Source organism: Pezoporus occidentalis, unplaced genomic scaffold (genome assembly GCF_034315485.1).
Source record: "Pezoporus occidentalis ecotype Australia unplaced genomic scaffold, CSIRO_AGI_Poc_V1 ctg65, whole genome shotgun sequence".
Lineage (NCBI taxonomy): Eukaryota > Metazoa > Chordata > Aves > Psittaciformes > Psittacidae > Pezoporus > Pezoporus occidentalis.
Window position 1 is genome coordinate 743461 of NW_026915998.1, and position 267285 is coordinate 1010745.

Sequence of the window (267285 nt, forward strand, 5' to 3'; positions counted from 1 at the left end):
CCTTTCAGAGCCTGCTCCTTTTGCAGGGGCAAATAGAAGCAGAGCAACCCTGAGCTGTACTTGCGCTTCTCAGGCACCACCAGCTCCAAGGAGGCAGAACAACATTTGTCTTTCCCTTCCAGGATCTTCTGAAAGGTAAATGAGAACAGTTCAAGAATATGACCCCATGAGTGGCAGAGCGAGAGAGTAATGAACAGCCTGGAGAACATCAGTGTGAGGCATCTGTTCACCCTCCTCCAGGAAGGAAACCAAGGAGAAAGGCAGTGGACGTGAAAGGCAAATCTGCTGGAAAATCAGCATCTCCCCAAGGCTGTCATTGATGTGGGGGACTCACTGCACTGAGTGAGGGCTGGGGGGCAGCAGCGGGGCTCCTGCATGCATTGCTTCTGGGGTGCCAGACCCCCTTCTCTGCTGCCCAGGCTCACGGCTTCCCCTACACCAGTGAGCCCAGTGCAGGGGCTGGATGGGGAGAACCTTCCAAATTATAAAACTTGGTCCTCTTAGAAATGCTGCTTCATCGTGGGAAAACATCAGCCAGACACAGCAAAAGGGCTCATCTTCTCTAAAGGGTGACTAGGTGGGGAGGTGAGCTCAGCTCGGGCGTAATCTCAGCTGCTGCAGCGGTCCCAGATGAAGGCAGGAGCTGGGTGCTGGTGCCAGCCAGGAGGGCTCTGCTTTGGGTTACCTGGCAGGGCTCTGTGTGCAGCCCTGCTTGCCCTGGGGTCCCTGCGAGCCTTGGAACATCCCTGAGGGACTCAGGGCATGGGGTCCTCTTGCTGCTGAGACTGGTGCCCACTGCCCAGCCCTCAGCTGAGCCTGGTGAGGGTTCTATCCTGCTCCTCTCATGAACATCCCTGCCCTTCCTCTGCCATCCTGTGACCCTGGTGTGTCTGTCTGTCCTTCTGCGTGCCCCCCACCCCCATCCTCTGCCAGCCTCTGCCTGCTTCCTTTTTTGTTTTAATTGAATTTCCTCATCTCAGCCTTGCCCCAACCCTGGAATGCAAACAGGACAGCGAGTGCAGCCAGGCCTGGGCAGCGGTGCCCATCCTTGGCAGCCCTGCAAGGAGGCAGCTGGACAGATGCTGCTGGGGCCACCGTGACCTTCCTGCGGTCACCATGTCCTGTTCCTTTGGATGGGACTGCCTGGGAAATGAGGACATGGCAGAAACATCCCTGGAATGCTGCCTGGCTCACCCGGAACACAGGACACATCCTGGGCTCCCCATCTGGGACAGTTTTGCCCCTGTGATGGGTGAGCAGAGGCAGCGAGGCTGTGGAGAAGGACAGTTAAAATCAGCAGCAGATAACAAGAAATTCAGCATGGCCAGGGAAGCGGCTGCCTAAAAATAGCAGCAAGGTTCTCAGCTGTGACAGGATACACAGGGATTTCTCCTGCTGCCCCATTTATAATGGATAAGGGCGCTGCATGTGCTGTCACTGGCTCCTCTTGGGTGTACCAGGCTGTGCCTGCATTTTGGGGTTGCAGGATGGGGGGGGGGGGGGGGTGCCCTCTGTGTTTTGCAAAGTCAGCACCCACTGCTGAATGTGATTTTGGCCACCACGTACCTTTGAAAACCCGGCCCCGTGCCCAGGGCAGTGCAGAAAATGAGTCCATTGGGATATAAGCGAAGGAATCAGTTGAGGGGGGAAATCCTCCCTGAACCTGCAGGGCTGATGCAGCTGGGAGCGAGCAGGGAATCTTCTTCTCCCTGCTGTGACTGGCCCCTGCGTAGCTGCAGAGAGGGCTGCCCGCCTGCCCAGTGCGTGCCGGGGGGCCGGGGCAAGCAGGCAGCTGTCCCATGCCATCAGCATGATGGGAGCGGGTATGACAGGCTGTCTGCGGTGATTACGGATGAGGTGGCTGCATGCGGGGATGGCGACAAGGAGGATGCTTTGGTCCTCTGCCCCATATGCTCCTGCTTGCTCTCCAGTCTTGCTTCTCTGCCCTAATGCAGGGGAGCAGTGCACGTGTGGCTCTCCCTTTACCATTGCTGTTACCTGCTTGTCCCCTCAGCCCCAAACTTGCCTTCCCTGTGGGAAAGCCTGAGCCACAGCTGCAAAGCGTGGAGGATGGAAGAGAAAACCCCACAGACATCCCGTAAGGGCCTTACCATGCAGGAGGTGTGTTTAGAGACGTGTCTGTGTGTTTTCCTCCAGATACTTCATTTTGATGCAGCACGTTCCAATGTCTCAGTGCCGATTGCAGGTGGCTGAGAAAGAAAAGCCTTCTCCATGCCTAGCCCTCACCAGGGGCAGCCCCATGCTCTGTTGATGAATACAGGTAGCCAAGTCCTTAATTGCCCTGTGGGTGTTGGACATGACTGGCCAAGGGGCAGAACAAATGGAAGGTGATCAGACTGATTTATAAGCATGTTTATTTTTACCAGGCTGGCATAGCCTGCTCCTGGCTGGCAAACAGGGATGCGTCTCCCCTTCCCTGCCGGAGAAACAGCATTTTCTCTGGCAGGGACAAGCCAACAAGGAAACCTCTATGCAGGCTGGCAGGCTCCCTGCAGCCACACGCTGCCCTCGGGGCCTCATCCAAGGACAGGCTGAGCTGCAGCATCGCTCCGGGTATATGGAAGTGTGGGGATGTGCACTGAGGGCTGGCAGGAGAGGCGCTCACAGCCTCTCCAACTGAATTGCAAAGGGAGAGCATCCCTGTGGCCACACGTAGCCCCGGGGAGTGGGACTGGTCCCTACTGCCAGCAGGTGATGCTGGTGGCATCCTCCTTCCATCCCAGGAGGGAAATGTGTGCTGACAAATAGTGCCAGATCAACAGGAATTCTAAGCCCCTCTCAGTTGCCTCCTTCTCCCCAATGAGTATCAGAAATCGCAGAGACTGGAACTTCCATGTAAAGAAAAAGGAGTTATAATTCCTTTTTTCCCAGTGTCATATTTTTACATATTACAGTATATTTTACATGTTATGTCTGTGGGTTGGTGGTTTTCGTGTTGCATTTTTTCCTCCCGGTGGCTAGGGTGCAGGCTGGGCCCTGCTGGTTCCCAATGGCCATAGGGGTTATGGGTTACTTTCAGAGGGATGTTCTAAGGCTGTCACCCTCCCATGGCCATTGCAAGGTGACCATGGCTGGGTGCCATCACTGCCAGGCTACCTGGGTATTACCTGGAGGGCTGAGGGATGTGCCCAAAGGTGCTACTCACAGCGGTGGCAGTGGCTCTCCCTGCTCTGCTGTCGCTCCCCAGGTCTCCCCATCCCACAGCTGTCTGGGACCCCCTCTGCTGCACTGCCTTGTCATGGGGAAACAAGGCAGGGAGCGATGCTGTGGCACCAGGAGCTGTGTTCCTCCTATGTGGGGTGCAATTGGGCCCACATAAACCTCTGGCAGCATCTGCACAGCTGCCCAAGTGGTGTTTCCCTCCAACTCCTCTGCAGGTAAGCCAGGGGGTGGTTGGTTGGGTGGGCAAGGAAGGGGCAGGGGCCCCACAGGGTGGCCCACCCTACTCCTGCTCTGCTCCAGCCCCACAGGGAGCCACCAGTATCCCCAGCCCCAGGGACAGACAGGCCCTGCCACCTCGCTGCCTGGCACGAAGCGGGGCATTGAGGGACACAGCAGGGCTTTGTCCAGCCTGTGCCTGCTGGGAAGGAGCTGGTTGCCCTCTGCAGGCTTCCCTGGCCACAGCACCCAGGGGAGCTGTGGTACCCATGGGGCATCCAAGGGAGCTGGGGTACCCGTGGGAGCTATGGCACCCATGGGCCATCCAAGGGAGCTGGGGTACCCATGGGAGCACCCAAGGGACCTGGCTCCATCTGCTGCTCCATATGCTGGAGCCATCACTTGGGGACCCCATGGCTGTACCCACCCAAGTGCCATTGCTCCATAGGGCCAAGTGTCCAGGAAAAGTGGCTGCGGGATTCCCATCACAAGGGGGAAAACTTCCAGTCTGGAGCCTCTAATGCTCAAGGCAGGTCCCCATTCCCCGCTCGCAGGTGCTGGGGAGGGGACATCACTGCTCCCACACTGCCACAGCGAGCAGCCGGGGGTCAAACACAGCCTTGGGGGGTCCACATAGGCACCAATGAGGGGACACCCCATGGACACCCCCAAAGCTCTGCGCGGGCCGCGGGGCGGCTGTGGCCGGGGCACCCCGGCGCTGGCAGCCAAGGGGTGGCGGGGCGGCAGGGGCAGGGGCGGGTCCTGTCCCTTTAAGGGGGGTGGCTGTCACTCACAGAGCCCTTTTCTTTGCTGGAGAGCGGGACAGGCACCCAGAAGGGGAAATACAGGGCGAGGGACCACCAGGCAGGAGGAGGGCTCCAAGGCACTGCACCAAGGCAGCCGAGCGGGCGGTCGGGGGAGCTGACCAAGACCAGCGCCATGGGTGAGTATGGGCTGAGGGTGGCCGGTGGTGGCTCTGGGGTCCCACTGCAGGGACCCCTGGAACTTCCCTCTGTCGGCAGCCAGGTCCTGGGGGCGCTGGTGCGGCCGCGCTGGCCGTGGGAGCTGCTGCGGAGGATGCCCTGGCATGGTGGGGACTTTTCTTCCCCGGAGCGGTTTTCCGTCCCTGTGTGCCCATGTGCTGTCTGTGGGGACAGATGCCATCCCCACCGCCTTCCCACCCGAGCCCTCGTCACAAGAGATGAGAGATTAGGCACTCCTTGTGCCTCTGCTTCCCTATGGATACACCAGAGCTAATACTTACTGGCATACCCCCCTAGGGCATCGGGGTGCTCCCTTCCCAGGGGTGCCATGGGCTGCCCTGCCTCCTCCTCCTGTCTGCGGTGCATTATTGTTTGGCTCCAGCAGCAGCTGAGACTGGGTACAAGGCCCGGGATTGTGCAGCACAAGGGCTTTTCCTCTCCTCCCTTCCCCTCCCCAGGCTTCCCCAGCTCAGCTTCCCAAACCTGGAGGGACCAGAGCTGTGGCATCCCGGGATGCACATAACCCCCCGGACTGGAGCCACTCACCATGCCCAGACCCGGGGCACCTTCCATGCCACTTCCCAAATGGCCATGACCCAGCATGAACCCAGGCATGTGTGAGCCAGCAAGCACCCTGCTGGGTGTGCAGGGCCATTCCCATGGGTCCCAGGGAGGTTTCGGGGAGCAGCACTGGTCGGGAGGAATGGGACCCCCCTGGACTTGCCCTGTGCAAGGCAAACAAGCGGGAGGGGTTCCAGCGCTCCCCATAGCGCTGCCTTTGTTCCCTGTTTGCTCTCTGCACGCCGGGGTGGCAGTGCCAGGACAATCCCCCTTTGTCCTCGGTGCCACCACTGACCTCGCTCCCCGTGGGGAGGGGAGGGCGCTGCTGGCCAGGACCCTATGGCTTGCTTCTTGTCCTTCGATGGAGGAGATAAGCACTGTGGGATGCGTGGAGGGGGCGTGGGTTTGGGAGCACTTCCCATGAGTGCCTGTTTTGGCATTCAAGGCAGAAACGCTATGTACAGATGGGATGTTCCCGGGCAGCCGCTCTGCCCAGGACAGTGGAGTGCCCGAGCCTGCATCCTGGGGAAGGGGAGCTGAATCCCTGTGCAGAGGTGTTGCACAGCCAGGGCTGAAGCTTATTGCAGCTTAGAGCCAAACTGATGCTCCAGAGCCAGATGCTGGTGTAAACCCACCTGGCTGCTCAGCCCCAAACCATGTAGGAGAGCTGCTGGTTGAGCACCTCCAAACCCAGCCCATCAGGACCCTGAGCTAATGATGCTGCACATTAGAGGCCCGACACGCAGAAGGATCAGGTTCCCATGGCTCCACTGCTGAAAACACCCCAGCACTTTAGGCAACCCAAGGGGCATGCTGGCCCCTACCCTCTCTTTCCCCACCAGCATACTGGTACCTGAGCCCTCTTGCCAAGTATCTGTCCTGGAGGACTAAATCCATTACACAAGTGCTATAACTAACATGGCTCCTCTCCACAAGCACATCTGCTTGCACAATGAGGCTGCTGCAGCCCAAGCTGCCCTCAGGGTGACTCAAGAGTGGGCAAGTGCTCCCCCGAAGCCCAGGGTGCTTGGGGTGCCTACCAGCTCCTCCTATCCTGTCCCATGCCAGGATACATTGCTGGGTCCCCATTAGGCTTGTCTCTCCAGGGGTGCTGCATTCCCCTCCATCTTCAATGCTAAAAGCAAAATGCTGGTGTCTACACTGCCCGCAGCTGGGCTGTGCCAGCAGCAGGAAGCCCATTAGCAGCTTGTTTGCACCGTGCTACATCTCCTTGTATTTCCACTTCATTTTGTGGGGGTCAGACAGGCTCACCCCAGCTCCCCGACCATCTCACACCCAGGAGCTGCTGCACATCCCCAGTGCTGCTGTCACCCCTGTCCCTGCTTGGGTGCAATCCTGCACTGCTGTTTGGAGAGCTCTTGGTGAAGCCGCTTGGGCTCTCCAGCACCGCAACCAACCACTTCTGCATTTCCCTTCAAGCTGCTTCCCTCCTCCTGCCGTGCTTGTCTACTCCTGAGCTGCAGGCTCCGAGCACTCCCCATCCCGGCAGTCCCACTCCACTTCATTGCTCTTCTCCCTAGGTTTGCTCGAGTGCTGTGCCAGATGTCTCATCGGGGCACCCTTTGCTTCACTCGTTGCCACTGGCTTGTGCTTCCTCGGGGTAGCGCTGTTTTGTGGCTGTGGGCATGAAGCCCTCACAGGCACCGAGCAGCTCATTGAGACCTACTTCTCCAAAAACTACCAGGACTACGAGTATCTCATCGAAGTGTAAGTACCCTGCTGCAGTGCATCACCCTCACATCAGAGCCCCTCGCATCTCTGCCCTGCTCTGTGCCAGGACGAATGATGCTCTCACCATGGACACCCCAGGTTGCATTTGCCTTGTGCTGGTGCTGCGGCTGCATGAAACAAGTCCAGAGGTGACTTGTTTGTGTTTCATGCTTTTATCTGGCCCTGGCTAGGGCTGGACCCCTGCATGGGTAGGTATGGAGGGCACGGGGGAGCTGGCAGTGGCCCACAGTGCTGCTCAGCACAGCTTTGCACCAACTCTTGCTGCTTCTCCCTTCAGTTTGGTACCCGGGGCTGGCATGGGCAGGGTAAGTTGTGTTGGCCATGCTGCATCCAGGGCTGAGCTCCCTGCCCACTCCTCTCCCTGGCAGCATCCACGCTTTTCAGTACGTCATCTATGGCACTGCCTCCTTCTTCTTCCTCTACGGAGCCCTGCTGCTGGCCGAAGGCTTCTACACCACCGGCGCCGTCCGGCAAATCTTCGGGGACTACAGGACCACCATCTGCGGCAAGGGCCTCAGCGCAACGGTAACTGGGGGCCCGAAAGGGAGGGGAGCGCGAGGCCCCCAGCGAGCTCACTCGTTGCAGCGGGTGTGTCAGTGTTTGGGAAAGTGGCTAGGACATCCTGACAAGGTGATCTTAACCGGGGTTTGGCACCCCTTCGCGCGCCCGCAGCGGGTTCACCACGCGCAGCGTGGGCAAAGGGCAGGACACGTCCGGTTTTTGGGGGTATCCCAAAGGGAAGCGCAGCCTGGACACCCTCCCCCAGGCTTGCTGTGGCCCCTGGGGACCAAAAGCAGCCCAAATGGCCACGTTTATCTGCCTCTTGTTTAAGCATCGCTGAGGAGAGCCATGAGCATCCTCACGGTGGCAGCATCTACTGCCCCTGGGGTTGTCCTCTCGCTGTACCTGGGGACCGTGACAAAGGGAGCCCGTGGCCTGAGGGGGGCAGAGCGGGATGGCTGCGGTTCCCTTGGGGCCCACTGGGGTGGCACCGCGGAGGGAGGGCAGGAGAGCCCCATTTACACACCAAGGTGGGTTTGGCAGCTGCCCTCCCGCAGAGGCCAAACCCTGCCTGGCCGTGGTTATCCCCGACTCCACGGGACGCGGCAGCCGCCCTGCTGCCGCCGGTCACCCCGCACACGTGTACCCAACCTGGGGCTGGGGCTGGCCCTGAGAGCCGCAGGGAGCACGGCTGTGCCGCTGCTCCGTGCTGGCTGCTTGGGGACATGCCGGGTTTGGTGGCAGTGCAGAGCCAGCTGCCGGCAGCATCCCAGTCCCCTGCCTGCCCTACGCTCTGTCCTGCCTGGGGACCCTCGCGCTCCCCTATCTGTGTCCCTGTCTGCTCAGTCACCACGGCTCTGCCCCGGCTTCTGCTGCCCCTTGCAGTTTGTGGGCATTACCTACGTCCTGACCATCATCTGGCTCCTGGTCTTCGCCTGCTCCGCGGTGCCCGTCTACATCTACTTTAACACTTGGACTACCTGCCAGTCCATTGCCAACCCCAGCAAGACCTCGGCCAGCATTGGCACCCTGTGTGCGGATGCCAGGATGTACGGTGAGTGCTGGCATCACTGCCCAGGAGGGTCAAGGTGGAGGACTGGGAATGGAGGAGAGGGCCCAGGCAGATAAGGCTGGGATCAAGCAGAGGGAGCTGCTATAGAGCCCCAGAACACGTGTGTGTGTGTGGCTGTGGGATGCTGTGCCTGGCTCACTCGGTTCCCTGTGTCCCAACAGGCGTCCTGCCCTGGAACGCTTTCCCTGGCAAGGTGTGTGGCTCCAACCTGCTCTCCATCTGCAAGACCAGTGAGGTGAGCACCTCCCACCACCCCACGTGTGCTCCCCTCACCGGGCGGTCTCCGCACCGTGCTCCCCAGCGGGTGTGCAGGGCCCCAGGAGCTCACCCCGCTCTTCCCTTGCAGTTCCAGATGACTTTCCACCTCTTCATCGCAGCCTTTGTGGGGGCAGCCGCCACGCTGGTCTCACTGGTGAGTCAGTGCTCCCCCTGCCCGGCCGTTCTTCTCCGCCTGCCGAGGAAGTGGGGGCAGAGGACAACGGAGGTGGCGGGCATGGATGTGACAGAGCCTGTGCTCGTCTCATTCTCTGGCACATAAGTGCGGACGGTGAATTCAGGCCATAAAAAGGTAGAGGTGGCTGCTGGAGAGGATACAGAGAAGCTTTAGGAGAGCACCAGGGAGAGGTCCTGCTGCCTGTGCCCTGCCTTTTTCTGGCTCTCCTCTTGCTTTACACCAGCAATGAGACACTGCAATGTCCTGCTGGTGCAGCGGGGCCGTGGGGCTCCAAAACTGCCCTATTGGGGTGTGGGGCTGGGGGATGCCACCTCGGGTGTACCCCAGCACAGAGCCCACGCTCTTTGCCCATGGGAGCTTCATCTCATCTCGTGCCCCTTCGCTCACTCTCTTCCCACCCACAGCTCACCTTCATGATTGCCGCCACCTACAACTTCGCCGTCCTCAAGCTGATGGGCCGAGGCACCAAGTTCTAGCCCGTGCGGTGGAGCCCAGCCAGACAAACGCCCTTCTTTTCTCTAACCCCGAGGCTTTAACACTGCAGCCACCCGACACCAGGTCTCCTTCGTTAACTCTGCCTCCGCCGCTGACTCCCCTCCTCTTCCTCCCTCGCATCCATCCTGCCGAGCGTGACCAGGAAGGAGAGCTTCCCACCAATGGACGTCTCTTCATGCACTTTTCTCTCTTTGCTCATCCGTAACCGGTTCGCTCTAGGGGCCCAGCCAGAGAAGAGGAGGGACTTACTCCGGTGTCCCAATGTTGCCTAGGGATGAGCAAAGGCCTTCATGCTCTTGGGAGGAGGAAATCTGTGTAGGTTGCTCCATGAGTAGCAAGAGGCTACCTAGAGAGAAAAGGAAGTTGGCCCAGTCCTGGTACCATTGCTAGAGACTCTCCTGGAGCTGTCTGCTGTCACCACCCATGGATGGAGAGTAAGAGAAGGATTTTTATTTTTCCCTTAGCAAAGAAAGATGAACTTCCCCCACATTACCTGCTGCAACCAAGGCAAAGGGAGTTCAGGGCAAGGATCTTCCCACTGCGGAGAAGAGAGTGCTGACCCCAATGCTAATAAAGCCCTAACGCAGCTGCTCCTATTAAAGCCTAAAGGAGTTTGGTGTCTCTGTAGACAAGGGGGACTCTCGGCTTTACCCTCCAGGCAGCAGATAGGTTTGACCGAGGGGACATCTCCGTGCCGTGCCCTGGCAGTGTAAAGCCAGAGCCGCCCCTCCGCAGGCAGGGGAGAACCCTCTGGACTGCGCCTTGCCGCTCGCTCCCGTCCCTTCACAATGGTGCTCTTTGGGGTGACGTCTGCTTTCTAACCTCCGCTGCGCCGGAGAGCTTGGTTTGTTCCTCACCCGTCTCAAACCTAACTCTTCCCTTGTTCTGTCCCCTTCTTCCCCCGTGTTTCCTGCAAGTCAGGACGACTGCCTTGTGCCTGCCAGGGCGGGAGGGACTGGCAGCATCTCGCTGAAACCCATGGAGGAGTTGAGGAGGGAAGGAGAGGCGGCTGTGTGGGGGTCATGGGGTGGAAACACGCCTCTGCAACCCTTTGGTGCCAGTTCAGTGCTTTCCCATGGAGCGGGGCAGCAGGGCGAGGGATTTGGTGGATACAACCTCTTCCCCATGGCAGCTGGAGGAAAGCCCTCTGAGCGGGTAGCATGGGTCCAGTGGGTCCCACCAAGGCGCTGTTTGCAGTCCTCCCCATCAACCAGCGTTTTGGTTTGCTCTTCCCCGCCTCTCCTTAACGCTAATCTTTGTGTTAATTTATTGCAGAAACTACTTTCAGTGGCAGCGTAGCTCCGTCTCGCATGGGTTTGTTTTTTATCTCGGTCTGTAGTAATAATATATTTTTGTTAGGAGCTGATTTCAGCAGGGGCAAGGATAAAGGAGCAGATCTGCTGAGCAGAGCATTCTGAAGGATCCTTGCCGCTGGGAATGCTGAAATAGGTTGGCCAGGCTACCAACGCACAGGGGCTGGGGAGGGGGGAGATGCCAGGAGGGATGGCAGGGTGGGCTGAAACCAGCCCACGTCAACGCCATCTCCCTTGGGGGTTTGCTGGGGTTTTTTTTTGGTATCCATTTAACAGAAATAACCAGATCCTCCCTCCCACCCTTGTCTCCAGACCCCGAACACACACACATACACGCACACGTGTGCACACACACACGCGCATGCAAAAAGAGTTAATCGACTGAAAGTGTTTCCTTCCTTTCTGATCTAGAATTTCAACGTGTTAACAAGCAATAAAAAGGAGCAAGTTTGTAGAGACTTATCTTACAAGGTGTATTTTATAAAAATTAAAGAAAATCAATTAAAATTAAGGTCATTCTGAACGAGATCTGCGTCTGTGTCCATTTGTTCTGCTGCCTTTCCCATCTTTCGCCAAAGGAAAAAGGAGGGAAAGGGAGGCTGCAGAGGAGAAGATCCCAGAGGAGCAGCGCTCAGTGCCCACAGGACTCTGCCCACCCCTCCTTCCCATCCCAGCCACTGGGTTCCCAGCTGGAGAGCCCTTAAAACCTCTATTCGTCCTCCAGCCACCCAGAGGAAAGCTGGAGCCTTGTAGGAGCCGCTTGCTTGTGCTTGGTGATGGGATACTGTGATACCCAGCCCACGCGGTGACAGCATCTCCTAATACAGCACCTACAGCACAACCACAGCAAAACCCATTAGCATGGCTCAAGCAAAGCTCAGGGGCTCCCATCAGGCAACGCACATGGTACAAGTACCCCCAGAGCCATGCAGAATGGGCTATTCTCTCGCTTGCACAGAGCCTTGTGTGAAATAGGACAGTCTTGTTTAGGCACGAGGGCGGACTTCATTGCAGGGCCCTACATGTCCTGTCCACACGCTCTGTGGGTGGTTGCGTGCCATTTGCTGCAGGGTCACAAACAGTTTGCACAGTGCTGGTGCATGGGGAGGTCATCGCCTGGCGTCTTTCTGCCCTGACTCAACACTACCCTTAGATGCACGTTTCCACAGCAGTTGGTCAAAAATGATCCATTCAAATGCTGCTTCTCTTGGCAATTCCCCCAGGAACTGTGCTCAGGAGCATCTAGGGGAACGAGACCATGGAGGGATGCTCCCAGCCCCGGCACTGCTCCCAGGAGGCAGATTTCAGGCATGGGTAGGTACCCACGGAGCAGCAGAGCAGGCTGAGCACCAGCAGGCTGTTACCTACCCATGGCCTGGACCTTTAGTGCTCTTCCTAAACAGGGTTCTAGCCCAAATCCCACTCTGTCCCTCCATGCAGCCTGGCCAGGGGAGGTGTATCTCATGCATTGCTGCTGCCCCGGCTCAGTGCACAACTGTGGCCGTACCCCGGCCTTGCCTCAGCTCACAGAAACCATGGAGCTGCAGGCAGCATCAATGGGGCCCTTTATTCCCTGCGTTCCCAGATGCCATCACTCTCCTCTCCCCATGCTGAAAGGGCCCTGTGTGTGCACAATCAGCCCCTGGGCAGGAGCGAGCCAGGGAACAAAACACCATCTCTTTCCCCTGGCAGAGACTGGTGCCCCCCGGCCGGGGTGAGGGCTGGGGACAGCAGCACGAGGCAGTGTGTGAAGGCACCAGGACACTGGGCAAGTCCCAGGGCCAAAGGACACATGTAGGCTCTTGCTGGTGTGCTCTTGGCAGTGTCCTGCTGCCACCCCACAAGGGGACATGGGACCTGCCCTCACAGCTCCTGCCCTGGGCACCCAGTGCCCTCTAGGAACTGGGTGAGAAAGGACAGGGCATAAACCCTGCCTTGTACCAAACCTCATCCCTGTAAACCACATCACCAGAGCTCCGAGGAGAGGAGCCAGTGCAGTCAAACACTGTCCCCCTGCCTAGAGGCTGAAATGTGGCTGCAGGTCACTCCCACAAAGGCTGGACCAGGGAGAGAGAACGTGGAGCAGGTCCCACGGGCCGCCTTCCCCCCAGCCCTTCATCCCCTGCCCTGCTGCTCTGGCCCCGTAGCGCTGATAGCAAGTGAGCCCTTGGGGCAGTGAAGGGGATAAACCTGGGATAAACAGGGAAAGGCGAGGAGTGCTCGGGTAGGGATGGACACGGGTCCCCAGCCCTCCGCTGACGCGAGGCTCCCCCCAAGCTCGATGCTCCTCCTGCATCCCTGGTCCTGCGTCTCCTCCCCGTGGCCGCCGGCTGCAGTCTCCCTCGGGTGCCTTCATTTCCCCTGCGCTCAGCCCTGCACAGCCCAGCGAGGGAACAGCAATGAAAAACGTACCCTAAACATCCAATTGCTGCCATCCAAACCCGTGTGCAGCCCCCAGCGACACCGAACCCCCCTCGGAAGGCACACAGGGAGCATCCTCTGCCTCGCCCTAAAGAGGGTACAGCAGAGGCACACTCATGCTGGTCCTCGCCTGCAGCTCCCCCAGCCCTGTCCTGGATTCAGGTGCAAGCGATGCCCTGGCAGGGGCTGGAGCTGCCTGCGGGGCCATGGCGCGGTGCTGCTGCACCTCAGCCTGGGGGAAGGTGGCACTGCCAGCTCGTTCCTCTCCATTTCTGCAAAGCTTGGCTCTGCTGAAGGCGTACCCAGGGACAAAAGGAATTGCAGGTGGGAAGTCCTCATGGAAAGAACTAAGGCTGACAATAGCACAGGGAGATGCTGTACTCAGCTGCTCATGAAGACACGGCCACATACATCAGTACCTAAAGGACCCCTTGAAGCCACCAGGAAGGAGCAGCTCCACCAGCCAGGCAAGCACCGGGGTCGAGGGGTATCTCCACTTGCTTTAGCAACCACCCCAGCAGTCACCCACAGTGTCACTGACATCAGGGATTGTCCCAGATCCCTGTCTCCATTCAGGGGACTCTGACTCACCTGAGGCCTTTGGGCAATTGCTGTCAGAGCTGCCACCACCTCCCACCTCGACAGACCTGGGAATGCTCCCACTCCAGAGAAGAGCCAGTGTCCCAGGCGCCAGAGCTGCAACAAGCTCCCTGTTCAGAACCGAAGCCTGGAGCAGGGTTCAGAGGCTCCTGAAAGGGTATTTTTAGGCTATGTTCGTGCTCATCCTCAAACACATGTAAGAACATGCACTCCCCAGAGATCATGTTCCCATAAACTTCCTTACAGCTGTACTGCTGTGAGGAGCCAGCCTCCAGAGCTCAGGAGAAGCTGCACTCAGATGGTGCGTGAGCAGCCTCCGATACCCAGAGAGCAAATGTGTGCATCTACGGCCATTTGGAGCTCCTCAGCTTGTGGTTCCAGGGAAGATTTCAGTTCCCAGGCAGCTGCACAGCCTTACAGATGGCCCAGAGCAGCAAAATCACCAAGAAAGCTGTGGGAGAAAGGGATGGATGGGACCAGGAGACTCCCCACCTCTTCCCTTGCAAGCACAGAGGAATACGCTACAGCATTTGTTCCATGCAGAAACAGCTCACTGCTTTCCTTTGGAGACATTCCTTTGCCCTCCAGGGGTCCATCCTCTCCCAGCTCATCACAAAACCGCTCATCACAAAATCACATCTCAGCACTCCGCTATTGCTTACAGTGGCAAAGTAGGGGATGAGGGAACAGCATCACTATTGCTCCTTCCTCTGCCTCGCTCCAACACATCACATCAGGGGAGTTGGTGGTTCTGATGCTGTTAGACAGACCTCACTGATGTACACAGCTTCCCTCAACCCCATGTGGCTGGAAACTTCTCCCACCAGGTCATGGTTACTGTGTGTTTTGAAGCAGCTGAAAGAAGATGCTGGAGGGCCCCAGATGCTCCAGCCTACATTTACAAAGCAGGATTTCCAAGGACTCGAAGTCCCACACTGCCTCTGGAAGCATGGCTGAGCAAGTAGGCATGGGAAAGTAATAAACTAAAAGGTTCTGCCAACAGAAGCAGCAGGCACAGGCTCCGCAAACAGAGAAGGCTTCCCAAAATAAGTGCCCATCCTGGCAGGACAGCGGAAGAGAACAGTCCCCATATGCTGCTCTTTTCCATCTCAGCATCCTGAGGAAATCATGCCTGGTTACAGCCCCCTGCAGCCTGAGGGACTGGTTCCAAGATTGCAGGAAGGAATCAAAGGGAAGTACCCAGCTTGCTGCTGAGAGCCGAGGCCGAAAATGGAAGTGTAGTGGCAGAAGGAAGCAATACGGAGTGTTTCTGTTACGAAAGTGTTTCTGATATGCTCTTAGAAAGACAAAACTGTCGGTGGTTTGGTTCTGCTGGTAAAGATCTATTCCTTCAGCTAGGAATACTCAGGAATAACCAACCCCTCTGATCCCTTTGTGACTTCTCTGACAGATGCTCTAACCAGCCTAGTTCCACGTACCTCAGGAGAACAGAGGCCAACACGAACTCTGATAAATGAAGACAGACGCTTCCTGACTTCACTTGAATACATCCAGGTTTTATTTGCTTAAATAAAGGTAGAATCTTGGTTTTACAATTCCAGTTCTGTAGCAACAGCAACGACCGCAGCAGCAGGAGTGCACACAGGGAGGGGATGGCTGTTGGCATGGAATTCTGCAACAAAATCCTGGCTCCTTTGTGCGCATCATTGATATAAATCAAACCGTTTCAATATACTTTTTAAAATGAATTGTAAAAACACATAAGCCTAATAAAATACTTGGGGTTGGTTTGGTTTTTAAAGTCAATGATCCAATGTGTGTTAGGAATAAAAGACGCTGTGTAACACACTCTGTACATATAGTCTGCACAGCCTGTGTACAATGAGGATCTTGAGCTTCAGCTATCAACATCAACATGCCCAAGGTACAGCTAACAGCACGCTGTACCCTTGCCTCCTGCACTGCAGCTTGTTCCATCACAGAATCACCAAATCATAGAATGGATTGGGTTGGAAAGGACCTTAAGATCATCCATTTCCAACCCCCTGCCATAGGCAGGGACATCTCACACAAGACCATGTTGCCCAAGGCTCTGTGTGACCTGGCCTTGAACACTGCCAGGGATGGAGCATTTACCACTTCTTTGGGCAACCCATTCCAGTGCCTCACCACCCTTACAGTAAAGAACTTCTTCCTCATATCCGATCTAAACTTCTCCTGTTTCAATTTGAACCTATCACCCCTTGTCCTGTCACTACAGTCCCTAATGAAGAGTCTCTCCCCAGCATCCTTGTAGGCCCCCTTCAGATACTGGAAGGCTTCTATGAGGTCTCCACGCAGCCTTCTCTTCTCCAGGCTGAACAGCCCCAACTTCCTCAGCCTGTCTTCATACAGGAGGTGCTCCAGCCCCTGATCATCCTCGTGGCCTCCTCTGGACTTGTTCCAACAGTTCCATGTCCTTTTTATGTTGAGGACACCAGAACTGCACACAATGCTCCAGGTGAGGTCTCACGAGAGCAGAGCAGAGGGGCAGGATCACCTCCTTTGACCTGCTGGTCACGCTCCTTTTGATGCGGCCCAGGATATGGTTGCTTTCTGGGCTGCCAGCGCTTACTGCTTCCAGCTCATGTTCAGTTTCTCATCAATCAACACCCCCAAGTCCTTCTCCTCAGGGCTGCTCTGAATCTCTTTTCTGCCCACCTGTAGCTGTGCTTGGGATTGCCTCGACTCAGGTTCAATCTCTGCCCTCTTCCACAGGTGGCCTCACACAGATCCCATGGGAAGCGGCAGTTTCACCTGCGGGGAGCTCCCTCAGTGGCCCCTCTGAAAGAACCTGAGCGTGTCCCAGCCCTGGACCCTGCACAACCAGCTCTGGGGGAACGTGTCTGTTCTGAGATGTAAATCAGAACCACAAGTTACAGAGTGGGGGATCTTGAAGGAAATGTTAGGCAGTGTCAAACTGAAGAAGAATCTAGAAGCCTGGGGAGGTCACACATTGGTAAGTACATAGTAACAATAACCTTAATATCCTGTAAAAATCTGTTGCACCTACAGAGGCAGAGCCTTCTCTTATACCACCAGGGACCTGTTTCCCAGAGACTGTAAGCACTCCCTATCTATGCCTGTGAATATGAGTGTTCAGCCTATAAAGAAATCAGACCCCTCCAAAGCACTTTGCATTAAAGATTCAGTCCCTTCCACAGATGGCTACCCTGCAGAGAAGGGCAGGATCACCCCAAGCTCCCTCTGAGGAGGGTGCCTGCATGCTCAGTGATGGGGATTAGCTGCCACAAGGCAGCACGAGGGCAGTGCCTGACTCTAAAGCACAGCATCAGTGATGCTGCTCAATTAGAGCTACAGAATTTACCATCCAGTAGCTCATCACAGTGGGAACTGCACTCAGCAGCTAGAGGATATAGACTCAGGGAAGCTCTCCCTGTGGCAGGCTCCTATGTGCTTGTGGGCAAAGTCATAGTTTTGGACAAACGCTTGCACGGGAAGTTGCAAGACATGAGGTTTTAATGGTAAAGACAGCAGTCAGCAAGCATTCATCTCTTTGCTACACAGATAGCTTGGGACTAACACCTAGCAGGGGGCAGGAATCAGGATCAGTGAAGCCTGATGTCCTTTTCTAGAAGGTTCCTTGCCTCCCCATACCACTTTCCAGACACCTTGAACAGAGGTGGAACTGGTGCTGCGGCCATTAACAACGGCCAGTTAACAAAGTGGACATCCTCTACAAATAAGGTCTGTTATATGAATTACAGATAAAACATACAGGATTCCCTGTGTAAGGAGTAAGGGCCAGCACAAGGCTATGCATTAACTGTGCTCAGTAGCACTGCACCTGACAACAGGTAACAAAGTGAACAGTTCTAAGTTGCAGCACCCAGATGGGAACATCCGTGCTAAAGCAACTGAAGATGCTGACCCACCAGCTAACAAAGTACAGTGGTCCCAGCCCTGGACACAGAGTGGGTTTAGCAGCTGACCATGCATGACTCTCCCAGCTACCTGCACACCCCCGAGATATCCCACCTCCATCCGCTGTGCTAGAGCATAACATCTGGGCACAGTGATTACTTGTGACAGAAAACAGCTGAAGTTTCACGCTCCAGATCTCCTGAACTCTTGAGTGACTCTAAACCCTCTGACATGACCCAGCAATGTCCACATCAGTATTTTTCATCCAGGGCTTCAAGGTATGAAAAGCAAGATCCAGTGTTAGGCCTCCACAAGAGACAAGGAAACATATATTAAACAAGAAGCAGTCTCTCCACAAGATAACACTCACACAAGACAGAGCTTGAGGTGTGGAAAAAACAGATCAGGAATAGGCAGCTACGAAGAAGTGATGCTGCCACATTCAAACACAGGTCCATCCCTTCTTCATGTGTTGCTTCACATCAGAGCTGTAACAATTCCCAGGACAAGTCAGTCTCAGGACAAAATGCACTTATCCCAGACAACAGATACACTCATCTCAGCCACTCTGGTATTTGGCATTCTCACAGTTACATGGGCTACAGTCTCTACAGCAGGTTTCATTCAGTATGCTGAGCAGACATTCCTTTGGCAGTAAGGTCATGTACTGGGTCTAGTATTTGTTTGAATTCAGGGCTAAAATACTTCACAGACTGTCTAGGGCACTCTCAGCTGTGTTCTGCAGGCAGTTCTTGGTACAGATCAGATCACTACTGTCTTTAGTGAATTTAAAGGACTTTAACCCAGTCCTTTAAACCTGCTACAACAGGCAGAGATGGAAGCAGGACTACATTCATGTGCTCTTTAACAGCTCCTTCCTGCAGATACATGCTCTGTGCCCAAAAACTCCAGCCAGAACTCGGATGGTGAGGCTGCAACTCCCGAGTGAGCAAACCACATATTGTCCTTGTGGCCACGCTCCTCAGAGTGCCCCAGAGCTGCCCGTGCCTGTTCCAATACAGCTGCTGGCTCAAGCGATGTTCCCAAAGCAGCAGCCTCTCCTAACAACAGGAAGACCCTGATTTGGAGCTGGAGTGCAGGTCAATGGTGTGGCCCAGCATGCAGTGCTCCAGCTGCTCCTCCACCGCCAGCACTTGTCGCACAGCCTCCTCAAAGGCCACTGCCACATTGGTGTCATCCTTGGCACTAGTCTCCAGGTACGGATAGTTACCGTTCTCCATGCACCAGGCCTGGGCCTCCTCTGTGCTCACTTGTCTCTCAAGTTTGTCTATCTTGTTGCCCAGGACTACGAATGGAAAGTGTTCAGGGTCCTTCACGTCAGCATAATAGATAAACTCCTTCTGCCAGTTACTGAGGTTCTCAAAGCTCTGCCGGTCATCCACACTGAAGGTCAGCAGGCAGCAGTCTGCTCCCCTGTAAAAGGGGGTTCGCAGGCTCTTGAATCTCTCCTGTCCCGCAGTGTCCCAAATCTGGAGGGTCACAAAACGTCCATCCACCTCCAGGTCCCGGTTTAGGAACTCCACCCCAATGGTGTGGAAGGCCTGCGAGTCAAACTTGTTGGTGACGTACCGGTTCATGAGGGAACTCTTTCCAACTCCACCATCCCCAAGGAGAATGACCTTTAAGAGCAAGGACTTGCCACTCATTGCAGCAGGACGGAGGGGCGCAGGACCAAGGTAATCTGCAGGTTTCAGAAATGGTACAAAATAGCTGTTTGACTCACAGACTCCGCAGAAATTCACACATAGAGGAGCAAAACATGGCATTTCCATCCCCATTTCTGAACGAGTTTTGTATACAGGAGGTAATCTCCCTTATTAGAAAGATTAGAGCTGGGAATTGGACAAGCTTTCAGGGACACAAGTCCTCCATCAGGTCCAAAATGGAAGTAGCAGGTCACTGCAGTAAGTGCAAGGTAAAAGCAACTGTTGAGAGCTTAGTAATAATTACACCACTTTTGGTGAAAACTGTATCTGAAAGCTTGTCTAGTTTTTTCCCAACATACCATCCCTATTAAGCATTTCTTCTGGCTGTGTTCTCCCAGAAACAGCAAATCCACCAGGGATCACCATCACCAGGCCTTTCTTTCTGTTGTACAGTCACTAGCTGAATAATTTCTCCTATCTGACTTGCTCTACTGGAAGGATGTAAAATACGCACAGGCCTAACATCAATACAAGTCATCAGGCAACCCGGGTCTTAATCACCCAAGAACGCTGACTCACAAGTGGAGCGGCGCTCGTTTTCTGCACATGATCCCTAGAGCTCACAAGGGGCTTCCGAGGCACAGAGACCCAGCTCCTGTGCTGCTCTTTTCTGGCAATGCTTTTCTGCAGGCCAGTTTGCCAAGGCACAGATGCGAGTTCACAATGACACCACAGATCCCCTAATAAGCAGTTGCAAGAGAAAGGCCAAGTGCCAACCTGTCCTTCCCATCCCAGGGACATTCTGTAAGTGAAGGTAAAGGCCTGATGCTTGTTTGGCTGCTGTCTGTACTGTACCTGCTCTAGAAATACAGCGCTTCTGTCTCTGGGACTGTCCAGGGAACACCTTTCTCCAGCATTAACAGTCACTAAAACACAAATACCAGTCAGCAAGGTTGCCAGAGCTGTGCTTGGTGCACTGCCTTTCAATATATAACGCTGACCCAGGCTGGAAGAAAACAGCAGAGCTCTAAGAAGCTGGAAGTGCAGTACTGACAGTAAAACAGGCAAGCACAAGGCGCTGAGCACAGTGTTTCTGTTGCCCTAAGTAAACTGGAACACAGCCCATTTTTTACCAGGGCAGAGTCAATGCATTATGGATGCTATACCCAAAATGGATAAATGGAAAGAGCTCTGGCAGGAGTGCACAGGCTGTGTAACCCGTGTTTCCCCTCAGTCCGGGGATGTTAATAGCTTTGACCTGCTTGGCCTGCTTACCCACATACTCTGGGATCTGAGCTGAGGATTGAACACGTACCTGAATCTGCTAATCAGAAGAATGAGGCACCTGGAAGAGCCTGGTGTGAAAACAGACAGGATGTGGCTTGCTTGCATCTGCTACCAGCATTGCTGCGAAGGGTGTGACACGCAGTGCTGCTCAGTGATGCCACCAGACCAACCTCCAACCGACTGTGACAGGCGCACTGACACCATTCAGATCAATCAGCCCACCTATGCCTTCCCGGCCAAACCCCACTTTCTGCATCAAGCACAGCGGGGGCTGCTCAACTTTGTTTCTGCTCTTCTCGCAGCTCATTCAACCAGCACTTACCACAAAGCTAAACCCAGGAACTTCTGCTTCCAGTTCGCTTCTGCAGAAAGGGCTCCGGTTTCACTTCCCCTGCACACAAACACCCCAAAGCAAGCACTGCTGAACTAACTTGATGGGCCACGGGACACCTGAGAGGCACATGTGCAACCCCATAGTTCTAATCCCATAAGAGACAAGCAGGAACTGCAGCATAACTCCCTGGGGCTGATGGCTTTGTGAAACTGCTCTGAGCAGGTGAGCTGTTCGAAACACTCGCTCTTCCTTTCCCAAGCCCTTGCTGAGGGGGGGGTTTAAGCTGGTCCTGCCTCACGTCACCAAAGCCCTTCCTTACAGATGCCATCAGCCCTGACAAGTTACTGTTTAGAGACGCTTCGCTAGCAAGCGACCAGCAGATGCTTTATAACGACTGATGGGTTACACCGGGCTGCTCCAGAGCCTGGCAGGTCAGCAGAGCACCGACAGACATGAGACCCATGACACCGCGATAGCAACGCTGTCCGCAGCCTGCATTCACCGAGAGCCCTTTACAAGCTACTGCACAGACTAACCTGGACTCGCAGCAGGACCGAGCCCCCTCACGCTGCTCGCCTGCAGATAACCGCAGCGGGCTGCCTGTGCGGGACCTGCCCGCTGAGCCCCGCGCCCCACCACTGCCTCCCAGCTCGGCAGCAGGCGAAACCCTCCGGCGGGCCCAGCCCGAACCGGCTGGGGGGAGCGCAAGGAGAGGGAACCCGACCGAGGAGGGAGCGCAGAGCCCCCACAACCCCGGAGAGGGCACGGGGGAAGGGGCGGAATGGAACCGAGCCCGCCCGAGGGGTGCATGTGTACCGGGCCCGCCCGCACCTACCTCCCTCCGCGACCCGCCGGGCGCCGGTGCCGGCTCGCACCGCGCCTGCGCAGCGCACGCGTCCTGCGGCGGGGCGGGGCGGGGCGGGGCCACACCTCCCCTCCCCTCCCCTCGCCTCACCGTACGCCCATGGATGCTGTGGGCGCGGTGTCCCGGTCCCCTCAGCGGCTGTGCCCCCGCCGGGACACACACAGCCCCGGCCCCGCACACCGCTCCTCGTTCGGGAGGGGGGTACATGAACAAGTTAATAAATACCCTAATTGGCTTCATCCCGCAGCCCCCGTTAGCGCTGAGGGAGGCAAATGGCCGACAGCTGCCTGAAGGAGTGCGACCCCTGCCCGCCATTGCCGCCAGCAGCGGCACAGGAGGGAGGATGTGTTAAAAGGAGGAGGTTTCTGCGGGAGAGCGGAGAGTAGAGGTGTTTTACTTGGTTGAAAAGGAAAATAGCGGTGAGGTGTCGTGGGTTCGTCAGCGCAGCCTGCGGCGGGGGGGAGAGGGAAGGGGAGACCAGACCCCCAGTGCAGGGGGCTTGGGGGAGCGGGAGCCAGCTTCCTCCTTGCAGGCATCATCAGCTCTTCACACCGCTGCGTTTCAGAGGGGGATCCCTCTTGCTGGGGGCTGTGTGATGTCCCGGGCAGCTTCCCATGGGAGAAAGAGTGGGGACCCCTCAAGAAGCCTCTGTTTTGGCTCTCTGAACCTGGCACCAGACCCAGGGCCGAGGGGGTGCGCTGCCTCCATCTTTTTCCCTGGAAAAGCAGGAGATGGAAGGAGGATTTAAATGAAACCAGGGATTATAGTAATGCCAGCCGTGGTGATCTGTTGGAGGAGATGGGGAACAAGAGAAGCATTGCAGGCTGAGGGGGGAGGCAGCAGAGCAAGAGCCCAGGGGCACAGGGTGATGGCAGCCTGTGACCAGGGGAAGCCGGGGTGTATATGGTGCTCCTTGGGGCCCCAGTGGACACACCAGCACCAGTGCAGAAGCTCAGGGTGCTGCTTGTGTAGGCAGCAGACCCGGCTCACAGCACCAACTGGGGCTCCTTCCAAACAAGTCCAGGTCCCTGTGACAGCTCTGCCATTCTGGAGCGAGCCTTTGAGCATGGCACACTTCCCTGCTAGCTCCTGTAGCCAGGCAGCCTTTTAATCCCATTATTCATCATGACTTATTTATTAGAGATCTAATTCAGTGTGTAAGGATACCAAGGACAGGAGGGGCAAGGCACCCCCTGAGCAAGATAGAGCCACCAGGACAGAGCCTGTTAAGGCAAGATGAGCACAATGCTCTGCAGCAGCACCGTGCCATCTCCTGAACCCCTGGTCCACCCCGGGCAGGGCTGGCGAACACCAAAGCCTCAGGGGATGTTGCCTGCAGACCTTAGGGAGGGCAGCCAAGGATAACAGAGGGCTATGGCCCCAGCTGAGCCTGATGGTGCTCAAGAGTGCCCCATGTTCCCCTGGGCTGAGCTGCAGGCACCAGAAGGGAAGTGTTGGGGAGTCACCTGGGTGTGCCTGGGCAGGTTTGGCTGCAGGTGGCTGTGCAGCGTGGCTGCCTAGCCGAGCTGGGACACAACCTGTTTGGCATCTGTAGTGGGTGCCTGCTAAGCAACACCAGGTGCCCACCAAGCGGCTCTATCACTCACCCTTCTGGCATGTGGGAGCTCTGCTCAGCAGTAGCCAAACCTCTGGTGTGTTATCAACACCTTTCTAGCTACCAACACAAAGCACAGCACTATGAGGGCTGCTAGGGGGGAATTAACTCCATCTCAGCCAGACCCAGTGCCATCTCCATTTCTTATTCCATGCCATTTGTGTCATGCTCAGGTTTCACGTAATTTAATACATATATATATATCATCTAACTTTCCCATTGTATTTAATTCTTACTGCTGAAATCAATTCTTACCAACACTTAGAACTTACACTGCATACTTCAACCATCTTCATACCCAGCATACAGATTTGTACATTCTGTTTACTATCCTCTGTCCTTCATCTGATAGATACTATTCTCCCATTCAGTGGCCTTCCTCCACTCCTCCAAATGTTTGTAAGAACCAGCTCTGACTTGGGCACCAACTGGCAAGATGGGTGCTCAGGACAGGAGAAGCAGTAGATTCAAGTGCTGGGCATCAGCAATGGGTCGGTTGGGTCAGTGTTGCACTTGTTGAGTTCCTTGAGGAGCTCACTCTTCATTGGTTCAGGTATTTCCTGTTACAACATACAACTCACATCACAGATTATGCCCCCCCCCCAAGGTTCAATCTCCCTGAGGCACACACCAGGTCTCCCCATCCTTGTGCATCACCCAGCATGTACACCCAGGTCCTTGAGAGAAAACAATCCCACAAATGGATTTACCTTTTCCCAAGGGAGGAGCAATTCATACTGCCTTCCCCAGGCACTTCCATATGTGCACTGTGGGGACCTTATCTCCTCCCACTGTATGTAGGGGTTTTGTTTGGGCAAGACCAGGATGGTTAGCAGATCCTCTGGTGTTAACCAGCCACGTGGCTTTAGCTAAATTTATACCCCAGTGCCTCCATGCCCTGTTGCCCAATGTTCTCAGCATAGTCTTTGACACTCTATTATATCTCTCAATCTTTCCAGAGGCTTGTGGGTGATGTGATAGACCCATTCAATGCTATGTTTCTTAGCCCTGAAATTTATGAGGTTATTTTGGAAATGACACCCACTGTCTGATTCAGTTCTTTCTGGGGCCGCAGTATTTCATGTTGCCACAGAATTTGCCTTTCAAGGCATAAGATGTGTTTAGACCTAAGATGGTGTTTGGGCAGTGGTTTATAGACTTGACCCACCTTCTCCTTCAGTGGCTTCAATGACTTGTCTTGTGAGACTCCACACAGCAGTTTTCCTCTTCTGATGGTTTCCTACAACACTACAGGAGCCATCAGCAAACAAAGCACAACACCTTCATCTTCTGCTAATTCATTACATGGTGCTGCCTCCTGGGCATGAGCCACATCCCCAGGCAGTGCTCCAAATTCTCTGCCTTCTGGACAGTCCATGATCTCTTCCAGGATGTCCTGGTTTGAGCCCAGCTGGCAACCCAGAACCATGCAGCCGCTCGCTCACATCCACACCCCGCCCTCTTCCACCCCCTGCTCCTGGAGGGATGGGGAGAACCAAAAGAATGTAACTCCCACGGGTTGAGATAAGAGCAGTCCAGTATCTAAGGTATAACACAAACCACTGCTGCTGCCACCAGTAATAATAATGATAAGGGAAATAACGAGGGAAGAGAATACAACCGCTCACCACCCACCGACCGATACCCAGCCCGACCCGAGCAGTGCTCTCACCCTTCCAGGTAACTGCCCCCAGTTTATATAGCGGGCATGACGTGCTGTGGTATGGAATACCTCTTTGGTCAGTTTGGGTCAGGTGTCCCGTCTCTGCTTCCTCCTGGCTTCCCCTCCTCCCTGGCAGAGCATGAGGCTCACAAAGTCCTTGGTCAGAGTAAACATCACTGAGCAGCAACTAAAACCGTCAGTGTTATCAGTGCTGTTCCCAGGCTGAAAGTCAAAACCTCAGCCCTGCACCAGCTACTGAGAATGAGAAAAATGACTGCTACTGCTGAAGCCAGGACACAGTATTCCTGGGTGGCTGAGTTTCCTCAGTGGAGCTCATTGTGTGATCAGCTTACCCCATGTAGCACTGATTGTATGATGTGTAGAAGGGATGTTTCCTTTGAACATCCAGTGTACCATGAGCAATTGTGTTGGCAAGAGAAGATGTGCTTCTCTACCAATAACTTCCAAAGTCGCTTGAACCCTGGCATGTGCTGCTAGTATCTCTTTTTCAGCTGGGGTGTAGTGGGCTTTTGATCCTCAATATCCCTCAATGGCTCCAAACCCCGAATGATTGACCTTGGGTTTCTCCTGGTGTTTTCTGCTAGAGGCTCCAGATGAGACCACGCTGCAGTGTGAAGTCCATTTTGCACAGCTGGTCCTGTCTGGACAGGCCCCAAAGCACAAGCCATTTCCTGTTTGATAAACTCAAAGGCTTGTTGTTGCTCAAGGACCCAGTCTAAATAGTTCCTCTTTCAGGTTACTTGGTAGAAAGGACTCACAGGCTGACTGTAACCTTCAATATGCATTCTTCAAAGTCCCACAAGGCCTAGGAAAGCTACTGCTTCCTTCTTGTTAGCTGATGGAGGCACAGTTGCTGTCTTGCTGATCACATCCATAGGGACATGATGACATCCATCCTGCCATTTTATTCCCAAGAAATGAATCTCCTGCACATGTCCCTTGACCTTACTTCTTTTTATGGTGAAACCACCTTTCAGAAGAACCTGACCTTCACTTTTTCTTTCTCAAGCACTTCTGCCTTGTTGCCCCACATGATGATATTATCAATGTATTGTAGGTGCTATGGGGCATCACGCTTTTCCAGTGCAGTTTGGGTCAGTCCATGATTTGGACCCATTGACCTCCTTGTGCACTGTTTTTCACCACTGGGACAATTACTGCTTGGAGTTGTTTGTTTTCTAGCACAGTGCTAGAAGATGCTGGTTTGCAGTGGGGTAGGCAAGGCACCCTTCTGTCAGGTGGTGTGTCAGTGTGCCAGGGTTACTTGCTTGTTCAGGTGTAAAGTCCCAGGCTATGAGAGGTGATACCTGCCCATGGCACCTACCCAAACCCTTCCACACACACTGCACCCAAGGACTGGCTGCCTCAGGGCACATTTCAGTTTCGCCTCACCCAAATGTTGTCTTCTCTTGCACCAGGACAACACCAGATTCCACAAACCCTGTAATATGCCATAAGTGATAATTAGCAATAGTAAACAGCTTACATAAGGGTGGGGAAGGACCTTGGGAGCTGCATAATAAACCCACCCACATCAGTGCTGGGTAGGAAAAGGGAGATGTGTTCTCTCGTCCTCTCCACAAGATAGCTCCCTCGGCACAGCAAGGCCACCAATGCCAGGGCAAAGCACACAGCCACTGTACTAACAGCTCAGCAAGAGATAAGCAGTGCAGCCAGCAGACTCCGTGACATGCACAGGAGTTTGCTACTTAGCTTAACACAAAACTGCTGCTGCCTTGTGCCCTGGCTTGGGTGCCAAAAGGGACTGTAGTGGGTTGACCTTGGCTGGACACCATGTTCTCACCAAGCCGCTCTGTCACTCTCCCTCCTCAGCAGGACAGGGAGGGGAGAAAATAAGATGGGGAAGAACTCATGGGTCAAGATAAAGGCAGTTTAATAAGGCAAAAGCAAAGCTGTGTGCGGAAGCAAAGGAAAACAAAAGATTTATTCCCTACTTCCCACCAGCAGGTGATGTCCAGCCACTTCCCAGGAAGCAGGACTTCAGAAGACAAACATCCTAATAACAAATGTCCTCCCCCGCCACTTTAATCTTTCACTGCTGAGCAGACGTCGTGTAGTATGGAACATCCCCTTGGGTCAGCTGTCCTGGTGACACAGGAGATGCATTGCAGAAGGAGGGCTCCCTGCTGAGCCCCTTGCAGAGGAGCAGGAGGGAGGCACTGTGGAGCTGCTGGGAGGGCTGGTGCTTCCCATGGTGCCCGGGGGGGAAGCCAAGTCCTGGGATCAAGGGCAAAAGAGGAACAGGATTATCTGGGCATGACCTGGTGCTCGTGGGAAGCCTGCAGGGAGCCAGCACCCGTGCAGCGCTGAGGCACAGCAGGACCCTGCCTGCGAGCCCTGGGCACCCACACCGGTTGCTGCAGGGGGATTGGGCTGGAGATGGGGATGTTGCCCAGGAGCCAAGTCGAGGGGTGCCATGGCAGTGGGGCACTGACTCAGCAGGGTGCTGGGCTCCTGGAGCACCCTGCTCCACCTGTGCTCCACCCTGCAAGTGCCCACTGCCTGGCTCTCACTCCCAGCTCTGGGTGTTACAGCAAACACGGGGAAGCCGGTGCCATAAGGAGCCCTGATACAGCTCGTCCCTGTGGCCAGCTCATGCCCAGATGAACTCATCACACATCCCACACTGCAGCTGGGGCCTCTTTCTTTGTTCCAGCCCCATTCCTGCCCCTGCAGCTGCTTTTCCAAGGCCTGTACAGCAGCTCCAGCCCACAGCACCTGCTCTGAAACACCCCCTAGCATGTGCACCCCCTGAACAGCCTTGGCACCCCTATTTCCCTCAAGCCTGCAGCTCTCAGCAGTGGCTGCCAGGCACCCTGGCACCCAGTTCTTTCCCCCCAGGACCAACATAGCTGGAGCAAAGCTGGGGAAGGCTTCTCCCATGCATTTCCCTCAGGCTGCCCTGAAGAAGTGCCCTATGCGGTTTTCATGAGCTCACAGGCTGAGGCAGTGAGGAGAGGAACGTGCCCAGGCTGCCAAGCTGCCTCTCCCAGACACAACAGTGCAAGTGGGGGCTTGTTCCAGCTCCACTGCAGCCCCAGGGGTGTTAGGTGCTGAGCTGCGTGCCACTGCTGCAGCCTTTGCCCTCACCCATCCCTACCTCATCCCAGAGCCCCTTGGCTGGCTATGAGGGATGTGTTGAGTGACAGGGTGGCCGGGTAGGTAGCACCATAGGAGGAAGCACCAGCCATCATCTCACCCTGATGCAGGTGCGCAGGCAGGCTGGGGCTGTGAGAAACAGCACGAGGTGTCTGTTGCAACACGCTTATCTGCTGCCCATCGCCCTGTGCTGGTCCTGGGAAGCTGCAGGGGCGGCTGAGTGGAGCCAGCTCCCAGCCTTGCAGCCCTGCTCCAGCACAGGGGCACAGTGGCAGAGCAGGCTTGCTGGCAGCAGTGACACAGGAGGGGGGCAGAGTGGCACATGGCATATCCCCGCTGCCTCTTGGCAAGGGAAGCTGGACCTGCTGCTGCTTCAGGGGTGCCTCTGCTTGGCCTGCAGGTGGATTTTGGGGATGTGGTAAAGGGATGTGTTCCCATGCTGACCCCAAGCTCTTATTCTGCTCAGTGCTCAGCTCATATCCTGCGCTGGGGTTTGGATGCATCCCCGCTGCCATCACTGTTTGAGCCCCCACCTTGTCTCCCCTCCATCTCCCTGGGCACCATACCCCAGCTGCTGCCTGCGGAGAGGAATAAATCACCGAGTGGGGCTACACATTGGGAGCAGGGGAACAAAATCGCTTTTCATGCCATAATCCTTTGTAATAAAGCACCAGAGGAAGAAAGACGATAAACAATGTCTCCTGTGTGAGCCAGCTGCTTCCCAAAATAAAACACTCCTCTCCGGCATCAGCTGCCCCGGCTTGGCCACAAGTGCGGGCACCGCTGCGCGACACCGGAGCTGCGTTCCCGGTGAGATCAAGCGCTCCTGCAGCTCCCGGCATGGCCCCACAGCCTGTGGGAATCTGCAGAATGCAGCTGGGGGGTCAGAAACGAGCAGTTCAGGAGGGGGCTGCGAGCCTGCGAGGGGCTCAGCGCCGCAGGCACCAGCCACGCACATGCCACTTGGCCAAGGCATGCGACAAAACTGCTCCCACCCGCACCCAGCAAGTGCAGGGAGCACTGGGGGGGCTTGGTGTGGAGCTACCCGGCTTATTGAGAGCTGGGTGCTGGCGGGAGCCTGCTTCTAGCTGCAGCTCTGGAGGAGAGGGCAGGAAGTGCTCCTGGCGCACCATTACTCAGGCTAAGCCCTTGCTGGCAGGGGGTGAGTAACTCGTGCTGGTAAACCTGACCTCCCGGGCACTCCTTTGAGAGCTGCAGTAACTCCCCTGCTGCTGGGGCAGGTGTTGGGGTGTGCTGAGTGTGGCTCTGCGAGCCAGCACGAGTGATTCCCAGTGCCTGGAGGTGCCTGGCTGGCTCGGCTGCTGCCTTTGCACAGATGAGGCAGGGATGGAGGCTTTCCTGCCCCAGGGCCATGATGGGGTCTCTGGCCACCACAGGAGGGGGACAACTTGTGTTTTAAATCCGTCCCATGTCACCAAGTGTCCCCAGGGGATGGCCTGGTCTACAGTACCACATTGGTGACTTCCCATCAGCTCCATTCCCAAAGGACCCTGGGGAGCTGCTCACACAACACTTTCATTTCCCCATGTCTCCTCTGCTTTCCTCTTTCACAGCCAAACCTAAACCTAAACCTATCCCTGTGCCCTCACAGACACACGTATCCTCCCCAACTCCCATCTGAGCTTTCCCCTGGCAGCTCATGCTTGCTGCCCCCTCACCTCCCCTCTCCATCGTTGCCGTTGTGGGATTTGCCCTTGGCCGTGTGTCCATGGGGAGACCTGGGGGAAAGGCTGACCCGAATGGTGCAGAGGAGGTGACAGGTTTTCCCTGGGGATACAGGGAGTGGTGGCTGTGGGAGCTGCAGCATAGCCTGGCCACACCGCCTGGCTTTGCCTGCTCCTGTTTGCTCTGGTGATAAGCCTCTCAACGGGGTGTTTGTTTGGGTGCCTGGTGCAAGGCCACAGTCACCTCCTGCAACGATGGTCCTCCACACCAGTGTATATGATATGGGGCCGAAGGGTCTCCTGGCTGAGTCAGAGGGGACGGAGCCACAGTGGGGACAGATGGCAAGCCCTGCTCTGAATTCACCCCATGCTGCTGATCACCAGGTATTTGCCCAAATTCCTGCTGTGTGTGACTCAGCCTCCTCCTCCCTCGTATGCAGCCTGGCCACAGCTCAGCACCCAACCCAGGGATGGGAGGAAATCGCCCTGGGAGCAGTGGAATGGGGCCCGGCTGGGGCTAGGGAGAGGCATGGATATTGCCAGGAGGAGCTGACATGTGTAACTTAGCTGATGTCCAGTGAGGGAAGGTGGCATCGAGTCCACCAGGAAGGCCCAGCTTCAGGATGGCATCCTCCAGGCATGGGTAGCTGCAGGAGCCACCGCATTCCTAGGGGATATCAGCCTGGCAGGCATCCTGGTCTCCCACACCACTGGCAGCCCTGTGCCCATGTGTGCCAGGATGATAAAGGGAAGGTCTAGGGCAGAGAGGAAGGGAAAGTGTTGATCTAAAGGGCTTTTCTTTAATGGCTTTCCCCTTACTGGCTAATCCTCTGCTGGCAGCAGGGACATTTTGGGCACTGGGCTGCAAAGCAGCTTTCTCTTTATCCCCAGACCCAAGCATACAGGGTTTGGGCAATGTGTGCACCCTGTGCACCATGCTGGCAGGGGTGTGGGTGGGAGAAGTGCCTGCACTGATCTCATTTCAAGCAGCCACAGTGAAAAAGCAACCCAAAAGGCTCACTGAGGAGAGATCAGCTCTGGTACTTCATGTTTCTGTCCCAAAAGCTTCACTTGGTTCAGCTCATGCTCTGGCTTTCAGGGACAGGGGAAGGGCTCAGGCTAGCTTCAGCTCTGGGTTTGACCTGACTCACAGATTGGGCACATCAAGTGGCCAAGGGATCGCAAAGCCTCTTGCAGGAAGGGAACCGCTGAAGCAGCGAGGAGGTCTTTAACCTTTAGCGGTCTGCAAGCCCTGCCTGTGCTCCCGAGCCAGCTCTTGCTGATGGGACCTCTCCTGACTTCTGCTTTCACAGCAGGGTTCAAAGAGGTCCCCTGCACCCTCCACAGTGAGAGAAACCACCCGAGGCAGTGTCAAGCCCTGCCAGGGTGATGAGGGGGTGCTGCTACCAGAAACCTTGTCCCACGTCCAAGGTGAGGTGTTGTCCTGGGAACATCACCATGCCGAGGGAACACGGCCACCCTGGCACGCACTGAGCTTCCCAGTGCTCACCCCACTGTAACAGCAGCCCCAGCATCACTCCCTGCTGCCCTCACCCCATGGAAAACCCTGCCCCGACAGCACACAAACACCAGCATCTTACCTGCAGCTCCTCTGGTTCTGCTTCTGAAGGGGTGAAGGCACTTGCAGGCACAGGAGCAGTGTTATTCGCAGCCCTTGGCAGGCAGCATGGGTGGAGGCAGATCAGCACCATGTCCAGGCAGGCACAGCAGCCCCGTGCTTGTCTCCAGCTGACCAGGCTCACTAGGGACACAGGCCAAGGCTGTTGGTTGGCAAGCCTGCCTCCACCACCTCCATAAGCAGCCTGCTCAGTGACCCCGCAGGCCAAAGGGGAGGTGAGGAGATGCTGGCAGCACCCAGGGAGCCTCAGCATAGACCTGGAGGCACCATCAGACCTCAGTTCCCCCTTACCTCCTGTGCTGGAGGCAAACTGCAGGACACAGGGATCTCTACTCCTGCAAGACAGGGCTAGGATCAGACCTGAGGGGTCTGCTGCATGGATGCATCCTTACAAGGGTACAGAAACCTCCTCCAAGGGTGGTGGTTGGCTCAAGGTGGACAGAGGCTACCAGGCTGCAGCACCAGGTCCCAGGCCAGCACAGGCACCTCCAGCCATGCAGGCAAGGAGCCAGCTCAACCCCACAAGTGACATTTCAGGCAGGGGACTCCAATCTTTTTGAAGCAGGAGGCTCAGCCATCAGGTAGGAATGCCCCAAGTTAGCACCTGCTAGAAGATGCACCAAGAAACTGCTGCAATGGTGGGATGACCAATAGAAGAGCAGCCGCAGCCAGCTGAGCCCCCAGCAATGCCCCCAGCTCTGGTCACCAGGAACTGAGCCCTACAGTAACACCTCTAAGGACTCACCCCCGAGGGAACCATCCCATAGAGCCCTTTGAGCAACACCAAACCACCAGCCCTGCCACAGCACCAGGCAGAGACCTTCCCACCCCCCGGGGCAAGCAAAGCTGCAGGCTGAGCAGCTACCAGGGAAGAAGCCAGAAGCCATGGGTAGGCCATTACATTTTTTATTTTATAATAAACTTCTCATTTTTCCCCCAAGGAAGACAAAAAAACGTGAGTGAGGCTACAGAACACCATCAGTGAAGAGTATGCGAGACAGACCCAGGCCGTGGGCCACAAAGCATCACCCACTCCCCAGGCAGATGGGCTCCATCCACAGGAGCTTCCACAGCCCTTGCTCATCTCCCCACCACATCAGAGCAAGACCAGCGCTGTCAACTGGAGGTGGCTGAGCAGCAGAGATGGACTCGGGTCAGGCTATTGATGGACTGAGAGGGCCACGCTTTGTTCCCCCAACCTGCCATAGCTGCCAGCGAGGTGGGGCAGTGGGTTGGGTGATGCTGCTGCTCCTATACATGTACATGATAGAAATTTAAAAAAAAACCACATGATTTAATTCAAAATGAACAAAAAAAGAAAATCAAGTGGTTGCTCTTCCCGCCCGGCCATCTCGCTCTAGGAAGACTTCACACATTCCTTCTCCTGCTCAATAGCTGCAAGAGAAGAGAGGTCCATTAGTCCCTGGGGGTTTCTCATGGAAGCACCCACTGGAGAAGTCTGCAGAGCAATCCCTCAGGCCGTGGTGCCCAGTTCTATGGTTTAGATGCACGCTCCAAGTCAGACACACACAAGGATGACACCAGGTTGGGCACCCGCCTTCAGCTCTCAGGGAAGCCCTGCCCTGGGGCAACACCTCGATGGCACAGCCCTCTGCATCTGACCGTGCCCTGAGCCTCGCCTCCTGACAGCGGTTTCCTCCGGGTAAAACCCAACTGCCCCAACCCACCTCCCTCCACCGGCGAGACCAGCACCCCAGGACACGGACCGCACCGGCCAACGGGTGCCCGCCGCAGCCGCGCCCTGCCCGCCGCCCCTCGCACTCACTCTCCTTGGAGGGCAGCGTGTTCTTCTCCTCCGTGTTGGTTTTCTTCAGCTTCTTCTTGTCGAACTTCTCCACCTCGGACAGGTCTGGCTTGTCGCACATTTTGCCTGCGAGCACCGCACCCCCCGCTCAGCCGCGGGCAGGGGGAGCGGCAGACAAAGGCGGCCCGGCCCCCGCCGCGGACAATAGCGCAGGGCGGGGCGCGCCGCTCCCCCGGCCCCGGCCAGCCCCGCACCGACCGGGCGGGCAGCGGAGCGGCTCCCGGTGCCCGCACCCACCGGGGGGACACCCGCCCGCAGCGCCAGCCGCGCTCCCTGCGGCACCGCCCGCAGCCCCCGCCCAGGGAGCCCCGACCCGCGCCAGCCCCGCACGCAACACCCCCCCCCCGGTACCCGCACCCCGCAGGACCCGCACCCCCCGGGACGCGCCGCCGGGTCCGAACCTGGTGCGGAGCTGCCGCGTCCCGTCCCGCTGCGCTTCCAGGTGAGGCTGGCGGGCTCGGCGTGGGGCGGTGCCTTATATAGCCCGGCCACCGCCCAGCCTGCCCGCCCGTTGGCTGCCCGCCGCCCGCGCCGCCTCATGGGAACTGTAGTCCGCACATGGCTGCTGCTCCCCCGCGGCGCCCCCGGGAGAACTACAGCTCCCGACGTGCACCGCGGCGCGGGGAGGACAGGGCGGGGGTGCGGCCGGGAGTGTCACCCGCGGTGGGAAGACATGGACAGGGCTCCGCATGGACACCAGCGCCGTATGAGCATCGATCCGTATGGACACAGCTCTCATACAGACACCGCTCCTGCGTGGACACTGATCCATATGGACACAGCTCCTGTATAGAAACCGCTCCTGCACGGACACTGATCCATATGGACACAGCTCCTGTATAGAAACCGCTCCCATATGGACACTGATCCATATGGACACAGCTCTCATACAGACACCGCTCCTGCATGGACACTGATCCATATGGACACAGCTCCTGTATAGAAACCGCTCCCGTATGGACACTGATCCATATGGACACAGCTCTTATATGACACTGCTCCTGCATGGACACTGATCCATATGGACACAGCTCCTGTATAGAAACCGCTCCTGCGTGGACACTGATCCATATGGACACAGCTCCTGTATAGAAACCACTCCTGCGTGGACACTGATCCATATGGACACAACTCCTGTATAGAAACCGCTCCCGTATGGACACTGATCCATAGGGACACAGATCCCGTATAGACACCACTCCCATATGGACACAGCTCTCTTATAGACACCACTCCCACATGGACACCAATCCATATGGACACAGCTCCTGTATAGACATTGTGCCTGCATGGACACTGCTCTGCATGGGCGGCAGCTGCCCTCAGCATCACACCCACCCTTGCTGCCTCCCCACATGTGGGTGCCAGCTGTGAGGAGCAGCAAGGTGATCCCCATAGGATCCCAGGGCACCGTCCCAGCCGCAAACCCTGCCCAGAAGTAGGTGCCCCACATCCATGGGGCTCCAAAGGGATGCACCAGTCCCCCACAGCTCTGGGCTGAAGCAGAACTAGCCTAGGAAAGCAAGCTCTGGGGATAAAAATAGCCCCGTGTTTTCACAGCTGGGGAGATGCTCAGCCTGCGGCTGCACTGGCTCCAGCCACAGTGCTGCCTGTGGAGATCTGGTCTGTAAAGCAGCAGTGGGCAAGGAGCAGACCCTGCTGACAGAGGCCTCACTTGGCTGTAGCAAGGCAAGATGGTGCAGAAAGCATGGAACCACCAGCACAGATCAGATGGGCTGGAGTGCAGGTGGGAAAAATACCTTTAGGGTGTAAATGCAGGCAGCCCATGTGTTCCCGTCTGGGCTGGGGAGCAGGAAGGGCGCTGGTGGTCCAGGGGGCACATCCACACTGGCCACCAGGATGGGGTGTTTGGAAGGTCAGGATCATAGAATCACAGCATGGTTTGGGTTGGAAGGGACCTCAAAGCTCATCCAGTTCCAAGCCCTGCCACAGGCAGGGACACCTTCCACTGGAGCAGCTTCCTCCAAGCCCCTGTGTCCAACCTGGCCTTGAACACGGCCAGGGATGGGGCAGCCACAGCTTCTCTGGGCACCCTGTGCCAGCGCCTCAGCACCCTCACAGGGAAGAACTGGGAGGCCTTGCAGTAGGATCCTCCAGGTGCTGAAGGGAATGAGGAGGGAAAACCACCACCAACCCTTCTGCACCATGAGCAGGAACCTGCTGCGAGCACCATGGGTACCGGCTGTGCTGCAGCAGCTCCCTTGCCTGCCAGGCTCTGGGGCTCTCTCCAGGCTTATGGGAGATTTTGCAGAGAAAATCCCCAACAAGCCCGAGGAAACACTCGCTTTGTGTTCGAGCTGCACCTTGGGAGTGGGGCAGCAGCGCCAGCACATCTTGGCCTGAGGTGGCCTCTTGTCCTGAGGATACAGGCACCTTCCAGCTCCAGCCAGCAAACAGGCTCTGAATTGAAGAAATGCCAGTGTTCATGCACACAGCAAAGGCAAAGGCCAAGACCTAAGGCCAGTATTAAGCTGTGGTTGCTACTCTGAGAGCAGTCTGAATGGCAAACAACTGCTGGTCCCTCTCTGCCAGGAGCTGCTGTAGGCAAAGCCCCAGGCCAGGTTTGGAGGGTGCCCCACAGCCAGCAGGAGCCAGCCCAGGCAGAGCTGCCCCCACAGCATCCTTCCAGCCCCCCCCCCCCAAAGCCCAGCCTGCACTGAGAAACAGCTCAGTTTTTCCTGCACAGCCAAAAGGAAACAAACCCCCCCACCTCAGTTTCCAAACGAAAGCAGGAAATCCTTTTTGCCTTCATGCAAATCATCAGACGAGTGTTTCACGTTGTGTTCACCCTCCAGCTGTGCTGCCTTCCCCCTCTTCCCTGCCTGCTCTCCACATGCTTCTCCTTGGCGGATGCAGCACAGCCTCCTGTGGCTTTTGTCCCCAGCAGGCAGCGAGTGTGCAAGAACCTGGTCCCCATCCGCATCCACCCCTCGCCAGCGCTGGCTGCACCCACCCAGCCAAGGTGCAGCCCTGGGTGATGGCTCCATCCCCTCCACACTGCGGCGTGCTGCGAACGGGGTCTTTGTCTGCCCAGGCACAAAGCCCCTGCTGCGGCCATGCTCCAACAGGAGCTCCCCCTTCCCTGAGCCGGCCACGCTCCTACAAACCACAGCCAGGGCAGCCTTAGAGCCCTCTGCACTCCCAGCAGCAAGGCGTGGGGAGCCTTTACAAGCCATCCTGCATAGAGAACAAGAGAGGGGTTTATATCCCACCAAGAGCTCTTTTCCCCCATGACAAATCTGCAAAGCCCCATAACTGCACAACCTGCTTCTTCCTCATGTGGTTTGGTACTTCTGCTTTCAGTAATGGATAATGAAAGAACAGAGAAGGGGAAAGCACACACAGCTCTGACTCGAAATAAAACAGAGGGACTGCAGCCATTTTGACGAGGTTTAAATCTCCCTCAGAAGGCTGTCGGGGCTCAGACACAGCCTCAATTCACAGCCATGCCCAGGAATTGCTTCATTCCCTTCACCTGGTGGTTTTCTCTCTGATCACTTTATTTCCATCTCCTCCTTACAGGGAGAACCAGGCCCTGAGCCCCTTCAGCCACCACTGGGCCATGAGCCAGCCCCACAGCTCCCAGTTGACATCTTCCTGCCCATCTACAACCCCATCCTCCCTCCAGACCACTGCCTTCTACCAGCACAGGACCGGAGACCCTAGAAAGGCAGCCAGCACTTGGGGCTGCTCTCACACCAGGGCTCACTCCTCCCATGGATTCTACCACTGCATTCAGTTCAGAAAGGGACTGTTAACTCTGACTGATCCCCCACTGCCCATCACCACCGAGGCAAGCTGCTGCCTTCTCCAGATCATAAACACCAACCCTCGAGCTGAGGAATCACCTGCACACTGTAATGCACAGGTAGAAAAGGAAGGAACTGCTGCTGCAAGCAATGTGGAACGTGTCTCATCTTGCCCCCAACAGCAAAGTGCTCTGCCTGCAAGGCAAACCCAGCTTCGAGCGGCTCCAGGCATCCCCACCCTGCATTAGCTTCAGCTACCCAGGCACATGAACATTCATATTTGCTCCGCTATGCAGGTTTCCCCCTACCTGTTACGTGAATGGATTTGCTCAGGTACATCACTGAACAGTGCGAGAGAAGCTCCACCACCAGCTCCAAGAATTAAGTCCAGGAAATCAGACACAGAGAAAAGCCCCTACCAAGGGGAGCAGCTTGGTCCCAAGCTTTTCCTTCCATGTGATGTGAGCACAGCCACGCTGGACCTCACTGTCAAGAGGTTTAAACCAGATGAGCTTCCAAGGTCCCTCCCAGATGATGCTCTACCAACACGATCTGCCTTGCAGGTGACCCATCCCCTCTGTCAGGGTTTTAGAAGCATTTCCAGGCAGAGGCCATGGTTTTTAAATAAAAGTTTAATTCCTTCATCAGGTTTAAACACAAACGCTGCTGAAAATCCTGCTCAATGCCCCGGCTCTGGGCTTGCAGGGCACTGGCAGTGTGGCAGCAGGGGCTCCAAACACAGGAGGCAGGAATCAAGACTCTCAGTAGAGCTCAGTGCAGGATGCAAAGCAAGGAAGCAAGAGACACACTTTCTGGACAGACACCAAATCTTATACATAAAGAAAAGCCCCACACTGTAATAGAAGTAGTAACGTTGCCACAGAACAGGAGTTGTAGGAAGGGAGAGAAGTCTTCAGTAAAAGGCACAACTAAGGAAGTACTTCCCTAGATCTTAACCAAGTCTTCCAGTTAGCTCCACTGACACCCCAGCCCCCAGCCTCTCACAGCCATGCTGGTTACCCTAGCAAGTCATTTCGAGTTCCTTATTTTCCCTTTTTCCCTTCCTCAAAAACAAATAGGAGTGCTTATAAAAACCAGCACATGATGTAAGAGCTCAGTCTATAACCCCACAAGAGTTCAAGAGAGACTTAACAGTTTACCTTATGATTGTCTGGTACAGTTACTCAGTATTCAAGTTTCAGGTGATGCCTATACCCAGGAACCTCAGCCAGCTCTAGTTTTGGTATTTTTCTTTCAGGCACTTTGCTGCCTGTCAGGTTGGTGCTGGATCCATGGTTTTCCCAGTACTATGTACCACCAGCCTCTCCAACCCATCGCTGTAAGCACCCATTAGCAGCATCAGACCCACTCCAAAGCCTTCTTCAGGTTTTGTAGTCCCGCAACCTCCTATGTTCCTTGGTTTAAGACCTTTTGCAAGAAGCAACTTTCAAGGCAAGGCAGACAGTGATCAGGGCAAGCAACCAGAATGTGTCAGTAACTTACAGGACAACAGGATCGCAGGCAATGAGAGGCTAAGACAGCTGGACACAAAGCTGTTGCGTTTTAGGCCACCCAGTGTCTGAGCAGGCACTTGCTAGATGCAACAACCAAGCTACTATGGGATAAAGAGGCTCAGTTTACGAGTGTACTGGTAAAAAAAGGATCCAGGATTTGTACAGCAAGTCAAGGTGCAGCTGCAGTCCATGGCAGCACCCTTCCCATCACTAGCAAGGCCAGGAGCTCTGAAACTGAGCAACTGGTTTCAGCCTACACCAGAAACTACATGCAACCACCATCAGTCCTCTATGTAAGAGGGAGAAGAATGCTTGTTCAGGGTGAATCTTGAGCTCTAACTTACTACAGCAAGGCAGTACTGCACAGACTATGCTCTCACCTTCACTTTGCTGTGCAGCATGCTAAAAGGACATCTAATTTAATTAATAAGATGAACTCAAGGTTGAAAATGACACTGACCTCCTTCCATGGGAGAAAGCTGTAGTAGAACCACCTCCCAGGTGTCCCCCAGGGTTTTACCTAGGGTCAAGCTCGGCCAAGATACAAACCTTCCCCATCGCTCTTGAAGGGCTTCTATCAGGTATAGAGGGGTAAGACAGCCAGCAGTCTCTCGGGCTCTTGCCGCAGATCCACATCAACACGTCCTAAGGAGCTCTACTTCCCAAGCAATTTAGGGTTTGCATGCCAGATCATCTAACCCTCCCCCAAAACAATTGTGGCAATAAGCCATGGGTCAGTCCCGCTCTCCACAGACCTGCAGAGATGAGTCAGTATTACTGCTGAGCCCCCATGCACAGGGCTGCTGGTGGAGTTGGGAGTGTTACAGATGAGCTTCCCCCCTCCAGCTTCCCAGTGTTGGGATCAGAGCCAGTAAGGCTGACTTAAGCAGGAGGAGCTGTGGAGAGCTGCACTGGAACAAGCAGAGTCTTCTACTGAACTTTACAACAAGCTGAACAACTTTTGGTTTTAAAAAACAAGCCATACAAGCAGCAGCTGACATCTCTTGTTATAAAGGGACATGGCTGAACAGGTAGGAGACAGATTCCCCATTATGAGTCCTCCTGATGGCCTCTGCAAGGATCATCGAGATGTCAATCACCTGCAGGGGAAGAAAGATGTGTCAGTGTCACTGAGGAAAGACATCGAGCCTGGAAGGGCAGCTGCTAAGTTGGGAAGAACTTAAAGAGAAAACTCATTACCCAAACCCATAACGTGCCAGATGCAGACAAATGATTTCTACACAGGACTGAGAGTTAATTACATATCATTCTGAAGGTATTCTACATATAGCAACAGTCGTTTCCCTGTTAATCTTTGTCAGGATGACAGTCCACTGTCACCTTTCTTTGCTGAGACTCCCTAAGCTCAGTCTGTTTACCCTAGGAACTGTCTTATGTACTTTGCAGAGAAGCTGGGGGAGTCTCAATCACGACCAGATCGCCTCCCTTGAGGCAAGAGGCTTTACCATCACTGCCAGCAGTCTAAGGCAGATGAAGCTGTGCTGCAGCTCGGGTCCCAGGTTCTGTGCTAGCTCCACCTGGTGGGTAACCCAGTTAACAGGAGGGAAAGATGAAGGCTCAGTAAAACTCTAGCTCTGCACCCAGCAGCTAAAGCGTTTTGATGTGTGGTTGCAGTAAGAAGCATCATGTTCACGGTGCATTAAGGAGAGGAAGTGAAATCCATATTTAACATTTCCAGGTATTCTGCATCCTAAGGAAATGAAGAAAGAAACTGAGGAACTACAGAGCAGACAGAACATAAGACTTAAACCCTTTAGTTCTGTATTTCTCACCACTGAACATCAGAAGCCAGTGTAAAGCAGTGAGGTGCTAAGTGAGAGCCTGAGCAACTACCCACTGCAATCTCTGGCTACAGCTGTTTACATACTGATAACCAGTTTAACACGTTGCCTACATGAACTGTAGTGTGGGGCTCAGAAAGAACTGAAGCATCAGACACTTTAGGTGTGCTCAGCTGCAGGAATATCATCCAGAAGTTAGTGCTGAAAAATATGCAACCCAACAGCAGTTTGTCATCAGCTTATAGTTTAATTCCCTAAAGGAGCCAAAAATTCACTGCAGCTTCAACCAGCTGAGCTTCCTTTCCAACAGAATCCTGGTATTAAGGAACCTGCTGCACTCACAACAGTACTAGCTGAGCCTCAGCAGTGCCATTCACTTCCCAGAACTTCTCCAAATCACAGAATGCCTGTGTCCTACATATCTGTGCTGTGAAGCTAGTGCTTAGGATGCCCTTGGCTGTGTATATTCTACAGCAGTACCTGAAGCTTCCAATTGACCTATTATGCCCCAATGCTCAGGTAAAACTGCAGCTTCCAGCTGTCCATTAACACAGGAAACCCTCAAGTTCCACCTAGCTCAAGCTGTAAAGACATTTCTCTTTCCTTCCAGGAAAGTCAGCCTCAGCTTGGGAAACAAAATGCCATGGTACTTTTTGCTAAATGGAAACCCCAAGACACTGAGTGAGCACTTTCATATGGACAGCAAAGTGTTTTTGTTATCTCTGGTGAGTATCTGACCATTGTACTGTGGAGCTGTGTCAGCTGCTCTTGGTCAAACCAGCAAGACATGGCTGTGGGACAGAAGTGCATTCCCTTTCCACCTCACTGGCACTGCTAATTAAGACCAGACCTGAGGCACTCACCTTCCCCAGACCAGGCCTACTTTGCTTCACAAAAGGAAGAGACACTCTGCTCCAAGGGCTGGCCATTAGGTGATAGTTACACAGCTGAAGCTGGCATTCCCAACTTCAGAAGTTCCTAACTACTTCTGCTTCACTATCACACACCAGCAGCACACCACTCCTCTGAGGTGCACAGACACAACTGTTTGCTCACAGCACAGCCCCCTTAGCTCAGTGATAAAACAAGCACAGGTAAATTTACTTAAATGAACTGTTTAAGATGAGTTGGATTAGAAGCTGTGTCTTCTCAGTGTAACAGGTCTATTAAGTCACAGCAATAAGAACTAGTCCACACTGCCACTGATTCCAGTACCAATGAAACTGCTGTAAGCACTGGACAGTATGAAGGGGTTTCCCCAACAGGAGGACAGACAAGTGCTGCTTCCCCCCCAAGGAGTGACAGAAGTAGCTGCTCACCTGGATTTTAGGGCACTGCTTCATCTTGTCCTCTTGGGGTATCGTGTTTGTGACCACAACCGCCTCAAAACAGGCATTGTTGATCCGAGAAATTGCTGGCCCAGAAAAGATCCCGTGAGTTAGGATAGCATAAACTTTGGTGGCTCCTGCTGACACAAGCCTGTAAGGTGGGAATAAGGAGGATGAGGAATTCTTAGCAAGTATTAAATTGATATTAATGCAAGACACTTGGTAAGCATGAAAGGAGACAACAGCATATGCTTAAGTAACAGGCCACCTTTGACTCCACCCTCCAGCCCACTACTGTGTTGGGGGAACAGTTCACAACAACACCATAAAACCCACCACAGAAAGTATACACTGGAAAAAAAAGTGTTCTAAGCTCTTTTGGGACATTTGGACTAGGTTATAAATCACCTTCCATTGTTTTTGCCAACACAGGGAGCAGGTATTTAATACCAAATGTTATATTTGCTGGTGTTTCTAGTGAGGAAGGCTTGAACTTCAAATAGAAATTCACATGTATGACCTTAACCTGGTGGACCAGACAGCACATAGTTCTACCTGCATAGCCAGTGAGGGTCTAGTGGTAGCATGTCAACACAAGCGTTTCTCAGATAAAAAAGACATTATGGTCTTCTAGCTATTTCCATTATTTCACTTATTAAAGTGAGAACTTTAATCAGGCTTTTTACTTATGTTGTATGACAGGAGATAATCAAGAAACTGTTAAAAATACCCTGTGAAACTTGACATTCAAATAACCTGCTTAACCCATGCCATAGCTTTCACTAACTGTAGGTTCCTGATTTAGGAAAGAATCAATCAGCCCTACTCACTTGTCTGCAGCGTGACAGATGGTACCACATGTGTCTGCCATATCATCTACCAGAATGGCCACTCTGTCTTTCACATCACCCACCAGGACCATGCGATCCACTTCGTTTGCCTTCTTGCGCTCCTTGTGAATGAGGGCGAAGTCTACATTCAATCGATCTGCAATGGAGGTCACTCTGAAGAGAGAACAGTTTCCAAACAACACTTAACTCCACACCAGCTTCAACTGAACCTCTTAAAACTATTAAGCACAAACTGCCACTGCAATAAGAGAAGCTGTCACCACATCTGTTCCTGCTCCAAGCAATTAGTAGAAGATGCTCTGCCACCTGAAGTTTCCCTTCAAGCAGTTAAACTGCAATGTCTGATCTAATCTTTCCCAATGACAGCAAGCAGATTAAGATAAAAGTCTTCATCCTGACCACTGTAAATTAATTTGCACTTGCAGCTCAAAGCTTAGTCAGCAAATCTGGCAAACCTGAAGTGATCAGAATGCTTGGGAAGCTGTCATCTGTATAACACTACTCTGGAAGCGCTTCAGTTGTGCTTCAACAGGGATCTACTTGCACTCATATAATCATTCAGTTATCATGCATTCAAGTGCTGGCATAAGCACAGTGGAGAGATAAACATCCAAGAAACCCAAGCCCACCACCTCACATTTACTTTGGTTAGAGTGCCCACAGCACAACCTTACCAGAGGAACCTAAACTTCATGTATTGATACTAATGAACAGTAAAGACACTAAAAGCATTACGAGTGTGAAGGAACAAAATACACATGGCCATAAGAAATTCTACACTTGGGATAAGCAGACTGAGCCTTGGCAGATGAGACTTATCAGCCTGGAAGTGATACAGAAGCTTGTTAAACTGAATTGTTTTCTGAATTATTTAGTTCTGGAGTATCTCCATGAAGTGTCACACCAGCCAAGATCTCCACATTTCAGTTTAAGTGGCCTTTGAAGAGGTTTTTGAGGAGTCAGATGACTTGGCATCCCATATACTGCATTATGCAACAAGCTACAGAAGTGGGTGAACCTACAAATGGTCCTGTCCAACACACGGGCCACAACAAAGCTACAGAAGACATACAGCAACCTACGGTGGACTTATCTGTTGGCTGTTCGTAACAGATAGCTTGGAACACTTACCAGTATGTGAATCAGATCAGCATGCACCGACATTCTGGTGTTAAGTCTTGACTTAATTAAGATTAAGTCTTAAGATCCAGATTTGGTGTCTGGATTAAAGATACATCTCCATCCCTTTGCTGTTCACATGTAGCCCTCAGTACAGAAGCATGAAGGAACAGCTTAGTTTCTCTTAATAAGCACCCAAGAACATTCTGAGCTGCTCAGAAACTGGCACGTTTATATGTTGGAAGATGGGGAGATTGTCAGACTACCAAAGTAGAAATGTGCTGTAACAGATGCTGCTGCTTTTTGGAAAGGATCCATCTATCTTCCTTGCTTCCAGCCGGCTAGCAGCAAGCTTAAGTCCCAGCTAGATATTAAAATCAAGAGTAATAAAGTAAGTGCCTTGATAAAGTCAGCTTAACACTGCAAAGCAAGCAGCCTGGATAAAAATGTTATCATTGACCAGCAGCAGTAGCCTTGTCCTGGCATAGGGCTATGAATTAAGTAATTCCCTTCTTCAACCTGCATAATCACACTTCCACAAACACATTGGTTTAGTCCAAGGGATGTGGTAATGGCCCAATTCCTACCTGTGCATCTGTGATTCTAGAAGGTGTTTAATTCTCCATGTAGCTCAGGAAATGTTCTAAACATTCCTTAAGGAGACTATCTGACCATTCCTCACTAGCTGCCACATACTGCCTTACAGAAGGCAGGCTAGCAGAGAGAATGTGTGTCCTAAGAATAAGGTGAGAAATGCTCTCAGGAATTCAAGAACATCCAGAAGCAGCACCTCAAGCGGGCTGGCTGACAGCTTACCTCTTGGCTCCACCAGCATCTGGTGAAACAATGGTGCAGTTCTTCCACTCTGCAATATTCTCTTTGATCCACTTGAGTACAGCAGGCTCAGCATATAAATTATCAACAGGGATATCAAAAAAGCCCTGCAAGGAAGACAACAGGAATAGATGTAACTGAAGGTCACATTGCAAGAACAGCTGGAAGAAGCATTCTGTATGATCAGGCATGCAGCCACCTCCTTTCCACAGCTTTCAGCTTTCCCTTCTACAGCTTTCAGCTTTCCTTTCTACTCCCCTTAATGCCAGGGCAGTATCTTTTGGGATCCAGAGAACAGTAACATAAGGAGCCTTCAGAGCCAGAAATAGTTTAGCAGCATCAGTAACACTACATCTAACACCTTCACAACATGGACCTAGTTCTATCCTAAGGGGATGCAGAAACCAGCAAACACACTCATTTTCAGAGCAGCTATCTGCCCGTTTACAGAGTCAGTCTTTAAAGCTCATTACCTAAACTGCTGGCATCAACAGGAAACCTATGAAAAGGCTTGAGTAACATTTGTTTATAATCTAACGCTGTTCCCACAACTTCACACTGCCCCAGCAGATGCCTCCAGGTAAACCTCAAAGGTCACTAAAAGCTAGAAGTTAATCCTGGACAGGGAATAAAAGGCAGAAGAGTGGGGGCAGCTACTCTAGGGGAACGTGTCAAGGTATAGGGTAACAGATGCTTCCTGCCATCATTCCTTCTGGGCTCAGCAACCCAGCGGCTACAAAAATCAGGCTGAAACCAGACAAATGCTGGAAGTGTATGTACACAAACCCAATTATTCAACTGAATCTCACCACTGCTGCTGGTGAAAGCTCAACCCTATGGCACACATCATAACTCTAAGCCTCTTAGGGAAGCGGCATCCTCACATCTTGGGATCTGTTCTTCCATTCTATGATCTTTCTGACAGTCTTCTCATCTGTGCCCCATACATTTTTATTTATTTCTATCTGAGACAAAGTATTTCTGGGCAAATTACTCTGGAAGGAACTGCACTGCAGCAAATGGCTGCATTTGTAGCATCTCCATTCAGCCTGCCTACCTACCTCACCACCAGCAGATATCTCACCCTTCTCGATTCAAAGTGTTTGCAGCAATACAAGAGAGAACTTCTCCCCCTGTCTGTTACACTGAGTTAAGTTTCTTGGTCTCAGAGCACTTGCTCAAGGTGAAAAGAAACAAGACTGGTAATGGAACAGCTTGCTGTCTCTCCTCTCCCTGGTATAGCTCATGCCACTTCTCTTACACAGCTCTGGGCAAGACTTCAACTGCTCTGTGAGACTGTTCTGTTCACCAAGCCAGCAAAACCCATGAATAATTTTCAATTCACCAACAGCTTGGAGAAGAACCAAAACCCACTTATGTGGAAGGGTGGCAATGAACGGATACAAAGTGGGATTGCCATGTTGTCAACAGCAAGCTATCAGATCACTGTCCTGGTCAACTGGACCCTCATAAGCAGCTGTGACAGTGCTCCTGGAGGCAGAGCTAACTGCTCACTTCTCCCTGATAATTCAGGAAATATGAGAAAGCTCTACTAAATATTTAAAACCACTCTTGATAAAGACATTTTGCATCTCAAATCCCTCAAAGGACCCTCAAAGTGTCACTGTGTGGCAACAGAAGTTGCATGGATCATATACTAGCTCAACATTCATTTACACAGGGCTCAATATGCTCAGTCTGCTCAAGAACAGCTGTAATTTCATTTAGAGATGAACCTGTTACCCATCTCCCTCTCCTCTTCTGACTGACTCTACAAGTGCCTTCCAGTCCCACATTCCCAAGTCCTGATCACTGCTGTGTCTAAACAAACCCAGGCTGCTGGAAAGCATGCAAGGCTCCAGACTGGAGCAGGTAAATACTTCCTGATTTTTAGCTCCTACCTGAATCTGAGATGCATGCAGGTCCATGGTGATTATATGATCTGCACCTGCCACAGACAGCATGTTTGCAACCAGCTTGGCAGAGATTGGAGCTCGACTCTAGTACAGGAAAAAACAGTATTTAAGACAAGTTCAACTCCTTCACCAAGATGTCAGTCTTCCACTTCTAGGCAATGATTCACAAGCAGTTACTAAAAGGAGCACTCATTTACATTGCATCTTTTCATCAACTGGTGATTACAGCTTGGTGCATTCTCAAGAAGAACTAGCTCTTTATGAAAAGATGAATTTGCAGTCCGATGCCCTGAGGTTTAAAGAAATTAAAATAAGTTTTATTGCCTCCTTTACATATTTAACTAAATCTAATTCCGATACAGCACTCAGGGCTTTTCATTCATCTTCTGAGTAGAAAGTTTAGCAGATCCCTTACCTTGTCCTTTTTGTCCTGCCGAGCATAAGGGAAGCAGGGTATGACAGCTGTGACTCTGCTGGCAGAGGCAATCTTACAGGCATTTATCATGATAAGGAGCTCCATCAGATTGTCATTGATTTCACCACAGCCACTCTGCACGATGTAGACGTCCTCCCCACGTACACTCTCGCCTATTTCCACACTGGGAACAAATGAGAAAAGGAGAGCTGTACCCAAATACAAATTAAAACACAGCCCATTATATATGCCTGCAGAGCAACCAAGGCACTGCATTCCCCAGGGTCTGTGGGTAACAGTGCCATATAATCAAGGGTGTTGAGCAGGAACACTGCTGCTTATTTGCTCAGTAACTATTTTACATCTCTCTAATGGTTCAGCCAGGCTAAAAGCACTCAGCCTGTACTCTGGATCAATACAAGCTGAGCACGTAAACACCCCAGAGCAGGCCTTGTTCCCCCTGAATCACAAGTACAACCACCTCAGCTGAAAGCAGCAGCATACAAAGGAAGCAAGGATGGTGGCCAACCAGCAGAGCAAGCAGAGCCAAACTTCTACCAGAAGCTATGCTGCAGCTGGTCACTATATTTGGAGTCATAACTGCTATTTACTGGCTTGAACAGACAAGCCCTCCAGCATTCCCCTTTGGAAAAGCTTTTGGGGTTAACTTCCTTCTGGATGCAATGCACACTAATCCCTGCTGATGAAGGGCCTGAATACAAGCCAAAGGTCCTGTTTGCCAGCAGCAAACTGCCAGCTCCAGTGCGTGTATCAAGACACCTGCACCAGAAGCAAAGTTGGAAAGAAAGCAGGAACCTTAGCTTTGAGGCTTCATACAGGACAAAGCTGCATTAAGACCTTTTGTTAAGGAACAGATTAACTACTAACTACTTTCAGCATTTCAGTTTAGAGATGACTGCCACAGATTTGGAAGTAACCAGAAGTCAGTCTAAGGACAAATCTCTCGGTTTGTTTCTTTCTGGCACTGGAGATGCTCACCCACTCTGCAGGCTGCTGCCACATCAAACTCTTCAGAAGTAGATTACCACCCAACCCACTCCCAATGGCTTCATTTACAGCACCTTAAGTGAGATTTTAATGTTAATATTTAATTCTCTGATCTTCCTCCCTGTTTATTCAACATGGGTTTGATGACTGCTACCTATTTACAGTCTTAATGCTCACTCTCCACCGGAAAACTGCAGTCACCTTCACTGCACGCTGATTTACACCATATACCAACCTCGCATGAAGCATGAGGTAAGTGTGCGAGTTAGCAGTAGTTGGCACACAAGCATCTCACTAAGAGTCAGTTAAGCTGATTCAAGCCATTTATAACACAAAAGAATCAATAAGCTATTTGCTGAAATAATCTTCCCTTTTCTGGGAAGCATCTGCTATCAGTTTATGAAGGTAAATAAGATTTCTCAGAGGCCTTAAAAGTCACATTTCCTGCTGGCGTCAGAACCTGCTGGCTGCAGAAGAGCAGTTAATAGAGAGCAATGAGAACAGTGCAACGGCTGAGAATCAGACTCAACCTCTCCTCTACAACTCTCTGAAGTTCTCAGTAGTTCTCAATGCTCATGCAATAGAAGCATAATATTCTACCTCATGCGTACATCTTGGATTTTCCCGGCAAAAGTTATTGTCTCGAGAAGAAATAAGTGGGTTGGAGCAACCATTCAAGGTTCTCTGTATTACACTGTGTGGTGTGTACCTGCTTAGTGTACTTCTCTAAACCAAGCTGTAAGAGCTCTGAATAAATTCTTAGCCTCTCCTTTCTTTAAGCTTCTTCAAGTAGGATGGCAGCAACTTATAAAGCACAGACAGAAAACAAGACAAATGTTAGGTTTCAGAGCCTGGGGGGAACACAGAGTGTGTGACTGCAGTCGCATCATGGGCTGTAAGGTGGTGTCAGCCTCTTATCTTCCCTGAATAATTTTAGCAGTACCTTTTAAGACTCTGATGCTCTTCAGAACAGTTTAAAGGCACCAGCTACAGCTTCAGCACAAACCTGTCACCCCTCAAGTCATCACAGTCTAGGCTACGCATGGAAGAGGCTCATCAACGGAGATGAAAGCCGGGAAGGCGCATTCCCATCAGCTCCTAGCTACCGGGGTTGGGGGGGGGAAGTCCGCCTGGTGAATCCCGCCGCTCCGACCTCTGCCATAGAGGCCGGGTGACACCGCCCCCGTGCTCCGCGCGTCGGAGCCCTGCAGCCCGCAAGGTGCAGGCACAACACCAGACCCCCGGTGGGAGCCCCGCGCACCGCGGCACAGGCGCTTTCCGAGCAGGCCGCTAGAGGCATCGCCGGGGCCGCGCAGCAGCCACCACATGGCCCGGCGCCGCCGGGAGCTCTCCGGGGAGCACCGCAGCCGCGGCCAATCCCATCCGAAGCACACACACACACACACACCCCTTCCCCCGGGGCTCCCCGGCGGGCCACCCTTCACCGGGCCGGTTGCTGTCGCTGCCTCTCAGCCAGCACTCGGTACCCGGCACGGTCACCGTACTGCTCCGCGCGCTGCCCCGCACCACACGGCTCCGGGCTGGGAGCTCGTCAAGCGGAGCCGCGCGGCGACCGCTCTGCTGAAGGACGTTCACGGGAGACCCGGCCCGGCCCGGCGCGGCGCGGCCCAACGGCTGCTCGCAGGGGAAGGGCAGGTCGCGGCCCGCCAACCCGCACTACAAGCCCCAGCAGCCCCTGCGCGGCGACTGTGCGAGACGCATCGCGGCAGCGCCCCGCGGCCCGCCGGGAGCCGTAGTGCGGCCCCGCCTCACCATGTCTCCTGGTTGCTGAACTTCTTGGTGACCACCTTGCCCAGCTCCAGGCCGAGGCGGTCCGCGATCTTCTGCGACAGGTCCTGGTGCGAGCTCCCGCTGAAGATCTTGATGTTGGGCATGATGGCGGCTGCGGCAGCGACGCTCTTCTCCTCCTCCTCGGCCCCGCTCCGCCTCGCACCGCAGCCGACCGCAGCACGGGGACCCGCCCGCCTCCTGCGCGGGACGCGGCTCGGTGAGCGCTGGCCACGCCGCCTCGCCCCTATTCCGCCATTTTGCCCCTTCCCGCTCCCCGCGCAGGCCCTTTATAGACTCCTGACCCCCACTGACACGCCCCCTCCCTCTTTCTATTGGCTGCGACGCGGCCCGGGGCGGGGCCCTGCCCGCCCCCGCAATGGCGCGAACGAGCGGTGGGCGTGGCTCAGCGCCCCGCCGGAACAACGAGCCCCTGGCGGGGGGAGGCGGGAAAGGAGTCCCTCTAAGGGGTGGGGCGTAGCGCAGGAGGAAGCCTGCGATTGGTCGCCGCCTGTCCGCCTGGCCTGCGATTGGTCAGCGAGGCAGGCGCGTCTGCGGAGTAGAGGGTTCGTTAGTGGAATGATTGGCAGTCGCCCCCCCACCAGCAGGCAAGATGGCTGCCGTCCTTCAGGGGAGGCCCCGGGGCAGCGGCAACGAAGGGGAGAGAAAATGGCCCCGCTCCCGCCGCAGGGTGCCCGCGCCCCGCGCTGCCCTCCGAGCCCCGTGGCTGAGGAGCCCCGCGGCGGTGCAGGGTGCGGGGGTTACCTCAGCATGCCGGTGTGCGTGCGCCCGCTGCCTCCTCCCGCTGCCGCCGCCGCGGCCTGCTCTGCGCTGAGCAGGCGTCACCCCGCCGGGCCGCAGCACCGCGGCGTAACGCAGTGCCCTAGCGGCATGCTGCACCGTGTCACCCTGCACCGCCGAGTCACGCTGCGGCGGCACCCCGCCACCCCCGGACAGGCTGTGCGGGCACCACCGCACCGGCGCTGGGGTCACCCCGCTGCCACACGGCAGTGTCCCGCCGTGCTGCACTGCGGACAGCGGCTCGGGGTGCCGCAGCACCGCAGCCGCTCGCTGTGAGCTCTCCTCGGGTCACGCTGTGCTGCACCCGCCTCCTAAACCAAGCCGCGCAGAGCCCTGCAGGGGACGGGCACCCACCACTTCATGTCCCTCGGTGATGGTTACAGAGAATAGGTTATCAGTAAGGAAAACACTAGCTTTTCCTGCACAAACAGAAGCCCAGGGACTGAGTCAAACACAGCACGGGAAACGGGAGCTCTGCAGCCAGATTAGCCGTGCCCGGAGCCGTCACACTGAGTAGGGCTGTCCCCAGCTATTGGCTTCAGATGCTGGGTGGGTAATGGGTCATTGTTACCAAGGTGGATGGTGGTCCTTCAGCTGAAGAGAAACCTTTTGCTTTTTTGTCGGGCACACTTCTAGGCTACAAACCCTACTAATACCCGTTTTTCTTTGCTTTTTATTTCAAGGATGCTGTGCTCGGTCTCGTTCCCTTTGGTTGAAGGGTGAATAGATAGCAGTTCGAAAGTGAAATGATGGTAGCAGGCTTTATGTGTGAGGAAGCGTTGACTTCTCGTGGATGTATCCAGTCTGACTGGTCTCATAATAAACATTTTTTGCCCTTGTCCTCAGAATCTGCAGGCATACTTGCTGCTATTTATTTTCCTATTGGAAAGCATCTTTGGCAACATTTTGAGATTAAAGTAAAAAAAATAATTGTGGTGGATACCCTGGATTGCAAATACAGAGGTGGGGTTTTCACGATTGTAACAGGCCATTTAATTTCATTTCTGAGGGTTTTTTTACATTTAGAATTAGGGGTTTGTACCTAATCCTGTAATCAGTCTCCTGTGAACACGCAGCCTGCGTGTTATTACGTTATGCGGATTAATTTAGCTTTTGCAGAAATAAACTTGGAGTTTAAAGGCTTTTAAACACACAAAGTAGGCCAGAAAGAGCGCCTTCAAAGTTTGCATGCAGTTGTGTCCTTTCTGCTTGTTTTACTTGACTGCCTCATAGATAACAAACTTCTGCACTGAATTTCATATGGGTACATTACTGCTTTCACTCCTTGAGAATTCAACCAGAATCCATTATTCACAGAGACAGGGCACTTTTTATTTCATCTTGCAGCTATCCTGGCCTTGAATGCTGCTGCCTCTATCACCAAAGGCCAGTAAAGTAATGATTATAAAATCATACTTTGAGGAGGTTTTCCATAACCCTTCATAGGATGTCACTCAGAATTAATCTGGATTAAATATATATATGAATTCCCACTCAGAATTAATCTGGATTAAAATATATATGAATTCCCACACTTGGTATCGATGGGAACTGCAATATCAGTATATGGTAATTTTAGAAGGTTTTTTTTTTTTCCAGCAAGAAATCCAGTAATTTTGTTGGCATTCTGAGATGGGCCTTTCGCATTTCATAACAGCTTTTCCAAATGACAGTTTGGGATCATTGCAGTGGCTGTTCTGTACATATTTTTGAGTGATAAAGCTGAAAATTTAGTCTAAAAATACCTTGAAGACCTCCCCACAAAACAGACTACAGGAGGGTTGTTACTGTATTGCAGTTGGCACAATTTGGAAGATGAGTAACTCCATTCCAGTCCCCAAAATACCTGTGTGTGGTTTTGAATCTTTAGCTTTAGTCTTGGTTTAAATTCCATTTTCCCCTTGCTCTTGAATGGAGAATGAGGGTCTTGAGGGTCTTCTGTGCTCCAACATCCCTGTCCCCTTCCCTTTTACTTGTGAACCAGGTGCGGGGGAAACTGAGGCTGGAGGAAGTAGAAGGTACATTAAAACACGTGAATGATGCCTCTCATTGACAAACTCTGTCTGAGCTTGCCCTACACAGGGCTTTTGAAGCAGCACGTCTATCAGTTTCCTCCTGGGATCACAGAGATGAGATCTGCAGGCGTGAACAATCTGACATTGGATGAAATTGGATCCTTAATCCTGTAAACGTGGGACTGGCAATCTTTCATGTGTAAAATCAAAGAGGGTTTCTTTGCCTTTCCGAGCCCGACGCCAAGCGTGCTGTCAGGAACCCCAGTGAGGTGGCAGAAGGTTCCCCCTAGGAGGGGAGATTGTGTGTGGCTGCTGGTGGATGACACTTTCTGTTCCTCCAAGGCAAACGGGGTCTCAGTGCTGGGGCTGCTCATAGTCTCTCCAGCTGTGCATCATCTCACTGCTTTGCACTGCTCACAGCAGCATTAAGTGGCCACGAGTGACATCCAAGTCACTGCAACCCTTCAGCTGGTTCAGCTACCACAATGTCCTTAGGTTAGACAGCACTTAGGTTATGAGGGCTTCAGTCCACTAAATTTATGATTCATCAGTACCGCTAGTAAAGCTCTTGGAACAGGGTAATCTCAAAAGGTTTGATTAAGGAGAGGCTCTTAATGCACCAAAGTCTTGGTTGAACAAAGCCCAAAAGCTTGCTCATGATGTCCTTGGCCAAAGCTTGTCTATTAGCAGCTTGCATTGCCATTTACTGAAGAAGGGACAAGGAGAACCAGCTTTGAAGAGAGAGATGTTTATCTGGTTCTTGGCCTAAACAGGATGAAGGGAGAGACTGCGTGGTTCAGAAGCATTGGCCTGTGAGTCAGGTTGTCTGTGAAAGGGTGCTCAGGAAAATAATCACAGCCCGAGTGAAGCTGGGATGTGGAAGTGCACTGGAGTATCTCAGCTCTTGTATGGAGACCCTTACTTGGAATTAAAGCAGTTAATTCCAGTTGGCTTGCTTAATTCTGGAAGTCAAGTATAATACATGCAATTATCTACTTCCAGTATAAAGACTTTAATTTTCCTGTGGTTTACAATGTGGACAAGCACTTGGCTTGGGTAGTAGAAAGAACAAGTGTATAGTGTGAGCTCTCTGTGCTACCTCATGGTTTGGAAACTGTGAAGTAAATTACTGCCCAGGTAGGGAGAACCTGAAAGCACATGAATGGCAAAACCCCCTTTTTATTGACCTGATTCCATGGAGATGCACTTAATGAGAAACACCTTTGTGTTTCATGGCCCAGGAATATATTTTCCAGGAAGTTCTAAGCAGCGCATGAGCTCTATCAAATTTCATGGTGATGCCAATCAGGACAAGTAGCCCTTGTCCCACTCTTGGTGCATTCCTGCATACAATTGCCACTCAATTACCACCAGCCACTTAATCAAGGATGAATTTTTATGCAGAAAGCCTGTGGCCGGCGGTTGTTTTTAGTCCCTCTTGCCTTGTGACTGCAATGCCTCACAGCCAGTTCTGTTCATTGAATGAATGGCACTTGATAAGAGCAACACAAGGCTGTGCCCTTTGCACTGCTGGCTGAAAGAAAAGCCAGGGAAGAAAATCACTTTGCTTTTCAGAAGTGGTATTGCGTGAAGCATCATAAAGTGTCCTGGACCATGTGCGTGTCCCCAGCCCTGTCATCTCTCTCTCCAGCCCCTGGCATGTGCAGCAAACCTCAGGGAGGCAGTGCTGGGATCTCTGCCACTTTCTCACAGCGTGTTTGCTCTTCAGTGACTTCGTAATCCAGCTGCACAAAACATCCTCCCTGCTGACTCTGTGTCTGGGGGGCAGGTGACAGCAAGGGGCATCATCTCAGCTGGGCTGGAGGGTTGTGCAGTGGCTGCAGTGGGATGAGGCATCGGCAGGTTCCTCATCTGCTCATGCCCTGACATGGAATTACACAGCCTGACACAAAAACCCTCACAAAAGTTTTCTATCATGTGTACAGGCTTGTTTCGTATCTACTAAATAAGGTTGTGTGATGTAAATCAGCTGAGATCATAGAATCACAGACCAGTTTGGGTTGGAAGGGACCTTAAAGCTCCTCCAGTTCCAACCCCATGCTACAGGCAGGGACATGTTCCACTAGAGCAGGTTGCTCCAAGCCCCGTCCAACCTGGCCTTGAACACTCCAGGGATGGGGCAGCCACAGCTTCTCTGGGCACCCTGTGCCAGTGCCTCAGCACCCTCATAGTGAAGATGTTTTTCCTAATATCTAATACTAAATCTACCCTTTGTCATCTTAAAGCCATTCTGCTTGTCCTGTCCCTACAGGCCCTTGTTAAAAGTACTTCTCCTGATTTCTTGTCAGTCCCTTTAGGCACTGGAAGCTGCCCTATGGTCTTCCTGGAGCCTTCTCTTCTCTAGGCTGAATAAGCCCAGCACTCTGAGTGCAAACATCCAGCCAATTCCTTATCTACCGAGTGGTCCATCGGTCAAATCCAGTTCAGAGACAAGGATGTTGTGCAGGACAAGGATGTTGTGCAGGACAGTATCAAAGGCTTTGCCCAAGTCCAGATAGTTGACATCAATTGTGCTCTTCCCTTATGCACCAGTGCTGTCACCCTGTTGTAGAAGGCAACCAAGTTTGTTTGTCCCAGCCAGCTCCACCGTGTCTGCCTATGTGAGGAATCTGTTAGGATGTTTTACACAAGAATCCAGACACTCTGCTTCAAATGCAGATAAAACTTAGACATTACTCATTTCTGTTTGACTGTCAGTTCCCGTGGGCCTGATGAAAGCAGCAGTGGGTCCCAGCTATTCAGCTCACCCTGCTGTTGTATCTGGGGCTGCTGTGATTCCTCTGTAGTGTTGCCAGGACCTTGGAGAGGATGGAAACCCTGACAGGAGAATGCGGGCGCTACACCATGGGGATTAGAGTTCAAAGTGCTTTAAACCGTGGTGCCCAGTTGTTGTGTCCAGCTGACAATGACCAGCAAAGTCCACAGAGACACAAGTAATTTTATCCAAACCATCTTGGGATTACTGCTTGAGGTCTGCTCATTTTCCAGCTCTTGCTTTTGGCACTTTAACCCCTGAAAGCCAGGTCTTTCTGGCTTAGAGGGACCAGAGATGGCCCATTTGGTTTTCATTTTCTATGCACTGATGGAGCCCTGGTGAAGTCTCCTTCAGAGAGGCCATAACTTAGAGAAGATGAAGGGAGGGAGCAGACTGGGGGAGTGCAATGACATCAGGTGGTCACAAACGCATGTTGTGGCTGAGCAATGCTCATGGGAGCTGTGAAGGCCCTGGAGGAAATCGGTGCCAGCATTAACGCTACAGCAAAAACCCCAGGGCGAAGGCAGCATGAGAGAGGCAGGTACCGAGAGGCTCTGAAAGGGCAAATTTGTGATTCAGAAACATGAACAAGAATGTCTTACCTGGATCATTTCCTTTAACACTATTTACAGAGTGAGGCTGGAGGGACAGCACCTAACAGATGAGTACAGCAATAATGAAGGCAGGGCTTCATCATCCTCCTCGGGTCCATACCACTACAGCTCCTCCCTTCGCACAGGGACATTCGACTAATCCTGGAGCACCTATTGCTACCATTATGCAAATAATAACGGTGTGATGTGAAGGAGTAATTCCTTTGTGACGGGGTGCTGATTGCCCACTAGATGGTACTAGGCATCGACTCTGAACTTGTGATTAAACTGCCTGCTGTCGATGTTTTCAGGCTCTGGGGGTTGTTAGGAAACCTCTTGGCTTTTCCATTTACTTTTTTTATCCACAGCCAGCTTTATAAATGGGTGGGTTTTGTCCCATGCGGTGTCATCGTTAGTTCAGCATGGGAAATGGTGTGATGAGATTAAAATAACAAACCTGGAGGCACAGAGAATGTGTGTGAGTCTTGACTGCTGCTGCCTGTGCTTTAGACCACACATTCAACCCCCGTACAGAGAATGACCCAGTTCCTAAGCCTTTTCGTGTTGGATCTTTACCAGACTTGGCTTCTATAGGTTGTGGAGGCTTTGGGACGCATAAAGAGCACACATCAATGCTTTCCTCCCTGATAAGCAAAGAGCAGTACATTGTGCCAGGCAAGGCCTGTCCCCTGCACGAATGGGATATCGGAAACATCACCTGTAGCTGGGAAACTGCCTGGCTCAGGTTTGTCCCTGGGTTTGGCATTGTGCTTTAGCTGGGCTTTCCCCTGCAGACACACCAGAGCAGTCCCACAGGGCTGCGGAATCATCAGGTCACTGATGGCAGGTACCAGGCTGTCACCTCTTCCCAGGCACAGGAGCAAATGCCTACGACTGGGCTGGAGACACACACTGGAGCTGTCAGTGAGTACTCAGGTTGGTTCATCTGGAAGGGATCAGGCAGGACTTTGCTAACAGAGAGGGGCTGGAGCACATCCTGGCTCTCCCCGGCTTTAGGGGCACCAGGAGGACCACGCTTTGCCCAGCACAGTGGTGAAGGGGTGAGTGCTGCTGCAGGCATTCCCTCCTGGAGGGGAATGAAGCCAAAATGCCCATTTACAACACATAAGTGGCTGTGCCAAGTCAAACAGTCAGTTTCCAACCTGCATTTCTTGCTGCTTCGTGGCTTCCTTCATAGCCTGGTACTTAACTGGTGTGGAGTTCAGTGACACTGTGGGGTCGTTAAGCTTCCAGTACGGAGATACATACAGCTCTATAGCGACAAAAATAGGGGGTTTTGCTTATGAACAGTGCTTTGTACAGCTGGGAATAGCCACATTGCCACAAAGTTCTTAAAAAAAAAGACACAAATGCTAGTTTGGATATTAAGATTAATATATTTAATCTTTCTTGTTTGTAAAACAAGACATAAATTTGTGTATATATATATAATTTATATAATTTTTTAAATTTATATATACTATATACAGACAATAAAAAAATTTTCCTCTGTATTAGACTGAGAGATGTCTGGAGGAATGATATGGGCATAACAGGGAGCTTGAAGAAACTCAGAGCTTCATAATAGATAATTCCCGGGGAAAAGAAAAACCCAGCTCCCTGTCAGCCTTCAGCATTATAACAGGCTTTGCCCACCACAGACTGAAATTCCAACCTGGCTCTTCCACTGTGTATTTGCTACATGGTTGTTGAAAGCAGGAGGCTGTCCCCGCAGCAGGATCCTCTCTGCCTTGCCGACAGCAATGGCCAAAGTCCGGGACAGCCGTGGGCCAGGGGAGGTTATTGCACTCGCTAGAGGATGCGCATGTTAGAAGCACATTGTGCATTTCCGTAACTCCTATGGAAGAACGAGAGATTTCGGATGTGCATATTTATAAAGAAATCATAGGGATGGGAAGCGACTGATCCTGCAGAGATCCCCGATCATCCCCAAGCGCTGGGGCAAGCTGGCTGGTGTTCACAACCCGCCTCACTCCTCCTGGGAGGCTGATGCCACTGTCTCCCTTTCCAGCCAGAGGTGGGTGCGATGGGGATTGGTGCCAGGACCCCAGGAGAACCCGCTCTCCCTGTGCGTGTGTGAAGTGCAGGGTAAGGGTGATGAAATGTGTAACCTTGCATTTTGGAAGGTGGCTGACTGCAGTGAAGCACCAGTTAAGGCAGTCTGATTGATTAGGTCTAGACTGGGAGGATGAGGGGAACCTTGGGGTGTGAAGAGAAGCAGGAATTATTTTACCATTCACCTGGAAGTGAAAAAAGAATAATTCAAAAGACCCCAACTCCAATAAATAACCATCACACAGTACTCAATAATGCTTCTTACGGCAGTCAGCCCAGTGGGGACAGGAAAAGGACCCCAGCACGCTGGCAAGTAGGGCAGCTCCCTTGGCCAGTGGCAGTAGCACTGCCTGAGTGAGGGACAAGCCATGGCTCACAGAGAAAGCTGATCTGGGTTCCTCTCTAATTGGGAATGGTGAAAAGAAGTAGGAGAGGGTTTGGGCTGAGCCTTGGAGCATGGACCTGACCTCTGGAGAATGGTGTGAAAGAGGTCTCCTCTCAGCTGTTAGCCCAGCTTCTGGCTTGCAATGGTCAAAGATCAGTCTGGGTTCCTTGCAGTGTAGACACAGCCGTACAGCAGAGGAAGGGGAACACAGGATCATAGAATCATTTAGGGTGGAAAAGACCCTTAAGATCATTGGGTCCAACTATAAACCAACCACTGTCAAGTCCACCACTTAGCCATGTCCCCAAGTGCTACATGCACACGTCTTTTAAATGCCTCCAGTGATGGTGACTCAGCCACTGCCCTGGGCAGCCTGTTCCAGGGCTTCATAACCCTTTGGTGAAGAAATTTTTGCTAATATCTAATTTAAACCTCCCCTGGCACAACTTGAGGCTATTTCCTCCCATCCTATCACTATTGAGACTTGACACCCACCTTACAACATCCTCCTGTCAGGCAGTTGTAGGTACCCCCCGAGCCTTCTCTTCTCCAGACTGACCCCCTCAGGTCCCTCAGCTGTTCCCCATCACACTTGTGCTCCAGGCCCTGCACCAGCTCTGGTACCCTTCTCTGGCCCTTCTCCAGCACCTCAATGTCTCTCTTGTAGTGCAGGGCCCAGAACTGAACACAGGATTCGAGGTGCAGCCTCACCAGTGCCCAATGCAGGGGCACAGTCACTGCCCTGGCCCTGCTGCCACACTGGTGCTGATACAGGCCAGGATGCTGGTGGCTTCTTGGCCACCTGGGCACAGGCTGGCTCATGCTGTGGCTGCTGAGCACCACCTCCATGTCCTCTTCCACCCGACAGCTTTCCAGCCACTCTGCCCCAAGCCTGTAGCCTTGTGTGAGGTTGATGTGGCCCAAATGAAGGAGCTGGCACTGAATTGCACACAACTGGCCCCAGCCCATCAATCCAGCCCATCCAGATCCCTCTGCAAAGCCTTCCTACCCTCAAGCAAATCCACACTTCTACCCAGGTGATGTCACCTGCAAGCTTACTGGGAGTGCACTTGATCTCCTTGTCCAGGTTGTCTATAAAGACGTTAAACAGAACTGGCTGCAATACTGAGCCCTGGGGAGCAGCACTCGTGACCAGCCACCAATGGGATTTAACTCCATTCACCACAACCCTTTGGGCCCAGCCATCCAAGCAGTGTTCTAAGGGTACACCCATCCAAGCCACTTTCTCTAGGAAAATGCTGTGGGAAGCTGTGTCAAAGGCTTTACTACAGCCGAGGCAGACAGCATCCACAGCCGTTCCCTCACCCACTAAGCAGCTCACTGTGCTACAGACGATCAGGTTAGTCAAGCAGTACCTGCCTTTCGTAAACCCATGGTGACTGGGCCTTATCACTTGGGTGTCCTGCGTGTGCCACGAGATGGCACTCAAATGATCTGCTCTACAACCTGCCGGGACACGGAGGCCAGAGTGACAGCCCCGTGGTTCCCTGGGTCCTCCCTGCTCACACTCATTAAGCCCTTGCCTTTTGCCTAAGCCGTGTGAGCAGAGCCTGGAAGGGTGACTCAGCTCTGCCCCAGGATTATGGCATCCTGTCCATGCTAGGACTGCTTCCCAAGCCCTAGCACAGCAGTAGGGACTTGCACCCCACTGATCCCTTCTGCTGCTAATGATGCTGCGCTTGTGGGCCAGGAAGAGCCTGGAGGCAGAAGAGCTGTTTACGTGGCAAGACACTGGTTTGGCTCTAAACTGCCCAAGTGAAGCCAGGAGATGTCAGCTCAGTTCCTGCTCACTCACTGACCCACCGTGACAAAGGTCTTTGCACAGGTGAGGCCCAGAACCTCCACATCAGTGTGGAGATGGGGTGCCTGTGCCCCCCAAGCACCATCACTGACAAACGAACGTGGTACAGCTGCTTGACAGCCCCGATGATCTGGTTGCACAGCTCGCAGCAGGGCATGCAAAACCACCTCGAAACCACCCCCAACGCAACCACCCGTTCTGCAGAGACGAAAGAGCATCGTGACCACCACAAACCCCAGTAGACGTGAGCCTGTAGACACGCATCCTCACCAGACCTACGCGATTTGAGACCCACGAGCGCACAGCACGCACCGGCTTGCTGGCTGTCGCAGCTGGTTTACTTATTGATCAGCGTCTTCAGGGAGCGCGTGAGCGTGCTCATGACGGTGGCAACCGTGGCTGACTGGTGGCTGAGCTGCTCCACTGCCTGCTGGTGGCTGAGCGTTCTGGCCGTGGACTCCTCGGCAGCCTTCAGCAGGAAGGTGTAGTTCCTCACCACTTCCTCCACCTTTGCCAGCAGCTCTTGGCGCTGCGACTCCGAGCGCACCACGTACACCAGCCTCACAAACGTCTCGATGAGGCTGCTGAGCACCTGGAAGCTGCTTGTGATGGCGGAGAGCATGTGGGTAGGGCTCTTGTCGACGGCTGCCACGCGGCGGCAGGATGCACGGAACTCCTTGAACTTGAGGGCGAGCTCTTGCTTGTACTCAGCCAGTTGGGAGATGTAGGGTTTGCAGTCCCGGACGTCTGGGCTCACCACGCACTGCCTCAGGATAGTCAGGAGCTCATTGGTGTCCAGCTGCACTTGCAGGAACCCGTTGGGAAAGCTGTAGGCATGGCCTCGGAGGGCGTTGATCTTTGTCAGGCTCCCCTCAAAACTGGAGGTTCTTAAATCTATTTCCTGGGTCTGGCTGTCACTGGGACTGCTACAGGCTGTTGCATCCAGGACCTGAAGAGTTCTGCTCATGACTGGGACCATTTGATTACCCAGTTTCATTCCTGGGAGTATCTGCATGGGGATGGAATAGGACAGCTCATCCTTCTCACTCCCGTCATCTGCAACATCGCATTTCCTGTAGTAGAAGCAGTACCGGATGGAGCAGCACTTCTCATCCTCCATGTCTTCATCCCGCAGCTCAGCAGGACTCGGATACATCTCCTCCTGGACAGAGAACACTGCTGAACCCTTCTGGTTCTTTTTCTCCTGTGCTATCTGGACATAGGAGGGTTCAGGCATTCCGGTGGCTTCCTGGAGTTTGCTTTTCAGAAGGGGACAAAGGATGCTGGGCTCAGGTTCTTTCTGTGGGCCCTTCTGTTTCGTTGTATAGATGTTCTGGTAGATGTCAGAGGACAGGGATGTCCTTTCAGTCTTATCTATTTCACTGACGCTGTAGCGACGCAAAAGCTTCCTGTAGTGTGGAGCGCCCATGCACTCCCCCCGGGAAGCGCAGGTGGTCAAACAGGACATGCTGTTCTCTGGATCTGACCGGTACTCTCTGGACTCTAAACTCGTGGAACGTATCCGCTTGCCTTTGGAAGGGCTGCTCATGCTTGTCAACCGAATGGCTTCCTCCTGCTTCTGCTCATTGCTAGCTTTATCTCTCCCTCTCCTCTCCAGTTCTGGCATCACCATGTGGTTGGGAGGTGGCCTCACCCCCCTGCAGATCCGCTTGCAGTCGCAGCTACGCCTTTGCTCCCTCGACATCCCTGGGACCTTCTGCACGGGGCTGCTCCTTAGCTGGCAGCTGCAGCGCCCAGGGGCAGGAGGGTGCAGGTACTCCTGTGGTGGGAGATCACCTTTGCTCTTTGGCTTGAGCAGCTCCTCGAGGAATTCCAGCTCGTACTGCTTCACCTTCTGCAGCTGTGCTTGCCGCTCATCTGTCTCCTTCTTCAGCCGGGTTGGAAAAGTTGCTGAGAACAAGTTCCTCAGCCTGAAGGAAGCTTTCGGAGCTTTGGGTTTCGCTGGGACATCAGCCTCTTGTTGGGTCACCTCCAGGGCTTTCTCTGCTTTTTTGGAAGGCACGGTGCTGATCTGCAGGCTCTCGGATCTGTGCACCAGCGGGACTGGCCCTTTGGGTTCCTCACTGGTGCTTCTGAAAGCGCTACCAGGCGATGGAGAGTGCACGTTGCTACTCTCGGCTTTGAAGCCTTTGGCTGAGCTTTCCTGTTGCATTTTCTGCCCTTGGTTTGAAGGAGCTGCATGTTTCTGAAAGACAAGGCTCGGGGCTTCCCCACCTGCCTTTGGACCTGGCTCTCCGCTTGTGGCTCTTCCTGGAGCATCCCTACCTGCTTTTTGCTGGTAGCTTTTAGAGGCAGAAGTCTTAGTGGGCATCGTTTCCTCACCTGAGCTGCTGTGGAAAGCTTCCGCCTTACTGCCGTGAGCTTCTTTAGGACTTGGAGAGTCTTCACAGTGCTGCTGTGGAGGGAGCTGCTGCTGCTGCTGCTGCTGGCAGTTGCACGATGTGTCTGCGGTTTGTGGACCTCCTTTGGGTTTCAGAGGCTTGCTGCTGGCTGGTGCACAGCTGCTGGTACCGTTCGTGTTCCTGTCCTCTTTTGAGGCTGCTGTCACTTGCGGAGCTGAGCCTTTTGCGTTTGCCACTTGTTGCAGTGCAGCTGCAATGATGGCTGGAGTTACACCGCTTTTCTGATCCAGGAGGAGCTTGGAGCTTGGCTGGACCTCTTTGGGCATCTTCTCTTGTAGATCCTGTGCCTGCTCCATGCTGGGGACCGCTGTGGCATGCAGAGATACCTCAAAGGCAGCTTTAGTGTGGCCTGCACCTTTGCATTCAGAGCCTGACACTGGAGCCCCCCTGCTCTGCTCACTGAGCTGCGGGGTCAGTGCTGGCTTGGCGGCCGAGGGGTAGCTCCTCTCAGGATGCTGCTGCTCCTGCTTGCTCTTGCAGTTGGTGAGGCTGGGGCTTTGGTTAGAGAAAGCTGGCTTCAACGAAGGGCTTGGCTCCTGGAGGCTTAGGGCACAGGGGGAGGTGAGCACAGCCTGGGCAGCACAGCTCTGGATTCGGAAGGGCAAGTCCTTTCTGGCCAGGAGGTTCTCTTTGTTGATGTGTTGAGCGAGGAAGTAGGCTGCGTTCTGATGCTGCTTCATGGCAGAGACCATCTCTGAGATATCTGTTAGCTCTGAAGAGTTGGTTTCATGGCCAGAATCCAGGGATGACTCGGGAGTGATGGCAGCCAGCACAATAAGACCTGAGGAGGGACACAAATTAAACCCCACGACAACACTCACACCCCACTGGTGTACAGAGGAGAGGGGAACCTCATGAGGCAGGAGGGCTCCAGGAATGCAGAACACAGCATCCCACTGGAGACGTTTTAGTGACTTCCCGCAACTAAGAGTTAATGCTTTTAAGAGATCACTTGTCAGCACCAGCTGGCTTGTTAAGTCAACACAGCAACAGATCTTGGCCAAGGAAAAGGTCCTGGGAAGCTTTCCAGTGTTAGTGACAGCAGAGCTACAGAGACTCATCTGGCCCAAGAAGGAAAATTGGGCCAGACAAGTCCCAGACTCTGCCGTGGTGAATAGGGAAACCAAGGTGGGGAGAGGGACAAAGGAGTGTGCTGCCAGCAGGCTGGTACCAGAGACACCCCTCTGACAGCAGGTTTGCCCTAGGAAGGGCTCACACTGCAAAACCTGGGTGAGAACCTGCAAAGACCGAGGGCTGAAGGTACCAACTGAGCGGGGTTACAGCTGGGAGGAACTCGTGCTCACAGTACTGGCTTGTTAGGGACTCATTCCAGCATCGTGGCACATGGACCATGGCAGACAGGGGGTAACCAAGACACTCCTTCAGGCACCATCAAGGAGACGAGTCCCACTTCAGCTGCTTAGAAACCTCCTGAGCATCAGTTCGGCTGCCCCTGCTACAGCCTGTTGCCACAACTTGGATTTACTAGAACCTGCTCCACAATCACATACAGGATGAGAGTAGAAGACTAAAGGGAAGGATATACCAAAGGAAAGAAAGGCTACAAGGAAGAAAAGAAGTCATAGCCATCGAAATACCTGCTGTCTGCTGTGGAGGGGGATGCGGACAATCCTCTGAAGCAGCCAAGGCTTCCAGTGCTTGCAGGGTGGACACCAGGGCATCATCCAGCTCTTGGGCATGGTCTCGGACCGTCCGTGGTTGCACGTTGTCTATCAGTGTGACAGGGATCTCATCGTAGAGGATGCCACAGAGGTGCCGGCCCTGCTCCTGGCTCTGGGCAGCCGCGCGGCGCTTGGGATCATCCTCATCCGAGCTGTTGTCTCGGAAGCCGGGAGGGGGAGCAGCAATGGCGGGGAGCAGGGACGTCGTCTCGTCTTCTTCCTCGTCGTTCCCAGGAGGGGGAAGAGACATCAAGTCCACCATGTTATCCCGGGTGCTGCCGGGCTTGCCCCCTTTGCATGAGGCCAGCCGGCTCTTGAGTTTGGCTTGGCAGGACTCGCAGTAGAAGTGCGAGGCGTCGCTGCGCAGGTGGGTGTCTATGGTGTGTGCCCTGGCCCTGCCTGTGTGCCTGTCTTGGTCAAGGCCATCCGGGTCGTACTCCTTGGCTGTCCCGTTGTAGCCTTGGCCAGAGCTTTTGGAGGTGGGGTCGGATTTGGTCCTGGGGCGGGTTTCCTCAAAAAATATCAGGTTTTCATTGATGTCCGTCCCGCTCTCTCTCTCCTTCCTCTGCTCTCGCATGTGCAGGTAGCAGAAGCTGATGAGCTCCGAGTCGGAAGCCCTGGCTGGTGGAGCCCCGGCTGCTCCGGTGCTGGGGGCAGAGCCAGCCACCAACCCGCTCTCTTTCTTTGCCGTGTGCCCCGGGGCGGCAGGCCGGTGGAAGTTGTGTGCGTTGATGTAATCTAAACCAAAACCACAGCGGGCACGTTAGCAGCAGCGCCCAGGAGAAGGGGAAACAGCACGGGGAAGCTCCTGCTCGCCCTGGAGGAGCATCCGTGTGCGCTCTGCCCTCCAGCCCTCAGCTCGGTGGGCAGCTGGGAGAGATGCAAATAAAGAAATCTCCTGCACGTGCAGGTTGGAAGGGCCCTTTAAAGGTCATCTGCTCCAACCCCCTGCAATGAGCAGGGACATCATCTACTAGATCAGGTTGCTCAGAGCCCCATCTAACCTGACCTTGAATGTTTCCAGGGATGAGGCATCTACAACCTCTCTAGGCAACCTGTGCCAGTATTTTACCACCCTCGTCATAAAACATTTCTTCCTTATATCAATCTGAATCTACCCTTTTCTGGTTTAAAACCATTACCTCTTGTGCCATGCTATAGGCTCTCATAAAAAGTCTGTCCCCATCTTTCTTTTAAGCCTTCTTTAAGTACTGAAACACCACAAGAAGGTCTCCTCAGAGCCTTCTCTTTGCTAGGCTAAAACCCCCCACCTCTCAGCCTGTCCTCCTAGGAGACGTGTTCCATCCCTCTCATCATTTTTGTGGCTCTCTTCTGGACCCACTCCAACAGATCCATGTCCTTCTTGTACCGAGGACTCCAGAGCTGGATGCAGTACTCTAAGGGGGAGTTTCACCAGAGCAGAGTAGAGAGGGAGAATCCCCTCCCTCAACCTGCACACTTCTCTTTATGCAGCCCAGGACATGGTTGGCTTTCTGGGCTGCAAGCACACATTGCCAGCTCATGCCAGCTTTTCATCCACCAGCATCATGCCCTCCGCCCCTGCTGTTAAGCATTGCCCTACAACAACCTCCCACTGCTCCCTTGTGTAAAGCAAGCAGGTGAAATACCTTCTGAACTTGTGGCCAGTGGTCCAGCCTCAGGAGGGGCATCTGTCTGCATTACAGGTTGGATTGTGCAGCTGTGCTGGGAATGGCTGCCAGGGGCATGCAGGCTCCATCTTACCAAGTATAGATTAAATCAAATAAATCCCAATTAAAGTCATTAGCTGAACAAATTGGACAGTGTGTCTCCCCAGATACGTTCGTGTTATACTGTTCATCACTTGCGATGCTAAAATCCCAGACAAAACAATATCTATTCTCATTTACGGGCACTCTGGTCCTCAGGAAGGGCAGCTCTGTGAGTGAACACAAGGCTGCTGCAGCTGGGGATGCACGTTCAGCTCATGGACTGAAGCAGAGGCTTTCCCAAAGCAACCTCACTGGGTGCCTGTGCTGAACCAGGCCACTGTCCTGGATGGGGCCAGAACCCTAAAATCCATAATCCAGCTGCTGGGAGAGGAGGTCCTGATGAAGAAATGAGAGAGCAGCCTAGGGCATGTTGCTGCTTGGCTGATAATGGCTGCTGCTTAGAGCAGGGAGAAGAAGGGGCAGAGGCAAATTGCCTGCATAGCTCCAGCACAGCACAACCCTTCCCATGGAAGGCAAGGATCTAGCATCCAGCTCTGCAAGGAAATGTGGAGACTGGGATGTAACTGAGAGCATCCGAAAAGAGCGTGCATTTCTAGAAACATCTGCAGTTCAGCAGGAGCTTTCAATGGGCCTCAGGGAAAATGGATGTGCTCCTATTCTAGGCGCAAAGCACGGGCCAGGGCTTGCTTTTACATTTAAGATACTGGCACAGCCTGCCTGCAGCCTGGAAAGTCAACACCTGGGCTAACTTGATTCATCCCAGTGGGGCTTCCTTATCATTCCTGCAGAGATGTGCTAATGGCCCCGCTGCCTGTGATCTGCCTCGCTCCTGACACTTCAGCCTGCAGCAGTAGTGAGACAGGAACTGTGAGTAGAGTTGGTTTTCCCATCACACACTGAATTCACTCCTGAAGGATGCCTGAGAGGCTGGGCTGAGGGTACTGGGTCTGCAGAGAAACTGTTCCCCTCCACTGGTCAGAGAGGTTTTCATTGCACCCCTGGGGGCAGACCAGGCCATCCAGAGAGGGGCTGGCTCTTTGGTGTGACGGATCCATTGCTCCTTCGCTATCCAACCCACACCATGACTTCCCCTCACACTCACTCCAGCCCCCTGCATAGTGATACTGGTTTCTTGAGCCTGTCAAGAAAAGGTCAAGATCTACTTCCCCTTTTGGCACAGGTTTGGACCGTACTCATGAAGCACAATCTCCCTGAGGAAAAATCCTGCCTATTACCATTGTTGCTGGAGTGTGGAGAATACCACCTGCACATGCCGAGACATCCCCTGCGTGACCAGTAACGTGGGCCCTGCCAGACCCCCTCTGAGCCCTTGGGGATGTTCTGGGATGCTCTCTGTTTCCTCCTGCATTCCTCTAAATCCCTACAGCCACGTGTCCCTGTAGCCTGTCTCAGGGTGACACGACCCAGAAAAGGAGTCCCCTGATGGCAGCCACTTAAGTTGGAAACACCCTCCACTCAGCAAGATGTGACTAAATGTGTTCCCGTAGGACTCCTGTAGGCAGAGAGCACCGTGACAGCCATCAATAAGAGGCATAGGTGAAGAGACAAAAGGAAACCATGCACATATACTTACACCAACATCACCAGCCAGGTCTTTCCCTGCTGTTGCCGCAGATGCTTTCTCGATGCCTCTTGTGTGCGTGTCCTCCCACATGTGCTAAGTCCGTGGCTGGGTGCCTTCCTCAGACCTCAGAGGCACCGAGTCCTTTCCCTAGGTCCCTGCTAGCTCTTGGCACTCCTCCCACCTCGCACCTCGAGGAGGCAGTTTTAACACTGTGCCACCTAAACTGAAGGCTTGTCACAGCTCTCTGGAGCTGCAATGTCACTCAGGAGGTTTGGGGATAGAGTTGGCCGGGTTGGTGCTTTGCCCATCTCCAGCCACTGATCCCGCAGATTTGATATTTCCCTATACAAAACACATTCAGTGTGAACACCTGCACGGAACACCAGCACGTAGCTGATGGTTGGCTCTTGTTTGACATCACTCTTTAGGGTCATTGATCATTTTGAGGGTGACTCACACCTGCAATCCACCCTCAAGGAAGAGCACAGCCGTGGCTGGTGGGACAGAGCTTGTCTGTAGGTGTTCTGGTCTCCTGCTGTGCCCTGATGCTCACTGCATCAGGCTGGTCACCTGAAAAGCTGCAACAGCAAAGATCCCTTCCTGATTTAGCACATCAGCAGAGCTGCCTGTGCAACCCAGACCTGACTAATGAAGGCATCAGTGTCCAAAGGCAGCAGGAGAGCAGTTCCTGGCTAAGTGCATACACTCATATTGGTCTCCAGAGCTAGGATGCTGGCCAAGGAGCTGCATCCCTGCAGCAGCACACAGGCTGTTCTATAAGGACCCAGAACTTAGCTGGCAGCAATTACAGGTCTTTACAAATGGCACCTCCTGGATCTGCTCTAGCAGCTACCAGAACAACACTTGCAGTGAGTGTTTAGGGACCAAGCTGACACCACAAGGCAGAGCTTACCCAAAATGGTTAGAATGGGTTCTGCAGGGAATGGAGGCAGAGGGGAGATGCCAGAGAAACCTTTCTCCTTTCTGATGCTGCAGAGCCCTGGGCGGAGGGAGGAGGAGGAAGATGAGGCAGGGGAAGGGGCTCGCACAGAAAGCAGAGGCTGAAACGTACCTGCCTTGATAATCTGAGGAGGGGGAGGCTGGCTGGGGGCCCTGGAGAATATCATCTTCTTGGAGTCCACCAGGAGACGGCAGTAGCCTGCGATCAGACAGGCGAAGTTGGTGGCTTCAGGCCATTCCATCAGCAGCACCAGTGGCTGGAAGGCAAGAGAGGTGAAGGCATGAGGGACACGCTGACACAGGACCAGTGCTCCCAAGGGGCTGTGCTGCAGCTCTGCATTGGTGTAACTGGTGAGCTGGCTGGCTCTTTGAGAACCCCCACCGGAGGGATGCATGTCCTTGCCCCAGCTCACCCAGCAAATCACTGTGCACAAGAAAGCGCCTCACTGCAGCTCTGATTCCTGCTGCTGACTTCCCTAAGGATGATGAAAGAGTTGGAGCCCCATAGGGCACAGGCTGTGTCTCCAGGGCCCCCATGCAACTGGCTCCTGATCATTTGTCTGCATGTCAATGCTCTAAGCAAGCACCAGGTTAACCATCAGGCTCCAGGGAGCTCAGGGCGTCTGTGCAGTCTCCAGCTGCCAGAACCCCTGTTTCATTGCAGCCGCCACATCACCCTCCCATAAACGAAGACATCTGCTTCCAGCAAGATACAGAAGGGGCAAAACCCCATGACAGGCTCCCTCAGCCACCACTCTGAGCACATTTAAACCTAACCCTTCAGAAAATGAAATCTGTGCTTAGGAGCAGATGGTGTCTTCTCTTTTAGGAGAGTATTTATTCGCACGCTAAAAAAGGTCTTTGCTTTAAAGAGAACAGAAAACCAGACACGATCTGTGTGCCACATATAACCTCACTGCACAATCTAGCGGCAAGCATTGCAACTCCCAACTCCCGGCGTGTCCCAAGTGGAGGGTTAGCTGGCCTGGGGAAGCTGTGGGGTGGGATCTGCTCTTACCCTCCTGGTGAGGTCCAGCACAGCTCAGTCAAGTGGTCTGTGCTCAGAGTCCTCAGCACTGCTCAAGGTGGATCCACAAGATGGAAAAACACTTGGCAGTGCCTTGAGTAAAGTTATTGCAGCTCTAGATCTCATCCGCCCCTTGCACAAAGCACCCTGGCTTTAAAGGAGCTTTGAACACGGGTACAGGGCTTATCTGAGGCAAGCGGGGATGTTTCGCTACTGCTGTTGCTCAGGCTGCCTTTGCTGCTGTGCTCCATCTCTTGCTCACTGTCAGCCCTCCAGGACTCAGAACTTGTTTACCACATCCAGGGCAAACCAAGCCTGTTTTAAGAACCATTCAAGCCTACACAGTGTGAGAAGCATTAAAGCTATTTTGGTGTTCTTGTTTTATAACCACAGCTGGTTCCTGGTACCCACTGGCCAGTTCTATGTTCTGCTTAACACTCGCTTTCTTAGGCCACCAAGACAACTCTGGCAAAGGAAGACCTGGCACATCACACTCTGGACCATACAGCACAATAAACATCAGCCATACCGGGGGCTGATTCCTCCTAGGGCCAAGGTAAAGAAGTTCCCACCTTGGCTGCTGTGCAGGAAGAGAAAGGGAAAGAAATAACCCAACATGGAAAGGAAATAACCCAAGAAGCAAACGTGCTCTGCTGAGAGGCTCTGCCCCTACCCGCTCAACAAGGCTCCTTCTGCACCATGGAAGATGATGCAGAGAGATGATGAGATGACACAGATCAAAGGGAAAGTATCAAGATAAAAAGGAGAGAAGAGATTCTCCACATAGCTCAAAGGAGGTGGGCATGCAGCAGTGAAGGGGGGTGACGCCTCTCAGGCCAGCTCCAGTCTTGACATAAGTGGTGAAATGAAACCATGTGTTCCAGTTCTGCTGTATGAAGCATCCTTAAAACAAGTGCCTTCTACACAGGGCTGAGCACTCTTGGGTGGGTTATTTAAGCCATCTTTTGAATAGAGACATTTGCACATTTTCCCCTATCTATGGAGCAGCAGTGAAGGCTTGAATGCTAGCAACAAGAAAGGAAGCGAACACTGAGGGCAGGGAGGCAATGGCTGATGAGATTAAGGAGAGACCAAGGTGGTTTAGAATTCCCTTTCAAAAGGAAACCCAGCGGGGGTAAATTCCATCACATGCGAGTCACACGCCACATGCTCAGCTCTTAGGGATGCTGAGCCTGAATGGCACCGAGCCATGGACCTTCATGACTGCTCTGTCAGTGCCCACTACTCAGTCCTTGTTTCCTACCTGGACACCAGCACCTCTGAGACCCAGCCCTATGTCCACCTCTGCTTCAGGATGCTCCCATCCATCCAGTGATGGGACTGTAGGTTCTTACTGGCAAGAAGCAGCCCCTCGATCAGTCCTCCTGATGAGAGACATGACTGAGCCACAGCCATCCAAACTGGTGTTTCCTGCCTACAGATAGAACACATGCAATGTACCAAGATGCCACAAGCTCCCTGCCAGGTCTCTGAGCAATCCCAGCCTCCAGACTGGCTTCCAGCAGTCATGCTGGGGTCAGTTGCAGCGCTCTGCACTGAAAAAGAGGAACCTTAAACTGATTAGCACTGCATCTTAGCGAGGGGTCTTAGAAATGATTACTCACATCCTGGCAAGCAGGCGGCGTGACAGTCCCTCTCTAATTGTCAGGCGCTGTAATATTGTTATTAGGGATTAAATCACTTCAGAGGCAGCTTGAAGTCATCCACCTGTGTGGCTGCCAGCATTCCAGTGAGCTTCCCATGGCCCAGGAGCCCACGCTGCGGGGGCTCCGTGTCCTGCTCATGGATACTGGCTGTTTAAAATGGCACTGAATGCAAGCAAAGCCGCTGCAGTTGGGCTGTGCATCCATCCCCACAGGCTTCGGTGGCTTCCCTGCTGCTCTCTAACAGAGGTCTGGCTGAAACCCCTTCCCCCATGGGGTTACAAGGCTGAACCTCTCTTCCACCCACCGAGGTAGCCCTGCAAAGCCTGCAGCATCTCACCTGCCTCCGAGACTACTCCCACCCTGCTGCCACATCTCCCTCGAAATGGCCAACAGATCTGGAAGTGATTTGTGGGGTCAAGAGGCAACACAAGCACGGCAGCCCCATTTCCTTGGGAAATCAGGCCGCAGGGAGGAGGTGTGAGGGACGGCAGCTAAAGGAGGTGTTATTTTTAGACATCAGCAGTCTTGGTCACCCTGTTTCATGCAGGCAAGGCAGATTTGATCTCGTGGAGACAGGCGAGCTGAGCAAACATCGACTTTCCCCACAGTCGCATGAAGAATTTCCAGCTGATGTTGCTAAGGGTTTATGGTGAATTCAGGGCAGCTTTGCTCTAAGTGACAACAACACAGGACTGTAGCCTGTGGTTTGGGTTTCCTTGTGATACCCATGTCTTGGGGCAAACAGGATTGACCTCTTTACTTCGGCAGCACTCTGCAAGGAGCAGTGAGGGCTGTCGCCTGGGGTCAGTGTTGGCTTGGTCCCCAATGGGCTAGGGCTCACACAACATCCCTGCCTCCCCCTGCCATTTCTTTAACTCACTGCCCAACCTCAGCCAGAGCTGACAAAAAGGCACCAACCTGAAAGCGTGACTCTTCATTGGTTTTCTAAACTCAGTGGTGCAAGAGAGCAGAGAGACTTCTGCAGGCAGCAGGAAGGCAGGGAAGGATGCAGCAGGGGCAAAACCAGTGTCTTTCTTCCATAGCCTGCTCCCTGCCCCGTCAGCATCGAGTTTCTGGGAAGTGGCCAGAGTACCTCTTCCCAGCTGTTAATCAGGAGATGGTGTTAATAACCAACAGGGACAAGCTATTAATGAGGATAACCCCATCATGCACTCACTGATGCTGTGTGTCTCATGCCAACCGGCACATCCTCTTCCTCCTCCTGACCGGCATGTTCTCACTGTGACAGCAGTGGGGCTCATCCCTAAGCAGCCCCTAGAGCTCTGCTTTCCTGGGGTGCCAGAGCAGGAATACTGTCTGATTTTTGTCAGGGCAGCAGTACCTTGAGGATGAAAGCTGGTTTTACACAGAAGCAAACTTATGGGGATAATCCTACTTTCAATGCCTCTTCCAAACATCAGATTCCCAGCGAGATGCACATGTAAAGGTTCATCTCTGACCTGTAGTATGCCAACAAGAAGCATATTTTAAAATGCTCTTCCTACATCTAAACGTGTAACACCAGCCTGAAATTACTGATGCTTTGATCTTGCAGTCATACTGCTTTGCTGGGTTTTCTAGTCCTAATGAGAACAGGACTTAAAACTTTTCACTTTAAGTTTCCTGCTTGGCAACCAGTCTCTCTGGAATGTAAATCACATACATTTATGCTGGATATGAGAGATGAGTTTTCCATTAGCTTATTAAGGATATAGTGCTTTTTCTCTGATATGCCCTGCCTTTAAATCAAAACTCAATGTCCTTCTGGAGGATATTCTCTTATTCAAAGGTGCAGGTTTCACAGAAGAATGTCTGGAGGAAGTTTTATGGCCAGGGTTAGGCTACAGGACCTTAACAGTCCTCATATTTAAATTAATTTATGACCCAATCTATGCATGCTATAACCCTTAAGCTTATATGCATTTCCTTTTAATCTCCCCACTTTATCATGTACTTTGGGTCATACCCTGCTTCCTTTAGTGCAGTGCAGTAGAAGAGTGGGAGATGAATCTACATAATTTATGTTCCCTGGTTTACTTGTGGTGCACTGCCAAGTTTATATTTAATAATATATGCATCCAGGTCTAACAAGACAGCAGTCGATTCTTCACTTGTATGTTGACCTTTCTTTCCCTCCCTTTAGCACTATTAACTCAGCTCTATCAATACCAGGCTGTTTGTGATTAGGACCATTATTTCCCATTTGTTGATCAATAAACCTCCTGCCTTGGTTAGCAGCAGCCCTTTGGGTTTCTGCAGCAGCATCTCCTTAGGGTCTGAGCAGCTGCCACCTCCACTGGGTGATACCCTCCTTGTTCCCTGCATGGTCCCATCACAGCGGATGGAGAGGCACCTCTACAGACTGCAGGGTTGTAGGTGCCGCTTCCCATCTACTGCCATGGTGCTGCTGTGTCCATCATACACCTTTCCATCTTGCTGCACCCTGGCCAGGCTTTCATCTCCCCCATGGCTATTCAAAGGGTTTGTGCTCTTCCTCGTGGGATTTCCAGTGAGCAGAGCCCGCTGGCACTTTTGGCATCCTCCATGCTCCCCATTTGTTGGAGCAATTATCAGGAACACCAGGGTTGCAGCACCACCAGCCTGTGCTCACACCCTCAGAGCTGGATGCCTGTTTTAAATGAACAAATAAACATTGGCCTTCCAGGCTTGGAAACTTACCCTCTCCACATGTTGTCTGATCAGCTCCTGTGGTGGGTGCCACGGGCAGTGCAGGGCTGGCACATGCACTGGTACGTGCTTTGCTTTACATCCCGCTAGAAAGGCTCTGTGAGGGGGAACCACATCCACCCCTCTCAGCCCAGGTGCTGAGCCAAAGGAAGCCTTAATCCTCTGTCCCGCGACATGACAGTGTTTCAGACTGACTTAATGCAAATAAAGATTAATGCAGCTTCTAGGCCCATCATCACTCCAAAGCTTCACAATCTTAGCGAGGGGAGAAATCTGATGGGCTTTAGCTCTCGCTTGCATGAGTAACGCTGTCCTCACCTGCCCTTGTGCCCTGATGGGGCTCCCCACCATTGTCACACTACAATTTGGCATGGGTGGCCGATGGGCAGGACTCAGCTCCTGCCACAGGGAGAGGAGAAGGCTGCACCCCATGCACAGCAGCCTGTTGTTTCCGTGGCAGGCTGGATGCCCCTGGAACACCAGCATCAACAGCCGGATTCCAGGCACAGCAGCAGCCGGGGACCGTTCTGAGTTAATTTTCCCTTTGTTTTCCTGTGATCCGGGCTGACGCGCCGGCTGGCTGCAGGCCCTGCCAGGAGACAGGGAATCAATTACCCCCATGCCTGGGATTGAATTGCACTTGGCGAGCGACCAGGCGCTGTGGGCTCCTGCCCTGCAGCCCAGCGCGGGGACCAGGCGCAGCGCCTCTGTTCAACTGCAGGCAGTGGTCCAGGCGCAGGCGATCCGCCTGCGTTCCTCGCTCATTCCCATTCGGAAGGCTTCGGCAGCTTTCCTGCCCATGTCAAGATGTTAATGATGAAAAGCCCGCTGGTGTGTGGCTGTGTGAATCAAAGTGCTCCATTTGAAAAGGCACTTCAGTAAGAATCAAACCTTTGCTGCACAGCCAGGGGTCTGAGCTGGTGGAGCCACCCAGATGGACATCAGCAGCTGGCTCTGATGTGCCCATGGAGCTGAGCAGCTCTCCCCATGCCTCCTGCACTGGGGACCTTGGGGAGGCACAGTGAGCAGCAGCCCCTTCACCCCCTCCGCACCCCATCAGCACTGATGCCCGGCAGGAGATGCTGACACTGCCTTTCCCAGGATGCTGAGAGGTAGAAGAGGACTTCCCAGTCCTGTACTGGGGAGGAAGGGGGATGCACACCTGGAAGCCCTATTCTGAGATGGCACAGGAGCATTGGCTGCTCTCAAATGCTGGTCCCAGCACTCAGAGGAGGAAGCCCCTGGGAGATGAAAGCCTCTGGGGCCCAAAGGCCACCCAGACAAGCTGCGTTTACGCACAAAGATCACAGGAGACACCGTGTGCCACCACCCTGTCCCGAGTGAATTTATGAGCTCCAGAATCAATACTCAAACACCAGCAAGTCCAGAGTGCAGGAAGAAGAGCAGAGAAGCAACAGCCCCAGCAGAGAGGGGACTTTGCCATGTGGGAATGACCACACGATCCTGCAAAACACCCGCGCCACGGCAGCAGCTGGGGAAGCACCATCCTGTGCTGTGAACCTTCCCAGCAGCCCAAGCACAGCTGCCCCATTCCATCTGTGGCTGTTGAGGTGGGACTTGCTCCTCTCATCCCAGCAGCTCCCCGGGACATTGCAGGGAACAAAAATCCTCCTTGGACCCAGCAACAGAGGTCTGGACGCTTTGGTTCCTCTGCCCTGAGGTTGCACAGCTCCTTTATGAGGGGTCCTGCTGGCATTTGTCCCCCTCCTTTCCACCCTTGCAGTGGCAAAGAGCTAAGGAAAGCAAAGCAGAGGCACCAGCCCCGCATTTGTATCCCAAATGGGCTGTTTTAAATAGAAACCAAAGCCCAGGATGGAAAAGCTCCAAAACAAACCAATTTAGCACCCAGTGAACAATTTATAAGACAAACACTGTTTCTTCTCCTTCTGAACTAAATGCAGATGATTTATGGTCTCCTCAAGCCTGCTTGTTACCTGGAAGTCTGCCCCAGCTCCTTCCCACCAGGTATGTCTGGGCTGCAGCTGCAGACCAGCAGCAGATAAGGATGTTTGGGCAGCACTGGCTGGTGTGATCCCAGCTGCTCCATGACTCCCTTTTGTTAATCCTTATGATCAACTACGCAGCATCAATGACCCTGGTGCTTAGCAATGCAAAATGGCTTTTCTGCACAAATCCCTTGTCTGTCATTGACCATTTCCACAGTAACCTAGCTGTGACAGGCTGATGCCACCCCACCGACCCAGGCTGGCACCCCTGCATCCCTGCTGTTACCTGTGGAATGGACCAGAGCTGCCCCAACACCAGCATCCCGCAACGCAGCACCAGGCATCACAGTGCAGGGGCCACAGAGGGACCAGATTTAATTGAAACCCAGGGCTTTCATCAGGAACACGAATAACTGCAGGAGGCACGTTAGTGCTGTGACGTAAGGGATATTTTGCCTGTTTTTTCTTAGCCTGCCCCATCCATCGCTGTCCAGCAATAAATGCCTCATTTTGGAACAGTCATTCTGGCTTTAAAACCCAGCCCTTTGGACAATGGTTAAAATAAGACAGGTAACAGCAGACTCTACACTAGCCGAGGGCTGTTGAGCCTGCTGGCATTCCCAGATGGGATGCTGCTCTGCTCCAGGCAGGCAGAGTAGCTCTCGGTGGCTGTAGGCAGCCACTTGGGAGATAAAGTGCATGTGTGCATGACTGTGGGAAGCTGTTCATGAGCTGCCTTTCCTCCAGTAACTGGGATAGAGGGGACAAAGGGCAAAGTCTGCTCCTCCAGCAGGGAAAGGGCTGGTGGTGTTAGAGTTAATCACAGCCGCAGAGCATGGCTGCGGATCTGTGGGGAAGCCCTGTGGGAATCACCACCTGATTTACAGCAGACGGATGTCAGCATCACCTCAGCCTCCAGCATGTCTGCTGCTGCTGTGGCCACTGTCAGCCACACACCGCACTGCGCCAGCGCCAGCCACTGCTCTCTCCCATGCCACGAAGGGGATGGTGGCACCAGAGGGGTCCATGCACCCCGCCATGAGGTCAGTGTGCTCCCGGGGCTGAGCAGTGCTGCATGGAGCAAGGCCAGCGCTGGGCATCTCCCCATGCAGTACCAAGAGGCAGTGAGACAGTCATGGAGGTACATTACAGCAGGAACACTGGGCTCCAATGCTCACAGTGTGCCATGAGCAGTCAAACACAGGGTCATGACCAGACTGTTATTAGTATCGCAACTTAAACACACACATCCAAGGGATGTGGGCACCTGGAGGAGCCGAAAGGGTTACTGATGGTTCAGCTGATACCCCTTGGTTATACCTATTCTGTAAGCATTAAGCAGGAGGCTCCTGCACAGCCCAGGCAGTGAGAGCTACCTACCTAAGCTACAGTGGGGAGGTTGTAGGGTTTTGAAGGGCCAGGCACAGCAGGACACCAGGACTTCAGCTGGGCAATGAGTGACCTCAGTGGGTGCATAAGAGGGACTATTACAGATGTTAGAGTCGACCCAGTACCCACTGAAATGCAAAGCCTGGGTTTCGCCGATGAGGGGACAGTGGAGGCAGGGGGTGAGGATGCGCGCGGCTCTGGCAGAGGTTACTGGGGTGCTCCTGCAGAACTGCTGACCAGGCACAGCAGCAAGAAAACAGCCTTGGAGGAACTGATGGGCCTGGTGGGAGGAAGTGCTAAAAATCCACCAGGAGAGGAGGCAGCAGGAGAGTCCTAAATGAACCCAGCACAATTACATCTGCGAGGCTACAGCTGAGATAGATAGCACAAGGACAGGGCTGCAGAGAGGGCTGAGGCTTAGAGACCTTGCAGGAGATGAGGAAACATAAAGGCAGCCATAAAGCAGCCCAGCTTCATCAGCCTCTTGGTGTGGGGGAAAGTGACGAATGCAGGGGCAGCAAACCTGACCTACAGGCAAAGGCTTGCAGGGCTTGTGCAGATGCACCCTGTCTGCTTCAGGGAAGAGCTGGGTGCAGGGAGGCAGTGATGCTGAGAATGCCCTGGAGCAGGTGCACAGCTTCCTGCTTGTGAGTCTGCCCAAGACATTAACTGAGCAAAGGCCAATGGCTGATCTCCTTCTGCTGGACAAGAAGGCAGTAAAGCTCTTCCTGTAGTGCTGACAGACCTTCTGAGGGGCCTGGGAGCCAGGAGAGACAGAAGGCTGCATGGGGTGAGGAAGGGTGATGGGGCCTGAGCATGAGGATCAATTACCAGAACCAGCACTGCACCACACAACAGCTATCAGGGGATGGGAGGATGATAACACACAGGACCAGGAGGGCACATACATCAGGGAATGGAAGGACTTCTCTATGGGCTGAAGGGGAGCATAACAGAAGCAGGTGGCATGATACCTGAGAGCTGGCTTAATGGAGCCAGGGCCACCCATGCCAGGGCCACCCAGTGACCATTTCTCACATTCTGAGCCTGACACCCCCTGTCCCATCATTTCCAGTTCATTCAATGGTCCTGTGTGGCTTTACAAGCTCCACAAGTGGTGCTGATGCACAACCCCCCACCAGTCCTCTCGACTACCTGCACCCAGGCATAGCCATGGACTGCTCTTCTCCATCCCTGAGCAGAGGTGAGATGCTGACCTGCCTCCAAAGGGCCCTGCTACTCACCTGGGCTGTGTAACACCAAGGACCCTGCTCAAACCACTGGGTAAGTATTTGGGTCACAACCAGAAGGCCACCATGCACTGCACACCCGTGGTGTCAGCCCCTGCCTCTGCAGCGCGTGCAGCCAGGCAGGGGAGATGCCACAGACCACAAGCCCTGTGACCGCGATGTGGGTCCCTAGAGTCTCCAAGCAGATGCTCCAGCATGCACTGGTGTCCTGAACCCCCTCAGTAGCGAGCACCAAGCCCCCAGCCACAGCCTCTACACCAACCCCTCTCCCCTGTGGTACCCGTGCCTACCTTGGCATCCAGGATGCTCGTCTCCACGCGGGCCACCCCCTGGTTCTCCCTGAAGAGCTGGATCTTGCTGACCTTGCTGAACTCTGACAGCACCGTGGTGAGGTTCGTCTTCAGGTCGATGACGTGGCTGATGCCGTGCCGGGGTCCCACCAGCAGCGTGGTGGCTGGCTGCTTCTCGTCCTGGCAGCACAAACACACGGAGAGACAGACGGACAGGGGTGAACGAACGCACCCTGGGGCTGCGCCTGGCTCTGCCCATGGAGCCAAACCAGCTCAGCTGGGTCCCAGGTGGCTGTTACAGAGCAGGAGGAGAAGCTGGTGCTGTGAATCCCCCATCCCTGAGCCTCTCTGAGAAGCTCAGAAGGGTGTGCAGGATGCCAAGCCTATTTAAATATAAAGCACTGAACTGAGTGTCCACATGAAATATTCAGGGCTGCCGGTGTCACTACACAGAAGTAGGAGCTTGTTATAAATCTGCCTGATCTGACATTGCCTCTGAGAGAAGGAGGCAGAGGAGGGAGTGAATGCGTTTAGAAAAGCAGGAAGACTCAAGCCTTTGACTGAAAATAGAGATCTTTCTTGCTCTGGTCTGCCCAGGAAAGATGACCCTGCGGCGCTGAAGATGTGCCCTCCTGTCTGCAGGGGCTCCGAAGGCTTTTCTGGATGGGCTTGGACCCCAGCAGGGCAGAGCAAGAGACCAAAGGAAGCAGTTTCAGTGAGAGCCTCCCCTGCCCTGTTTCTTCCCTCCAGGACCAGCGCCAAGCACCTCCCAGCCCATTCTGCATTACCGTACCAGTCCCACTGTGTTGAAGAGGACGCCAGCAAAGGTGGGCAGCTCGTTCAGGATCCGCAGGTACTGCAGCTTCGCCTGGGCTGTGGAGACCTGACAAAACACATCACACAGGTGGTCACCATCAACATGAGGGAGGAGAAATGAGCCCCTAAGAACATGCAGCACATTGGCATGGGCTGTGCTGGCTGCCAGCCTGGGAGCTTGACATGTGGTGGAGGGACCAAGGCATCTCCCCTGGGCAGGTGCTGGGAGGTAACTTGGAGCAAAGGTAGAGCCGGGGAGGAGCCCAGATGCTTGATGTAAACCCCCCAGGGGATGTATAATGCCCCTAAAGATGTATATGGGGCTATATAGCCCCCACCAAGGTAGCTTTGATGGCTTCAGGGATGGAGGTGGTGGCTCAACAGCCTCCTCCAGAGCTTTCCAAGCCCAGAAGCAGAAATAACGATAAACACGGGCTTAATAGAGGTGTGCTGCTTTGGCCAAGCTGAGAGTCGGCTCCTGGCTGATCCCATTGCACCAATCCTCACTGCGGCCCCCAAAATCCAGATTCAGAAGTGGATTCAGGAGAGAGAGTGGTGCCTGGCTGTCACCCTGCGATTTATCCCCCATCCAACGGGACTTAAGCAGCAATCACAGGAGCCCCCAGGCAGCTGGGGACAATAGGATGTCCTGGGGCACAGGGCACGGTACCACCACCAAGCCCTGAGGGTCGGACTCACCTTGGTGCCGCCAGGCTGGCTCTGGTGGGCTTTGAGCTGCTGCGAGAGGGATTTCCGGAGGCTCTTCTCCTTGATGAGCTGCAGGAGCGAGGGGGGCAGGAAGGGCTCCAGGCCCCACTCCTTCCTGCGGGAGGGAAGTCACCAACCAGCTCAGAGACCCACAGAGCAGGGATGCTGCCCGAGAGCATCCCTTCGCCATCAGAGGGAGCCGCAGCTGCACCAGGGCTTCCTCGGTGTCACAGCGGAGCAGTGGCAGTCCCCAGCCTGGGTCCCCAAGGGGATCGGACCCTCAGTTAGTGTCAAAGCCACCAGCACCGGCCCGGGGAACGCAGCAGTGTTCCCATTCACCATCCTGGTAAGGGATGCAGGGCGAATCCCCAAACCTCTTTTGGGGGCCATCTCCCCCCTTCCTCCCTGTGTACACTGGGCAAGGCCAGCCTGCTCAGACAGACTCCGTAGGGATTAAAGACCACTGGGAAGCACAGGAGAGCTGAGCCATGGCTGCATGGCTTGGTGACGGGCTGTGATTATGCAGGCAGCATGCTTTCTCCTTGCCTCGGATGCCAGGCAGAAAATCAGCCTGGGTTCCCATGGAAATGATCCTGGGCTCGCAGCAAATATCCTCACCAGCCCTGGTGAGGCTGCTGTGTAAAGATGGATGTCACTGTGTGAGGGTCTTACACAGCTCCATGGTGGGACCAGGGACTGAAGTCACTGCTCACAAGCCTGGGAGCCACTGGTCAGCTCCAGAGGGGCTCCCAGGGCATCACTTGGCACCCCGAAACGTTGCTGGGAGCACCCCAGTTAACAGGGACTGAGCCGGAGCACAGAGAGGGGACCCAGAGGGGGCTGTGCGGCAGCATGGGGACAGGGAGCAGGACTCACTCCACGTTCTTGAGGGAGACCTTCTGGCTGGGGCGGGTGGCCGAGACAGTGATGTAGATGTGGAGGGCAGCCAGCCCCAGCAGCATCTCTGGTTTGGGGTCTGTGCTGAAGCGCTCTCTGATCACATCATTGCGGCTCTACAGGAGGGAGGAGAGGAGGCCTCAGTCATGGGGACGGAGCACCCATCGCCTGAGGGATGCTCTACAGGGCAGACTCATGGGCCATGAGCACCATCAGATCCCAGGTGAGTCCCCTACCTGGATGTACAGGTACTCGAATGCTGCAGGATCCCGGCGTAGCAGCTCCATCGGGTCCTTGGGGAAGAAGCTCACACGGAAAAGGCATCTCATGCCATGGTAGTGTGTCCTCTGTACAACCTGCGGCAGAAGGGAGCAGTGAGCCCAGGAGTCATGTACATTCAGATCCTGTTATCCTGGGAACAGCCCAGCTTTCCTTGGTGTGACAGCTTTGCTTGGGGCTGCAGTGGTTTATGCCACCAACACTTCCATCATGATCCCCATTTTATCCCTGGTCCCGTGCAGCACCAGCTTCCTGGCTCTCCTGGGCAGGCCAAAGATGTTCCTGAATGCTGTCTGTAGCTGCACAGCTATAGCATAGAGCATCTTCACTGTGCTGTCAGGGTGGGATGGGTTCAACCCTGGTCATCTCCCTCTTTGGCTACCCTCTGCACCCTGAGCAGGCAGGACCATGCCAGAGGCAAGGGGAGGCTCCACCACCCCACAGCACAACCCCAGTCAAGCCCCACTCTGGTGGCAGAAGAGCCTCCCTGTGCCCACCACCATTCCAGTGACCTTCCTGCACTTACGTGGGCCAGCGGCTGCTTGTCCTGGAGCAGCAGGAACCGGTGGCTCTGCTCCGGGCTGGAATACTCCAGGACCAGGGCAAAGTGCTCGATGTGCCTCAGGGACAGGCGGTCCTGCAATGTCACCATCACGTCCTGCAAACGCCATGGACAGGCTTGGGTGCAAGGCACAGGGTGGGAGCTGGCACCCCACTGACAGCTCCTTCCTCCCTGGCACCGAGGGCCAGTGCAGGATGAGGTCATGGAGTGCAGAGAGGGGCTGCAGGGTGGTACCCAGCCACTGCCAGATGTAGGGATATCACAGCAAGAGGTGACCAGAAGCCAGACCTCCGGTAACACTGCGGTGTTTGGAGGCTGCAGGGAGCCGTCCCCTGGTGGGGATGCTCACAGGAACATCCATCCTGCCTGGAGGGCAGCTTCACAGCAAGGGGGAAAGTTAGGAGCGGGAGAAGGACAGCAAAACCTCATCCATGCCAGCTGCAAAGCGTGAGCCTGGGGAGGTGCAGGGGCCATCTATCATGCAGTGGCAGTTCACAGCCAGGCAAGCACCGCTGCGGTTCTTGTGCAAGGAAGCAGGAGACAAGGAAAAATGTATGAGGCAGGCGGGAGGAGAGGAGCATCACGGAGCCATGCGGAGAGCGGAGGGGCCCACCTTCACGGTGGTTCGGCCATCGAACGTGAAGGATTTGATCTGCCCATTCTCCAGGAAAACCTTCAGCACATTAGGAATGAGGAGGAGAGCTTCTTTCTTCAACATGTCCTGGCACATGGGGCCGGCAGGAGGCGAGGCGAGAAGGATTGGGGGCACGGAGAGACAGAGGGAGGGAGGGGAGAGAGAATGAGCATCAGTGATGGGCCGGTTTCGGCATCCTCTGCTTCTCTGGGCTGATGTGCTAAGAGGCACATTTCCTTTGAAAACCCAGTGTCTGCTGATCCATCGGGAAGCAGCAGTTCAGAGATTGACACATTCACATCCCCAGCTCCCTGCAGCTGCAGCGGGAACAGAGCTTCCCATTCGGTCTGGCACATTCCAGATCCTGTCTCGCTCCCCTCCTGGTGTCCCAGAAGGGAGGGAGTGGCCAGGATGGTTCAGAACCAAACCCTTTTCCTGACCCGTAACCCAAGCCGAGCCCACCTGAACCCTGCCCATGCGCTGTGCAGGAAGGTGGGTGAAGGCTGATTTATGTAGCAAGAAGCGTTTCGATCAGATAACCATGTAATTGATTTGCTTAAAAATAGAATTTGCTACAAGCACTTTACAGAGTTGCATTTTCTGGTTTTGTTCTCTTCTTTTGCATGCTGCTTAATAAAACCTTCCTGCAATTAAGAGATAATGGCGCTGGGCTGCAATGCTGCTGCAGCGTAACAGCTTCCATTGCCACGCAACACCCTGGTCACCCTGCCCCATTCATGGGTGCTCCTGAAAAGCCTTTGGCACCAGGGTGGAAGCCACAGACTTTCCTTATGGCAGGCATCGGATGTCACCATTGGGTGCCCAGGGGGATTTGGATGGGACCAGGTTTCCGAGGACAGCTCCTGAGGCTCTATCCAGAGGATGTCCCCCCAGCACCATGAGTGTGCCCGAGGGCATCCTTGGGCTGCTCCCACTATGGAGCCCAGATCAGAGCAGAGGAGCCCTGTGCCCCCCAGGCTGTCTCAAGGGGGTGAAACCCAGAGGAAGGCAGGGCAGGACTTACTGGGTCTGTGTCGCCAACTGTCACCTGCTCTGAAAACCGGACCTTGGCCGGGTTGGATCTGAGCTTCGCCTTCTTGGCTGCGCTGATGAAAGCAGATTTGGGAGACTGGAAAGAGAGCACCGGGTAAATCACCTGCCTGCCCTCAGTGGTGCGGGGGAAGCCAGACATAGGGCGGAGAGAAAGCTGGGATGGGGAGCGGGCAGCAAACCATGAAATGGGGTTGGGAAGAAAATCCCCTCCACTGTGCTTGTACAGCGCTGCAGGCAGCGCCAGGATGATGAGCAGCAGCCCCTGAGGTCACACCAGCACCCTCAGTGTGATGGGGGGCCTGCACCCCCAGTGCCTGGCACCCTCTATGCAGGCTGATCTCCAGCACACAGAAGCCAGGGCTTGCTCGGAGGCATGGGTTTGGGTGGGAGAGATGAGCACTGGTGTCAGCTGAGCAGGGCCATGAGGAAAACAGAGCTCTTATGGAGCCCAGCACTGATGGAGCAGCACTAGGTGCTGGCATCTCCCTCCCAGAAAGAAGCAAAGCGCTCCCACTTGTCTTCACCAACATCAAAGGGCTCAGTAGAGCAGAAATGATGCCCTGCCAACCACTGCTGCTTCGTGACAGTTCAGTCTGCTCCAGTGCCACTGGTGCTGAGCCCTAGGGCACCAGTGCCACCGCCTGCTGCACTGCTTATGGCTGAGCCAGCCAGGAATGGCACATCCCGCTCTATCGCCCCTGGCATGGTGGGTCACTTCAGACATGAGTGCCCTCAGCAAACTGCATGGGTCTGGGGACATTTTTCCTCCCTTCCTTCCTACTTCCTTGCAGTGACAAGGGCAGGGATATGGCTGCATGGCCACACCAACCCTGCAGGGCCATGGCAGCACTCAGACCCAATAGCTTGGAAGAGCCTTGGTGTGGTGGGACACCAGCCCGACACCTCAGCTGAGCTCCCCGGGGCCTCCAGAGATCCCACCTCAGTCTCCCAAATGGCTCTTATCCCCTGTCCTGGCTCCCCTGGGGCTGATCATGGCCCCTCCAGTCTCACCTGGTGGGTGTGCAGGACCGTGAGGATGATGAAGTCCTTGGCCTTCCTGCAACAGAAAGGAGAGATGAAGGTGGATGGGACCTCATGGTGGTGGACCTCAACACGTGCATTTGGCTATCAAGAGAGAGCATCCCACCCTTCCCAGCCCAGTGGCGGCCGTGATCTTTGTGGTGCCCTTTGGGTGCTTGGTAACACTGCTGTGGGTGCTCTCCCAGTGCTGTCCATCTCTTGGTCATCTGGGAACAGGTACAGCACTTGCCCCAAGGCACTCCCCCTGCTCAGACTGAGGCTTCCCCATCCCAGCAGTGACCACCACCAGTGACAGAGCAGCCTGGGGATGTGCACTGACCAGCTCAGCACGAGCCCCCTCCCCTGCACAGAGGCAATGCAGGATGAACATCGTCCTCACCTGACAAGCTCAATGAATCTCTCTCTGGGGGCTTCGCTCACATCCTCATCATTGATGGCCAAGATCTGGTCTCCTGGCAGGAGTTTATCCTCAGAGGGGCCACCTGCCAGGAGAGACGGTCAGGGCCAGCCCAGGCATCCCGGGCTGCGGGGCTGGGTTGAGGCAGGAGGGTCCCAAGCAACCCCAAAGCCTGTGGCCCACCGAAGGGAACAGGAACCCATGGAGGGGTCCCACCAAGGGAAGGTGCCGCCTTGCGCACAGACCCCCCCCCCACCGCACACCCTACCTGCTGCCACCGAGCGCACCACCACCGGCCTCTCGCTGCCGGCCACGAAGCCGAACCCGTAGCAGGGGTGGCGCTGGACCGTCACCTGTCGGAGCGTGTCCGAAGGCAGCTGCCCACATTCCATATCATCGCCGCCGCGCTCCTCCGGCATCACATGTCAGCGCTGCAGGGCAGAGGGCAGGCTGTAACGCACCCCGGCACCCCCCGCTCACCCCAGTGCCGCAACTCCTGCGTCTCTGGTGCGTGCTGGGGCATGCACAGACACCCCCGTCCAACCTTGCAGAGGGGCACTGCACCAGCCGCTTAGGCAGGGGGATGTAGGACAAGAGGTATCAGCTTCAAGCTGCACCAAGGAAGGTTTAGGTTGGATGTTAGGAACGGTGTCTTCCCCAAAGGGTGCTCAGGGATTGGAACAGGCTGCCCAGGGCAGTGGTGGGGTCACCGTCCTTGAAAGGGCTCACAAACAGTGTAGATGAAGCCCTCAGTGCCATGGGTCAGTGGTGGCCTTGGCAGTGCTGGGGTAAAGGTGGGACTTGATCTTAAAGATGTTTTCCCACCTAGTTGATTCTATGATTCTGTACTCATGGAGATACCCCCCCAGGGTAAACCATGGCATCCTCTCCCAGCGTCTCACCAGCCTGTCCTTGTCCCCACACCTCACTTCCTTAGAGGGCAGATCTGTGCGGGATAAACTCCTGGTGGTGTGACTCTAGCTATTACCTGGGGGATGCCACCAGGATGCAGAGGAGGTGCAGTCCTGGCATGGCTGGAGTGTCATCTCTCTGCCTGTTCTGCAGAGGTTGGCTTTTTCATGCCATGTAACAGAGCTCCACAATATCTGAGATGTGGACACAAGTTCAGCCAGTCTAAAACCAGGATTAAGGCCGGTTCAGCCACGGCTGTTGGCACTATGGCACAGTCTGTGCAGCCAGCCTCAGGACTCTTTGAAGCATTGACAGCCAGAAGATAGGAAGACCCAGGGCAAGGTCATGCCAAACCTGCCCTTTGCATCCCAGAGCAATGCCAGCCATGGCTCCAGGCCACTTGGCAGGGCTGCGAGCCTGCTATCAGGGTGCAATCCCAGCACCGTTGGGATGGCAGTACAGCACAGACAGATGGCAACGTGTATGGCCACAACCAGAAAAACAAAGTGATGAACACACCATTGTTTCTGTGCTGCTCATCGCTTCTTCCTGTCCAGACTATTTAGCCTGCTTAAAAAAAGATCTTTCTTGTCCTTTTGGCAACACATCAATTGTCCCGTCTCTTATCAGGTTAGGATTTGACGCATCATCCATCTAATGCAATCTGTCTGCATTTCCCACACCCCCTGCCTGCTCCCAGCACCGCACATTAGCATCCACTGCAGTGGGAAGAAGGACGGCACACGGGGCTGAAAGAGAACAGGAGCTTCTTTCACAACAGGAGAAGCTGTGGCTGCCCCATCCCTGGCAGTGTTCAAGGCCAGGTTGGACACAGGGGCTTGGAGCAAGCTGGAAGGTGTCCCTGCCCGTGGTAGGGGTTGGAGCTGGATGAACTTCAAGGTCCCTTTCAAAACAAACCATGCTAGGTTCTTACCTCTCCACATGAGCACACGTGCAGCTTTGGGGAGCACATCACTGCCAGGAAAGACAGTCCAGTGCTGCCCCTGATCCTCAGCTGAGCTGTGCAAACATCCTTTAAGGGAGTAGGGTCTGTCCCTGTCCCTGCTTCCTTGTCTCCCATGAGAGCCAGGAGACCTCAAGCATCGGGTGCCTTTCCCTGGAGTCAGGGATACAGCGCTGGCTGTGGATGAGTGGCACTCTGTGGTGATGGGATGCCACCACTGCCCGGCCCACACTGACCCATCCCTGCTGCCCAGCCAGATGGGTACCTGCGGCTTTCCCCTCCCTCATGTGGCGTCACATGGCTGGGGAAGCAAAACTGAGATCCGTGGAAGGGATGCTGAGGAGCAGAAGGATGCGGGCATCTCCTGGTGTGTGTGTGGGGGGGGGGGTCCCGCTCCCACCAGGAGTCCCAGTTGTGGCGCAGCACCTGGAGGAGCGGATTGCAGGGCTGGATCCATCACCGGGAGCGGGCAGCTGCAGGGCAGCGCAGGCAGGACCGTCTCCCCTGCGGCTGGCTCCGCACCGCGCCATTAGCTGCTCTGCTGCTCCCATGAGCATTCAGAAGAACAGCAGCAACAACAAAAACATCACACGATTCACCCAATTTTCTCAAACGCGCATTATCTGAAGCCATTGTCTGCAGCTGAAAAGGGGACTGAATGCAGCGCTGTGTCTCCACACGCCTGGCGTGGCCAGGGGAACGCCTGCTGCTTGCAGAGATGGAGCTGGCTGCCAAGAGACAGCACAGCCACCATGAGAGCTGCTGGCTTCTCATGGGAGGACTCCCCCTTCCCCAAACTGCCCACAGTAACTCCTGCCCCCTCATCCAGTCAAACCCCCTCAGGGCATGAACATGGGGATGAACCACAGGGCTCAAAGCACTGGGATGATTCAAGGATGTGACTGAGCTCAGTGTGATTGTTGTGGGGAAACCAGGGCAGGTGTTTGCCCAGCAAGTCACAGCCAAGTGGATGACAAATCCAAGCATACAGCTGTCCAGTTAAAGCTGTCGTGTCCCCACATCTGTCCTGCTCTGTGCAGTTTGGGTGTGGGTCTCACCACCGCTCCTCCCCTTGCTCAGCTGAATTACCATCAGGAAAGGTTAGCAGGGAAATCTTTGCGGCTTAAATGGACAAAAGGAAAAGAAAGCACATCTCATCTTAGCCACAATCAGCCTGCCAGAGGGAAGAGGGGAATAAAGAGCTGGATACCATCAGTAAAACTCTTAACCAGGCTCTTAAGCTGCTCCTCTCCTGATAAGACTTCCACACTGCAGATGCATTACCAGGAAATTAAATAACAGAGGACCCAAGTCCTTGTAAGCAGGATTTACCCACTCGTGGAGCAGCAGTATCGTGCTCAGCAGCAGGTACAACATGCCTTCTCTGGGCTGTGGCTCTCAACAGCCTTCCCACAGCAGCTGGCCCGTGCTGAGCCTGGGGCATGACCAGAGCAAGAGGTGGGAGAAAACCAGCATCAGGTAATGCTCTCCCTAACACTGGTGACTACACCTTGGCTACCCCCCAGGAGCCATTGCTTCCCTGAAGCCTGTTTTGTGTGTTTCTTCTTCCAATTCCTCAGCAGAGAAGTGCACTGGGGTGAACATCTCTTGCAATGAAAATGGCACAAGGGAAAATGGACTTGCCAGGAGAAGCTCCCTGCGGCCAGCAGCAGCAGGAACCCGTGGATGTGCCCCTGTGGGAGATGTCTGCTCCCCATCTGGCTTTTTACTGTGTCTCAACTGACACAGCATGAAGACACCCCCTCTCTTGGGGCTTGGACACCCATGCTACAGAGCAGGCTGAATCCAGAGCCCTCATTCCCATCCAGACAGATAAAGGCAGAGCAAGAGTTACTCCAAAAGCTAACATGTATGTCTTTAACATCCTACTGCAATGAATCCCCACTCCCTCCGAGCACTGGTTTCTCCCCTTTGCTTGTAGTGCTGAGTGTCCATCCTTGCTAGTGGGAAAAGACACCAGAACAAACCAATGCCACCTGACTGGGAGAAGCAATGGTCTCTATGTACCCAGAACACATGCACCATTTGCAGCTGCCTTTAAAAAGGATGGAACCACATGGAAACACATTCTGCAGGTGAAGAAGAGCTGAAAGCAGCTCCTAGGAAGGGGAATGGGTACAGAAAGGTCTTGAGCCCGCTGTGGAGGGGCAGTTTGCACAGATGGGCTGCAGGGCTGGGTGCCAGCTCTTCTCCCTCTTCCTCTGCTGCCATGAACACCCTGAGAACAAACAGAGCTTGTGGATTCCACTGCAGAACCATGCCCAGCTCCTCCATCTGCCGGGCTGCAGTTGGTGAGCGGCTTGCGAGGCGTGTGGGATCCTGAGCACGTGTGGCAGTGGCAGGAAATGCCGGGGAACAGGCCAAGAAGTGTTTTTATGGGGAGCATATGGCAGCTCCAGCCTCAGATGCTGGTTTCCATCTCAGACAGAGCCTGCGGGGCTGCCAGGGTGCATGGGGACCAATGGCAGGGGCACAGGCAGAGCTGGGATGTGCAGCTCTGCTCCATCAGCCCCACACTTCTGCACCCAGCATGTACCCAGTCACCTTGGAAGCTGCCATTTGGACCATGTTAACACGTCAGAAGTCCCCACCAAGGGTAAAGAGATGCTGCACTTCCAGACCCCCATGAGACTGCTCAGCCGTGCTTATGCGCAGTGGTTGATGGCTCAGGAAAGGCTGCCCTTGCTTTAGCAGCAGCTAATGCTGGCTGAAGAGTGCTGGACCAAGGGGTGCCAGCCTGGCTGAGACCAACACTAACAGCCGCAGAATGACCCAGACCTTCACAGACCCAGCCTGGAGACCTGCAGTGTACAGCTCTGCCATATGGCCCAGGGCTTTAACCCGTGCTCCAGCTCGGATCTGCTCTCAGCATTAGGAAGCAATTTAAAACTCAGCAGAGCAATTCAAAAGGTTTCCTTTGCTGCTGGCGCTGGGTCTGTCCTGAGCTGGCAGGTACACCAGGTATGCTGCTGGTACAGAGGCTGGGTGCCAGATAGCAACTGTGAGGGCAAAAATACCCTGTGCGTTCAGCACAGGAGCAAGCGGATGGTGAGCAGCATTCCCCAGCACGGCTGGAGCTGAACTGCCAAAGGCAGCTGTAAATAACAAAGGCATAGCCAGGCTCTAGGCAGCAGCCACAGCTCTGCTGCTCAGCCTGTAGCCTTTCAAACAGCCCTGGCACCCCTGCTAGGGATAAGAGGGATGGAGGCCAGGTGGGAATGCCAGGACCTATGATACCACAGGGGTGGCTGAGAGGGATGGAGAGGGGCTCAGCCTTCCCTGGCAACAAGTGGGACCAGCCCAACTCAGTGCTGCATCTTGAGGGTGAGAGAGGCCATTCCCAAAGGAATGCTGCTTGTTAATGGAAAATACAGCATGAGCACAGCTAACAAAGACCATGCACCCAACCTAACACAGGGAGAAAGTGTCCTGAAACAAGCCCTGTGAGACAGCCAAAAGTACCACTGGGAATCTAAAGCCAAACCTGAATCACACCTTCCACAGGCAAACACAAACATGGTCTTCCCCCTCTAAGACTTGGGCTCTCCAGCCTAGAAAGGCTAAGAAGAAGAGGGACTGTGATGGGGACCCTAAAACCAGCCTGACATGGGGCAAGGAGCTGGCCCTGCATGAGAACTGGAGGAGGTTTAGCATGTGGAAAAGGCAGGACTTGGCCACCCAAGAGCAAGTTAATCCCTGGAGCCCACTGCTCCAGCGAGGGGAGGCTGTAAATCCAATTGGGTTTGAAAAGCAATTTCCAGCTACTAAAGCCAGAGGTCCCCAGAATTCCCATGCTATAATTTGTCAAATCCTGTGAGAGTTGACACCAGGAAGTGTGTGATCAGGATGAGCCCTCTCCCTCAATACACAGTGGGAAGGGCATGCTGTGTCCCGGCACAGCGAAGGGACACGTACCCACCTGTGTGTGTCAGGCCACTGGCATGGGCTCCCCGGGGCACATGTGAATGTGGCAGAGATGGGACCCCACTTGCATGCGCCAGGTACAGTCAGGAGGTACCAGGGCTCCAGGGCAGGCGTTTGGCAGCGGCACCACGGGGCATTGGGTACCTGTGGGAGCAAAGGATGCTGAGCGTGAGATGGAAGAGAGCCTCCACTGTGTCTGCACACACACAGACTGGGAGAGGTTGGGGTGCTGAGCACCCTGTCTGAATGCCCCCCAAAGACAGTGGGTTGCTTCATTTATGTGGGTTTTCTGACTGCTGCAGCCGCTGTTCTCATGTGTGAATTGTTTTTACCTGGGGACTCCCACCATTTTCTCTTCCAGTTTTCACTTGGATTTTTGGCTGTTTAAGGGCCTTTTTTCCCCCCTCACTTTGCTGAGGAAGAAGATCAAAGCAAAATCCTTTAGCAACAGGGTCAGGCCCTAAGGCTCATGCTCCTGCCTCACTCAGCAGCAGGCAGGGGAGCTGCTGCCCTGGGGCTGGAGGAGAGGGACCTGGGACAGGCAGAGCTTCCTTCATAGTGCTCAAACCAACCTGCCTGCAATGAGTGAGGGTGAGTAAGAGGAAAGCCCATCTCTTCTCTAGCGCATTGAGCACGTGTCCTGAGCACGGGCTGCAGAGGGATAATGTTTTTAGGATATTTTTCCTTCCCTTTGTGGATCCCCAAGCAGCTGGGCACTAATCTAGGGCCTGGGAGAAACTGTTTTCCAGCCCCTGCTCTGCTTCTGTTCACTACAGTGACTATGGGCAGGTTACCTTGGTCCTCTCCTCTGCGGTGCTCCACTGGTGTCAGCAGGCAGGAGCCCCCTCGCCCTGGGGAAGGCGTTACAGACCCAGAGGGATCTTTATCTCTGCGAGGACTATAGGAATACAGTAAACAGACAGTCAACACCGGGCTAAAATGAGATCAGCACGTAAGAGGATTAATCAGAGATAAGGAGAGATGGAATAAAATTTGCAGTGCTTTTCTCCCTTATTTGTGTGACGCTTCAGCTGCCTGATGGGGACTTGGACTGACACCAATTCCCCACCGCTGCTCTCTGCCGCTCCGTTACTGCTGCTGATGGAACCACTCAGCCTCTGAGTTCCCTGATTTCAACCCTGGACACCTTTGCACTGTGTTCCCTTTGCTTTCTGGTGGTCCTGGAGACAAACAGTCGGCCCCATGGGGAGGAAGCGGCTTACAGCAGGCAACGGGTGCCAGCCCCAGGAGCTCCTGCCCCTCTCATGCTGCTATGGGCAGCTTGAACCCAAATGGAGCCTTTCCCGCAGGAGACAGCAAATATACATAAAGTGTCCCCAGAGCCTTGTGCTCCTCAGGGGCAGCAGGACAGCTCCCTCCATGCCTGGCACCGGGAGAAATCTATTGCAGCATACAGAGTCCAGAGGGGAGTTAGAGAGAGGAGATTTACAGGTGCTTTATATCCCATTAGTGAGAGGGTGCAGCCTGCATGCCCTGCCAGGAGGCTGTCAGCCCCTTGCCCCCAGCGCCACAGAAAGAGGCTTCAGAATACGATCAAGCGCTTCTGGCTCTCATGAATCACAGGGCTCTCGCTCTGGATTTACAGAGAGCACTTCGCTCAGCTGATGACTTGCTGGAGGTTTTGGGGACTGGTCTCTCCACCCAGCACAGCGCACAGAAGAGCAGTGCGGGGACCTGGAGCAAGGGATGCCAGCAGAGAAGGCAGGATGGCAGAGGGGACAGCAACATCCCTAGCTCAGAAGGCTTTGTGACAGGGACTGTCCCACTAAGCCCCAATACTGTCACCAGAGCTACTCAGGAACCAGCTTGCAGGAGGCGACAAACAGCACCATTGAGTCCCCTCCACTCCTGCCCTTTTCTGGATCCCTTTCTGGTCTCTGAGGCTCAGTAAAGCTCTTGAGTCAGATAAAGGCAAACCCATTAAAACACAGAAAAAGGAGCAGGGGAGCCTTTGAGCACGACTCTTTCAGCCTGGGGCTGCCGGCATCTCTAGCTTCTCTATAATCTCTTTATAACCTTCTCCGGGCTCTCCTGCCTGTGCCAGCGTTGCTCCTGCGGGTGCAGGGTGAGGAGAGGACCCTGCAAGCTGCAGCACACTTCCAGGTAGCCAGCCCTATATTTAGAGACAAACCTGCCTACGTGTACTCTGCTTCCTACACGTGCGTACACAAACGGTGCAGCCTTGGGAGACGGCATCTCTGTTTGCTGACAGGAGGCACGTGCCTCTCACCAGCACACACATCACCTGGAGGAGCTCACCTGGGGAAGCAGCACGGGCATGGGGATGCAGTGGTGGCACAACATGACACGGGTGCCCCAGGGTCCCCGAGGGATGCACACAAGTGCGCTTCCCCAGGGGATGCAGGCACACGTGGTCCCCTGGGGGATGCAAGCATTCATGGTCTCCCGTGGGATGCAGGTACACATGGTCCCCTGTGGGATGCAAGCATTCATGGTCTCCCATGGGATGCAGGCACCTGGGATCCCTGTGGGATGCACACACACAGTCCCCTGTGGGACACAGGCACGGGCGCTGGGAAGCCCAAGGGACCTCCTCTTCCACCAGCCCAAATGCCACCCAAGAACCTGCCTACAGCACAAATCCCTGCTGGCCACACAGCAGCTGCCTCCCCGTGGCACACACAGCCCCATGCTCTGCCAGGGCTCCCAGACACGCCACCAAGGTGGCACTCACTCAGCTGTGGCCGAAGAGGGAAAGAGGGTGCCAGGGCAGGCTTTTTGGTCCCCGTATTAACAAAATCACCAGTAAGAGCTCATCACACCCATGCCCTGCACACACCCATGGCATCTGGAGAGCACTGGTAATGCAGAGAAATGAAACACCAACAGGTTTCTGAACTAAACCAAACCAAATCAAATGAAACCACTTATAAATTATCAGTCTCATAGGTTTACCTTCCCCTGTCAGATGAAGGGGAGCCACAATTCATGCTGCTGCTTGAAGGTGAGCACCAACCACCTCAAGTGGAGCCAAGCTGACCACATCCCACGCAAGACTCTTGATGGAGATGCTGGTGTGGCTGCTGCTGAAGGCACAGTAATGCTGGCAAGCATCTATACACGGAGCTTCATAGCAGCAGACCTCAGCACTCCTGCTGCATCAGAATCTGACAATTTGCCGAGTTCCTGCTGTAGTAATTAGCTTGATCAGCCCATGCAAATCAGTTTCTATTTGAAACCAGCTTTATTTAATGGGATCTGCTCAGCATTTGCCTCCTGAAATTTTCATGCAGATCAATCTTCCCCATTTCAGGTGTGAAAGGCAACTGGGGAAGGGAACGGCTTCACCTGCCCCACCACGGGACCCAGCTTGGCACTCACAGGCAATTTCTCAGCTTCATTACTCATGCACAAGTTGATGCCTTTTCCAGAAACAAAAGGGCTTAGGCTCTGAAAAGCCATCTCCTCTGGCGATGGATTATGTCATTGGATTGTTCCAGTCACTTAGAGGAGCCTTTAGATAACCGAGTCTGCACAGTTTAGCCCTTGGTGTCAGCAGGTTCAGAAGGAGAACCCCTCCACTGGGGCCTATTTTGGGTATGCAGATCAGACATGCACAAGGAGATTCATTTTCAGAGGTGGAAGCTGAAAAAGCAATGCCAGTTCTCATCCGTTGCTGGCTGACATTTTATTTAATAGGCTATTTATTTGCCTCGGCGTCCCCAGCAGCAACTGCCTCTTCAACCAACCATAACTCACCGAGAGCACTTTTCCCAGTGCCAAACCAGGGGTCCCAGCTCCTTCCTGGGAGCAGTTAATGGGCCCTCAGGGCAGGGGTTCCCCCGATAGCTGATGGCATTAGCAGCAGAGAAGGCGTTAGGACAGCAACCTGCCTGAGGCTGATCAATGCCACGTCCCTTGTGCTGTGGCTCCAGGAGCCCTTGGATGGTTCCATGTCTTCCAACACTGACTGATAACCCCAAATGGACAGACACCCCTCAGACCTCATCCCTCACACCTGATCCTTCCAGGGATGCAGAAGCCTGAACCCTCTTTGAACCACTGGGACAGGGGTCCCTGAAACCCTCAGGGAGCCTGGGCTGGAGCCCAAGCCAACCCATGCAGACTGGGTCTGTGCTGCACAGACCTTCCCCAGCTCCGTGGGCCCGGGACCAGGCATTTTGGTGTGATGTGCCCTGAGACATGCACAAACCCACAGCGAGTGAAACCCCTGCAGACACACACAGGTCTGGTCTGAGACCCCCAAGGGCCCAGGAACCCTCTCACTGTCTGTCCCGCTTGGGTTTGTCTCCTGCCTCTTTCCTGTTCACCTTCAGAGCCCTGCTACAGTGCTCCCCACTGATGTGCAGAGGGCTTTAGCTGGACTCGGTGTCTCAGCCCCAGCAGGGCAGATACAGAGCAGGTCTCAGAGGCTGTGCTCCTGGTGCTTCCAAACCAGGCTCACACAGGGCAGATGAGAGATTCCCAGGGGAAAAACCCCTTTGGCAGAAGGGGGATGCCCAGGAGGGTGTCTCATCCCTGCAGAGAAGGGGTCAGGGCGGCAGGGCAGTGTGTGCTGGAAGCAGGCAGCTGCCGGGACACTCCAGCCCGCTCTGCTCTCCTCTTTTCTCTCTTTCTCCCTCTCCTTTTCTCCAATTTATCTTTCTGACACTGTCAGCGATGCTTCCACAGGCTGAAAACAACGGAGACAGAGCTTCAGCCAAAGCAATTTCAGAGCTGAATCAAAGCTTAAATGACCTAGGCAGAGAGCAGCTGAGCAGAGACAACTCGGCACGGGGGGGACAGAGCGGTGTGGGTGTCCTGTTCTCCTGCAGAGCTACGATTCCTGGCCAGCATGGGGGACAGCATGTCTCAATCTCCCCTGCTCGCCTGCCATCCCATTCTGCCCCCTGCAGCATCATTTCCCCCCTCCCATCGATGCAAGCCCCACCAGCAGCACAAAACCGGCCCTTGCAGCTGTAGCTGAGTAAGTACCTGCTCACCCAGCACACCAGCTCCGTGCTCTGCATAGCAAGCAACAGCTTCTGCTTTCCTGACCTTACAGCCCTGCAAAGCAACTCAAATCTTCCAGGCAGATTTTTTCCCCTACAGATGCTCCTCTGCTTCTACATGAAGGAGCTGGGAAGGAGGGAGGGATGGATGGGTAGATGGATGGATGGATGGACAAGGAGAAGGGTAGATGATAAGCTGATTTCTGCCAAGCAAATATATCTGGACTCTTAACAAGGAACAAGACAAATCCTCAGCATGACTCAGCCTGGAAACACATGCTGCTTCCCAGCCCCACTGTAGGGACCAGCACACCCCCATTGCACGGCCCCAGCCCCATGATGGAGCAGCCCATGGCCGCCACCCCAGCACCCATCCTGAACGCATTTCACAGGGGGGGACAGGTAGAGCCAGGCAGCTCCTGAGGCACGGACAGGCTGTGCATGCTGAAAAGCAGCCGGGCAGAACGGGGGTAGACGCTGTGCAAGACGAGGAGCTGTGCGTGGCTGACACGTTGCTCAGTCTCTCGCAGACCTGAAAGCAGCTGTCAGAGCCTGTCTTGTTCCAGCTCCCTGCCTCTCCAGACACACCGGTAATTCAGCTTCGCTGTGTGCGTTCCCTCTCTGAGGGTGAAGGGATTGAGCGCTGGAAGCCTCATTGCTTTCAGAGAGCACCAAGAACACCCAATGGAGCAGAGAAATGGAAGGCACGGGACCACAAGCATCCCCCCAGCCTGGTGTGTGATGGCATCCTGTGCCCCAGAGCTCCTGCCAGGAGGACAGTGGTCCATACAGCACGCTACTCAAATTCAAGGGGCTGGGGAAGGCAGCAATGTGTCCTGTTCCTGTGTTTTACATGTGAAACTCCTGACCCTGCAGGGCTCCACAGCTACCCCAGCCCCAAGGAGCCCATGCCATCCTTACCTAATCCCCAGCCAGGGCACTGTGAGCACTTCTAAGCATCACTTCCTCGGACCATAGGAATGTTGGAACCCAGTTCCATCTCTCTGGAGGATATAGCCTAGAGACCATTAACCCACAGCTGAGCATCTTCCTAAGAACATGTAAATAAAGCCACAGCCCTGCTCACTGCCCAAACACGGGGGGAAAGTTACTTACAGTTTACGATAAACACTGTTGTGTGGAAGCCAGAAAGTGACAGCTCTGAAGATGGCATGTCAGCTCTGGCTGTGCCAGGAGGACCTGTCAAACTGTCACACAGCATTAGCTGCAACATGCTCCTGCACAGCACCCTGCAACCGGCACCCCTGCTGTGCCACAGCACCCAGAGCCCCCAGCACATGGGAGTGCTGCCTCCCCACATCACCTCTTCGGTCACCTGGCCTCTGGCATCTCTTCTCCTGCAGGAGGATGCCCGCAGTCTGCTGCCCACAGGCTTTGTAGACCATGATGGACTGATGGGATCAGGCTGGAACCACCAACTGTCTGCACCTGGAGCAGCAGGAGCTGGGGCTGGCATGGAGGGGAGGGGGCTGGAGTTGTGGGTACAGCAGAAGTGGTGAAGGTCCTGTGCGACAGTCCCACTGTCACAAGCACACTGCAACAGCCCTCCAGGAACAACCCCAGCAGGGAAGCTGGTGGTGGCACAGAATGCTCGGCATGGGGCAAGACACCTCCCTATGTCAGACCCAGTGGGACTGACTGAGTCCTGTGGCATGCATCCCTGCTCTGCATCCTCATCCCTTCCCTTTGCCACATGCCATCTGCCCCTGTCTGTGCACCCAGGCTGCTGCAGTGTGAAGCAAACAGCTCCATTACTTTGTTTTCACCAAAAGGGACTGAAACGAACCTGTCCTGTGGCAGGTCAAACCCACTGTGGGCAGTGACCAAGCCTCAGAGGAGAGGCAGCACAGCCCGGCAGTGGTTGCTAACCCACCATGCCTGTTCACACCGGCTGGGTTGGCATCTGGAGAGCATCACAGAGCCAGGATCTACAGAGCTGCTCCTCATCTGCAAGCGAAACCACTGCCTGTGGCCTCCACAGCTGTCACCTTGGCACTTGTGGTGAATGACAATTCATAGCCACTGGCAGGGACACATCAGATGACTTTGTCCTGAGTCGCAAGAACGGGAAGGCAGAGCTGAATCTCTGGGAGCTTTCTACCCCTTCCTTTGCCTGCTCACAGCGATGCTTTGAGGCAGCGACCAGCTCTGGGCAGCTGCGAGACATTGGGTAAGCATCCCTGGCTGCCTGGGCACCAGCTGGGCTGTGCGGAACACAAAGGACACCTGCAGTCCCATGAGGCTGGGCCAGGAACGCTTTTACCCAATGCTCCCGGCTTGGCCAAGAGCATCAAAATCACCTCCCAGACACGTGGACGAGGAGCCACCAGCCCCGCTGCCTCCTCAGTGAGCACTGGGCACAGCTTCTCCCATTTCCTACTTCACTGACCAGATTAAACCCCTTCTGCTAGCCTATACAAAAGGTGATCAAAATGACAGCAGCAACAATCAAACGCTCTCAGCGGAGCCAGCTGGTCCTTAGTACATCCTGGCTGCCAGCAGCTGTCACAGGGAGATGGGAACTACAAGCTCTGTCCTCTGTCCGCTGTTTAGAGTGGACATTCATTTGGGAAAGCTGTGGGGCTCCAGGCCCATCAAATAAGTGCTAAATCCATACAAACCCTGCCTGTTAGGTAGGTATGATAAGGGTCCCTCTGCAAGCATGGGAAGGGGTTGCAATGAGGGTGGAGAAGAGCAGGCATCCTGCCTGGCTCCAGGGGAAGGTGGCTGACACGGACCTCTCTCTGTGCTGAACACACCGGGATGCTCAGGCACCCTGTGGGCACTCAGCCAGCTCCCCCAAGCCATGGAGGAGCTTCTGGTCATGCCTGGCTGCTGGCAGGGACCCGCATGGGTGCCAGGGGGGAAGGAGAGCTCACAGACTTCCCCTGCTCAAGCTCAACCACAAAACCAATCATCCTCATTGCAATTAAAAACAGAGGAGAGATAAAAGCCTCTGACCCAGAGCATCTGCAAATGCTGGAGCCCACGGCAGAGGAAGGAGGAACAGATCTTCCAGAAGCATGGCTCCCTGCCAGCCCATTCCCACACTGGGGATGGATCATGCAGCAGCGTTTTCAGTAGTGACGGGTGGTACCACAGATCTGCAGGACAGCTGAGATACTCCCATCTCCCCACAGCCCCCCCATCCTGCTGCTGCAGGCAGTGCTCGAGGCCTGTCAGAGGATACAGGCAGTAAGAGGTTCAGGGTTGAGGGTGAGTTCTCAGATAACCCCCTGGGCCACTGAGGCAGAGGTGCAGTGTTCCTGACCTAGAGATGCTGCCCATTCTCCACAGAGGTGTGGCTGGAGGCATTGCTCACACTGTGCAGCACTGGGAGACTGGAAGCTAATGTGGCCCAGCTCTGTGCTGGACAGACAGGAGCAGAGCTCTGGATCCAAACCACAGAGGGACCCACAGGTATATACCTGGCCCTTGCTCTTCATGCTGAGCAGAGTGATTCCTGGGAAGCAGCCTGCACTGGAGCTTGGGTAACAAACTGCCACCTCTCAGCACAGGAGCCTGCAGGAGCTGTGGATAGCACACCTGAAGCTCAAGCCATTTCCACTGAAGCTCAAGCCATTTCCACTGGGACCTTCTGTTAAACAAGTGCCAGGTGACTGTGCAAGGAGCAAGTGATGAGACACTGTAGTCTCAAACTGGCTGGACAACAGACATTCCCCATCCGGCTGGATGCCAACATGATTCCTCCTGACCACATGCCCCAGCTTTGCTTTATTGGTCCTGTAAAACCCACACACAGCGGCTTACACATGCCAGCATCCCTGCTGGCTCCTCATTTGCAAGAATATTGCCAGGGGCAGGTAAACACAGGCGAGCTATCACTATCAGCATTAGCAGAGAGTGTCTGACTTGGATCTCATCCTGCATGGACAGGTAGCAAGGGAAGAAATTGCCTCTGAAGAGCTGAGACAAAACAAACCCCAGCATCCTCCTCTTACAGAGCCAAGGGATGGGAGCATCCAGCTTCTCTCCCACAGCACAAGATATTTTTCCCTCCCCGTAGGAACCCACAGCTCTGGGACAGCCCAGGGAACATTCCATTCCCCCTGCCCATCTCAGTCCTGGGTCCCCTCTGGGACTGGTGGATTTTGACTGAGGAAACAACAAACAAATGAACAACAATCAGTGTTTCATCATTGTAAGCATCAGCGAGGCACACACTGTGCTGTGCTGGCTGCGATCACACAGATCCCCAGGCTGACGACTGCAGCTAACACGGTGGGGATGCTGCTTTCAAGGTCTCTCCTCTGTGTCCCTACCCCAGGCAGGACGAGGGTCTAACGCCTTCTGTGAGATGTTCCTCTATCAGTAAGGTTACAGCAGGAGCACACCCAATGCTCGAGTTCTCTGTACAGCAATGAAAAAAGGAGACTCACAAGAGCTGCTTGGAGGCGACGCGGCAGCAGCAGCCAGGAGAATTACCAAGTGCTCCACACACAGAATACAATTCCCATTAAAGAGAGAGGGGAAAAAAAGCAAAGCACAAAACCCAGCTGAGCACTGAACCATTTCAAAGCCTCTTCTGTCCAACCTGCAGAAAGGATCCTCTGCCAGCAAGAGCCCACAGCCTGGGTGATGCTTGCAGCACAGCCTCCCCTTGCCCTGCATCCCATCACCTACCCTGCTTGTGAGATGGTAACGAGCTGCCTGCCACGGTGGCTGCAGAGAGAAACCACCACTGGGGTCCACGGGGTCTGTGGAGTCTCTGAGGCAAGGCTTTGGGTGTGAAGTGCTTTAAAGCCCTAACACAGGTGGGAGGTATCACCTCCTGATACCCTGATCAACACCAGCCTGAGCCCTGGGTGCTGGGGCCCGGTCAGAGCTGCCAGGAGGAGAGGGCATGGACCTCACCACAGCCAAGCCCTTGTGCCCAATGCAGCCAGCCCCTGCAGCTGGAGCACTTCTATGGGGACAAGGACCATGAGGAGGTTGTTAATCCAGCATCCTGCTAATGGGAAAGGGAATTAGAATCTACCCAGAGAGACCAACACTGGGATTTGGGTTTAGCAGCGTTGTTCCTTGAGGACTAGAAAGACAACATACGTTTCTGGGGGCTTAAACCTGAAGAGGGTATCAAACTAGCAGGGAGAGAGGAGAGGCAAGCACATTAGGAGGGACAGCGACTACAGAATTACCTGCCAGCCTTTGGGAAGATAAATGACATGAGGTTCTATACAGATAAACCAATACCTAACACAGCCGGGGAGATGATGGGTGCCAGGGTGGCAGCAGCCTCTGCTATCTGGCTGATGGCAGCACAGGAGCAAGGTCTGGAGGGGCCCGTGCTAGGAGCAATGCCAGCACAGGGGAGAAGGGACAGACACAGCACGCTGCTCCCACCCAGAGAAGGATGGGGGCACAGAGCAGCTCAGCGCACAGAGAAACCTCGGCCCTGCTTAGCAGTCAGGTCAGGCAGCAGCGGCACCGCCTGTGGAAGAGGATGCGCTGTTTTCCCTCTCGCAGCCAGAGAGCACAGGGATGATTTAACCTCTGCTCCGCAGGCATTGCTGCCCGTCCCAGACCCGCAGGCATCCCCGGGCCTGCAGGCAGCACACATGAACCTGAGTAACACAGAAATAACTCAAGATCAGAACAGGCTCTGTTTCCCCACAACGCAAACCCAGGAGCCTGCTTGCAAGCACGGAGAGCTGGCTGCCTGCCCCTCCATCCCCGGGGCTGATGACTGAGCCCTAGAGCTGGGCATTCCTCTTGCTCAGTGCCCCATCCCGGCTAGCAAGCACTCCCATCCTCATGGCCTTTCCAACCTTTGCCAGCGCTGGGTAAGACCAGGCTTTGCTGCTCTGCATCCCAACGCAGGCTGCCCGCTTTCCCTGGCTGGGAACACGCACGCCCTTCCCTGGCTCTCGGGACAAGGACCGGGACTCCCTGTGCAGCCGCTGCCGTTCAGAGGCATCTCCTCGGTGTCTTGGAAACGCTGCCGTGTGGGAGCTGCTCCCCGGGGAGTGAGTCACGGTGCCGGGCGGGCGAGGGCGGCCGCAGGCACACACGCATTGGCCACCACTTGCCCCCCGGCTGCTGGTGGCACGGGGCAGAAAGCGTCCCCATGGAGCAGCATCTCCCGTGGCAGGGTGACAGCCCCGCGCCTCCCACCCCGCTCCGCTGCTCCGGTAGCTGCTCAAGTGCTGTGAAGCGTTTCCCATCAGCTGCTTTTCCATGCCACGGCATCAGGGAGACAGGGAGCAGCCCTGGGAAGGCAGCTCCTGCACAGACAGGACCCCGTGTCCCACAGCACAGTGTGAGATAATCTTCTCCCCCAGCCAGCTCTGGGTGGCTAAGGGGAAACTGAGGCATGAGGTGAGGAAGGGACTTGCAGCAGGACACCACTGATAGTGCAAGGAGCCTGTGGGCAAAAGGCTGTCCTGAGCCCTCGAGGAGGTATCCCCTGAGCCCCAGGGAAGCAGCACAGCCACCCCTGCTCTGGGAACCACCTGGCCTCAAAGACATCCCAAAGAAACGCTGGGATGGATGGGATGATACGCACCTCTTCTGAAAGGGAGCAATTACCACAAGATACCAATTATGCAAATACCTTGGTTACCAGAAGGATGATCCCTGAATGCTGACTAGGAAAGAAAAGAGCCACGGAGAAGGAAAATCTGTGTAGCCAAGAGCTGCATCTTGTCTCTTCCGAGCACCAAGAGGCAGAGAGGGGCTTCCATGAGGCCACCACAGCCCAGTGACCACAACATCAGGGAAGAGACAGTGCTTGGTCTTTTACTTTCCTCCCAAAGCACTTCAGAGCTGTTACTATCATTCCCCTTGGAAGAATGAGGAAACTGAGGCATAGAAGAAGGCACTTGGCCACCAAGACTCATTGTGCAGAGACAGAAAAGATTTTAAGATGCTGTTGCTGGGGCATCCCACTGCTTCCCATTCCCTTCACTTGCCTGCCTGGCAGTAGCCACTCTCCAAGTCCCACTGACGTTGCATGGGGAGGAAGGACAACTCATGATGCAGTAAATGCTGGCAGAGCCAGCCACGCGATGCTATTTCCTATCCCTGTGGAGCAGAGAAGCCATAAGTCAGCAGGAATGGTCTCTGCATTGTCCCCACACACCAATGCCGGGAAGATTTATGGCAGCAGCACAGGCACTGACGCTCAAGTCCGGCAGCCCAGCATCCCCTCCTGCTGCCAGCACTGTCTGTCCAGAGATGGTGAAGCATCTCCTCTGGTGCTCCAGGGCAGCCGTGTCCCCGCCTTCCAACTGGACCACAGAGGATGCTCCCCATGGCCTGGCTGTCCCGGCACATGGGACCCTGCCACAAGGCAACCCTTCCTGCTCCAGGTCCTGTGGGAAGAGCCTGCCCTCCCTCCTCTTGTCACAGCCGCTCTTTGTGAAGCTCTCCAGCACAGCCTGTCTGCAAACAGCCGGTGCAGCTATCACACGTGTAGGGGGTGCCACATGTAGACGGGTGGCATCACTTGCTCAGGAGGTATGTGGCTTCTCTGCCTGGTGCTTTGGGGGTGAGACAGCAGGACAGAGCCCAACCCAAACTGCACTGAGGACAGCTGCAAAGTCAGTTTGGCTTTGTCCATTTTGAGGGCAAAACGCCTACCTGAGGACAAGACTTTGGCACTTAGACCATGACAGCAGCTGCCTCTTCATCACTGGATTTCAGTGGCCCAGAAATCCAGAATCCAGGAGTTTCTTCCTATGCCCAGGAAAAGATGGATCTCACCCCCATCTGGTCCACAAGCCCCCGCCTCACTACCCAGCCCCTTCCCAACGCCGCCTGGCCCTTGGGCAGCTCTCCAAGTTTGGCCTCTTGGCACTCCTGCAGTGCCAGTGTTTGCTCACAACATGTGCTGGATTTGCTTTGGATCAGCAAAAAAACCCACTTCTTCATTATCTCCCTCCCGTCCTGAGCTCACTGCCCCAGGAGAGGGAGAAAGTTAAATTCATGGACAAGGTGATGAAAAGCCAGACGCCTCCTGCTACCCATAATCACAGCAAAGCGGCAGGCACTTGACACATCCCCTGTGACATAAATAGTCCCGTTGGTTACTGATACAGCTCCTGACTGCTCTTAATTAGCTCTGTCTTTCCCAAAATCAAGTATCCTGTGCTCTGCTTGGGGCAGACTAAGCTCAGTTTCTACCCACTTCAGATGGAGCAAGCCTGGCCAAGACTACTCAAGAAGACCTGAAGGAGCTGATGCTGCTGGCCTCCCTCACTGACGCCAGGGAAGTGTCCCAGTATTCCTTCCCTTGGGGATGGAGACAGAGATCCTGCTGTGCCTCCTATGAACACACAGCAATGCTACAGGGGCTTCCTGTACACACCCAAACCCCTCAGCTGCCACACACCACCCACCTCCCCAGGCCAACAAGCTGCAGCCTGGGTTTTCGCTACTCACAGCTCAGGCATCCAGGCAGTAAAGATCCCCCTGGATTGAATCTGGACTTTTCCAGGTACCATCATGGTCCTCTGGAGATGTTTGATGGGGATTTTTGCTGCCAGCCCACTCAGAGACACCCCTCACTCAGGGGACAAAGAGATGCCACATCATTCACTGCCCCAGGCCAGAGCGCAGCGCTCGGATCTCTGCTTGCCCACGGGATGCGAGAGGCTTGCATGGGGCTGGGGAGCAGCCAGCCCTGTAGGGATGTGACAGCCAAGGTGGGCTGGTTGTACATGCTGATGGCAGCACGCTCCTGCTGACCTGGCCACCTCCCACCAGCACCATGTCAGCCTCTGGGACCTTTGGCAGCAGCAGGAGGAGCAGTCCCAGCTTGTTCCCATATAGGAATGGATGGAGCAGCCTCCAAACTGCTCCCTGTGAAGGGACAGATCGATTCAAGTGCCTGCAGATGATGCCTTCCTGCTGGAATGCAGTGCTGAGTGGTGATTCTCAGTACCGACCATGGGCTTCACACAGGCAAAACCCCTTCTTGCAGCCCAAAGTCAAGGGGAGCAAGCAGCAGCAGAGATGAAGAGAGGAAGATGGGTGCTTAAAAGTGGCTGCAGACAGCAATGGAAGTGGCTGCAGGATGCAAAGGAGCACTGAAACAGTGGAAATTACGAGGGGCAGAGCAAGGAAACAGGATGTGAAAGAAGCAGTTAAGCCTCCAGAGAGGAAACGCATGGCAGGGCATGGACTGAGGCTGGATACCTGCACAGCAAGATGGATCCACCTGATCCACCAAGTAGCCTTCTCCCACCTCTTCCCAGATGAGCAGAGCACTCGCTGGAAGCTTTGCCACAGCCAGGCAATGCCTGTTTTCTGCTGAAAACAGGTCCCAGACCTGTAAGGAGGCCTGAGATGCAGTTCCTTGGGGTAGGGACCACATCTTTTGCATCCTCTGCATCTGTCCAGCACCCAGCTGACGAGCTGTGAGGACAGCAGTGCCCTATAAGCAGCCTGCCTGCAACACCCTGCAGTTCTGCTAGGGCTCTATGGGCATTTCAGCCAAGACAGGCCTCCAGATTTGCTAGAGCACTTATGATATGAGTGATGGCACAAGGATGTCGGGTACACCACATCGACTGCCCTCTCTGCATCCCTTTTAGCGTCACGCCTTTTAATAACTCCATTTAATATTACATGCCTCTATCAAGAGTCCTTTTAGACCAGCAGACTCCGAGTTGCTTGGAAACTGTTTGCTGCAGCCACCGAAAGCCGCTGTCGGGAGGGCTCAGCGCCAGCCCGCTTCCTGGGCTGCCAGCACTGGAACCCAGCGGAGCAGCCCTGCTCCCTTCCCTGGCATGTGCTGGGAGCCGGAGGAAGCAGAGGTGAGATGGGAGCAGCTCCGCCACACGCCGGGGATGGGAAAGGCTCAGGGACTGCGGGGCTTGTCGGAGGACTCGGAGGTCTCCCGGCAGCGTTTCAAAACGTTCCCAGCCTGAGGGTAAGGCGAGTTTCCAGCCCAGCGCTCATGGAACATGGGCTCAGCCTCACAGGGTTCATTTGGCTGAATCTGGACACTGAATTAAATCATTAAGAAGTGTGAGTGAGGGTTTTGCTTTATGTCTCGGTACAGCCTTAATGGTGAAGTCATTTACCGACACCTCTGTAATACTCCATGAATAATTAGGTATCTCTTCCAATTTATGGCTTACCATAAAATGCTGCCACAGTTTTGGAGACAGGACTTTTTTTTTTTCATCCTGTAGCAATGACAGAAAGCATGTTTTATTGCAGGAATGGCAGCTTAAGTATATTTATCCATTGGCCAGGATTCTGTGGTATACTTCCCTCTCTAATGGCTCTACAAACATACATACATCCCTGATTTACACCCAGATTTCCCATACTTTGCTTTTCAATTTACATAATATGTGAAAATTTCTATAGAAGATGGAGAAGAGCATCGAGCCACTCCTGCCAACCCAGATGCCTGAATTCAGCGCTCCCCCGTCTCACACCACTCCTGTTTCCAAGCACAGAGTGCTTCGGGGACCCCACAAACACCTTTGGGATCCCACCTCTTAGCTCGGAGGTGACAGGGAGCAGGAAGGCTGAGGGGGAGATGGGTAAGGACCTCAGGGCTCACTCAGCATGGGAATCCCCAAGAGAAGAAACATGAGAGGAGCAGGCTCTGCCAACGCTGGTGAAATGCATCTCCAACACCATCCCACCTGACACCTTCCTCCATTGCCCTGGTGAAGCACTGCCTTTTTGTTTTCCCTTTACACATTGTGGAATTACAAGTCTGATTGATATGAATATGTAATAATGCTGCTTTATTAATAGCAGCTGCATTATCAGTTCGCTCCCTGCTATTGGCAGGGGATCTGGGACAATATGTGGTTTGAAAACTAAAGAGAAATGCAGCCCACAAAGGCAGCAGGAGTGAGATATTTCCATTCCTTTTCCCAGTGAGCAGGCCACAACACAATGGTCATGAATGCATCACCACTGCTCCTTCTGCCTGGCCACAGGAACAGGCATTGGGACGGCTCCACAGTGAGGATGGTCCCGAGCACATCATACAGCCATCTGCAAAAGGATTTGCAGCCAATGCACCCGGCATGGACAGGGGACACCCCTTGAAGCTGGGGAGCCCACAGCCAGCGTTAACCTCAGCAAACTGAGGTTATTTGGTACAGAGATATCACACAAATCTCCCTGGCATGGGTAATAAACTCCGTTTGCAGTTTGCTTTCCTTACTCCCCCCACCACCACCCCGGAGGCTTAACTGAAAACAAGATTACAAAGGAGATTGTATTGGACAGATTTCTGGTGTGCTATTTTAGCTGTAAATTATGCCAGCTTCATAAAACCCCAACTGTTCTTCCCCGAGATCCCTGCATAGATTGGCTTGCTAAGATCAGGCGACCGGGTGCTCGCTGTGTGCAGGCATTGTCTAGAAAAGCGCTTACAGGGTCCAAACAGTAGCAAGATGCTACAGTGCTACGAATATACGTATATACACATACACACACGCATACATATGCACGTACACGTAGGCAAGACAGCACTGAAGAACTTCCCGTGCCTGTTGATTAGCTAAACAATGACACACACACACAGAGCAATTCCAAGCCCCTATCCATTGGGCTTTGCAATACGACCCTAGGGATCGTCTGTGCTGTTTTAGCTGCCTGTGCCAATGCAGCTGACGCCTTCCTCAGCCGTAGCTAATCCCAAGAGGGAGCAGAGCATCAGGCAGCGCGGTCCCAGGCAAGGCTGGATGCAAGGTACGGGACACGGGGTCACGCTGCGCGGAGCGAGCACGCACGGTGAGGTGAGGTGAGCTGCTGGGGCAGGGCAGGGAGCAGGGCTCTGCAACGCCAGCACAGAATGGACACAGCCTGAACTTTGCTACAGCAAACCTGGCCGGAGCTTTTGCAATTCCTCTCACGAGCATCTCTGCACCTTGGCTGTGCTCCACAGCCCTGGAGGACAGAGCAGCCAGGCTCCCAGCACAGTGCTGCTTCAGAGGGAGTCTAGCGGCGCTGCCCAGGACTAAAAGGACAACAGCTTGGCTCACACTCAGCTCCAGTGCCCGGCCCCTCTCCTACAGTGCTCCCCCCCCGCCCCGCATTAGGGGCTGCCTCCACCCCACACCATGCTCCTAACGCTGGCAGCTAGGCAACAGGGACCTTGAGCACAGTGCCACAGCTACGCTGCTGCAAGCACCTCTGAGGGACAAGAGCCACCCTGAGCCCTGAGGAGACAAAGCCATGAAGCCCCGCAGCCCTCCTCCACCCGGTCCCCGTTACCTGGAGGGAGGTGCTCGATAGCAGCAGCACCCTTTGCCTTCCCCCAGCAGCGAGCCGTCTCCCCAGCCACATTCCCACAGCTCCACCTGCTCGGAGCTGAGCCAGGTCCCACCGCACTTCCCGCATGCGTCGGCTCGCAGCCGGCACCCCGGCTCCGGGAGCGGTACAAAGGGGAACCCTGCCTGGCGGGACAGGTCCAGCCCATCTCATCCATCCATCCTCCTCTCCAGCCAGGCTCCCAGGGAAACGCTACAGCAGACATCATCTTGCACATGTATCCCAAGGCTCCCACGTGAAGCATCCCTGCAGGGTCAGTGACCTTCGGGGGGACCACGCAACTTGTGGGCAGACATCTGTGTATCTTCTCCTATGAAAGCATACTGCAAACAGAGGCAATGCAAGCTGGCAGAGGTGTTTGCATTGCAGCATCACCTATCAGGAAGAAAGGGGTGGAAGCTCAAGAGTGGTCAAGGCAGCACAATAATGCTTGATAGATGTGAAACCGTTCATGCCCAAAGATGCTGGAGTGCCTCTCCTTGCTCTCCAGTGAGGAGCTGCACTTCCCTCACACACGTGTCCCCACCTACAACAAGCCATCTCTGCAAGTTACACTGTCCCTTTCGCCACTGGGACCTGGCACGTGGCTTGTCTGCATGTGTACATATATCAGTACAAACCCAGGCTTCCTGGGCAATCAATAATGCTATTTAAGAGATAAATCTCGCTATTGACCAGCTGCTAAGGCCAGCTCCTGGTTAATTTAAAAGAGCTCAGAAGTGTTCCCAACGTCACTGGCCATCAGTTCTGCGTGCTCAGGCTGTGCAGCCAGGGATGGATTAGGCTGGGGGTGGATTGGGCCATCTCTCTCTAGGTTACAACAGGAAAGGGCTGTGCAGGGACCTGTATTCCAAGGGGAATGTAACTCCACCACCAGACACCTCTGTGGTCTGAGACCAGAGCCTTGGGTCTCTTTAAACCCATCAGGATCCGCAAGGGATGGCTAGGCAGAGACACACTGTTACACTGCTGAGGATCCGTGCACCCCTGGGGAAGAAAAAGCCCATCTGTGAATGCATGTGAGCATTTGCTGTGCCATGCACAAATCAAAACTGGACACTGTGTTCCCTGAGTTCAGCTGGGGCTGTGCTGGATTTCAGGCTCTCTACCATCCCAAAACAGCCAGCCCTGGTGTTAAGATCATTGAGGCCAGTGGGTCGAAGGGGCTTGTTGCCTGCCATGCCCTCCAAGGCAGCTCCTGGCCACCCTGTCTCTGTCCCAGCTTCAGAGGTCTCTGCTGTGGTGCACGTAGGGTCTCCCCCAACCCACCTCCATCATCAGGAAAGGACCAGACCCACCAGAACAGGGCAGAGCAGGGGATGGGCAGAGCTCACCCAGCCTCAAGGGGAAGATGGTGCAGGAGCCGTCGCTCTCCTCCCTACGGAGGAAAGCCATCCCTTACAGGCATTTGAGGGAGAGCAGAAGGAAAAGCATTGCTGAACCCAAAGGACAGTGCTGCCATGTCAACAGTCTGTCACCACACTGCCCTATTCAGCCAGATCAGAGATTTCCAGCAAGCCAGCAGCAAGGATCTGAACAGACTCCCAGCAGGAGCCACAGAAGAAGAAAGACTGTTTTAGGGAGGCTGGATCAGCTGGAAAAAGATGTGTCCTTCAACAACCCGGGGGGATCTTCCAGCCTGTGCTGCCCAAGGCCACCACTTCCCCAAGCTGCACAACTTGAAGATGAACGGTGCCACATTCCCTTTCACATTCCCAAGCACTTCACCCTGGCTGTTGTGGATCCATGTCTCTGTCCCCTAATTTCAAAGCCAGAGCAACACAACAGCACTGGCGCTGTGGATAGGCGCTGGTTGGGAAGCAGCATTTCCAAGCAAGCCCTGCTCTGCCAGGGAGCAAAAGGCCCCATTACATGAGCTCATCTTCCTCCCATTGCAGGGTCTGAGACATCACCTACCAACGCCACCACTGAGCCCAGGGAGGGGAAGGTGGCACCAAAAAGCATCTCAGCCCTGGGAGATTTGGGCTGCTTTCTCTCTGTGGCAGGTGAGATGGGAGCGATCCAGTGATGGCGCGGGGCTCACTCAGTGGAAGATCCCCAGATGATCTCAGCCTTGTTCCAACCAGGCTGGAGGATCCTCAAGGTAGCAACCGACTTGATCGTTATATAAATACCTTTGTCACTACAAAAGCCGTGGGCTGGAGCTGCCCTGGCAAATGACACTGAACTCATGGTATGAGTCAGGAGAGAGGCTTGCTGCTGATTTCAGCAGCAGGGAGATGGGGGGGGAAGGACCCGTGCTAAGGCAGAGCTGAGGACTTGAGGCTTTGTCCTTTGGTGCCAGGGTGCAGCCACCAAGCAAACTGTGAAAGCACCTTCCAGGTATCATGGGGCTGTGATTGGAGGCACAGTCCCAGCTCTGCAGACTCAGAGCCCTGCTTCCCGCTCATCCCTGGAGCTTGGGGCAGCTCCCATGAGTTTAGATGGTGAAGCAAAACACGAAGGCGGCTGGTGCAAACACTGCCTTATCTCCTGACTGCTTTCCGCTCACTAGGGGACTTCTGTGCTAGACTGGGCTTTATGCTTTTAGGCTTCAGTTCAAAGCTCAAACTAGGTTACTGCAAGTCAGAAATGAGTTCCAGAGCTTGCTACAAGCACACCACTGTTTACAGCAAACATCAGCCCGTGCTCCTGCCTCAAGAAGCTTGAGACCAACAGGTCCTTCTCCACAACAGTGCTGAAGCTGGGGCTTCGAGGCAGTGCTGCAGCACAGCAGTGGCTGTTGCCATGCCAATGAAGCGGGCAGTTGGCACACTGAGCGGCCAAACTGGGAGAGCAGCCACGCTACCAGAGATGGACCCAGGATGGAGAGCACCAAGGGCTGCTGTTCCCCATGGGCTCCTGCAGGAGCATCATACGGCCCAAGTAGCTCAGCTGCTCTTGGCTGATGCCCTCATCAAACACCAGGCCCTCCTTGATGCTCACAGCCCCCAGGCCCGCTCCCCACGGCAGCCCTGCACTGACAAAAGGTGGTGTTTTGTTGATCGGGTGAGGTATGAACTACTCGCTGCAGGATGACATGGGTACCAGCAGCTCATGTAGGGGCATGGATGCGTATAGAGGGCTGCGGGACACAGGGAAGCACCTTGGCCAGGTCTCTGTCCAGAGCAGAGGCAATGCCCCCCCTGTCCTACCCTAAGCACCTCCATCCAGAGAGGGGCCACAGGCTCGGCCTCCCTTGGGCCTCACACAGAACAGCTCTTGCCCTCAAGGCAGACTCGTACCAGGTGAGGCTCTCACACACAGCCCAGCCCGCCCTGGTGCAAACCAGCTTTACTCTCCTTCACCCTTCCCTTGTAGATGTGGAGAAACTGAGACACAGGCAGGTGGAAGGCGGCACACTGATTGTCAGGAGAGAAGACAAAGATATGAATGGTTTCAAATAGCTTTTCCCCAAAAGCAAGCCCCATCTCTCTACCAGTCCTGTTGCTGACAAGGAGCAAAATTCATCCCATCCAATTACTCTTCAGCAAGAAAATGAGGAAAAAAACTAAACAAGCCCCAAGCCAGGAGCCAAGCGTGTTTGTTCTTTCAGCTCAATCAGCCACGATCCGTGATAGCAACAGCCACAATACCAGACTAACACAGAGAATGTCACCACCAAGGAGCATGCCAAGGTGACCTGGGGGGCAATGGCAGAACTCCCTGCCCTCTCTACACAGCCCTTAACCTTCCCCAGGATGGGGAAAGCCATCTCGGGTGAGAGCACAGCTCAGCAGCACTGCTCTGGTCCAGACCATGGGAACCCCTCGGACCAGATTCCTCCTCGGGTGCATCGCAGTGCATGCTTCCTACAGTGTCCAGGCTATGAGAGGGTGATGGGGCAGTGGAATGGATGGGAAAGGGGACACCCCATCACCCCTCTGGCATCCGCAGAAGGCCACAAGCACATCTCCAGCTGCCCCTGCAGCCGGGACTCTTCCAGGAGGACAAGGCAAAACCCAGCCCCAGCACCTCCAGCCACCAGCCAGTGGCTTCTGTGCACCCAGAGCCCACCGAAGCTGGGCATCCCTCCCCTCACACCACGGTGGGGAGCCGCGGGGCATCCGGACGTCAGCAAGCGCTGGGGAGGAGACGGCGGCCTCCTGCCTCCTCACCATCACCTTGCTCCAGCCAGCGCATCCCCGCGGGGGAACCAGCGAACTCCCGCGAACTGGCAGCACCCCCGACGTAGCGCAAGACCGACGGCTCTGCCCGCAGCCGCGCCCCGCAGCACCCCAGCACCCCCTGGCACCCGGCTCACCTGCGCTCCGCCGCCGCTCCCCCCGGTACCCCGCGGAGCCTCAGGCGGGCAGCGCGGCGGACGGCGCGGCGCGGCGGGCGGGCAGGGCAGGGCACCCGCAGCCCCCCGCCGCCGCCGTGCCCATGGCCCGCCGCTGCCGCCGTCGCCCGCAGCGCTCAGCCAGGGCCCGCCGCCGCTGCTGCCGCCGCCGCCATGCCGGCCCGGTGCTCCCGGTCCCCCCCCCCAAGCCCCGGCCGGCCGGCGGCGGCGGGCGGCTCTGCGCGGTTCTGCGGGGCGAGGGCGGGAGGTGGCGGCTGCGCGGGGCGGGGCGCGGGGCGGGCGGAAGCGGGCGGACCCCGCAACCCCTCTTCGGGGGGCGATGGGGTGATGCCGGGGTCCGCCCGCCCCGCCCCGGGGGACCGGCGGGTATCGTCCCCTTTTCCCCTCCGGCCGCGCCGGGACGGTCACCTTCGGTGTGTGCCGGGGGACTGGGACTCCATCGGCGGTCACCGGAGGAACCCCTCGCCCGCGAGGTGCGCTCCTGGCCGCCGCCAGCTCCATCCCCAGCGCAAGCATCTCTCTGGTGCCTTCTGCGGGGTGTCCTCCCCAAGCCCCGCACCGCTGGAGGCAGTCCAGGCAGGCCTGCAGGCGAGCACCGCAGACCTCCCCTCTGCGCCCTTTCGCCTTCCAAGCAGCCTGGGTGCTTTCCCCACCGCTGCTGGGTGCGCAGCCGGCCTGCCCCGGCAGGCATCCACAGCGGCGGAGGCTCCGTGCCCGAGCACCAGCCCCGCTCTGCCTGCCCTGCTCCTCCTGCAAGCCCCTCTGCCTGTGGCACTTCGTGAATACCCCTTGCCATGTTGTCATCCGCTCACTCAACATCATGAGACCCTTCTGCAGTGCTCCATTAGGCTTGGTTTGTTTTTAATTACATTTAGACATCATATATGGTGTGCAAACATTACCACCTTACTCTTTATCCCTTCTCCAAACGCATGGGGCTGTCTGCTCACCCATCCATAGGTAACTCCATGGTAACCTCACTACTCCCTATCTGGGAAAAAAAAAGATCAACAAAAGCTTTTAAGGAAACTACGTTATCAATGCACAAAAGGAGGTTTGTGTGCATTTCTCATGAAAAGATTGGGAAATGAGGGCTGGGAGGGAGGTTACCATGGATTTGGGGAATTCAAGTACACTATTAGCTGGCTAACAGCCTCAAGAAAGAATAGATTAGCAAGCCACAAATTCCTCCTTTGAAAATGTGACTGACTTCCATTATACCTCTTTCCAAATCCACCCGTCCTATTCTTTATCAGAGCTCCAAGCAACTCATTTGCTCAGAACAGAACTTGGATTTGTCTGTGGATTGCTGGCTATAAGCTTTTACAGCTATTGCAGCCACACTCTCTGCCTCCCATTTGTGTGGCACCAGTGCTCATTTTGGCAGCAGGGTGCCTGGCCCCCCTTGGTAGCTCAGTAGCTCCATGCTGCTCTTCCTCCAGAGCCCTTAGGGAGATCCTGCCTGACCCCGGCAATCCTTTGCTGTCCATTTCATCAGTATCTTCCAAAAAGCTTTTTTGACATTTCAATTTGAGAGAGTTCTTCAGATTCATCTGCCATAGGAAAGGGCACAGTACATGTGACCTGCTAACATCCTCCATGGCAGGCATTACGGTAAAGAAAATCATTTTGGGTCTATGCAAGGCCCTTCTCTTAGAGCTTTTTGCAGGCACAGGAACCCAACAAGCCAGCACAGCATACCTGCCTGCCTCCTCATGATATTGGCACAGTCTTTATTACGCATTTATAGTCTCTATTACACGTTCTCATGCTGTCAGCATGTCCTCCCTTAAAACTTGTCTCATCCTAGAGGATGTCCTCTCCTGTTTGCCTTGTTTGAGCACAACGTGCACTTTCTGAAAGCTGGCTGCTGACACCTAATTGCCTCCTTTACACGGTTATTTTAAACCCGTTGGCATTTTTGCCCTTTACAGCTACGAAAGGAACTTGTACAAAACATTTCCAGGATGAAGACTGAGAAGATGCAACAAAGCTCAGGATTCATGCCATAAAGACCAATGTCTCTCTCCCTGCCTGTGCATGGAGACATGTCTCACAAAACAGAAGCTGTTCACTGTGGCATATTTAGGATTTGTTTGTTTGCAGCCACCTGCTTACATATACCTGTCACTTTTTCTTTCTCTCTGTTTGGAAGCTGGGATGGAGCCTGCTTAAAAGCAGGAGCATCTCTGAGAATTTTCCTCTTTCAGCAGCTTCTTTGGCCAAGTTTCCTTATTTTTGCCCAGTTTTCTTTCCAGAAGCCTGTTCTGCAGTTGATGTTAGGTCAGGGTTGGAAAGCTGCGGGAAACTCTGACATGTGTAACTTGCTCCCTGTCCTGCACACTGCCCAGGAGTGAAACACAAAGTGATTTCTCTTCCTTAGGTGCTGAATAGCTGCCTTGGGGGTATTCTCTGCCCTCCTCACATGTTTTGAGGCTCATTTCCAGGTACAGAGACCCTCCTCTGGCATCTTCTATTCTCACAATGTGACCACCACATGTTATCCATCTCTTAGCCCACACTTCCCATGGATGCTGTGCCAGTACAGCATCCTGCACTGTATGTCCCCAGCTCCTTGTTGCAGGATGAGATAAAGACTGCTGGGTTTCCACTGCAACACTTGTTGCTCTTCCATGGCTCTGCTCCATGCTGGATTAGCCTCTTATTGACTAGCTGCTGTATTGCTCTCCCCCAGGGACTCTCACTGCCTGTGATGACAAGATGAGGGGTTTCACCACCGAATACAACACTGGAGGAACCTCAGACGAGATTCTGCTGGGGCTTTTGGTGGTCAGAAACAGCAATAGAATGGAGGTGAGCCCAAGATGAGAAGCATACAGCACAGAGCTCGTGGAAAGCAAGAAGGGGGCTCTTGTTCTCTCCAATACCAGCAGGCACAGCTACCCTAGTGATGGAGGCCTGGGTAAAGGAAGATATGGCACAGGTATCATGTGGCACAGGTATCATGGAGCAGTGAGCACAGCCACTGATCAGACCAGTGATGATGGTGGTACCAATTGCTGTTGTGAGAACACCTGCCCTGGTGCAGCCCTCATTGCCCAAGGAGCAGCTTACAGGGGAGATCAGATGAGGACGGAAGGTGGGGACCACAAGTGGTCAAGTGGGGACAGATAGAAAAGGGATCTGTGCATACCTGGGTTCTCTCTCTTCTGCAAGAAAATCAGAGCAGCCCCCTCCTACTCTATCCCTCACTCCAAGCTGGAGTGAGTGGGAGAAATCATGACTACCTGATGGCTGTTTGGCAGTTGTCGTGAAACAAGCCTGACAGTTGTCAAGCCAGATCCTTGTCGCCTGGTTATAGCTGCACTGTCACGACATGGCAGGACTCTGGTGCACGTCCCACCCTCAGCCCTACCTGCACAAAGCTCCTCAGACTCTAAACCAAGTGAGGAGCTCCTTTCCAGGCAGAAATGAGCTCAGTGGGATTTGGGGACCAGCATTCAACCCCAGCCCAGCAACCAGAGCTGCAGCATCTGCTCCCGGCTCAGTGGGAATAGTCAGAGCGTGTTGGGGTGATGGTTCAGTCTCTCCTGCTGGGTGCTGAGGGAAGGCTGTTGTGGAGTAAACAGCCCATTAAACCAAGAAAAAACTAAAATAAGCTTGCAGAGCCCAGTGGGGTGGGAAGCAAACAGCTCCATCAGTGCTTGAGAGCTGGTACTTTATATAAGCAACAGGCTTGCCAGCTGAGAGCGGAGCGGCAGCACAAGGGAGCAAAGCTGGCAGCAAGGGGAGACCATTGCCTTTTCCAAAGGGTTTGTCACCAGCAGGCAGGACACACCAGCACCTGCAATTGTTTCAGGACACTATAGAGCTGCTCCTCTGCATGGGATGCTGCGAAGGGTAGCAACACAGGCAACACATACCTGGAACTTTCAGAACTGCAGTTGTGAGGAGGTTTCTCCCTTCACCTTCTCTCTGCCCAGGGTCACTGATGTGAAGCTTTCAAGACACTTCTACAGCTTTCACAGCCAGGGAACGTGGGGCATGCACAGAGCTGGGATGAAGGGACCTGCAGGGTGGGCACAGGCACCCTTCACAAGCTGGGGACTGTGGTCCTCAGGGTGTCACAGCGACTCCTGAAGCATCACAGAGTTGTTTGGTAGCAGCATCTGCCCCACTCACAGCAGTGAGGCTGCCAGGCCTGGGGATGAAAGCCCAACAGTGGCCATGGCATAGAGACCACAGCCTCCAAGTCATCACTTTCCTGCCCCTCCCAGATTTGCCTCTTCAGTGCCCAAAGCCCATCTTACACAAGACATCCCTCAGCCCAGCCTCTTTCTCTTCAATCCCCAAATGCCTCAATTAAACATGTAATTAGAAATGCATTCCAATTACAGCAAAACAACCCTTCAAACTGGGGAAAAAAAGAGCTGTTCTTCACACAGTAATTTAGCTGGATGAGTACAAGTTTGCGTGCCCACAGGCACTCACTGGAGGCAAAGCCCCATGTTTTCAGCAGGAAATGGGCGATTTTGTCTGTAAAGAGTTACATGGTCAGCTCAGTGCTATTGCTATAGGAGTGCTAGGAAGCCTTTCTGGTCCAGACAGACTGGGAAGCCCTGGATTCACATCTCATGCTCCTCCCAGGAATGGCATCCTCTGTACCAGGGATGCTGCAGTCGCTCACATCTGGGCCAAATGCAGAGTTGAAAGACAGGGATTTAGCAGGTAGCAAGGAATTCCCTTGTGGATTTGCCTCTCAGACATGAAATCAGCCTCCCTTGAAGATATCAGCCTGAAGTGAAGCTTATTTGGAAAGGGACATCAAAGTCTCCCGTCCGGTGTTATTAAGGAGTCATCAGTGTTACACAGCAGATTTTTCCTCACCATGGAGGACAGGAAAAGGGGTTTCCGTTTCCCATTCATTGCTGATTCTCCAGAACCCTGTCAGGTATCACCTTTGGGATCTCACACGTAACCTGGTATGCGGTTTCACCCCAAAGCTCAGGGTAGGCCAGGGGGCCAGGTGCAGAGCAAGCTCCAAACCCAGCCCTGCATGGACACAGCACCCAGGGAACGGCACCTCCATGGTGCTGCCATGAGTGCTGACCCATCAGGAAGCTCCCACAGGACCAAGCTGGATGCAGGACAGGGGATGGATGCCGGCCATTTGCTCCATCCTGGAGCAGCAAACAAAGAGCACAGAAACACCAGAGGCATCCAGGGAGACTGCAGCTCTCCAGCTCCTCACCTGACTAGACTGGTCCATCTGCACAGAGCTGCTGGGGCTGCCAGGCAGCTCAGTGCTGGAAGCTAAATGCCTTTGCAGATTGGATCTGTTACCATGGCTTGCTTCTGTTGTTTTGATTCCAGGCTGTGGTAGGAGCCTGCTGGGGTTATCAGTCACCCATGCTGGGATGCAGGACCTGGAGGGCAAGGTGTTAAATCTTTTGCTCCCTATGCCACTGTCAGGGCATGAAATCATTCCCCCAGCATGGCTGCAGGTCTTTTGCAAGGGAGGGTCAGTGGCCTCTGTCCCCTCCATGTCACATGGAGATTGGATCTGCTGGTGCAACTGATCCTGCTACAAGGAGCTATGTGGACTTCTCCCCTCCTCACTCCTCCTGCTCTTTCTCCCTGCTGTTCAACTAGTGGTAAAACAGGAGCAGTTGGATCTTGAGGAGAAAATAAATAGCTTTGATTTGGCCACGGACAGAAGATGGAGGCATTTGCTAGAGAGCATCTGACAGCTCAGGAGAGCAGGCAGAGCCGGCTCTGAAGGAGCTGCGGTAATTACAGCCTCTAATTCACTAACTCACTCCTTTACTACCAGCGGTTGCCATACTCCAAAGCAGTCCTGTCACTACTAGATTCCAGGGCCCTACAGCTCCCACCCCATCTCACCCAAAACATCCCCATGTCCCCCTGGACGCGGCTGAGCTCCTGGGGTCAGACAGGGAGCTCATCGCCGTGGCACACACGCTGCTCATTCGGCAGTGATTTACCTCCTCGGTGGCAGACTTGATTCATTACCCTGCTCCGTGCACACTGCTGCTGGAGGAGCCGGCAGTGAAATTACACCTTCTGCTCCACACCCCCGCTTCCCGCACCGTCTCCTGGCCAAGCCGCTCTGCCTGATGTTATTTTTAGCTCCCAGGAACTCTGCTCTTTTTCTTAATGGGACACGAGCACTATGGAACGTGCTCGCATCACTCCAGCCGCAGCCTCACGTGCGGAGCAGCTAGGCAGTCGCCTCTCTCTCTCCAGGGACAGGGAGCGAGCAACGGATCCCACTGCAGAGAGCACCTGCACAGGGTAACACCCCTTTGCCCCTGTGGCTCCTTTTGTGCCAGGCTATAGCCCCATCTAGGTCTGCATGTTGCTGACTGTGTCCAACACTTTCCTACTGCATCCATTACCTGTCATGGGATGGAGAGCAATCAAACCGCTTTGGTCCCTCTTGGAAGCTGGGGGAGGCTGCAGGAAGGTGTTACAGGGGAGCTGTGTTGGGGTATCAGAAATGCCCTGGAACATAACTAGGAGGTGCATCCTCCCAGCCCACTCTGGGGATGCTGAGGCTGGGTACCAAGCTGCTTATTTGTAATGCTAATGAAGGGCTGCTGGATGCCACAGCCGCTCAGGCTCCTGCTGCTCCAGGAGGGCTCTCCCCTCCAGAGATGGGGGAACTGCTGCAGCTCCTCCTTTTCCAGGCCCTGACTTCTACCCAAAGTAAATACACAAGGATTTGGGATTCTTACACCCAGTGCTGCTGGGTTGCTCCAACATGCCCAAGAACAGAGCACCTCCCTGGAAGCCTCTGGGTGCCAGGGAGGAAGAGGCCAATCAGCCTATTTATTGAAGTACCTAAATTAGGAGGTAGGAGTCTAATTTTAGGCTCTTGGTGGTGCCCTTCAGAGTGATGAATTAAGCACAGCAAGGGCTTGGGTGTGTATTGCTCCTTTCCATTGTTCCTTTCTCTCCAGTGGGAGAGAGCCTATGTCCCTGGGGCTGTGGCAGCATCCTGCTGCGATCAGCCCTTGCTGCCAGCCTGGAGCTGCTCAGACATGCTGTAATAGACCAGGGGACCTATAAACCCTAAACAGCGACTTTACAGCTTGTTTTGCATCCAAGCCCAGCTGTGACTCAGCAGCAGGGGAAACCGAGGGCTATAACCACCCAGTGCTGAGAGCATGTACCCTCTGTGGGGCTGAGACACCTTCATCTGACCCATACATTGCACCCCTGCAGCAGAGATAGGCATGCTTCATTAATGCTATCAAGTTTCCCAGCACTGAGAGGGAGAAGAGCATCCCTGCATCAGGGATGAAGCTACCACATGGATGTACTGAGGTCAAGAAGGGAGATAGCAGGAGTGGAGATCTCCACCACCCTCTACATCCCACTGGAGACAGACAATGCTCTGGCTCCACACCACCCATGGCAGCACAGACCCTTCCTGAGTTTTACATCATTTCATGATCCCCAGGAAGCAGATTTGCTGCCCTTAACCCAGCCAGTGCTGAATGTCTGCTGCTGGAGGAGCCCTCCACCTTGCCCTGTCCTACAGGCACCTGTGGCCACCACAGACAGCCCAGGCAGCACAAGGAGCTTGAAACCATCTGTGGCTGAGCAGAAAGATAAATGGAGACCAAAGCGCCGCGCTGGCAGATTGCTGCTCTGCAATTGCCCCTTGGAGAACACCTTCTCTGCAGCCCCGCCAGGCTGCTGCTCTCGTTCAAGACTTCCCAATCACTGTAATAGAGTGAAGCCTTATTTACTGCCCTCATCCTGCCTTTCTAAAGTGGCCACAGGCACACAGCAGACCTCTTCCCTCCTGTACTAACAAGAGCGCCTTAATGGCTTTTCTGCCGCAGCACAAATCAACCCCAAATAAACATGGGCTGTAAGTGCTGACTGGGGAAGAGCTGAGGTAGGGAAGGGCAGCGGTGGCAAAGGTCTGGCCCTGAGCAAGGGACACGCAAGCCACAGCCCTGTGTCCATGCCAGGCAGCTGGGAAGCCCTGGGATGTGCCCCAGGGACATGTCACGGCAGAGGGGCTCCCGGGGGCCGGGCAAGGCTGACCAGGCAGGACCTCCCCCCAGGGGGGATGGCAGGAGGGTGGGAAACCCAACAGGCAGTGCTGCCTGTACCCAGGCCCAGGGTGGTGGGGCTCATCAAAGCCTCCTTTTCCAGGAGGTGTGAATGGATCTGCGGTTTCAGGAAAAGCAGGAATAACCCCAGCCATGCTCTGCTCCCATGTGGGGCCATGATGATGAGACATGAGAGCGGAGGCGCTGAATGACCGGCACACAACTGTCACACCAGAGCATGAGGATGCAAAAGCATCCCACCGGAGCTGCAGGAACGTTGCATTTTGCAAGAGCATCTCAAGGCTGCTGATTTCCTCTGAGGAGCTTCTTGGCCCAAACCTCTGCAGCATTAGAAATGCAAGAGCATTTTCCTAATCAAGCAGCTCCATCAGCACGGGCAGTGCCAGCTCCCATCAGTTCGCTGTGACGCAGGCTCTCAATTACCGTGCGCTAACCGAGGCTCCACCGAGAGCCTCGTTGGGAGACAAACTTCCTAATGGAGTCGGGAAAGAAACATGGGTATGGAAAACACTGATGTCACCTCTGGGGCTGGGCTGCTGTGGCCACAGAAACAGCAGCTCCTGTTCACTGTCTTGGTACGGGGCAAAACTGCTCCTGAGCAAATGGATGCTCAGAGGGCAGAGACATCCCTCTCCCCAGCCCCACAAGAGATGACTTGTCCCCAGCCCTGTGAGGTTATTGATTTGCCAAGGCTCACCCTTGAGATGCAGATGTGCATGGCCATCCTCTGTGGGTTGCCATGGCAATGCAAAGCACTGCCACGTCCCCATCCCTGTCCTGACCACAGGACAACGATGTGCCCAGGTGGCAGGTTTCCCTTGGGGCAGGTCTGGGACTCGGCATGCCTTCTGTTGAACGCCTCTGGGGCACATCCCATGTCCTCCATCCCACCAGTGCACCTGCAAGCAAGGGCTCAGTACTGAGATGGGAGGAAGCGAGGGGCAAGGCATCGGCTGGAAGAGACTGAGCTGTGCTGCTGCTGGCCTGCTAGGGCTTTCTCCCTCCAGCCTGTTAACAAGGAGGGTTTCCTCCACGAGTCCTCCCTCCTCATGTGCCCCACAGTACAGACATGCCCTGTGCTCCCTCACCTCAGATGCGTCTTCATCCTCACAGTGTCTACTGATGCTCCTGCGTGCCTCCAACATAGCTGCAGGCAGCAGGGCTGTTTCCCTGGCTCCTGAGCAGCCTGCTCACAGCAGAGCAGCTGCAGAGGCCCTGTGTGAATGACCAGGGCTGTTTTCAAAAGCAAAACTGGCAAAAGGGGTTTTGGCTCTGCAGCACGCTACCAGGCTGTGTGAGAAATGCTTTCATGCTAGGTGAAGACTTCATGCAAACAGCACTGACGGCCAAAGGATCTTGTACCATAAAAGTGATGTTTTCCAAAAGCAAGAGCTCATTCATACTGACAGAGATAGCTGCTTATTTAGGAAAGCGTAAAACCTCAGACACCTCTCACTCCTGTTGCATCCAATGAGGGTACAAGCTCTGTTGTAACCTGCCTGTCAGGGAAAATAACTCCTATTGTTGGTGTCTAAACAACCATAAATCCACAGCCAGAGAAAGTGCGGTGGTGAAATCAAAATTCACCATCGATTCAGCCAGCAACCAAATCCTCTCCAAGCAAAACCAGAGGCTGCCTGTGACATTCCTTATTTTAATCTATGTTGCAATGAATTAAACATGTTTTAATATCAGAAATGAAAGATCAAGGATCAGCAGCAATAAATCCTCCACACTCATTTTCCGTATTAAGCCGGTGTGTACCCAGGGCAGGCGCGATAATTAGAGTCGTGCAGTGATTTATCTGGAGGAAGGAACTGAAGGCATTTGGATATTGGCATTCTCAGTCTTGGCACGCGTTCATGCCCCTGTTCCCTGCCTGCGTTATAAATCCCTCCACGATGGGGACCCTGCAGGGCTGGAAGTGCTGGTGCAGTGGGACATGGGTCTGGTACATGCAAGGAGCCCCTAGTCCCAGAAGCTCTCTGTCAATGTGACTTAAAGGGGACCTGATGGATAGCAAGCCGAAAGGAAGGATGTACCTGGGGTCAGAAGTGACCTTTGCCTGGCCCTGGAGGACTATGGCTGCATTCCCAGAGGGATGGTAGGAGTAACATCACCCAGGAAGGACTGTGATCTGCTCTTCACACCTCTGCCCTTGCTCAAGCACTCCCCACTTCGGGCACAGGGGCTCCTATCCTGGGATGAGAACGTCGCCATTTCCAGCATCATCCCCAGCCCCAGGAGCTGAGCATTGTCCTGGGTCATTTCCCAGGCTCTGGCTCCAGCACAGAGGGGCCAGCAGCCAGCATCTGCATTTCAGACATGCACTGCAGAGACGAAGGCACGGTTACACGTGTATTTCTATTCTCAACACTCAGTTCTCGAGCTGTTCATAACTTTTTCCCATCTTTTCACCCCTTTGGATAGGAGACGGCGTTGTTTTTGTCAGCACAGGTGTGAATTCCTGTGGGCAGTTCATGCCTTTTGGAAGGTCGGAGAGCACTTCTCTCACTTTGGAAACGCATTTTCCTCCCCAGCCTCTCCAGTGCAACGGGGCTGTGAAGTGTGGTGGGTATTCCTTCAGTGCTAGGTGGGATTTTGGGGTGGCCTGCTGAAAGCAGCTGGATGAGTCCATGGGCTTGAAAACGTACAAAGAAGGAAGGAACCTTCAGCTGGGCTTGCAAGGATCTGGAAGCTTCATACCAACGATTTCATGGCTCAAGGGCTGCAACACGAGAGGCTCTGTTGATGCCTTTGAATACTCCCCCGGAGGCACAATCCCCTCCAGAAATGCATTCCACACATGCACAGACTTCAGACACTTGATCTTTCTCCTTATCCTAAGCAGTACTCCATGGATGCCCCAGGTCTGTGGATCAGTAGCAGAAGTCCTTGCCCTAAAGGAAATGGAGGCTTTCACCTCCTTTTCACATGGGAAAAAAAGCTGGTATCTGCTCAAGGGCCTTGAAAGCACAAGGCCCATCAGTTCATGCATTGGGAAGCTCATGGTTTGTTGGAAGCACTTAGGACATTACTGCAGGCCCTAAGCAGAGGCATACATCCACATTAGTGTCACTGATAACAGGTCCCAAAAGACAAAGGGATCCCACACCTTGTGCTTCAAGGGCTTGTGCAGTCTAATGCACAAATCAAGATCAGAGTGTGGGTGGCTGGAGCACAGAGGCTGCCGGGTTTGGCTTTGCCCTGCCAGGGTGGGAAGCAAGGTGCCAACCCTGCACCCCAGCATGGATCCAAGATGGGAGCCACACAGCAGTGACGCTGCGCTGCAGCTCCAGCTCCTCCTGCAGCAAACCCACTCGGCATCAAACTCTTTCAATCAACATTATAAATGACCTAAGCTGGCACAGACCATCACTGCCCCAAAGGTCTCCTGATGCCCCAATCCCACCAGCACAAAACACTGCTGTTCCTCAGTATCTCGCCATGTATCTCACAATGTTTGGTTTTTCCTTCAGACCTCAGCCTCCAAAAATCACAGGACCATTTGAAAAGGTAAAATTTAATGTATTCTTTGAGGATTGAATTTCAAGATCTCATGAATACCCAGGGATGCTTGGGGATGCACACCTAGAAGAGCGGGATAAGAATCCAAGAGCTGGTATTTAAAAATGAATGAATCAGGATTTTCAAGTCAATTCTGCTATATTTAAAGGCCCGATTGTTGAAAGACCCCTGTCAGCACTGCACATGGTGTGCAACCCCAGCAGGAGCACAGTGCAGATGCCCCACTGCCAGCAGCAAGGGCACAAGCTGCTGTAAGCACCGGGGATCCAAATCTTTCTGGGGAGGGATGCGAGTTACAGCCTTCCCTGACACAGGGCTGAAGGATAACAACTTGGCACAACTCCTGCCAAGAGCAGATCACTGCAAAGGTTCATGGGGAAAAGCAAGGTTTAGGCCAAGTGTTCCTATATCTCCTTGAGATCCTGTATGGGAAAGCTGGAGCAACACTTTTGCACAGGGGGAATGCCCCTCCTGGAGCTGGATGGTGCTGGGTCCTAAATTAACTCAAAACAAAGAGATTGTTCCCTTCCTTAAAGTAACAGCAGCCACAGAAATGGTCCATGGGATCCTTGCTGTTCAGACAGTGCCTGCACAGCTCCCCATGGCAATGTCCTGGCTGCTGCTCGTAGGAGGGAAACACTCTCCCTGCCCGCAGATGATGGAGCTGGGAGAAACCTGCCACTGGTGTCCAGTGGAAGAGAGCACATTTGTCCCAGGTTTAAATGTCCTCAGTAACTCCCATGACTCCGCTTGCTACCACAAGATTGCTGCTTCCAGGGCTGGCAAAGGTGTGCACAGCTCTTAAATGTCCTGCCGTTAAATCACAGTCTCCTTCAGCTTGTCTTGGTAGATCCAGGCCACTTGGCACTGCTCAGAGCCCGGAGCAGAGCACTGCAGCAGCACGGAGAACGAAGAGGAATAAATTATTTTTAGCTGCAAAGCATTTGGGTTTTTTCCTCTTTTGCAGAGATTGGCTGAAGGCAGCGAGAGCAGCCCTATTGCATTGCCCTCCCCATCCAACACGTCAAGTGCTCACCATCAAAACACAAACTTAGCTGAGATCTTACAGAAACACATGGGCTTGGGTCTGTCTTTGCAGCAGGGAGGAGGTGAAGCCCTGGGCTGAGCAGATCTGACCCACAGAAAACATCGGAGCAGGCACCGTGCTCAGCTTGGAGCAGCTCTCTGTGCTTGTTACGTGACACACTAAAATGGATAGAGGTGCTTCTGATGTTCCCTTTGAATTGCTCCTCTCTCTTCCTTCTTGTCCCCAGGGTATTTTATTGGGCTTCATAATAAAGCTGGAGGGGGGGCAGAGGAGGAAAAGCTCTTCGAGCTTACTGTAAATGAGCAGAATCTTATCATCTGCCTGCCTCCTTTTCAGACCTACCCTATAATCTTATTTACAGGCTGAATTCCAAGTGCTGGAGTAATCAGCAGGTGATCGATAACTGAGAAAGGCTCCTTCTTGATCTCAAACCATTTAAAGTCAAATTGTTCACCTGCATGCAGGTGTGGAAACTGCTTTTCTTGTGGAAAGGTGCTGTGATGAGAGCCCAGCATGGTCCCCTCCATACACATTGAACCAGGCATCCTCTTCCCTGAGCCTACAGCCTTACCCTGAACTGACTTCTCAGTACAAGCTGGTTAGAGGTTGGGATGCAATCAGACCTTACCCAGTGCACAACCCCTTCCTTGAAGCAGGGCTAGGGACCACAGTCACCACTTCTCCTCCCACTTAATCCAGTGTAAATCAGTGGCAACACTCCCAAAGCACAGTGATGTGCTTCTGCCTGGGGAAGGGGGGACCAGTTGCTGGATCCATGGGAAGCTTGTGCTGGGATCCATGCTGGGGAACACTCCAGCCCCTGCCTGCTGCTTATTAGCATGACTGCTCTCCCCTGAGATCACTAATCTTACCGTTTCTTGCTTCCCTCTCTCTCCCATTCAGCTTTGCCTTTCATTCACCTGAGGATGCTGGCAGCCCCAGGGTACTTTTAGTTAAACAAACCTCATTTTTAAGAAGGGCTGCAGGCAGGATGGATGGAGAGAAAACCTGCAATCCCTTCATTAACCTGGCAACGATCAGGTGCCTTAATTCTGATGTTACCTCTGGTGCAATCAAGCTGGGCAAAGGGGCCAGGACACAGATACCTGCCCCTCAAGCTCCTGTGCTGGCTGGGCATAGCTGGGACAGAGCCTGCTGGGTCCCAGCCCGTTGCTGCTTCTCTCTCACTGCCTTCTCCTTACTCAGCAGCAGCATCCCCCCAGCTCATCCATCATGCTGGATTAGCCATTACTAAAGCCACCCATTTGCAGGGCTGCAGCTCAAATGAATTGTGTTAGTATTCCAGCTACCACAATGAATGGCCTGACATCAAAACCAGTCTGGATTGCAGGGGGAGAGCAATCAATTATTCTATTCCCCTGCCTGCTGCCAGCACCCAGGCATGCAGGGCCGGAGCACACTCCGATCCCTTAATGGCAATTTGAAAACCCAGGCAACAGAATGGTGAATTTAATTTTACTCCATGCATGGCAGGGACCAATAGGATGTTATAAACCCCACAGTAGGATAGGCTGTTCTCCACTTCAGTCCAACCCTCCTGTATGATATATATCCTGCTCCCTGCCCAGGGATGCATACCCCTGATCTCCCACAGCCATCTCCTGCCACAGGGAGCACTGCAGGCAGTCCAGGCTCCGAGGCAGGCAAGGAAAAGGATAGTAACTACATGCAAAGGAACAGTCTTAATTGGAATGCCCTGTCTATCAATACACCCACCTAAGGGCACTAAGCTCCCAGCACCAGTGTGGGTCTCCTGCTCGCTTCCCCTCTTTGAAGTATAAATATAGCAGCAATAATTAGATGAGGGCTCTCTGCCCTCTCACTGGCATCTCATTCTGCATCAGGCAGATGGCACGGCATGCGGTCCTCTGCAGACCCAGCCGGCCATGCTGGGCAGTCAGTCAGCTGCAGAGCATCTTCTGGACACACACTCTCCTGCTGCAGCCCAAAACACTCCTCCTGTGTGCAAAATGATGCGAAATGGCTTCAGTCCCCGGCCACCTCCAACATGATACAGCGTGGCTGGGCTTGCCAAGGGGGAAAGCAGCCTGTCTGCTAGATGCAGGTCAAAGGAGCAGCCAGGGGTGATGGTGCCCTGTCGTGCCTTAAGGCAACGTGTCCTTCAAACACATGTCCTTCTAGATGGCCATCCCAAAGGCATGGCCACTGGGATGGGATGAGCATTGTTCAGGTGCCTCCTGCCTGCCTTAGTCCTGGCATCCCCACATGGAGATCGAACCCCAGCCTCATGGCCAAAGCAGAAAGCACTTCTTGAAGACACAATGTTCACTGTGCTCATTCAGCCTTATCAGCTTCTGGAGTGGGTGCAGTATTTAAATGAAAATATTTAAGAGGCAGCAGGAGGCCTCTTGAAGAGAATGAAAGGAATCATCCACAGCAATGGAGAGAAGAGACAGCACCTGAAGAGGTAAGGAAAGGGCAGCTGTGACAAACAGGCAGACACTCACAGCACAGGGGATGCTCTGCACGCGATTCATGTGCCAGAGTTGCATTGGCAGTGGTGGGAGTCCCAGGGCACAAGCAAAGTGTGCAAAGGTGATTTTTCCACCCCATCCAGAGGCCAGGAGTCTACACAGGTCCCAAGTACTTGAGTACATTTCCTTCACAGCTCCTCTTCAGGACATCTGGTGCCGTTCACTTGATGACCAGTCAGCTTTGAGGTAAGGACAGCTTCTACATATAAGGTGAGAAACACCTCATGGGTTGCAGTGGGTGCATATCCCACTGCATGGCAGGATTTCAGTACTCACAAAACTGAGGTCTCTAGACCTCTGCTGGCCCTTTTCAGAAGGTAGCAGTGTTGTCCCTGCTTCACAACTGAGGCACAGAACAGCACCGGGGAAAGGAAAAAATGGGAGAAAGAAGACAACAAAGAAAAACCTCAAAGGTGAGATCAAAGGTGTCTGGAGTAACAAACAGAAGGCCGGGTTGGATGGGGCTTGGAGCAACCTGCTCTAGTGGAAGGTGTCCCTGTTGCTGCAGGGGTTGGAACTGGGTGAGCTTTAAGCCCCCTTCCAGCCCAAACCATTCTGTGATTCCATGCACTAACCTCAAGCTTCCCTCCCAGCCTCTGGGGCTTTGCAGCCCCCTTCCCTATGTTCTCACAGCCATGGTTTGCCTCCTCTTCTCTTCCTGTATGAGAGCTGTACCCTGACATCAGCAGAACTGAAGTGCCTGTACAGGAGGAGAAAGAAAGATTGATTCAACTCCAAATGCTGCCAAATGCACAAAGCCAACACACTGGGAAAAATAAGGCAGGCAGTTTTATCCTAGTCACATTCAGCCACAGTGACATTAGGTGTTATTTGATACAAGAGAAGAGCCAATATTTCCAAACTGAAGAGCAATCATTTAAACCAATGTCTTCAGAGGATCTGGAAGCGGTTCAGAACAGAAGCACTGGGGAGCAGCTTCTGACTCAGGTTTATCAAGGGCTAAATACATTTCTTGATGGTTTCACCTTAGTCCAGGTTTTCCATTTAAAAACAACCCCCAGGCAAGGTTTCCCAAAGCAGCACCATCCCTACTCTTCTTTACCATCCGAAAGCATCGGCTGGATCAGCACTAAAAACCGATGTGGAGGCTATTGCAAACCCCATGTTTCCAGCCAGGAGCTAAGGAAGCACGAGCTCTGGAGCCCCAGCCTCGCAATGTAAATGTCAGTCACTGGACCCCCAGCCCTGCACCTGCAGGATGTTCACCCACCCTTTGTGGGTGTCTCGGGCACAGTAACACATTGCCAAGACTGAAGTATTAAATGAGGCGTTAGAGTCAAAAGAACACAATTACACATCCGAAGGCCACGTTCCAATACCCTCTGGGTTTGGCTCTGGCTGCCTGTGACGTAAATGGGTATGGATTTATAGCAAACCTGCCCCAGCACAGGCACCAGCACTGGCAGGGAACTGGGGGTGGCTCCTGCTTGGTCCCCAAGAGCCTGTGTCTAATGCCTGCCACAGCTCAAGCTCACGCAAGGTGTGCTGCTGCACTGCCCCTCGCCAATGCTGGGTACCCACTGATACTCAGAGCTCCTTCCCATTCCAAATGGGAGGTGGGGCTTTCAGAGTTCACCCAGAGCCTGAGGCAGAGGGTGATGGATGAAGGATTTGCCGGGTTATTGCTTTCTCTATAAGTCCATTCCATTTTGCCACAGGAATAGCTAGCAAGCCTCAGCAGAAAGCTGCTGTGGGTGCTTGTGAAAAGCCCCAGTCAGTACCTTGGTACATCCACTGGCATCAGAGCAGCTTGGCAAGACTGAGCTTCACAGACCTGGCAGGAATTAAACAGGGAGGCTCTGCCAGAATGGCAGAGACATCCTGGAGAATAGGCAGGAAAACAGAGCAGGTACAGAGGGTAAAGATACTGAGGCACTGCAGGCATGGATATCCAATTCCTTGTTAAATAGGAAAAAGGCAGGACTGTGAAGATAATGCTGATATGGTAACATCCCTCAAACAGAGATGAGGCTGCAGGCTGGAGGTGAGAAAGGCATTCATGTGTTTACACATGGGCATGTAGAGGAAGATAACCGAGAGCACCCATAAGTGTAATACTGGAGAATATGGAAATTAACACAGAAAACAGCCTGGAAAATTCAAATAACCGGTGTCAGGCAAAGGGCTGAAGCATCTTGAGCAGTAAGCTGCTGAGTGCTCTGCAGCTCCATGAGGGAGATGTGGCATCAAAGACATCAGGAGCAGTCACTGGGATCACTCAGCCTCCGGGGCTTTTTAGTCGCTATCTTTGCAGTTCTCTGCCGTTATCCTGCATCTGCAGGATGCTCAGCCTCCACCTGCTACAGAGGGGCTCCAGAGGGATGCTTGCAAAGCAGGACTGACAAGTGACAACCACTTGTGATCCTGCCACCTTCAAATTCCAACTGGAGCTCAGGAGCTACTGCTCACAGACCTATAGGATAGGGGCTTTAACACAGTGTACATATTAAGAGAAGGCATTTACAGAGTGCAGCATAGGTGTTAAATACAAAGCCTAGGGCTGTCTGTGCCAGAGTCCCGGGCTGCTGCAGAACAGTATCACAGTATGCTAGAGATTGGAAGGGACCTCGAAAGATCATCTAGTCCAATCCCCCTGCCGGAGCAGGAACACCTAGATAGTGTTACACAGGAATGTCTCCAGGGAAGGAGACTCCACAACCTCCCTGGGCAGCCTGTTCCAGTGTTCCGTCACCCTCACTGAGAAGAGGTTTCTTCTCAAGTTTAAGTGGAACCTCTTGTGTTCCAGTTTGTACCCATTACCCCTTGTCCTATCATTGTTTGCCACTGAGTAGAGCCTGGCTCCATCCTCGTGACCACAGATGCATTATGGTTTGAGCTCTGCTAACAGGAGAAGATGATGTGGGTGAAGAGCTCCTGCTGCGATAGGCAGGGCTATTTCCAGTTCCCCTGTCACAGCTCTATACTGGTGGCTTCAGGTCTCACCTCCACCAAGGGAGCTCATATGGTTGAAGGGAGGGGAAGATTTAAGTACTCTTCTCAATCATAGCGTGCCCCACCAGTCAAGGGCTCCTCATGATGTCAAGAGCAAGGAAAAAGCAATGACAGTGTCAGGATATTGGGATAAGACATCCAGACTTCCCTGTACAGAAGCAGGAGCTCTTGTTTCAGGAAGCCTGGAAAGCAGCTTCCAGTTTTGCATGTGTACAGCTTGGGAACTTCAAAGGGGGTTGAAGGCATGCAGGTCTATGTCTTCCTAACCCTAACTTCCTTCATTGTACTTCTCCTGTGAGCAGACAGCTGTTTTGTTTGCTCAGGTGAGTTTACTACAAGAGCTGGTGAGCTTTGCTCTGAGGTCCTGTCTCAGCCCCTACATGGCCTGTGAGCAGCCCTTAGCAACTGTCTGACTACACACAGCCTTCACTACAGGCTCACGTTGTGCCCCTGGTCCTTCTGGTTTCTGCCAACATTCTCTTAGAGCAGATCCGTCACCCACAAACCCCTCTTGTGGGCTTTTGACACTGAATCTCCTGCAGAGTTATCTCTGCATTTATAGTCACTCTTCCCTGCTCACAGGTATCTTTGTGCCTGGAGACCCATCCACTGAAGAAGGTCTCTGCAGCCTCAACACTTATTCCTGGAACTTGAGAGCATCATTTCTGAGCAGCCTAATGAGGACTGTCTCAGCCTGAGGAGAACCAGTCCTTCCTTGTGCGGCCAGATGCTGCATTGTGCCGCTAGCCCAGGGAGAAAGCAAGCAACTTGGGCTGCGCGGACAGAATTCCTAATGGAATAATTAAACTCAAATAATTCAATTAACACTGCAATTGAGCAATTGCATTTAGAGAATTGCTGTAATTGAACAATATTTGTATTGTCCCAGCAACGAGGATAGGCACAGTCACCATTCAACAGGCAGAGGTAGACATATGGTGCTAATGAAGGGCAGAAGATAAACGCGAGGTCACTGGATTAAGTGCTTTTCCTTTTCTGGCTAGAGAAGAAAGACGAGCCACTGTGATCCTGTTGCCTTTAAAAGCCTAAGAAACAGAAGAGGCTCTGCAGGATTGCAGGAGTTGGCTTTGCCATTAATTACTTTCTACTGAAAGCTCACAGCCGGCTTGGCATCGCATCAATAAGAGGGCAGCCACAGTTCCTGCCCAGCTAGTCCGTTATCTTAATCGAACGGCGCTTCAGAGTTCACACATCAGCAGCAAATAAGGAACTAAGACTTTAGGATGAATTTCTACCTCCCTTAGCAACCTGAAGGAGCCTGCAGCAAGTGCCAGGCCGGAAGTCAGGAGACCAGATCTCAGCAAGATAAATCAGAGACAGAAAAAGAAACCATTCAGTTTCTGGATGCCTCACTTGTGCTAGCTATAGCTGCATCCTGAGTCAGCATGGCTCATACCAGCAAGGATGCTCTGGTCAGTGGAGACTGCCATTCAATCACAGCACATGCCACCCCCACTTGCACTGCAGCACAGGTCTGGGGAAGGGCATCCAAAGTGGCCACCCCAGTATCTGATCCAAACAAACCCATTAGAAACAAGCACAGGATCTTCAGGTGCCAAGTGCATCTCTTTCACCCGAGACTCAAGCTGATGATCAGCCTTGGGAGAACAGGCACTTGGGTTTTCAAGGATTAACCTCTAACCAAGCAAGGCTTGCACCCTACAGCTTCCTCACCTGTATATGGATGAGTTATGAGATATGGCGTTTCCAGCTTTATCATGTAGCCTGAGATGCTGGAAACAGAAAGGTTCACAACATGGTTAAAAGGGGTTAACCTTGAGTCTGTGAGGTTACCACAAGCACCACGTACATCACCTCTAGCTACTCTGCTCTGGGTTCTTCACAGCTCTGTTATGGTACCACAAATCTGGTGCTCTCCTCCTCTCCCAAGTAATCTCAGTTTTGTTTCCCCAGTTTGTATTTGTTTGGCAGGGCTTTTTTAGGAAAGAGGCAGCTGATACTATCACACTGTTTGCAGCTCCTCTCCCCTCCCACTCTCAGTAACTTCTGGGTAATTACTAGGAGACCTCTGTGCTCTATCAGTGTTAGCTGGAACCACGTTATTTTTTACACCTTGCCCAAGAATCTGGATGGAAAATAAACCTGTTGATGCTCCCAAGTCAGGGAATCCAGTGTGCCCATCCAGGCCCTGTCAGGAACCTGAATCCACATGGATGACAGGCACATTCTGCTCTCATCACCAGTGTCTGTATTAGGCTCTCCTATGTCCACTGCAAGACAAATCCATAGACACTAGGCTTTGTCAGCTCAGCTCATGGCTCTCATTTGAGGCAAGTTGTCCACCCATGCAAAGGCCACTTGGTTTAACCATACTTGAAGCACATTTTGAAGGTCTTTTCCGAGGCATCCATCTCCAGGAAGGAGCACAGGAGCCTATCTGGGTGGGAGAACCCTGCTGACAACCCCAGGGGCTCTTTCCAGCCTGTGGCTCAGGAGGGCAGCTGGCCATGGGCTGCTTGCACCTCAGTGCCCACTTGTGCGTGCAGAAAGAGGAAGCAGAAGCAGGTCTGTTCTTTCAGGCACTGAATGCCTTGCTGCAGACCTGTGCTAGAGTAAGCCACAGAACTGAGTTCTGGCTCCTTTTCTTCCAAGGCACACAACGCATGTGGTAAAGGGGACAAACTCATCCTTATGACTGGAAAGCCACATGATAGTGACAAGTCTGGATCTGACTCATAGCCCAAGGAATCTGTAATATACTACCAATGGCCTGCTCTGTCCACCTAAGCTCCGAGGCAAAGCTGTAGCATTCATGCTTATTTACTGTAGGACCCCCTTTTTCCCCCACCGCAAGAGCAATCCCAAATCTAGGGGACAGTTGCCCTTGCTTACTGTAGCAGCTGCTCTTCTGATTAACATCTTGCAGACAAACTCACTCCCAGCTTTCTCAGGGAAATATTACCAGTGTTTCTTCAGTTCTGCTTGGTTTTCCATGTGCTTTGGTTTTACCAGGTGTTCGAGTAAGAACAGCTAGCATTAATGTGCTCCAGAAAATCCTGATGTGCAACCCCAATAAACCCAGACACACACACACACTGTAGCATCATCATAGGAACAACCCTAGCAGTGCCCTGCATACTGCCTGTGAAAGCAGGAACTGCATTAACAACAAAAGCAGCGAGATCCCTGCAGTAGCACTTTTACATTGAGCCAGGACACCCAATCTGATGCTTCCAGTCATCACTGGAAGAATCTCTGCAGGTTTAAGGAACCCTGCCCTAGACTTAGGGGGTAGCAAGGTCTCATTGCCTCAGGGAGGTCCCCAGCAGGTTCTCATCAAGAGCTGTACACTGTGATGCCCAATTCCTAAACTCACAAAATGCAAACAAGAGTTCAGCTGCTCCAGCATATTGCATGTTTGCTGGGAAAAGTATATGATCTGGGGTTTCAGAGCTGCATTCTGGCTTATGTAGGTGGGAATGCAGCTGCTATTAGCCCCCGTTTCTGCCACCAGTCAATATGCTTGCTCAGAAAGTGGTAGATAGATACTGGATTCTTATTTTAGAGGAAAGAATGAGTGAGAAGAGTGCTGTTACCTGTGTGTGTACGTGCACATGAAACATAGCTCAACACCAGCAGGTGCCAACACACATTCATGTGCCAACCCTCCAACTACCCTGTTGTAGGCTAACCCATGGAATAGCAGTTACCACCAAGTCCAGTCTCCCAAATTCCGTTGCTTTCCTCAAAGAAAGCCCAAACCACCCAATTTTCCTTCAGAATGATAAAAGGATCTGGAGCTGTGGGAAACAGCAACATAAGATTACTTTTGGTAAGGAAAGAGGAACTCGGGCTCTTCCTCCCTCCTCCAAAGACAGGACTCGGCTATTCTGCAGCTACCAACAGTAAAACCTCCACCGCACAGAAGCGACCAATGCCTGCGTGTCTAACACAGCGGTTTGGGAGAGACCGAGCAGCGTGGCTCTCTCTGGCGGCGGGATGCTGTATCCCAGCTTCCACGTCACCGGGCATCATAGCTCTGCCTGGAGGAGAGCTGTCACCCAGCAGCAACCGAACTCTCTCCATCTCCAAATCGGGGATCTCACTTTCTGAAGATGGTTGAACGCAGCCCACCCTCGTCCCCCTCCTCTCCTCTCCTCTGCAGGGGGATGTCCCGGAATGAATTTTCATCCCAAACCTGGAATGAGTTTTCCCCACCTCCCGGCACCAAGTGAGCCGATCACACAGACGCTCACCTGCAGAGGACAACTGTCTCCCCACTGCACCATGCTAAAGGTTAACAGCAAGCCCTTCATTCCCCTCCAGTTTAATTGACAAGATTTGTTTCCCAAGATCAAAACAGCGCAGTGCGCAGTAGTCTGTGAGTTAACTTGCTCTCTTACAGAGGCCTCAAGTCCCACCAGCTCTAGTGTCCATGGCATGTAAGGCTTATTGAAGAAATAGCTTCCCTAATCTCTTGGCAACATCCTTCTGAGAGAAGACATGGCCCTCATCAGTTCTATGCCTGCAGGTACAATGTACTGGCCAGCAAAGCCTTGCAAGTTAGAGTGCCTCCAACTGAAACATACAGACATAGCAAAGTTAAAGAGCACTGCTGGGGCTGTAGCAACCACTGAGGAGTGAACACAGGGTCAGGGCTCTAAACTGCCACCCTCCACCTGAGGGACCCGCATCCCCATGTTGAGTAACAAGGTCAGAGCCCATCTGGGACTCCTCCAAATCAAGCACAAAGCAGGAAGAACTGCTCAACAAACTGCTTCCTGCACTCCACCATCTCTTCTGGCTTAGCTCACCCCATAGGTGCCACAGTTTCAGCCCTATGCAGGTCACTGACACCTTCCTCCAAGTGGTTCTGGACTTCACATAGCAGACTAATGCCTGCAACCCAGCACACAGGTCCTCCCATCTCCACTTCAGTCTTATCCCCTCCAACAAGTACCAAAGCATTAGTCTGTGTCCAGGTAACAAATTATGACAAATAACCCCCCAAACCCACTACCTAGATGGTCTTTTTGTTTCCTTTGGGTAAACCATAACAAGTAGATCCTCTCTTTTGATCCCTCTCACACACTTCCTCCTGGTTTGTCATGTACCCTGTTGTGTTACACAGTGTACAGCTTTGTACCAAGAAATGCTATAATAAACTTGCATGCAAGCAGTATTTAAGCTGGTCCATGACTCTTCCAGGGAGAACGATTCCGAAAGAAATCCAGTTTGGTAAATGCTGCCCAGGAACAGTCCTGACCATCCTCACGCTGCACTGCACAGCCTTCATTAACTTACAAATGAATTCCTGCTGTGTCTCCTGGCTTTCTTCAGATGTTATTATTCCACCCTCCAAGGACATAAACAGTTCTCCTGATTTAAGGAACTAGGCTGAAATGCTGCTTGACTGTGGCCTGGGGAGGGGCAATAGCATTGGAAAAGATGTTTTATTCACGAAAACAAAAATATTACTTCCAAATAGAAGCAGAGGTTCAATTTAAATAAACTCAAAGGGCATAAGAAGAGGAAATCATGGGTAAAGAGAGCAACAGAAATGGGGTTTTGCATTACATCAGCTATTCTTTTCATTCAGGACCCATATTAGAGCAAGCCGTTGATCACCATCATCACTCTTATCTGAGCACTGGCTCAGGACAACCTTGTGGGATCTTTCTAGATGATGAAAGCCTTCTCTTCATCCAAGAGGTGACTGAACCCTGGCCTGAAAATTAGCACTTTGCTGCAGAATAGGAACTGCAATCGTCCCATTTACCTATTCCCCTACTGTTCCTAGGCTTGGCCGGTTTGGGTTTTGTGCATTTGTTTGGGGTTTTCTGTTTCATTTTGTTCATCTTTAAATTAAACAAGGCCTGCTTTAAATATGGAAAAGGATAGAGGCAAGAAGCCATTTACATGTGGGTCTAAAATGAGATGAGACACCCACTGCTCGAGGCCAGGGCACAGCAGCCTGTCACCCAGTCACTTCACACACCAGCTCTGCTTACCCAGCACCAGGTGCAGCAAGGACAGCACAGAGCCAGGCGGCTGTAAGCATTTGAGAGGGTTCATGAGCAGCAGCCACACTTCCCACTGCTCCAACACCAAACCCCCTTTCATCCACTGTCAATAGAAGTAATTGCCATGTGCCCCCTTGGGCTGGCCCCTAGAGCAAGACAGGGTTCCCAGTTCTGTAGATGTATGTGACCTTAGTCCTCAGGTCTTCTTAGACACCTCATAGCCATTCCAAGCACAGTCTCCTTCCCACAGCTTCTTTTTGGCACAGGATTTCCAGCACTGGTGACATTCTAACAGAGGTATCTCATCTGTCTTGAGCCCAGAGTGTTCAACCATCTGCCCTGACCTTTCCCTTCAGCACAGCAGGTTTAAGGAAACTTCTATAGCTTCTTTCTCCTCCCAGTTGTGTTTCTGCCCAATGCACATCTCACCCCTGCTGCCTCACTCCACCATATACACCATTTAGCCTGTCACTTGCTGCCTTACATCACAGCTCCAGCCCTACATGACTCCCTACACCCATATAGCTCTACCTGCACCCTTCAGCCCTGCTGGTGCTCTCTGTACCAAGCCTCAGAGCCTTGCCCCACTCTCCACTATACACATCCGCACTGGCATCCAAGCAGCCCCACAGATACACCATCATCCAGGTCTGTACAGCAAGTAACTAAAGCAGCTCACAATGCAAGTTGTACTTGGGGCCAGGGTGGTGTTTTCAGCGCTTTCCTGTCACTTCCTGTAGCTTCTCACAGCATCTCCGGCTCCCCCCTGAGCTTATTACAGCTCTGACAGCTGCTGCTGACCAGGAGCGATACATCCAGCTAAGCCACACTGACACTGCAGCCTCATACAGTGCCTGTGACCCAGAACAAAGCCAGAAACATTTCTCACCTTGTCACAGCTTCCCACATCCAGCCGCTGGCCAATTGCTTCATGAACCTTCCAGGCACAGCACAGACAGTCCCAAAGCCAAGACAAATCATGCATCTTCCAGCTACCTGATTGTCTCTTGTACAGCAGCCATGCAGCTTTGTCCCCTCTGCCCTGTCAATCAGTTTTGCTGTATATCCAGGAATGCCAGGAGCATAACACACTGCTCTGTTACCTCCCCTACTTGCTCAACTGCTCCCAGTGCTGCTCTGCATCTATTTAACTCCTCCTGGGTGGAAGCTCTGGCTCAGGGGCATCTGGGATCAGCCCAGGTGAGGTGGCACTGATATCCCAGGTGAAGTCAGTCTTTAATTCTCCTCTATATACTCACCCACTTGCAATGGCACCACCTGAGGCTCTGCTTCAAGGATATGGCTACAGGAATCTGAGTCCTCCAGGAAGAAAGTTATTGGTCAGGAGATGCCGTCACCTGGGTCCCCAGCTATAAGAACCATGGGGGTGGTTGATGCTCATTACTTGGGCGTGTGTGAGAGGTGGAACCCACCCAAAGCTCACAGCATCATTAAGCTCAAGCACTGATGCTTACATCTGCTACAGTTCCTGTTCTGCCACTATCTGGCTTGCCGACTTCATCTCATTACGAGTTAACAAATTCAGCTGTGTCCCTCTCCATTCCTATGTTTTTTTATGCAGCTTTCCAATAGAAAAAGAATTTTCCAGAAGAGGTCTATAGCTCTTTTCTTCTCTGCTGAGCAGCTGCAGGAGCTAGGTTGCCAAATAGAATCAGAGAATTATTTAGGTGAATACAGCCTAGCTGCCTTGGCAGTGTTTGCTGGGTTGTGATACCACCAAGTTAAACGGTATGGATTAAAACGAGTGCTGAGCAGCATCAGCAGTGCGCTGCCAGGCCAATGGGATCCCCAGAAGAGGCTCACAGTTAAAGAGAGATGGTCTGTAAGGGTTCCAGGTGGACAGTTACTGCGCTGGCCCCTTCCTATGATCTTCTCTTCAGAAATGAGTGTGTGAAGATAGAGAGAAGAGGTGCAAAGGGTCTTTGAGATGAGAAAACCCAATGTGGTCAAATATTTCAGTGGGTTGAGATAAATACCCCAAAACCTGAGGGCACTCCTGTGATTGTGTCACTGTTGCCCTAGACTGCATCTCAAAACCTGGGAGAAAGAGACGCACACGGGGAAGCAGAAAGAAACTTTTCAGGCCTTGGGGAAGGCTGGAATTTGGGATGATTCTGCCTTTTCCTGAACTGGCTCATTCCTTCCTAACCAGCCCTCATTGCACTGGGAGCTGTGGGGCTGACTATGTTTAAACATAGGCTCAGGCAGGTTGTGCCTGTGCCAAGAGCCCCCTCCTCGATTCTGTCAACTCTTCACACATCTCTGCCTTGACCTGCAGCATCTGCTGCTTTTGTGTCATGGTCCTCAATATAACTGCCTCGTCACAACCCCGGTTCTGCCTGTGGTGCTCCTGCTTGCGTCCCCTTCCCATGCACACACACGCATAGCAAGGAAGAGCAAAGTGCTCCTCCCAGCATTAAGCTGAGTGAAGGGAGATGAATCATGCACTTCACCAACACTTGGCACATCCAGCAGGGTCAGATGTCAGCTGCAACCTGTGAGGAGGTTGGTGAGAAACGTCCTAATGTGAGAATGAGCAAAGGAGTGAGATGAAGCACTTAGGAAAGATCAGATTGCCCTGAAATAAGCACAGAACAATCGGGGGGGAAGGAAAAACAAGGACTGGCTGTTCAGCATCACTCTCTCAAAGCAGAATCTTCCTGAAGGAGAAGACAGAGACACAGAGAGAAATTGTCTCCTCTTTGGGAAGATTATAGGAAAGAAATAACCCAACTTCCAGCAGATTCCAGGCACTTTCCCTGGAGCCAAGAACACAGGCAGGTAACAGTGACTGACTGTGGCAGCAGCTATTTGAAGGGAGCTCCAGAGACTTGAATCCAAGCTGCAGGTGCTGCAAAGAGGATAAAGGTCTGCCAACAGCAGCAGGTTCAAAGACACCTGCTCCAGCATGAGAAGTGCACATGCAATGGATGTGTGAGCATGCAATGAGACTGCTGGGTATACCTGATGCACTGCCTGCATGGCTTACTGCTGACATGTGCCCTTGCCCATCGGTCAGTTTTGCTGTCTCCAGTAGCCTGTGCTGCCAACTGTAGATGCTGCTACAAAGAGGAATACCTGCCACCTGAATGAGGAAATCTGGGAGGCCCTGGGGACAGGGGTTACTTCACTGAGTTTCCTCTGTGTATTCACACACCTCTGAATGTCAGTGTGCACCACAGCCTGCAAAGGGAGCTGCAGAACTCCCTTTTTGTCCACAGGAGCCCAGTCCCATGCACTTGAGAGTTGGGATGCAAGGTTAGACAAGACAGAAGCAATATCAGTCTGGTTTCCTTACTTTGTAGGGGGAAGAGATTTTTCTGTACATATAGATACAGCTTAGTTATTTCAGACAAACCTTGTCTGGAGGGAAGCATATACTGATAAAGCAGTGTTTCACAGCGTGAAAGAAGTACATGGACATTTTGGATACAAACTTTAAACTGAACAGCAGAAAAATGAAGTCATCTTCCTCTCTCTCAACAAATACAAGGAGTATATGGTGATACCAACAACAGACCTGGAGGAAGATGGCAATGAGAGCAGTCTAGAATCTAGACTGCAGGTTTAAGGGAAAAATCTCAGTTTAAGCTCTTGCCCTGTTTCAGGGGTTTATAAGGAGGAATCTTTGGGGTTTTCTCCTTCTCAAGCTGTAGAATGAGGAAAGTAGCTTTGCCTCAGAAGGCTGCTATGTGGACAAAGAGGAGTCTGAAGAGAGGCGAAACACACAGAGCCAGCTGAGCCATGTACTTTAGCACACCACAATAGTTCTGACAGAAGGCAGGTACAAGTCAAAATGGGAATGGTGGCTCTGCCACCACACCTGGAGGACAGAACACACGCACAAGGCGAGATGACAACTTGTAGTTTATTGGGATACTACAGTAAACAGCCTCTATCTCATTTCCACAGCTACAGTACCCTCTACTTAACTGCAATACATTTAATCAAGATGTTTCTTAGGGAACCCAATAAAGCTTGATGATGTTTAATGGCTGGGGCTTAATGGCTGGGTTGTTTAACTGGGCTCATAATTTTGATTAATTAAGATGCCTGCAGGTGTTGGAGTGGTATTAGCTTTGATGTTCAGAGGCAAAGGGGGTTTTGTATCCCCTTCAAAAGGATTTCTGTCAGTGCTAGTTCAGCAAACCAAAACTGCCTTCAAGCCCTTGCAGAAGAATGTTAACTCTCTCATAGCTGGCAGTAGCCCCCAGGTTTCTGGGAAGCTTGGCAGCCTTCATGTCCTTTTGACCAATTCCTCTCGGGATGATCTATAACAGTAAAACCAAACCCCAAACCCCAACCTTTTGGCATCCTCTGTCTATCTACTTAATAGGAAGAAAGAATGTGAGAGGATCTCCAGGGTGGTGATTGTGCATTCAGGCAACACACCCCATCACAACAGCAAAGTGCCCACCACCAAAGTGTTCCACCTCTATTGAAAACAGCAATAGAGCTTGTCCTTTTGAGCAGTGGAAAACACAAAGCCTGGCTTCTTATGAGTTTGTCTTCTCTGTTCATATACCCTAACACCTTGATTTCAGCTTCCCCCTGCCAGCCTACCTCCCTTTGCCTGCAGAAACTCCCCTATCCTGCTCTATCACCAACCTGCCAGCTCCCCCTCATGGAGTGTGGATGACCTACTGTAGCCTGTAGTGTACAGAGAGGCTGGCCAGAAGGTACATGTAATAACGCTAGTACTACCTAATAGGGAGTTTTAATTCGTGTTTCCCTATTCTGTTCAGCAGCAAACTGTCTTACAAAACATACCGACCTCAGGTTATTGTCTCTTCCATGCAGATAAAATGCCCCCAGCTTAGAAAAACAATATGGAGAAAATAGGACCTGGATACCAGTGCAGCATATGCTCATTCCCATAGGAAACAAATACAGGAGAGAAGCACAATGAACCAAAGTCATTGTTATTTCCAGTATCAAACACTGACATTAAATTAAACAGGACTTGATGATTAAGGCTTAGTAAATTGCTATGCCAACTATAAATGCATAATTACCTTATGGAGAGAGGACTGGAAGGAGGCTCAGAAAAGCAGAGTTACAGTGTGCTTTCCCACAGGCTGACTGAATGAATTTGGGCAAATGTTACTTTCAAGATCAATCTTCCACTTTTCTTGCAATTTGTATAAGAAATGCAAAATTGAAGCAGCATATTGTCTAGGGACCACAAAGACAACCCTTTTTCCAAGAAACAGCCTGTTTGGCAACCACAGGCAGTACAAACTGAGTCAGGAGGAATGATCTCAGCCTTTTCATACATCTGCATTGTTCCCCTCCACCACAGCTTTGTACAGTAAGAATAAGACATTCAAATGTAATCTATGGAAACTGAAGCAAATAGAAATTGGAGTAGCCACTTAGTGTTATCAGCATATTCAATAGCTTGTGATGAATCATAACCGAGCTACCTGCTTTCCAGGGCATTAACATTAAAGCAGAGGTTGGGTAGTATTATTCTGACCCAAAGAATGGGTCCACTTTTTAAGGATCGTGATGCAGTATATTCCAAACATACTGTGAATTCTGAAAATTCCTGACAGAACAGAAGAAAATACACCTGGAAACTCAATGGCAGTGTCTTCAGGCCCTCTTGGAGATTCCATCTTCTCATTACAACCTGCCACGTATTTAACTGCATGAGTACTGACTGCAACCTGGCTGGTCATGATTTTCTTCTACTACACCAAAAGAATGCAGGACCCAAACCTTTTTGTTTTTAAAGTGCTTACAAGCTTTTGGTTCAGTGTACCTAAAGTCCCTCAAAGTGCAAGGCCCTGCTTGTCCCCTCCACTTTGGTCATTGAGCAAATACTTTTGTTTCCTGCATGATCAGCAATGTTAAATGAATAGGTTTACCCAGCAGCTAGTAAGAGAAACATGTGGTTACCCAGCTCTGTAGCTCTAGATTGCGTTTGAAGGCCAAAGAAATGCTTTTGCCATATTTTAGCCCTGTAAGTGATGCTTTGTTATGCAAAGTTCCTCTTATCTCACCTTTAGGAAGTCTCTCACAACATAATATAGAGAAGGCAGACACAGAAATAAGTGGAATTGTTCATTAGAACATAGTCTTTATTAACCAAGAAAGATCACAAAAGTAGCTGGAGGGACAAAGGGTGAATGGTGACACGAAACCACCCGTTGTCAATATTTGTTAAAAAAGAAAACCACAAAAATTGAAACAAAACAAACAAACAAACAAACCTCCCAAAAACCCCAAACCAATAAAACCAAAACCGAAAGCTGAGCAGTTCAACAATCCAACTACATCTAGCTACCTTGTGCTGCCAGTGTAAAGGAGCTCCAGATGTGGATATGGATCCCTAAAGACCTCATCAAGTAGCTAAGAGGAGATTCATTGCAGACCAAGCAAGAATATTATCATTTGCAGGTCTTGAAGTACCAGTGTCATTGGCCAGAGCCCCGTTGTGCTGCTCATCAGCCATAACCACAAAAAAAAACCCTCTCTGGTTTACAGAATTGTAATCTCCCATTGCTGATTCACAGAGCCTGTATGAGACTGAAGGAAGCAGGACATTAGAGCAGCACTAGAGCTGGACAGCCTCAGCTTATACAGGCTATGGGTGCTATGTTACTCCTGACTTATTCAGTTTCTTCAGGGATATTCCCCCTGCACCATTCAAGGGAAACAATCTCCTGTTTCAGTCAGGTTTCACAAAGACTCCAAACTAAGAGATTACTTTCTGCAAACTTTCTCCATTTCTCTGTCCATCAACCAAAATTTATGAAATCAAACTCCCTCAATACTCTCAAGGTGACTTCCAAGGTCTCCTCTTCAGAGAGAAAACGAGCTTTCCCATTCTTGCTGTCCACACAGTAGGGGAGGTGCAGCAGCAGCTTTCTGTGAAAGAGGACACAGTGAATGTCAATGTCTCAGAACAGGTGAGCAGTTGAGATGGCACTGCAAGTTGCTCCTGCAATTTGTCATCAGTATACCAAGGAATGTTCTTTAGTATACCTTGTTCTTATGGCAGGTTGCGGACTTCCTGCAATACCTGGTGTGCAGCTATGCAGGACTGAAAGGTTTCCACACTATTCCTTTCTTTAGGCTGTGGCTATGACAAAAATTTGCAGTGATGGATTGGGGGCTCTCTCCACTGCTTTACTTTTGCACAGTGCTGCATTTTAAATGAAGAGGAAGGAAAAGCTGCCTTGGTAATGCTCTCCTGATGGCAAAAATCTGAATAATGCCTAAAACATGTCTTCAGGAGTTTGTCTTCTTTAGTAAAAAGAAATAACTGGTGCAGCCTGATTAGAGATTCTGGCCAGCCCAGATGCACAAAGGAAATGCCTACACTGCAAAGCAGAGTTCGGGTATGAGAATGCACTTATAGTTATGAAGCTCCTGGGATGTTAACCTACATTGAAGATTAATTCAGTGATCCCCTACTGGTGGCTCAGGGACATAGTACACAAAGAAAGGCTGGATCTTGGATTCAGGAGCTATTCCACAGTCTGTGGAATAAAAAAAAAGCCAGACATACAGCTTTTCCTAGAATGGCTGATCAGCCTTCTGTTTTGTATCCTTATGAGGATGTCTCAGTCCAGACCCATTCAATTCCTCTCATGCATGACAGTTCAAGCTTACTTGCTCATGCAGAATCTGGACTCTTTCCCCTCTTATCCCAGGCTTACATATTAACAATATGAATGACGGGCCAGTCTTGGACATCGACTCTATTGACAGTGCAAAGAGCAACAAGGACACCTTAGAGTCAAGAGATCTTCCCAGACAAATTTTATAAAGCCCGAAAAGTCAGATTGGGGATTACCTTAACCTGGGGTTCAAGTCATGCTGATTTTTTTCAGGTGTCTTGTAGAACCCATGGTTAAAAAATGTGCAGTCAAAACACCTTTGCACCACACCTACTGAAGGCAGCCAGTCGTTGTAGTCCTAAGAGGTCCTTAAAATCAGCTTGGCTTAGAATCAGCCCCAGGACTAGAGTTGGAAACAGTTCCTTTGAGCCCTCCTACACATCTGTGAGAGTACAGGATTTTTCAGGATGTAGAACTTGAAATCTTGTTTGTTTCTTTCATCCTGAGAAAACTTGCACTTACATTTGTGAAAGCAGCACTGGCTCAGCCTGTACCCAAGCAACCATTAGATTTACGGCAAACTTTTTATTTGCTAGGCTTGTGACTACAGACAGCTGGATACTAAGAAGATAATGGCAGATCTGAGTCACCAAAAAGATGGAATTGCAGAAGGAAAAGGATGCTGAGGTTTTCCTACATCTGCAGTATTGCATTAAACTACCTCTTTTAATATCTGTAGGTCTGCAAGTCCTGAACAGTTATTCCTCCTGACTTTCCAGTTTCAGAGCTAGCATTTCCAAACATTCTACTATTCCTGTTGCATCTTTGGGTTAAATCCAAGCAGGGGGTAATCAACTCGGCCTACTTCCGTCTGTGAGAAAAGTGGCTTTTCTATTGTTAGTCCACTAGGGGCAGAAGTTATTTGAGCCTAAATCCTTGAATTTATGCCTGCGCCTAGAATTTATTTGCAGGAAGCTATTCACATATGGATCTTACCACATTCCATTCAATGCAGCCTAGAGGGGATTAAGCTTGCTTATGAAAGCACTGTATTGTGAAGGAGAACTTAAATCAAAACACATGGGAATTATGTGGCAATCTTGGGGAGGGCAACTGCACACTGAGGAAGACTGAGAAGTCAGAGTATACCAGTCAGTTCGTTATCTTTGTAGGTGTGAAGTAGCCCCTATCAAAAAATAACAACTCAAAGGAAATATCTTCAGGAAAACCTTGTACAATTTCCATCTCTGCATCATGTCTGGATATGTCCACAATTTGGCTTTCAACTTCTGAAAATGTATCTGCACATTTTGACCATCTCCAGTTATATATTTGTCCAAATTCACATTTGCAAAGCAAACTACAACAAAGTCCTTCAAGACCATGGGGAGGTTTTTGCCAAACATTCTGGACCCTTGGAGCCTTGCTGTTTAAGTAGCCAAGATCTGTCTTAAAGCTGGCATCACAGATAAAGAAAAGTATCACAGATTCAAAGCTAGCCCACTATACAACAACTATGGTTGTTTTGTGTCTGTATCTATTTCCCATGTGCAATTAATAAACCAATCTTCAACTTTAGCTTTGCTTTCCATACAGCCTTTAGTTGAAGGCTTGGTTAAACCTCCTTTCAAACAAGATATTAACTGTACGCAATTGTGTTTCACTTACTTTTTGGGAGTTCGGAGGTCAAGAACCTTGTCCTGAATATCTAATGTGATGTCCGAGTTCTTTGTCTCTGGCAGTTTGATTTTAATCTGAAACGATGGGTAGAGGAAAAGCTATGATTAGATATATAGCTCTACAAGCCATAAAAGATCTCATCTTGCTGAATATTTTGATGCTAGTGTGAGAACAACATGGAGTAGTTGATTTCTAACAGGGAAAATATGACAGTGGTAAACATTGCTTTCAATAACTACATGATGTGTATTGATACCCTATTTTCTTCAAACTCCTGAGCTGCCAGTGTACTTGACAGGTATTCTACATCCAGCAAAACCCGTGGCTTTGTGTATTAGACAGTGTGCTTCTGCTAGAAAAATTCCTGAAGTTCAGGAAGCAGGGAACATCTTTGATCATGTAATAATGGGACAGGATCTGATACCTCTAATTTTAAAGAGTATCAGTATTGTAGCACTCTTCTAACTCACAAACCTTGTAATAAATGTAGACAGATGAAAACTGTCTCCTTCTCAAAACTGTACCCAAAATGAAACTTCATCTTAGAGCTACTTTTTATTTCCCTCATGTCTGTATGTGGCATTGCATTTGCACAGATTCTTTTGAGTACACTAGGTCCTTGAGGAGATACACATTAATCCCTCAGCTTAGCAAGTGTAAATATCATATACAAATGCTTGAAGAACTACACGAAAGTCCTACAAAGGCATCAATACAGCTTAGTGTTTGCATTCTGTCCCTCAAGAAAGTGTAAAGATTGAAAAGGGCAGAGAAAGATCACAAAGGGTTGGGAGATACAGGTTCATGCTCACCACTATATCTTCACAGCAGGCTGTGGAGTGGTCTTTCCTGCTCATCCCAAAGAAGACATCCTCTGTTCCCACACATTGTTTGAATAAAATCTCATACCTGGGAAAGAGAAGCCATTGCCTAAAACTACTGGAGAAGGGGCAGGAGACTAAAGGAGACTAATTCTCAGAGGGCTATAAATAACCTCATTGCATCATCTCTCCTCCTTTTCAGTCTCCCTTCAAGACTTCAATCCATCTGCACTGGATTTCTGTTCACAGCTACAAATGAGTTAGCTGGAAGGCTGGGGAGGATAATTCATTCCACCTTCCAAGGCTGTTTCTACTTCACTAACCAGCTTTTGCAGGATCAGGAAATTCATCCTAAGTGAATATGATATTTACCAACTAGTTAAACAGCCCTTGGGAAATGGATTTGAAAAGGATGCTGTTAATTACATGTGTTCTGTTCTGTCATTCAACATGCTCTTGCAGCCTGAGCATAACACTCTTTTGTCAGATTGTAATTGTTTTGCATTCAGCCAACATTTGTTTTCTTCCTCTCCACATCTACAAAGTCTAGAATCACATACTCACTTGCTCTTTATAATTAATGAATGAGGAAATACAAAGTAAATTTGTATTTAGAACATACATTACTCCTACTAAATTGAGCAAAAGAAGTGGAGTGAGTCACTTCTCTAAGAGTGTATGAAAAGTCTTTTAGATCTCCAGTGTTCATACGCATATGTAATAATTCCTAACTCAATGAGGAATCTGTCTAATAGCTCTGGGTGCATCTCTTTAGCCATCTGTTTTCCTTTTGGGCCATATTCCTTGATTCAATTTGATGAACTCTTACAAAAACTTATACTCTCTTTTCATAGCTGCAACACAGGACGTAATTCCTTGAGGCTGAAGCAGCAATGTCTTTTACCCATCAGGAAGGGAAAGGGTCAAAAAATGGCATGAGGAAAGCTTCTGTTGTGCCCACAATACAAAGAAGCATGCTCTATACATCGAAGGTGATAGCATCAAGAACAACTTCATCTAAAGCTATAGGTGAATGCCAAATCATTTTCAGATATGTTAAGTCTAAGTTCAGATTGGTCCTGGTCCTGTGTTTAGATCAGGAAATTGAACACCTCATGGCATGACTTACATGCAGAGAAATATGAGGATTCTGGACTACAAACTAGCATACAATGTGCAGCTTCAGAAGCTTCAGTCCATCTGCTCCAGCATTTATCACTCCAGGATATGGCATGAGAACACAATGATTAGAAATTCAAAGACTACTTTGTGGATTGACTGACCCTGAAGACTTTCTGACCTCTGCAGACTACAACTAACATGCTGGATTGTATCCCTTTCAAGAACATTTTTGTTATTGTCTCTCTATGAGCAAGGGAAAAGACCTGGGTTTTAGGCTGTCCCTTGACAGACTAGGATTGAATGACAAGATTTACAAGTTCAAAACTGCTTGCATAGCTTTCCTTCCTGTAGTACTTTTTCATAGAATCACAGATTGATTTGCATTGAAGGGACCTTAAAGCTCCTGCAGTTCCAACCCCCTGCCATGGGCAGGCACACCTTCCACTAGAGCAGCTTGCTGCAAGCCCCTGTGTCCAACCTGACCTTGAACACAGCCAGGAATGGGGCAGCCACAGCTTCTCTGGGTACCTGTGCCAGCGCCTCAGCACTCTCACGGGCAGGAACTTCTTCCTTATAGCCAATCTAAGTCTACCCTCTTTCAGTGTCTATTTGTCTCTGAAGAGCTTAATCCTTTGAAATGCAAACATAAGTTGGAGTACTTTATGAATTTGTGAGTATGAAAAATGAATGCATCTCAGTTGCCGCAGGAAAAGACAGCTATTTCACACAAATGGCATACTTGAAAGCCAGTAAATAGTTTCGGTGGCCTACTTCTCCTCCTAATCCGACTTCATACAAGTATGTGACACTGAAAGTAATGTTATAATGGGAAAAACCAACTCTATGTTTCTATTTATGAGATCAGAAAGTTTCCAAAGGAGAGGTTAGAAATCACTCCTCACATGTGGTTTTTAGATGCAACATTGATATCCTCCCTTTCTCCTTCCATGACACAAAGCTTTTCAGATGGCTGTCTCACTCAAATGCAGTCAAAGCTGTTTAACTTCTATTTCCATCAATGTTATGCAAAGCCCAGGCAGGCAGTCTCAGCTCACTTACTCTGGCTGTTCTCTAGGGTCCCAGGTATCATGATATTCAGATCCTTCTGGGACCTCCTCTGTATTCCAAATAGTTTTATTGTTTTCAGATTTCACCTGAAAAGTACCTGTCAGTGATGAGAAAAAAAAACCCACACTGAATTTTGGATTGGTTTTGCTCCTCTAGGTTTGCTGAAAACTTTGATTTCTTTAGGCTTTAGAAAAGTCTTTCTATTAGAAGCATTCTAGCAAATGTTTACAGTCTTCTTCACCTCAGTATCTTATGAATGAGAATATGCAGAGGGAGAATGTTTTCCTTTCCTTTAAATCTCCTTTACCCAGCCTCTCTATCAAAGAAATCTTCCTTTCAGGCATAAAACATCTTGCACTTCAAAATGGGTAAAGTGGAGAAATATGAAATAACCTTCCCCAAGCCCCCAAATATGGAATTTTTTAAGTGAGCAGAGACATTTACAAAAGGACCTCCTCCTCACATAGAAATCCACTTCCTCCCATTAAATACTGGGCACAGCCCTCATAAGGTACTGAAGACACATGAAAGTTCACAGGCAGAATACTATGGTTTATGCTTGTCTCACATGGAAAAACATTTTCTGGTAAGCTGATAAATCTGTAACTTGAACGGTTTTAGAGTGGAATCACAAGCAAAAATACTCTGTTAGATTTGCCACAATTCCTTTCCTGCTGCACTCATCCTGGTCCTTGTTGACCTTTCTTATGACTCATAACTAAGCTGCCCAATAATGTGATTAGTTCCAGAAGAACTTTACATTACAGCTCGTGACCAGGCTGTGTTCTGTACTCTGTTTATCATTGCCACTTGAGGCTGCTGTGCTCTAGAGTTACCTTTTCTGCTTCTCTTGGTATAATTTGCTGTTAAGCTTTCAGGACAAGAAGGTGTAATTGTAAACATGTAATGCTATTTCCATCTCAGAGCTCAGTGAGCGCTCACAGTGAGGCAAGCCCACCAGTGATGGTAACTCACTTCAGCTGTTACAGTCTGCTAGTATGGGGCTGAATGCTAAAACATACAAACACTCCTCCTTACCAGTGCTCTCTTTCTTTACTGGTCCAATAGTACCAGGAGTCATGGCATTAACAGAAGAGCGCAGCTGCAAAACAAAAGGCAAATGGAACTTGAATCAATTCTCTTAGAGCCCAGCTCAGTAACCACAATAATGTCACTAAGTATAAAGTGTTATCTGAGGTCAAACAAATGCCTACTGGAACCCAAAAAAACCATTATGCCACAATTTTGTGACTGAACCACTGAACGTTCTCTCTTCTTCACTCTCACCCAGAAGAACGGGACCTCAACACACTGTGTTTAAGCAGGACTCCCAGAGCACAGCACTGCAGACAGAGGTGCTTTCTGAGTATTACTTTGAGAAAGTTGGGGCTGTTCAGCCTGGAGAAGAGAAGGCTGCATGGAGACCTCAGAGCAGCCTTCCAGTATTTGAAGGGGGCCTGCAAGGATGCTGGAGAGGGACTCTTCATTAGGGACTGTAGTGACAGGACAAGGGGTAATGGGTTAAAACTTAAACAGGGGAAGTTTAGATTGGATATAAAGAAGTTCTTTACTGTGAGGGTGGTGAGGCACTGGAATGGGTTGCCCAGGGAAGTTGTGAATGCTCCATCCCTGGCAGTGTTCAAGGCCAGGCTGGACAGAGCCTTGGGTGACATGGTATAGTGTGAGGCATCCCTGCCCATGGCAGAGAGTTGGAACTGGATGATCTTAAGGTCCTTTCCATCCCAACCCATTCTATGACTCTATGGCACATTGGCAAAGTTTCCATGCTTTGCCTGCCATGAAGACATTGCAGGAAGCCAAGGGTGCTACATGAAAGACCCATCACAGCGTTCAGATTACTTTTGACAGTAGAGATCATGAGAAGCAACAACATTTTCCTCTAATTACAAATCAATTTAGTGCTAATAGGCCAGTGTGAGGCATTCTCTATATATGAAGGTTCCTTGGTTTGATAAGAGTGCCTCATATGCACAGAACACTAAATTAAATCAAAATAAAGATTTCAATTTACCCAGATTGACTCACATTTAATTGACATCCCGGTGGTAATTGCCATTTCTCTCTCTGAAGTGTCATTCATTTCATTAATAAGATGTAAACAAATCCTTTTAAAATCAAGATGTTTACTGCGAAGATGCACAGCCAACAATGCTAGCTTTAAAAAGCAGGCATTAAACAGCTGAAGGGCACTTAGCAATGAAGGCCCACATCTATCACCTACCAAATGGAAGCTTCAAGGGACGTGCACCCCTTTTATCCCCAATACTACCACCATTGCCACTCCTGCTGCAACTGAAGCAGTTGTGTGGTGCAGGAACAATGTACATTTTCCCTAAGGTGCAACTTTCATCTAGTCCTGAGATGGACAGGTATAGAAGAATGGAAAGATATTTCTCTCCTTAATCATTCAGGTCATCCACTTTAGAAGAATTAGGGACCCTTCCCTCTTTAACAATAATCAATGTATCTAACGTACTCCAGTGATCAATGATATCTACAGTCCTCCAGCACCTGACACAGGATCAGAACACTCACAGTCACCTCTGGGTATTTCAGCCTTGCACAGAAGTTGAGCATCAACCTTTTCCCTTTGTATGAACCTTTTACCGCATTGCCTTCATCTCTGGCAGACTTCAGAGGAAAGCAAGGTAATGTATAAAGTAACTGAAGCTTTTTCAACTACATGTTCTCATTTCCTGAGGGAAGGCCCGAAGGCTGGAAACTTAAATCTCCCTCCCATTTTGTAGTCTCCATCTCTCCTTGTTTTCCTGGGGCAGCTTCTGTGCTCTCTCCCCCAAGAGGTTGTTACCATAAAAGTACCTTCTGGCTGTTTCAGTCTAAACCCTTCTAAGGGTCTCATTCTCTTTTTACTCACTCTGGGCAAAGGAGAGATTTGCTTCTCCCCAGTCACCAGGGTTGGGCTATGGAGCAATATGTAAACCACAACATTTCTTCTGAAAGACTCACCACATCTTCACCATCATCATCATCATCCTCTGGAGCATCGCAAAGCAGTTTAGCAAGGAACTGCAGAGAAGAGGCTGAGGAAACACTGTCCATGTCAGTACCCACTGCTCACCTATGCTGGAAAAACAAATACCAGACAAAGAGAGAACAAACTGTGCTCTGTACTGTCCGCAGGGTGGAATGCTCCTCTTGTGTGTTCTGGAAGAATAAAGTTTAGCCAAAACCTTACCTGTGTGGTATCAGAACACGGATAATACACACAGCCTGTCCAACCTGTGCTCAGGTCACAGGCTCTCTTGCTATATCGGCATCAACCACAATCACAGCCCAAGCTCTGCAGTGATTCCTGGCTGTGACAGACCCTACATCAACACGGGTATGCAGCTGCTACAGGACGAGGGCATTCGCCGCGGGGGTCCCGGCCCGGCCTCCAGCGGCCGCAGCACCCAAAGGCCCCGGTGCCGCCGCTCCGGGGCTACAACCGGCGGCGTCCCCCGTCACCGTAGCAACGGGACGCCGCTGACTCACCCCGCCCCCTCAGGCCAGGCCAGCCAATCGGAGCGCGCCACCCTCGAGCGGCGGAGGAACGAGCCAATCGCTGCCGCCGGCGGGAAGCCCCGGAAGGTGGTTGGGGGGCGCGAGAGAGGGGCGGGCGCAGTGCGACGGTGCCGTGCGTCATCGGAGCGCGCGGCGGGCGGTGGTGCAGGCGTGGTGCCGCTGCTCGGTCCCGGTCCCGGTCCGTGCTGCCGGCGCCGCCATGAGCCAGTTCAGCTTCGGGACGGGCGGCGGCTTCACTCTGGGCACGCCGAGCACCGCCGCCACCACGGCCGCGAGCGGCTTCTCCTTCTCGTCATCCACGCCCGCGCCCTCGGGGGGCTTCAGCTTCGGGAGCGCGGCGCAGCCGGCCGGCAGCAGCCAGCCCTCCGGGCTGTTCTCCTTCAGCAGGCCGGCGGCCACGGCCGCGCAGCCCGCCGGCTTCAGCTTCGGGACGGCGGCCACGAGCAGCGCGGCTCCGGCAGCGAGCGTGTTCCAGCTGGGGTGAGAGGCCCGGGGCGGCGGGGCAGGGGCGGGCACCCCTTGGTGCTCTGCAGTGATCTGAAAGTGACTCAGGGAGGCGAGCCTGTAGATCAGTTATGGAGCGTCAGGATAAAAAAGCTTTACAGGGGGTTGCAAATGGCAGGAGCTGCAATATAGTCGTTATTGAATCTGAAACACAAGCCTGGTCACGTGTCTGTATTTTGTATGTTGGTTTCTGCTATCAGGAAGTGGCGAGTAAGAAACCTGACTCAGTATTTCATTGAAAGTATATCACAGAATCATGGGATAGAACCATAGAATGGTTTGGGTTGGAAAGGACCTTAAGATCATTCAGTTCCAACCCTCCTGCCATGGGCAGGGACACCTCACACTAAACCAGGGCACCCAAGGCTCTGTCCAACCTGGCCTTGAACACTGCCAGGGATGGAGCATTCACAACCTCCCTGGGAAACCCATTCCAGTGCCTCACCACCTTTACAGTAAAGAAACTTTCTTATATCTAACCTGAACTTCCCCTGTTTAAGTTTGAACCCATTACCCCTTGTCCTATCACTACAGTCCCTAATGAAGAGTCCCTCTCCAGCATCCTTGTAGGCCCCCTTCAAATACTGGGAGGCTGCTCTGAGGTCTCCACGCAGCCTTCTCTTCTCCAAGCTGAACAGCCCACACTTTTTCTCAGACTATCTTCATATGGGAGTTGCTCCAGCCCCTGATCATCCTCGTGGCCTCCTCTGGACTTGTTCCAGCAGTTCCATGTCCTTTTTATGTTGAAGACATCAGAACCGTACACAATACTCCAAATGAAGTCTCATGAGATCTCTAATAGATGGTCTCCCTTCCTGTCTTTTCTAGGTCAAATGCACCCAAATTAAGCTTTGGAGGCACTGCTGCAACTCCAGCCACGGGAATCACAGGGGGCTTTGCGTTTGGTAGCTCGGCACCGACCAGCACGCCCTCAAGTCAAGCAGCAGCTCCTTCTGGCTTTACGTTTGGAACCCCTGGCACAAGCACCACAGCTCAGTCTGGGACAACTGCAGGGTTTACCTTCTCCAGCGGCACCACGACTCAGGCCGGAGCAGCCAACCCGAGCATCGGTGCTGCAGCGCCGCAGACGGCGCCCATGGGGCTGAGCTTTGGAGCAGCACCAGCAGCTGCTGCCACCACTGCTGCCACCTTGGGAGCTGCAACCCAGTCTGCAGCCCCCTTCAGCCTTGGGGGGCAGAGCACAGGTGAGTCCTGGCCTTGGGATGGCTGCTGTAGTCAGGAATCCTGTCAGCAGGGAGGGCAGCTGGGGAGGTTCCTCAGCCTCTGCTTCTGCCCGTGTGCAACAGAGCGAGTGGCTTTTATACCTTTGTTGCTTGTAATGTGACTGTTGCTGTGGTCAGTGGAAGCTACAGTGTGTCTGTTGTAAAAGGTCTGTCTTCTCCTTTGCCTATGCCACTTGTTCCAGGCCTGAACTTTGGGTCATTAACTTCCACTGCAGCCAGTAGTGCACCGACGGCAACACTGACGACAAGTACCAGCTCGGGACCCGCTCTGTCTTTTGGAGCCAAAGTTGGAGGTAGGAAGTGATTTTGTGGAATAATTCCTGAAGGCTTTGTGAATCTTCTGTTCCTTGTGGGAATAGTTTTCTAAACTGGACTCTGGAAATGGGCTGGAAGTGTTTGTTACTGTGAATTTGCAGTGGCATAAGTGTAGCAGAGGGTGCAGGTGTAATTTGAGAAAACTGAGGTTTTTCCACCTCAAAAAGTACCTTAAAATTCTTTCACCCATAAAAAATGTGGTATAGATGGGCAATTTTGTGTCCCTTTCTGAACATGAGTCTTCTGAAAAGGGTGAGAGCATGATGTGGTTTGGTTGTACAAGGTGGATGCTTTTTCTGTTTGTAGTAACGTCCACATCTGCTACAACTGCCTCTACCAGCACAACCTCTGTTCTTGGCTCAACGGGGCCAACTTTGTTTGCATCTGTAGCAAGTTCTTCAGCCCCAGCATCATCCACCACCACAGGCCTCTCACGTAAGTCCCAATATATAGATGTTATCAGATGTGGCAATCGACATCCTTGTCTTTAAATTGGAGAGACATCAATTTGATAGGTGGACCACTCAGTGGATAAAGAACTGGCTGGATGGCTGCACGCAGAGAGTTGTGGTCAATGGCTCATTGTTGGGTGGAGACCAGTAACGAGTGGTGTCCATCAGGGGTTGGTGTTGGGACCGGTCTTGTTCAACATCTTCATCACTGACATAGACAGTGGGATTGAGTGCGCCCTCAGCACGTGGCTCTAACATTTAGCAGCTCACCAGTTTTCTGTTGACCCCAAGCTGTGTGGTACCATATATAGTCGGTTGATACCCTGGAGGGAAGGAATGCCATCCAGAGGGACCTTGACACACTTGTGAGGTGGGCTGATGCCAACCTTATGTAGTTTAACCATGCCAAGTGCAGGGTCCTACACCTGGGTCAGAGCAATCCCAGGCACACCTACAGGTTGGGCAAAGAAAAGATTCAGAGCAGCCCTGTGGAGAAGGACTTGGGGGTGTTGATCTATGAGAAACTGAACATGAACCAGCTTCAGTGTGTGCTCGCAGCCCAGAAAGCAACCGTATCCCTGGCTGCATCAAAAGGAGCTTAAACAGCAGGTCGAAGGAGGTGATCCTGCCCCTCTACTCTGCTCTTGTGAGACCTCACCTGGAGCACTGTGTGCAGTTCTGGTGTCCTCAACATAAAAAGGACATGGAACTGTTGGAACAAGTCCAGAGGAGGCCATGAGGATGATCAGGGGACAGGAGCACCTCCTGTATGAAGACAGGCTGAGAGAGTTGGGGCTGTTCAGCCTGGAGAAGAGAAGGCTGCGTGGAGACCTCATAACAGCCTTCCAGTATTTGAAGGGGGCTATAGGGATGCTGGAGAGGGACTCTTTGTTAGGGACTGTAGTGATAGGACAAGGGGTAGCAGGTTAAAACTTAAGCAGGCAGGGTAGAGCTTTTCAAAGGGGCACTGCATTTAATGGGTTCCACAAACTCTTCATGTTGTCTTCTGTTTACAGTTGGTGCCCCTTCCACTGGGACAGCCAGTCTTGGGACGCTTGGGTTTGGGTTAAAAGCTCCTGGAACAACAAGTGCTGCCACAACAAGCACTGCCACTGGTAAGGACTGGATGCAGAAGGTAGCTGAGGTGAAGGAAGCCTGACTTCAGTGCTGTGTAGTTGCATGAAGGACACATGGGCATTGATGATCTAGAAAAGTAAACAGATTAGCTCTTCCTAATTTTGTGTTTGTTTCTGATCCCTTCAGAGGGGCCTGATTGAGCTCACACAGCACTGTGCTTTAGAAGTGCACATTAGACCTGTTCTGTTTGATGGCAGATGTGTCCTCTTGCTTGACTCGAATCTCTTCTTTCAGGCACCACCACTGCTTCTGGCTTTGCTTTGAATCTTAAGCCATTAACTACAACTGGTGCCACTGGAGCTGTGACTTCTACAGCTGCCATCACCACAACAACAAGCACCAGGTGAGTAATGTGGTACAAGTGACTGTGTCCTGATGAGGACAAGAGGCAATATCAGTGCTGGCACCTGGTGGGGCAGGGGGAGTGGAGCAGTGCCATGTTTATGTGTTGGGTTTTGATCCTGTGTTCTGCACTGTCCCACACTTGCTCTCAGTGCGCCTCCAGTGATGACCTATGCCCAGCTGGAGAGTTTGATAAATAAGTGGAGTCTGGAACTGGAAGACCAGGAGAAACACTTTCTCCATCAAGCTACACAAGTTAATGCCTGGGATCAGATGCTGATAGAGAATGGAGAGAAGGTAAAGTGACATCCAATGCAACTCAGCTTTGCTTGGTTAGATCCTTAAAAGCCTTCAGTGTTTTAGGTGCCAGTGTGAATTATATCTATGTGCTCGTGGTATGTCTGTTCTGGTTGATAGATGTTGATGCTTGGAAGTCTGTTCTGTGAGTTTAGACTCTGGTAACTGTTATCTTGTTGTTATCTGTTGTTCAGGTTTTGGTCTGTAAATCTTTATGTAACTGTTTCTTGTAGACATTTGTATTGTGCTGGCTTTCTCAGTTCCATTCAGTCTCTTTTTAATTCTTGAGCTGATTTTGGATTTTCGTAATATAATTGGTTGTTGTATTTCAGATTTCTTCATTGCACAGAGAAGTAGAGAAAGTGAAGCTTGATCAGAAGAGGTATGACACTGTGAATGCTTGAAATTATGCAGAGAAGAAACACAACCTTCTTGTGTTGTGGAACGGCAGATGTAGAAGGTACATGAGCTGTAAGTAGTGTGGTAAACATTTTGTCTTTTCAGACTGGATCAGGAACTGGACTTCATCCTGTCCCAGCAGAAGGAGCTTGAAGACTTGTTGACCCCTCTGGAGGAGTCTGTGAAGGAGCAGAGTGGGACCATTTACTTGCAGCACGCAGATGAAGAGCGGGAGAGGACGTAAGACACAAATCTGTGTTGGACATGTGCTGAGCAGACTAGTGTGGTGATCAGTCAGCAGGAAGTAGAGCTGGGATGTGTGACAGCACTGATCTGTCAGAGGCCTTTGTCAGTCATGTAACCCTGTTTTCTGCATGGCAACTTAGATTTTAGGCATTAGAAACGGGGAAATGTGGCTGGAAGCCCTTGAATCATCATGAAAATATCTTTGGGTGTTGTTGTCTAATCAGCTGTCTGGGAACAGGTTACTAATTTGGGCATAATCTCTGAAAATTAATCATTATTTAGTAATTGAAGGGATGAGAGCAGAATGCGCTAAGTGGGGCTCAGACATCCTTGTTAGCCTTAAGTGTTGAATCCTAGCAGGGTAATTATAAGAAATGTTGGCTCAAGAGAGATAAGTATTTGGGAATCCAGTCTAATTAATTCCTTCATTTCTGACAAGACCATCCAGAAAGCCCTCCAGACTGTTGCTTGTCTGTCTCCATGTATATATCCAGAGAGAAGGAGTTCTGAAGTTACCTCGTGTGTGTGCCATGGTGTCTCTCAAGGTGCTGTTCCCACATGTCTGCCAGCATTGCTTGAAAGGTGTGACTGGGAGCAGGTCTTCTAATGTTCGCTTGAAATATTCTGACCTTTCTTCTTGTGTGTTTTGCAGTTATAAACTGGCTGAAAACATAGATGCTCAGCTGAAGCGCATGGCACAAGATCTGAAGGACATCATTGAGCACTTGAATACATCAGGAGGCCCAGCAGATACGAGTGACCCGGTAAATCCAAGCTTTATTCTGTCTATGTTAGTGAAAGACAGAGGAAATTTAAACCATTTTAACTCTTTATCCACTTTTAGATACTTGCCTGCCTGCAGTTTTAACCTGGGAAGGGTGTTTTGTTTTGCTTGGATTGGTTCTCTTGTCATAAATCTGGCATTATAACACAGCACAACCAGCCTGACATGCATAGTTGCTCTGCAGTTCTATGACTAGGTTTCAAAGTACCTCATTCTGTAGGAACCCTGGTTATTTGTTTGATGTCTTACTTTTGCCAAGATGACAGCTTGTTTCAGAGGTAGCCCTTAACCTTGATGTGAATTACAGCTCTTTCTGATTTGTATTACATTGATCTTGATGCTCTTTGTAGTTTTACTGAGAAGCTTGCTTATATTTTGCCCACTAAAAATTTCCTTTCACTGTTGCAGACTGAGTTTTTCCCATTCCTTTTTATTTTTGCCATCTCAGGCCTAAGGTGGTGAATGTGGTTGCTGGGTCTGAATTGGAATAAACCGAATCCACAGGCACTGAACCAGTCTCTTTTCCTGATGGTAAAGAGAAGAAAGTTGCTGCACAGACTTCCCTGGGGCAGTGGCTGCTAAGTTAGCAGGGCTGTACATGTGGGACTCTGGGTTGCATGGTGTTCCAAAGGCAGGGACAGGGAGTCTGTGTCTTTTACTGCTCCTAGTTTTTATGTAGTGTAAGAAATGACTTGCACCTTCTCTTTGTGCTCAGCTTCAGCAGATCTGTAAGATCCTGAATGCTCACATGGATTCATTGCAGTGGATTGACCAGAACTCAGGTGAGAGTTGTCCTGCAGCTTTTTGGGAATGTAAATAGAAAGCAGGTGTCGCAAAAAGGACAGATTGAAATGCATCAGTGCAAAGCGGAGAACTGAAAACCTGGTGCTTTGTTCTGTCAAATTAAGGTTAAATATTTCAACTTCTAGAATATTGTGGGGTTTCTCTTTGGAATTGATTTTTCACTGATGCCGGCAGCCACATGGGGGCATGGCAGAATAAAGCAGAGCTTCTCTCAGCAGCCCCAGATTGCACTGCCTGCAGTGCTGTGAAAGTGCTCACACTTCAGTTCTGTCAAGCAAAGAGTAAATATTTCAATTTCTAAAATGTGGAGTTTCCATTTGGAATAGGAAAATTGGTGTGTGATTGTGTGTGTGCTGCTTGGGTGAAAGCAGGCACACTAGTGTCCCTTTTAAACAGTATGACTGGCTTCAATCAGGGTTGAATTTGTCCTTTTCCTCCAGAACGTGTATGCTAACTTCCACATTCCAAACATGCCTTTATCTGGAAATCTGGTGCAGCTCCTGTGGATCAGAATTGACTTTACGGAATGTGTGCTTTGTGTTGTGTTTTCCTCCTCTGTGCACTCAAGGCTGAGAGACTCTCAAAATGGCAATGTTTTCTTTCTCCTTCTGTGCAGGGTTGTGTTTTAGGGTGGTTCTAAGGTTAATCTCTTGTTTCTCCCACAGCTGTGTTGCAGAGGAAGGTAGAAGAGGTGACAAAGGTTTGTGAGAGCCGCCGCAAGGAGCAAGAGCGCAGTTTTCGGATCACATTTGATTGAATCACTCAAAGTTTGATGAGTCAACCTAAAATCTCCACAGAAAAGAGGTTTTTGGGGACCTAGGTCTCAGATCATTACGTGGGTTTCTTTTCTTGCAGTAAAATGTGTTGTTTGTTCCAGAGCCAGTCTTTGCAGTGTCTGTCTGGAACTCACCCACTCCAGTCTGGGACTGCATGAGGTTTGTGCAGCAAGTCTGTGCTCTTTGTTCTTTGTAACTGCCTGCAGAGTGGTGAGAAACACAAATGCTGCCCCTGAAGGGCTTAAGCAGTAGGTGACTCCTTGGCTGAGCCCTCCAGTACTGCAGTGTAACCTGGGTATGGTCAAGTGGGACTTGATCGTTTATTCAGGACCTTAGAGAGAAGATTTAATGAAGAGGTGTCCTTGGAAGGAGCTGCAGCAGTCTGAGACTCGATCCTGTTACTGCTGGGTGGAGTTTGTGTTCGTATTGGGTGTGCTTCCACTGGTGAAAGTGGGCCTTGTTTTCTGTACTCTGACAGTAACCTGCTTTTGTGCTGGTACCTGTAAGCAGCATTTCTATACAATTAAAAATGACTAGATGTGCCAGTAGAGCAATGGTATTTGTGTGGTGATTTGTGGTGCAGCTGGCTCAGGAAAGAGCCTGGTCAATGAGTCTGCTGTAAGGCTTTGAACCAGACATCGTCCTGTCGCTGTGGATGATAATGCATATTCCAATGCATTCTTACTAATAGAAGGGAGTGAAGGATCAGGTGTTCAGCAGAACAGCTGTCACTGAGTTCTCCATTGCACTTTATGCTTCTGTTCTGCACAATGCTGAAAATGTGTAAAGGGCTTTACTTTATATTTACCTTCCTCTGCCTGGTTTTACATATTGCCTGCTGGAAGGAATGGGTTTGCTTAGTTGGGTAATTTACTGGCTATAACGTGCTTTACAACTTGTGAGTTGCTCTTTAACGCTGCTCCTGGGTGCAGATTTCATCTCTAAGGAAGGAGGGGGGGCGCCTCATACCCGCTATGGTCGCGACTGTTGTTGAGGGACATGCGGGAAGCCCTTGCAGAGGGCTCCAGCTCGTTCACCGCGTGTCTTGCGCCGGGAGCGGAGCCCGAATGGTGAATCCCCGCCCGCGGCTGCCGGTCACCGGGAGGGAGCAGCCGGGTACGGCGCAGCGCTCGGCCCTGCCCCTTCCGCACTACGGCTCCCGGCGGGCCCTGCGCGGCGATGCGGCGGTGAGCGGGGCGGCTGCGGGCCGGGGCCGGGGTCGGGGTCGGGCTCGCTCCAGGCAGCCTCTGCCGCGGGCAGCGCTCGGTGCGGGGGGGATGCTCTGGGCCGCGGGGTCGTCCCCCTGTGGTGCCTGCGGGGTGGCTGCGTGTGGTGCCCGCCTGCGAGCGGGTCCCCCCGGGGAGGCGGAGGGGAGCGTTCCGAGGAGCGCTGCTCAGGCTGCGCCTCTTTGCCCCCGCAGTAGCCTCGGGACATGGGTTAGTGATGGGGTAACGGCTGGACCTGATGACCTTAAAGGCCCTTTCCAACCTGGTTGATTCTATGATTCTTCATGAACTGTGTTGAAACTAGCAATGTCTGTTTGGGTACTGGTACAAAACGACTTTCCAGCAATAAACATAACATTACATGTGGCTTAGGGAGGGGAAAACGTAACAGGAGAGCTTCCAGGGATATTTATAAGTTTCTCAAAGTAGTCCCATGTTTTGTTGGTTTTTCTAGGTAGCATTAATACAGCTTTGGTCAAGTAGTTTTGGTTCCTTGTTGTGCTTTAAAGCCCATAAAACCGTTAAGGAGGCAGAGGGACTGTAGCAGCTCTCTGTTCTGAGCGGTGTTTTCCCTGTTGCCTTATTGACCATCTCTGTTCTTGTGCGCTCCAGGGTCAACAGCAGCCTGTCCAGTGATGAGCTCCTCCTGGAAGACTTGGAGACAGAAGGAGAGCGGCAGCTGAAGAGCCTCCTTCACCAGCAGCTCGATACCACTGTCTCCATCGAGCAGTAAGTTCTGATCTGGCCCCTGGTGGGGCTGCAGAGGGGCCATTGGGCAGACTCTGCCCATGCTAGGGCAGCAGCCGTGTTGCCTCACTGAGGCCTCCTCCTGCGTTTATGCAGGCTGTTGTTTGCCAAAACAGCTGTGTGAACCCTTCCTCCTTTGCTGGTCTCCTGCCAGGACACTCCAGCAGGAGATAAGCACTCCTTATCTCCTGGAGCAAGCACTGGTGGTAACTTCTTTTAACCGTTAGGTGAAAAAGAACTGGTTTGCCAGGGCAGATGCAGGGATGAGTTTCTAGGCTGGCCTGCGTTTGCGAGGCATTTGGTGTTACAGCGTCGAGAGGTGCCTCCTGTCCATGTTGGGGCACCTTCTTGCCATGCGGGATCTTGTGGGCTTGGAAAGGGTCAGGAGGGTATGGCAACACAGTGTCTCTGGTGCCCAAGCATGGCTGGGGAGAGGCCAGCCCCTTCCTGTTCCCCTGGTTTCTCAGTGCTGTTGTGTTGGTTTGGGTTACAGATGCAAGTCAAAGCGGAGATGCTTTGCCCCTGCAGCTTTTTACAAGCCCTTTGGGGAAGAGGCTGCGGGGGCTCTGAGCCTGTCGCAGTTCCAGGCCCTGCAGGAGAACAACAAAGAAACTGCCTCTCTCCGGGAGCTGGGGCTGTCCGACTCAGAGATCCTGCTCTGGAAGAATCGGGCTTCAACAGCAAAGGTAGGCGTGCTCTGCTTGGATGTGAATGTGGTTATGTCCCTCTAACCCCATAGCATGTGGCACCCTGGTAGAAAACATAAGTCCTTTGTTAACTCACTGGCAAAGAATGGCTGCTGTATGTGTGTTACCTGTAAGCCAGCATGATCCCACATTTCTTTTGGTCTGTTTTCCTCGGTGGAATGGTCTGTGGTGGAAAGAAGAGTTGGTCCTTTCGAACACAGCAGAACTTGGCTGTATTCCTGCTTCTGCCTTGATGGTCTCAAGCAAATCATTTCACCTGTTTATACCTGTGTAAGAAGGATTTAAAGGCTGGAGGAGAAAAAGAAGGAAACAAAGCACCTCAGCCTCCTCCTTTCTGTATTCTGACACATCCCTGGATCCCATTGCTAGCTTGGGATAGCTGTCCCCAGGGAGACTGTCCTCAGGGTTTTGCATACGCTTCAAGGGACTTGAAACAGCCACATAAAAATAGCAGCATAGAGCTGTTAGACCAAGTGTGTGATTGCAGTGATGTGCTCCTCTTTGGGTACAGTTTGTGGCCAAAGCAGATTTCTCCCATTCCCTTCCCTCCACCCTTTTCTTTCACGTTCCAGAGACAAGGGGCTTCTGGGCTCATCCAGGGTCAGCACTGGAATGTCCTGCTTTTAGTGTAATAAAGCAGGACTTGGGCTGATCCTTGGCCTCGTCTTCCTGACCAGTAGCTGTGTGCAGGCAGATGCAGGCTGTGGTAGTCATGGGTTTGCCTCTCTCCAGCCGGCCATTACTTGCTTTGGTGTTTAAATGCCAACCCAGCCCTGGTGTGGCCTGCATTAGAGCTTGGGTTAGAGAGTAGTGGTGTTAATTGAAGAATGAAAATGAATGTCAGCAGTAGCAGGTGTTGTGTTCAGTGTAGAATGAGTTCTGGGATGTTTAGAAATACAGATTAGCATGGAAAACAATACCCTGTCAGAAAGAACCAGCTGCGTTAGGGTACATCTGCAGCTCGTGAGAGAAGAATAATACTTGGAGGGAAAGCTCAAGCCAGGTAGCGATGTGCAGCTTTGTATGTGGAGGCTCTGAGTGAAAGATTCCAGGGAGCTGAAGCAGAGGGGACTTCAGATTGCCCATGGAGCCCTTGGCGCAGCACTGGGTGCTTCTGTTACTGTCAGCTGCTAAGTTGCAGCTCTTTTGAAAACAAAGTACTACAAATGATTCCCCACAATTGTTTTCCTCATATGAACAGCCTTTTGTGCCCTAGGGAAGCTGTGAAATAGTGAATGGGAGCTGGGCAGATGGGGGCCCATGCAGTCAGGCGGGAGAGGTACTTACGGGAAAGTCTTTGTTGGATTGTACAGGGAAAAAGCCTGGTTCTTGCCTGAGGCAGAAAGATCTGCACAGTAATTCTTGAACTGAATGTGAGGAAAGAAAATCATCTACAGCCCCATGGAGGCATGTTCTCTGGATTCTGATAGAGGTGGTTGTGGGAACAGCAGGTGGGTTATGTCTGTGAGCTTTGGCAGCGTGAGTCTGATGCGTCTTAGTAGTGCCCTGGCCCTGTGCAGTGAGGTTTATTTATACAGGAATGCTGCTCATAGCCAGATTAGCTCTGAGTGCAGCAGTAACTGTGTGCCTTCTGGGGGCTGGTTCTTGTGAACACCGAATCTCGGCAGGGATTTAGTTCTTAGCACAAACGTCTCTTTGGGTGCCAAATGGAAGCTTATATAAGGTGTTCTCAGTGATGTCAGGATCATAGACCAAAAGCTTGTTGGGAAGTTCAGCTCAAGAATGCTATAGGCATGGCAAAAGGAATACCAGAGGGGGTTGTGCAGTTACTGCAGGTGGCCTTAGAAAACAGGTATAGCTGGCAGAGGGACACAGGCACCATGAGCGAGGCCAGGGAATGGAAAGCAGCACAGAAGTTGGGACAAAGGCTCTGTCTCTCGTGAACTGAGTCTTGCTGAGAGGTTGTATTTCTGTCCTACCCTTGCAGTGACCTGCTCTTTGGTTCCTAGTTGCAATCACTCCGGGGCTGGAGGATGGCTGGGTCTCTGAAAAGGAAGCGTGTACTGTATCTAAGCAAAGCTGTTGCCTGTCTTCCAGGGCTCTGGGCTGGGAGCAGCCCCGGAGGCCACGCAGGACCGACTCCATGCCATCCAGGAGAAGATGGAAGAGCGTCAGCGCATCCTGGCTCTGCCACAGAGGTTTGCTGGCAGCAAGCAGCTGAGCCGGCGGGAGATGGAGATTGAAAATGCCCTCTTCCAGGGAACAGACCGGCACTCCTTCCTCCGGGCGCTCTACCACGAAGGTCTGTGGGCTCAAAGCTGTTCCTGCCTTTGTTCCAGCATGCAGAGCCAGGGTGTGGGAGTCCAACACATTTCTGTCTGCCCTTCTGTCCCTGAAGACATGGTTCTGTTTTGGCACTGTGTGGGAGGAGATATTTTCCTCTCTTACATGAGCAGACAGAGAGTGGGCTCTCTGAAGGGTTTAATATAGAGGCTTGTAAAGTCCATCTCTGTTTGGAAAGCCTGGATCTTGATGTGGTGCAGAGCCCAGCTCAGTATGTGGAAGAGCAGCTGGGGATATGCTTTGGCTGAGGCTAGAGATCATCCTTTCTCTCATTTAACTGCAGTCTAACAATGGTGGGAGGGAAGCAGAGGCATGGAGCAGGAAGGAGTAGGAGTGACCTGTTAAAGGCCAGTTGCCAAATGGAACTGGAGCCCAGTTGCCGATTCCCAATACCGTGTCTCTGGGATAACAGCATTTCTTGCCCTGGTGCTGTGGTCCCCGAGCAAGGTTGAGGTTTGTAGGTTGGGAGGTGCCCCTCTCACATCTGTCCTCATTTCTGTTAAATAGAGTAAAGGAGATACCGTTGGTCAGTCCATGCCATGGACCTTCTTTAAACCCAGGAGCTTAATCTGATGTCCCTGGAAGTTTATATTCCACATAGTGGTGTAGAAAGGTAGCATGGCTTATCCTGGCCGTGCATGCAGGAGGAAAGTGTGTTGAAGGAGTCAGGTTTTCCAGGTTCTTGGTGGTAGTCGCATTTCCATGTTTCTCCATTGTGGATTAGATGACACTCAGAAGAGGATAACAGATGTAAAGGACCCCATGGTTCATCTGGAGAGTGTTTACCAAGAGCTGCTAAGCAAGAAGCGCCCTGAAGAAGTTCAGCCTAGCAAGAGTGACACATGCTCGTGCCCTAACCCGGCCCTGCAGGGGCCTGCGGCTGAGGAGTCATCGCTTCCAGGGCAGGAAGAGCAGGCAGAACAGGAAAGAAGTCCCAGCCTTCCTGCAGCAAAGCCCCACCAGCCCCCTCCAAGTCTTGTGGTTATCAAAGACCCTGTAGAGTTTGTCCCAGAAGAGGAGATCTGCAAGAACCGTCTCTCAGAGGAAGAACTCCGGAGTATTCCCCGCTTCTCGTCCTACAACCCTGGGGACCCCAGCAAGGTGTGTTGAGCTGGACCAGGATTTATTCTTCCTTGCTAGTGTGCCCTGAAGCTGCTTCAGCAGCCAAAGGCTCCTCTTTCCTGTTGCTTAGAGGGTGCTTGGTTGATCCTCCTGGCCAAGGGAGAGCAGCCTCCACTCTGGGAGGGAGGGAAGAGGACCTTTGGCTCTAGTGGCATGTCACCCAGCCTGGCAAAGAGCTGAACTTCAGCCCCCAGCCCCTCTTGGTGCTGGCATGTCACTGATTAAAAAGCTGTGACTTCACTCAGTGCTTAACTGGTAGCTGGAGCTTATTGTGCTTTATAAATAACGAGTTACCAGCACTTGGCACAAGCAGGCATGACGATGCCTTGAGTGCAGAGCTGCCTTTCTCCATACACCCACCTCTGTTCCAAACCCCACCGTTAGCATGTGGGTGAAGGACTCTGGGATGGCAGAGGGACTGAACTAATTCATACCTTTGAGATGTATGGACGTGGGACCAGGCTGGAAGGTGTCTGTTTGCATGGCACAGGCTGACTTATCCTTTGTGTCTCTGGAGCAGGTGCTGTACTTGAAGAATCTGGGCCCTCGAGTGACAATGAAGGACCTAGTGTCCTTGTTTGCTCGGTTCCAGAAGGAGGACAGCCCACCGATCCAGTTCCGCCTCCTGAGTGGCCGCATGAGGGGTCAGGCTTTCCTCACCTTCCCTGGTGAGTCACTGCCTTGTGCCCTTCGGTTCCTCCCTGACGTGGGAAGGTGCCACATCTTCCTACAGGGCACTGGGCTGGTGCTAAACCTGCTCTCCAAGGAGAAGGAGGCTGCTTCTCCTTGATTCTTCTCCTTGATTGTAAGAGGAGGAGGGATGCAGTCTGTTAATGTGCCTTATTTACACTGGGATGTCACTCTGGCTGGAGGGTCCCAGTGCTGCACTGTGTAATGGTGCAGGTTGAGGGTCTGTGAGGCAGGAACACCGCATGTGTCTGTGCTGTGTAACCTGTGCCCGTTTGCTCTCTGATTGCAGATGTTCAGTCGGCACAGGACGCCATGCACTTGGTGAATGGGTACAAGCTGCAGGGGAAGCCACTGGTCATTGAATTTGGGAAAAGCAAAGGGCATTCACCAAAGGCTGACTCTGCCATCCCGTGCTCCTCTGCTGGAGAGAACCCTCCTGCCAAGTAGGGGATGGATAACTGCGAACCTCGTAGATTTGCATGTGCCATGAGAACTCCTTGGTTGTAACTGGGACAGCAAAGGACTGTTGGGAGTTAACATGGAGGTCCATGAAATCTCAAAGTGGGGAAGGCAGAGAGCTGGGCACCAGGCTTTTCTTTGAGAGATGGGCACTGCCTTTACACTATTGGCGTGTACTGGCTTTTCCCTTTGTTCTACACATCTGCCTTCTCAGCCCTTTGGCAAGGAGAGGGGAAGGAAGCCATGTAAATAAATGTATTTATTACACTGTTTCCTTAGGGTGTATTTATTCATCTTTGTCCTGTGCAAGTCTTCTAGAGCCAAGTGTGCTTCTGCTCTGCAGGACTGTGTCAGCAGAGTTCAGTCCTGGCTTCTGTGCTGGGAGCTGAGCTGGTATGGGCACTGGTGTTCCCTTGCAGCAGTGTCTCAGAGCTGTCTCTCTCAGGGGTTTGGTGTGTCAGCGCTCCGCAAAGAACTACTGTGATTCTCTTGTCGTTCTGAGCAGAATTGGTTAAAGCAGCTCTTTCATTTCTGGCCCCTGGTGCAGGGGAAGATACGTAGGTGTGATGGGCGTCATTGAATGCAGCTTCCTGAACCCAGCACACAACAAAGAGGCCACTGAAGAAGGCAAAGAGCATACCAGCAAGAGACCTGTGCCCAAGGCTGTTGCTTGAAGAGGGATTTCCTGTGACACAGCCTTTGTTCTGAGCACTGAGGTGTTCTGAGTCTGTTCGTTGTGAAGTCGCCTCACATTAGCCCAAAGACTGCAGTACAGACAGGAGGTGGACCTCAGACCTCAGGGCAAAACCAGACCCTTAAACAGCAAAGCAAATGGTAGGTTGCAGGCTGCTACCCCGCACCATGGTTTGTCTTCTGTCCCTTGTTTGGGGTCTACTCTGAGGCCATAGGGAAGGTCTCAGTGAAATGCAGTTTGCTGGAAGGGAGCCCTGGCCAGAGCTAGTGGGTCTGTCCTGGGTATCTTCTTATCCTTCCCTTTTTGAGAAGGGTCTACAGGACTCAAATACTCCTTCATCCTCCTGTGTCCAGAGAATGGGAGCAGAGGGAGGGGTAGAAATCTGTGCTGAGTTGGTGTTTTGAAATCCTCCTGGTTCCTGTGTATCAGCGTTAACACCTTCATGCCCCTGTGAACTAAATGAATCTCCATGGGCACAGTTCTTCAGAGATCAGCCTGAACGGCAGCTGACATGACTGGGGGAGCGTTAAGCTCTGTGTGGTTATGAATTGCTCTGTACAGAGGACATCTTTACCCCAGAGAAGCCAGATCCCTTTTGGCTTCCAGCAGGGAAAAGAGAGAATTTCTCTGGGTAAGTCTCACGTTCTCTTTAACTTCTTTTTTTTTTGGGGGGGGGGAAGTCGAGGTTTGATTTTTCACTTATTTATTTTCAACTTTCACCCCCTCCTCAAACCCGCATTGCACATGGTCATGAGAGCGCAACGTGCGCTGCTCCCACACGGTGGCGCCACTTGCCTGGCTGTGTCCCGCACTGGTCCCTGCTGCCTGGCAGTGGTCCTGCACCCCGGTTGTGCAGGGGATGGCCTGAAACAGGCAGTGGGGCTGGGTGAACCGGGACCCAGGGCCTTTGGGCTTCCTAGTTCTGCTACTGCCATGTCCTCGTAATGGTGGCTCCTTGTCTGAAACTGAGAGAGCATCAGGAGCATTATGCTATAGGGAGAGGCTGATGCCATGTGTTTCAGCAGCAATCCTCTGTGCCGGGACAGCAAGAGCTTGGCCAGGAGGAGGATTGATGCTCACAGTCAAGGGGTTGGTAGTTTGCTATAGCTGCAGCAGGAATTGAGGTCTGAGGTTAGCTCTGTTGTGCACTGGGGGCACTCCGGCCTGTTTGCCCTCTATTTTTCTCCTTAAATTTCCTCCTTCTTACCCAGCAAGTCCAAGTTGACCATAAAAGAAGTACTGGAAAAGCATGAGGACCTGGTGAAAGCTTCATCCCCCAGCCCTGACTTGTCTCAGCCCCCCTACTGCCCAGTAGCTCAGCACATTAGAAGATTGGTGTGGTCCAGAGGAAGCTAGAAAAGCAAATGCCGAACTTAATAGCAGAAAAACAGGCTACAGATTTGAGTGTGTGTTTAAATTCATATATAGAAGCACAAAAAGCATAGACAAGGGATCCTTTGTGGCAGCTGGTACAAGCGGTGAAGCTCCCATTCAGCTCTTCCCTTTTGGGTGGAAGGCAAGACTTGACAGATCAAAGCTGGAGGAAGCCATGTGCGGTGGAGACAGAGGAGGAAGAGACTTGCAGGTCCTTAACACACAGGAACAGGAGGATCTAATGGAGTGGGAGAATGTGAGAATACCAACGGAGGATGTTTCTGTGGAACAGAAACCTGACTTCAGCAGGGTGGGATGTGCTCCAGTGCAAGGTAATGAATCTGTGGCTGTGCATCCCTGCTGGTTTGGGGAGTTCTGGAGAGAGCAGGTCAGGGTGGGTTGAAAAGGAGTGACATTCCCCATAAAGAATGAGCTGGGATCTTGCTTTACTTATTAAACTGCCTTTATCTCAATCCATGCGCTTTCTTTTTACCCTTCGGATCCTCTTCCCCCATCCTGCTGTGGGGAAGTGAATGGGTGGCTGTGAGGCTTAGTTGCCAGCTGGGGTTAAAGCACACCAGTCCTTTTTGGTGCCAGTTGTGGGGTATGAAGTGTTTGAGATAAGGACAGATTTGACTGGAATGTGCTAGATTGAATTTATAGCTGTTATTGCTGGTCAGCTATTAATTGATGGGCTCCAATGCTTGCCATGGGTGTTGCTTCCTTTCTGTATGTAAGTCTAGTGCTTGTAGTGGCTGCATTTTGCTTCTGTTTTTTGTTGTGGTGCCTATCATCTTACTGTGCTGTGGCTGGGAACACAGATAACAGCCATGGCCGTGTGCCTGGGCTGGCAGATGCCCAGGGCATCGCTGCTGAACTCGAGCATGAACTGCGGTTCACACTGCGGTGTGAACTCGAGTCAAAGGGACTGTGACCTGGGGATGAGACACCCCGAAGTGTCTGTGGCTGTGGTTATGTCCATGCTGCAGCAGGCATAATTCTGAAGGGATTGGGGCCCAAGGATGAGTCCATGCTGCAGAAGATACACCCTGAAGCGTCTGGGCCTGTGGATAAGTCTGTGCCACAGCAGGAATACCACTGAAGATACTGGGGCTCATAGATTAGGCTCTGCTTGGAGCATGTGCACCCTTAATGGACTGCGGTCTGTGGATAAACCCAAGCTGGAACAGGGGTCCACTGAATGTTAAACCTTATGGTCTGGTCCAAAGGGACCAGGAGTGGAGATAGCAATACCTTTAACTTGTTGTAACACGTTTGAACTGCTTGTACCGGAACTACTGCAGCAGGAACCACCTGAACCAATGGAGGCCAAGCCTTACAAGAAGTAGAGCAAGTGCAGCAGTGACCCAACCTGAGCTGGCTTTGGTGCCCAGTGACCCCACATGAGCTCTAAGCACCTTCCTGCCGATGGGAAGTATTGAGTGAATTCCTTAGTTTGCTTTGCTTGCACTCATGGCTTTTGCTTTACCTGTTAAACTGCCTCAGCCACAAGGTTTCTTACTTCTACCCTTCTGATTCCTTTCCTCTATCCCACCTGGCAGAATGAGCAGGTGGCGATGTGGGGCTTAGCTGCTGGCCCAGGTTAAACAATGACCCTCCCATTTTAGATGAATGAGAAGTGCTGCCTGAAAACAGAGGTTCTGAAATGCCAACAGGGACTGGTGCTGCTCAGAGCTCAGAAAATGGAAAGCAAGACATGCCATGTTAACTGCTAAGCTGTGCAGCAGAAGCCGAAAGCAGAGCTGGTGAGATCCACAAAGGAGAAGGCTGGGCTGATGGGGAGACTCAAGGATACAGAGATGCACTTCAGGGTGCTGTGGGAGGCCCAGAGAGAGAAGCTATGAAGAGGCCAGGGTTGAGGGCTGGCTGATTGGCACTTGCTGTCATCCCTATGGCCTTGGGAACAGGGCAGGAGGCATTGCGGACTCTTGGTCTCTTGCCCACAGTGTTATGGGGATGATCATTAATAAGCCCCTGGTTTCTTCACTTGTGCTCTAAGTCATCATTCTGATGGGGCAGGGGGTTCTCCTCACTCTCATCTGGTCCTGCAGGACTGGCATGGCTCTTCTGCTCCCTACTGCTGGGGGCTGAGGTTCCAGCAATAGTGCTGGTTCAGGATCTGGGCCCTTTCACTTGGGTAGCAGCCTTGACTCCATAGGTCTGACCAGCCCACACAGCAGCTAAACTGGGTCCCTGCCTGTGTTTTCCTCTTGTGTGCGTCTGTTTGTTTGTTAAATAATGTACCAACACAAGGTTCCTTGGACTAAATTTATCTTCCTGGGTAGTTATGGGAACAGTCATCAGCACCGTGACGCTGGGGCTTGCAGTCAGAGCTGCTGCAAGGCTCCGAGCCCAGCTTGAGTCACAGAATGAATCATAGAAGGGTTTGGGTTGGAAGGGACCTTAAAGCTCACCCAGTTCCAACCCCTACAGCAACAGGGACACCTTCCACTAGAGCAGGTTGCTCCAAGCCCTATCCAGCCTGGCTTCTTTCCACAGATGGTGTCGTGTGGGACAGCTTCACATTTAAGCTTTCTTTTTAGGCTTATTTTCTTAGACTCCTCTGTAGCCAGCAGCATGACCAGCCTTTTAACCTGGGAAATGAGGATGATGGGGTGCTTGGGGGAAGATGTGAGGTTGGAAAGCAGCCGGAGATGACACATGGGAATGATTGCACTCGGATCAGAAGATGCTGCAGCTCCCTGTCCTGCCTGCAGCACGGTTCATGGGATGAAACTAACGGCAAGTGCATATAGCTCAATATTGTTCAAGCCTCTACTTGTGTCCAGCTCAGAAGCATCCTGAATCAAACACTGTTTCCTACAGGTATAAAATGACTGCCTTAAAGGAGTTGAGAACCCCCTCTTACAGTCAACATTCCCTGTCCTTCCTGAAGTGTGTTCTTGCCTGGGCGGTGGGTACGGAAAAGATTGGGGGTTCCTTTAACTCAAGCCCTTCCTTTACCCTGGACAGTCACGAGACCACGCAACAGAACCAGCAGCTCAGGTGGCATCAGCAAGCATGTGTTGTGTGCGTTGCCTGGACATCCGAGTTGAGCAATGCAGCCCTGGGGACAGAGCCCGCTGCATCCTGCATGGGGAGGACTTTGCCATGTCCTTTCCCCATGGCTGGGTGCACAGCTTTCACTGTTGCCAGGGAGACAGTGTCCATACAACCCTGTGTTTTCTGCTGTCCCTGGCTCTGCTGCTCCCTGTTTCCTGTCTGGATGAATCCTGTTCCATTTTCAGCTCGTGGTTCAAGGTCTGGGAGCTGTTTCTGTGGCCTCTCTTGACACTCTCAGATTGTGTTGTTTACTGTGTGTTCAGGGCAGTGCTATGGGTGGTAACACTTGAGCTTGAAGGCAGCTCCCTTATCTCCCTCCATTCATGGTTTGAAGGGAGCAATTCCTGCCTCCACTCATGTTTGGCTTTTTGCTGTTGACTTCTCACCCCCTGGGCCTCAAACCTCAGGACTATGCCCTTAATCTTCACGTTTCATTTTCAGTAGAGCTGTTGAGGAGATTGACTGTGCACCAGAATATCACAGTGAGGGAAAGCGTTCCTTCCCTAACATTTGGGATGTTTGCATTAGTCTTTATGGCCGCATGAAATATGGCTTCGGAGGTGCTCCTGGGAGGCTGTCATGCTTCTCGTCATGTAGGAGATTTTATCCCAAAAGCCAGTCATCCTTCAAAGCATCCACGCTGGGTAGGGGAAGAGACAAACCTTTATTTTCTTCTGCAAAGCTGTTTCTAAAGCAGGAAATGTCCACACCTCCTTCAGGCTTGATCCCAGCGTTCTTCACAACACGTATGTGTTGAGCTAGTAATCTCAGCTGCCGCTGCTCCTCTCTGCATCTTGTTTGGTCCACCCCATTGTAACTCACTCTGAACTTTATCCCTAATACTACTTGACCCTATTGGTTTTAGCAGGTTATTCACAGACATCCCCAGTGTTTGCCACGTCACATGCGGAGCCCTCGGGCCAGACCCCATCTCCATGAGGGAGCTGTGTCACCACTCGCACAACTCAGAGCTCCTCCTGGTTAATTCTGCCACCTGAGGAAGGGAGAACGTGTCCACATGATGAACAGGAAGCAGGCGTTAGCAATAGGAATGGGCTTTGCTGAATGAGGAGGTGGTGAGCAAAGGGCAGCTTTGATGCAAGCATCAGTTGGTAGAGATGTGTGAGCCTGTGGAAGCTTGTGAACAGTTCATACTCTCACCTCTCTGTGTCTTGCATTACCAGCAAGGCAATGGATATGCTCCTTGGAGCAGTACGTGCATCTTCTGACATTTGTTGAGCTGATTTGCTTTCCTCAGTGTGAAGAAATAACACACAAAGTGGTTCTGTGGTGGAGCATTTCCTAAAGGGAGGCAACTTGGCAAACAGAGCAGGTATTAATTTACCTTCGATAAGCTGGTATTAACGTCTTGTGGGTTTGAAACCTGGCACTTCTCTCCTGCATCTCTCAAAGCTTACTTAACAGTGCCCATGCCAGAAGGTTGATGCCATAGTGGTCTGGGGGGGGTTAAGTTGTGTGGTGAACATAAATACTTACTGCAGGTGGGGAGGTCAGAAAAGCATCTCAAAGATAAGGCAGTTTAGTAAAGCTTTCCCCTCCTCTTGTGTCCTCCCTGTCGGTGCTGTGCTGTGCACCATGGTGTACTGGGGCTGTAGTTGTAGAAACCCAACCTGCCCTGCCCTTGCTTCCCAGCACTGAGAGAGGTGTGAGGAGCTGGGGAAGAGCAGTTCCATATTTCCCCTTGCACTCACACTGCCATGGGCAGCGCAGCTCTTTTCATCCCACCCATGAGCTGGTAGTGCTGTGTTTGGTGGGCAGACTCCCTTTGCTTTGCAAAGATCTCCCATGGGAAAGGGCAGCTGTGTTGAGGATAAACTTGTCTCTGTGCAAGTCCTGGCTGCCTTTACAGTGTGTTTTGCCCTGGTTATTAATTCTTCCCCCCCTAAGGCTTTTACTCAACCACAAGCACTGCGGATGATCTTAACTGCATCTGCCTGTGACCTGTGTGGTAAAACTGACCCACTTTCAATGCAGATTTACTAGCCAGAAAACAGCCCATGGGGCTTGTGTGGGATGCTGGTGACCCTAGCGCGTCTGGAGAGGGGATGTTTTGGGAAGGAGGCCATAACATGCAACAAGACCCTTGTCTGTGAGCAAGCCCTGGGATGTCAGCTACAGGGACAGGTCTCCCATGGGCTGGGAAGAGCAGGCAGCATGCTTCCAATGAGGAAGCATTCAGTCATGGGGGATATCAGAGGTTAATTGTCCCCTCGCCTTCCCATGCTCTGTAGGATGTGGTGCCTGGCCTCCACGCAGCCAGGGGAAAATCCAAAGGCAAAGAGTAGCATCTTTGCTCCTGAAAGAGTACTGGAATAGCTCAAAGGGCACGTCATCATCGTGACCATGGAGCCAGCAATGGCTGCGGGCTGCCCTTAGCTCTGTGATGCCTGGGTTTCACTATGCCTTGGGAAGCACTGAAGGCTGGAATTGCTCTCACCTGCTACAAAAGGAAAGGGCTAAAAATTCAGGTGATAAAACCACATCTGTTGGAGCAATGCTGAGAGCCCCTGACAGGTATAGCCAATGGTGTGGGACTTCGCTCCAGGGACCCGCGAAACCCGGACCCAGAACACAGCTCTTTTAGGAAAGCGAGTTCGAGGCAACCACGCTGTTCGTGACGTGGGACTTGTCCTGCTCTGAGCCGTTTTTAGCAGGCTGGACACCCCAGAAGCAGAGGGTGTTGTGAGTTCTGTGAACAAAGGCACCTGCCTCGAGGAGAGATTACATCTGCGGTGTGGGAAAAGCTTCCTCAGACACAGCCTTCCTCTGCAATCCTGAATGGGGATAAGCAGCGAGCCCAGAGCCGGTGAAGCCTCCCTGGTTGCTCTGCATACAGGGTGACTTGTTGCTTCTTCCAGACCCCTGGCACACAGCAGAGAGCTTGGGTGGGTGCTGTTTAGGCATCAATTGGCAGGGGAGGTGCTGAGGGTGCAGGACAATTTGTCTTCAATCCTCCAGGCCAGTTCTCCAGGGTTAGAGATAGAGTCTGATTTCACCAATATTTCTGTAAGATCCCTGGAAGAGTTGATGTTCACACCACTATAAAAGCATGTCCTGCTGATAAAGCTTGTTTTGCTTGCTGAATCAGTGTAGGTTCTACTGATAAAGCCTGCTCTCACTGCTACAGATTGCACGCGTGTTAGTTGGCTGAGATTGCTAATCTGGAGCTCCTCTAGCATCGATTAGACTCAAAGTACAGAGAAAACCAGCTGTGATGTTAATGCGGTGCCTGCAACCTCTGTGTCCTCTTCACAGGTATCACCATTTTCCAAGGTAAATGCTTTTTGTAACTCTCCTGATAGATTCCCAAGCTGTCCATCAAACCCAGCCAGGAAGGTGCTTTCCAGCAATCTCAGCTGCTGAACAGAAAGGGGCCATGGAGCTTATCCTGCCTTGTTTCCCTCATCTTTCTTTAAAGACCCTTTAAAGCACCTTTAAGCAGCTCTCTTCCAGGAGGCTATAGCAAGCCATGAGTTTGTGCACAGGCTTCTCCTACAACTGAAGGAGTTTTCCAACAGCTACTACTGGTTTCTCACTACCCCTCACCTCCATTGCAACATCTCCCACTAAAGCCAGAAGAGCCGGGCGCTGTCTCATGGCAATACCCAGTCTGTGTGACCCCACATGAGCCATCCCCATTCCCAGCAGCAGTTCATGACTGTTGCTTAGCCCAGGCTAGGAGTCAGGGTTTGCAGTGCCTGAGAGCAGCCCTTCCCCATAGCACATCCCCTGCTGCTCCTGGAAAGGCTGCTGTAATGTCAGGGTGGGAAGGGTTTGTCCTCTTCCACACCAGCCCTGGCTTGCCAAGGGGCTGGGAGGCTCCAGCATGGCACAGGAGGAGGCTGGGAGCGTGCTGCGGATGGGAGGAGGTTGGAGGAATGTGGAAGCCCTTCCAAGTGCCTCAGCCCATCAGGAACTTGGCCTGAATTTTCTTCCCCCCTCCTGCCTCTCCTATCTGAGCCCTTCCTGGGGGCTGTGAGCAGAGATGGGCTCACCCAGCACCCTGCCTGATACTCCCCTGCAGGGATTACTTGCTGCTGCTTCAGACGAGCTGTGCTAGGCAGGGATGAGAGGCAGGTCAGGGATGCCAGAAGCAGCTGAACTCTGCTTGCCAGGAGGGCTCCAGGGGGAAGATAGGGACATGTTTGTGTTTTATTGCCACCCCTTTCTTCATCTGAGGCACCATCCAGAGCATGAAGAGAGAGGAAGGACTCATTTCCTTATGACAAGGGATGAGTCACTGCAGCCTAACCCTCCAGCCGGGGGCTGCAAGTCTCCCATGCTGTCCTTCGAGGTTAGGGGAGCTCATCATTCCCCACCCAGCCTCTGGCAGCCCATCCCCTTGCATCCCGTTTCCCTGCAGGAAAACCTGGAGCACCCTCAGCTTTTCCTACTGAGTGAGGGACAAGAGGTGATGAGGAGCTGGCTCTGTGCACACTGGCTGTCTTGGCTCCATTGCTTTGCTCATGCTCGCTGCCCTCTCTGGCCTTGGGCTGGGCCACATCCAGCCTGCCCTCGAGGACCCGGCTTATCAATAACTGGGAACGTGGCTATTGCCAGAGGCAGAGATAACCACCACCACTGCACTCGTGCACCCAGTGTCCTTCCCTTCCCCATCCTCTGCTCCTGCATCTTCAGATGTGTTCAAGTTAAAGGCCAGGAATGCTGGAGGGGGGAATTTCAGGGGAAAATTACCTGAGCTCAGCCATGCTTAATGCAGGGGCTCCCCTTGGCAGGGCTGGAGGCATGGGAGGCTGGGGAAGGGTTCATCCCCATCAGAGTGTGATGCTCATCAGCTCCTCTCTGGCTGAAGCTGGTGTGCGGCACCCGTGGAACAGGGATCTGGTGTGGAACAGGGGTCTGGTGTTGCACAGGTGAGAAAGAAACCTGAGGGGCTGTTGGGGACATCAGGGGCCTCTTTCCCTGTGCTCATCTGTCCAAACCATGGGTGCTTCTGTACCCAAGCACTTGCTCTGCCTCTCCTTGCCTATACCTGCAAGGGTACGGGTGGGGGGTAAGCCATGCAAAAGCTGACTCCTCTAAACCCATAGATCTTCCCTTCTGCTGCGTGAATGAAAGAGTTAACAAACCCAGCTGCAATCAGACTCTGACCCAAGCATCTCAAATGCCCCTTTGTTTAATTAGCAGAGCCCCTGCCCTCAGACACAGGCAGCGCTGTGTGGCCCCGCAGCCCGGGGTGGGAGGCGAGGGATGGGGACGTGGCGCCCAGGAATTCCTCCTCTTCGGAGGCGTGATCTCTTGTACCAACTCTTTGCTCGCCTCCTCTCTGCATCAGCTGTGTAGAAACAACAGATTGATGGCTGAAGGACTTCAGTGAACCTGGGCTGTCTCCCGGGGGGCTGCAGACCCTTTGCAGCCTTCCATCCTCTGCACACAGGGCAGCAATAAGTGACTCAGCTGGTCCATGGCTGATGCTGTGTGCCTTGGCCATGCAAAGGGGGTGACTGGCCTTTGCCTTGAAATCCACCCTGATCCCCTCTAGTGAGTGAGGATGGGTCCCTGGGCAGCCCCTTGCTTGGTGAGGAGGGGAGAAAGCATGACTTGACATAATCTGGAGCGGGTTAACCCCACAGCAAAGATGATTTCACTGGTGCAAGGGTAACAGTGGTGACGTCTGAGCGGGGAACATCCTGCTCCCTGTGACCTAATCTAAATTACTTTATGAGGGGACAGCAGGTAGACCAAAGCCTCCTGCTTCCTGGGGAACAGGGAGCCAGGGCAAGGGGGTCCTTGTGTGCCCTGTGCTGTGATGTGGCAGCACAGGGTTGTGTGGAGCAGTCCTGGCCCCTGTCTGCCTGTGCCGTGTGCCTTACCAATGTCTCACTTTTCCTCTTCAGAACAGCTCTTGCAGGGACCCCTGGGTTCAGGACCTGCCTGTGAGACCCATCTGCACTGGGCTGAGGTGCTCAGTCTCTGCCCTGGCCAGCAGCTGCCTCTGGTGCTTGGGACTATGCTATCTCCTGGGTGCCGGTGCTCGCAGCATCCTGGGATGGAGATGTGGTGATTCCAGGGCTCTCCCCATCGCCTGGGGACCACATGCACCCCAGGGCAGCAAATTCCCCTGTGGGCACCTCACACCCAATGATACCTGCACACTGAGAAGCAGCGGGACTGGCAGGGGGACATTGCCTGCTATTACCCCACTTGTCCCTGCTGGCACCCTCACCACGGTGGCAACCCCCCAGCACAGTGCCCAGGTACAAACCATGCAGGGGAGGGATCCCCCCCACCCCAACAGCATTCCCACCTACCTGGGCTCCTGGGTGGCAAAGCCATGGGACTGGGGGGGGTGACACCACAAACCAGAGCAAGGGGTGCCCTGTACACTATAGGATGTGGCCCTCGCCAGTGCCCACCCTGAGGGGGGAGCTGCCAGGGCCGCTCGGTGCTGCAGGAAAGCTCAGCCACAGCCTGGCTGGAAACACAGATTTATTGAGACATCAGTTTGCAACCAGCACTCAACCCCCACAGCAGTGACTCTGGAGCCGTGCAGACACCCTGGCCCCACTGTGATCCCTGGTCCCCGTGGTCCTTTGGGGTACAAGCCCACCCATTCCCATCCAAGCAGGCTCAGTGGGGCTGCAGGCTGGGGTCTGCTGTGTCAGGGGCTGCCTGCAGGCTGGCAGCATGGAGAGGGGAACAGAAGCTGGATTGAGGGTCCTTCACCAATGTAAGCCTCTAGCTGGGAGCTCTGAGCAGTCACAAGGCTCTCCAGATCCCCAGAGTCAAACCCCGCAATCACTGGGGATGCTGCTGTGTCCTCTCTTACCACGCTGCTTTGGTGCCAGCCCAGATGCTTTGGAGAGCCAGGAGAGGTGCCAGCCCTGTTCCCCGCTGCAGCCCTTATTACACGTATCCCGTCAGGTTGTAGGAGCTGAGCTCGCTCTTGGTCTTCTGTGTGTAGCTGGCGGAGGGCCGGCAGCTCTTGCCTGCCAGCAGCCGGGGCTGGTAGGTGTTTGCATATGTGGCCGTGGTGTCCCGTGCAGGGCAGGAGGTGCAGAGGATGAAGCCGCCGACGAGGGAGAGGAGGGAGGAGATGATGCCCAGGTAAAGAGCCTCCCCGAGCTCGAACTTCATGCTGTCGGGGATGACGGGGTTGCGGAAATCCCGCAGCACCACGTGGATGTTCCACACCAGCGGGATGAAGCAGAGCAGCCCCCCGAGCACAAAGACTGCGCCGCCCGCCACTGCCACCCGGTCCTTGGCCGGTGAGCCCTGGCTGAAGACAGTGCACCTCATGCCCACGATGGTGAGGACGCAGGCGAGGGAGGACACGGCGCAGGAGCTCACCATCAGGGCTTGTGCCGCCTGGATGTCGGCGGGCAGGTTGAGCAGCGAGCTGTAGATGTCGCACTGGGTGATGCCCGTGCTGTACGTGGCACACTCCATCCACAACCCCTTGGTGAAGCTCACGGCTGTCACGATGCTGGCGCCGACGTAGGAGCTGGTCTTCCAGCTGGGCAGCAGCGTGGCCACCAGCGTGCCGATATAGCCCAGGAAGGCCACGGCGTAGCCCAGCAGCTGAAGTCCCATGGAGACCATGACGGGGGCTGGCTGTCACCTCCCCAGGCTCGCAGCTCCTCTCTCCGTGTGTGCTCAGCTCCCCATGGCCCCGCTGGCTGTGCCGCAGCTCTGGGGGGCTCTGCTTTTGTGGGTGGGAGGCGGGGGGAGGTTACCTGCAGGAGTGGAGAGCGATCCCTCCCCGATTAACGATTGACCCAAGCCTGCGGAGGAGCGCCAAGCGCCCTTTCATCTCCCTATCTCCCAGCCAGACTTCAGAGGCTGGGCAGTGCTGCCTGGGAAGGACGCCAAAGCCCTCCCTTGCGCCAGGGCTGCGGGCAGGGATGGAGGGCTGGGTGCTGGTGGGGAGAAAGTGCCCACTTCCTCCCTGGGGGTGCCTCGTCTCCTGTGATGTCCTGAGCTAAGGAAGCTCCACTATGGTTATTGCCCTTCCCATGCCACTGAGGACAACGATGAGGAGGGATGCACGTGACAGTGACGCCAGTGTCCCCAGGAGAGCCCGGAGGTCCCTTTAGGACAGAATTACATCAGGGCAGAGCACACTGTCAGTGCCTCAGGGATGCTTCCCCTGGCCAAGCAGGGTGACCTGTCCCTCGGTGGGGTGATGACCACACTGGGGAGCAGCTCCTGCTCGCTGCCACCAGTGGGGCTCCTCTCCTGCCCGCAGCGCTGGGTGTGGAGGGGGGGTTGGTTGGCAGCGGCAGTGCGGTGGGGTGGTTTGTTTTCCTTCTGCCTGCTTTCTAAATTCCCCCTCCCACAGCCTATTGCGAAACCGGACTGAGCCCAAAACACTCCAGTGTGGCAACACCGCCCTGGGAACGGTCCCAGATGCGAGTGCCACCACCCCCCTGTACCCCGCTCCTGTCCCTGTGTCCCCCCCGGCACCTCAAATGCTTCATACCAGCGCTTCCCAACTTTCTGCCTCCTTTCCTATGTGCTAACCAAGACCTCCCGCTCCACATCAGGGGTGCTGTGGTACTTACAGAGGTGGCTGATGACACAGAGCAGGAGCTAGGGTGGCCAGGGATCACCCTATCAAGAACCAGAGGCATTCGATCAGGCCAGGGTGAGCACCCAGAGCCCCATCCCTCGGGATCAGGGGTTGCGAGTTGTTTAGCGACGGCTTTGCAAAATCCATCTGCAAATCTCCGCCTGCATCAGAGGCTTACTGCACCTCAGCATTAAACCCTTTCGGCATCGGGAAGGGAGTTGCAATGCCTTGTTTTTCTTGTTTGTTAATTATCACAGCAGGCTTGTCCAAGTGGTTCAGGGCTGTGGTTTACTGTCACCTTGGTGGCTGATGGGTGACCACATGCCATGGTCCATGTGTCCGCTTCGAGCTGTGTCAGAAGGGGCAGTGAAATGCCAACAGGTTGAGCTCCCTGTGCCCACAGAGTGAGCCTGGGCTTTTGCTTCTCTCCTCCTGGCCCTGCTGGTCCTCCACAGGGTTTGTTGTTGTAAGACCCTTGGCCCAAATGAGGAGCAAATGGGGACAGTAATGAGGCTGCGCTGGCCCCGTGCCCCCTCCCTCTCACCGGCTGCTGCAGATGGAGAGGGGCAGGGAGGGCCCCTGGTGACAAATTGTGCTGGGAGCTGAGGGTCTGGCCCGTGTTTGGACAGAGCTGTTTGGATGCTGACAGCACAGCTACAGCAGGGACCATTTGCTATTTTCTTTCCTTGTCCCATATTGAAACCCTCCCTTGAGCGCTGGGCAGGAGCAGTGGCAGGGACAGGACGTGGTGGTGCTGAGGCGGGGGGGAGCAAGCCTTGCACCCTTGTATTGAGAAGCTCCTCCACCTCCCAGTATGGTCCTCAGCTCAAAAAGCCAAAGGAGACGGGAGGGAGCAGGGGAAAGCATGTGCTGGCAGTGTAGAAACAGAGCCTAGGAGCTCCCTGGGGCGATCTGAGCAGGGGCCACGGGTGCCTGAGCAGGACAATTGTCCTGCCTGTGCCTGGGGTCCATCCTTGCCATCTGCCCTCCCTCCCTGTCCTCTCTTGAGCATACCACCACTTGCCTCCTAATTGCTCTGTGCTCGCCGCCACTGCAGCCTGTCACACTGTCCCCATCACCCTGTCCCAGAGCACGCCCATGACACGGTCCTCATCATGCCCATTGTGCTGTCCACATCCCATGGCCATCACGCTGCCCAAACCGTCCAACATCCCTTCTCCACCCTGCCGTATGCAAATGGCCACAAACAGCACTTAATTATCCTGGTTAATTGTCTCTGCCCTCCCCTGTTCCCCCCTGGGGATTTTCTCACGAACGGTGTCTAACTTTTCCCTTCTGTGTTTTGATTTCCACAGCCCCTCCGCCCCCAGCCTCCCCCCGACCCTCTGTTTACACAACTGGGACAAATTTCACACTCCGGGGAAGCTGTTCCTGCACCCCCAGCCCCTCAGACCCCTGCCCTGAAGAATCTGTGACTCACCAGCAGCGGCAGGGCTATAAAGGTGTCCTCACCAAGGGGCTGCAGCGTCAGAGGGGACACAGCTTCCTGCCACCATGGAAGCTGCTGCTTGCTGCTTGCCTCCCCATGGGCTCCGGGTGCCTGTGGCCAGTGCTCACGCAGCCCCGCGGCTGGGGCCGGGGGGAAGGTACCTGGGTACCACGGCATGGGGGGGTCTGGGGAGGAGTGGGGAAGGCTTCAGCTGGGGATCCTTCCAATGGGGACCCCTCTGATCCCGGTGGCCAGGGGTGGGAGAGAGGGTGTAGAGCCCGGGAGCAATGCTGGGGACTCCCAGGGACGGTGGGGCTGAAGCAGGGTGAGGAGCATTGAGGCCAAGGTAGCATGAAAGCACCCTCGTGTGCCTAGCGCTCCAGCCACACTCATGGGCATGGGCTGAGCTGGGCAGGCGAGGCTGTGGGGCTGGAGTACATGGGGCAGTGAGGGGGGCAAGGCACGGGGGAGTGGGACAGGGTGGGTGGGTGTCGTACTGACCCTGCTCTCTGCACCTAGACCCCTCTGGAGACCGTGGCTGCCCCGAGCAGAGGAGGGAACCGGTCAGCGGAGGGAGCAGATGGACACGGTGAGTTTTAAGCTCCCCCCAGTTTCCTGCTGTCAGGATTGGGGTCTCTTTGGCAGAAACCAGCTTCTCGCCCCAGACTCCTTCACCCCAGCACTGGTGCATGGCGGTGCGGTGCCCACCTCCCCTGGCGCATCAGTCCTCTGCCCCACAAGCCTCGCAGCCTCGCTGGGGTATGGCCAAGCACCCACAGCACGGGGCTCAAAGGGCTGCCTGTTCCCAGCCCAGGCAGGCATTCCTCAGGGGGTTAGCGGGACGCCCGGCCATGAGCACGGGGCAGGGAGATTACGCTGGCCAAAAGCCCGTCGGGGGTGGTGGCGGTGGGAATAGGCGCCAGCTTCCTTTGCGGGGGCATGAGGACCTAAACCCATGGCAGAGGAGGGGGGAGAAGCCGGCTCCAGGGCAGGCTGACCCGTCTGACAGGTCTATGGAGGGAAGGGTCTTGCTGCCAACGGGGTCCCCACGCACCCCGCGGCAGGAGCCCCAGGGCTGGTCCCACCACAACCGTGTCTCCTCAGGCTCGGCCTCGGGAGGCAGCGGCAGACGGCGGCCCCGACAAAGCGCTGGCGTTTTTCCACCACCCCGTCAGGTAAGAACCATGCAGCCGGTGTCCGGTGGCACCGAGGGCAGCGGCCGAGGGGGGGTGTGTCTCACCCGCCTCACCCCGCGTCTCCCCGTAGGCTGCTGTGGCCTAGATCCAAGTCCTTTGACTATCTGTATGCCGTGGGGGAGAAGCTGCTGCAGAACTTCCCCGTGCAGGCAACCCTCTGCCTCTACGAAGACTCAGGCAGTGAGGAGGATGAAGAAGAGGAGGATGAAGAAGAGGAGGATGAAGAGGAGGAAGAGGCAGGGGCCATGCCTGCAGGCTCCCCGCCGCATGCAGGCAGTGCTGCCAGGCCGGCGTGAGGGCACCGCGGAGGTGCGGGCAGTAACGGGCACAGGACCCGGGGACACCGGCCCTCGCCGGCGACTTCACCCCGGGCAGGGGACTACAACTCCCAGCAGCCACTGCGGCACGGCCCGGCAGCCGTAGCCGTTTCTCATTGGCTACCAGCCGCTCCCGGGTTGGGGGCGGAGCGTGTGACCCCGCCCATCACCGCCCTTCCGCTCGTCTATTGCGTGCTGGCTGCGGGGAATCCGATTGGTCGAGGGGCGATGCCGGGGCGGGGCGAGGCGATGCCGGGGCGGGGCTTTCCCATCCGCTCCCTGTCGGCGGGAGGGAGCGGCTGCGGCGGGGCCGCCATGAGGTAAGGGCGGCGTGGGGCGAGGGTCCTGGGCCGGGTGCGAGGTGGGAATCGGGGTCGTGGATCTGGCAAGGGGAGTCTGGGGAGCAGGGGAGCTGCGGCGGTGGGGCAGGGGTGTGATGGTGGAGGGGTTCGCCTCGGTTGGGCAAGTTCACGTGTGGGCTTGGGGGACCCCGGGGCGGGGGCACACTGGAGGCTGGTGGAAGTAACTTGGAGTTGGGATTGGGCAGAGCCGGAGCTGGGATGGAGGGGCCGGGTGGGACCCGAAGGCTGTTCCGGGAGGACGAGGCTTGCTGACAACCCGTGGGGACCCCGCGGTCCCTTGGCAAGCGGAGCCCGAGCAGCCCCTTCTCCCCCCTGCATCTTGGCACGGAACCCCCCCAGTACCGCTGGGATCCCGCCGGGCGGCTGGCAGCCATGGTGCCGGCAGAGCCAGCAGCCTGCCCGCATGCTGGCACTGCCCAGGGTGGATCCCTTGACCCGTCCCTGTGGCCCCCAGCCTGCCGAGGAGGTGCCACGTCCCGGTGTGTGCCCCCGCTCCCATGCCCGTTCAGGCTCTGCCGGCATCACGCACACTCCATGTTTCACCAGCACGATTCCCTCCTTTGGGATCGGTGACGGAATGGGGGGAGCCCGAGGGAGACACAAATGTGCGACTGCAGCATCCTCACTCTCATGGCTGCATCCCTCGCGCCTCCTCACGGTTGCCGTAGCAACCTCCATCGATGGGGTATTTATAGAGGAGGCGAACGCGTGTTGGGAAGCGAGGGGGTGGGGATAGAACCGGGACTGGGTGGGTGTCTGCTGGGTCAGCCTCCAGCTTTCGGCTGCTCTCAGCTTGCGTGGCTGTGCGGGGGCGGGAGGGATGCTGCCTGCCTGCCTTGGCTGGGGGTGCAGCTTTTCCTGCGTGCTGGAGCCGGGGGTGGTGGTGAGGGATTTGCGTGTGGAAACAAAAATAAGTGTCTGGGATGTCTGCCCTGCTCGCAGGCATCGCTCATGCCTGTAGGCTTATGTAGACCTGTCTTGTTGTGGCACTGGAATAAACCACCTCTGAGCTCTGATACTGAGTGCATTGACATGGATACTTGGGAAAAAAGTTTAGGATAAAAATCTTCCTGATGCATTAAACGTGTTGCCCGATGTATGGTGTGAGTTATGGAGCTCAGGATCCTGACAATGCCCTTACTTCTGCATCCTCTGTTCACCAGATGGGGGGAATGCCTGTAACTATGAGTGATACAGGGGTTTTGTATGGAAACAGGGGCAAGTTTCCCATTCTGTGTGTGTTCTGCATGTGTTATTTGTCCTGTAGGTTTGGGTCTCTCTGTAAAGATTGATGACAGCAAAAGCAGGTCGGGTGGTCCCTGCTCAGAGCTGTGGGGGGGATGCACAGATCCAGAGGCTTCCCAGCTGCTCCCACATGCCCCAGGACAACTCAGAAGTGGGATTGGGTGCACAGTTCCTTGAGGAAAAGGCCTCCTGGTGCTAGATTTACTGAGAAGGTGGCTGTGGGTGAGGAGTGGTGGTGCCCGCTGGGGTGCTGTGCATAAGCCCTGCTGTGTGTCTGTGTGCAATGAGAAACATGTTGCTAGCCCCACTGACCCCGGGAAGGGCTCTGTGCTGTCGCTGACCTTGCTGCAGTTCAACGGATTCAAGTGCTTTTGGGATAACTCTGAATATCTGAAGTCCTGAACCTGAAGTCAGCACGTGGTTTAGTTCCTGCTGTTTCTAACTGCTCCTTCATCCACCGTAAATCAGTGTAGGAGCTAGTTAATCCTGTCCCTTCTGTCTCCTGACAGAGTTATGGCTTTGCCAAAGCAAGGTGTCACACAGGGCAGGAGAAGATAAGTTTGCCCCCTACGTCTGATCAGTGGGGCATTAAGCACAGGGACAAGACAAAGCATGAAAAGCAAGTGAGTGAAACTCCTCCTGCGAGCAGAGAGGGATATAGTCTGCTTCTGCAGGACTTTGTTTCACTCTTGTAGGGTTATCTTCAGTGTGGTTTTTGCTTTTCTAGTTGGAGAGCTGTTGGTGGTGTGCAGGGAGCTCTGCCACTCTTACCGCTGCCCTTAGCTTGGTCCAATAACCTTTAAGGGATGCATATCCTTTGCTTTCCTGCAGTGTAGTCAGTTTTATGGCAGTGGAGAAAATAGCATGGCCCTGTTTATTGCAGATTGTGGGTAGGAGTTGCAGAGGTGAGAACTGGCACGGCTGTGAAGCTGCTAAAAAACAGGATGACTGCTTTACCTGTATCCATCAATCTCTTGTGGAGGGGAAGAGCACCAGACTGCTTCTGACATGCAGGTCATCTCGTGTGCTGATGAGATATGGGGACTCTCCTTCAGCCAGTTATTTTTCTACTTCTCTTATTTGCAGCCCTCTGGGCTTCTTGGGCAGGGCCCTGGGCTGGTGCAGCACAAGGACAGCAGAGACCTGCCCCAGGCTGTCAGGGAGCTGAGGGTGCCCTGAGCCCCTCCAGCAGTGCAATGAGTGGGGAGGCAGCATGAGCCCCTGGCTCTCTGAGGAGGCACTGCCGTGGGCCCACCAGGCAGCACCCTGCTTCCTGCATGAACCTCACCCTGGGCAATGGAGGTCTTGGGCTTCAGGGGTGACATTTAAGCTGTCAGTGACTCTCCTGTTTTCTTCCCTGCAGGTAGGCAGGAGCCCCCTGTAGCCGAGTGAGGCAGCATGGCAAGTAAGTGCTCCCCAGGCAAGCTGCAGAGGTGGTGGTGGTGGTGCTGGAGGAGAGAAGGGGGATGATTGGCAGCCACCTCTCGAGGAAGGGGTGCCTGTGCTTTCTGGGGGGGGGGGTGCTGTTCTCTGTGGGGAGCACATGCCATCGGCTGTTATCCATGGATATTCCTCAGGTCCGGCCTGACTTGTGCTTCTCTTTCCGCTGTGCAAGGTGGGAGCTGAGAGGAGGTGCTGAAGGGCTGACCTCTCCAGGACTCCCTGCACGCTGCAGCATGTCTCTGTGTGCGTGATGCTTGCTGTGCAAGGCTGGCCTCCCTGGGGCTCTTTGGGCTGACTGGCCCCTCTGCAGGGGCTGCTGGTCTGCGCTGACGTCTTCTAGCAACAGTGCTCCTCGTGGCCCATGACTGGCATCTCACATGCTACCCATCCCCTGGGCCACGCTGCCTTGTAGCCTGGGTGGCTGGTGGCACTGGGGCTCTGCATTCCCAGTGCCTCACCGGGAGCTCGTTGTGTCTTGGCATCGGAAGGAGTTGGATGGGGCCCGCGGCTAAAGCTGGGCTGAGGCTGGCGAGGGTGCAGGGTGGAGGATAACGTGTGGTGTGTAAGGAGCTGGGCTCAACCCTCCCTCCTCGCTCTTCTGAGCAGCCTGCGCAGAGGCTGTGTGCAGCGGTGTGATGGGAGCTCAAGGAGGACAGCAGTTGTGAACGGGGACATGGAGAGATCCGGCTGGGATCTCGGGATGTGCTCGGGATGTCGCCAGAGCCAGCTATGAAGGTGGAGCCAGCAGCCAACGCTGGGCAGGAGGAGGACCCCAGGGATGACAGGTATGCTGTCCTTCGTTATCTGTGCTGTGCTAGGTGGGGAAGGGAGCACAGATCATCAGGCAGTGGGTTTTAAAAGGCATTTTAATCTGTTAATGAGGAGGGCACCCAGCTGGGTTCCTGCCTTTCTCCTCTGCTGCCTTTGCTCCCCCTTAGAGCTCAGGTGCTGGCTCACAAGCACTTACCTGTGGGAGATGTCACCCTTGTGGTGAGGGGGGACGTGGTGGTCAGCGTGTTCCTCATGTGCTTCCCAGCAGCGTGCAGCCCTGCTGTTCCCCTGCAGACGCAGCCACGTGTCGTTCTGCAGAGGGGGGGTCCCCACTGTGGGTTGTGGTATGGCCAAGCCTGCCTGCCACCAGAGGCCAGCAGCACCTCGGGAAACGCAGCAGGGATGCAGTGATGCGGTGAAGCCAGCCCTTGCTCCTGCTCCCTCTGCTTAAAGCTCTGGTCTTTCCCAAGCACCGGTTCTGGTGTGGAGAGAGTGGGAGAGGCACAAGGGGTCAGTGCTGAGGCTTTGGGAGGTCCCCTTTGCCCTGCAGTTTGGGGTCTGTACCTGCTTAGCTGTGGGCTCTCCCTGTCTGGGGATCCAGGCTGGAGATGAGGGTTGGCAAGGCTTTTGTTTCCCAAAGGCCGGTTGTTTTTCTACTCTGGTCCCCAGGCACGTGGGAGCTCTTTGCATTTTCTGTGTAGAAGAGGGGAGGGAGCAGTGACTTAGTTTCTGCTCTTCTGCCATTTCTAGGTCCCCGAGGGGAAATTGGCTGTAGGAAGAGGCACACAGCCCCATCGCAGTTTGCTTTCAGCTGGGACACTGCTTGTGATACCTGCCTGCCTATGTGTCTTGTTTCTGTTTTCCACTATAGCGGCCAGTTCAGCACGACAGAGCAGGGAAAGGGTCAAGTGACTGCAGGGATGGAAACCCTGACAGTGAGATCTGCGCCAAGCTTGCTGCTCAGGGTGTGCTCAGGAGCTTGGGAAGAGGCTCAGACTCAAGTGCCGAGGAGGGGAGAGTTGGTACCGCAGCCTGATCAAGGCGAGAGGCAGAGGAGGTGAGGGCAGACTTGTCCAGCAGAGGATGGGATGTTTACAGGATGGATGTCAAACCTCATCTCGTTCTGGAAAGGCTCAAGAGGCCTGCCAACGTGCTCCCTCCCCTCAACTGTGAAAGCCAAGGCGAGCTGATCCCTGCCCTCCTGCCACGTGCCTTCTGTGCCTCCTGGAAACGCTTTCTCAGTTGTCCTTGTAAAACCAAAAATAGAAGAAAGTTTGCATAATAAAGCTGCTTCTGAGGGAAGGTCTGTGACTCACATCATTCATGCTGCTCCTCATTCACACCTCAGCGGTGCAGCCCTCTGCAGGCTCACTCACTGAACAAGCCATTAATAAATCATGGTGGGGGGGGGAAACGCACCTACACAGGCCAAAAAGAGCACAGTGCTTTCAGGCATGGGATGGTATACCACGGTGGGAGTTGCTTACACCATGGTCTTGTTCCTGCCTTGAGACAGTGTGAGAGTGTTTCTTGCTGTATTGTTTTAGGAGCAGGATACATGGAAGGTGAAGTCCTGCCGATCTCTGGCAAAGGCTCCTAATGAAAGAAGTTGGTGGCATTTCACTGTTAGATCTGTTCTTCACCAAGCTCCCTCTTGAAGGAGTATGTCTGTCTTACAGCCAAGCTGGTCTAATGGGAAACTCCTTCTGTCCCCTTGCCCTGCATCTGTTGATGGTGCTGCAGTGAGTTTGTTCATCTGGTTGATCCAATGGAAGGCAGCCTGAGGGTGAAGGAGGTAAATGGGTTTCTGTGGATCAGCCAGCTGAACTGATTCATCTTCCTCAAGGGAAGCAGCACAGTTACGTGGCTTGGTGGGAAGAGATGGGGCCAGCCTACAGCTGAATGTGTTGGGCTGCCTGATGGAAACACTCTAATGAAATGCATGCGTGGGATGTTTGGATCCTTGAAGGATCGTGGTTTGTGTGGAGTTTGTGCCTTCTGGGCAACAACTCGTTTGCCTTTCTTGTGCTGCTGCAGGTCCTGGTAGGTGCTTGCTCCTTGTGCCCCATGGAGGTCTCCCTCCATAGAGAGAGGCTTTGAAAGGGCTGTGTTTCTCATAGGTGGGATGTCTGGCTTCATGACTGCATGCTCTTTGGGAAGACCTGATGTGTCTTGTGAGACACAATGGTCTTCTGAGACCATTGAGTCTCCCAGGCTTTGGGAGCAGAGGAAGGTTTGGTTTTGAGGTCATGGCACAAAATGCAGTAGAGATGAGAACATGCTGCCATGTGAGGAGAGGCTCAGGCCCCTTTCAATATCTGACTCATGACCCTGTGTGTTGGGGATGTTTGCCCAGTGGTTTCTCTGGGTCCAGAGCAGAGTTCCCTAAGCCACCTAACTAAGCTTGCATGACTCCACAGCAGCTGGCAGCAGGGACACCAGCTTCCAGCAGGCTGGCTGCCCTTCTGGGGAGCTGTGAAGCAAGAGAGGAGGCTTTGGGGTGTTGCATGACTGTGGAATGATGCACAATGCGCTATGTTGTGAGTCTGTCTTGTTGCTGACCCCATGCCTTGGCAGAGGCCTGGCTCTGCATCCCAGCCATGCAGGGTCCTGCTCACCTGGTAGGATCTCCTTTGCTCTGCAGCAAAGTGAAATCCCATCAAGGGCAGGAGGTTGAAAACAAGTCTTTTTGGAGCTTTCTGTCTCTTTCCTAGCTGCCCTGTGTGGTCTGCAGGTGCCACTTCCAATGTCTCTAGTACTGCATCCCAGCTGGAAGGATGTTCCTGGTTCTGTATATCTCCAGGCAGAGCTCTGCACCCCTCTGGGTGGTTTCTCCCTCAGTGGGCACTGCTGTGCTAACTACAACCCTATAGCCCTGGGCTGTTGGTGTTTGGGATGCCTGTAGCACCAGCATCCTGTGGGAAGCCAGGCAGGAAAGCCTGCCTGGGCAGAGGTCAGGTGTGGGGCTGTCCTGCTCAGCATCTCTTTGCCTTGTGTGTTGCAGTGTTCTTGGGGGCCAGGAATGCCCACTCGGTCCTGAAGCGCTTTCCCCGAGCCAACGGCTTCCTGGAGGAGATCCGGCAGGGCACCATCGAGCGGGAGTGCATTGAGGAGGTCTGCAGCTATGAGGAGGTCAAGGAAGTGTTTGAGAACAAGGAGAAGACGGTGCGTTTGTCCTGCCCTGCTCCCCAGTGGATGTGTGAGGGTTTGCACCTTAGCAAGCTGGAAGCAAAGGAAGAAAGCGCAAAGGGAAACAGCCTCTCTTGTTCCCTTTGTCCTCTTCCATCCCCAAGCAGCGTTTCCAGCATGACTTTCCCTTTCCAGACAGTGCCCTCACCTTGGTATTCGAGGACACCATGCCCAAAGCTGTGGTTGACCTGGCACTCCCATGACATGTGTAGGAAATTTATGCTGTTGTCCCCGGTTCTCCAGGGTTGGATTTAGCCAAATTTCTCCCTGCTTGGGGAGCTGTTGGATGCTGTTGAGGGATGTGCCCACGAGCTTTTGTGTTGGTTCCCACAGCCCCGCAGATGCGGGTAGAGTGGTGGGGGACGGCCAAAAACCTGCCTCTTCTGTTAGCCTAGGGAAGGCAGTGATTATTGCTGGTAGTAGTCAAGGGGTGCTTTTCCCACCTGCAGCACATGATGGTTACTTCTCTGTTCCTGCCACAGATGGAGTTTTGGAAGGGCTACACCAACTATGTCTACTCTGTCAAGGACCCAGGGCACAATACGGAGCGCTCAGAAGCTATGTATGTGGTGGTGCCCCTCTTGGGGGTGGCTCTTCTGATCGTCATCGCCCTCTTCATCATCTGGAGATGCCAGCTTCAAAAGGCCACCCGCCACCGCCCTTCCTATGCCCAGAGCCGTTACCTGGCCAGCCGGACGGGACGCAGCCTCCCCAGGGTCATGGTGTACCGGGAGCGGTCGCAGAGCCAAGGGGAAACCCAGTATCAGCGAGAGGCCAGCAACAGGGCAGCTGGAGATGGCAGAGCTGGGGGCACCCCTCAGCAAGACAGCACCCTCTGCCCACCAGAGCATTCGGTCTCTGTCCTCTCCAGACTGTCCAGTGCCACCCCTCCACCTTCCTATGAGGAGGTGACAGGCAACCCAGAGAGCAGCAGTGGGGAAGAGACCAGCGTCTCCTACAACGACCCACCACCCAAGTATGAAGAGATCGTGGCCAGTGCCTCTGCTGCAGGCAAATAGCGGGGTCTGCCTCTCCCCTGCCTCTTCACGTACTCACATTCACCCACTCACCTTCCCTTGGCCGGGCCTGGGGCCCCCATTCAGGTGCCACTTGGCATTCCATCTCACCTGTACAAGCTGGTGAAATCCCAATAGCCTTACCCTCCTAACCCTAAGTAGTTGTCCACAAGTGGTGAGGCTGGGCTGCGGGGGTGGCTCTGGAACCAGCCATCTCTTGTGCTTCACTCCCCACTCACGTAAGTGCTGTAGCAGCCAGAGCAGTGCAGCAGCTTGTTCCTGGCTCAACGCAGGGGTCTCCCCATGGTGCATTTGATTTCCTCACTCCCCTCCCTCAAATAGACATAACATTTTTCATTGAGACATGATTGAAACAGCCTCCCTGGGACACTGCTCAGCCTTACCCCCTGGCCTTGCTGGGCCCTGTTTTGCTGCTTGGGGCTCAGATGAGGAGCTGGGGATGCAGAAGTGAGTTTCTGTCCATCCCCACAAGCAGCCTCCACACTCTCCCTGGAGAGAAAGTGCCTCCCTTGTGTGGATTTGATGCCAGGTGGGATTGGGGAGCCCAGTCCATCCTGTGGTGCCTGTAGCAATATTTGCTGTCCAGAGATGAGGGAGGAGCAGTCAGGGGGTGTTCTCATCTCCTAGATCTTCTTGGGAATGGGGAAAGGCTTGTGATGGTTCTATATGGGAGATAAGTGGCTTCAGAGTAGCAGCTTCTCTGCTTTCCCACAGTGGGGTACCAGGCAGCTGGAGGTGGAGCTGGCTGTGGTGGAGCTGGCTGGTGGGGTCATCTCTGGCCTCAAGCCAAAGCTGGTCCCATGGGGATGTGCCTCTTTCCTGGAGCGTGGCCTGTCTGGTGTCTGCCCCAGAGGTGGGATACAGGCACAGGGAGCCTGTGAACAGGCCAGACCTCCTCTTTCCCTATCCCAGACCTCTCTGTCCTGCCTGGCCCTTCTCTCTAGGGCTCTTTGTTCTCCAGAGCAGGTAAAGGGCAATGCGAGACTGTATTCTCTTGGGTCTTGGTGGCTGTGGCCATGGTGTGGAGGGCCTGCTGACAGAGGCAGCTGCAGGGGTGGGAGCTGGCTGATCATGCCGCAGCCCGGTGATACCCGTGGGTCAGGAGCAGGGCCAAACCCTGGCCAGACAGCTGTGTTAGAGCAGAGCCAGATGCTTTGCTGTGGGATCATTGTCCCCTTTACCTGTGCAGCTGCTTTTGGGGTCCAGGCAATGGGGCTGGCCTTTCCCAGTCATGTCTGATGCGTTAAAAATGGGGTTGTGCCTAGCAGCCCCCCAGGAATAGCCCAGAAACTGCCACCACGAGGTGTTCACCCCAGCACCAGCCTCCACCAGCACCGCAAGGCTATTGTGCATCCATCGCCTGCCTGTGCCCCGCTTGGTCCCAGCAATGCTCTTACAGTCGGTGCCCTCAGACCAGTGCTGAGGCTTGCCCAGCTCCTGGGGCAGCACATTTGGGGTCTGCAGCTGCTGGCACCGTGTCTGTCCCCTCCCAGGCCTTTCCTCTGCCTTTCAGCCTCAGCAAACCGGGGTTATGGGAAGACCTGACAGTGATTGTTGGGGTTGGAGCCTTGAAAAGACCAGGGGGAGACAGCAGGGCACTTTGCATCCTCTGTCTTCGATGCTCGGTTGTTATCCCTGCAGTTTGTATTCTGTAAAACTTGGTATATTTCTGTGCAAGACCAAAAGGTATTTATTAAAAAACCCTCACTGTCCAAGTGGCACAGGGTGGTGTTTTTCCACAGGGAATGTGGAGGTTCAACACCAACTGGCAGCTCCAGCCCCTGCTGCTCACTTGCTCGCCTACGGTGGGATGGGGGAGAGGATCAGAAAAGTGGCTTCAGGCACTGTTTAACAGGTAAAGCAAAAGCTATGCACACATGGGCAGGCAGGGGAGCCATCCCCAGGACAGCGGGGCTCTGTATCATGTAATGGTTACTTGGGGAGGACAAATGCCATCACTCTGAACATCCCTCCTTCTTCCCCCAGCACAGGGGGATGTCTAACTAGGCACAGCTAGATTTCCATCTTGTGGGGTGCTGGGGCTGACATCTTGGAGGTGATGGAGGCAATGGCACCAATTCTTCCCCCCTCCAGCACAGTCCCTAGCGAGGAGGGGATCAGATCCGTGGTACCCCCCCCCCCCCCAACTCCAACAGGAGCCTCTGCCTTCCCTGGGCTGTGGTTGAGAGCTGGAGGGTGTCCTGTGAGCTATGACCATCCGGTAGGTGAAGTGTGGAGGGATTTCCTAAAGTCTTTGCAAGGATTTAGGTGCACAAGTTGTCCTGCTGTTCCTCTGTGTGCTCCTAAACCTCTTAGATAATCCCCTTTAAATAGCAAGACTGGGGCAGCGTGGGATTTATTTTAAGCCCTTTCAAGACCAGATTTTACGGTCAGGTCTTGGACTCTGTCCCCATTCAGAAGTGTTTAAAACTGTCGTTCATCCCAAACGGATCATTTTATCGCTGCAGACTCCACTGAGCGGCAGGAGAGATTAGCTCTGCCCCAGCTCCCTGCTCGCATGGCCGCTGCCTCCGTGCTGTGCCTGCATTGGGGCGCCAGGAGGAGCCGCGCTGAGCCCTCCCCTGGAAGCGTTTGGGCTGCCTGGGGACAAGGGAGGGGGATCGAGCTCTGGGTCCGCTTCTATCCCGGGTGTTTCCCCGTGTCAGGAGCATCTCTGCGCTCCCGCAGCCCCCGTGCTGCCCCCGGCAGGGCTCCGCGCTGATGGCCGGTGATTACCGGCGGCGGCTTTAAGCGCGGCGGGAGGGCGGGTCGTTGGGTGCCCCGGTGACACCGGCCCCGGCTCCGCCCCGGCTGGCGGTGCCGCTGCGGCTGTTTACAGGGCCCAAACTTGCTCTGGACGGCAAGGGAAGAGTCCAAGTAAGTGTGTCCGCTCCCCGCCCGTGCGAACCGCCCCGGGGCTCAGGAACCGACGGGCTCTGCTGCCGCTCCCCGGCCCGACGGGACGGTGTCCCCCGCAGGGGGCCCATGGAGCACCCCGGCCCCGCTCCCACCCCGCGGTGCTCAGAGCCGGGTGTCGTGCTCGGATCCCCCCAACCCTTCACCCCATGGCGCTTCCCTAAGCCGAGGCCCGGGGCTGCTGAGGGGTCACCCCGGCTCTGCGTAGCCGGACCCGAGCGGGTGACAGAAGCCATTCCGCTGCCTGTCACTGCTCTCTGTCGTGACGAGGTACAGCCACAAGGCAAAGAGCAGACCCGCGGACGGTGTCGGCTCCTTTAGCAGGGAGCTGCGCACCCCAGCGCCCCATTCTGAGCGTGCGGGGGGTGCTGGAGCAGGCTGGGATCCCCTCCTGCCTCGTACGGAGCTGCGGAGGGACGAAGAGAGGGCGATTGTGGGGTTTCCCCTCCCCAGGGCAGGTTTTCCTGACTTGCAGGGCTTAAACCTACTCACGGGCTTAGTGAGCCGGAAATTCCCTGTCGCTGCGAATACAAGTGCCAAAGCAAAGCCTGAGAAGGAGTCTTCTATTGGCAAGGGAAGGGAGGTTGCTTGGCAATAGCTAGGAAAACCCCTAAAGAAAGTTAAAGGAGGAAATCCAGCCACTTAAGCATTTTGTTCTTATGGGTTTTGACAGCTGATCTCTTTTTTTTTCCTTAATAGCTTAGTCTCTCAGAACCTGCTTCTCACTCCCCTCCCTTTGCTCTTTGGGAGCTGCAGCAGTTTCATAGGTGATTAGAACATGAACCGATGTGCCCTCTCCAGATTTATGGTTATTAATATCTGCTGGCTTCCCAGAGAGCAGCCTGAGAGAGCAGCACAGAGCATTCGCTCCTCTAAAGCACCAAAAATGTGAAGGAGGAACCCTGTGGTCTCCACAGCTGTGGGGTTGGGTCTCTGATACAGGTTTCTCCTGTGGGACTGACTCTGCCTTGGTACCATACAGGACTTACTGCCCTGCTCCTGAGTGGGGGCTTCCCATTTTATCTGAGGTTCTGGGGAGAAGCAGGGTGCGTGTGTATTGTGACACTCAGGAGCTGGTGTCACCCGTGCCAGCATGGGGTCTCGGCAGGGTGGTGGAGGAGCTGCGGGGCAGCCAGGGGCTGCTGTGCCCCTGCGCAGCCAGTTTCCAGCAGCAGCCCTGGGTCAGAGCTGGTCAGGTGAGGATCTGATCTTGGCTCTGTGTGGCTGGAAGCAGGAAATTGCCCTAGCTAATTTCTGTCTCTTCAATGAGAAGGTTTTTAATGACAGAGGAGGAGAAAGCAGGGTGAGGCAGGTGCTGGTTACTGCTGCCGTGGAGCTGGTTCTGCCACCCTCATGTGCCTGGAGTTACAGGGAGCAGGATCATGGCTTGGGTACTGTTTCTGCTGCGGTCCTTTGGGCGTTGTTGCTACAGCCGAGGGATTTCCCTCTGCTCCTCTCCCCTGGGTGACATCCTGAGGCAGGAAAGGGGGTCCAAAGCACCCCGAGAAGCATCAGCGAGTGTGACAGTGGGTAGTCCTAGCTGGTGCTGCTGCGAGCAGCCTGGTGGGCTGGAAATGCAGCATCGGAGACCTGGCTGCTAAATGTAGTCCCTGGATCATGAGCAGAGAAGGCAGGGACCCTGCTTGCACGCCTCTTCCCATTTCTCTTCCTTGAGAAAAGGAAAACTCTTTCCTCTGTCTGGAGAGCCCCTCTTACGATGGAGATTCTGACCTGGCAGCAGAGGGTGCCCTTTCTGGGCACAGTGAGCTCAAAGGGGGCAGCAGCAATGAGGGTGCAGGGGTCTCTGCATGCAAGTGGCACATCTGGGGCAGCGCTGAGGTCTGGCTGCTTCAGCAGCCCTCACTTGTTGAGGTTTTCTCCTCAGCTGCAGCTTGTTGAGGAATTATGGAGGGCTGGGAGCCAGGAAGGTGCTTGTGGGGGCTGTGTCCCTCCTTGGTGCCGGTCCCCTCCTGGAAGAGAGTGAAGCTGGCGCTGGCCTGGGGATGCTGGTGTGCTCCTCTCCTTCCTCTGTGGGAGGACGGTTCAGCATCTGGAAGCTGTGCTTGGGGCCAAACCCATCTTGTTCAGCTTGGTGCAGGTCACTCAAGGAGATGGGTGGGGAATGGGGGACACTGCAGCCAGTGTGTGTGTGGAGGAGTTCGAGTGCTCAGGTTTTCTTGGGATAACCTGGAATCTTGCCACCAAAATGTGTTTTGTTTATAGGAAACCTCATTTTTTTTTCCTTGAAGGTGTGTGGACACGGAAATGTGCTCCCAGCCCTCCAAATAACTTTACTTCTGGATGTGTGTTTTTTCCCCACTAGTTTTTTAGGCTATACTGAGCTGCTTTCAGGTGTGCTGAACTATTGCCCTTTCCTTGCAATCAGTGGAGGCAATAGGCACTAAACTCACGCTTTGCTCCCCTTTCTTACCCTGCCAGACAGGAATTCCACCTGCAGCAGCAGCTCTGCATCCTTGCTCCCACCAGCGGGGCTTCGTGGGACACCCTGTTCTTTGGGGTAGCTCTGACAGTGTGAGTTGTTTCTCCTTGTATTTTAGCTGTCTTACAGCACGTGTGTGGGTGCCAGTTTGGAAGAGTTCTTGCCACCACTTCTGCTCAGCTCTCTCTTCCTCTGTGTGAAACCCCAGGGTGCTCAAGCAAGCTGAGGGCATCAGAAAAGATGTGGCTGTTTTGGGGACCGGACCCGAACCGCATCCGCTGTGACGTGCCCTTCACAGAAGCCATCAGCCAAAGGATGCAGGTTCCCAGCAGACTGAGGGTAGCAGACAGCTTCAGCCCTGTGGATGAGGAGCCAGTGACGGAGGAGGTGTCCCCTTCCCTTCGGATGCACATCCCTGATAGGATTTCTCTTGCAGGTGATGTCCTGGGTTGCTTTTTGATGTGGTTGAAGGTTGATGGAGCACTACAACATCCTAGGGAGTAGGATCCCTTTATAAAGCCCCCGGTGGTTTGCTTTTCAAGAGGAGAGGACAGGGGTGGACATGGCAGTCAGTTTTCTTCTCAAAGGAAGGACAGGATGGTGGAGAGATGCTTGGGCAGAGGTGGGCAAAGGTGAGCAACAGAAGGCAGGAGGTGTCTTAGTTTCAAAAGAGGAGCAAAATGTGGAGCATCTCCTTCCACATCTCTTCCTCACTTCTCTGCCCTCGTGGCCTTTGGTAGGCTCCCTGCTTTGGGATGCAGGGACATGTGGCCCTGTCTCATTGAAAAACAGCTCCAAGCCCTCGCTTTCCTGGAGCACTGTGGCTGGTGGCTTTCCAGTCCCTGCCTCTCCAGGCTGTCCTGCTGCTCACATCTGCAGGACGTGTTTTTTAATGTACTCCTATATGGGTGGATCCCTCTTCTCCCCTGTCCTGAGGGCATTCCGGTTGGTTTAATCCTTCCCTTTCTCCTCTCTAGATACACCAGATGCCAGTTTGAGGCCCATGCTGCTGACCCCGCAAAAGGAGGTTCCCTCCGTCATGGTGCACATGGAATCGGCACAGCCCTGCCATGGGGATGCCCCTTACCTGCACATCACCAGCAGAACGAGCTCGCAGAAGCGCAAGCGATCGGTACCGCACTGAGGGCGGATGGGGCTGCCATGGTGGGAAGGGGCAGCAATCCCAGAGCTGGGTTTTCCCAGAGGTCTGGTATCAGTCCAAGCCAGAATCCATCTTCCAGAGTGCGACCTCTTCCTCCAGGGCCCTAGGAATAAGGGTGTGGGGGTGGTGGGATTGCTTTGTGTCCCATCAGCAGCACACACCTGCGTGCTGGGACACTGATTCAGCCACATCTCCTACTGCATTTTGTGAGCAGGAGATAAGCTGAGTACAGGGCCCCACAACGGCCTCCTGCTACTTTTAAAGTCCCTTTTCAACCCTGTTTCTCCTGGGTGAAGTGCAAGAGGAGCTGTTTCATCATTGCAGCGTACAGGGCTCTGGTGTAAGAGCTAAAAGCAGATCTTGACCTTGTGCGAAACGAAGGAGAGGTCCTTGACATGGGCAGGCAAAGGCTTGGTTTGGCTGCTGGAGCTGCTTTTTCAAGTGCTTGCATCTCCCTGAGATTCAAGAGCTGTTGCTGCATGCGTTAAGCTCTGGATTTCTGATCCCAGTAGAGATCAGATCGGCAGGCTCCTCGCTGGTGACCCTTGCTCTGCACTGAGCACGGCTCCCCACCACCAGGTTTGGGGCTCGTGTCATGCTCCCCGCACTGAGTGCTTGATGTGTTTGATGCCAACAGGGCCACCACAACAGCAAGTCACGGCGGGAGAAGACCTCAAGTGACGGTGCCCTGCTGGCCGTGCAGAGCCCGGGCCAGCACCGTGAGCGGTGAGCATGAACCCGGAGCTGCCTGGGGCGGGTGGGATCAGCATCTCCTGTCCCCAGTGCTGCTTTGATGCTCCCTGGTGTCAGTGCACTGAGCTGGGGGGTATCCAGGTCAGGGCAAGGCAATGCCTAGCAAGTCCTCCTCTTGTGTGAGAGGAACATGGCTTTGGTGTCAGGTTCATACCAAGCAGTGCTGAGGCATCTGTGTGGATCCCCAGGGTGATGAGCTCTCTGCTGAGATGCACATGGGAGAGCTGTCGGTCCTTGTCTGGCCGTTGCATCAGGAGCTGCCTGCTCTTGCTTGTCCGCATCTCTCTGGCTCTGCCCATCTTCCTCTCGGTGCTTTGTAACATGTTCTCCTGTTCCAGCACCAGAATGGCAAAGTGCTGGGGGCTATGGGCAGGTGACCACTGGAAAATGAGGCACTAGGGCTTATGGGCTTCCACAAGGGTTGTTGGAACTTGTGGCACCTTGCAGATAGAGTGGGCTAGGAGGACACTTGCTTTTCAGCTCTTTGAGTGTAGCTTGTGAGAAGCAGCACGGTGACAGTGATCCTCTGCTCATGGCCTTGGGCTCCAGAGACTGTCTAGTGGAGAACTTGCCTCCAGTTAATCCCAGAGCAGAGCTACCTTTCCCCCTATGGTCCAGGGCTGTTCTGGGTGGCAGGAGAGCTGCTTTCTGCACTCACCGTGAGAGCAGCTGGTGAAGGTCTGGTTATCACACAGACATAGTTGGCTTCGGAGCAGTCAGGGGCCTGCCTCTGAGCATGGGGGCTACTGGAGGGTTTCTCCTATTGGTTATATGGGGGTCAGGGTGAGGATGGTATTGCCCAGAGATGCTTGGACGTGCTGAAGGGCACTGCCAAATGCCAGGCTGTGCCTGTGCTGGACAAGGCCAGTCAACAGCAGGCGTGATTCTGTGTGCACCCCAGGCTGGACCCATGCCCCCTGCCCATGCGCAGTGCCCCGTTCCCCCTCCTCACGGGGTCGGGCAGGATCTACTCCATGCAGAACATCTTCCAGACCATGTACCTCCTGGGCCAGATGCTCTTCTTCCGGCTCCGGAGCTCCCTGCAAGACCCAATGCCACCCAGGTGACTGGCTCCTCTTGAGCCACCTCGCTGCATTCTAAGGACTCTCCTTTGCCTTGCTAAGCTATGTTACAGGCTCTGTAAAGCTCAGACTGCATGGCGCAGGAGCAGGACGGTCCTGCCTGGCTGCTCCTTCTCACCTGTCCTGTCTGCCAGCTCCGGGTGCCTGGCCCAGGAGCATTGGGTGCAGCCAGGCACTGCTAACCCAGCCCAGCCTGTGCCTTCTGCTTACCTTAACACCAGTGCCCCGAGTGACCAAACGCTGCCTGGGACACTGCTGGGATTTCAGCCTCCCTGCACTGCCAGGCAGGTGCCAATTTTACTGCATGCCTTGGTGGAGAGAAATGTGTGAAGGGGATTGAAATCCAGAATGGCCCGATTTTAGGTCCTGCCCCGAGACACCCTCTCCTGAAGGCTGCCGTACCCTTGGCTGTATCTTGGTCACTCATAGTTACCCTTTTCCACTAACTGGCTGCACTGCGTTACTCATCCCATAGCTGGTGCCTCTGGCTGGGTGCAGTATGCCTGTGTGCTCACTGCAGGAGGTATGTAGTGACCTCAATCTCTCTGGGTGTGCTGGAGCAACTGAGTCCACGACACTTCTACCTCTGCAAGAGCAGTATGTTTTAACATGTTCAAAGATGTCATTGAAGCCTTAGGGTGTCCCCACTGCTCTGAGGCTGCTCAGCACCGGGAGGAGCATCAAGCTGCTTCTAATTCTCCTTGAGCAAAGCTTCGGGGAAGAAAAGGAGGAGAGTGAGCATCCATCATCAGTGGCACACCAGCCTTCCCTCCCCAGCTGGTGTGGAGGTGCAGGCAGAGATGCTGGAGGATGCTTCGTGTTGTCCCTGATTTAGCCACAGCAGGCTGACTGTCTTTGGAATGAAGTCAGAGCATGCCAACAGATCTGGTTAGTGGCTATGTAACACCTTCTCCTTCCTCCCATCAGCAGCAGGGGAGGTTTAGGCCATAGTACCATGGTAGCAGTAGGTTGCGGAGCTGCTGCAATGCAGTGGGGTGGGTGCCAGGCCTCTCCCCAGGTCTCCAGCTCCCTTTAAAGCTAGCCACCTTGACGCGCCTCTTTGTGGTACTTTGCATCATTTCAGAGGCACCCGGTATCTCTTTGGTACGACAGCTTTATGTCTCTGTGCAGCACTGAGGTGACTTGTTTATCCTGAGGTTTTAGTAAAGAAAAGCCTGGTGTTGGATACAGAATAGAGCATTTACCTGACAGTGACCTCTTGAAGGGGCTGAGTCACTAGAAGGTAATTTCTAGCCTCCACTCTGAAGGTTGTTCACCTGGATCAGCCAGGACTTTCAGTCAAAAGCTGCAGTAAGTGTCCTTTGTAAATGGCTCTGTGCTGGGGGAAATTGGATTTCCTTTCTGTCGTGACTTTCATTTTGCACTGCAGTTACATTACATGGAAGTATTATCTCACAAATGTATTTTCAGACAGATTCACTGAATCTCCACATGCTGTCCTGGCCTGTCTTCAGTGAGATCAACATCGTGTTGTGAACAGGAATAGATACCCTCTCTTCCCTGAGGAGCTGTGTTAGATGCGCAGTAACCTGTATGGTACCAGCAAGTGCTTGTGCCCATTGGTGTGCAGGGGGGAGTTCTGATTGCAGAAGAGCTGATGTAGGGCTAGCCCCTGAGGATAGGGACAACAGACTGAACATGCAATCCTAATTTTTCTCACTGTGGATCTACTTAATTTAGTGGCTGGGTCTCCAGAGGATGCCCTGGAGATGTGTAGTCTGCATTGCCTCTGCCAGTGCAGCGGCTAATGCCAGTGGTGGCCTCTGTTTCCAGGAATGGAAGGAAGTGGTGTGTGCTCTGGTTGCTCATTTATGTTTCAAGCTGCAGGTAAAATTTGCTATAGGGGCAAAAAGCGATGCTTTATTTTTGTCAGAGGAGTGGGGAGAGTGAGTTTGTGGTACCTGGAGGTACTAGAGAGGAACAAATCCTTGTCTTGGCAAACATGGGACCATTTCCTGCTGGTTGATGCACTTGCTCACGTAGTTGTCCCCAGTTGATGGCCACTTCCCACCAGTGGAATCCTCGCCTGCTGATGTATATGAGATCATCCTTCCATTTCAGCATTGGCCCTGTGATACGTATTTACCTGACTGGCTCTAAAGATGGTTTATACAGCCCTCAATGAATTCCTCTGACTGTGAGGATGGATGCTTGGTAAATATGTTTCCTCTCTGTTGAACCTCTAAGGAAATCCAAGCATGTGTTTTCCCTGTTGTGTGTCATGTGTTGTGATCACTATGGGGTGCATGGTGGAGGGGTATAATTATGCATGATGGGGGCTCAGAAGAGATGAGGAGGTGCTATGCAGGTGCTGTTTCCTGTCTCCTGATGCTGCATCCAGACAGCACATCCCAGGCATGCTGCCTGCATGGCTCCCCGCAGCAGTGCCATGCATGGGGGAAGGCACCTCTCCAGCAGTGTTTGTCTCTCTGCATCTCTGCTTTTCTTCCCCAGCTCCCAGGAGGCTGGTCTAGCCCCAGAGAGTGCCTTGGAGGAGGCTGAAATGACTGAGATGGCAGCAATGAGAAAGCAGGTGAGCTGGGGGTGAAGGGCTGGGAAGATTTCCTGGGAAAGCCACTGGAGGTGAGTGAGGAGGCTCTGGGGGTCCATTGCTCAGTCCTGATGTTCTGGTGTTGCCAGTTAGTCCCAGCTGATGCTGCTAATGGAGAGGCAGGGGAGGACTTACATGTGTGCTGCCCCATCAACCTCCAGCCCTGAGGGAGCTGTAAGGCTGCAGGAGACAGCCAGATCCCTCTGTCTGCTGGTAGTAAAGGGCTCAGATACTCTTCTGATGGGCAGGATCTTGGCTCAGGAGCTGAGGATCTCTGCTAGTTCTCCCACACAAAGACGGCTGCTGCTTTGGCAAAGGAGGACCTGAAGGAGATGGCAGTTCCCACCCCTCCATCTGTTGCTGTCCCACAGCTCTGGGGTGCTCCAGTGTCCTGCGCAGGTCTGACAGCATCCCCACTGCTTCCCTTGCAGCTGACGAGGATCTCGAGCAGGGTGCGGGTGCTGGAGGAGCAGTGCAAGGCCTCGCAGCAGAAGGAGATCCTGGTCTACTCCGTGCTCATCTCCGCCTGCCTCATCAACACATGGCTCTGGATGAGGAGATGATTCCCTGTGCCCTGACCTCTCCTGCCCGGCGCTGGCAGGGTGGCTGAGGGCAGAGCAAGGATCCCTGCTCATGTACTTGCAGTCAGTAAACCTGTGAAGCCATGTGTTTCCTCTGACCTTGACCTGCTTTTTTCACTGTAGGCCCTTGAGGATCTGTGTCCTTTAGACCCTGAGGACAATGAAGGTGCCATCCCTCTCCCATGCTCTAGCATCAGAGGTGGGTGAGGGAAGCGATGAGGCTGGACCTTGTGCCACAGCAGCTGGAGATGGGTGTTGGGGAGAGGTGGGGTACTATAGCACAACAGGCATAGTCCCAGGGCTGGGCTGTGGCTGCAGCTGCAGATGCTCTGTACCCTAGCAACCACCTTGTATGATTGATGGGGTCAGTGCTCCTGTGGGATGCTGTGAAGAGCCCAGGTCTTGTGGCTGACACAGGAGGTGTGTGTCCTGCACGGAGCAGTGGAAGACCCTCTGGTCCTTGGGCTGTCTGCCAGAGGAGATGCAAACCCAAGGCACTGTTTGTGGACACAGGGTCCTGTAACAGTCCTAAATGCTGGTGGGCCCAGTCCCCTGATTCAGTCACAGCTTGGATAACCCAGTTCTGACCCCGTGGAAGTCCTCAGCCAACTGCTGGGGTCTGTTCCTTGTCTTGCACTCCAAAACCTGCGGAGTGGTTGAGTGTATCTAAACTGCTGGTGGGTTTTCTCTTCCTTGTGCCACTGCTCTTTGGTGGAGGTTTACTGCCAGGTCTCCCATCCCATAGCCCCTGCTCCAGGAGGTACAGAGCTGAAGGAGCCAGCAGTTCCCATCCCCGCTGCTGTGCAACCCTCTTCTCGGCTCCTGTCCTGCTGGAAGCACTTCAGCGGCGTGTTTGCAAACATTCAAATCCGAAGTGACTGTAAGAGCATTGCTGAGGTCTGGGCTTATCCTGCAGCTTGGCTCTTTCCCAGGGAGATTTAAATGGGAAACCTCCCCGTGGTGACTCTCTGGATTATGAGACCTCGTACCAACAGTGATAGCACCAGACAGGCCATGGAAAATTGCCCATTTGGGCAGCAGTAGATATTTGTTAGGCTGCCAATGCCAGAGGGCAGGATTGCTCCAGGTCTGCTGCCAAGCTGTAACTTCAGTGATGGTGCACGAACATAGGTGAGGGGAATCCTTGGCCTGGATGCTCTTTAGCCAAAACCAAGGCCAGCTCAAAAGCTTTGCCGTTTCTTTCCTTCTGCGGAGTTCAGTAACGCTTGGAACTGAGGTGACTTTGAGATGCTTTCGGGGGTTCACCCAGCACACCTGCTGGAGCTGTGCCTGCAGGCTCTGGGGCAGGCTTTGGCACCTCTCTGTTCCACCTATTGGTAATTGTAGCTGCACCTGCAGGTCACCCAGATGTCCCAATAACTTATTCACAGACATGAATGCTTGGGTGTTTTCTGCCTGCATCCATGGCTGTAAATCCGGACACTGACTAATAAGTAGCTGTCCTAATGTAATTGCAGGTCTGAGCCTGTGGCTGAGAGCTGAGCACTAAGATATATTGCAAATGAGCGCCAGGATAGTGTGGTGTGGTTCCTATGGCTTGTGGCTCAGGGATGTGGTGAGGGTTACCAGGGGACCTTACACAGTGGGTCTGTATAAGGGGCTGCTGCTGAGGAAAGGAGGTGAACAGTTTGCCTGGTTTCTCTTCTCGGGTTTGGAAGAAGCTTGTGTTGGGTTTCCTTTAAGCTGTATTTTAGGATGAGAAGGGCTGACCCTTTTGGGGACACGACACCTTCAAAGTGAGGATTGAAGGTATTTGGAAGAGACATGATCAAACTGTATGTGTTCTCAAAGGCAGGTTAGAGGGGATACAATACGACTTTTATGTGAGGTTTAAATCCGGAAACGCTGACCCATAAAATGCACATTTTAATAAAGACTCTGTGTTCTGGATGTGTTGGGGTGTGATGGCTTTGTGGATTTCCTTTCTCTCTTCCCTGCCTTCTCCTCCCAGCTCTGCCTTGTCCCAGGGCAGCACACGTGGCAGTGCTGGGTGTCTCCTGGGGTCACTGACACAGAGATGTGCATAGCAAATAATGTATCTTGTGCACCATGGGGCTCGAGGGAGCAGCTCCTGGAGCTGCTTTTGAAGGCAGCAGCAGGCAGAGAGCAGAAGGAGAGGTGGAAGCGGGGACACGTGCCACTGGCGGTGCTCCTGGTCTGTGGTCCCCAGTGCTGAGGACAGGAGCAGGGTGATGTGCCCCTTGCTGCTGGGTGCTCACCCCACCAAGGCTGCAGAACATCCCTTTCTACCTTCAGGCTCCCTGCTGCCTGGGTGTTCAGTGAGATCAGAACAAGTGGAATTAAAGGCTTTGAAGGAAAATAAAAGGTAAACCTTTGATAGCAAAGGGACTCCCGGTGCTGGTGCTTTCAGATCAGCCTCACACAGGGTGTGGGACTCCATGCACACAGCAGGGGCTGATTAGGCAAGAGACAGGTGAAAATTAACCTCTTCCTTACTGCCTTGAGGATGCAACTTCTTTGCTAACTGGCTATGCTATAAGAATGATTTTGTGAAGAAAATACAGAGGCAGAAACTGGTGAAAGAAGCATTTCGTGGTCACCTTCAAACACTGCGGCTGTCTTCGCTGGGACTCCGGAGCAGCACATTTGGTCCCTGAGCGTAAGGAGAGGTAAATGGATGGGAGGATTTTAAAACGTGTCTACTTCTGCAGATCTTCCATCAGAGCAGTAGCTGTAGCACAGCCTGTGAAGCAGGGAAATGCAATCACAGGATTGTTAGGGCTGGAAGGGGCCTCTGGAGATCATCTAGTCCACTTCTTCCCTAGGGAGCAGAAGCAGGCAGCCCAGGACACAATCTTGTTGCAGTCCCTTGTGTGCAGGACCTGGGGGTGGGCTGGCTCTGCCTGTCCCTGGGTGAGTAGTGATGCTTCCCTAAGATTTGCTGGGGACTCAGGAGCCACTGGACCCAGACCTGCTCAGGATGGCTGCAATCTCCTGCTGGGCTCTGCCCTGAGAGATGTCTGGGGTCCCTTCTGCCACTGAGGAAGTGACAGGGGGAGAAAGAGACGCATGGGTAGGGAAATGGAGCATCCCTGATCAGCACATTTCCCTCCTCCCCTTTCATCCCCCAGACACAAAGGCTGGCTGCTATTAACAGCTCTGAAGTGCACCTTGGTGCTCAGGATGTTGAGGATGCTCAGGGGATGGGTGTGCTGCAGTGACGATCACCTGCATGTGCATCCTGCAGTGCTGCTCCTCTGCTCGGCCAGGGAGAAGAGCAGGAGTGCACAACTCTGCTTTCCTGGCTTGGCTTTGCAGCTCAACACTCGTTTGTGGAAGGCTTCAGGGGACACTAGGCTCGTAAGTGAACAGTGGTGGCCTCTCAGCAGAGGCTTCACTGTGCCTAGGGGTGTGTGACTGCCTGTGCGTGTGGTGGGGATGGAGCCTTTATGCGTGTTGGCAGAGGTGTACAAGGCATTGCCTTCCCCAAGCAGAGCCTCTGCTGTGCAGGCATGAGTGCGTGGTCTCCAGGACCCTGCCTTATCCTTGCAATAGAGGTATAACGGGTGTGCTGTGTGCCCAAGGAGGAGCAGGTGGAGTGGGAATACATGGTCTGGGTAGGGCTGGGCAATGCCTGTGTGCCTTTGGATTTATGTATGTGCAGATCTGTGTTTCTGTGAGGTACTTTGGCACTGTGTGGTCTATAGTAGGGCACAGCAGAGCAGTGAGGGCTCTGCGTGGTGCTGGGGCCGAGCAAGCCCTGTGGGCACCTCTCATTTATTAGAGACAAACCCTGGTGAAATTCCACTGCTCCACAGCAGCCTCTGCGTGTTAACGTGGGGTCTTCTCTGCTGCTCTCTGAAGCCAGGTCGTAGCTCCTGCCAGCAGGAACCTCAGCAAGACTCTAAATAGCAAACCTTAATGTCCAATGCAGGGCAGAGATATGTGGTGATGAGAGATGGGGCTCTCTGGGCAGGACACCAGCAGGTTCCTGTGCCCTGGGGAAGGAGAGCACTTGCTCAGGTGCAGACACCCTTGTACACAAAGTCATGCATGACAGCATCTCCCTGCCAGGCCTGGCTTTGTGCTTGCACCCCTTATGAGTCTATTTTCTCATCCTTGGGCAGGCAGTGGGGCTGAGAGCCATGGGCTCGTTGTCATGCCATGACTCACTGGGGATGCTGTTGCCCCAGCAATGGCTGAGGAGCCAGCAGCATCTTTGATGGGGCGATGTGAGATCTCTTGGGGAGGGTGAAATGCTCTGCAAGACAACATAGCATCAGCAAGGGCTGGGGGTGGAAAACACCCCGCGGGGTTTGACCCTCTCTTCCTATGCTGCGTTCAAACCACATGAGGTGTCCTGCACGGCTGCTCCTTGTGTCTGTCTTCTGCTCTATGCAGGTCTCTGGGGCAGGGTTTGTGCCCACGGTCTCTTCACATGGAGGATGATGGCCAAGAATAACAGTCTGCAGAGCTCACCGGCCAACCACCACCCCTGCCCACCTGGGCAAGCCCGAGTGGAGGGAACAGGGCTCACCACGAGGTCAGGCTGGTCCCTGGTGGGGTTGGGGGAGGCAGGGCTGGGGAGGATCAGCTCTGTGTGTGGCTGAGACCTGGCACGGGCAGGGCTGGGATGCCCAGCCTGCTTCCTCCCATTCACCTGGCTGTGGGTGGGTGCCATGATGGCACAGTGTGACTGAGATCCCTCTCTTTCCCTGCTGCAGGACCTGCTCAACTCCAGCTGACACCTCAGAGCTGCAGAGAGGAACTCCCTCGAATGGAGGGGAGCAGCCGCCTGCCTCTGCCTTCCAAGGCAGGAGAACCTTGGCCAGGTACCTGCGTGTGAGCCTGAGCCTTCTGTACCTGGCTTTGACCCTGGGGTCAGCATCCCCTCCTGCTATATGGCATTCAGTGGCTGCAGGGACCAGCATCTGTGAATGGTGCCATGGAGAGAACTTCAGGAGGGAATGGTTTCATCACATTTGTGGGCCTGGGGGCTCCTTTCAGTTGCAGGCAGCCTCACTCTGTCCCATCACCCATGCTTTCCTCATGCCCCTGCGGGAATGGCAGCAGGACTGGGGAAGGAGCCATGGGACTCTGCCAGGGTGAGCCCTCTTGCTCATATTCTTGGTTCCACACCACAGAATCACAGAATAGTTAGAGTTGGAAAGGACCTTGAGATCATCAAGTTCCAACCCCTCTGCTGTGCCAGCCCCCTGCAGAACTATGAAGCAGTTCTGGATGGGAATATCAGATTTTAGAGGAAGCCCCTTGCTTTTAAATTGCCCTCTTCCTCCTTTTGTTGTTGTTACTTTATTACTAGCTCCCAGCTCTCTGGGTTAATGCCCTCCTTTTCTGCATGAACTAAGATGGACGCTTGAGGCTCCTGCACTGGCTCCCCCATCAGCGCCCCTGACATTTCAGCTGCCGACAGCATCCCGCAGCTCAGCCCCTGCTGCAGGAGGACCTGCACCAGGGAGCTCCGAGTGCAGCCCTGCCCATCGTGCACCTTTCCCTCACCAGACCAGTGCAGGCACTCTCTGCACCCCGAGCTCTGCACTGCAGCCTCCCCTCTCATCGGCTCTGTCTGGTGCCGACGCTGCCACCGCCGGGGCAGCCAGAGCAGAGCTCCCGGAGCGGGCTCTCAGGCTGGCGCTCCCCATCCCCGGGCCGGGCCGCTCTCCGCAGCGGGGCTCTGGCTCCTGGACAAGTCCTGTCCCCCGGGGGCTCCCCCCGCTCAGAAGTGAGGCTCCTGGGCCATGAGCTTCCCCTCGCCGTGGTGCTGAAGGCTCCTCTGGAGCTGCTGCCCTCAGGAAATGACCAAATGAGCATCACTGCAAGGGAGGAGAAAGGAAACGTTGGGGTTTAGAGGGACCTGTGAGTGTTTTCGTCTCAGCTGTAACCACTCCGCTGGTTCTGAAGCCTTCTCCTCGCTCTGACTCTTTCCTCTTTCCCCCATCCAGGATAGTCCGGCTGGTGATGGTGCTGAGGGACTGGGCCAGCAGGAGCTTGCACGAGGAGCAGCAAAAGCCAGACCCCTTCCTTGAGCGCTTCCAGGGCACCGAGTTCCAGGCAGCGGCTGCCAGAATCGCCAGTGACCTACAGGATGAGGAGACCGAGGAGGGAAACAAGAAGTAGGGTTGCTTTCCTGTGGCCACAGCCGTCCTTGGCTTAAGACAGCCATGCAGAGGGCTTGGGGGCTCCAGTGGTGATGGCTGATGGATGGGGATGGGAAAGGGAGTGGTAGGATGCAGTGGTAGGAAGGGTCCTCCCTGCCCTCTCCGGCCAGCCTGGCACATAGGACCTGGTAGTCTGTCCCTGTGGAAAAGACCTGGACTGTACCTTGCCTATGTGGCCTTCTCTTCCCTGGTGCATGCCCTGGTGGGAAGCACACATTGCATGGCTTGTGACAGCTAGCAGAGCTCCCCATTTCCAGAGCAGTTCAACACTAGGGTTGGTGTTTAGAGCCAGCCCTGGGTCTGTGAGGAGACATACCTTCAGCTTTTGTGCATATGGGGAGCTGGGGACAAGGCAAGGGATGTGGGATCTCCATACAGGAGACCACAGCAAGCACGAACACATGGGGTTTGCCAGTCTCATCATTGCAGGATGAAGGGAGTGTGTTTGCTGCCCTGGCCTCCCCAGGAGCAGATGCTGTGACGGCAGCTTTGTGAAAAGGCTCTTTCAAATCCAGCCCTTTCATCTCCTCAGCTCTCATTCCTGGTGCAAAGCTATAACCTGGCTTTTCTTCTGCTGGCTGATTAAAGGGCAAAGCTCATGGACTCCTCTGTACCCTGCCATTATCCGTGGTAATTAAAACACCAAGAAGCAATTGTTTTCTGTAGGAGAAAAAGATCTGAGCCTTGTATCCGGGCCTTTACTGGGCATGGAAATTGTTCTGCCCTGTGAGGTTAAGGAGAGATTGTTAATTATCAGAGGGAGATGAAGCATGCCCTGAAAGGGCTCCTGGTGCCATTGGACTCCTGAGGACATGGTGGTAACTTCTGCTGTTTTCTGGTCCACAGCTCCACAGGTAAGTACCATAGGGCAAGTAACCACAGGTAACTCTGAATGTGAGCTGCTGTGTCCCACAGCCATGGGAGACTCCATGGTTGCAAAGCCTTAAGGAAGAGGCAGATTCCCTCTTCCTGGGCTAACCCAGAGCTCTGGTTTCCACATGGCATGGGCAGCGCTGGTGATTTAAAGCTGGAATTACCATTATCAGCATTGTTATTGAGGTTATTAGTGCTTGTGGGTGTCACAACAGAAGTGTCTGGCTACGGGTGTCAGTGCTTCCAGTGTGCTGGGGACCAGGAAATCCCTATCTCAAAATCCATTAAAGTGGCTCTTTCTGAGCAAAAGATAAGCACTTCTAATGGGGAAGCTGGACTGCCAGCTTGTCTGTGCTGTATCCAGAGGGAGTGTGAAGGACTGCTGCTGGGTTTGTGCTGAGTGCTGCTCCCCATGTTCCGGGCACTGTGAGTGCTGCCGCCTGTGCCGCTGGGGAAGGAGACTTCAATGCAGAGGGTTTGCTTTTGAAGCTGTCAGAAGCAATGGGGTGGGCGTGGGGAATCTGTTGGCAAGTGGGTTGTTTTTTTCCTATCGCTGGAGGGAGTTTTCCATGTTCAAAAGTGGGAAAGGAGGGAGGGGAAAGAGTTTTGCCCTACCAGGCTGCAGCCACTGAGCTTATCTGCCCAGCTGCAGAGTTTCTCTTCCCCCCAGCTTCTCCAGTGAGATCTGGCTACCGGAGCACACACAGCTAATCTCAGAGTCCCAAGATGAGCAGGATCAAACACTTGGGAGCAGTTCAAAGGCTGGACCAGGACTGAGCAGGCTGCAGGCAGGCAGCTACAAGCAGCATGGTGATGGCAGCATTGCAATGCCAGCTCCCCTGGGTTGCTGCTCTGGGGCTTGGGCATCTCTTGGTGCTCTCACTGATCTGCAGAACACTTTCCTTCCTGCTCTAATTGATCTTCTTTTAAGATCTGTCTGGCATGGATCCATACCTCATCTGGGAGAGGTAATGTCATGTAACGAGAAGTTTTCTGATCATCCTCTTCCACACATCTGTTTCTGGCTTTGCCACTGTGGTGCTGGGTGTATGTAGGCTGCCGGCTCTGCCTTAATGTCCTACAGTTTCCTCTTCTGGTACATTAGTGAGCCCAGTTTTAGGGATAAAAAAGCTTAAACAGTGCTGGACATTTTTGCTCAGCACTGCTGGGATTGGTTTTATCTTACAGACTGGCACTCAAGCTGCAGCTATGTTCTAAACCAGTCCAGTGCAAGGGTTAAAAGATGGTTCCTTCCAACCATATTTTCTGTATTTAGCCCTTTATTTATTCATTGCCAGCTCTGGTTTCTCTCTGGTTCCAGGAAGAAATGGCAGATCTTTGTGGTGGACCCTGCAGGGGACTGGTATTACTGCTGGCTGGCTGTCATTGCATTTCCTGTCCTCTATAACTGGTGCTTGCTTGTAGCCAGGTGAGTTGGGAGATTGTAGGCTCCCTCTCTCCTCTATTCCTCCTGTTCACCTCGTTGTCATTGCTCAGCTGGTATCAGACAAATGACACTGGTGGTGCTGGGGCAGGCATGAACCTAAAGGAAAGGGATCCCCTGCTATCTCTGTGACTTCTATGGTGCAGAGGCAGAGCATCCATCCTCTGGCCCTGGTTGGAAAGGACCATGATTTTGGGGTAAAGCTGTAAGGTATACCTGGGAGGTGGTTTCAAGACATTGCTTCACCTACGTGAAGAGAGGGTTTTCAGAGAAGGGGGTTTTAATTTCTAGGAGAAGAGGGGCAAATGGCCAAGCTCTGTTGCAGGGTTAGGAGCCTCAGAATCAGCCTATGCATCTGTAGTAACTGGAGATGATATGGAGATTTGTTGGTCTCACCACCCTAATTTATGACCTTCCTCCAGGGCTTGCTTCAATGACCTGCAAGAGACCTATGTTGTCCTCTGGCTGGTGTTAGACTATGTCTCGGACTCTATCTACATTGGGGACATAGTGATCCGCCTGCGCACAGGTAAGCAGAAACAGAACCCTTGCTTGTGAGTGCTCCTAAAAGCGGAGATGATCTGCCAGGGAGAGACCTAATCTACAGCTCCATTAGAGGGAGGGTTTTGTCTCCCTTGGCAGTCACTAATAGGAAGCAGTCTCCACAGAAAGAATCTAATGAGAAAAATCTGAGAAACAGAGTCAGTTTCAGAGTGAAAGATTAATCATCCCAGCTTCCAGCTTCACCTTTGAATAATTGTACCAGATTACCTGCATTGCTATTAGTGTTCGGGCATAGTTGAAGGTCTGCATCTCTGATTTTGCATCAGTTCAGCTAATGAATTATCTACATGAGAAAACGGTAGAATTTAGTGTTCTCAGAACGTGGCAGGTAGCTGTACATTTCTGTTAGAACTGCAATAATTCATGACCTGGAGGATGGAAACCTTTGTGTCCCCATTTCTTCGTAGCAACAGACTAAATCCCTAAGTGGTATCTTTAGGTGGCTTTTGCCAGATGAAGGGCTTGAGTGTAACAAAAGCTTGTAAATGGAGTAGGTCAGGTGGAAATGGTAGTATTTGCATGACCCTGTGCATACATGTGCATGTCATCCCATAAAATATTTCTCAAAAACACTTACAAACCCTGCAGTAGAGTTGAACATTAGCCAAGATAATTCTGTCATGTGCTTGTCCATTAGGTTTCTTGGAACAGGGGCTCCTGGTTAAGGACACGAAGAAGTTACGGGATAACTACATCCATACCTTACAGTTCAAGCTGGATGTTCTCTCCATCCTGCCCACAGACCTGGTGTACTTCACTGTGGGATTGCACTGCCCTGAGTTGCGTTTCAACAGGCTGCTCCGCTTCTCCCGCATGTTTGAGTTCTTCAATAGGACCGAGACCAGAACCAGCCACCCCAACATCTTCCGCATCAGCAACTTGGTTCTTTACATCCTGGTCATCATCCACTGGAATGCATGCATATATTATGCCATCTCCAAGGCCATAGGGCTTGGAAAGGACAGCTGGGTCTATCCCAACATCACAGACCCTGAATACAGTAATCTGACCCTGGGGTACGTCTACTGTCTCTACTGGTCTACCTTGACTTTGACCACTATTGGAGAGACCCCTCCGCCTGTGACTGATGAAGAATACCTCTTTGTGATCTTTGATTTCCTCATCGGTGTCCTCATCTTTGCCACCATTGTGGGGAATGTGGGATCCATGATATCTAACATGAATGCCACTAGGGCAGAGTTCCAGGCAAAAGTTGATGCTATCAAACACTACATGCAGTTCCACAAGGTGAGCAAAGACATGGAAACCAAAGTCATCAAGTGGTTTGACTATGTGTGGACCAACAAGAAAGCAGTAGACGAACGGGAAGTCCTCAAGAATCTCCCTGATAAGTTAAGGGCAGAGATTGCCATCAACGTTCACCTGGAGACACTGAAGAAGGTGAGGATATTCCAGAACTGTGAGGCAGATCTACTGGTGGAGCTGGTGCTGAAGCTTCGCCCTCAGGTGTTCAGCCCAGGGGATTACATTTGCCGGAAAGGAGACATTGGGAAAGAGATGTATATCATCAAGGAGGGGAAGCTGGCTGTGGTGGGAGATGATGGAACGACACAGTATGCTTTGCTCACTGCAGGAAGCTGCTTTGGTGAGATCAGCATCCTCAACATTAAAGGCAGCAAAATGGGCAACAGGCGCACAGCCAACATCCGTAGCTTGGGGTACTCTGATCTCTTCTGCTTGTCAAAGGAAGATCTTATGGAAGCAGTCACAGAGTATCCTGATGCCAAAAGGATCTTGGAGGAGCGTGGCCGGGAGATACTAATCAAGGAAGGGCTGCTGGATGAGACGGCTACAGAAGAAAGCACGGAAGGGAAGAGCATGGAGGAGAGGCTGGACAGTCTGGCCTTGAACTTGGACACACTGCACACACGCTTTGGCCGGGTCCTGACAGAGTACAATGATGCCCAGAAGAAACTCAAGCAGCGCATCACTGTTCTGGAGTCCAAGATGAGGCAGCAGGATCTGGAGGACTTCTCTGATAGCTCAGACAGTCTGCTTGAGGATGAGGTGAAAGCTTTACTTGGTGGGACACCGTGAGGAGGTGCAGAGGTCAGCTGGGTGATGTCTGGCCTTCTGCTGAGACAGCGTTTGCTATTTCACAATGCAGATCCTAAGGCTGCCTTGCCAGGGACTTCCCTCAGGTCCTTAGCATTGCTGCTGCCACTGCCTTGATGGCAGCTCCTGAGATGGCCCCAAATGAGGTGATTGTCCTAGCTCCTCCTCTGGCCTGTCGCTTTTCATCTGAGACCTGGGACTTGGATCACTAAAAGGAGGAGAATGGCTAATGCCACTGTTAACATTTCTTTCCAGCTTCTGCAGGAGGTCTACGCCCATCACATCTTCTTCCTCCTATTTGCCTTAGTAGAAGGTGGGACATGAAGGCTGCATGGAGGGGTACCTGGAAAAGTTTACCTCCCATGTATGTTGTGGTGAAGGTCAAATCACCCTGAAATTAGAATTTGGGGTAAGATAAAAGGTTTTTTGTCATCTCTAAATTAAATTGTAGGGTTTCTGGTTTGGTTTTTTTTTTGGTTGGTTAGTTGTTTGTTTGTTTTTTTAATTACTGAGATGATTTTGGTTGCAGACGAGGTGGTTTCTGCTCTGCCTTTTCTCACAGCACCAAGAGCCCTGGCTCGCAGCTGTCCCTTTTCCTGTGATTTATGGACCCCGATCTTGCGGCTCGTTCTTTGCCGGCTCCGGACGGCGCATTCCCCCCTCCAGCATCCCCTGGGGAGCCGAGCCGCGCTGCCGCCCCGCTCAGCCGCTGTCGCCTTGCTAGTGCGGCGCGGCCGCCAGCAGGGGGTGCTGTGAGCCGCCGAACCGCCGCGCCTGCAGCCGCCGAGCCCGGAGCCGCAGGGGATGGCGGCGGCCGCAGCAGCCGGACCCTCGCTGGCGACCTGGGTTCGCGTCCCGCTGCGATGCCAAGAGCCCGGCAGGGGAACCTGGAGTGATTCCCGATGGAGCCGGAGCTCCCTGCAGGGAGAGTGCTCAGGCATTGGAACAGGCTGGCCAGGGCAGTGCTGGAGTCGCCGTCCCTGGAAGTGTTCACAAACCATACAGATGAGGCCCGCAGTGCCATGGGGCAGTGGGGGTCTTGGCAGTCCTGGGGTAACGGTTGGACTAATGATCTTAAAGGTCTTTTCCAACCTGGTTGTTTCTATGATTCTCAGTTCCCTTTTGCCGGCCCCATGCACCTAATCCGTGCCCCTCTCGCTTGAGAGCCTGGGGGCTTTGCATCTCTGCTGCTGCTGCTGAGCAGGGCTGGCCAGGGCATGCAGCCAGCCTGGGGCAGCGGGTGCCTGTGATCCCGCCTGGCCCGGGGACAGGGAAACTGCTGCCTCCGTGCTGGGGAACTGGCAGGTTAGGGGATATTCAGGCTTATTCCAGGGGAAAAACCCAAAAGGAAGCAACCCCCCTCGCTCCCCCACTTCTAATCCCGGATAATAATCCACACGGGAAATTGTAAACCTTCAGACAAATTACCCCAGAGGGTGGCTTTGTGAATGCAGAGCAGATCCTGCTTGTTTCCTCGCGGCGACAAGCCAGGAAATCAGAGACTGATGAACCGCTTGACAGGCCTGCTAATGAAATTAGCAGCAGCTCCATGGCTCTTTGGGTGCACAGGACAGGCAGATGTTGGAGTGGAGCACACAGCTGCACTCAGTTCCCAGCAGGGTGGACATGGGGCACATCAGATACAGCTTTGGCTGCTGCTCATTTTACAGATGGTTTCAGTAGGTACCTATCCCCCCATAGCCTCTCCTGGAGATGGGGAGCAGTGGGCTGCTTAAGGCTGCTCATCAGGGCTGACATCCAGGAGGAAAAGCTGAGGGTGCCCAGTGTAAGGGTCTGCTCAGCACCTTGCAGGGGCTTGCCCATGTACAGCGACACATTAAACTGTTTTATCTGTGTATTACCGGTCGTTTCCTTCTTTTAGGTCTCTCCCATTGCAAAAAATAATGCCCCATACCACAGAGGCTTTCTCAACTGTATGATGTGGGTGGGAGACATCAAATATAGATGAAATATATTGAGGTCAGACCAGGGGGAAATGTATGTGCCTCAGCAGGGTTCCAGTGCCATCCATTCCATTCCAGTGCCATCGAACCAGAGCTGCAGGAAAAAGGCTGGGATTCTCAGGTGTATCAGCCATGAATGTGTTATGTGGAACTGGGTTTCCCTCCCCTCTGAGCATCGCTTCTAGGAATGAAATCATCATTGCTGGATGATAGCCAGAAAAAGCTCTCATCCGCCTTTGGGAAATGTAAGTACCCAGTTCACAGCTGGGGGGAATGGAGAGACGTGCCAGGGCGCAGCAGTGATAACCCCTGCCTCCCTCCTGCCTGCTTCTTGCTTTTCTTAAGAGGTTCATGAAGAAGCCACTTTGGTGACTCTGAGCAAGCCCCTCTTCTCCTTAGGCAGAAGGCAGCAAGGCTGAGACTGCAGCACAGGAGAGCATCTGCCTTTGCCCCTTCGCCAGAGCTAATTTAGGTCAGCAGGCTGCAGGCAGGGTTCGTATGGGGTTTGACCACTGGATTGCAGAGTGGGCCTGGCTTTGAGCCCAGAGTCTGGCATGAAGCCTGCAGCTTCTGTGTCTTGCACCACAGCCCTGGTGGGAGGGTCTGTTGTGCAGGCAGTGCTGGGGAAAGGTGGGGGACACAGGGCTGTGAGGATGGTTGGCTCACGACTCACTGCGATACCTGATGGCTGGGCGTCTGGTGTGTGGAGTGAGAGGGGCAGCAGTGCAGCTGCTCTTAGCACTGCTGAGCTTGGTGACGGTCTTCTCCATGGTGTGTCACTGCAGCAGTCTGCACTGCCGAGATGCGGTCTGGCTGCCCAGCCAGGACCTCAGTGGTGTGAAGCAGTGGGCTCTGTGCTCCTGACTGCCTTGTGTCTCTCCTATGGGCTCAGCTCGAAAATCAGCAAAGTTTGGAGGCAGCTCTGCAGCATGGGCCCCTCTCAGCACTCCTTAAATAGTTTTCCCTCCTCCAGCTCCTGCCTCCTCTGTGCCGGAGGGAACCAAGACCGCCCGCCTGCTGCTGGTACTGCCTTCCCAGTAGTGAGGCACTGCATGCAGAGAGCTGCTGCGAGCAAGATTTCCCCCTGTTCTCTGGGGGCTGGGATGTGGAGGTGGTGTAGAAGGTCACTGGACTGCCGTGCAGCTCTTCCCTGGCGCGGGGATGGCTTGCCTATGCTCATTTGGATTCAAGAGCTCTGAAATCAAAGCACTGCCTCCTTCCCCTGCAGGTATGAGTGGGGTTTCAAAGGAAAGGCTCTATGCTCAGCAGCTTCTCATGGCCCATGGGTGATGCTGGATGTACTGTGGCTGGTCCTGGGTGATGGCTGGAGAGGACAGCCACCACCCACCAGTATAGGAGCTACTGTCAGAGGGCTTCTGGTGGTGCTGGGCAGCGTGTGTTTTCTTTGCAGCCCCTGGTGAATATCTGGGGACCTTCCTGAGGTGTTTTATTGAGTCTTGACTCACTGAGGTGTGTTCTGCCCTTTGGAGGGGGAGGCTGGTGCTGAGCACCCAGCATGTCATGGTGGGTGCTCAGTCTCAGTTTCATCCTGTGGAGGTCAACCCCTGTTCATGTGGTATGGAGCAGTATCCTCATCACCATGAGCACGTTTCTCAGCCATAGGAGTGGAGCCACAGTGGCTGACCATTGTACCCCTCTCATAGGTGGCATCATGCAGGTCCAGGTCAGCCTCTGTGTGAGCTCCCATGCCAACTGTCTCACTTGCTCCCTTCTCCTTCCCTGTTCAAATAGGAGGGTGCACCTCCTCCTCGGTTAAATAAGCAGAAGCACCCATTGCTTCCTGCATCAGAGTGTGTGTTGCCATGACAGCAGCTCAGGGTGATGGGTGAGCAGGAGGTGAAGCCACCTCAGCCATCTCCCTTGGAGGGATGGAGGGAAAACCTGGCATGCTTTCCCAAAACCCCTTCTCCCCAGAACCCACTGGCCTGGGGCTCCTGAGGGGGAAGGCCTCCTTACTGCATCATGGGTCTCTTCCTGTTGTCCTCCTCCTTAGCAGGGTTGCAGTGGTAGGGTCTGAGTTGAGTCTTGAAGGCAGGATCCAGGCTGGGTTCCGATGTCACTGACACAGGACTGGTTGCCTGTAAGCTTGCCACCTCCTGTGAGGACATCCACCTTGGCTGGTTCTGCCAGCCTCTGGGGTGGGAGACATGGCCCCTCCACATGGTTTATTTAGGGTGAGAGCCTGCAGAGCCAGGATCTGCAAGGAGGGATGCTTGTAGACTGCGGGTATCCTTCCCTTCCTTTATGGCTTCAGTCACCCTTGTCCCCTCCCTGCCCCAAGCAACACGTTTTTCCTGGACCTGTTCCTGAATATTGCCTGTTGGTCTCAGCCACAAGTCACATCACATCTTCGGGACTAGAGAGGGGAGGGAGGGGAAATACAGCAGAGGATTTAGGCTTATCCTTCTTGGAGACAGATAGAGTCTGTGATGGAGAGCGCATCCCTCTGCCTGCCTGGCTGGATTACCTGCAGTTGTAGCAGAACCTTTGATCTCCTCCAGTGCTGTGATCCCAGTGTGGGATGTGGGATGGGGGGCACCAGAGGGGTGGCCGCTGTGCTCTAGGAAGGGCCGCCGCAGTGCTTTGCTTGGTGGGATGGTCTGCCATAGCTTGGATGGAGGAGAGGAAAGCAAGATAGGCTGGAGGAGGAGGAGAAGAAGGAACCTAAACCTGTGCCTGCAATCCCTCATGGCTTTCCCTGGAGCTCAGAGGAAGCCCTGATAACACACCAGGCAGAGGGTGAAGATCCTCCCATGCCCATGATGTGGTTGCAAACCTTGCTGAGGAGGCTGCCAGGGTAGTTCTGAGGGTAAGAAGTTTTGGAGGCACTCTGGCACTTTTCTGGGAAGTTTTTGGAGCATATCCAGAGATGCCTATCCAACATCCTTGCCTGCAGGAGCATCCTTGCTTCTGAGCCCTCAGATGGTGATGCTGCACTTGGGTACCCTGCTGCCTGTGTAATCTAGGCCATGATGGCATCTGCTTGGTGTGTGTGATCAGAGGGATGGGGAGCAAGAGCAAGCTCCCAGTCCCAGTTTCTGGCTCTTTTTCTGGCCCCAGGAGGACAGCTGCCGGAAGCTACACAAGACAGAGGGGTGGGGAGATGGTGACATGGTAATGCAGAGCAGGAAAGCAGCAGTTTCTCACCTCATGGGTGGCTGTGGGTGCTTCTGAGCCTATTCATAGCTCTGTCACTGGCAGAGTGCTGTCTAGATGCTCCTCACTTGTCTCCTGAGTCACAAAGTTTCTGCTCTTGTTGAGAAGTGAGGATTCAGCAGCCACCTTCCTCTCCAGACAGACCCGCAATGGCCAGGAATGGGCAGCCTCAGCTCCCATCTCATCACAACCACCTGCCTCATCTCAGGAGCTGCATGTTTCTACTGAAAGAAACCTGAGTCCCTGGTGATGGGCTCCATCTCCCCTGCTCCCATTCCCATGCAAGCTACAGGCTCCAACTACAGTGCTAAAACCCATCTTGTAGCAGAGCAGATGAGCTGTAGACTAGAAGTTGTCTGTATTTGCTGGCCCCAAGCACCCTCCTAGTCCTGCATGTACCTGAGTCACAAAGACAACATCTGCTGGGTGTTTGCATATGGCTTCAAGATGTGAAGGTCAAGAAGGGATTGCAAGTGGTGACCTTTGAGCATGCTGTAGAAGCACATCCCAACCGTGCTTCTCCCTCATTTCAGGGGGTTGGTCATCAGCTAGGCTTACAAATTCATGGGGAATGCCAAGCTTCAGGAGGGTTCACATGGAGCTGGTGTAATGGGAATCTTGGAGACTTCTGTGGTGAAGAAAAGACCCAGTGTCTTGGGGACACCGCGTTGTAGGAGCATTGTTAGTGCGGAAGAGTCTTCCCCATGGTAAGAAATCACATGGAGCAAAGATACACCCATGTGGAGCATCGCAATCCTGCTATCCCCTTTTCTCCCAGGCTCCTCATCCCCCTTTCCCACCGGCTTGTTCAGAAGAGTTTTGAATGCCACATGAATCAATACTTTTAATTAGCTGCCATTTCTCATTTCTGCTTTATTGCCTGGGTAAGCAAATTGAAAGTGAGCATGTTGTGGTGGGCTCTAAGCACAGGATGTTTCTTGCCCCTGGGAGGCTGCCAGGCACCAGGGTAGGGGCTGAAGAGAAGAGGTGGGGGGACATACAAAGGAGCAATGCCTGTCTTGTTTGGGGTGCTGGGGGGGGAGCTGAGCAAAGTGCCCCTGTTGAGATGAGGGGCATGGGGCCACCCAGCTCTTGACCAAGCTCCTCTGTGTCTTCACCTGGTTTTCCTAGTGGGAAAAGGGACTGAGAAGGGGAAGCCGGCATGGGAACACAGAGGGGTTTTGCAGCCCCACACAATGGCAAGTTTTAGCATTGCACAGTGAGGTAGAGTGTGGGGATCTCTCAGGCCCATGCCAGCCTTCAGGACAGTACCTGTCACATCTGTCCCCAGGAGCATCCTGTGGGAAGCTGCAGGGGATGTAGCATAGAGGGATGGACCTTGCTTGGGGTTGGTGTGGAGCTGAGCTCTTGTTTATGGGCAGATGCCCTGAACTCAGCCCTTTTCCAGCCCTGCAGCATCCTTCCAGCCCTGCACAGAGATAGGTTAATGCATTGATCAGATCCCAGCAGCCACAGGAGGATGTCCTCTGCCCTAAAGAGTGATCCTCCTGATCTCCATGGGTGGGAGCAAACGGCTCCCTGCTGCTACAGGTGTAATACTCTGAGGAGCTTATACAAACTGGTAACAGGCTGCTGTCTGTGTGGGTATAGAGGTACTTTCCTATGGGCAGACTTGCCCTTTGCAGAAGTTTAAAGCCTCCCTTTGCTGCTTCTGAGCTGGGCCGCTCCTGGGAATGTGGCATGTCTGATGTGAGCTGTCACTGCTGTCTGCTTAACTTGCCTCTGCAGCGGTATTAGCAACAGACTGAGATTAAACCTCCCTGCTTTTCCACTGTGCCTTCGTGTGCCAAGGCCTTTAATCAAGGTGGGGACTGGCTGCTGAAGGCTTTCAGAAGTCACAATGGCTGTGGTGGGCAGCTCTGCAAGGTGGAAGGGATGAGATAGTCTGTTCCCTGACCCACACGTGTTGCTTTGCAGGGAGGGAGAGCTGAGAAGGTCTCTGTGAATGGGGTGGTGTTGAGCTCCCTGCGTCCCATCCATCCCAGGAGGCAGGGCAGGACAGAGATGCATTAGCTGAGCTGGGGGATGTTATCCACCAAAAGCCAAACTCACTTCCTTGTGCCAAACCAAGGATTTATTGTTAGTCTAATTAAAACTTTAAACAGTATAAGCAAAAATGCAATGACGAGTTGTTATTGTTAGTCCAGTTAAAGTGATACTAACGCTGACAGCTATTGATCCTACAATCAATACTTAACAAATACCATCAGCAGAGCTGCAGTTACAATCTGCTGTGCAAGTAAACGCTGGTATTTCCCCCATGGCACTGGGCTCCCCCTGGGTGCCTTGGGAGCAGGCAGTAGGGGCAATGAGCCATTACCCTCCTCAGGTCTTGGCCAGGGTGGCATTCACCATGTAGGTTTTTTCCTTCTCTCACTTGAGGCTGGTTTTGTGTTCCAACAGGCCTTATGCTTGGCTCTTTCTTCACTGGGATGCGAGTTTATGTTGCATATGTGACTTGAGTAGATCCGATGCCTTGCGCATACCTGGGACATCGGCTCTCTGATGGTCCTGTTCCCCTGGGAGGATTTTGCTCAACTCCCACGTTTGCATTGCCATCCCTGAGATGTGTGGCCTTTGCATCCTCTGTGCCCACATCTTCGAGGCGTGGGCTCGTAATGCTGCCACTGCAGCTTATTCTGGGGCCTTCGGTAGCTCACCCTACCTCAACTGAGGACTCTGTAATCATCTATTTATGTCACACTTACGAACAGCAAGTATTCTACTCCACAAAGAGCCTTCTCTGCTTCCCTTCTGCCTTCTCCCTCTCTCCAGGTTTCCAGTCCCCAGCTGATGGCTGTCTCAAACAAGGGTCCCTGGGCCACCTCTCGCATCCTCCGTGGACTCATTCAGTGAGTCTTATTCCTATTCAAGCCCTTTGATTCCTGCCAATTTCACCATTATCCAGATGCGTATAAGTTTGGGACTGCTCTGTATCCTGTGACCTGGATAATGTCTGCTTTGAGATTTCCTACTGCAGCATCTCCCTGGCAGTGAATTGAATGGTAAGACTTGTGTGAAGGTCTGCCTTGTGCTGCTGCTCTCTGGGTTCTGATAGTGCACTGGTCTTGAAGGGAAAACTCCATTAGGAAAAGAAAAAACATTGAATGCCAAACCTTGAATGTAGCCAGGAGGCACAATGCGGTCTGACAGTTCCTTTGGCTTGTCAGAGCCACTGAATGATGGGTGCCAGTGGGCTGCTGTCTTTAAAATGACCTTTTGTGAAAGGCAAAGTGAGGGAAAATGTCCCTTAATATAAAAAAACCCAACCACCAAAGTTTATGGAAACCTTTCTACTGCAGAACAGTGGCAAAGGTTCCCTGTAAGCTGTCCTTGGCTTGATTGCTTTCTGCCAGACACGAAGGGCATAGCTGTGAGAACTCAGACTTATGGACCTGCTTGCATGGAGTAGTTGGCTCTTACTCCTTTTCCCTACCCCAACCTTGGTCTTGGACCAGGAGGATGGCAAAGCTTCCTGCTGATACACCTCAGGGTGACAGCACAGGTTGTGTTATCTCCAGAGCCAAGCAACAGCCCAGAAAATCCCAGCACCCGACCCAAGGTGACTGTTGTGCTGCCATGCACTGACCCGCTCAACTCGCCAAACTTCATGACAGTTGGACATCCCGGTGCTTGTGGGTGTCACTCTCCATATGCTACATGCACACTAAACCTGTGCTTTGGGGGTGTCCAGAGGTGGGGCCTCCGGAGTGCTGGGTCCCACAGAAAAGCATCCCAACATGGAGCAGACCCTATGCGAGGTCTTCAGCCCTGCCAAGCCCTGGGGAGGGGTGGCCATGCAAGCTGGGCATCCATCAGCTGAAGCCCTCTGGAACGTGGCTGTCTGCTGAGTTAGGAGGGACCTTACCACCCGCTCTGGACAGAGGATCCTTGTTCTTCGCTTTGTGCCGCTTGCCACAGCATGGCCCACATTAACCATCATGAGTTAACAAGCCAGGGTAAGTGATGGGGCTTTGTTCTTGGCCTCTCTTTTTCCCAGTTCACTTTCAAAGACATGAAAGGTGAAAATAAACCAAGAGCAGCTCTGAGGGCGTGCTTCCATCCTCCCCCTTTTCTCAGTCTTATTTCATCTGCCTTTCCCTGTTCCCTGCTTTGCCCTGCTGCACCCTGATACTGAGCTGACACTGCTGTCAAAGATGCCCTTATCTCCAAGGGTATGCCGGTGTTTTGGATTCAGAGACAGCATTAAGATCGAGGTTCTGACTAATCTCCTCTGATAAGGTGCAGTCACAGGGCAGAGGGTCTGACATCACCGCTCAGGTTTATATTTATCCCTTTCCTAGGTGCAGCCAAGGGGATGCTCCAGCCCTGCCAAGGGATGGGGGGTATTCTTTCAGACACTGTAGGCTGCCACGCGGCTCCCTGTTTGGTGTCACTCCTCACCAGGGAAGGGGAAATGTGGAAAAGGAGTCTGACATGAGCTACACATTGTAAATCAGGAGAGGCGTGCTGCAGTAAATCGAGTGACAGGCAGAAATCAGCACAAAAGAATTAGATGGATAGATAGGAATGAGAGATCAATAAACCGAGACTAAAGATAGCAAGAGAGATGCACTGAAGGCTGTTGACAGAGAAATAGATGTTGAAGCCAGAAAGATCCTCGAATAAGAGAAACATCAAATGAGAGAGACAAAGCTTAGAGCAGGGTCATTTTAAGTGTGCTTCAGTGCTGGGCCAGGATTAGCCCAGACAATGTATGTTTAATGCTTCCTTTTTTCTCTCCTTGTTTTAAATCCCCTGAGTGGTGAGATGGGAGCAGCTCCACTAGCCCCAATCTCAGCTACTGGATTTAGAGCTCCGAGTTAGAGCCAGGACATTGCATGTCTTGAATTAAACCTTTCTCAGTCCCCATTTTAGCCAGTGAAAAGCTGCTTGGAGCAATCTCATGGAGTGCGTGTGTGTGTGTGTGTGTGTGTAACTGCTGCTCTTACAGCCTCCTGATCCAATCTGTGTGTGAGTGCTGCCATATCCCAGGTTTAAATGAAACTCAGCCGTAACTGAAACCTGCCCTTCCCTGCTGGAGCCTGCTGCTAGAAGGGGAGGCAGTTTTGGAAAAGGAAAAAGGTACAGGACGAGCAGCCTTGGGGTACTCAGGTACAGGGTGACCTGGTGGATATAGCCTGCTGGAGGGGTGTTAATGGGAGGGGGTTTTGGTGGGACAGGGAATAAAAGCTTCCCAGGTGTTGATCCCTGGCAGGTTGATTTTTAAGCCTGGATTTGCCTGGGTTGGTTTATTTTTCACCAGTCTAACGACCAGTGAGCTTGTTAGGGAGACCTTAAGGCATCCTGTAATACCTGATGGGATCCTGTTCCCCAGGTGTTCCCAGCATGGCTCTCTGCCTTAAAAGTCAATTGAGTTTGAGGAAGCCTCATACTCTGGAATGCTGTATTTCTTCAGGGCCGGTCTGAGAAAGGATCAAAAGAGTTGAGCAGCTTCAGAGCAGCTGCTAATTTCCTCTTGGTTTTATTAATTAGCTGTGATAGTCCCCATCTCCCTCTTTGAAACCTCTGAAGGCAACTGAAATCCACTCCACCTCTTCGTGCATCCTGGGATGCACCCCTCTGCGGGCTGTGATGGAGGCATCTTCTCTGGCTCTGCAGGCTCCTTTCTCAACCACCTCTTCCACAGCAGAAGACCCAGAACCTCCAGCTCTGTCGACCCACAGCCTGTTTGCTGGACAGAAGAGAAAGGGGATGGGGGCAGGTATCAGTGTGTCATGTTCTGCAGAAAAGAGAGAGGGCAGACGCAAAGAGCCTGAGGGGACTGAGTTATCGGAGGATGGCTCAGATACCATCTCAGGAAGGTGCCTGTGCTCAGTGGCAGGAGCAGGGGATGGGCTGGGCTGTGAGAAGATGCCTTCCTCCATGGCACAGCCCTTCCCGAGGGAGGTATCCATGCTCCGAGTGCTTTGCTCAACAGGCTCGTGGTGATCAGTGCACCAGAGACATTTATCAGCCCCGATGCATCTTTAATGCTGAGGCGGTGAGCAGAAGTGGAGCAGTGTTTGCAGATGGGTGAGCTGGGGAGCTGTGCTGTGGCCGTTAACCCTCGTGCATCAATTATGAGAGAATTAATAATTCACAGAGCTAATAACAAAGGCTTGTTTTTAATGGTTATGGAAATCCCAGCTTGCTCCTAGAAGGGGAGGCTGAGGAAGTAATGTCTGGCTCTGCTTCTGAGCCAAGCAGACAGAGGAGCACATGGGATGTGCTGAGGATGCTGTGCTGGCTGGTGACATCTTGGAGGGTCTGGACCCCTGTGCCTATGCACAGCCCAGGGGCATCAGTGTGGGGGTTGAGGGCAGAGGCATCATCTTCTGTGGGCTCAGGCACTTGTTTTCCTGCTTGTGTTGGCAGCAGCTTGTTCCCCAGTGTTCCCTGCACACCCCACTCAGGTCCTGCACTGAGCATCTCTGCTGCTATGCCTCTGTGACCCTGCGTTCCCTGATCCTTCTCTTACCTGGTCAAAGAGTGTCTAATCTTGGCTGTCTGTTTAATCTTGTCAGGTGGGAAGTATGTGGACCCTGAGCTCTGCAAGGGCATTGATCCCATGGGAATCCTCCCCTTCGGCCCCTGCCTGACAGCATCTCTGTGGTTTGTCCCACCTCTCTTTCCTTCAGGTCATTCATTCCTCCCTTCCTTCTCCCCATAACCTGCTTTTTTACTTCTTCAAGCATTAATATGGATGCTTTCTTGTGCCACTATTGTCCTTCAGCTTAAATAGCTTTTCCCTCCCTGTTTACCCTTCAGATGTATTTATAGAGAAAAAAATCACATCACTGCCAGTTTGTCTTACCAAGGCCGACCAAGCTATGTTCTTCTATACCCCTTTTATACCATGTGCTCTTCATTCACCAGCTCAATCAGGAGCCCTTCTCTGCTCTTTTTTGACCTTCTTTAATATGAGTTACCCTGGGCAAATAATTTCACTTCCTGCCTCAGTTCCCCATCTATAGAGAGGACACAATGACTCTGTCCTGTGGCATGGAGTGGGTTATCGCAGAATCATAGGGTGGTTTATGTGCTATAGGAGGCATAGGAGCTTTCTCCTTTCCAGCCCTGGGGGCTCATTTCAATACTCTGTGAATTAACATCTCAACAGAAACATAAACTGAAGAGATATGCAGTCCTTGTTCCCCCTCCTGGTGGGCTCCAAGCTGTCTTCTGGTGGGTGATGGGCTGTGTACTCTCCATCTGCTCCTGCTGCCTCCTGGCTTTGTGCTAGCCTCAAATATCTTCAGCATGAGGTCATGAATGAAAGGAATTGGTATGGGTCACAAACCTGCTCTGCAGGGAGCTCTGCTGGTACCTTCCCTCCAGCCTCATGCTTCCCATTCCAGGACTTTTGGCTGGTTTTGGGTTCTCCCACTCCCTACGTATTCCTGATTTGGTCACCATCTCCCACAGGGCATCAGCACTAAGAGCAGAGAGGTGAGACTGCCTTGTTCCCTTTGCCTTTCTCTTTCAAGACAGTTATCACATTAGTCTGTGAGGGTAAACCCACTATGTGTTGTAACCCCTCTTCTTCTGTGTGTACGCTGTTCGTCATCCTTTTCTTCCTACTCCTGCTTTGCAGCCCCATCTGCTGGGATGGCACAAGGAACAGAGCGCACCTAAAAGTAGGGGATGCATTTACATGGATAAATAGCCACCCTTGAACTGTTCCCATCCAAGACAAAAGACATTTCAGAGGAGACCGTGGCAGCACTAAGCACCGGTCCTGTTGACACAGGAGGATGCAGCAGATTTCACCTAGGAAGCGGCTGTTTCAAGAGAGGAGTGCGGCACAGCTTAGAAGTGCTTATGTCTGGAGCGTGGATGTTTACACAGGGGAATAGCGTGCTCACCTTGCTATTAGAGCACAAAACAAATGTTTGCCGAGGTGAGCGCGGATCCCGAGCTCGGGTTTTGGGTTGGATGTGCAGCTTTGGAGCAGACACGCAGGGAGGCGCTGCATGAGTGAGAGCTGCAGGTTAAATGCTCCGGAGGTCTGGAGACCGCCCGGGGCCTGGAAGAGCTGCTCCCGGTCTCTCCTTGGGAGCTGTGCAGAGGAGCAGGGTGAAGGGCTGGGCCTGGTTGGCTGCATTCCCAACCAGGGCAGGGCTGGGGGAGGCAGGACCCAATCTCATTTCTCCAGTTTTAAAAGCCATGAAGTATACACTGGTGAAAAAAAACTGCTTTTAATGTTATTCTCGTCGGGCAAATTCTCTCTCCTTCTCTCTTCCTTGTTGCAGGAAGACTTGGTGAAGAAACCCTCGATGGGTTTCCTCTTCTCTCCATGTTAATCAAATGAACGCATTTTCACACCACCAAATTCCCATCACACTCACCTGAGGCTTTGGAGAAAGTTTTGGGGCTGTGCACCCCTGGGAGGTGGACACTCGTGCCTCTCTGCATCCAGTGATGGTAAGACATGGCCATAGATTCTCTGTTAAAGGAGATATAGCCCCTCTTGCCCACACTGCTGGCAAATCACTGTGGATGCTGCTCCTGCTGTGACAGATAGTGGCTCTGGTGCCAAGTGCTTCTCCCATGGCATGGGGAGGAGGAAAAGAGGAAGAGACTGGAAACTGGGGTGGCTTCTGGCTTGGGGCGGGCTGGTGAATGTGTTCTATGGGTAGGAGTATGACCCGGCGCAGTGAGGATGCATCCTGGGGAGATGCTGTGCTGCTGATGGGAAGGGCTTGTGTTGGGAGTGCTGCAGGGTAGCACAGCTGACAGGGCAAATTCCCCATTGCATTGCAGCCATTGATTTAATTTCAGAGCAAGCACCAGTTTTCAGGCCATAAGCAGGAAAGGGAATGGACTCAGCTCTCGTCTGCCATGGGGGATAACAGGAACAAAGAGTACCAAACAGCTCCATGAGAGCCAGGTGGTGCTGCAAGGCAGCCTCCTTGGGTCTAACTCTGGTCCCTGGGAGGAGCTGCACCTTCCAGGAGCTGAAAGCCCCCTCCACTCCATCAGAACCCCCTCTTCTTCACAGCAGTGCCCTGGAGGCACATGGGCCTTTGCAGGGGTCACACACAGGTTTGGAGGGTCCTGCCCCAGCGAGGTGTGTTTGTGTAGGCTTTGTGGCAGCAAACAAGGGTGACTGTGGGGATCAGAGGGAGCTGGTTGCCAGAAAGGCTGTGAATAAGGGCTGCTGTTGTGGTTTCTGTGCTGGAGCCTGTGGGCTGGAGAGGGGGAGGCAAACCAAAATATTTATACCATAAAATGTGCACTTTTTTTTTGCGCTGAAGATTGAGCAGCATCCCAGCCCCTCCATATGGGCTTGTAAACATTGCTTACCTGCTTTCCTTCTGTCTTAGGGAGAGCATGACGTGGCTTGTTGGGGGGGAGGCAGGCATCTCCCATGGCTGGCCTCTGGGGATACAAGGGCTACAGTGGTTGTGGTTGCTCTTCCCCTGGCCCCTTATGCCCCAGTGTCCTTGGCTGGAGCCTGGGGCTTCCTTCCTTGCTGTCAGTGCTGATTCCTGGGAGGTGGCAGTGGCCCCTCTCATGTGGACCCCAGGCTTGGGGAGGAGGGTCCTCAGTTTACCCTGTTGCTGTCTCCTCTTTTCTGTGGCTGGGATGAGGGGCATTGCAGTGGCTGGCTTGGAAATGCAGCACCATTAATCAAGGCTGTGGGAGCAGGGATGCCTGGGGCTGCTGGTGTGTGCCACTGGGTGAGACCAGTGTGAAGACCTCAGAAGCTGAGTTTGTTGAGCCTTTGGAGCCTTTGAGCTGAGCTTTGGTACATCCTGTATTCAGGCTGCAGCAGGCTGGCAGCTTCCTGACCCTTGCTGGTCTTTGGGAGAGATGCTGAGGCTCTCTGCAGTGACTCCTGTGTTATTTAACCTCCCTCTGTGGCTGGCTGGGAGCTGGCCCTCTCTGACTGGTGTGGCTCAGCCCTAACCAGCTCTTAAAGCACAGGCAGGAGCTTGAGGCCCTTCCCACAGAGCCCAGCCAGCTGGGGCAGGCTCATTTTGTGATTACACTGCAGAACAGCGGCAGTAAATCTTCCAACCTGTGCACTGGATACAGCCCCGCATCCTTTCACTGCCAAGGTCTAAGATGGTCACGGATAACTGCCTTCCATCATCGCTATGCTCATAAATCTTCTGCTACCCCCTTTTAGGAGGGCTCCTGCTGTCACCCACAACAGTGGCCACTCTCTGTCTCCAGCAGTGGGTAACCTCCCCCTGCTCCCCTCATCCTGTGGTTCCTGTGCATCCCTGCTGCCCACACTTCCATTGGCTGTTTTACATGTGTTATCTCATCCCTATTACCTGTTTCTTCTGCAGAAGGGACAAACCCTCTGCAGGTGCAACAGTGTTGGCTGGGCAAGTTTCCTTGTTGTTGCTTTCCCATCACTCCTTTACCCTTGCATCTAATACCTGACACCAATGAATTCTCCTCTCCCAGGCACTGGTCTTGCAGCTCTCATCCTGCTCACCCAGGCAGGGCATGATTTGGCCCTTCATCACGCCTTGAGGTTTTGAATGACATCTGTTACTTTCTTCCAATTCCCAGCTCCGTTTTGACATGTTTCTGGCTCTGTCTGCCCAGTGGTATTGATTAGACTTCTTATGGAGTGAGTGCTCCTCCTGTATTTAGTTATCATGCTAGGCGCATTGCTGTGCTACAAGAGCTGTATGATTAAAACAAGCTGGAAAAGAAAGAAAGCAAAAAAGGCTCCACATAAACCCAGATCTTATGTCCTGCTCTAATTGCCTGTAAGTAGAGATGGCATATAAACATTTCTTGAGGCTTCTTACTTCATTTTTAAGCGCATTGCTTTCTGAAGACTCTAGCCCTAAATGCAGCCTGATAAAGGATTCTTTTGCATATATAGAGAAGGCTATAATTGTTTCCTCATTCCCTGAGAGCATGGTAACCCCATTTCTTCCTTTTCCCTAGGAAGCGGGGCAGCATGAACTAGTAATGTGAGTTTTACTGTCACAAGGACTGGCTGTGTACAAAGCAGATTACAGGTTTGTGTTGGAGAGGACTCTGATTTCAGTTTCTGGACACTGGGATTTAAAGGTGGCAGGAAAACCCCTGCAGCCCCTACAAGAGCCACTGTGCCACAGCAGCACTGACCTCAGGGCTGGTGCCTCCCTTGACCTGGCAGTAGGATGGGAGAGTATGGGGGAGCTCCGTTCTCAGAACACAGAGGAGAGGACATGGTGGTGGGACCCCTCTCCTCCAATACTTGCAGTGAAGCAAAGCACCACATAGAGCACCTGGGTCACCAGTTTTCAACCAGGTTTAAGGGTTATCTCTTGGGATGGGATGGGATGTGCCTTGTGGGTGCTCCTCCATCCAAAGAGCTGCCAGATTTAAAAGAGGGGGTGAAGGAGGCACTGAAGGGGTCAGATTGAAAGACAGCACAGCAGAAAAAGTCAGAAAACACCAAGAGCTTTATGAATGGCAGCCAGGAGTTGATTAGCACTGATTGCTAACTACAGACCATAGCAAGACCCTGGAGCTCAGGGGTCAGTGGGGAAGAAAGGGTGAAACAGCCATGGATCATGGAGAATGGTTTTGAAGATGAGGGAAATGCAGACAGCATGGCCAATGCTCTGGGATGCTGCCCTGGAAAAGCAGGGCCAGCCCTGGCAGAAAGCATGGGGCTACCGATGCCTGAAATGCAACTGAGGATGGGAGCCAGCAGAGGGAAGAGCTGCTGAGCATCAGATTTGGTTCATCCAAGTGAGGAGATCCCCTGAGCTGTTGTGGGGCAGACCCCTCTGCCTGGCTTCCGTGGGGAATGCAGAGTCTCATCCACTCTGCTCACAGCCTCTCCTGCCAAAATGTTTGCATTTGGGGTATGGACGCCTGCCAGCTGAATTTGGGTTGGCCTGAACAGCAATCTGAGTGGCCAAGCAGCCACAGGAGATGGAGCAGGGCTTGCTCACCATCTGTCTGAGCTAGTGGCAGGCCTGTGGCACCAGCCCCAAAGGGAGATGACCCTTGCACTTGTGCTGGGGCAGAGCCCCTGGGGTAAGGGTGTTCACCCTGGCCAGGAGGCATCAGGGAGGCCCCATCCCACCACCAATGGTACAGGGAGAGGCAACCACGTCTGGCACTGCTGCTCTTCCTGAGCAGGGGGTTGGTTGGGATGCCAGGCTGGAAACAGAGAGCAGTCCTGAATTCCGTGGGTGCCAGAATGGAAGGAAAGCACTGATCCTGGGCCAGTTTTCCAGTCCATTTGGTTTCTCTGTGGCTTGATGGGGACATTAAATGGCAGGCGTTATGTGCCAAGCTTGGGCATCACATCCCTGTGTGGAGAGGCCAGTGATGAGTTCTCAGGCACAGACACAGTGCTAATCACTAGGAAAGCTGACTGTAGTTGTAAAGGAGTCTATCCGCAGTGCCAGAGCCAGCATCCACCGCGGGAGCTCATGGTCCAGTCCTTCCCCAGCCCTGGCCCAGGTTGTGTGGGATTTGCTTTGTGGACTGCAGCAATGTTGGGACAAAACGCTTCTGCAAAGCGGCTCTTCCTTGCTGAGCTGCCGGGGAGCTGTCACATCTCCTGTTTGATGGTGAGTAACCCAGGGACAGCAGAGGAAGCACTGCACATCTCTGGTCTGCCCTAGTCCAGCTCCCAGCAGATGAACTTTAAACAAGGTATGTTTTTCCCCTGTTCTTGCCTGCTCGCTGACTGGGTTTCCAATAAGATCACTGCAGGTTTTAAGTTTCCCAAGTTAATCCCCCCTGAACATAATCATCAGAGAAAGCCTTGTTTTTGCAAGGCTGTGCCTTACACTTGTTAGGAGGTGAGTGGCAGCAGCTCCCACTGAGTAATCGTTCTCATTTGTAACTCATCTTTGTACCTTTCTCTTGCTCTCTCCAAAGCACAGCATTGAGGGCTGCTCAAAACCAAAGCAAACAAACCAAATGAGCTAACAAAATAGACAAGAAGAGACGGGACCAGGGGGGCTAGAACCTCTTCTACCTTCTTGTTCCATAGAGGAAGAATGAGCCTCAGTTTCTGGTCCCTGCTGCGTCTGAGGATACAGACTGAGCCAGCAGCACAAGCTCCAGGGGCATGGCTGAGGTCGCCATCCCTCCCATCCCTTCATCTCTCCATCAGAGACCTCAATACCACTGCCCTAACGCTGTTCTGCTTCTGTCCCCTGATGGAACACTGCCCACATCACCTGGGGCTGGTTTATTGTCAGGAAAACTGTCCTAAGTTGAAAGTGAGCTTTGTTTTCAGGATGTTTTGTGATACTCTTTGCAGAACCCAAAGCCACTGGAAGGGCACTCTTAGACTCTGGTCTCAGCTGTGGGTCAGCAGGTCAGGGTTGTAGTCCTGGCTCTGCTACTGGTTTCAGTGACATAAATGATGTGGGATCCCAAGGGCCGCTGACTCCTGCAAATTACAGAGGCGAGTTCCTTGGCCTTCCTTAGAGATGCCACCAAGGGAGCAGACAGAACTAAATAGCTTTAGGTTAAGGGTTTCAATCTCAGACCACAAAGTTAGTTCCTGAACCCAGGTTTTAGCATGCTCAGTGTGGCACCGGGGTCTGTCAGGCATCTGGAGCCCTCACCTCTCTCCTGCCTCTGTCTTCATTTCCTAACAGCCCTTCTTTGCCTCCTGCCATCCCTAAGACCCAGCCTCTCCTGAGCTACTCCAGCATTCAAGGGAGGGAATTGCATGTGGTGTACTGCTGCCTTGGGCTGCAAAGAGGGGAATACCCCAAACAGCCATGCAGGGGGAGATGAGTAGTTCTTCCTTTGAGGAAACCCCCAGCAGCTGTGAGCAGAGAAGGTAACAAAAGTCACAGGGTTCCAGGCAGGACAGGGAAGGTGGGGCAGGGGGCTGTATTCCTGTCTGTGAGCCAGTGGCGCGGCACTCAAGGATGAAGGAGATGTGGTCATGTGAGAGTGATGGAGAGAGCAAAGGGACTTGGGTGATGGAGGGTTCCCTGTGGGATCTGTGGGAGCAGCACTGCAACAGCAGCCGTGAGGTGTCGGGGTTGTTGTGTGGTGTGGCTGGAAGGTCCCTCTCCTGTTCCCACACTGCAAACCGCTCCTTGGTGTTTATATCACACCGGGGACTCCCCCTTCTGCCAGTCCTCAGCCTGTCAGAGGAGCAGGAACCCTGGGAGCCCATTGCGAGGTGAAGGATCTGCCTCCTCCTGCTCTTCTCGCTGCATGTCTCCGGGACACTGAGCAGTTCTGACTTGTGCATGACCAATGGGCTCCTGCTGACAAGGAGCATACGGCCAGCGAGGGTGCAGAGGGAGAAGCGATAGATTGTTCTTAATTGACTAGAACAGATGAAGCTGACCTTCAGAGAACAGAGCCATGAATCTTCAGACAATGGAGTGAGTGCCATGTGGATTTACTGTCCTCTGCCTTTAAAGGCCTCACCTCCATCACCCCGTCCTGCTCTTCATAGAGAATAGGGACTAGGAGGATCTGCTGCGCAAAGCCCTGGTTTACACGTGTCCCCCAGCTACAAGTTGGGAGCACACACGAGTTTTCAGGCATGTTTTCCCTGCAAGCTGCTCACAGCTAAAGGAGAGCAGACAGACAGAAATGGGACAGCAATAGATGGCAGGACGCAGTCTCCACCAAGGCTTTCTCTAGCCTTTTCTGAAGAAAGTACATCTAAGACCAGGAACATCACGGAGGAGCTCTAGAGGAACCTGTTATTTTTCTGTTGACACTTTCATAGTTCAGCTTGGGGATACACAGTCCACATTCCTGTTTTAAGAGTGAGAAGTTGAATGGGAAGATTTGTTAAACCTTGGGTTGTTGAGGTCGAATTACCCTACAATCCTTGTAGAGCTCCATCATTGACGCAGCAGGGACCAGCTCAGCTGGGTAAGTGCCACCTCCAGGGTGACCTGAGGGATTCCAAATCTCTTGCTGTCTTTGAACAGGGCACTGTGTCTTGCCAGGACAGAGGGGGATGGAACAGCATCTGCCTTTCCCTCTGCTTGACCAGACCTCGTCCTTGATGTGGTTGTGAGTGGTGGGCACAGCTGCCTGTTGCTGTGGGTCCAGGGCTTGAGCTGTTGAGGAGGGCTCAGGAGCTGTGTGTGATGGGAGGGTATTTCTGTGTGGCTTCCACTTCTGGAAGGTTGTTGATGTGGGAGAATTCCCATCAGATGCTTGGTCGCTCTGAGTCAACAAGGCTGTGTTGATGTGCAGCCTTGCGCCTCCTTCAGACTCTTGGCTGTGCTCAGTACCAAGAGAAGAAGATACAAGTAGAAAGGAGGAAAGAAATAAACAAAAGCTTTGTTGCCTGGGACTATCAGCCAGTTTCTCCGTGGGCAAAGCCAGCAGCACAGCCAGGGTTTGTTTTTCAAGGCCTCAGCATTTCCAGGATAGAGCCAAGGGTTTATATCTCTTAGAACTTGGAAAAGGCATGTCCAGACCCTGAGCATCTCACAGGGTCTGCCAGAGCCAGGAAAGCAAGTGGCGAGAGGGGACAGTGTGTCAACAAGGGACTCAGTATCTTAACCGCACTCTGAGCGTGATAGCCTCTCCGGGAGCTGTGTGTGCGTGTGGTTTCCTCCCTCCTGTACTGCTGTGCCTTGGTGTTCACCTCTCCTCTCTGCTCTTAGGGCAGGAATTGATTCCATGGAATAAAGGAGCGAAACTCCCACCACGCTGCTTGGTGTCAGCGCACTGACAAAGCACATCTGCAGAAGGGAGGCAAGGTTTCCAGAGGGCGGCACTGCTGGCTTTGCTTGTAGGCAAGACAAGCTTCTGCCTGGCAGCTCCATCATTTGCCATCTGCACAGTGCTAGGGAGGAAGAGGAGATGGGGAGTGACCGGTTGACTCCCTGGGTGGTATCTCTGCGCAGAGAAGGCACCAGGAGAGAGCCAAGGAAACCTGGGGGTGATCTGCAGGACTGGAGAGTTGTCTAATGGCAGGAGGTCCCCTCCCAACTCTATCTCAGCTTGGGCTGCCCCATGAGATGCCTCAAGACACATGTGGAAGTGTTAGGGGGTGTTTTTAATGGCCACTTAAGCTGTGTTTCAACTGATGTGCCCAGGTGTCCCCTGTGGGCATTCCCAGTGAGCCCATGAAACCTGCAGCTTGGTGGTGCCCAAAGCTACCCCCATTTGCAAGCTGCACAGTCCCTTTACCATTGTCTTTGCTACAGCAGGTTTATTGCTGGGATGCCCTCCTGCTCTTCCTGAGCAGATCCTCCTCCTTCCCTCAGCATCCATCACAGATCCATCCTGAGCCATGCTCAGCCGTGGGCCTTGTGGCTCCAGCCTTGGGGAGCAGCACCTCTCCTTTACTGAGCAAAGGGCTTCATCCGAATGATGGGTGTCTCATAAGCATTTGATCATGGGAACACAGGGATGTCTCCGAGTGTCATTTCTCTCAGTGGGGCAAGGTGGGCTTTGATCATAACTTATTTGGCTACGCAATCATCCTGAATGTGCCCAGGCTTGGGCTGTGCATCAGAGGCAAATTAAAACCCTTTAAGGCGCTTTGATTCAGGCTGATCGGACAGAGCATGATTCCTGCTGGTCATGGGGATCAGTGTGCTCTAAGGAGCTGCTCGCTGCAAGGCTGCCTGGGTTGGAGTTGTGTCAGAAGGGTGCTCAGGAGAAGCAACACTGGCAATAACAAGGAATAGAAAAGTAGTGCAGTGCCTTGGGTAACAGAATCTGTGCGTCCCCTAGCTGATGGGGTGCAAAATGCTTTTGAGTTTACCGTTCTGCTGATTCCCCTTTGCTCTTTGTCCTTTCAAGGAAAAAACCCTACAACTCAAACTCTACTGTGGACCTGGAGCAGCTGGGCTGAGTGGATCCATGCAGCAGCAGCTTCTGTCTTGTGGCTTCATCATAGAGATCAGGTTGGTACCATCAAGGGCTGAGTGCAGGGAACATCCCCTACTAAAGTAGTAGCATTTACACACAGGGTTGTGGGCAGGGAAATGATTCCCATTCACTGACTGTCAGTGTGGCCTGGATCACCTTCATGTGCAGAGTGGCAGAGGACAGTGTCTGTAGAAGGCACATTGCCTGGCAGTGCAGAGATCACATAAAGCAATCTTACAGGATCGTGAACCCTGGATCCTGTGATTCCAGCTCCAGAGACACCAGAGCTGCTGGGACTGGATGCATGGGTACCTTTATATCACACCTTAGTGATCTTCATCTTCCAATCCTGCAACACCTCGTGCTCAGAGGCACTGCTGTCCCCAGGCTGGCAGAGCTGCAGTGGTCAGCAGGGTGCTGCAAAGGCTCACAGGGTCCAGGCTCAGGCACTAACTGGGTCTTTTCTCCTGCTGTCACATCTCTCTCAGGTCCTGCTTATGCTGCCAGGCACAGCTCTGTCTTTGCAAACTGATTTAGTGCTGCTGTACCTGGGGCTTATGCAAAGCATGGCTCTAGGAGGGGGGGAAAAGGGGAAAAGGCATCTAAATCACTTTGGTGGTGTTGGATTCCCAGGGTGGGAGCTCCAAGGACTGCAGTGGAGGTGGGGGCAGGCTTGGACCTAGCTATGGAGCTGCTCTGCAGCAGACAGGCAGATACCAGCTCTGTGGTGTTTGCTCTTTATGTGTGTCCTGAGCACCTGACACAGCCAGGTACAGCCTGCAAGCGGGACTAGCAACGGGCATCTTCTCCAAAGGCATTGGAGCAATGCTGGGGTGGTTGGGAGCACATGGACATGGCAGGGAGCACCATGAGGATGGTTGGGAACTGAGAATGGCAGGTGCCAAGATGATGAGACCCCTCAGAGGAACTCGGACCCTGCGGCTCTGTTTGGAGAGCATTCCAGATCTTGCTGATCCTCAGATGCCAGGCTTAATCTTCCTTGACAGCATGCTTTTGAAATCCAACTCTGAGTCACAGGGACCCCTTTCCGATCATCCCTGCTGTGTGCACATTGAATTGCGCACAGAGGATGATCACAAGGGCAAGCCCCTGTGTGAGAAAGAAGAGTGTCATCAAAAGGGATGTCCAAGAGAAACAAGTCTCGGATTGTTCGGCAGATTACCTCTTCCAGTAGTTCCATCAGTGGCTGCTGCTTATGTATTTTTCCAAGGCTTTCCACAGGTTTATACAGATTTCATTTTATAAATATGAATTAAATTGGAGACTTCTGGGTTAAATCCTTCAAGGGGTTGTTATTTTACTTCTTCCACTTGGGATTTCTGGAAGAATGCAGTCTTTACCACAATATAAATGACAAGAAAGCACAGGAAACCTTGACAGCTTTTCTGCCTTTATTTCTGTTCTGGTTTAACTTCTCACCCCCTCTCCACCCCTGTGTGGGATGGGGAGGAGAATCATAAGAAGTTAAAACTCATGGGCTGAGATAAGAACAGTTTAGTAACTGAAATCAAGTGGACTATAATAATAATAATAGAAATGATAACAACAATAATAGAAAAAGAGAGGAATATACCAGAAGAAAGTCAAGTGATGCACAGTGCAATTGCTCACAATCCACTGACCAGTGCCTAGCTCATCCCTGAGCAGTGATGTGTGGCTCACAGCCAGCTCCCCCCAGTTTCTATACTGGGCATGACATGCTGTGCTATGGGATATCCCTTTGGCCAGCTCAGGTTGGCTGTCCTGTCTCTGCTCCCTTCTTACTTCTTGTGCCCCTCCTCATTGGCAGAGCATGAGCAGTCCTTGGTTTGCAGTAAGCACTACTTACATTTCCCTGAAGAGTTTCCCTACTAAGCCAGCACGGCAAAGGAGCGAGGATACAGCTTGCCTAAGTGAGGGTTTTATATTGTGGTGGGGGTGGCAGTTCACTGAGGATGATGAATGACTGGGAGTAATGCTGCATTCCCAATTATCTGCCATCTTTTCCAAAACATATGTATGAAAGAATGAGCTTGCAGCAGTCTCAGCTGAAAGGATTGGTTTTGGAAGCAGTTATTAATTCTTAATCACGGAATAAGCCTCACGACTGCTTGCATTATTTGAGGTGGATGAGGTAGCAGGCAGTGAGAGCATGAGAAGCATGCCCCCAACAACAGATACTGAGAGCTGCTGTGCCCTGCTGAATTTGAGAGGATAGAGCTTCACAGCAGGGTTAAAAGGGGGAAATACTGACAGAGAAATACTGATAAAGCTATTCTGGGGGTAGCTGAATGTGTGCAGCCCAGTGATGCTGGGGCTCCTTGTGCTCTGGGGCTCCTCCAGAGTCTGCAATGGGGGTTACCGGGGCTCAGAGATTGCTCTGGGGGGGGCAAAGCTGGGTCTCTCTTTCTGCTCCCTGCTCTTTGTTCATCCCACTCATGGGATGGACCTCTGCTGCCGCCTCTCCCAGGGGTTCACCCACACACAGCTCTTGGAGACAGAGAAGAGGACGGAGGAGCAGAGCAAGGTAAGAGGAGGGGAGGTGGAGAAGTTTTCCAGTTTGGAAAGTTGTTTTAAAGCTAAAAAAAAGGGAAAACTAAAATCCCCCACCAGAAAACCCCTTGGAGGTTGCTACAAAACAAGTCTGAGCAGCTGCTTTGGATCCTGTGGAATTTAACATAGATTTGTCATCTAGGTGTCATACCCACCAGAAATGTCTCACTCTCTATTAATAGTTTCATAGATTTCAGAGGTTTTCCAGCTCAAAAGACCACTCTGTTCATCTCTCTTGCATAAATTAGGCTATTCCTGTATCAAGCCATCTACACTGGCCAAACAGAAGCTTATCTTTCCGAAGGATCTCCGCTGAGATTTAAACACTTCCAGGCACAGAGAATCCATCATGTACTTGCTGAATTTTCGCAGACGCTAATTGCTCTCACAAATAACTGTGTCTTTCTGGTATCAAGCCTTCCAGCTGCTGCCTTTGATCCTGCAGACAGGGATTCAGCCAGGTTAAAGAGCTCTTAATCATGAGGTTCCCTGTCTAGGGACTTGCTCACTTCAGCAGCTTTTAGTCTATGGTCTGCTGACCTGTGGCACCTTTCTCAAAGGGTTTTGACAAGGAGCACGGGAGCAGCTGGCATGTCAGGGAGCTTCAATTACTTGTACACGGGTGACTACCAGAAGAATATCAGAGGTCTGGTAGAGGAAAGGAGTCGAAGCTGTTGGTTTGTGGGTCTTTGGAGAAGCAGAAATGGGATGCGGTTGTGGCAGTGTCTGCACCCATGTGTGGGAAGGTGTGGGAGCAGTGAGGAGCTGCTGCTGGAGCTGGTGGAGGTGGCACAGTGCTGGAGTGCTCCTCCTTGCTATTTTCCAGAGCACCAGCTACAGAGAGTTCTGCCAAACCTCATAATTAAGAGCTGGTGAAACCTTCCCCTTGCTGCAATGGCTTTTCCACGTGGCTTCTTATGCCTGCATCCTGAGAAGCTGATTTAGGACTGTTGTTGGGACTGGGATATTTTGACGAGGTGTTGCTTTCGCACCCCACTGCTTGGGAAGCCCAAGCTGTCTTAACTGGAGACCTGGAGGGACACAGCTACTGAGCTAACCAGGGGCACCTCTGCAGCATCCGTGACCTGGATCCCAAAGTGGGATGGATGCTGGTCCAGGACCACCTGGCTGCCCAGCTCTGCCCTGAAGGGTCCAAGGACAGGGCTGGTACCTGCATACGTGAAGGAGGACACACTTCCAGTGCAGAATTATTCTTCAGGCTCGTGTTAGTTCTGCCTGAAGATAATTCACCATGAGACAAGTCTCTCTTCTGCACTGGGCTGTATTGTGCAGTGATTGTCCTTGGAGCCTAAGTAGCTTGGGCGTGTGACTCCAGCCCCAACAGTAAATGAATGCAGCTATGGAACTGCTGCAGTGGAGCTGCTCAGCCGTTTGGTTTGATGTAGCAGCTACATTTTCTCCAAATTAAAACATATTCCACTATCAGTTCTGCCAGCTCAATGCTCTGATTCATGCGAATCTGCACATGGCCTGTACTTAATAAGTGATAACAACATCATGTGTTAATGTAGTTAAATTTTGTGAGACAACAGCCCAATAGACATGTTCAGAGCACAGATGATGACAGAAATCTGTATTTTTCAAAAAGAGCAGCAAATCTAATCTGTCCTTTCTGCTGGAGAACTTCATGAGCTGCACGATCTCCAAATGCTCTTTAGTCATTAACCCTAATTACTGGAGCGAGTTACACACAGATTTACATTTGCAATGGGGAAAGCAAGATATCTAGATATTTACATAAGTATGTAGTAATTTTATTCACCCTTCTTCTCCCGGCAGAGAGTGGTGTGATCCGAAAGGAAGAAAGTCCAAAAGCCTCGCATGTGTGCTGTACCCTGGTTTCTGACTGCCAAGCAGGTATGAGCTGTGAAGCTTGGTTTCAGTAATGAAGCATTTTCTCTTGGTTTATTAAGAGCAGGTTAGAGGTGATGTGATAATGGTCTGGAAGTACCTGCATCCTAGGGGAGCTTCTGGGAGGCTCTTTAATCTCTCAGACAAGAGCATCGTGAGACTGGAGAGTTAGCCAGCAATAAGGTTAAAGGTATGGCACGCAGTGCGAGTCTAATTATCCAGAGGAGCAGGTCACCGAGGGTGGTGTGTGCTGCTTTCATCCAGGCTTTGGAAAAGTGACTCAGAACCATGGGTGGGATCCTTAGGGGAGCTCCAGGAAGCAGCTCCCCCTGCCTGCCCCCAGTGAGCCATCCAGGCAGAGTGATTGCACTTATCCAGGCTTGCAGGTGGGACTGGGTTGTTGTCTATTTGTCCCAGGGCTTTGGACGATTGCTTTCTTTCCAGCTTACTGTTTGATGTGTGGTTCACAACAGTTCCTGGGAATTTATGATAGCCCAGGAAGCGCTGGTGAGTCAGGAGGCAGGCAGTCATTAATTCCCAGTAATGCCTTGGACTGAGTTCATTACTGTTATCAGAAGATGAAATGCTGTGAAAAGTAGATTTATTGATGTTTCTCAAGCTGGTGCAGTTTGCCTTTGGAAGACACGGTGTTTGGGGGAAAAGCAGTGCCAGGGCATTGGCAAGCCAGGAGCCTGAATCCTCTTGCAGCAGTTTGTTCAACGCAGAAGAGTTTGCTGTGTGTTTGAAGCAAGAGGTTGTATCAAGGTCACTCCGTTGAGATTCAGCTTTGCAGTCTCTGTGGAAGGAGAGCTCTCGCTCTCACTGTCCTCGTAGATCTTTTTTTACTCCCCTCCACATGTAAAAGGCAGGTCTTGCAAGCTCTTGCTCAAATAATAAAAGCTTTGCAGAATGGGGCTCTCACAAAGTGTCCTGCTATAAAGGGCTGCTCTGAATCAGAAATTGCATCTGTTCCAGAAACTGTCTCTGCTTTTCTCCCATCCTCCCTCCGGGTTCAATCCTTGCCTCTGTTTCATTGCCATGAGGGCAGTTTGGTGGTTGAAGAGATGATTCAGAGCTGTGCTTCCCATACCAGACCCTGCAGGCTGCTGAGGAGGAAATGAAGATGTACCCATGTGAAAAGCATGTAGCAGATTACAATAACATTAATCTCAGTTGCCATAAATCCTTCAGGAGCCACCTTCACAGACTGTTTCCTTTCTTTTTCAGGGTCACATGCGGCATTTCCCACTGGCCTCCCAATCCACGCAGGAGCAGCAACACCATTTAATTCCTCTGCTCCATGTGCTGTCACACTGGGCTTGAGAGGTCAATCTTGGTTTGAATTCCATTCCTTTCCAGCAACCTAACGCAGGTGGAGTGTGTAATGGTCAGCCTCCCATCCCCAGTTAGTGCCCTGGTGATGCCACAGGCATCCCGGAACGGACTGAGACCCAGGAGGGCAGTGGGGTTGCTCTTACTCTGATGTGGGACTTGGATTAATTCAAACACTGAAGGGGAGACAAAAGTCCCCATGCAGGCAGGAGGCTGAGCAAACAGAGACAATGATCACTGGAAAGTTTTATGAGGATAATAAAAACATGATAATAAATGGCCATGAATATTTCATGGAGGGCGTAGCACTGGTGTGATGTATCATAGAGGAGTGATGGGGTTTTCAGCATTTGGATGCAAATGGGGAACGTGTTCTATATTTTGCAGATTTTCTTCCCAGACATGCTATGTTTTCTGAAAAGTAGATTGACTGAGAGCTTTTGAGATGAGAAACTACTTCGGGGCTCTGGTTAGAGTCAAAGAGAAAGAACAGGCTGTATCAGCCTGTCGGCGCTAAAGATGAAAATAGCCCACGCAGATCAAGTAGTCCATTTCCCGAAGTGTTGGGGGAAGCAAGGTAGGAGTTACCTAAGAGAAATCATGTGCTGTGCTGTCCTCGGAGCTGGGAACTGAGCTCTCCATCAGGTAACAGTAACCCCTCTGCGCTGGAGAATCCAAAACATGGGGTGGCTGTGGCACAATGCAGCCACTGGTACCCAGGAGAGGAGGTGAAAGCTAGGAGCCAAGTGCTCGTTCCTCACTTACTGCTTGGTTGCAGATGTTTGAGGTTGCTCGGGACAAGCAGACAGCAAAAGAATGCCCTTTCGGAGGGGACGAGTTTCTGAGTTTCACCCAAACTTGAGTACTGGGTTTGCTGTGGTTCAAAGGCATCAGCTGGCAAGATGCCTGGCCCGATGCCTTTAGCTGAACGTCTTCCTCTGTTTGTTTTCCCATTTCTAAGGCAGGATGGGGAGCACTCTGATCCCCTAGTGAAGCGTTGCTGAGCAGGACCTGCAGCTATGCACCTTGTAACAGTAAGATCCAACAAACTAGCAGCTACTGCCACTTCCAAAGCTTGTTTTGCCATCCAGCATGGGGTGGAGAGCATCCCTCCTGCCTCTTCTGTCTGTGGGGAGCTCCTCCATCCTTCCAGGGACATCACTACAGATACCCCACTACCGACTATTTCTCCTTTCTGTTTTGCAAGTTGCCAGTGAACCCACAGTGATTCCTTTGGATTGCTCAGCTCCTCCTTGTGATGCTGCTGAACTCGTGGCACCAGTGATTCTTATCCTGCGTGCTTGTTCCCAAAATGGTTGTTCTATGTTTTTGCCCTCCATGCTGTACTGATGGGCTTGGGTGGCTCAGGGCCTTGCTGCTTATTGCCTTTTCAGGGGCTTTTTCCAGCAGCCTGGCCGACCACCACAACCCAGATCTCCTCCTCCCCATTTTAGTTTCACTGCTGACTGCTGTGGCTGGGACACAGGACTCACACACAGGTGTGGATGCTGCTCAGGAGAGCACTGCTTTCACCAGCACGCCAATGACTAAACAGGTCACAGTCATTCTCAGAGCTGGTGTGTTCAGCCAGATGGCATCTCAGTGGAGTTGGGCCCATCAAACTGCAAGTACCTGCTCAGAAAAGACTAAAAAAGGAGGGGAAAATAGAAAAAATGGACTTGGTTTTTAAATCTGTGCCTCAATGATGCTGTGAGCTAATTTTTCCCCAACTGGATGCTGTTTGTTGATGAAAACTCTCCCACAAAGGTGTTTAGCTCACTTGCTGGATCAGAAGTGTTTCTTCTTGGAGAGCGATGATGAGATCGTGCCTTGATCAGCCAAAAGGGGGCTGATGTGAGCACGCTTTACTACAAAGCAGTCATTACGTTTCTCTTTAGGATTCAAATGAACATCTCCTCCATATTTCAGCTGTGCTGAACTGGCTTTGCAAAGACCCCTCCAGGCATTTGCTTAGGAACTGGTGAAATTACCCTGCCTAATGGCCTCCAGAAGTTAAGTTACCCAAGCAGAAACTGTGCCACGGAGGTCCCAGGAGCTGAGTGAAGCAAATGGCACGTTGGTTTCTATGCCAGTCTCAAGGTAGCAGCTGAAGCATAAATGGGGGATGGAAAAGGGTTTAATATGCTCACACTCTTTGTTGTTTTGGGCTCTTTATGCCCATTAACTTGTCACTGCTCCTCCTGGAAAACATGTGGATGGAACAAGCAGCATTTGTCCGTTTGTTCCATCTGCTCTGCTAACACCTCGGGTCAGGAGGGCTGGGGCTGCCATCAGGAAGTCCCATGCTGAGAGAGCAAGGGCAGTGGCTGCGGACTGGGTTAACTGTGCATGGGAGACCCTCCTGCTGCCTCTCTGTCTGCAGCAACCTGTAGCAGAAGAGCCTCAGGCTTCTTGCTTGCTACAGACAGGAGAGATCCAGCATCGCAGCCAGGAGGGATGAACCCCAGTTAGCTGTTCTATGTGGTGTTCCCCTCATGTGGGAACTGGTGGGATTAAATCCAAAGGTATCAACTGTAGAAATGCCTGTCAGCTGGAATGACAGATTTTGGTTGTGGGTGTCCTCCTCCTAGCTCACTGCTGTAAGAGAGGAAGAGCTCTCACTGGGGTGAGTATGTACTCAGGTTTCCTCTGTCATGTTGAGTTTAGCTGCCATGGAGTGTAATGACAAAGACAGCCTGGATCAGCTTCAAAATAGGGCAGAGCTCCAGATAGTATTTTCTGCAACATTTGAATCAAATCAGACGAAAGGTTTCTCAATTAAGTTCCTCCAAGTACAGAGTTACAGTTAAGAGCTCATGGGAGTACTTAACATGTTCTGGTTTGTCACTTGGAAAGACATTAGGGAAGAGAAAGAGGAACACTGGTAACCAACAAAGCAGCTACAGAGTATTCACCACTGTTAATATCAGGGTCCAGCATTGGTGTGACCCCTTCCCCTTCGTGGGGCTTCTCTCACTTCCTTCAAAGCAGGAGCCCAGCTCCACACCCAGGCATCGTTACATCGAGGTCTGGCTGATTAGGAGCTCCATCACCAAACGTGCGTACTTTGTCCTGCGCTGGTTTGCTCCAATAACTCTGAGTTATTGCAGGTAACAGATTTACCCTGATGTTCCCAGTGACTAGCTGTAAAAGGAGACATCTTTTTTACTTGTCCTGTGCTAAGCACAAAGGAAGCACTTCCCTTCTGAAAGTATTTTAAGATGAAATAATTAACAGGCAGGAAAACAACCCCCAGTTCGGAGCCTTGGGAAGCTGTTTATGCTTCCCGTAGGACCTTTCCTCTCTCTCATCCCATTTCTCCTGCTTCCCTTGCAGTTGATGGCCCTGAGCTGGTACATCACATTCGAGCCTGTGCCTCACTCCGCACGTAAGTAGTGGTGTGATCCTGTGGAATAAATGTGTGTGATGGGAGCCTGCTCCCTGCCCTCCGATGCATCGCCCCCAGCCTTGTGAGCACTCAGCTCGTAGGTTTATTATTTATCTTGCTGAGCTGTGTTCAAACCTGACAACCTGACTTCATGCCCCTGAATTACTGCACCAAATCTGTGCGTAAGGACCTGAGCTGCAGCAGTGACTGATATGAATAGGTCTGCCTGCAGCTAAAAATAGAAAGCACAGGGCAAGCTTCCTGGCAGAGCTGTAGTAACTTCTAATATAAGGTGGCTCGGCGGCAGCAGTTCCCATGGCAAAGCTTCCTCTGATGCAATGAGGAACGCTGTAGTATGTGCTCAAGCCAATCTTAGACAACAGAGATTCCTTGTGGGAGCTGCCCTGTGAGGCACAAAGCCCAATATTGAGTTTTGAAGTTTATTTCTTTCCAGTACGGGGGTGCCCAGCCCTGCAGAAATCCTTCCTTGGCTTTGTATTTCTCCGTGCCTCAGTGTCCCCTCTGTGAGAGGTCTGGGTGCTCTGGTGGATGCAGTTGAGCTGTTTCATTACTGTGCCACAGGGAATGCTGCAGCGCCTGGGCAGACTTGCAGACCCCAGCCCACTCCCCTATGAGCCTGTTCTGCTCCATGGTTCCCCACTGTGCTTTTATTCCTACTGCTCCAGATGTGGAGGGATTGCTCGTTCCCCTGTTCACAAACCCAGCAGGAAGATTCACTTTCTCAGCCCCAGGTATAGCCCTATGGCGTGGCTTGCAATGAAGTGTTTCCTTCCTTGCAAGGCTAGGCATGTCTGTTGTAACTCGGTAAATCCTGCATCATGGGAAGTTATTTTTCTGTTCATTAGGACTTATTTGCTGTGAAAATCATCCATCTACCCCCTAACTCCCTCAGAGTGCTCGTGCCATCAGTCATAACAGTGGTTCATCACAGCGATGCTAATTGCAGTGAGTGGCTCATTGTCCCCCATGCTGGAACATATGGTCTCTGGCCTAAACCGTGCCCCATGCAAAGGCTTCTGCACGAGGAGCAGCTGTGCAAAGACTTAGTGGATCTCCCTAGGGTCAGTGGGTCAGTCAAGTGTATTATCCATAAGGAAGAGCATGAGAGAACCACGTGGCAAGACCAGGCAGCAGAAGAGCAGGGAGGGCTCCTGGGAGCATTGCTGTGGCCCCAGCACAACTCTCCTCCTTGCCCAGGAGCAATGGTGCTGATATGCAGCAGCCTCTGGGGTAGAGGTAGCAGCAGGACAATGGGAGAATGGGGCTGAGGGATGCAGGTTGAGGTCTCGGCTGCTGCTGGGCTCAGCTGTGTGTTTGTACAATAGGAACCCGCTGTGGTCTTTCCGCCTTAGGCAGAACACTGCTCCTGCATCGACCTGAGCAGCCCCTTGGTGCAGGATGTGATTCCTTTGGAGCTGAAGCTTGAGACTACTGCATAGACCACAAAGAAACCCACAGGACTGGGACCTTCACCTGTACGAGTGCTTAGCTCCTGTATTGGCATAAGTGTAAAGGAATGCTGGCATTCTCTCAGCATGCCCCTCAGCTCACTGGTGATGCAATAGGGTGGCACAAGTCTGAGGCTGCCCTGGTCTGTCAGAGCCTCATCCTGCCACCTCCCTGGGAAGGAGCCTCTAAAACAAGAGGGTGTAATCTTTATTTCAAGGCAGAGCTCAGAAGGAGCAAAGAATCCAGCTTTGGGGCAAATGAGTTGCATAGGACAGGCTGCTATCACTTTCTTGTTCTGCCCTCTTCCCCTGAAGTTAATTTTGGCTGGTTGGCCCTGGGGCTTTTTAGGCGTGAAGTTGCCGAGTCAGGCTTAATTGTAGCTCTTACATCAGGTGTGGAAGTGAGCAGCCTAGGGTGCTGTGGATACCATGGGCATGCAGGGGGAGGAAAGGGCTGCCAGGGGAGGTTGCAGAGATTAAGGGTGTTCTGTGGGTAAAGACAGCTCTTTGCGATGTGAGTGCTCCACACCTTTGCTCTCCTGTTTCCGTCCTGTTCCAGAGAGCTTCTGGGGAGACCCAGGACTGCTGCTTTCTTGGTGCAAACAGAGGCTTTGCTGGGTGAGCGCAAAGTCCTCCTGCAGGAAGGCTATCGCTTGGTGTTGTGTTTGTGGTCCATCACTTGATGCTGTCTCTGCTGCATACAGATGGAAGGCAGATGGAGATGTGCTTGTGCCTGCCCATGAGCCCTGGTCACTTTCAGATCCATCCCCAGGGCAGCGGCTCCCCCCAGAGCCCCTGCTTTGCTTTGAGGGGTGGCTGATGGGAAAGAACAGAGTCCAGCCCTGGCACAGTGAACTTCCCCCAGTCACTGCCTAGAAGGTCTGGCAGTGTCCATAGGGCATGTTTTGATGCTGCTAAAGTTCTGGCATGTGACTGAATGCATCTTACTTGATTTGCTGTGATAATGGCTTTAGGACTGTGGTGTGACAGATGCACTGCTCCTGTTTGAGCTAACTGAATTTTGGTCCAGGCAAGTAGGCCTAACCAAAGTTAATCCTGTTGTGTGGGGCTATCAGGGAGAACTCAGCACCAAACCCCCCCAGGAAACCCTGTTTGGCTGGAGGCTGGGCTGATAAGTGGCCAAAACCGCGTTAACACAGCAGAAAATCTGACTAAAATCAATCACTTTACGCTATTAATATCTGCAGCCATCAGGGTCTGTTGAGCTCTCCATCCACAGCAGCCAGCTGCACAGTGGTGATAACCCCTTGAGCAGAGATACTTCCCAAGGCTACCCCTCGAGGATGGGACATCTCTTACCTGACACCAGGCATCAATGCATTGGTAAGTGACATTGCTTTTTATGTATGCAATGTGTAAGATACATAGAGTAAGTTTAAGTGATTATCTTTGTATCCTATACTAAAAGTGTAGTAGATATTGACTGCCAACCCCTCTGTACTTTTTACATATTTTACATACCTGAATTTACTGGTTAGAACTCAATAAGCTAACTACCAGCTCAGAGCTGAGTGATCTCTGTGACACCATCGTTGGCATTCATTGAGTTGCAGGTGCACTGTGGTATCTTTTCTCCATTTCTGCTCTGGTTTTGCCCTTGCTGAGATCCTGCAGCCTCTGTTGGTTCAGCTCACGGGAGTTTTCCAGCTTGCCTTAAGTAGGATGGGGTTCATTTTTATTCTGGGGTCAGTGTTATCTTCCCTGTCCCATCCTAGCTAAGAGGTTTCCAACACTAAAACAGTGCAGAGGCTGGCATAGCACTGATTCTACCTGGTGTCTTCAAGGACTGGAATAATAATGGGAGGGATGGGCTGTGAGATAGACACCTGCTTACATATGTAAGGTGATGGAGATGCTGCTGTTGCTGTAGCTTGCAGCTGGGTTAGGATATATGCTAGTGGGGTATGTATGGTCAGTTCAAAGAAGTTTGCTATGCTGGGACCTAAAAGTGGCATCTAAGGGATGGCCATGAAGTGTCCAGGGGGGAAACTAGACTTTAAATAGCTGCAAAGATTACCAAGAGCTGGGAGCTGAGCCCTGTTACCTGCGTGTGTTGATCAGCATTGAATTAGACAGAGGCCTGGCTGTTTGCTGGGAGCTGATCATACTCACTGAATACCACTGCATCATCTCTTCCAGAGTGCAGAAAACCAGCTGAACAAATGGACATGTGCAGGTGATCTGTAGTTCAGGGACTTTCTTTCTGTCTTGTGGCTTTTCGTGTGTTTTTGTTTCATTTTTTACTGCTGGGATCTGAAGGGATTTGAATGGTTGACTCTCCCTAGCCTGATGGCCTTGGCAAGGAGACTTCAGCTTCTCAGCACTGAATAAGACAACTGTGCAGGCAGGAGTGTTTCAGCCAGCTTGGACACAGAGCTGATTTATTACTCAATAGAGCCATTGAGGAGCTGGAAATTGGATGTGATTTGTACTCAGGGCCAGCACTGGCTTGCTGGGATGAATTCTGTTCGAGGCATCACCTGTGAGTGCAACCTTCCCTCCCGTTCACCTCCAGAGCAGTGATACTGAAGGGTTTTACAGTGACCCCCTATCCCCATGGTGAGCCCAGCTGACAGTGGGATCCCCACTGCTATGCCTCCTTCTTGTTCTCTCTGCCCACACAGGATTAGGCAGCCCAGATCTAATCTCTTCATCCCTACTGAGCTGCTGAGAAATCCTGTGCTGGCTGTTTTGGGGCAAAAAAAAAGCTCTTTGCTAATTCACAAAACTGGGGGGGGGGGAGAGGAAGAAACTAGGGAGAATAATTGCCTGATTCCCAGCATCCTCGATGGCAGCTCTTAAGCAATTACAGGGACTCAGCAACACCGGGATCGCAGCACGCTCTCGGAGATTAACAGTCTGCTCAGCTGGCAATTAGAGGTGGTTAAATGGGAAGCTGCCACTTAGCTTTGACTTTGTAGCGGCTGTTTTTGCTTCTCCGGGTCAGGCTCCAGGTACTGAAGGGAGGGTATGAATAGCTGTGGGGAAGGATTAAGCGTGAGCTGCTTTTCGTGTCTGGGGGGAGAAGCCTGTGGACAGGGTGGCTGGAAGGTGATAAAAGCGATGCTCTGGTTTCTGCGTTAGTTATCATCTCTATCCCATTCCCTGCTTCTTCTGTCAGCCTGGAGGGCACAGGCTGCTCCCTGGTCCAATGTTTCCTCCTGTTCTAACTTTCCCTCCATCTTTGTTTGAGACCTTGGGAAATGACTTAACTTGCTGATGCCATCTGCGAAAACACCAGTGCTGTTCTCATTTGCACAGGAGAAACAGTGAGCTGAGAGACACAGGTTCACCTCTCTGCTCAGGCTCAGACCTCCTGTGAGATCCTGTTCAGGTCAGTAGGGTGCACTTCATGGTTTCTTTGCTACCAAAGAGGTTTATGATGTTCCAGCCTCTTGTGCTGTGGTGCATCAGAGGGCCTGAATGATAAATAATCCTTTAGCCTCAGTTGCTTCAGTGACTGCTGTATTGCTTCAGTGCTTCATGTAGACCTGCTGAGAGTGTGGCAGTCCCTCATCTCTGGCTTCCCCAGAGCTCTGTGGGGTTTAGTGCTGTATTAAGACTCTTGCCCAACTCCTTTGGTGGGGTTGAGGACCTAAGATAATGACGATGGAAGGAAAAGACTGGAGAACAGAGGCCAAGACAAATCCCTGCTGGCCCACTGCAGCCCTGTTTGCATCCCATGGGCACTCAGAGGCTTGGTATGGCCCATGTCAGTTGACTCTGCTGCAAGCATAGTGCAGTGCAGATGGAACAGCCACACCTGTCCTGCTCATAGGAAAAGCCATTCAGCCATCTGCTTTTCCTTGGCTATAAACCATGCTGGCATGAAGGGTGCTGGCCATCGGTACATGGAGCCACAGCAGGAGCTGGTGCCACTCTCCTTGGGCTCAGCAGGAACCTCTCGCTTTGGCATTAGCTCCAGTTTTTGTCTTGCCATGAGTTTCTAGGCCAGCTGTCTTCCTTCATTATCCTCACACTACCTCTTTATCTCATCTGCCCCCTCTTCCTCCCGTTTCCTTCCTCCCGGTCCCCTGTCCATTGCTGAGCTCTTGCCCGCCAGCAAAAACAAGGCAGAGCAGTGGAACGTGACAGACCCTGCTGAAGGCACATCGGGCCAGACAGCAGAGGCAGAGTCAGCAAAGCTGGTCCCTGCTTGCTGTCCCCCAGCATCCAGCTGGAAGGGAGCTTCCAGTGGTGGGAGGAAACTTCCAAAGTGCCCTTCTTGAGCACATCTGCAGGCCTGCCTGTGCCTGGAAGCTGTAGATAGGAAGGCAGTTTCCATCTCCTCTGCCTGTGTGGTGTGCTCAGGCCAGCTCCTTCCCTACCATGCTCCCTCCGCAGCCCCAGGCTGACAGGTTGAGGGGCAGATCCAAGGCGGTGCTGGCTCCAGCAGACACTACTATGCAGATCATTCTTCCTGGAAGTCCTTGATTATGGTCTTTTGTGCCTCTAGACATGGCCTTGGTGATGACAGGACAACCTGTTTGCACAGAAACAACAGTAACGTTCTCCTGTTCTGGCCATCGTGTGCTCAGGGACATCAGCTGCAGGGGTGAGACTGAGGAGTTTGGGGCTATGTTGAGATGAAAGAGCCTTGGCTGTGTGACACAGGGTGGCTGTGGATCTGAGGCAGAGCTCAAGGGCCCATTATATGGCCAACCATAAAGCATAATAATAATCTGTAGGTGCAGGTGCTATAAATACAGCCTCTGCAGCACACTGCTTTCAGTTACTCCTTGCTTTACTTCTGCTGACCTCCAGCCACCATGCACAGCCATGAACTAAACTGCAAGGACCCTTCAGTTAAAGGAGGACCATGGAAACAGATGCAGTAAACCCTGTCCCAAAATATCCCGTGTTTAATTTTACTCCCTCTTATCCCACACACCAGCTCTAACCCACAGCAGAGCTCTCATCTGAAATCAGAGATGCTCATCAGGAGCAGCCTGCTGCTTCAGAGATGTGCTTTCAGGGCCTGGAGAGGAAAACAACCCTTCATTGCCACAGCTGTAGAACACAGATGTGCTGGGGCCTGGCCCTTTCCAGGGGCATGTTGTGCCTGTGAGAGCTGTGCTTTTGGGAGCTTTGGGCTTGGATGTGTATTGTATGCGAAGAGAAACCTCAGCATATGCAGGATCTCAGGGGAGGTGCACGGGGCTGAGTTAGGTGAGATCTTGTAGGAGACCTTGTAGTACAGGTGACTTACAAGCTTCAACCCTCTGGGACAAGGCTGTGCAAACCTGTAACTATGCCTCCAGATGTGCAGAACATCGTCAACTCCTCTGGCAAAGGGAGCAGGAATGAAATTGAGATTGAATTAAACTTTCCTGGTCACACCCCCTCCTAATGCCTCATTCTGGCACTGACAGACTGTGTCAGGAGCCTCCTGACAAGGTTTTTGTGTAAAGGCAAGAAAAATCAAGTAGTGAAATGCTTTTTAACCTCTAGAGGCAACAGGAAAGAGGCAGAGCCTTCAGTGTCTTGTTCGGCTCAGCAGCCAGAGCAGTTCCACATGGCTCAGCACAGCTGGAGCAGTATATGAGCCACATCTGCAGTGCCTTGGAGCAGGGAGGGTGAGGAGAACTCTTGAAGTATTTGGTGTTGTGAATTGTCTGTCAGGGAAAGGACCGACAAAGCCACCAAGATGTGGAGGGGAAGCAGACCTCTTTCTGCTGTATTTAAATTGGCAGGGCTGCTAGAATTAGAAAACATGGTAACTGTGTCTCTGCCTCCCAAAGTAGAATTATATTTGGGGTCTGGATGTTCCCCTGGGAAGGGTTATGGCTTGGGAAGGAGGATTTCCTGGCCCATGTATGCTGAGATCCACAGTCCAAATCCAGGAGCCATTGCTATTCCAACACTGACCTCTCGTTAGAGGTTTACACTTCTTAAGCTGGAGACTGCTTCGGACTCCAGTCTGCCAGACCTTGCCTTGGTCTGAGGCCCACAAAGCCTCCCACAGACAAGACAGAGCATGGAGGTCCAGGCAGGGTGGCTGTAGGTGATTGCCTGCTGCTGTGTTCCCACCAGGCTGCATTACTGTGTACATGGAATGGGATACCCATGCCATGGTGGAGAGGCTACAGGTGTAGCAGGGAACTTCTTTGTAGTGATGGTGGTCACACGTGGTTTTGTGGAACTCATTATCAGCAAGTCCTTAGGTAAAACTGCAACTGCAGTGTACCTGTTCCACTGGGCAAACTATCGGGTGCTCAATTGCTCTTAGCTGGGGTGCAAAACTCAGGGGAAGAAAATTAATACAATGCAATACAATACACGAAGCAGTGGCTGGATCTTCTTGTTGGTGGAGGCAGTGCCTCCACCTCTATCCACAGTGTCCAGGTCCATCACCAGAAAGCAGGCTGAGTGCACCAATGCAGACATCACTTTGCAGGCCAGTTGCACATGCTGGGTGGGGGTATTTAAGTGTTATATTTTAGACAGGCAAACTTGTGCAGAGAGAGGGGGAAGATTTAATTTTAGCAAAGGACTGCAGAAACTGTGGGTAACTGCACTGCTTGATGCTATTGCGCTGTGCTCATAAAGGGATTAAAAGGGGCTAGTAACCCTAGGGTTAAAAGGGGGCTGGTAACCTCTAGCAGGATTAGCGAGTATGGAAAGGAGAACCTCGAGTTTGGATTAAAGATGTTTAAAAGTCTCTTGTACCAGCAAGCTCTTTTCTCTGGGGGAGATTAGGAGTGCAGTTTCTCCCAACCACTCTGTTAATCTGGTCTCCATAGAAACAGGATGATGTTAGTGGTGATGCTCTCCCCTAAATGGCTGCTCAGCAGCCGTGTTAAAGGGGGAGAATAGCTTTAGTTTGTCACCCAAACCTGGTTTGCTTGTCCCCTGTCAGTCCCTGACAGTTGCTGCTGGGGGAATTTTTGCTGCTAGTTTTGTGCTGGTGGAACCTGCACCAGTGCCCCCATGCACTGGGTGTTTTGCTGGAGAGTTCAGAGGCTCAAGTATTCACACCTCATTCAGCCAGCCCAGAAGAGCCACAGACATTTACACAGTTATGATTTTACTGGTGATCCTGAATGGGACAGGCTATGGCTCTCTTAAATGTGGCAGATTGGATGTCTCTTATGCACCTACATTGCTTAGTGTGACCAGGGTACCTCCGTATTGGGGGACCATATTCAGGAGGTTTCCTGCAGTGACCACCCTTGGATATTGCAACGCAGCCTATGGACAAGGCATCAAGAAGTCAGGAAACTTGCTTTGTCCTAAAGCAAATCCAGCCTTGCAACTTCCAGCCAACAGTAATCACCAAGGCAGCTTTGCTCTGTGCCTGTCTGTGCTGGAGACAGAGGAAATGCCTGTCCCAGGGATTCATCCCAAATGCTGACCAGTTTGGCCTCTAAATGCAAACTGGAGGTTCTAATGCAGCCATCCAGGCTGAGGGCGAAATGGTGGGAGGCTTGTAAACGTTCCCTGCATCTTTCTAAATCCCTTTTCATCCTGAGTCACATGCGGAAGGAGCGTGGGTGAAAGCGAGTAGGCAGGGAGAGAGAGGGATGGTAGGGCTGCATGAATTTGGATATGCACATCAGCTATCAAACATAGTGCAAAATTGCTGTGAAAGCAAGGGAAAAAGATAAATTTCATGTCACAGTCTTCAGATGATGAGCTACTGCTGCTCCTGTTTTCTGTGTTAGCGGAGTTAAAGTGGGACTTGTTTGTTGAGATGAACAAGGGGTTTCTTCCTGTCTCCTCTTCCTAACCCTTCCCTCCATTTTTCTCTCCACTGCTCCATAGCTGTGTTTCCCAGTGGATTTCAGCCAGCTGCTGGGGACTGCTGCTACCTCGAGTCCTTTCAGATGGGTCACGGGTCTGGCTAAAGAAAGTTGAAACAAAGCAAACAAAACGTAGATGACCTTTCTGCCTACCTGACTCCACCTGCTTCAATAACACATTGTGCCGTCAACTAATTCCACCTAAATTTGGAACCGCATACTTAAAGACATCATGGAACTGAAGAGTCAGGGGAGAGACTTTATCAGGAGTCTTGTTGGCCTCGCTGCAAGCTCAACCCTAAACCAGACCTCAAAGATTTTCATCCTGGAGACAACGCCACAGGATCCAATCTCCCCTCGCAGAGCCCCTCAGTGCCTTCCTGGGTCCATCTGGATTTGTCCATGGGTGTTTCCTGTAAACCCCATTACTTTCTCAGTGTGAAAAACATGTCTAGACCAAACAGCCGCTTCAGATTTAATGTGTGAGTGATGACTTGAATAAGAACCCAGCCACAGCAGCACAGTGTCAGCCAGCACCAGGAAGCCTTTGGAAGAGAGGCCCAGCCCTGGTCTGCTAGTGAGTAAGAGAAAGGGTTCTGCACACTATGACCAGGTAGCCCTTTCCCACCTAATGAGCCCTGTGGAAGGGTCCTGTAGCCTCATCTATCATTTAAAAAGTCATTCTGTTCTGCAGAGCAGGCAGCAGCTCCCATGTGGGCTATACCTCAGCAGTTGTAACTCACCCCAGTTTATAAATAAGATGTTTTCCCTTGACTGCCAGGTCGCAGTGACATCTACCAGGCAAGCTGCGATCTCTATGGCCTGTGAATCATCGCTGATAACGGTGATCCCGCTGTCTGACTCCTGCCTTTACCAGCTGTACAGCACCAGAGTTTGAGGATGCACCCAGAGAGAGCTCCCTGGCACTACAGTAAGGGAAATTGTCTCTTCCTTCTGGAGGACAGCCCAGACAGAGACTACCTGTGAGGGATGCTTTTATGGACAGAAGGATAGTACAGGTTACCTTCACTGTCCCTGGAAGGTATTCGTACCTCCCCGACCCAGCCTTCCTCATCCTTCACATTCATGAGTTCTTCTAGCACCAAGGCCAGATTAAGACTAAATTTTCTCCTTCTTGCCCTCAGAACTGTTCACAGCCTGGCCTGTGTGCAATAGTCTCCAGCAAAACGGGGGAAATTTTGGCTGTTCTTTGGGTCTCAGTATCTCCGGCTCCTCCATCTGGAACATCAGCATCTTGGCCTCCATCCCTGGGATGTTTCCCTGCTCAGTTCAGACTCAGGTAAGTCCTTGGTTTTGTGTGTCAGTGTCTTGTTTTCTCTGGTCATAAGAGCATAGCCTTTTGTCAGAGTGAAGACAGCATCAAAAACTGTGGTCTTAGTAATAGACATCAACTTCATCTTGTAGGGTGAGAGACTGGAACCTGTGCATTTGCTAGGAGCAATGCTCAGATGATGCTGGAGGAGCTGGTCAGTGTCTCAGGTCCTCTTTCTGCCTCCACTACAACTGTCTGGCACAGCTGATGATGTGTTTCATTGTTCTGCATCTTCATTACAGCCAGGATAGCAACACCTCGTGGGAGTGAGAGTAGATGTTCATTGGCATTTGTCATCAACTCGGCTACAAGCACCCTGGGGAGGCCTATAAATAAGTGAGGGGCTGTGAGTCAGCAGTCACTAGAGAAGCAGCATCTGCCCCTGTGTCCATTTCATGATTGCTTCAAAAGCTTAAACTCTCTTTTTAATTTGGGCCTTTGCATTAAATTTGCAAGAACCCCTCCACAAGTGGAGCAGAGGGAGGTGAGCTGCTGTGCCTCCAGGGATGCAGCCCATGATGATGCAGCCCATGAGACTGATTGCAGGCTCCACCACAGCAGCCTCATTCCTTATGGATGTGTACCTGCCTTCACGTTTCCTTCTTTTTCTTTCTTAGGGTGGGTTTTCCTGGTGTCTGTTACTGCTGGTCAGAGAGAGGCACTGAAAGAAAGCGTTTAGGTAAGACTTGGGGAGAAGCAACCAGGTACCTGGATGCGTTATCAAGGTAGAAGCCCTTTTGCATCTGCAAAGTCACTGGTGGGACTCCTATGAGACTGAGTGATCTGAGCAAAAAGTAGAACCGTGTACACCTCGAGGCTCTTAGCAGAAAAATTGCAGCTTGGATTTAGGTTCAGATCCCCGAGTTCAGCTTTCCTTGTTTAGTTCACCCAGTGCTTTGACACGTTATTGACAGTCATGCTTTTGTAAGGCTGTGTGGGCTTGTGTATGCTGGGACACACTGAAGTAAAGGTCCTTCTCTGTGTGCACTTTGGGAGAAAACAGTGTGTGTATGAAGGTACAGCACCAAAACAGCTCTGCTGGCTGTGGCATGTTTATCATCTGTCCTCTGCTAAAATAATCTTAGTGAAGACCTTGGCTTTGTCTGCATGGGGGGGGGGGGGGGGGGAGATGAACGTGTGTCCCTTGTTTCAGGGTGTAAATGTCCTCACAGTTTGTTGGGGTAAAGCTTGCTGAGCAGAGTTGTCCATTTCCCCACTGATGAGAGAAGGAAGGTGTTTTGTGGGGAATGGGAAGCAGAATCAGTCAGCCCAGGGGAGATGAACAATAATCATGAGACTGCATGTGAGACCACATGGGAGACTTGCAGTGCCCTAAGAGATCCTAAGGACTCCATATGGTCTGAACAGCAGCAGCACTGAGCTCCACTGCTGTCTTAAAACCACCTGAACGTCAGTCCCGTGATGTGTTTGCACCTTGGTGAATGAAGACGTGCTCTGTGCCCTAGATGAGAACACAGAGAAAGAGCCACAAAGGCATCACGCAGGCTTCTTGCTGAAGCACAGCCAGCGAGGAGGGAAGATCTCTTGGCCAGGTCATCCTCCAGCTCTCACCCTTTCTAGTGAAGCCTTGTTCCTGTTAGCCACTCAGTCCTTCTGCTTTCAAGTCAACAAGTTACAAAGAAGGTTAAATGCAAAGAGGAGGAGAAAAGACAGGATGATATATTTCTGTGCACACACTCCCTCTCCCTCTTCATTCCTTTGAGCCATTTTTAACCCAAGCTAATTCAGCTGGAAATATTAATAACCCTATGAGGACGCCACCTCCTTGTAATGAAGTGTAAAGGTCACTTCTGCTCAAATCACACAACTCTTTCATTTTGTTCTCTGTGAGGAGCAGCTTCTCTCTTTAATTATTCAGTTTGCTTTTATATTGCAGTCGCTGCTCTCTTGTCTCTAATCTCTGACACTTCCCCGTTACGCCAGCCCCCGGGAGGCTGGGTGATGCGGCAGCATGGGTTGCACTGTGGATGCTGTGAGCAGCAGTTGGGACTTGCCTGGGGGAGGAAGGAGAGGCTGGATGTGAGGGAGAGATAATTCTTGGTTTTCAGAGTTACTTGTTTGATGGTGTGGGTCAGATGGGTTTTTGTCAGGATTTTGTAATGCATGTTAATTTTTGGCTGAGTTAAGTCCTTATACGTGAGGTGCCACTTGATATGATGGGAAGGAAAGGGGCTGAGAGGGAGTGGGGAAATTCCCATCCTCTGGGCCCACCTAATGGGTGGATGGAGGTGGAAGGCTGTGGATGGGAAGTGACCAGTAACTATATTGCTGAGTAACGTAGTTGCTTACAGGGCCCTGAGATGAAGCAAAACCTCTGGCATCAGTACAACATCCTCAGTGCTCAGGTGTCTCTTAGCTCATGATGCTCATAGCCAGGGAGGGCAGAGTGAGAAATCACTGCAAATCTGAGCACTCCTGAGGCACGCTGTGAGAGTCACCAGCACAAAAATGGGGGATGATTATTCTCTGGGGATGAATTTGGGGTCACATGCAAGTTCTTTGACAGGTGTCCAAGAGGGGTCTGAGGAACAGGGCCAGCAGGATCACACCACAGCTCCCCATCATGCCCAGAGAAGCTTTGATTTAATAGGCCCTTAGGGTTCTTCCCCACTCTGTGCTGGCACCCAGTGGGTCTTCCCAGGAAAGCCAGAGCATCCAAACCATGTTCTCTCCGCTACCATCCAGTGTGGGAGCAGCTCCCGTCACCCTTCACCCTAGGCCCTTGTTCATTCACCTGGAGGGCAGTTGGACCCTGGCTGGTGTGGTCCTTTCTCCGTGCTGGTGCCACCACGCTTGGCTTTCTCAAAGGTACAATAGGGAGTCTAAGACCACAGGCAGTGTGTCAAGAGACTGCGTGGGAATGTGTGAGCTCCTGTAAGATCTCCAGGGGTTGGAAGGGGCTATTCCAACGGCTGAGATGGTTATTGCACTAATTATTACTGTAGCATCCTAAATAATTAATAACCATTATCAATGGTATGGACCCAAGAGAGGCAGAAACTTGTGGTGGCTGTAACCCCTCCGTCCCCCAAGCACTGCTCCCTCCAGGACTTCTCTGCAGTGTTTTATCTCCCCGAATGTTTAAATGACTTGAGCAATGTGGGCTTTCCTCCATTTCCCCATGGGACTCCTCATTCTCTGCTCTAACTATAACACTGCAGCAGCTATTAGTGCCCACAAACAAACACAAGTCCTTGGTAGCTGGGATGAGTTAAGTTTATATAATTGTGTGAAGGTTTGAAAGCTGAAAAGCCTTTCCCTGTGCACTGCATTAATCATTTAAATGGAGCCTGAGTGATGGGTTTTTCATGTGTGTGTCGCTGGTTTCTTTTCCCCCACTCCCCATGGAGTCCGCATGTTGTTGGCTATAACTTGGTGTGTTCAACATCAGCTAAGCCATTGCTAAAGCCAAAATGATTTCTGGACTCATGTTCACATTAATCTGGTGATGGACTCACGCAAGCCATGCACTGTGCTAGTAGTAAAGAAGCAGGATATCTGATGAGAACGTGTAAAAGTTTTGCTTGTAAGACATATTTAATGGTACAAGAAGTCTCACACAGAACTGGTATGGTCATTTCTAAATTACAGCTGCCAGCAGAAGCACAGAGACACAAAGCAGCAGTGGCACCGACACATGGGAAGTCTAATGAACATAGCACTGACCAGCTCTTTGGCAGAGGATGGAGATGTCCTCTTCCAAGCTGTCCTAGTTGCCAGGGGTTTGCCCTCTCATTGCCTCTTTTGGACACTCTGCAGGAGCAGTAGCATCACAGTGAAGTCAAGCTACCAATTTAAACTTGAAGCTATTTTCTCTAACATTGTCTGAAGAAGGGGCTTCAACAGCAGCCGTCCTCGACACAGCTAGCTGCAGAAGGTAACTGTTGTCCATAGCATAAGTTGTGTACTTGCATCATCCCTTACTCCCATCCCTTCTGTGGTTGCTCCAGCAGACTGTTAACAACAGCTCAATATGCAGTAGCATAAACCACATCAGGACACAGTTTGCTCTATGTGGAGCTACAAATGTAGCTTGGTTCCAGCTAATGCCCTTATATGACCTGATCTTTATAAAACCTCATCGTAAACATGCACCACTTGTTCAAAACCTCACATAAACAGAAAATCCAGAGTTCAAAAGTTGTAACTTTGGTGAGGCAGGGGAGGGGAAAAACAGCTGTGAGTTTTTAGGTGAAAATCCAGGAGCATTTGACTGTGGTTTTGCAGATGTGATTTCTATGCTGCGTTCTGTTTGGAGGGTGCAGTTCAGCATCTGCCACCATCCTCCTTCAAGCCCCTAAGTATGGCTCATGGAAATGAGATTGAAGGATATTAAAAATTCCTAGAGGAGCTAAGGAGAGATAATCAGGATTAGTGTGCTGACAATGGGGGAAGAGGCTGAAAGCGTGAGGGGGTGGCTATGGCCAGGGTTGCCAAAATGTGTGTCATTGCATTTCCAGAGTTGTCATTAAGGCAAATCCAGTCTTCTGGCTGAAGATGTGAACTGTTTTAATAATAAAGTCATTGGGATTACAATCAGAAGCTAAGAAAACAAGGGCATTTGCTCAGGCCTATATGTAATAATGCTCTGGGTAGTTCATGTCCTAAACATGCTTGTTTGAAAACATCTCTGCTGAAATTGATACAGCAGATACTCCTACCCTAACCGTATGCTATGATGCCTTCTGGCCCCAGCCAAAGGCATCAATTAAGGAAACAAATGTTGGCTTTATCTCCTGGTCCTGTTTAGTACCCCAGATGTCTGGTGCAGTACTGTCTTGCTTTTTGGTGTCTGTGCTGCACAGTGACAGCCCTCACCTGGGTGGAAATACTAAGCTGTGGCATACAGAGGCTGCTGTAGCTGTCTGTAACCTCGGGGAACAGATGGTGCTGCCTGACAAATGCAGACTGTCCCCCCCTTTCCCAGCTTCTTTCTGCTGCAAATTGATGCCTTAAACAGGATTGGTGTGGCTAACAACAACCTCATCTAGGATGACTCTTTGGGGGATTAATGACTAGTCCCTGGGGAAAGGTTTAATGGTCCAGAGATCAGCAGTCCCAAGCCAGTTTATTAATCAGATGGGGCTAAGGCCATTATAGCTTAACGGCTCAGATTGCCTGGGGCAAGGCAGGCAAGGGCTCTACACATAAACAAACCCAAAAAAGCAATGAGATCCGTGGGACCTGGTGCAGAAACTCACTGATTGTTAGGGACTGAGGCTTAGCAAGGGAATGCAAAAAGAAAGGGAGTGATGGGCTTGTTTCACTTATGCCCGATGCACTGCAACCCACCTCGCTCCCTCCCTGGTGCAGTGCCTCCTGAGCAAGCCCATGGGCTTCCAGCCAGCTTTGTCTCTAGCAGTGGCTCCTAGACACTACTAAACCTATGCTGTGGCCTGGACAGTTGGGGACTACTATTGGGAGAGGAAATTTCTTTCTAACGCCTTGTTCAGAGATTAAGTTTCTGCCCTGGAGCATGGAATCTGAGATTCTTATTATTTTTATCACAGCAAGTGGAAGTGGAGAAGCTATTCTTATTCATATAAATGTCTAATCCTACTCTGATTCCTCATGAGCTGTTGCATTTGCTGTGATTACTTTTCCCAGTTATAGCTAAAATAAATTTAGCACTTTAATAATCTGCCTTTACAATGCAGCAGTCCCTGAGATGAGGCAAGTAGGCACTGAGCAGGTCCAGCTATGGAACCTGTCCCATCTCAGGGCTCAGGGAAGGTTTGGCTGTAACCTGGCTGCCCCAGAGACGTTAGATGCCATTTGTATGGAGAATGGGGCTAGTGTTATTCTTGGACTACATACCTTTTCAGTTTAGACCCTTTGGGGTTAATCTATAGCAGGACATCTGAATACAGCATAGGGATAAAGTTACTTCCCCTGGGGTACGGTGCAGGTGAGTACTATGATCCCTGGGAAAGAAGACCTGCTCCCAGGTACCAGAGACCTTTGGAACAACTCTCAACTGTCCTCATGCAGTAAGACTGGGTAGGAGCCACTGACTTGTTCTCCTGGGCTGGGAAATATTACAGCAAGCTGGTAAAGGTAGCTTGGGGTCAGTAGGCTCTTTACTGTCTTGAAAGTCAGGTCCCTGTGCTTTGTCTTCACAGAGTCTGTTTTAAGCAGCCTGCAAAGAGTCTGATCTTCTGAGGAGAGCTCTGGCTTTGCCCTAAAATCTGATCACAGTGAGAAACTGTTTCCGTTCCTATATGTTTCACATTATTGAGTTTGTGTTTTTTTCTCCATCCAAAGTCATGAACTCTGTGTGAGAGCAGATGCCTTATTTGCATATATCAGCTGCCTTTGGGGGCAAAACATCTTCTGAACTCTTATTCTGCTCTTCCTTTTTCTTCATGTAAAAATCAGCCGTTTCTGCTCTTATAAGCTGATTCACTGTTGCTTCCCTCTGTAGAACTCCTGTCTCTCTGGCTGGTCTAAGATGGTGAAACCAGCATGTCCCATACAGTCCAGTGCCTCAGCCTGAACAAATATTATGTGCAACACTACAGGTCTCTCCTGATGCTGTGTTATCAAGAGCTGCTGACACAATCTCTTCCCTGGAGAGGAACCTGCACAATCAGTAGGTAAAAGCTGGTTTTAAAGGATATAGTTAGTGGCAAAAAGTGTGGGGTTTTGTATGGATGTGGCCTATGGAACAAAGAGGGCAAGCAACCTCCTGTTTCTGCACATCACTTGATAAAGATTCCCAGTTCCAAGGGCAGTAGCTTAAATTTGATAAATCACAGAACAGAAAGAAGGTGGCAGGCACCAGGGACAAGCTGGAATTCTCGTGGAGTTCCCTTTCTGGAGAGCCACGCCTGGGCCTCGCTGCTTTGTACCCATCTTCATCAGTGGGATGTTGTATGTGGACTCAAGCTTTCTGTACTTCTGGATCCCAAGAGTTCCAAACAAGATGCTTCTATTGCTTTAGGTAGTGAAGGGCAGGTAGCTGTGAGCTGTGATGGTATCAGATCGATCAAAACTTCATTATGAGACTGTGTAGTGTGGAACAACATTTTATGCTACTAGCTCAGCTTCAGAGGTGACAGTTCTTGGTGGTCCTGCTTTTTATGGCTATACGGACTCAGGTTATGGAGTGTGATAATGATGTTCACACACCAACCCGTGGATGTATCACTGAAATTAATCCAGTGTCAAATCTGCTTGGTTCTAATTCTTGAAGCCTGAGGGCTGTAATAACTGGGGGAGCTGTAGCAGCCAACAAGTAACTCCCATACACAAGCCTGAAGTCTCTTTGCACTAAGGAGGTGGAGGAGCAAATCTTCCTCAGATGATATATGCTGGCCCTGTGTGGACCTCCCCTTAGACCAAATTCTAAGGTTCCCTGGAAGATGAAGAACACATTGAGGAAACCACTATTAAAAATATGCTGACCTATGTTTCAACCTGCCCAGTTTCCTCTTAATATAAACATATGCACTGGTTCTGAATTTAAATTCAGGTCCTAAACACTGTAGAAATGTTGGCTACCTACAGTCCACATGGAATAGTAACCCTATAACCCCTAAACCCAGCAACATGTATTAATGGCTTATGTGAAGTCTCTGTAGCAAGCATTTCAGTCTCTTCAGACAGGGAGAAGTGGGTTACTTTGTGAATATCAATGCAGATCAAATAAAACTTATCTCAAGGACAAATGCATTTGTTCTGAAAATTTGGCTACAGAAATCAGAAATGGTTCTTTTAAAATGTATCAGCCTTGAGCAAGTTTTCATCTTCTTTTTGAGCAGAGGAAGTTGGTGATGAAGCCGTCATTTGAAATATGTGGTAGGATACAGCAAAATCACTGTCTTGCAATTTGGACATATGGATCTGAAGATCTGACAAAACCATGCTTTCTGTTCTACAGACATTAGGCTGTTTTCCTTTCATTTGACTTCATGTTTACGTGGCCAGCCTGGCTGGTTTTGCACTGATCACAACTGCTATTGCGTTCTCTTTGATGAATCCACTATGGTTTATTTTGTTTGGTTTGTTGGTGTTTTTTGTTGGTTTGTTTGTTGTTTGGCTGGGTTTTTTTTTGGGGGGGGGGTGTCATGTTGGGCACGATGGGGAGTGTTTTGGGAAGAGGATAGTTATTTTATTACATGCAGTTGTTGTAGCTGGTCCATCAGTCTCAGAAAAGCATGTACAAGGTAGAGAGCTACAAAGATGCAGTTGCTGTTTTTCTCCTTTACTTAATTTAAAATGAAAGCAAAAGTCTTGCTGTGTTTAAAAATCCTCTCTTCTCTGGAGTGAAGTGATTTACGCCTGCAGCAGGAGTAGGTACCTTCTGGTTCCAGACTGCATGGAACAATCCCAGGCCTATCAGCAATGTTGGAAAGCGAGAGGGAAGATGATGACTCACAAGAAATTTCCCTGTCTGTTATGATTTTGCTTTGTCGCTTTGTGTTCTCTGGATGGCTCAGGGAGCGTTGCTTTTCCCTCAGCTACAGTTTGCTGCCAGATGAATATATTGAGAAACAGAATGTTGAGAAATCTTGGAAAACTAATGGGAAATGCCTAAATGAGCTCGGCGTATTTCTCCACTTGGCTGTTAGGCTTTCATAACCCAGTGGTGCTGGGCAGAGGGGCATGCAGGGACTTTGAGATGGTTCCACAAGAGCTGTGGGGTTCCCTTTGCTTTTTGGTTTATTATCAAAATAGGACAAAGGGTAATGATTTTAAACTAACAGGGGGTAGATTCAGACTAGATACAAGGAAGAAATGTTTTATGATGAGGGCAGTGAAACACCGGCACAGGTTACACAGGAAGGCTGTAGAAGTCTTATCCCTTGAAACGTTCAAGGTCAGTTTGGATGGGGCTCTGAGCAACCTGATCTAGTAGAAGGTGTCCCTGCTCATTGCAGAGGGGTTGGACTAGATGACCTTTAAAGGTCCTTTCCAACCCAAACTGTTCTATGATCCTACCTGCTTGGCAAAAGCACCGACATATGGTCTTACTCACAGGTTTAGTCACCTAGCACTGTATATATTCTTTTATTCTTTTGAGGTGTGATAGATCTAACTTATAAATTCTTTCTTCAGCCTTTTCTTCTCACACATTGTCTTGACTTCTTCACTTGAGCTGTTGATCTCTGCTGGATGCTGCTGGGGCTGGCTGAAGCTCTGTGACAGAAGGGCTGGTTAGTGAATGACATTTCCTGGAGAGGAGCAATAGATCTCCATCATGGCTAGGGCAACAGCAGGTCCCTACCATATTCAAGGTGCTGTAAACTCTTGGGTAGGGATTTCTGGTTTTCTGGCCTGGTGAGTCTTTGCTGCCATGTATATTCTTTGAAGCTACTGGGAGTTTCTATGGCAAACGTGGGAGAAGAGCGTAGGCACAGTTCTGCCTTAAAATTCATTTCAGATCTGCCTGAACCTGGTCCGTCTGTCCATATGGTAAAAGACTTTTCCTTTTATGATGGACACAGCTAAAAGCATGGCTACCAGCAGCCCTCAACTGCATGGTCTTGAGAAGCAGATTGTAGTGTGATTGTCTGAATTGCTGCAGCAGGTATTTCTTTGACCAGGCCTAATGTATTTCTTCAGGAAGAGTGATGTATGAAGGGAAGCTCATAGATGGGATGTTTTGCTGTCATCTCGGCTCTGATTAAGGCAGATGAAAATGCCAAGAGAAGCAGAATGATGTGAGGGATGCATCTGTGTTTCACCTGGTATTTGGAAAGGGGAAGTGTCAGAAAGTTGTCTTAGGAGGTTTTTCAGGATCAGTAGCGTAAGAGATGCAAACCAGCCCAGTGGCAGCCTGGCAATGGTGCTGCCTTTCCCTGCAGCCTGTTTTGCTCACGTGTGTGACAGAAGCTAATGTGAAGCTGGCTTTTGTGTTATCACAACACATGAAGGATTTATCACCTTCCTTAGCCTTTCATGCTGCAGACTGATGAAGGGCAGGAAACTTGTGGCAATAGAATAAAAACCATATCCCAGCAGCTGTGAAACGCAAGTCACTACCTTGTTTTTCCATGGGTTCTGTGACTGGCCTTGAAAGAGCATGCTAACACCCATCTCTTCTGTCATCTCTTGTCTGCAGTGGTTGCTTCCTCCTGGAGCCCTACAGACCTGTTATGGGATATGTATCACCTGGAAACCTCACCCAGGGGTACCCACCATATGCCCTGTGGATTTCATACCACATGCAACTTGTATTGATAAGATGGGTCTGTGCCTTCTCCCCTGCTCCTGTACAGCTGGCTGGTGCATCTTGGACCTGCCAACCATTCGAGTCCAGCGAAGGGCGATCTGATTGCAGAAGAGGTACTGCAGTGTCATTCAGCAGCTGGAGGTAGGAACCTTCTCTCATAGATGACTGGGTGGCTCTGCCATCTGATTTCGAAGCTATCTGCCTTGACATATGGTATCCTGTGCCTCGGGTCAAGAAGGCAGTTAAGAGGCCTGAGTTCTCTCAGATAAATGGCTCAGCTTGGAGCACTGTGGCTTGATGTTCCTGAAGCTGCTAATCCTAATTAACAGCCTTTCTGAGTCCATTTTATACCACTCTAGCAGCCCAAGTGGGCTTTAAAGTGAATAGAAATGACCCCATGGAGAGCTCTCTCTGGAGATGTTGCTATGCCGACCTGCTTACAGCAACTATTAAGGCTTCGGTTGCTCTCTTCCATCCTGCAGTGTTTTATTGTCATGTGGGCTCAGATGGTACCAGAAGTGTGGTTGGGATAGATGAGGCCTGGACTCGATTATTTACTTTTTTGGAAGATATGGGAAGAAGGGAAAAGAACAAGGAGGGGTAAAATCCTGTGAGGCAGCCATCTAAAGAATCAGCAACAACAACAAAACCCAAGCAGAAAGACCTGAGATTCCTCTGACGGAAAACTGAGTCAATTTTCTTTTGCACAATCCTTAAAAATAACCCCGAACACAGCTTTTTCTGCTCCCCCCCCCAACACAGTTCTTTATTGAAGCTCTGCAGACAATGAGGCATTTCCCCTGGGTGCTGGGGTTTCCTCACCCAGTCTGATGCCATCCCCACCACACTGGGCACAATGGTTATGTCTCACCTCTTGCCCTGTGGTGCAGAGCTGGAAATAGTTTTGGCCATGCTCATTTTCCTTTAATTCCATCTTCCCAAAGGCTATAAATCCGAGGCATTAAAGTGGAAGACAAATTACAATGAATGTATTTTTAGGAATATAAAAAGTAATGACTTCCTTTGGAACCAGCGCCCGCCCTCACTTTGCCTCACATAGGAATAACACCTCCTGTGGGCACTCAAAAGTGGGGAAAGAAATGGGGGGAAAAATCATGATAAAAAAATGATGGTTTTTTA

General features: G+C 52.5%; 13 protein-coding genes and 1 long non-coding RNA gene across 31 annotated transcripts; 8 read left to right on the forward strand and 6 right to left on the reverse strand.

Moving 5' to 3' along the window:
- Positions 1-4190: 4190 nt before the first annotated feature.
- Positions 4191-11056, forward strand: PLP1 (proteolipid protein 1). Of its 2 annotated transcripts, none has more exons than XM_062640527.1 (7): positions 4191-4342; positions 6485-6671; positions 7064-7325; positions 8082-8250; positions 8430-8503; positions 8615-8680; positions 9127-11056. In XM_062640527.1, the coding sequence occupies exons 1-7, from the start codon at positions 4339-4341 to the stop codon at positions 9196-9198; spliced, it is 834 nt and encodes a 277-aa protein (XP_062496511.1). In that variant the 5' UTR covers positions 4191-4338; the 3' UTR covers positions 9199-11056. The 2 variants fall into 2 exon arrangements, with proteins under 2 accessions (XP_062496511.1, XP_062496512.1); XM_062640528.1 differs by having other exon boundaries at positions 7064-7220.
- Positions 11057-17013: 5957 nt separating this feature from the next.
- RAB9B (RAB9B, member RAS oncogene family) lies at positions 17014-21651 on the reverse strand. Of its 2 annotated transcripts, none has more exons than XM_062640510.1 (2): positions 21560-21651; positions 17014-19138 (listed from the first exon to the last, which is right to left on the reverse strand). In XM_062640510.1, exon 2 carries the CDS (start codon positions 19101-19103, stop codon positions 18498-18500), a length of 606 nt encoding a protein of 201 aa, XP_062496494.1. In that variant the 5' UTR covers positions 19104-19138; positions 21560-21651; the 3' UTR covers positions 17014-18497. The 2 variants fall into 2 exon arrangements, with proteins under 2 accessions (XP_062496494.1, XP_062496495.1); XM_062640511.1 differs by lacking the exon at positions 21560-21651 and adding an exon at positions 20713-21272.
- Positions 21652-32222: 10571 nt separating this feature from the next.
- Positions 32223-33662, reverse strand: LOC134174994 (thymosin beta-15A homolog). The gene is made up of 3 exons (XM_062640408.1): positions 33559-33662; positions 33119-33223; positions 32223-32727 (listed from the first exon to the last, which is right to left on the reverse strand). The coding sequence occupies exons 2-3, from the start codon at positions 33216-33218 to the stop codon at positions 32690-32692; spliced, it is 138 nt and encodes a 45-aa protein (XP_062496392.1). The 5' UTR covers positions 33219-33223; positions 33559-33662; the 3' UTR covers positions 32223-32689.
- A 3879-nt stretch (positions 33663-37541) lies between these two features.
- On the reverse strand, positions 37542-49782 carry PRPS1 (phosphoribosyl pyrophosphate synthetase 1). The gene is made up of 7 exons (XM_062640453.1): positions 49488-49782; positions 46707-46890; positions 46277-46375; positions 44358-44482; positions 42402-42575; positions 41563-41722; positions 37542-39541 (listed from the first exon to the last, which is right to left on the reverse strand). The coding sequence occupies exons 1-7, from the start codon at positions 49607-49609 to the stop codon at positions 39449-39451; spliced, it is 957 nt and encodes a 318-aa protein (XP_062496437.1). The 5' UTR covers positions 49610-49782; the 3' UTR covers positions 37542-39448.
- A 9609-nt stretch (positions 49783-59391) lies between these two features.
- On the reverse strand, positions 59392-112450 carry FRMPD3 (FERM and PDZ domain containing 3). Of its 4 annotated transcripts, none has more exons than XM_062640514.1 (17): positions 112368-112450; positions 91613-91716; positions 90814-90962; positions 85266-85428; positions 84980-85082; positions 84571-84616; positions 83531-83635; positions 82486-82593; positions 81837-81968; positions 81268-81387; positions 81011-81147; positions 80126-80249; positions 79404-79493; positions 78611-78790; positions 68445-68589; positions 63992-64813; positions 59392-63174 (listed from the first exon to the last, which is right to left on the reverse strand). In XM_062640514.1, exons 4-17 carry the CDS (start codon positions 85414-85416, stop codon positions 60308-60310), a joined length of 5130 nt encoding a protein of 1709 aa, XP_062496498.1. In that variant the 5' UTR covers positions 85417-85428; positions 90814-90962; positions 91613-91716; positions 112368-112450; the 3' UTR covers positions 59392-60307. The 4 variants fall into 4 exon arrangements, with proteins under 4 accessions (XP_062496498.1, XP_062496499.1, XP_062496496.1 ...); XM_062640515.1 differs by lacking the exon at positions 112368-112450 and adding an exon at positions 100478-100541; XM_062640512.1 differs by lacking the exon at positions 112368-112450 and having other exon boundaries at positions 90810-90962; positions 91613-92134.
- Positions 76714-193325, forward strand: PRRG3 (proline rich and Gla domain 3). Of its 9 annotated transcripts, none has more exons than XM_062640530.1 (5): positions 76714-76724; positions 186572-186613; positions 187258-187436; positions 190427-190587; positions 191094-193325. In XM_062640530.1, exons 3-5 carry the CDS (start codon positions 187430-187432, stop codon positions 191628-191630), a joined length of 705 nt encoding a protein of 234 aa, XP_062496514.1. In that variant the 5' UTR covers positions 76714-76724; positions 186572-186613; positions 187258-187429; the 3' UTR covers positions 191631-193325. The 9 variants fall into 9 exon arrangements, 7 of the variants coding, with proteins under 7 accessions (XP_062496514.1, XP_062496519.1, XP_062496517.1 ...); XR_009968882.1 differs by lacking the exons at positions 76714-76724; positions 191094-193325 and adding exons at positions 183837-183921; positions 188173-188725 and having other exon boundaries at positions 190427-190545; XR_009968883.1 differs by lacking the exons at positions 76714-76724; positions 191094-193325 and adding exons at positions 183837-183921; positions 188294-188725 and having other exon boundaries at positions 190427-190545.
- RBM41 (RNA binding motif protein 41) lies at positions 112675-167201 on the forward strand. Its single transcript, XM_062640526.1, has 8 exons — positions 112675-112680; positions 160849-160864; positions 161516-161632; positions 162144-162336; positions 164416-164620; positions 165386-165762; positions 166304-166451; positions 166763-167201. The coding sequence occupies exons 2-8, from the start codon at positions 160857-160859 to the stop codon at positions 166918-166920; spliced, it is 1206 nt and encodes a 401-aa protein (XP_062496510.1). The 5' UTR covers positions 112675-112680; positions 160849-160856; the 3' UTR covers positions 166921-167201.
- DNAAF6 (dynein axonemal assembly factor 6) lies at positions 142946-152216 on the reverse strand. 2 transcript variants are annotated; one of them, XM_062640537.1, is made up of 7 exons: positions 152049-152216; positions 151820-151936; positions 149870-149933; positions 148823-148928; positions 146633-146729; positions 145809-145894; positions 142946-143445 (listed from the first exon to the last, which is right to left on the reverse strand). In XM_062640537.1, the coding sequence occupies exons 2-7, from the start codon at positions 151910-151912 to the stop codon at positions 143316-143318; spliced, it is 576 nt and encodes a 191-aa protein (XP_062496521.1). In that variant the 5' UTR covers positions 151913-151936; positions 152049-152216; the 3' UTR covers positions 142946-143315. The 2 variants fall into 2 exon arrangements, with proteins under 2 accessions (XP_062496521.1, XP_062496520.1); XM_062640536.1 differs by lacking the exon at positions 151820-151936 and having other exon boundaries at positions 152049-152215.
- On the forward strand, positions 152549-160227 carry NUP62CL (nucleoporin 62 C-terminal like). Its single transcript, XM_062640520.1, has 12 exons — positions 152549-152857; positions 153710-154086; positions 154308-154418; positions 154747-154875; positions 155909-156007; positions 156264-156372; positions 156524-156668; positions 157001-157050; positions 157173-157307; positions 157966-158077; positions 158813-158879; positions 159567-160227. The coding sequence occupies exons 1-12, from the start codon at positions 152577-152579 to the stop codon at positions 159656-159658; spliced, it is 1707 nt and encodes a 568-aa protein (XP_062496504.1). The 5' UTR covers positions 152549-152576; the 3' UTR covers positions 159659-160227.
- On the reverse strand, positions 178735-180164 carry CLDN2 (claudin 2). Its single transcript, XM_062640410.1, has one exon. It carries the CDS (start codon positions 179666-179668, stop codon positions 178973-178975), a length of 696 nt encoding a protein of 231 aa, XP_062496394.1. The 5' UTR covers positions 179669-180164; the 3' UTR covers positions 178735-178972.
- On the forward strand, positions 182940-183602 carry RIPPLY1 (ripply transcriptional repressor 1). Its single transcript, XM_062640444.1, has 3 exons — positions 182940-183097; positions 183153-183263; positions 183355-183602. The coding sequence occupies exons 1-3, from the start codon at positions 182940-182942 to the stop codon at positions 183578-183580; spliced, it is 495 nt and encodes a 164-aa protein (XP_062496428.1). The 3' UTR covers positions 183581-183602.
- Positions 193326-194380: 1055 nt separating the features above from the next.
- FATE1 (fetal and adult testis expressed 1) lies at positions 194381-205065 on the forward strand (the record flags this gene model as incomplete). The annotated part of the gene is made up of 7 exons (XM_062640538.1): positions 194381-194525; positions 197213-197440; positions 197982-198136; positions 198804-198892; positions 199821-199982; positions 202477-202555; positions 203005-205065. Coding segments are annotated over 7 exons (990 nt in total), but the record flags the coding sequence as incomplete, so codon positions are not given.
- Positions 205066-205913: 848 nt separating this feature from the next.
- On the forward strand, positions 205914-214725 carry CNGA2 (cyclic nucleotide gated channel subunit alpha 2). 3 transcript variants are annotated; one of them, XM_062640517.1, is made up of 6 exons: positions 205914-207679; positions 207861-207968; positions 209100-209270; positions 211510-211617; positions 212055-212161; positions 212834-214725. In XM_062640517.1, the coding sequence occupies exons 1-6, from the start codon at positions 207582-207584 to the stop codon at positions 214252-214254; spliced, it is 2013 nt and encodes a 670-aa protein (XP_062496501.1). In that variant the 5' UTR covers positions 205914-207581; the 3' UTR covers positions 214255-214725. The 3 variants fall into 3 exon arrangements, with proteins under 3 accessions (XP_062496501.1, XP_062496502.1, XP_062496503.1); XM_062640518.1 differs by lacking the exons at positions 205914-207679; positions 207861-207968 and adding an exon at positions 208929-209013; XM_062640519.1 differs by lacking the exons at positions 205914-207679; positions 207861-207968 and adding an exon at positions 209848-209945 and having other exon boundaries at positions 209163-209270.
- Positions 214726-248921: 34196 nt separating this feature from the next.
- On the forward strand, positions 248922-260566 carry LOC134174997 (uncharacterized). Of its 2 annotated transcripts, none has more exons than XR_009968857.1 (5): positions 248922-249048; positions 250134-250206; positions 254637-255656; positions 255760-255914; positions 259560-260566. It is a non-coding gene; the product is annotated as an uncharacterized LOC134174997 (long non-coding RNA). The 2 variants fall into 2 exon arrangements; XR_009968858.1 differs by having other exon boundaries at positions 255396-255656.
- The last annotated feature ends 6719 nt before the right edge of the window (positions 260567-267285 follow it).

Excerpts from the sequence above, each read along its gene's own strand:
- PLP1 (XM_062640527.1), top strand. Across the intron at positions 8,251-8,429 it reads TGCGGATGCCAGGATGTACG|GCGTCCTGCCCTGGAACGCT; the intron begins GTGAGTGCTGGC and ends GTGTCCCAACAG. Across the intron at positions 8,681-9,126 it reads CCGCCACGCTGGTCTCACTG|CTCACCTTCATGATTGCCGC; the intron begins GTGAGTCAGTGC and ends TCCCACCCACAG.
- RAB9B (XM_062640510.1), bottom strand. The coding sequence starts at position 19,103 with ATGAGTGGCAAGTCCTTGCTCTTAAAGGTCATTCTCCTTGGGGATGGT.
- LOC134174994 (XM_062640408.1), bottom strand. The coding sequence starts at position 33,218 with ATGTGCGACAAGCCAGACCTGTCCGAGGTGGAGAAGTTCGACAAGAAG. Across the intron at positions 32,728-33,118 it reads CACGCTGCCCTCCAAGGAGA|CTATTGAGCAGGAGAAGGAA; the intron begins GTGAGTGCGAGG and ends CTTCTCTTGCAG.
- PRPS1 (XM_062640453.1), bottom strand. The coding sequence starts at position 49,609 with ATGCCCAACATCAAGATCTTCAGCGGGAGCTCGCACCAGGACCTGTCG. Across the intron at positions 46,891-49,487 it reads TTCAGCAACCAGGAGACATG|TGTGGAAATAGGCGAGAGTG; the intron begins GTGAGGCGGGGC and ends ATTTGTTCCCAG. Across the intron at positions 39,542-41,562 it reads AGCAGTGCCCTAAAATCCAG|GTGATTGACATCTCGATGAT; the intron begins GTGAGCAGCTAC and ends CTTCCCCTGCAG.
- FRMPD3 (XM_062640514.1), bottom strand. The coding sequence starts at position 85,416 with ATGCCGGAGGAGCGCGGCGGCGATGATATGGAATGTGGGCAGCTGCCT. Across the intron at positions 81,388-81,836 it reads ACAAGCAGCCGCTGGCCCAC|GTTGTACAGAGGACACACTA; the intron begins GTAAGTGCAGGA and ends CTTCTGCCGCAG. Across the intron at positions 64,814-68,444 it reads TCCTCAGATTATCAAGGCAG|ATTACATCAACGCACACAAC; the intron begins GTACGTTTCAGC and ends GTTTTGGTTTAG.
- DNAAF6 (XM_062640537.1), bottom strand. The coding sequence starts at position 151,912 with ATGGACAGTGTTTCCTCAGCCTCTTCTCTGCAGTTCCTTGCTAAACTG. Across the intron at positions 149,934-151,819 it reads ATGATGATGGTGAAGATGTG|CTGCGCTCTTCTGTTAATGC; the intron begins GTGAGTCTTTCA and ends TTTGTTTTGCAG. Across the intron at positions 146,730-148,822 it reads GACCCTAGAGAACAGCCAGA|GTATGAGATTTTATTCAAAC; the intron begins GTAAGTGAGCTG and ends TCTCTTTCCCAG.
- NUP62CL (XM_062640520.1), top strand. The coding sequence starts at position 152,577 with ATGAGCCAGTTCAGCTTCGGGACGGGCGGCGGCTTCACTCTGGGCACG. Across the intron at positions 154,087-154,307 it reads CCTTGGGGGGCAGAGCACAG|GCCTGAACTTTGGGTCATTA; the intron begins GTGAGTCCTGGC and ends CACTTGTTCCAG. Across the intron at positions 156,373-156,523 it reads ACCACAACAACAAGCACCAG|TGCGCCTCCAGTGATGACCT; the intron begins GTGAGTAATGTG and ends ACTTGCTCTCAG.
- RBM41 (XM_062640526.1), top strand. Across the intron at positions 164,621-165,385 it reads CCGGGCGCTCTACCACGAAG|ATGACACTCAGAAGAGGATA; the intron begins GTCTGTGGGCTC and ends ATTGTGGATTAG. Across the intron at positions 166,452-166,762 it reads GGCTTTCCTCACCTTCCCTG|ATGTTCAGTCGGCACAGGAC; the intron begins GTGAGTCACTGC and ends CTCTGATTGCAG.
- CLDN2 (XM_062640410.1), bottom strand. The coding sequence starts at position 179,668 with ATGGTCTCCATGGGACTTCAGCTGCTGGGCTACGCCGTGGCCTTCCTG.
- RIPPLY1 (XM_062640444.1), top strand. The coding sequence starts at position 182,940 with ATGAGCACGGGGCAGGGAGATTACGCTGGCCAAAAGCCCGTCGGGGGT. Across the intron at positions 183,098-183,152 it reads CAGGCTGACCCGTCTGACAG|GAGCCCCAGGGCTGGTCCCA; the intron begins GTCTATGGAGGG and ends ACCCCGCGGCAG. Across the intron at positions 183,264-183,354 it reads TTTTTCCACCACCCCGTCAG|GCTGCTGTGGCCTAGATCCA; the intron begins GTAAGAACCATG and ends GTCTCCCCGTAG.
- PRRG3 (XM_062640530.1), top strand. Across the intron at positions 190,588-191,093 it reads TTGAGAACAAGGAGAAGACG|ATGGAGTTTTGGAAGGGCTA; the intron begins GTGCGTTTGTCC and ends TTCCTGCCACAG.
- CNGA2 (XM_062640517.1), top strand. The coding sequence starts at position 207,582 with ATGATGGCCAAGAATAACAGTCTGCAGAGCTCACCGGCCAACCACCAC. Across the intron at positions 207,969-209,099 it reads GGCAGGAGAACCTTGGCCAG|GATAGTCCGGCTGGTGATGG; the intron begins GTACCTGCGTGT and ends TCCCCCATCCAG. Across the intron at positions 212,162-212,833 it reads AGTGATCCGCCTGCGCACAG|GTTTCTTGGAACAGGGGCTC; the intron begins GTAAGCAGAAAC and ends CTTGTCCATTAG.